The sequence below is a fragment of the Phoca vitulina genome, unplaced genomic scaffold (assembly GCF_004348235.1).
Source record: "Phoca vitulina isolate PV1807 unplaced genomic scaffold, GSC_HSeal_1.0 scaffold4, whole genome shotgun sequence".
NCBI classification, from domain to species: domain Eukaryota; kingdom Metazoa; phylum Chordata; class Mammalia; order Carnivora; family Phocidae; genus Phoca; species Phoca vitulina.
Genome location: NW_022589707.1, coordinates 8,005,467 through 8,278,418, shown reverse-complemented (window position 1 = coordinate 8,278,418; position 272,952 = coordinate 8,005,467). Strand labels below are relative to the sequence as shown.

The 272,952-nt window shown below is 40.5% G+C and overlaps 5 protein-coding genes and 2 non-coding genes across 10 annotated transcripts; 5 read left to right on the top strand and 2 right to left on the bottom strand.

The window, feature by feature from the left end:
• Positions 1-16,994: 16,994 nt before the first annotated feature.
• On the bottom strand, positions 16,995-24,459 carry ZC3HAV1L (zinc finger CCCH-type containing, antiviral 1 like). The gene is made up of 4 exons (XM_032401160.1): positions 24,074-24,459; positions 22,970-23,105; positions 19,667-19,925; positions 16,995-17,665 (listed from the first exon to the last, which is right to left on the bottom strand). The coding sequence occupies exons 1-4, from the start codon at positions 24,442-24,444 to the stop codon at positions 17,532-17,534; spliced, it is 900 nt and encodes a 299-aa protein (XP_032257051.1). The 5' UTR covers positions 24,445-24,459; the 3' UTR covers positions 16,995-17,531.
• Positions 24,460-29,239: 4,780 nt separating this feature from the next.
• ZC3HAV1 (zinc finger CCCH-type containing, antiviral 1) lies at positions 29,240-86,241 on the bottom strand. Of its 3 annotated transcripts, XM_032401482.1 has the most exons (14): positions 86,036-86,241; positions 85,519-85,860; positions 67,938-68,073; positions 65,560-65,812; positions 60,734-61,876; positions 60,190-60,288; positions 56,865-56,988; positions 53,761-53,935; positions 48,050-48,170; positions 44,556-44,658; positions 42,667-42,748; positions 41,919-42,049; positions 41,398-41,531; positions 29,240-33,540 (listed from the first exon to the last, which is right to left on the bottom strand). In XM_032401482.1, the coding sequence occupies exons 2-14, from the start codon at positions 85,824-85,826 to the stop codon at positions 33,275-33,277; spliced, it is 3,075 nt and encodes a 1,024-aa protein (XP_032257373.1). In that variant the 5' UTR covers positions 85,827-85,860; positions 86,036-86,241; the 3' UTR covers positions 29,240-33,274. The 3 variants fall into 3 exon arrangements, with proteins under 3 accessions (XP_032257373.1, XP_032257372.1, XP_032257374.1); XM_032401481.1 differs by having other exon boundaries at positions 85,519-86,241; XM_032401483.1 differs by having other exon boundaries at positions 61,541-61,876; positions 85,519-86,241.
• A 15,944-nt stretch (positions 86,242-102,185) lies between these two features.
• On the top strand, positions 102,186-156,878 carry TTC26 (tetratricopeptide repeat domain 26). Its single transcript, XM_032401480.1, has 18 exons — positions 102,186-102,288; positions 102,800-102,937; positions 106,186-106,278; positions 108,526-108,640; positions 110,292-110,341; positions 116,721-116,866; positions 117,806-117,977; positions 124,124-124,198; positions 129,647-129,749; positions 131,011-131,066; positions 132,363-132,416; positions 133,345-133,408; positions 136,625-136,713; positions 137,123-137,206; positions 145,624-145,693; positions 146,525-146,631; positions 152,508-152,641; positions 154,476-156,878. The coding sequence occupies exons 1-18, from the start codon at positions 102,286-102,288 to the stop codon at positions 154,585-154,587; spliced, it is 1,665 nt and encodes a 554-aa protein (XP_032257371.1). The 5' UTR covers positions 102,186-102,285; the 3' UTR covers positions 154,588-156,878.
• Positions 156,879-173,721: 16,843 nt separating this feature from the next.
• UBN2 (ubinuclein 2) lies at positions 173,722-258,714 on the top strand. 2 transcript variants are annotated; one of them, XM_032401477.1, is made up of 17 exons: positions 173,722-174,501; positions 179,544-179,636; positions 197,052-197,153; positions 201,105-201,242; positions 201,921-202,024; positions 204,681-205,170; positions 210,237-210,307; positions 215,934-216,063; positions 218,996-219,114; positions 219,845-219,958; positions 220,529-220,672; positions 221,405-221,455; positions 223,627-223,669; positions 227,609-229,156; positions 235,158-235,389; positions 235,836-235,925; positions 238,510-248,969. In XM_032401477.1, exons 1-17 carry the CDS (start codon positions 174,022-174,024, stop codon positions 238,557-238,559), a joined length of 3,999 nt encoding a protein of 1,332 aa, XP_032257368.1. In that variant the 5' UTR covers positions 173,722-174,021; the 3' UTR covers positions 238,560-248,969. The 2 variants fall into 2 exon arrangements, with proteins under 2 accessions (XP_032257368.1, XP_032257370.1); XM_032401479.1 differs by lacking the exons at positions 235,158-235,389; positions 235,836-235,925; positions 238,510-248,969 and adding an exon at positions 258,355-258,714.
• On the top strand, positions 189,123-189,175 carry LOC116631171. Its single transcript, XR_004299116.1, has one exon. It is a non-coding gene; the product is annotated as a U7 small nuclear RNA (small nuclear RNA).
• A 6,449-nt stretch (positions 258,715-265,163) lies between the features above and the next one.
• Positions 265,164-265,236, top strand: TRNAR-CCU. Its single transcript has one exon. It is a non-coding gene; the product is annotated as a tRNA-Arg (tRNA).
• On the top strand, positions 265,195-270,326 carry FMC1 (formation of mitochondrial complex V assembly factor 1 homolog). The gene is made up of 2 exons (XM_032401476.1): positions 265,195-266,002; positions 270,034-270,326. The coding sequence occupies exons 1-2, from the start codon at positions 265,865-265,867 to the stop codon at positions 270,235-270,237; spliced, it is 342 nt and encodes a 113-aa protein (XP_032257367.1). The 5' UTR covers positions 265,195-265,864; the 3' UTR covers positions 270,238-270,326.
• Positions 270,327-272,952: the final 2,626 nt, after the last annotated feature.

Sequence of the window (272,952 nt, the reverse complement as noted above, 5' to 3'; positions counted from 1 at the left end):
ACCAGGGAGGTGAGTTTATTTACCTAGGGCTGAGCCTCAACTAGAATTCCCATCTCCTGTTTTCCAGTAAAATACGATCTCTGGGGGAGGGGGGAGAATTAGCCTGGGTCCTCCAAAGGTGTGCTGTCTGATTTGGGGAGGGAGTTAGGATCAGTGCCACCCTTAGACCTAAGCACAATGGGGCCCAGTTTACCGGAGGCGCCCCCAGAGTGGGCCTCCTCCAACTGCACCTCTCCCCACAGGACAAGGAGTCTGAGAAGCCAAAGGAACACCCCACCAGGAGCCCACTCAGTACCCAGGAGCCCAGAATTCCCTACCAGTTGGCCCCACATTCACTTTCAGGGCCTCTGTGGCCTCTTCCTCCCAAAGGGTGTGTGGGCCAAGGTGTGTCTGGTCCCAAGGAGCAGCCGTGGGTAGTTGTTTGCAGGGAAGTAAGGGAACTCAGACATGCAAGTAGGGTGAGATGAGCCCATGAAGCCCAAGGGAATGAAGCCAAGAACCAGGAGTGGGGAGAGAGGGTGAAACAAGCTCCATATTCATATTCATATGACTTGGCTGCCATACTACTGCTCAGACTTTCAAGGAGTCTGGGGATTCTGCTTTTGGTTTGTTGTTTTTCTTTTTAAAGATTTTATTTATTTACTTGAGAGAGAGACAGAGCACAGAGGCAGAGGGAGAAGCAGACTCTCGGCTGAGCAGGGAGCCCGACGCAGGACCCAATCCCAGGACCCTGAGATCACGACCTGAGCCAAAGGCAGCCGCTTAACCGACTGAGGCCTCCAGGTGCCCCTCAGCTTTTGAACCTAGCCTCCCAGGTCATTTTGAAGGTGTGTCAGTCAAGGGAGGAGGAGAGTAATATTTAATAGGTTGCTTGCGTGGCATGTAACTTTCTGATATTTCAACAAATGCTGTGGAAGCCGCTAGTTGTATTTTTGACCCGGGCCCCTTCACTCTGAGGAGTAGAATAGAAACGGGAAGGACAGACTGACCACCTGGAAGTTGGAGATGGCTGGAAGGCAGGAGGGGGTAAAACGGAGAGCCCTGGACTGGAAATCAGAATAGCTAAGTTCTGAGCTCTGCTCTCTCATATAGAAGTTTGTCATCTTGGGGAAAAGGTTACTCTCAAACCTCAGTCTTTCTTCTCTGATGACAGCCTTGATTATGCCTACCTTACCTAAAATATACGTGTATCAAATCATCACATTGTATACCTTAAACTTGTACAATGTTATGTATCAACTGTACCCCCAAAAAGTTGGAAAGAAAAGGGAGTAAGAACCATTGAACTAGAGGTTTGAGTCAACCTTTTCTGCTAAAAATGAGAAGACAGTCATAGAGAAGAGAGAAAGTAGGAGCTGGGGTAGAACAAGGACTCAAATATCTGGCTAAGGGGTCTGGACAGAATTTTGTAGGCAGTAGGGTATCGTTAATAATTTTCATGAGATATTATTAGAACCAGGCACAAGAAGGATTACTCTATTAACAATATATAAGATGATTTGGAGAGAGAAAAGACTGCAAGTGGAGAGAGACCAATTAGGCCAAGAGCTTAACTGTGCATGCCTGAAGTATCAGGATCATAACATTTTTCACCATCAAATAGACAGAACTTTTAAAAAATTGATTATATCCATTTGTGCCATAGCATGGGGAAATAGGCACTCTCAGATTCTACTGGTGGAGGTATAAATTGGTATAGCCATTTTGGAGGACAATTTGGCCTTATCTATCAAAATTTAAAATCAGCAGCTCACCATCTGGTATAGAAAATTCTATATATAGATATGCTTTTGCTAATTTTTCTTTCTTTCTTTCTTTCTTTCTTTCGTCTTTCTTTCTTTCTTTCTTTCTTTTCTTTTCTTTCTTTCTTTGCTGGATTTATTATTTTCCTTGGTGTTTTGTTTTGGGTTTTTTTGTTGTTGTTGTTGTTGTTTTTTAGTTAGGCTTACTTCAAACAGGTAAATTCAGTCCAGTAATTCAATCAGATCAAATTCACCTTTTTTAAAGTTTACACTTTCATGAGTTTTGGAAAGTATATGAAATCCTATAGCCACCACCATATTCAAGATATATAACCTTTGCATTGCTCTCAAAAGTTCCTTTATGCCAGCTAGCACTTTCTCCCCTGCCTCTACCCCAATCCCTAATAACCATTGATTTAATTTGTTTCCATAGCTTTGCCTTTCCCAGAATGTCACATAAATGGAATGATACAGTATGTAGCCTTTTGTGTCCAGTTTTTTTACTTATCATGTCTCTGAGATTCATCCACCTTGTTACATGTATCAGTAATGTGTTCCTTTCTACTGCTAACTAGTATTCCATTTAATGGATGTATCACAATTTGTTTATCCATTTTGGACATTTCGGCTGTTTTCAGTTTATTGTTTTTGGGGGTTGTTTTGCATGTTTTTTGGCCATTATGAACTCAGCTTCTATAAATATTTGCTTCCAGATCTTGATGTGAACATATGTTTTCATTTTTCTAAATGAAATTTAATTCCTAAATATCTAGGAATTAAACTCCTAAGTTATGTAATAATTGTATATTTGACTTTATAAGAAACTGCCCAATTGTCTTCCAAAGTGGATGTAATATTTTACCTTCTCACCAGCAATGTATAAAAGTTCCAGTTGCTCCACATCCTTGTGAGCACTTGCTTTTGTCAGTTTAATTTGAACAATTCTAGTAGGTGTGTAGTGCTATCTCCTTGTGGTCTTAATTTGCATTGTCCTAATGACTAATAACATTGAGCATCTTTTCATGTGCTTACTTGCCATTGCTATGTCTTTTTTGGTGAAGTGTCCCTTCAGATCTTTTACTCATTTTATAATTGGATCGTTTGTCTTCTTATTATCAAGTTGTAAATATCATTATAAATCCTGCATACAAATCCTTTTGCAGATGAGTATTTCGAAAATATTTTCTCCTATTCCATAACTTGTCTTTTCATTCTCCTAACAGTATCTTCCAAAAAACAGAAGTTTTTAAATTTGATGAAGCCCAATTTTTATTTTTTCCTTCTTCATTTTTTCGGCTCATGCTTTTTGTGTCCTACATAAGAAATTTTTACCCAACCCAAGGTCACAAATATTTTCTTCTGTTTCCCTCTAGAAATGTAATTTTTAGCTCTTATGTTTAGCTCTATGATCCATCTGAGTCAACTTTTATATTTTTGTGAGATAAGGGTTGCAGTTAATTTTTTTTGCATGTCAGTTGTTACATCACCATTGATTGAAAAGACTCCCCTTTCTCCATTGAACTGACTTTATACTTTCTCAAAATTAATTGTTACATTTGTATGAGTCTATTTCTGGACTTCCTATTTTGTTCCATGGAAGATCTATATATTACATGTGGGAGGGGAGAAAGCAAGACATTGTATTGTGTAATGCCATTAATGAGAAAAAAATGTGATCATAAATCCACTGTTTTAAAAACGTGTAAGTGTATCACAGAATTTGGAGAGGGGTTGGGGAGTAAATATATGAAAGGGAATGTTCACTTTTATGAAGAGAAACTTTCGCTTTTTACTCTCTGTATTAATGCATCTGATTATAATATTACATCATTTGCATTTTTTTTATTTTAAAGATTTTTATTTATTTATTTGACAGAGAGAGAGATAGCGAGAGCAGGAACACAAGCAGGGGGAGTGGGAGAGGGAGAAGCAGGCTTCCTGCTGAGCAGAGAGCCTGATGTGGGACTCGATCCCAGGACTCTGGGATCATGACCTGAGCCAAAGGCAGATGCTTAACGACTGAGCCACCCAGGTGCCCCCATCATTTGTATTTTTAACACAAGCATGTACTACTTCTGTATTTAAATTTTTTGAGAGAGAGATAAAGCACGGGCAAGTGGGGAAAGGGGAGATGGACAGAGGAAGAGGGAGAGAGAGAATCTTAAGCAGGCTCCATGCTCAGTGCAGAGCCCCACGCTGGGCTCAATCTCATGACCCTGAGGTCATGACCTGAGCCAAAACCAAGAGTCAGTTGCTTAACTGACTGACCCACCCAGGCACCCCATGTATTTAAATTTTTTTAAGTAAAGACTTCGTGGGTTTGAATGGAAATTAGAAAATAGATGAGACATTTTCTGGATCTTAAATTAACTGATAAATATGAGGAGAGAAAAGAATAAACAATGGACGATTTAGAGGCTCTGAAGCCATCGCTTCTCGGCCTTTTGGCTAAGATCAAGTGCAGAGGGTCTGAAGCCATACATATTAAGATAGATAAAGGGAAGTCAGTTGGGAGAGTCTGGGTTAGGCAGAAGGATCCCCAAGGGCAGAGTGACTGGCTGTGGGAGTTCAGCCAGCACCCAGGGAGCAACATTAACATAAGCAGTAGGTGGTGAGGGTGAGCATTAGGCTTGGGAGATAAGGCAGGCAGGGCTCAAAATACAGATACGGAAATCATTTGCACAGAGTTGTTAGCTGCAGATGTGAGGGTGAATGACTGTGTCTGGGAAGACAGGAGAAAAGAAAAGAAGAGGGCTGAGGATAGGCCCTTGTGAAAAGAATTGCATCATGGAAAAGCTGAAAGGGAGTGGAAAAAGGCAGAAGGACTCTGAGGGAAAGCTGAGGAGAACAAAGAAGTGTGGTGTCACCAAAGGCCCGGAGGGAAGCTTCAGAAGGGAATGGTCAGTGTCAGGGATGACAAGGACTAAGAAAATCTCTTTGGACTTGATGACATGGTCATTAAAAAGAGACTTTCCATTGAAGTGGCAAGGGTAAAGGGCAAACAAGGTGAAAAGAAAGAGCTGCTTGGAAAATGGCGGCCAAAGAGAATGGTTCACAGCAGGGTTGAGACGTATTTTAGGACAGAGAAGACTGAGCTCCCTGGTGACACAGGAAAAGGTGCCTGAAGACAGAGAATAGTGTGCAAGGGAGGGATCATTGAGCCCATTCTCAGAGCTTAGAGGAGATGGACTCAAGAGTGACATGTACGTCGTTTGAAAAGGCAGAGCCAGTGACCATTATCAGGAGAGTGGCTTGATATAATCATATTACAGTAAGGAGGGAAGGCATGCTTCTGTTACAATAACTGTAAAGACATGTAGGGCATGTTTGGGTTATAACGTTAAATGGGACAAAAACTAAATATAAAATGGTTTGTGAGTTAATATAAAACAATATGTGTGACTAGAAAGGAATTGTGCAACACTTAAGATTGTTGTAGTAAGGTAAGGGGTTATGAGCATTTTGTCCTTTGACGTTGTTGAGATTTGTCTTTTTGATAAAAAATGTTTGGAATGTCTTCCTCCAAGAGCAGATGATAATGGGTCGAGGTGGAGGTTTTACGTGGTCTCCAGAGTGATTTCTCACTCTTCAGCACCATAAGTTTCAGTGTTAGATGAGAGGATTTGGACTTGAAGTGTGAAAACCCAAAAAAGGAAAAGATGAGCATGCGCCACAGTAGGTAGGGAAGGTTTCACAGACTGCATGAGGCTGAAGTTGGGTCTGGAACAATGGGAACAATGGGTAACATTTGTTAAAAAAAAGAGAGAGAGAGAAGGAGAAGAGGGTATTGCAGAGGAAAGAAAAGTAGAAAAGCAAGACAAGAGGGTAGAAGTGAACAGAAAGTGGGCAGAAGAAAAGCTATTTAGAAGGAATTTGAGGACAAAAGAGGAAAGACATAGGATATGGTGAGGTTGTGGCAAGCAAAGAATTCAGGTCTGCCATGATGTAAACTAAATAAGGTTTCCCCCGCTATTCGAAACTAGGCACAGCTATGAAACCTTTCTTCAATGGAAATGGCATGAAATGGAGAGTATATCCCACTTTCAGAAAGTTGGAAAGACGTACGTTAGTACAGTAACAACTATTTTCATCAAAGTGAAAATCCTCTTTAGATTTCTTTCCATTAGCAAAAACAGGTACTAATGTAACTTTTTGGTAAAAACCAAGTGGCCTAACATGAACCTTCAGAAAGTGTAGGATACCTGTCATTACCTTAATTTACCTACAGAGGAACTCCTGCTATCAAAGGGGAAGCCACTGGCGGGTGGAGGGTGTGAGTGACATTGTTAAGTACTGACCACCACAAGTACAATGTGTTTTTATTATTTTTTTGAGAGAGAGAGGGGGTTGGGGGGGAGGGGCAGAGGGAGAGGAAGAGAGAATCTCAAGCAGACACCCCGCTGAGCACAGAGCCCAATATGGGGCTTGACGCAGGGCTCAATCTCATGACCTGAGATTGTGACATGAGCCGAAATCAAGAGCTGGACACTTAACTGACTGAGCCACCCAGGCGCCCCCACCAATACAATGTCTAAAACCAGGATCTTGTCCTGGCTGGAAATGTCTGTCCTTCTTGCACAATTTAATGGCAAGTGAGAATGTTCCTAAGGCACAATCCCAGACTTGCCTCTCTGTCCGTTGCAGTTTGCCCCACCTCCTTTCCCCCAACTCCTTCCCCCCAACATACAAGCTGCCACAGATCAACTGGCTCAGTCCTCTGCCCACACTCTCCATGGTCATTTCCCACTATAGCCCCAAACCCGGCAGCTCTCCTGAGGCATGCCAAAAATCCACATTAGAATCACGGCAACAGTTGGTGAAAGCTCTTTTTAGAATCACCCTCATTCTCTGGCATTCTACTAACTCCAACTCACATATGACTGTGTTCTAAAACTCATCGACTCTGGCTCAAATTCAGAATGAGAATAATGATCGTAGTCTAGCTCAGATTCTTCCATCTTGTCATGAGTTCAGATCAGTTACATGAATAAATAAAGCCAAACCCACACTAACTAGGTATCTGTCCTGATCACCCTGATTCTCTAGAAAACTCCTTCTTCACTCAAAACCCTCAATGGACACCCTTCCTGGGAGAGATCTCTGCTTTTGAGCCTCTTACAATCGTGGGCAGAGCATCACTCCTCCAGGAAGCCTTCCGTGATCTGCCAGAGGTGATCTGCCCTTCCTCTGTGCCCTAAGTCCCTGTGGTGCCTCTGTCACGCCACTGAGCACGCGGAATAAAACTTCACATGGCTCTAAGTTCTTCAAGAGCAGAGACCTTCTTGTTTTCGTCTCTATTCCCCAGTGTCTAGCGCAGTGCTTGGCAGATTATAGGGCTCAAGTAATGCTTGTTGAATAAGTAGAAATACAAAAAATAAGCTCCCAGCCAGCCTCCTCCCTCACCCCATCCCTCCCTTCTCCCCAAGGAACAATTAACCTAATTAGCTAATTAGGTTAACTTAGCAACTTAACCTCAGGGGAGCATAAGTTTGTCCACAGTTCTTTGGTGCCAGGCCCAGAAGGGATGTGCTGTGTGGCTTCTACTTCTCCACCCTCATGCTGACAGAGAACTTCTCAGACTTCAAAGTCTGTCCAGAAATGCCAGATTCCTCCACTATCCACTATGAAACACCAATGGAGAGTGCATGGAAAATAGAAAAGGTCACTTCCGATATGACATTACCTTGGTCTTACACAGAGTTCGTAAGCTGCGGTAATTGGCACCAGCAAACATTTATTAAATTTAGTGAACTAAGACTCTTCCCAGAAGTAAAGGAAAAACACAATCTCTGCCCTTTAGGAAATGACAATCTCCAAACAATAAAATATGCTCACAAAATTTGAATTTCATAGGCTCTGGATGAAAATTGTGAGAAGCTGGATAAAATTATCTGCCCAGACAACTCTGTGTGGAACTCCTCTGCCATTTAAAAGGGCAAGTTAAGAAGTTTCTGGACCAGCGGTGTCCAGAAGATGGAACTTTCTGAGACAGTGGAACTGTTCCATACATCTGTGCCATCCACAAATGGCTATTGAGCACTTCAAGTGTGACTGGTGCAGTGGAGAAGCTGAGTTTTTAACGTTTCTTTAATTTTAATCCATTTAAATGTCCACCTGTGGCTAGGGGCCACCATCCTGGGCAGCACAGCCCGAGGCCATGGGGAAGAAAGTGTGATGGCTGCCAGGTGGTAAACTAAATCTAGAAACTGCCAATTTGTAGCACGGTATGCAGATCTGATCACAAATCCTGGATGTGGCACGGATGACTGGGACAAACACCACTCTCTATACCAGAGTTTCCTCATCTGTAAAATGGGCATCATCCTAAGTACCTCATACCGCCATCCGCACGGTGTCCCTCTAACCTTCTGAGCATCAACTTGAACTTCAAGGTTTGGGTGTGATGGGCTGTCTGCCTGACACTCAAACCAGAATCGAACGCAGCCACCACCACCCTTGACCACAGGTGTCTGAGGGACTCCCACGTGCCGTGCAGAGTAGCCACGAGGTGAGTAAGACATGAGACGTCTGCAGATAAAGCATCTCTAGGGAAGACAAACACTCCATAAATATAAGAGCAAAACTTTGAAAGCTCCCCCATCACGCTTCCAATAAAACCCATTGCTCAGCACGCCGTGCAAAGGTTCTCAGACTCCTGCAGCTAAGTCGAGCCACTGGGACCATCCTTCCAGTGGCTGCCCCCAGAGCCTCTGCACCTGCTTCTCTCCAGCAGCCCCCCGTCTTTCACCCATCTGTGATCTATAGGACTCCTCCCCATGCCAGCCCTCCCTGACTGCTCCACTCCCATCTAGGAAGTCACTTCCGTTAGTCTCTTATTCCTTGGCACTTACTACTTGAAACTGCATATTTCATTCTGCGTTTGGTTTCATGTCTATTTTGCCACTAAACCAGAATCTCCACGAGGACAGACACTATTCTGGTTTAGAGAGGAGTTTTTACACAATGGTTGATCGCTCAGACTCTTGGGCCAGGACTACCTGGATTTGTGTTACAGCTCCACACTTGTCAGCTATGACATACTAGCCCCTTTGTGCCTCAGTGTCCTCATCTATAAAATGGAATGATCATAGTAACTACCTCATGAAATTGTATGAAGATGAAATGAGTTGGTATACATAAAACACTTAGAAAAGAGCCTAGCACATAGCAAGCTCTCCATCAGTGTTAGCTCTCAGGATCCTTTGCCACTATTTGGTCAATACCTGGTTACAGTGCCTGGCACAAGGTAGGGTCTCAGTAAATATTTACTGAATGAATGATTGAATTTCCATTAGGTGACTATAGTAAGGTTTTTTTTTTTTAAAGATTTTATTTATTTATTTGACAGAGACACAGCGAGAGAGGGAACACAAGCAGGGGGAGAGGGAGAGGGAGAGGCAGGCTCCCCGAGGAGCAGGAAGCCCGATGCGGGGCTCAATCCCAGGACCCTGGGATCATGACCTGAGCCGAAGGCAGACGCTTAACGACTGAGCCACCCAGGCACCCCGACTATAGTAAGGTTTTGATCTTTTTCTTCCCAACCACTTTTTGCCATCTTGAAGCAATGACAATAATCTCTAAAAGCATGCTAAATAATGAAAATAGTGACCAACTTATAGTTAATGTGATTTTTCTTGTTTTTAAAGACATAGAACACCAAGTTAATAAAGTATCTACCTGCTTCTAGCTTCTGAGAGTCTTTTAAATATTATACAATGACTTTACAATATCTAGAAAGTAATCTTCTGATGTTCATTATTCATTCTGTTGACATGATGAATATATTCAGAGTCCTGTGATCTGCCAGTCTTGTATTTTTGGAGATAAGTTCTATTTAGCCATGGTGTAGTTTGGAACACTGGGTTTAGATGAAGACAGACCTGACTTTTTTTTTTTTTTTCAGACCTGACTGTAAATACTGGTTTACCCTTTAATAACCTTGTAACTTTGGCCATGACTTTTCTGAGCTTTGGTTTCCTCACCTAAAAATGGAAATGTTAGTAGAATACCTACTTCATAGTGTTGTATGAAAATAAGTTAAGGAATTAGGTAAGTCACTCAGTAGTGTACTTGGCACTAAGAATATACCATGATAATTATTATTGTTCAATTCTTTGCTGGAATGTTATTTAAGAATTTTGTAACTCTATTCAAAACTGAAATTGGCTTCTAATGGAATTTTTAAGGAATTTTCCTTGTCAGTGTTAAGAATAGCACCTACTTAACTCACAGAATTAATGTGGGATCGTGCCATAGTTCTCATTTTTCTAAAAAGAACTTTAATTTTTTATTACACATGGTAGAAAAGGTAGGATATACAGAGAATCAAAGTTATAAATATTAAAATTATCTATAACCTCACTTCTCCAAAAGAGGCATTGTTACATTGGACTATATGCTCTTCCAGGCATTTTTTTAAAGATTTTATTTATTTATTTATTTGTCAGAGAGAGAGAGCACAAGCAGGGGGGGAGCGGCAGGCAGAGGGAGAAACAGGCTCCCACTGAGCAAGGAGCTCGATGTGGGACTCGATCCCAGGACCTTGGGATCATGACCCGAGTTGAAGGCAGACACTTAACTGACTGAGCCACCCAGGCGCCCCTCTTCCAGGCATTTTTAAATGCATAAATGCATGCACACATATACCCACATATAACGCTGATAAAAAGTTGGGATCAGACTGTACATAAAATTTTGTTGCATTCAACAATATATTATGAACATCTTTTTACCTTAATAAATAATACTCCCAAAACATCATTTTTAATGGTGGCATTGTATTTCAAGATCTAAACCTATCATAAGTTGTTCAGCTAATTCCCTACTGTTGGACAATTAGGTGATTTCCTTTATAAGTAATGCTGCATCAGACATTGTGCTAGATATTTTTTTTAGCCTGCTGTTCATCCTCTACCCTTCTCCACCATGCTCTTTGCTTCGAGAAGCTGACCTTTGCAAGCCTGCCTCATCGGGCTCCTTCCCTCTCTGGCTTCCAGTGCATTTGGCCAATATGGGAGGGGGGTCGTGGGGAACACCAGCAAGAAATCTGATAATGGAAAAAAGGAAGGCAAGGGTATGTATTCCCCCCCAGCTCCCACCCTGAAAAGACTACAAGTTGGCTGTGTCCTCGAACATAAGACCTTGAATGCATCTGGTGGGAGGTTCTCTCGTATGGTTACTTTCCCTGGGTCCCTGTAATCCCTCCACCTTATACCTTCATGCTTAGGGTGGTACGGTGTCCCCATCACTGCTAGCCTGGGTTATGCCCCCAACCTTTGTCAGTTTCCCTTAATCCTGCCCACCTCTTCAGAGATAGTCCTTCATTAAATTCCCTCCGTTTATCCCGTTTAAGTGTACATCTGTTTCTTGCCAGAACCTAGCAAATATACACAGTTTTGTCTTATATGATAAATTTCTCAAACTGGAATTATTTGATCAAGGAGCATGCGTATTTTTCAGACCTTCTACAATATTGCCAACCTGTCTTCCAAAATACCATTCCTCTTGCAGGGCATGAGAGCATCTGCCCTCAGGCCCCTGGTCCAACTGGATATTGTTACTTCGTGTCATCTTTTGCTGTGTTCATAAATAGTGCTATACTATAGAGATCACCTCATCTAAGAAATTCTGTGTTGGGAGGAGATTACCTACTAATCATTGCAGTCTATTTGTTTTAGTTGTTCTTGCATAACTTTTCTTCTGCTATTAACTTTTACAAATTGACATGTTAACCCATATTTGGCCTTTAAGAAGTCTTAAAATTACAGTGTCTGACTTCATCCTGCCCCTCTGTAAGGGGGCCATGTCTCCCCCATGCTCTGTCAAAGCATGCCTGTATCACATCCCAGGGCCCTGGGATCGAGCCCCACTCAGAGCCCTGTCACTCTTCGGATTTCAGCGAACTGGACTTATGACCAGTCTCTTAGGGGCTCAAGAAAAGTTACAATTTTATAGGTTATCTGGTTTTTCTTGTGATTTTCTACATTCTGAGCTGAATCTAACTCCTCATTTAATTTTTTGAAAATGTAATTAAATCAAGAATATTTTCGTACAAGGCATAAAACCATACGTCCAATACCACATTCGATGTGCACATACTTGCTAATGGAAGGAATTGAATTCTGCCTCTCATATGGTACATGGAAAACTGCTTATACATAAATACTGAAGAGTAATATGAATTGTTTAATGGTGCAAAAATGTCCCCCCACTGCCATGTGTACTTGCAGCAAATACTATACAATTTGCGGGTACCCCCAGAGCTACTGCTTAGAAGACAAAGAGGAGGGAAAACGGACACTGGAAACCACTGGGGAAGATATTTCATTTTGTAAGAATCTATTGTGTCCACACTCTCTGAAAGACAGGCCTTGACAAGTTAATTTGGTTTTGCTTACCCACGTTTCCACCACAGAAGCCCTCCACAAAGTCCAAAACTGTATGTTTCCGATGATGACAGTGGTTCAACCAACCCACAGACCTGCACAGGGTTCAGAAGCAATCACGTTGTGCGTTGAGGGCATAAGATAAGAGACTCGGAGAAGGATCTCCCTGGGGTCTGACTGGTGTAAAGCATGAGCAGAGAAAACCTTTTAAAGCGGAGGCCCCCGGCAGGGTCCCCTCTTGCGTAGGTCAGGGCAGTACTGATTTAACTCACCTCTGTTTTGATGACTAAACAAGGTAGTATGTCTAAGGAACTCAGAACAGTACTACACAATGGTATTGTGGGGAATTACTACTACTTCTGAATACATTCCTGTATGCTTCCAGATTTCCACAATGATATGTTATTGTATTTTCCAAAAACATCTTTTCGAAAAATATTCCTAAATAAGAATAGAGAAATTCAAGGATATAGTAATATGTTATTTTAAGATTTTATTTATTTATTTGAGAGAGAGAGAGAGAGCACAAGCGGGGGTAGGGGCAGAGGGAGAGGGAGAAGCAGGCTCCCCGTGGAGCAGGGAGCCCGACGTGGGGCTCGATCCCAGGGCCCTGGGATCATGACCTGAGCCGAAGGCAGCTTCTTTTTTTTTAATTTTCACATTTTTATTTTATTTTTAAGATTTTTATTTATTTATTTGAGAGGGAGAGAATGAGAGAGAGCACATGAGAGGGGTGAGGGTCAGAGGGAGAAGCAGACTCCCTGCCGAGCAGGGAGCCTGATGCGGGACTTGATCCAGGGACTCCAGGATCATGACCTGAGCCGGAGGCAGTCGCCCAACCAACTGAGCCACCCAGGCGCCCCGAAGGCAGCTTCTTAACCAACGGAGCCACCCAGGCGTCCCTCATTTTTATTTTTAAAGTAATGTATTACTCAGAGTGCCTGGGTGGCTCCGTTGGTTAAGCGTCTGCCTTTGGCTCAGGTCATGATCCCAGGGCCCTGGGATCGAGCCCCGCGTCAGGCTCCCTGCTCAGCAGGGAGCCTGCTTCTCCCTCTCCCTCTACTCCTACCCCCGCTTGTGCTCTCTCTCTCACTGTCAAATAAATAAAATCTTTAAAAAATAAAAAATAAAAAAATAAAAATGAATGTGAGGTGATGGATGTGCTAACTAAACTTATTGTGATAATCATTTCACATGATATACATGTATCAAATCATCACCTTACCGGCCTTAAGTTTATACAATGTTATATGTCAAATAATACCTCAATAAAGCTAGAAAAAAATTTAAAATAATAATGACATTATAAATCAATTTGCAAAACTCAGAACAGGACTTAGAATAAAATGTATACTTTGAGCATACAGCAATACAAATAAAAAGGAAATTACATACACATATAAAATATAAATGAATTTTATTTATGAATGTATAGATGTATATAATTATAAAAATGACCAAAAAGGGGAAAAGCAATACATTGAAAGAGCATATGCCATAATCAAGTAGAGTTACTCAGAATTTAAGAATGTTTTAATATAGTAAAACCAGTAATATAATCATATTAGGTGATTTAAGTGATAAAAATTACATGATTATGCAAAAGATACCAATTCTTACTAAAAGCTTCTAACAAAGAATAAATGTAATTTCCCTTATTAAATAGAGAACATTCGTTTAAAACCAACAATTAACTTCATATTTAATGGAGAAATATAAAAAATATCTTTTCACCACCATTTTATTTAACACAAAACAAAATAGAAATACATAAGAAAAGGCAAATCTTTTTGCAGCTATGATTTTATATTTAGAAGAAACAAAGAGACCTTCTAACACTGTTAGGACAAAGGTAATTCAACAAAAGACAAATATTTTAAAAATCAATAGCATTCTAAAGATGGAGATACCCATATGGATAGCAATACAGATGTGTGTAGCCAAGAAAAAAAAATCAATGTAATAAGGGATATATAAGGTTAGACAAAAATAAGAACAGATTATAATGAAAGAAATCAAGGAACCCATCAGCAATGAAGAGACTTAATTCCTTGATGGAAAGATTAGTATCATGAGCATAAGTCTTAAACAGTTAATTTTAGACCTAGATGATTCAAACTGAAGCACCAAAAAGATGTTTACCTTAAATAACACACTCTTTAAGGGAAAAAGACTTTTTGAAAATGAAAAATATATATGGGAAGAAAAAAGAACAATGAAGACCAATATGATACTGATTCCATGGATTCAAACACAGAGTTTGATTCGTTATATGACAAAAAATTCTTCTTTTTTGGAGACTTGTCCAAAAAGAAGAAATAATGGTTTTGTTTTTGCTCAAAGTTAGGGAATAAAAGCAGAAAGCATGGCAAATTAAGTGCTATGCGAGAACTTTGAGAACACCAAGAGAACTGCCCTTCTTGGGGTCAGAAAAGATTAGCCTAGCATTTTAAAGAATCTGATCTTGCCAGGTTTTGAGGCAGGAAGAGGGAAGGAGTAGCACTTAATGGGAACATCATTTACAAGCACAGAGAATCATAAAATAAAATGGCACATTCCAAAAATTGCAAATAGGTCAGTACACACAATATTGGTCTGCATTTTTAAAACTCAGTCAAAAAGCCAGTATTTAAAAATCTGAAATTTTATCATAAAATCTGGATCTGGCTTCTTTCGACTAACTGGAGAACATAACAAAATGGGCCCACAATCCCTACATGGGCATAAAAGGTAGGTGCCCCACTCAGATGGGACAACTTTCTATGACACTTCCTTTTTCCCCCCATTTCTCCTACATCCAGCTCACATCATCCACTCAGCTCCCCTATCTCATCCAAGAAGGCACCTGAGTTTATGAGTCCTACCTTGCATTATGGGTACCAATGAAGGTTACAGCAGACCAAAGCAATGTGATTACGTCTGCATTTCAAAAGATCAACCAGACACAGGAAGGAAGACAGGGGGGTACAGGGTGGTAAGGAGATCAATGAAATCCATAAAAAGCCTACTTTACAAAAAATTTAAAACGGGCCTGCCATCACTGAAGGAGAGCAGGGGGCCACCCAGAACCTCCTATAAAAAATACTCTCACGAGACAGGACTGGAAAACCAGTGAATCCTCCATCTGTGCAATTCACGCAAGAGGTGAAGAGGATTAGAAAGAAGGCAGTGTGTCCGGGATGGAAAGAAAGGGGCAGAGAAGGATACAAATTTGAGATTTCTGAAGGGAAACTAATCTCCAACACTAGGTAATGAGTTTGACACTAGGAACCAGGAGAAAGAAGAGGATGGGGCAATTTGCAGTGTTTCGTTTTAAGTCAGTAGAAGGTGACACCCCAAATTAAAGAAACCAAAGGAGGAACAAGTCTATAGGAAAGTTCATCATTTCACTGAGGATATGTTGGATTTGCGGAGCCTAATAGATGTGCAGCTTCCCCTGAAAGCCTTGATAAATGACCAAAGAAAACTCACCTCCAATTCTAATCATGAGATGAAACTGAGGGTCAAGTAGGATTATATAAAATATCTTTACAGAATGGATACTAACAGAACTAAGCTTTAAATGGAATATTATAGAATTGAATAAAATATTGCAACAAAGATTACAGAGGGTCATTTTGATGCATATAAAAGCATACTTAGAAGATATATGAAAATAACACAATTTTGTAAAAGTCTACCAAGTCTCTTAATGTCCAGGACATACATGTGTACCCTACACTGTTCCCATTAAGAATCATAAGATGGCTTACAGCAAAAATACACATAGTAAAAGGATAAAAATGTAAATAATAATAAAATGTAAAAATAATTTTTTTTTAAAAAATCAGCACCAGGAGAAATCAGAACTAGGAAAAAGGAAACAAGGTATGCAGAACATAAGGGCTTTCAGAAGTACTGTTGTGGACAACCAAAGTGAAAAGATTCACAGAAGCAGCATGACTCTTCCTGTCCATTAGAAGAAAACACAGCAATTTCTCCCTTTGAAAAGGATATTTTGGCACACCTCCCCCGCATAGAGAAGACAGCATTTCAGGATAAAACATGGTTATACACTAAATTAATTCAGCTTTATGAAAAACTCACTCCCTTGTCCCTATTTCTCAAATATTGTGTTATTGCAGGAAAGTTAAAATTTAAAAAACAACAAGACTTTACACATCAACATTTGGGGATATCAGAAAAGCAAACACGGAAAAAGATATCATAACGCAGCTTCTCTGATGAAAACAAAAAACCAAACATCTAAGTGTAACTGGATGAAGAAAGCCAGGTGGTGGGGACAGGAGAAGGGAGGAAAGTCAACACAAGACAGACAAGGTATATAGGTTTCTGATGGTCCCTCCAGATCCACAGAAAGAATGGATACAACTTTGAGGAATGGATGAACGACCCTATAGCAATGGGGGCTTTGGCGAAAAATTTAATAAGAAATGCAGAGTAGACACGGTGAGGTAGAAATCTTTGGTGAGCACTCAACAGTTAAAACTCTGTGGTACTGGCTGAGGATGGATCCATGAGAGTTGGATATCATATGAGCATGGTACGATTGATATCCTTTTATGAAAATTAAGTAACCTAATTACAGGCCATCCCACATCAGCATGGAGGAGGGCCCTAGGAGGGCAGGCACAAAATGCACACACACACACACACACACACACAAACATACAGAAAGCACACACACAGAAAAATATTTACTTGCATATATTTAAAGAAATGCAAATCAAAAAACAGTATCATTTAGCACCAACAAGCTAAGCAAAAGAAGAAATTTAAAAATTCAATATTGTGAGGATTTTAAGAAAAGAGTTCTATTCAAAATTTGTTAGAAAGAACTGAAATATCCAGAATAAGGGAAGTCGTTAAGTAAATAATTATATGTTAGCGTATCTGTGCATAAAAATGATCATACATGATAAAATGTGAATAGGGAAGGATGCTTATGAAACATGAAGAAAAAATAAGAGTACAAAGTGTCCATAGTCTCTGACGACCACTATGTAAACCGTGTAGAAAAACACTGGCTGGGTCACAGAGCAAGTCAGCCCAAACCTGCGCCTCTCGGAGCTCCCGTCAGCCTGGGGGAGAGGTCGGGGATTACAGGCAGAACCTGCCATCTTCAGAGTTTGCCCTGGACTGACCCCAACCATACTCACGCTCTCCCCTCTCTGCCTGCTCAATGTCCCACCACATCCCCAACCACCCATCCCCAATGTTATCCTCCCAACCCGATGTTCTCCCCTTCTCTGTCTTCTTTAATTTTTACAACAACGTGTGAGGTAGGTATTACTATGACCGCTATTGATAAGTGATTACATGAAGGAACTTACAAATAAAGCTCAACAGAAGCTTTGTTTTCGGACGTTCCAACTGGACAAGCATCTTATTTCATGGACGTCCTTTACGGTTTAGCTGCGTGTGGCTTCTTGGCTGACTGAGCAGGCATGGAAGCCACAGGACTGGCCTCTGCAGCACCAGCCACGTGTACTCCTGGTTTCTCGGGGCCCTGGGAACACTGAGCAGAAGCTGCATTATCTAAAAAGAAAGAAGAGAGAGATGAGCTTTCCTGAGACACCCCTTTTATTGCTCTCAATTTCATTTTATGTCAGGAGCATCAGCCCTGCAAATCAGATCTCAGACAAAAGTCCCAGCACTATGGATTTGGAGAGTGTGTGTCTTCTGGATTTATTTTACACACGTAAACACACATACACACACAACAGAAAGTCACTATTTCAGTGACTTCAGTTAAGAGAGACTTCAGATGAGAGAGACCCACTAAACAAGACCAGATGAAGGTAAGGACAGGCCCTGTACTAGTATAGAGTATAAGACCCCTGCCACCATCCGGGGTCCCCCAGACAGCCTCTGATACTACCTCCAAACCACCCGCGCAGGAGGTCAGCTCTACCATCCCAACATAAGAAAACTCTGTAACCAGGGGCGCCTGGGTGGCTTAGTCGGTTCAGCGTCTGCCTTTGCCTCAGGTCATGATCCCAGAGTCCTGGGATCGAGCCCCACGACATGCTCCCTGCTCAGCAGGAAGCCTGCTTTTCCCTCTCCCTCTGTCTGCCGCTCCCCCTGCTTGTGCGCGCGCTCTCTCTCTCTGTCAAATAAATAAATAACATCTTAAAAAAAAAAAAAAAAAGCAAAAGAAAACTCCGTATTGAAAGCTTGGAGACTCTGGTTTTGCTGATTTGGTTTTCCCATCAACAATTTTCCTGAGCCTAACTCCCACTGATTTTCAGCTATAAGCAAATCTAATAGGGTAAGTAACCTGAATGCACTATAATTAAAAGTACACCAGACCACACTTTGCAGACCTTAAAAAATGAGAGACTATGCAGCAATATGGGAAGATGTTTATGATGTTGTATAAAGTGAAAATTTAAGATACTAATGCATACTATGACCACAACTGGACTAGTATTTGTAGCGTAACAGGAGGGAAGGGCCTGCAGTTAAATGGTCCTAATGATTATGGATAGAATGAGTGGAATCATATGCAATTTATATCTCTCCTCTCTATTTTCCAATTTTTTCTGTCATATGGTTAAAATTTCTTAACAACTGAAAAAGAAAATACTTTCTTTTTTTTAAAGATTTATTTATTTATTTCAGAGAGAGAGTGAGCATGAGCAGGAGGGGCAGAGGGAGAGAGAATCCCAAGCAGACCCTCTGCTGAGTGCAGAACCTCGTGCAGGCTGGATCCATGATCCTGAGATCACGACCTGAGTCAAAACCAGACGCTTAACCAACTGCACCACCCAGGTGCCCCAAAAGAAAATACTTTTTTAAAAGTTATTCCAAGGGGCACCTGGGTGGCTCAGTTGTTAAGCGTCTGCCTTTGGTTCAGGTCATGATCCCAAGGTCCTGGGATCGAGCCCCACATCGGGCTCCTTGCTCAGCAGGAAGCCTGCTTCTCCCTCTCCTACTCCCCCTGCTTGTGTTCCTGCTCTCGTTGTGTCTCTCTCTGTCAAATAAATAAATAAAATCTTTAAAAAAAATAAGTTATTACTAGAAAAACTTTGTAACTATGTATGATGACAGATGTTAGCTCGACTTATTATGATCATTTTGCAATGTACACAAATACTGAATCATGTTGTGCACCTGAAACTTACATAATGCTATATGTTAATTACCTCAAGAAAAAGAAAGAAGAAAACACTTTAATTCAAATTTAATAAAAGAAAGCCATTTCTATGTTTTCCTCCCTTTCTTGCCCACTGGCCCACCTCCCTCCTCTTTCTTCCTAACAAAGCTGTGAGGACGGTTGTACCTAGTTCCTAGCCCCCAGCTTAGCAAGGAGGGACACTGTTCAAACCCCTGGGCAGATGCTGTTGGCCGACAGCGCTGGAAATAAACTCCATCCCTTCCCTCCTTTGGTTAGAACCACAGTTTTACATCATAAAATGTTGGCGGTTCTAAGTTTCCCCAAAAACAGAGCAAAACTTACCATATGAGGTGCTCTCCCCCAGACTTCCTGGCCCAAACTACATATACTAGTGCCCTGCCTCCCTCTGATATTCTCACCTTGATTTTCGAGCATCTTGTGCAGCTTCATGTGCCTGTAGGTAGAGATGATCTGAAAATTAACCACACTTGGAATATTCAGTCCTTGGTCCTGCAGCAGCTTCAGGGCTGTAGCATGAATGAGCTGATGGGACCGTTTGCATTTCTGAAGCCTGCATTCCCCTCTGACAAAGGATTTGCACACGTGGAACTTGTTGCATTTATCCTTGAGGTTGCAGTAGCCATATAGTGCTTCACCTTTGTTGTACAGCAAACAGACCTGGCCCAGAAATGAAGCAACACTTAACACATTTGTTTTCACTATATTTTTTAAAGCAATTGATTGAAGAAAAAAAATTAAGCTTTTATTTTTAAGTAATCTTTACACCCAACGTGGGGCTCAAACTCACAACCCTGAGATTAAGAGTCGCATGCTCCACCCACTGAGTCAACCAGGCACCCCAAAAATAATTTTTGAAAAAGAAGTGTAATGGGCACAGAGACTTATACCATTGTATATTAAAATATAAACTACTTTAATTAAACAGTATGATACAGGTTTAAGAATGCACAGGAGATCAAGAAAAAGAGATCCTAGACCTAGTCCCCAAATCAAAATTATCTGTTCCTTAAAGATTTGATCAAGCTCAACGATAAAACTATATGAGCCTAATGTTTTCTAGTAGAAGACTTTTTAACTAATACTCTAGTTTTATGGTGTTTTAAAATCTTCATCTTAATGCTTTTGTCATTCAAAAATAAAGACTATTCTGGCTTTCTACTTTTTCTTGAATCAGTTTGTTTTTGTCTTTTTAATATTTTATTTATTTATTTGTCTGTGAGAGAGAGAGAGAGAGCACACAAGCAGGGGGAGCAGCAGAGGGAGAGGGAGAAGCAGGCTCCCCACTGAGCAAGGAGCCCGATGTGGGACTCGATCCTGGGATCATGACCTGAGCCGAAGGCAGACGCTTAACCCCCCAAGCCACCCAGGTGTCCCTTGAATCAGTTTTGATGGGCTATATTTTTTCTAGAAATGTGTCCATTTCTTTGAAGTTTTCATTTTTCTTTTTTTTTTTAAAGATTTTATTTATTTATTCATGAGAGAGAGAGAGAGAGAGAGAGTGGGGCAGAGGCAGAGGCAGAAGCAGGCTCCCTGCAGAACAGGGAGCCCGACACGGGACTCGGTCCCAGAACCCCAGGATCATGACTTGAGCCGAAGGCAGATGCTTAACCGACTGAGCCACCCAGGTGCCCTTCATTGAAGTTTTCAAATGTATCAGCATCACATTGTACATATTTCCAAGGTGTGTTTCTTTCAACACCTCCAAGTAATTCTCAGCAGACAACGACCAGGTGCCCCACAAATTTTAACTCAATCCTAATACTGTCTACCTGGAGATAACATCAGATCCCACAGGTTAAGGGCTCAGGCCCACCAGGCAGCCCGCACTTCAGATGCCCATAGCGAGTCCATGCTGGCTGAACTGCTATGAAGTTTCTCACCACCTCCTCCTCGGGCTAGATTAATGTGCTAGAATAGCTCACAGAACTCAGAGAAACAGTTTACTTACTAGATGAACAGTTTATTATAAAAGGATATAACTCAGGAACATGCAGATGGAAGAGATACACACAGGAAGGTATGGGGGGGGGAACGTGTGGAGCTTCCATGACCTCTCCTGAGGTCCCACTCTCCCAGCACCTCCACATGCTCACCAACCTAGAAGCTCTCTGAAAGTCTGTCCTTCTGGGTTTTTATGGAGGCTTCTTAACATAGGCATGATCGGTTAAACCACACTGGCCACTGGTGAATGAACTCAATCCCCAGCCCCTCTGCGCTCCCAGGAAGTGGGAGAGTGGGGGGCAGAGGGGTAAAAGTTACAACTGTCTAATCACAAGACTGGTTCTCGTGACAACTAGCTCTCATCCTTAGGTTACCTAGGGGCCTTCCAAAAATCACCATAAACTTAACAACAGAAAGTTTTATAGCTCTCATCATTTAGGAAATTCCAAGGGTTTGAGGAGCTCTTTCAGGAATGGTGATGAAGACCAAATATATTTCTCATTATAAATCACAAGATCACAATGTTTGTCCCTATTGTGTTTTTATTAAGTGGTATATCTGTATTATGTACCAAAGGCTCCAGCTCATTCCTCCAGCCTTGTGACTCCCTTCCCTTCCAGGGCCTGAAATGCCTTAGCATTAACAGGGGACCACAGTCACGAACTACCCTTGATTTTCCCAACATCCTCCCTTCTTCCCACCCCTCTTCTGGCAACTCGATGTCTATGATAGCATCATTGTGCTAGAGTAGAAAATTCTACTTTCAACTGGTGGGCTCTCGTAATATTTTCTTTTGGGATTCCAACTATTATTTTTTAGGATTCTTTTTTTTTTTTATTAACATACAATGTATTATTTGTTTCAGGGGTACAGGTCTGTAATTCATCAGTCTTACACAACTATTTTGTTTTTAAAAGTTCTTCATGTAGGGGCGCCTGGGTGGCTCAGTCGGTTGAGCATCCGACTCTTGGTTTTGGCTCAAGTCCTGATCTCAGGGTTGTGAGGTCGAGCCCCGTGTTGGGCTTCGGGCTCAGTGCAGAGTCTGCTTGAGATTCTCTCTCCCTCCCCATCTGCCCATCCCCTTGCCCTCTCTCTAAAATAAATAAACAAATCTTTAAAAAAAATTCTTCTTGTATAGCTAAACAGATACAAACATGCTAATTTCACCAGGATAACAATTCTAATAGGCACTTGTTAAGCATCTGGAACTAAATCATTTCAAAACCAATTAAAGTTAATGTCTAAAGCCCAAAAAAAGTTAATGGGGGGAAATACTTACAACAAATGTGACCACAAAAGGGCCTGGTATCATTAAAGACATCTTATAAATTAATAGAAAAAGACAAATGCCTCAACATAGGCAAAAGCATAAACAGGCAATTCACAAAACACAGTCTTCACAGACAGATCTAAATTCAAATCTGCCATGGACTGTGTGACCTTGGGCAAGTTAATGTATCTGAGCCTCAGTTTCCTCACGTGTAAAATGGGGTTATTAATGAGCTAAGATACATGAATGGCTCAGCATTCAAGCAAACAATCAAAAAACTAAGAGCTATTACCATCATTTCTTTACCACACATGTCCATCACTCCCTGTGTATCAAAGCCTGGTAAAATCACAGAGATCCCATAGAGATCAGCCGGGCACCATTACCTCCACCTAAATATCTGCTGCCCTCTGTAAGCAGACTTCTTGATGTCCTCCCGTGAGTACTTTCATCGTGCAGACAATATGACAGTGAACTCTTGGTAACTCACCTCTGGTAAAAGGCACGGGTCATTCTGTAAAAGCAGGATCCGAAGCTGGGCCTCATTGAGGCCAAAAAGCCCATGGTTTTTCAGTACTTGGATGTTGACAGGTGTGTGGATGTCATGGGAAAGGGTGCAGGTTGACCTAGGAGAACACAGAGCTCTGGATCAGAGGTCCAGATGAAGAAGGGGCCCGACCGCCAAATCCCTTGCTTCCGGTGGCTTTCAACTCACATGTGAAGTTAAACAAGTTTCCATGAACCCCATAGATACTACAGCCTAATAAGTAAGCACTGATGATAAGACAGCTGAGTTGAAGCAACTCTTCTCCCAAGGTCATTTTCATTTTAAATCGGGATGTTTTAAAGCCAAAGGTACCCCCTCCCCCAGTCACCCGCCTTGCCGAGGATGCCATCTGTTGTTCTGAAGGTGAGTGCGTTTGCCTTCTCCACCCCAAACAGCTGCCCACCCCCACAGTCCACCAAGGTTAGGAGGAAAGTGTGCCCCCACCCCCGCTTTGGGGAGCTTGAGTAAACCAAGGAACAGAGACAGGAGGCGGCCTTCAAACACCTCGCCCAAATCATCCAGCCCTCAGTTTCCTGGGGGATCCTTCTAGATCAGGCTTTCTAACGCCGGAGCGCACAGACTCACTTCGGTAAAACTTTGAGGTTACGTGGAAAGAAAGGGCACTCTCAATAAAGGGTCCGTGGACCTCATGGGTCCGCAATAAGCCCCCAGTAGGACCACTGGAGTAAATGAACTCCGAAGTCCCAGTCCTGATGCCCCCGGCCGTGTTGTGGAGGATCCTGCAGGCAGGGGCTGAAACTCGAGGGCGAGCAGTAGTTAAGAAATCTGGATTGCGACAGACGACTTCGGGCCTCATTCCGCACCGGAGCCGGGAGCTCAGGGGAGGCCTCGCCGGGAGGACCCCCGGGGCCCCTTCGCGAGGCTTCCCTGCCGCCCTCGGGGTGGGGGGGGGGCAGGGGAGGGTGCAGCCCCGGACGAACGATCCCTTTTCTCATTTCTCCGGGGTCCCGCTCCCCGCCGGACGCGTCAGGCCCGCGGCCCCTCGCGCGGTGAGCGCCCCGCCGCCGCCCCCGCCGCCCGCCTCACCAGCAGTCGCGGTTCGGACACTTGCCCAGCATGTGGCGGCGGCAGAGGTGCAGCTGGTCGCAGGCCTGGCAGTCGCCGCGCTGGTAGCGGGCACAGAGGCGCGCGGAGGACACGGCCACCACCCGCCAGGCGCAGGGGCCGCCGCCGCCGCCCGCGCCCGCGCCGGCCGCCACCTCGGCCTCGGCGTCCCAGAGGCCCTCCCTCGTCTCCACCTCCTGCAGCAGGAAGCGGTCGGGCCCGGCCTGTCGCAGCACGTCCCGGAGCCGGGCCTCCGACAGCTCCACGTTGCCGCGCAGGTCCTGCAGGAACATGCGGCCGCCGTTGGCGCACAGCACCTTGGTGAGGAAGGAGCACACCGTGGGCTCCGCCATGGCCGCGGCCGAGCACGGAAACCTGAGGCGGGCAGACTCCTCCCAGTCACGTCCACGACTCCGGCCCCGAGCTCCCGGGCCGGGCCGGGCCGGGGGCGGGGGGTGGGGGGTGGGGCAGGGCGCGCGGCGGCGGCGCCGGAGGGGGGCCCGGGGGCCTGCGGGGCAGCCCCGGGCGCGGCCCGGGCGGGGACTGTATTCACCGAGCGCCTGCTCTGTGCCGGCCGCGGGTCAAGGGGGGGGGGGAACGTTGCCGGCAGAGCCTTGGGTAGTGGGGGAGTCGTGACACGCCAGCAAATGAGAGAATCCGGGGTGCCCGTAAGGACTGCAAAGATGAAGCAGGTTACGAGGTAGAAGGGGCGCGGCTGGGCGGCCCTAGCGTAGGGAAAGACTCGGGTCTTCGAGCCGCGTGTGGCTGTCGAGGCCTCGGAATGTTGACCAGTTCGACCTGAGATGCGACGTAAGCGTGAGATACACACCCTGGATTGCGAAGATTTAGAATGCAAACGATCTCATGAATAACTTCGTTAATCATGCTCAATTGTTATTTAAATAAAATGTCCTTACAATTTCATGTTTCTTTTACTTTCCTAATGTAGCTATGAGAAAATGTTAAATTACCTATGGGGCTCGCTTTATTTCTGTTGGACCGCACCAGTCTAGACCTGTTTACTAAGCAGCCATCCTTTCTGCCCAACACCTTGCTCATTTCGTGGACAGCTTTTGAGCCCCTGCTAATGCAGCGACAGGGTACAAAGGCACGTGAGACCCCTTGAAATGGAGGAACTCAAGCAGCTGTCTTACAGGGTGGTTGAGGATGAAGTGAGTTGATGTCATGTAACATAAAGAAGCTAAAGAGGAAGGCGACTGACTGGCCAGGTGCCAAATCTTCTCCCCACGCTTAGAAATTTGAGCTTACGTGCTGACTGAAGACGTTGGGAAGCCATTGAAGGAATTTCAGCTGGGAGTGGCAGGATCCCTCTGCCCAGAATGTTTCCCCCTGCTCTAGATGTCTCCCTTCTGTCTTTCATCTCAGCTTAAATGTCTTCTCTTCAGCAAGACCTCTCTGGACCTCCCAATGAAAGTAGTTTGCCAATCTCTACATGGAACTTGCCACCGATAGTTTTCCTTCTTCTTTATTTATGTATTTGTAGAATTCAAGCAGTAAAGGCAGGAACCTGGTTTGTCTTGTTCATTGCTCTGTCCCCAAATTTAAAAAACAGTGCCTGGCCATACTTAGCAGAGGTGTTTTAGAAAGATCCCTGGCAGCTATGAGAAGAATTGATTTCTAGAAAAGCAAGACAAGATAAGGAAAAACAGAAGAGGATTTGAGGGACTATAACCTGTTTTTATTGTGTCGAGTCTGCAGTGGACAATTCAAGGTAAGATGCTCAGCAGGCAGTTGTATACATAGGTGTAGGGCTGACAAAAGATGAGGGGAATAGGGATGAGTGACATCAGATTATTAGGTAATTGAAGCTGTGAGAGTTGATAAGAGCACCCAGCAAAATGGAGAGTGCGTAAAGCAAATGTGAGAGAACGGAACCTTGAGGAATAGCAACGTTAAAGAGGCAAGGGGAGGAAGAGAAAAATCACAAGGAAACCGGAAGTAGCTCGTAATGCCTTGCCTATGTCTTGTGACGTGAAGCATTTGCACCTGGATTCTCTGCATTAAAGTCTTTCTCCCCACCGAAGGAGCAAGCTTTCCAGCAATTAAGGGAGGCTGGAATTTCCAAGGCATTAACACTCCAGGAAGAGTCCTTGACTAGTGATGTGGCGGCCCACTCAGATCCCCAGAGTTGGTATGAAGATTATTTTAAACTAAAGACATTTGAGATTCAACAGATGTAGAAAGAAGCCCTCTTGGAGCTTCCCTTATCTCATGAAAAGCAGAAAGTTCGGAAGTGAGGCTGCCATAGATCCTCTCTCTGGAGAAGTTTTATGGTCACGAAGAAAAAAATAAAATGGAGATCACTGGCACCTGCATTAATGAACATTATCACAAACTTCCGTATCTCGTTTGTTCCTCCAGAAACCCATTTGTTCTTCCCACAGAAGCCTTTTCTTCCCCTTCCTCTCCCCTATTAATTTAAGTATGTAAACCCCCATCTTTAACCAATTAGGGAGTCCCTTCATTTCCAGATGCATATGATGAATTTAGAGGTTTCTTTCTCCTGTTAATCTGTTGTCAGTTAAATTTGCACTGGGAAGTTTTTCCTCCCAGATAGTGGATAAATATCCCAGGGCATTATTTCTCAGGTGGAACAACTTCAAGGTTGTTCCATAGTCTCCCAGAGGCCCTTCAATGGCATCAAGCCCCAGTTGCCCACAGCTAAAACCCGCTCATTAACATGCCCTCTATTGCCTTCCTCTCCCTTTCTTACCTCCCCACTTCTGCACCAGTGTTTCTTGGGATCACCTCCCAAATAAGCTGCTTGCATTCAATCCTTTTCTGTTTGCTTCTGAGGGAAGCCAGCCTAAGACATAAACCGATAAAGAGAGGGTAGAGGAAAATGAGAGTCATTTGTGGACACACAGAGGAGAAAGTTTCAAGAAGAAGATGGTCAGCATTATAAAATGCTGTAGGAAGTTGCCCTACAAGGGTGTTGATGAACTAGGCAAGTTTATTTCGGAGGTATGAGAAAAGGCAGATTTCTGTAGGCTAAGAGAAAAAAAGAATGGGGAAGTCCAGCTTTTTAAAATAAGTTATTTGAAAAGGTAAGGTAGTGATAAAATGATGATTAGAGGAAGACATAAGATTGAGAGTGGTGTTTTATTATAGGAGACACAAGCAGTTATACGCCAAGTGAACAGAGCCAGTAAGAGGGGACAGTTGAAAATTTGGCTGAGAAGAATGATAATTCAGTGGGTGATTTTCTTAAGGCAGTGGGAGAGACGGACACTGGAAGAATAAACCTCAGACAGGAGAAATACCTCTTCCATTTAGACAAGAGAAAAAGAAGCAAGGATGAGTACATAAAAAGACAAGTTTGTAGGCTTAAGATGAAGTAGAAAAGATGCAATAGCCATTTGTGTTGTTAATGGAGAATGGGTGGGGAATCACGTGAGGACACTGGTGGAGGTTTAACACAGCTGTCCCGTGCAGATGGGGGAATGTGGACAGAGAGGACAGGTGGGCGGCAGAGGGCTTTGCCAAATTTGAATAGCAGGCATGCCTAGTGGTATTAATCCAAACTGCTCTGCTAATTCTAAAAGTACTCAATGTCAAAAAATAAATTAACAAAAATGAAAGTACTCGTTTATAGAAACAGAATTTGATGAATCCTCTGCTAGGTTTGCCAAACGGATGGGATGTAAGGTCAAAGGTTCTGGGTGATGGAAAGTATTGACTGAAAGAGCAGTCAGGTGCTGAACAGGCTCGGGGGTCAGTAAGGAAGGAAGTGGAGGTCATAACGGGCTGCATGTGTGTAGGGAAAGCGGGTGTAGGAAATGTGAGTGCAAGAGAGCTAAAGGGCTCAGCAGAGGAAGGATATATATTAGTTTATAATTTCAGAAAGAACAGTTCTACAGCAATTCTCACAGCAGTAGGGCAATGGATGTGGACGCCTGGAAGTGAAGATATTAAAAACAAAGAGGTTATGGAGACCTTAGGCCAGGAGTGTTGGGTGGGCTGTCCACAGTGAATGTTTGAAGGAAGATGGTGGACTTGGGTGGGGAGGTAGAACTGCAGGCTACAAGTCTCTGAGAGGTGTGGAGGTGGGATCAGGAGTATGTGCAGGAGTTAACGGGGGAAGGGGGGGAGGTCAGAGGGAAGGAGTGGGGACCGCTCCCTTAGAGAGGAAGCCTATCAGTGTGGTTAGTACATGGGTTCTGGAGCTGGACTCCAGGGGTTCGGAATGCTAGTTCTGTTACTCATTAGCCACGAAACTTTGGGTAAGTTATTTGACCCCTCAGCAGAGGTACAGACTCTGGAATCAGAAGTGTGATAACTAAAGTATGGGAATAAATGAGCTTCATGGAGAAGCATGTTAAGGGAGGAAAATAAGTTCCCAGAGCAGACTAGAGGGGAATGTATAGAGTTTCAGGTAGCACAGGGAGACGTCAGGAAATGGGTGAAGAGGACAAGAAGATTCACAAGAGAATGGAAAAGAGAAACACAGAAGGCTGAGATTGGAGTGGTATTTTAGGAGTTGAGCTTTTAGGATTCAGGCAGTTCCTTGTGAGTTCTGATATGTCCTCCAACTCAGATTCTGAAGCTAGCTCAAACAAACTGCTGACCGCTCCAGGCACACTTATCTAGCACAGGCTTTTGAACAAGTCACTCCGAAGACCTGCACTAATATCACAGTTATAACATTCTAAATGGAACCTACCTGTTCTCCCCTGCTCTTTCCCAGCTGCGTCCTTCAACATGGCCCCGGTCGCTCTAATTACGCGTTTAGCACCAAGCATGCATTGCCCTTTACAGTAGCTATCTTTACAGTAGGAAAGGTCTCTGAAATAGTTGCTCCCTAGCTCTCCTTCCACCACAGAAACCAGCGAATGGCAACTCTTCCCAAGCGTAGAACAAAAAATTAAGACTTTAAATAGAATCTTCTCAAATAAACATTTCTGGAAAATGGGGAGCCTTTGATGACAAAGCAATAAACAAATAGAACAAATAACTAGTTGGGGAAAAATCAAATCTGCCCACACTTGGTTTGCTAGCATTTTTGTGTATTTGAACGTGGGTGCTTCGAGAGCAAAGGATTGGCTGTACGTTACTTACATTGAGATCCAAATCCAATGGGTTTTACCTTCACTTGAATCAAATTTATGCTGCCCTCTAGGGATTTTCTTCCTCTTTCTTTCCATCCAAAGCTTTGTGATTCAAAAAGAATGAGTGGAGAAGGGCTTTTGAAGGAGGGACTGATAGGATATTTTTAACCTTTGTACTTCAGCCAGGCCCTGTACCCACCCCTGGGACCACAGGAAGAAAGGTATATTCACGCTTTCAGCCTCTCCTTCTTTAAGCCCTGAGACAAAAGATGTGCCGACCAACCGTGAGCTGTGCCATCACCACCACCCTGCCTCTTACTGAAGCTCTTTGGTCATCAAGTCCTGGAATGAAAAAGCCAGAAAGGGCAAACACATCCTCTAGCCCCCACTGAATAAGTTAGTGTCTGCCGCTGATTACCTTTTTGGAGATACCTAGAAATAAATACAGTCAATTCAGACAGCAGGGCAAAATTAATATTTCTCTTTATTGGAGAGTCTCAAATTACGCTTGAGGAAGAAGAAATACAACTCAACGGCTGGAATGTAAACAGCTGAGCTTACTTTATTCAACACAATGTATCCAAGGTATCCGTATCAAACACTCAGCGTAGTAACAAAGTAACAGGTACGGTACAGTGAACAAGACGGGTTGACTCAGCCCTGGAGGAGCTTACATTCTAATGCAGAAAGCAGACAACCGCAAGTTGGAGAGATGCTAAACATGAACAAAGGAGGGCACATGGTTTTTTAAAAACCGGGGTTTGGGGAAGCAAGCATCTCATCTACTCCATAGAAGGACTCCTTACGGAGGTAAAAGTAAGCGAATGTGAGGATGCTAGACATTAACTAAGTCAGTGGTTCTCACTGTGGTACTTTGGAAGTGGATGGGTTGTTGGCTTCATAATCGGTGAGAACTATTACTGGCATTGAGTGGAGGCAGCCAGGGAGAACGGATGTCCTGCAGTGGATGGGTGAGTCCCACACAACGAAGAATTATTCTGTACCCTATTCGCCTCTTTAATGTCCTGCTGGACATTTATGTAGGACCTACAGCTCGCCGGAGAGAATATCGTTCATTTTTCCCTCTTAGACAATCTGTTATCCTTATACCAGTGAAGGTAATTGCACTCTTTCCCTCACCACATACAGAGAAGGTATGTGGTCTGTTACGACTCACTCTAACATTGATTTTCATCCTCGAGTCACCCACACCTCTCATCTTTCATTTTCCTGTACTTCTTTATCAGAAGTAGCCTCGGAACGACTTTGAAATTCAAACCTATTCACTGTAAGTAGGAGTAAATATCTACTTCATGATGTCGGATAGATAGCATAGTCATGCCTGAGCATTTACATACTGAAAATCCTTTTAGTTTCATTACAGATTTCTTTCTTTCTGTTTTTCCATTTTAACAGAGTTGGGGTGTTAAATGGGTTTTTAAAGAAATTCTTGTATGTAAGTAGATTGTATCACCTAGGAGTGCTCTCAGGCCAACAAATGGGATGTGACAAAAATGTGACTGCTCTGGAAAGGGTGAGTAGATCTGATAGCGTTTATGGTCGCCCTATAACTGGGGGGAGGAGAGGGTGCTATTGGCACTTAGTATATGAGAGCCAAGTATGCCGAACATCTTGCAACATACTGGACAGTTCCTCACAATAAGAAACTATTCTGCACCCTACACGAATTTTGAATGTCTCACTAGACATTCCTGTATGAGCTACAGCTCGTCTGCAAAAAATAGAATATTTCCTCATTTTCTCCATGTCGACAGTCTGTAGATTTTCTTGCATAGTATCTTTATTTCAATTAAGGCTATTTCAATATTTCTCTTATAAGTACTATCATATTCAAAAAAGTTATGCATCACTAGTTTTTATTCTAAGGTCCACTCCTATCCCTGCTTTTTCATTTTCCCATACTTTGTATAAAGTCAATTTTTATCTTCTACCTTCTTGTAAATTTGCCCATTATAAGTAGGTATAAACATCTGATTACTTAATTAAGTCTTCTAATATAGTCGTGCCCAAGTAATGTAACTTTTATTTTCCTTTTATGCTAATGTTAATTTTAATTAATTTTAAATTTATTTCTGAAATCATGTGTAGGTAGAGTATATTACTACTGGATTGCACTTTGAGGATAATAAAGCAGATGTTACAATGTATTTGTCAAAAAAAAAAAAGGCAGGCATGCTCATTGAGAACCACTGAGCTAGGGGAAAAGGTGTACCAAAGAACTAAAAGTAAGCCAGAGTGGCTTCAGTAGAAGAAAATAAATGATAGAGGGCAGGGGAGGGAGAAATCATGTGGGGCCATAATAATGATTTTGACCTTTATTCTAAAGGCATGATCAGATTTGTGTTTTTAAAGATTATTACGTAAAAAAAAAAAGTTAAAATATGACCATTCTTACTGCTAAGTAAAGAACAACTCAGAAGGGGCCAAAGAAATATTTAAGAAGGAAAACTGGACTTGGGAACAGTTTGGGAGAAGGACAGGAAGAAGTCAAGGATGACTTCTGGATACAGAATACTAGGGGAGAAGGTGATTCGTTTGAAGGAAGCAGATTGAGAATTCCACTGGAGACATGTTACTTTAGAGGTGTCTGTGAAATATCCAAGTAGAGATGCCTAATGAGCAATCAGATTTGGACAAATTGCATCTCTGAAAATGTGAGAACCAAGATCAGGAAATGAAAGCTCCAAAACATACTACCATAAAAAAAAAAAAGCGAGTAAGAGTAACTATTTGTGACAAACCCACCAGAAAATAACCCTGCCCTAAAAAAATCTCTATACATTTGTTACCGGTGGAGTCCTTTAAACCAAGGGGTTGTGGAGATGTTTGTACTGATCTACAATCTGACTAATATAAAATCAACTCTAATGCTAATTAACTTTGATAACATGTCTGCTGGCAGGAGTTACAACAGGAAACTGGTAAGCGGTACAGAATGCTGAAAAGAAAAACTGGAAGGAAAAATCTGATTCATGATAAGGAAAGAAATCTTGGTCCAGGAACCTCATCTGCTTTAAAAACTGATTGTACTTCAATTCCATACAATCCGTTATATTTAGGAAAAAAAAGAAGCCCCTTGCAGGTGTAAGACCTGTTTGAAGCATTGTTCTCTTTGTTCTGGTTCCACGCTCACCAGGAAACAAATCTCGCCTCCTTAAGGGGCCTATCCTTCAGTAGGGATGGCCTTGCTCCTAATTCCTCGGTGATCCTCATCTGTTAGAGCGAACAACTACACTAGCACTCAGGTTTATCAGTCATGCTTCTGTGAGTCTGGTTACTACAACTCAGACCCCCCACAATACAGACACTTCCTGAAAGTCCAACCTGAAAACCTTCTCTATAATCATATATTAGAATATAAATGTCTACTCTGCCATAATTATATAAAGAGCCAGTTTGTGGCTCTTTTCATTGCATTCCAGAGAACGAGCCTGGATGGGGTCCTCTAAATAAACGTTAGAGATGAAGAAATGTGTGCCCCAACTCAGTTTTACCACGAAGGTACGGTACAGTTACATCTGTAATGGCATTTAAATTACCTTTTCTCTCCTCCCCACCGCCCCGGCATTTTCCTAAACCTCCCCCCCTCCAACTTTCCATAATCTTCTATCCAAGGCGGTACGGTCTTATGTCCTTACTTCCATAGGCATTTTTAGATTTCTCTCAAATTGCCCAAATTAATTTTCTTTCAATTTAACCAAAATTTAACCATGTCATACAGTAAACGAAGAGTAGCTGGGAGAGAAACTTGTTGGCAGTTACAGATGTTTTAGAAATCCGTCTTTCTCAGTTATATCTAAGCAGTGGTTCCCAAACTCTATGACACGTTCGAATCCTTGGGATTTAAAAAAAGTACCACTGCCGAGCTCTCACACCAGAAACAGTGATTTAGTTGGCACGGGATGCCATCTGAACATTGGACTTGTTAAAAAGCTTCCCAGACGATTCAGTTGTGTAGCAAAGTTTGGGAACCACTGATCTAAGGCATTTGATAACTAGATGAGAAATGTAAAAATGTACTATGTGGGGCAACCTGGCTCAGTAAGTGAACAGAAGGGTGATGGCCTCCTTTATGACTCTGTATTCATCACTCCTAACTAATCACGCAGGATTTGTCTAGTTCAGTATATTCAATCACATATTCTGGGTAAATCTGATTTTTCTCGAAGATGACAAAAACGGAGGGATTCAACCTTATATCCACATAGCTGTCATACGGTGGTGGGGGAGGGCCGGTGCTTCCCATCTCTCCTTGAGTAAAATCTCCAACCAGGACTCGAGCTACAAACATAACGATGTTTTTGGTATCACCCTGGCAATTTTTATGGGAATGGATGGCATCTTTTGTGAAGTAAATTCCTAGAAATCATCAGAAAAAGAGAAAGGGTAAAGAATTATTATGAAAGAAGGCACGTAGTTTGTAAGATTATTTACATACCATCAGATGATAAGCGTCCCCTAAGCATGTGTCAGCAACACCTTACTGATACTGATAAACTTTCTTTTGTACTGAAAAAAATGTTTCTTCGAATCCAGTATATAACCCTACTGAACTAACAGAAACACTTGCTACTGTGCAGGGGCCCCCAGGGATGGTGTGAGCCACTGGGACAGTAACCAAGTGGGGATCTCACAGCAGCCCAAGTCATGCAAATCCTGCAGGGTGAGCTGAATTGTAACTTGATGAACCAACGATACTCCAGCAGAGGCCTTTTTCTAATGTGTACATTTTAAGGAACAAAGGTCATTTACTACCGATGGGAAGGTCCTAGAAAATGTGAAAGAGGGGGGCGTAGTACCGGCAAGCAACTGACCCTGGTAGACCTTTCCAAAACAGTTCATCTATCGTCCTCCTCAACCATAAAGCAACTTCTGCATCACTGAGGTCTCTTTTTTTTTTACACTTTATTTGAGAGAGAGAGAGAGCGTGCGCATGCGTGTGTGCGGCAGGGGAGGGGCAGGGGGAGGGAGAGAATCCCAAGCAGGACTCCACTCTCAGTGCGGAGCCTGAGGCAGGGCTTCATCTCACAACCCCGAGATCATGACCTGAGCTTAAATCAAGAGACGGATGCTCCACCGACTGAGCCATCCGGGCACCGCTGCATCACTGAGGTTTCTGTACACAGCAGATCAACAGTGATCTCCTGACAAATTAAAATTTCTTATTTTAATTTTTGTCATTGCCAGATACTTTTCTCTCTCTTTTTTTTTTTAAGATTTTATTTATTTATTTGAGAGAGACAGCATGGGGTCGCGGGGTGCGTGCAGAGGGAAAGGGAGAAGCAGACTCCCGCTGAGTGGGGAGCCTGACACGAGGCTCTATCCCAGGACCCTGAGATCATGACCAGAGTGGAAGTTAGCTGCTTAACTGACTGAGCAGCCCAGTGCCCCAGTTTTCTGTCTTTTTAAAAGAACTGTGGGGGTGCCTGGGTGGCTCAGTCAGTTAAGCATCTGACTCTTGATTAGGCTCATGATCTCAAGATCATGGGACCGAGCCCCATGTCGGGCTCAGTGCTCAGTGGGGAGTCTGCTTGAGATTCTTTCTCCCTCTCCCTTTGACCCTCCCCCACTGCTCACGCTAAATAAAAATTTTTTTTAAATTAAAAAAATAAAAGAAATGTGTATATATATATTTGAAAATTCTGATTTTGTATGCAAAAGTTAATTAGTAAAAGGAATTCATTTTATTTATGGTAACAAGTGCTTAATATTTTTTCATTTATCTTATTTATTTTTTATTACTTATTTTTTTTTTATAATTTAGGTGTTTGAATTCCAGAAATACTGCTTATCCTAAATAGGTCAGATAATGGATATTCTGAGTAAATGATGTTCAACTATATTTGGAATAAGAAATGAAAGTCCACCTGTACTGACCTACCATTTCCCAAACCACTGTCCCTCCCAAACAGTCACTGACTTGATGGGGATTCTCTCACCTGTTTCTAGGCATTTACATACATATATAACACATTTACTCTGGTACAGTTTGATGTTCTTTTATTTGTTCATTTTTTTTCTTTTTTTTTTAAGATTTTTATTTATTTATTGACAAAGAGAGACACAGTGAGAGAGGGAACACAAGCAGGGGGAGTGGGAGAGAGAGAAGCAGGCTCCCCGCAGAGCAGGGAGCCCAATGTGGGGCTCGATCCCAGGACCCTGGGATCATGACCTGAGCCGAAGGCAGACGCTTAATGACTGAGCCACCCAGGTGCCCCTCTTTTATTTGTTCATTAAGAAGATTATACTGAATGAACTGTTCTGCATTTTTTTACACTCTAGTCCTAGAAATTTTGCTGTCACCCCATTTAACCCCACCTCATTCTTTTTAGTGGCTGCACAGAATTCCATTGTATGGAGGTATCATAATTTAACTACTCTTGTATTGATTAAGATGTGGCTTTTATTTTTTCCTATTACCAAGAACATGTCTAAATAAATACTTTTAAAACATCCTAGTAAATATACCTTTGAGAGCCTGTATAAGTATTTCTATAGAACAGATTGCAAAACTATAATGGCTGAGTCAAAGGACATGAGCGTATTGCATTTTGACAGATATTACAAATTGCCCTCCAGAAGCAGTCTAAAGATTTTACCAGCAATGGAGAAAGTCCCATTTCTCCAAACCTTGCCAACATTGGATATCAACTATCCTTTTAATTTTTGTCAATACAAAGTGCAAAAAAAATCTGATTTTAATATGCATTTCTTTCAATACTAGCGGCATTAAGCATCTTCTCATATGCTTATTGGCATATTTTGTATGCTCTTTCTTGGAACTGCTTTTCCATATCTTTTTTTCCTGTTGTATTTTTGTCTTTCTTTTTTTACTGATGTGTGACCACAACAAGCTTATATTTAAAAGACAGAATCCAGGGGCGCCTGGGTGGCTCAGTCGGTTAAGCATCTGCCTTCAGCTCAGGTCATGATCCCAGGGTCCTGGGATTGAGCCCCATATCAGGCTCCCTGCTCAGTGGGAAGTCTGCTTCTCCCTCTCCCTCTGCGTGCTCTCTCTCTCTCTCAAATAAACAAATAAATCTTTTTTTTTTAAGATTTTATTTATTTATTTGAGAGAGAGAATGAGAGAGAGAGAGCACGCACAAGAGGGGGGAGCGGGAGAGGGAGAAGCAGGCTTCCCGCTGAGCAGGGAGCCCGATGCGGGACTCGATCCCAGGACTCCAGGATCATGACCTGAGCCGAAGGCAGTCGCTTAACCAACTGAGCCACGCAGGAGCCCATAAACAAATAAATCTTAAAAAAAAATTTTTTTAAGTGTCCATATGGATCTTTTTATAATCTTATAAAGTAGGCCAGTAGATAATTGGAAAATGACCAAGGACACAAATGACAATCATCATCCCACCACAATTCTATTGGGCCACCCACTCCACCTCCCTCATTGCCAAAGACCGTCCTCCCTAGCTAGTTCCAGCTCCTCAGTTTTACCAGTTAACCAACTACAGATGCCCTCTATACGACTCTGCTATCCCCTGAGGATAGAGGCTGTGCCTTCTTTATTTTACTTTTATTTAAAGATTTTATTTATTTATTTATTTATTAAAGAGCGAGAGCATGCACAAGTTGGGAGGGGCAGACGGAGAGGGAGAGGGAGAAGCCGACTTCCCACTGTGCAGGGAGCCTGACTCGGGCTCGATCCCAGAACCTCGAGATCATGACCCGAGCTGAAGTCAGACGCTTCACCGATGGAACCACCCAGGCACCCCTGGGCCTTCTTTATTTTTATTATCTCTCTTTTGATGGTCACCCTCTATAAACTCTCTATCACACAAACTCTGTATCACACTGCCCATCTCTGCGCATCCTAGAACGGTCATAAGTCATTTTTAAGTGTCTGCAAAGAGCCATTCCTCATACGTCAATTTCTGGAACTTCTAAACAATTTAAGCTATTTTGTAAGGAAATCTTTCTAAAACACATACATTTCTCTGATTTAAAAAAATAGAACAAGTCATTCTGCCCTTTCTTTTCCTGATGCGTCAGATGTACATATTAATGCTGGTATATGGTGTTACAACATAGGGATGCCCTCTTGAGTTACTAAGGGGGACAGAGCCATTTACTCCTATACCAATGGTCTATACACAGCATGAAAGAAAAATGTTAAGTTGTGTTTGTGTCTTACAGATCATTTCCTCTCTCATTCTCCACCTAAAACTGCTAATTTTCTTCTCGCTGCCCACTTCTAGCGTCTCTTTACTCCCACTCCACACTTGCTGGGCTGAGGAAAAAAAAAAAAAAAAAACAACCACTGTTTTGAAATAAGACTAAATGATTCTGAGAAGCTCCCAAGAAAAAACATACACAATCTTCCGTACAAGAATTTTATGACAACAACTTAGGCTGCTCATAACACAGTTGTTCGCTCTTTCCAATTCCAAGTTCTCTTTCAGAAAGTGAATCTTTCCAGATAAGTGAACTGCAGTTATGCATGGAAAAGGTGTCAAATAAATAGTATGGAGTTACTGGTAAAAATATATTTGACTTAAAGCAAATGGAATAAAATCAATAGACAAAAATTTCATCCATATTTTTCTTGAGTGTGCATTTTTATTGCTTGATAAAAGCCATAAAACCTACTTGCAACATTCAGAGATAGTTGTGCATATTTTAATGGCACTGAGTTACTTTTATGTATGTTAAATTATTTTTTTTCTATTTTGTAATAAAGTCTCAGTACTGATTTGATTATTCAGCTATTTTTGAAAAGATTTATTTATGGGGCGCCTGGGTTGCTCAGTCAGTTAAGTGTCTGCCTTTGACTCAGGTCCTGATCCCGGGGTCCTGGGATGGAACCCCACATTGGGCTCCTTGCTCGGTGGGGAGCCTGCTTCTCCCTCTGCCTGCCACTCCCCCGCTTGTGTTCTCTCTAATAAATAAATAAAATCTTAAATAAAAATTTATTTATTTTAGAGAGAGAGGAAAGAGAACGAGCACAAGCTGGGGCGGGGGAGAGAGGGAGAGAGAGAGGCTTGCAAGATGTTTCAGGATCGGACACCAACCCCCAGCTCCAGCTTTATCCTTTGTCATTCCCACCAGACCTTAAATGTCCTGTGCTGTCTACAGCCTCCCTGGCCTTTGTCAGTCTCCGGTCTTCATAAACACTCCTCTCCCAACTGTTTTGTTTTGTTTTGTCTTGTTTTTTTGCCTAGCTAGCTTTTGTTTGCCCTAGAGGTCATATTTAGACTTCACAATATGCTGTCTTGTTGTAATCTACTTTATTCATTTTTTTCATTTATCTAGTATAATTGACATAATGGGATAATATTGTGCTTTTCTTTTCTTTTTACAATTCTTGAAATGTAACCATCTTTTATTTTAGCCAGACATATTCTTTGCCTTAGAGAGAATAAGAATCACTGGAAGGAATCTTTAAGGAGAAAGAATCATGGTCAGCTTTTGATTACCAAAATAGGATCTAGATATGCATTGCAAAAAATAGGCTTTGTTAACTAGAAAGAACTCTGAATAAGACCAGGGAAAGGACCTTCTTCTAGGTTAGGAGTCCACAGGGGTCAAGCTGGCTCTGCCTGGGTTCTTCAGGCATCCGGGGCCCCACCATGCTGGGGGGTCAGGGATGACGGACAGGAGTCACAGGAACACGTTTCCCACTTCCTGGGCAGAATACCACCATTCCCATTCTCCGTAGATTCTTTTGGGTTTTCTACATAGACACTCATATAATCAAAAATAACACTTTTGTTTCTTTCTTTCCAACCACTGGGCGGTCCCTGGGTTGCAGAATCTTGGGAGATTTTATAGACGTCGATGCCTGCAGCACCCTGGATCCCAAATATGTTCCCTGGCCTTCTATGCCTCCCATCGGGCCTCTTGAATCCAATTGGTAACCAGGACCGGTCCTTCTTTGCGAAGCTCCGCCCCCAAGCATGTGCTTCTTTTTCTAATTTCACCTTGCTTCCACTTTTTATCCAAATCGGAGTTTTCATCATCTCCTCTGACTGTGAAGTTGAGTGGCTTTTACCTAACTGTTGTTCTTATCCTTAGTGCAGACTGCTCAGTGGGTCGGCTCCTGCTTCCAGGCCCTTATCAACTCTCCGACTACCCTGTCTTCCCCTCTGATCCTCAATCTCCCATCAGATGCTCTCTTCCCGCCTCCAATTTATCAAAAGGTAGCCCAGAGCCTTCCTATCTTTCCAGGCACATTTTACTCTCCTGATAGTCTCCTTAACACAGTCACATGCAAAAGCATGCAGATAACAGCCTAACGGGAGAGGTTTCACGTGTGTGAAAGGGGGGGGCTTTGTTTTCCCTCAGAGAGGAGCAGTATCTCTGAGGTCTACCACTTGGCCTCTTTTAGGACAACTGCCTGAACTTTTTAAGATTATGGGCGCAACGGTTCATACCCGTCTATCTAGCCAGGACTGATACCATCACAGGTGATGCAAGGGGAAAGTTGGGATGAAAAATAAATACAAACAACACAAAAATACCTCCTAACTCTGGGTAACAGGAGGCAGGCCGGGTAGAAGGATCACCACCTTCTCAAGGGAGGGTGACACGGGAAAAAGGGGCACAGTTCCTGAACAGACACCTTGCCCATCTGTGAGAACTGCAGACTCCATCTTTGTCTCTTTGTTCCACACCACTCACAGGGGGTTTTCTTGGCTATTAGGAACTCTCTTCTTTTATCAAGTTAAAGGAAAAGTGATAGTAAGTGAGTAACACTATCAAACTATCGGGATATATTTCAGAGGGTTTCAGTGCCCTTTCATGTATAGGAAAAACAGACTACACGCCCATGCATGTCACCACCAGAGCCAATTAGGGTCAAAACCTAAGAACACGTATGTATCATATTTCCATTTTCTACGATAAATATTCCTTTGAGTTCTAACATAAGAGAGACAAGGTGGTCATCCGGCTTTCTCCAAACATTTCTAGGTAAGTTTTAGTGAGGCTTTTTTTTTTTAAAGTTTATTTATTTACTTAAGTAATCTCTACACCCAACATGGGACTTGAGCTCACAACCCTGAGATCAAGAGTCGCATGCTCTTCCAAATGAGCCAGCCAGGCACCCCTTTACTGATGCATTTAAACTTAATACACGTGAAATTCTCATCAAGTCATTCCCCAGCTTAAACTCCTTCATTAGCTTCCCATACCCTCAGGGTCAAGTCTCAACTCCCTCCTGTGGCGCCGTATCTTACACCACTTGTCGCTCACTCTCCACAGGGACTCTGATGTAGATGATCCCTCCTGTGCCTTTCCTTGGGAACACCTCTCCAGCCAGGTTAGGTGTCCATAGGACCTGTTCACTCCCTCCACAGTAGTTACACAGTTGCAATCATTTGATTAATTATGTGAAGTAATTTTGGTGGGGGCCCATGTCTACTTTGTTCACAGCTACGTCCCCCAGTATCTAGTGTGTAGAAGGCACTCAAAAATATTTTTTGGCTGACTGATGGGTTTCTTGCTTTCCCCAGTGTGTGTGAATTTAATCTTCATTGTAGGAGTTGAGCCCACTTTGAAACTTGATATACTATTAGTTGTTCTCTTAAGATGAGTGATTCGTTGTGTTTGCTTGTTTTAAGAATTACATAGAAGGTACAACCCAACACCAAAAAATAATCTTATTAAAAACTGAGCAGAGTGGGGCGCCTGGGGGGCTCAGTCGGTTAAGCGGCTGCCTTTGGCTCAGGTCATGATCCCAGGGTCCTGGGATCGAGCCCCGCATCGGGCTCCTTCTCAGTGGGAAGCCTGCTTCTCCCTCTCCCTTCCCCCCCTCCCCCCACTCCTGCTCTCTTTCTTGCTCTCTCTCTCTCTCAAATAAATAAAACCTTAAAAAAAAAAGAGAAAAAAGAACCCATCAGTGGCAATGGCAGGCCACTTATAGCAGCTTCGCAGGGTTGGACTTAAGTCAGGAAGAGCCATAGGCAGAAGTGAATAGTAATGGTAGACAACGTGGCCAACAGGTCAAAGAGGTTGCAAACATGTATGAGACCCTTCCATCCTTCCACCTCCCAAAAAACCCAAGACGGGAGCAGGGCTATGATACAGCAATCAAGTCCCAAATCAATGTACCACTCTAATTTGGGCAGTTAAGGTTAACATGAGCTTAATTCTCCATGCAAGCAAAAGCCCACACATGCTGGTTAGTACCAAATCATGGCTTATACTCGTAATAGAGCCTGAGTTATGACTCTACCATTCAGGCTTCTCTATTCCAGCACAAACCTTTTCCATATTTGGTTTCACCAGTTCCATGTAAGATCCAGTCAAAATTATTCTTACAGATAGACTCCACATGGATGCGGCTTGTTGCATAAAACAGGAGTTTTTCCATTCTGTTGTTCATCTTCATTTTTTTCCTAATAGAGAAAATGTGAGACTTAACAACCAGAGCATTCCTCTCCCACTATGGTTAATGACATTAATCCCAATAAAGTCTAATCATCTTAAAATTGGATTCCACCCATTTTCAGAATGGAGCTTCTAACATGAATGCACCAGACACAGAAAAGTGAATTTGTGAGAACTTTTAAATGATAGACATGTTAAATCAGAGAGTCGTAAAACTGAAGCTGAAAGAGAGAAGTTCGAGTTTACAAAATGAAAAAAACAACCAGACACTGAAGAAACTCTTGACTATAAAATAAACCAGTGAATAGGTTGTAAAGTATAGCCCTTAACTAATCCTTTCAAACTTTACGTTAAAAACAAAACAAAACAAAAAACCTGAGAATGTGGCCACCAACCTTTCAAAAATATTCAAGAGCTTTGTGTTCTTGATCTTCTTTATCTTTTCAATCTTGAAATTTTTCATGGAAGTTTTAAAATATTCACTTATCATGGCATATTCCGGACACCGATTATCGATCTCTAACAACTAAAAAATTTGAAAAATACGTATAATGTGAAGCAGGAGACATTTAAAGCATGATTATGTTCACAAGGCGCGGCCCCCTATGCCACAGGGTGTCCTTGCCAGGCCTCTGGTAGCAGATGGCATAGCTGGCTTAGCGTTTCCACATCTGGAGGTTCATTTTAGTGATGAACTAGTTGGCACCTGGACCATCTGTGCAGGCTGACTTCGGGCTAGCATTATGCTTAAAGGCAAAGGGACGCCCCGGAGGTGTTGGATTTACTCTAATGACCTGGTGAGTTCCTTTGCCTAAAGCTAGAGCAAGGCACTCAAGCAGAGAGGCCTGCCCCCAAAGCTGGAGCATGATATGGAAGCTACGTGATCTGGAGTCTTGCCCCATCCAAGTTAAGTGAGGAGGTGAGGCAGTGTGCGTGTGCGCGGCTGGATGATGAGGTGCCCTGTGGAGAGCAGCTGCTCTCTGGGAAGCCAACACAGTTACCATTTGGATGCCACCGAATCTTGACCCAAGAGTTTTACGGAAACCATTCATCCTTTCATCCAAACAAATACACACATTTACAGCTAAGTACTTTTCCCCCCACTTGAAACAATTTACACACCAAAAAGCAAAAACCAAGTACCTCATATCCACTCGAGCCAAAGTCCCACTGAGGAAGCAATGTCGAGGATAGAGGGTCTGACGGGGTCTGCGCTGGCTGATAGCTACAGAGAAGAGAAAGACTTCACTTCGTTCCCTGTTCCATATGCCCAAGTTCTGTCCCAAAGTTCCAGCCACGAAGCCAAGGTTTCCCAGAGAATTTTTTCTTTGTATTTTATTTTGGATTATATTCCTGCATAGTCCTGGTATAGATGTACTAGTAATCATGCTTTAAAAAAAATAGTCATTATTCATAATTTGGTAAATTAACGTGATTTTCCCATTGATTTAAAATGCAAAAGCAGGGGCGCCTGGGTGGCTCAGTCGTTAAGCGTCTGCCTTCGGCTCAGGTCATGATCCCAGGGTCCTGGGATCGAGCCCCGCATCGGGCTCCCTGCTCAGCGGGGGGCCTGCTTCTCCCTCTCCCACTCCCCACCCCTGCTTGTGTTCCCTCTCTCACTGTCTGTCAAAAAAATAAATAAAATCTTTAAAAAAATAAATAAATAAAATGCAAAAGCATTCATTCTTTTTTAGATTCCTGCTCAACCTTCAGAGGACCTAATACGTGAGCATTAAGATATCTTACAGCATCTTTGTGAAACAATGAACACTGAGGCACGGGGAAGAATTCTGCTGTCCTTCCTGTAGGAACTGTATTTCAGGGTATAGTTCCCCCAGGAGGAAAAAGTCTTCTTTACAGACAATTCACAGCTATTAATTGCAGAATTGACAGAATTAGAAAACCACCATTTTCTAACCCCTAATGAAATAATGGATTGAAACAATGACCCCCAATAGCTACGATAACTATCCAGTGAAAGATCAGATGTTGGAACAGAGGGGTCAGACTGGACCGACCAGCACCCCCTGGCTCATCTTCATCACTAAGAATAGGACAACTAGACGTTATGTACCTCTTATTACGATGTGGCAGGAAGCACAAAGTACCACTTCTATAGTTTTCTTGACCAAAAATGGAACCTGAATCTAATCAAGCCTCTAAATCGAACCATCAACTCGCAGAAATTACTTATCAGATGGGCATACAGGGCATACAATTTGATACATTTTGAATTTGGAAAATTCTGTAAGGACGAATCACCTAATTTCTTAAAAAAAAAAAAAAGTAGAGGAGGGGAAATGTAATAGATTAAGAGGCTTAAGGGACAAATCTACCAAATGCAATGTACATACCTTGTTTGGATAAAAATTTATATAAATCAACTAGAAAAATGTCATGCTTGATTTTACACCCACCTTGAAATCTGTTTTATGTAACCTTATTATCACCTGGAGGGGGGAAAAACCCATCTCCACAACCGTTCATCAACAATGTAGATTTTTCTGAGTTTTCATGAGGAGACAGAGGAGTGACACTGAATCCCCCACAGCAAAATTTCCTTTAAACAATCCCCTTTTATCAACTGTATCATTGTCCAAATCTCCTCCCTCAGGCAGCTAACACATCCCTCTCTTCTTCCATTTCTTTCTCAGCAGCCTCCCTTCTGTAAATCCACTCAGCAAAACTAAAGACATACAGAAGAACCCAGAGCAAAACAAAACCCCTTTAACCATGCACTTGATTATTTCCGAGGCTCAGCCCATCAGGCCCGCCATTCACAGTGAAGCAGCTGAGGCCCAGGTACGGAAGGCTTGCCCGAAGTCCCCTGGGAGTCAGAGGGAGATGGATTTCCTGCTCGTCTACCCCTACGGGCACACTGTACTGCTTCACGAGTACAGATGATGCGAAAGGAAACCACTGTGTAATGAAAGCAGGAAGATTTCAAGAACACAGATTCATGAGTAAATTGGTGAGATCAATGGGTGATCATTTCAAACATCTGCCGATAGGCAGTGTTTCCGAACACTTACTTGAGCCCACTTTTCATCTGCTCCACAGCCTTGTAAGACATAAATGTTGGCCTTCTGACAACATCCTTTTGGGTCTTGGAAGCTACATTTGTTTGAATCATGCCTTTAGAGAGAAAAAGGAAAACAAACAAGAACCAAGAATTAGTCCTAGAAAATGATGTCCTGTTATTTTTCATAGGCTAGTCACACAGCAAATATTCACGACTGAACTGTAACATGTATGAACAGAGAAAATCCTTTCGGATGGGAATTGCTCATGATTAAAAACCTGTATCCTTCACTGCCCTTATGATAAGACCCAGAAAACAAAGAGGCAATGAGATGAGCAGTCAGCAATTAATCGGATCTGTAAATCAAAGTCAGATAGTAAAGGGAGGGACGAGGGCAGCCAGATAACAAGACATCATCCAGGTAAGCTGTCCTAAACCAGGCAACCATGACTATAGGTTGGAATGTGGTAGCTATATCTTGAAGGATTTTTCTGTATCAAGTGTGAAATGTCATTTTCAATTCATGCATCCTGTAGACCCAGGTCCAAGTTGCAGTCAGAGGGAGCTGTTTAAAAAGTAAATCATCTGGGGCGCCTGAGTAGCTCAGGCAGTTGAGCGTCTGACTCTTGGTTTTGGCTCAGATTGTGATCCCAGGATGGTGGGATTGGGCTCTGCATCGGGCTCTGCACTCAGCGGGGAGTCTGCTTGGGATTCTCTCTCCCTCCTCCTCTGCCTGTCCCCTCACGCATGCACTGGTGCTCTCTCTCGTTCTCTCAAATAAATAAATAAAACCTTAAAAAAAAAAAAAAGTAAATCATCTTACCTTGCTAGTGAAAAGTATCAAATGGCACAGCCACTTTAGCAGTTTCTTATAAAGTTAAACATATAGTACCTACGTGATCTAGCAATCCCACTCCTTTATATTTACCCAAGAGAAAAGAAAACTTACATCCACACAAACACTTTCACTTACATGATCCTAGTAGCATTATTCTAATAACCGAAAGTGAAAACAACCAAAATACTCACTAAGTGTGAATGGATAAAAACAAACCATGGTATAGCCTTACAATGAAGTATTACTCAGCATTGAAGAGGGAAGAACTCCTGCACACGCAACAACATAGATGGGTCTAAAAAACACTCCGAGTGAAAGAAGTCAGCCACATGCAGAGTACACACCACAAGATGCTCTTTATATGATGTTCTAGAATAGATACGACTAATCTATAGTGACAGAGCAAATGGGGGTGGGAAGAGACCAACTGCAAAGGGGCATGAGGAAACTTTTTGGACTGATGGGAATGTTCTAGATCTTGATCAGGATAGCAGTTGCATGCATATGTCAGCGCTCATCCAACTGCACACTCAAAATGGATGCATTTTGGGGCGCCTGGGTGGCTCAGTCAGTTAAGCCGTCTGCCTTCGGCTCAGGTCATGATCCCGGGGTCCTGGGATTGAGCCCCACGTTGGGCTTCTGCTCAGCGGAGAGTCTGCTTCATCAGTCTGCTCCCTCTGCCCCTCCCCCTGGCTGTGCTCTCTCGCTCTCTCTCTCTCTCAAATAAATAAAATCTTTAAAAAAAAAAAAAAAGGATGCATTTTATTGAAGCCATTATGCTTCAGTATAGTTGTTGCAAGGTGAAACAATCATAAACAATAAAAAGATAACATGAGATGGTGTGGGGATCCCGGGTGGCTCAGCCGGTTAAGCGTCAGACTCTTGATTTCGGCTCAGGTCATGATCTCTGGGTCATGAGATCAAGCCCCAGTCTGGCTCCAGTCTCAGTGGGGAGTCTGCTCTACTCCCTCTCCCTCTGCTTGACCCTCTCTGCCCTTCCGCCACTCATGCGTGTGCACACCCCCCCAAAATAAATAAATATATCTTAAAAAAAAAAATGAGATGGTGCCACAACTCTGCTCCAAACCTTCTTGCAGCTCTCATCTCTTACAGACCTTCTCACTGTTCTTTGGAACCTCCAGCTTGTCTGCAGTTCACACTCTTGTCACCAGCCCCTCCCTCTCTTGGGGGCCCTCCTTCCCATGTGCACGGGCTGCTCCCTTCCTTCCAAAGGTTCCTCCCAGGACAAAACTAGATGCTCCCCTAGGGACTCCTCCAACTCTCTGGCTTCTTCATCACACTGCTTCATTTTCCCCAGAGCTGTTACCACTTTCGCCCGCTGCCCACACCTAGAACAGCGCCTAACAACACAGCCTGCGCTCCAGTACTAGTTTAACGAATGTCAGAATACAAGAAATAGGAAAAAATCACCTAGAACACCACAAACTGCTCTGAACTAGTTTCTATGAACCAAGTGAACAAAATTGCTGGTCAAATTTCTCCAGATTCAGGAACAAGGTACATTATCGGTTCTCCTCTCTCCAACACCTTTTTAAATTGCCAAAACAAGAGAATAATACCCAAAGGAAAAAAATCTTCAATTTAAGACATTCTTCATTTCGCCATCTGACAGAAGAGATTTCTGTTTCTACCTATTCTCTTCTGGTCTTGGTCCACATGCATACATCGTTGCATTTACCAAGCATATTAAATTTTTTTAAAAAACTTTTCATTTCGGAAAAAAAAACACTTTTCATTTGAAATACAACACCTAAAGAGAAAGGCACAAAAGCATCTATTTGAGGGTTTGCCTTTTTCATTTAACAATATTAAATTTTGCTCTTACTGTGCAGTTTTCATAATTATAATTTTTTTAAAGATTTTATTTATTTATAAATAAATAAAGAGAGATAATGAGAGCAGGAACACAAGCAGGGGGAGTGGGAGAGGGAGAAGCAGGCTTCCCGCCGAGCAGGGAGCCCGATGTGGGACTTGATCCCAGGACCCTGGGATCATGACCTGAGCCGAAGGCAGACACTTAACAACTGAGCCACCCAGGTGCCCCAAAGCTGTATTATTTAATACACAGTAATTGGTACAGGGCCCAAACCTCAGGTACCACCTGGAAGGTCAAGGACCTGAGAAAGTCTTTACCTCTTTCAAAGCATCCGCAGGGCTGGTCCCAAAAGGGCAACCATCTAACCATATGCAGGGAGGTGTCCCAGGGGTGCAGCTGATGGGACAGTACATTCAGAGGGAGGGCAGTTCCTGCCCTGATTTCTTACTAAGCACAACAGATTGCTAGAAGCTCAGCTGAAGGCCTTTCCATGGTGGCTCAAATAAACATGGTGGAAGGCAAAGTCTTTAGTAAAGGTGACGGATAAAACCAACCACCTAGATGATGAAGCCCAAAAGGAACAGCAAGGTTCTACAAGTCCGAAGGCACCAGTGGGCCCAAAGTCTCTAATGTTGTCAGAGCCGAGGCTCTTGGGCACAGGCCTCCTGACAGCCGCAAGCTCCCACCCCAGCGTACCGTGGGCCTTGCTGAAAAGCACCCAGATCCTCGGTACGGCATGCACATGCACCTCCACTCTGCTCCCACCCCCACGTGGACACCGCATGCCAGATCCGAACAATGGGCACCACTGCCAAACGCAAAGTCTTACCCACAAAACTCAGCTCATAGCTCCGTGAACCCGCCTGAAACGGCACGACGGCCATTGGGTGGCATAGAAAGATGGTCTCCAGGTAGAAAGAGTCGATGCTGGAAGCCTGCTGATCACCAGTCTAATTAAAACAAAAAACAAAAACAAAAAACTAAAACAAAAGGTAAAGACACTTCAGGGTAGGCTTTTAAGAAACCTCTACCATTATATCTTATACAACTGTATTTTAGCCACGGGATTTCAAAGGAACGAATCTTGCCTCCCAAACCAGACCGTAAAGGCCGCCGGGTTGGGGCCACGTCACACCGTCGTCTTGTGGCGTCCCCATCACGGGGTTAGAGGAGAACAGTCTACCTTGCAGAAATGGACCATATGCTTGGTGGGTGCCCGAAAAATGGAGCTCTTTGCAATGTCCTTTTTACACCTTCTGTAAAATAAGACCCAAGCGTACAGAGCCACTTATACCCACGGTACAGAAATCATGTCTGCCCTCCCTAACAGAATCCAACACTCGGGCATGAAGTAGAATAGCGTAGCTGTTTTTAGCCCATCACGTGTGAGAAAGCAGTTTCGAGCTGTTGTAAAAGGCAGGGAAGCTCCAATGGGCATACTGTGGTCCAAATGTAAATGACCTCCCCCTTCTCCTCTGCCCTGAACCACGTAAGCAAATAAAATGGGACCCACCCCAAGTCAGTCAACAACACTGAAAAAGCGCTTGGATTTGCCACTCACTGGGGCTGTAATGAAAGAGGCAAGGAATACCGCCCCCAAAATGTAAAGATAGAATCTCTGGTCTCAAGGCCTGTATGAAGGGTCTGAACCTCAGAACGGGTGGGTAAAGAGAAGTGTGTTGATTCTAGCAAGGAGACAAGCTAGGCCACCATTCCACTGTCTACACCCTATGCAAGGGTGGCAGACCAGGGCAGACCGGATGTAAGCCCTAACAGCAGGGGTTCCCAATATTTAATGGTGAAGAGACACTTGTTCCTTATGATCTAGAATGGAGGAGCTAATGACAGCAAATTCCCAGCCGGTGGCAGGGAGGGGCTCCCCGTCCCTTTAAAGACACTGCGGGCTCTGCAGCTTTCAGCTACGCCCACCCCCCGCCACCCCCCCAACACCCCTGCCCTCCTCGGTGAATATGCCTGCTGAATGTAAGGGGAGGGGGCCCACAATGAAAGCCTCCAAGGAAAATGTCCTGGACGGAGAAGGTCCTGAACTAGGTCTCTTTAGCCTGGAGAGGACTATGGTGAGGACAGATACCCGCACACAGTGCAAAGCGGGAGTAAACCAGAATGAGGTTCAGAAGGTAGAACCAGGACAAACGGCTGGAAGTGACAAGGAGGCTACCTTTAGCAGAACTTCCGAAACTACAGCATCCAACAATTAAGTTACACCTCGAAGAGGTTTGTTGCAACAGCTGGTGGGGCATTATCCACCAGGATAATTGTAAACGAGATTGCCATGATTAGATGATGTGGGGGTGAGTCACATGCCTTCCTGGGACCCGGAAGAACAGCTGCCGTGGGCAAACGCCTACGAACACAGAACACAGGGGGCGGCGAGGCAGATCTGTCACCTCTGGGGACCCTCACCTGCCAGCTCGAATCTCTGTCCTAACCTCCCATTCTGACAGCTCAAGTCCCACATCCTTCAACTGCCAGCTCAGCTCGGCAGGACCCTGTTCCCGGCTGGAAGCAATCTACCAAGCGCTAGGCCAGGGCCTTTCACACTTTAATTTGTGTGTTAAAATGCAGATTGCGATTCCGGGAAAGGGTTTTTAATTCTGCGTGTCAAAGAGCTCGCATGGTGCCAATGTTGCTGGTCTGCAGACCAGAATTTGACTAGCAAGACTTTCAGGTCTAGATCAGTGTTGTCCGCTGGAACTTTCTGGAACATTTCACTGGAAATGTTCTGTTTTCCTGTATGATAGCTGCTACCTACATGTAGCTGTCGAGCACTTACATGTGACTAGTGTGACTGTGGAACTGAAGTGTTCATTTTATTCAAACGTAATGAATTGAATTAAAATGAAATAGCCCCCACAAGTGGCTGGTGGTTGTCATACTGGACAGAGTGAGGCAATTTCAGTGTCTGAGCGTTGGGACAGCCCAGCATGCCTCCCACTTGGTCCCTCCTCAGGCCCTTCCCTCACACTGTACTTCAGTTCCGAATAAGTGAAGGAGGAATGAGGGATAGGGCCTTCGATGATTTATTCTCCCAAAACACTTGAACGTGTATCTCCATTTCAGTAACCAAGTCTTGGCTTTTGTGCTGTGCCCACATGCCTGCCTTGACCTTGGTTTCTAGCGCGATGGCCTGCCTTTGCCTTGGGCGATTCTCTCAGGCCAGGGACTCCCGCCCCTCGACGCCACAGCTACTAAGCTCAGCTCCCAGCTAGTCAACCTCTCTGCGGGGCTGGATCTGCAAGTGCTGCCGATGCAAACCCCATGGCGACCAGGCCCTGCCCTCCGGTCACTCCTGCTGTCGCTCCATCCTGCACCATTGCTGCCCACCTGCCCAGCTATTCAACCATCGCTCTTCCCAATGCCACATCCTCTCCCTGTCTACCATCTCTGTCGGGACAAGTCCCGGCTCAGCACCTGAAATTCCATAAAAGGATATCAAGTCTACATTCCAAAGAGTTCACAGTCAAAGCATATGCACCTACCCATGGTTGGCAAAAGCTCTTCTCCCAGTTTCTACTAGGGAGGCTACTAATCCAGAAATCTCAGTTGCCCCAACTCTTATTAAAAACTCAATTGCAAGAAATAAAACCTGCAGGACTCTCCCTATCTGAAGGCTATGCAGTCCACTCTTTTCTCCAAATATTCTAACCTCTACACTGGGTCAAACCAGGCCATCAAAGAGCTGCAGACTTGACCCATACACACTGAACTCTGAAAGAAACCAGGCTGCTCATCATGTTGTGGTTCAAATCTCCTGAGACCACCAATTTTTATTTCACTTGGACAGACAGCAAGGAAAACAGCAAATCTAGGGCCTTCTTTTTTTTTTTCTTTAATAACAGAAGAGCCAATTCAATGTATATAATGATGGGTCTAATTAATATGAGAAAGTAATAATTTATTCACCTCACCAAGAACATGTGCCACAGATTAAAGGAACCTGACAACATTCTACATGTTTGCGTAAAGTTCCAGGCTACATTCTAGAACTTTGCATTTAACACAGATTGAATGTCCCAGGGAGAACTTTACATCAAGAAGTTCTATCAGACGGGACTCCTGGGTGGCTCAGTCGGTTAAGCGTCTGCCTTTGGCTAAGGTCATGATCCCAGGTCCTGGAGTCAAGCCCCACGTGGTGCTCTCCACTCAGCCGGGAGTCTGCTTCTCTCTCTCCCTCTGCCTCCCACCCCACTCGCGCTCTCCCCCTGCCTGCCACTCCCTCTGCTTGTGCTCTCTCCCGCTCTCTCTATAACAAATGAATAAAATCGTTTTATCAGAAGTTTCTTTTTTTTTTTTAAAAGATTTTATTTATTTAGTTGACAGAGAGACACAGCGAGAGAGGGAACACAAGCAGGGGGAGCCGGAGAGGGAGAAGCAGGCTTCCTGCCGAGCAGGGAGCCTGATGTGGGGCTCGATCCCAGGACCCTGGGATCATGACCTGAGCCAAAGGCAGACGCTTACTGACTGAGCCACGCAGGCGCCCTTATCAGAAGTTTCTTGATTTCTTGATGTTTTACTAGGGAACATGAGCACTGGAACTTGTGTACATTTAAATATCATCTATTCCCCACTGACAGTTCTCCTTGGTCTCTGGGACCCCTGATGTCACTAAAATGCAAATCTTTTCCAACCCTCTTCCCCATCTTACCAAAAACTGCAAGTACCTGACATAAGAACCACTGAGGCCTGGGCGCCTGGGTGGTTCAGTCGGTTAAGCATCTGCCTTCCACTCAGGTCATGACCCCGGGGTCCTGGGATGGAGTCCCGCATCAGGCTCCCTGCTCAGCGAGGAGCCTGCTTCTCTCTCTGTCCCCTCCACCCACCCCCCACGTTTGCTCACTCTGTCTCTCTCTCGCAAAAATAAACAAAAATACTTAAAAAAAAAAAACACCACTGAGGCCTATAGTTTGTTTTTACTTTAACCAAGGCTAATTAATTTGAGTTTGTAATATCTTTTTCCACAGTCAACTCACAGAATCACCTTTACAGAACTGCACTTTGACATCATCTTTGGCTTGACCGTGGAGAGAACCCGGACAGATCTCGACATCACGAGGGTTTTCACGCCATACTGTTCCACAAGCCACCACAGGAGAGAGAAGAAGAGTGAAGGGGACGGAGACCAAGACACTGGGCTCTGAGCCCCTCTCCTGCTTCCACAGGGCAGCTCTGCTCGACTCTTGCTTGTTCATTTGGGTTCTGTGAGCGACGGTTTGCTGACACGCACCTGCTGCTAAGACCGGGGGAAACCACCGTACTAGGCAGAGTCGGAAGGGCTCCTGGGGAGGACATCACTGGCGGCAGCACACATGCTCCCCTCTCTGTGGCCCCAAAGGAGAGGTTTCCTCAGGTTCCACGAACAGAAAAAAGCAGTGCTTCTCCTGAGGAACTGGTGTGTTCTCCCGCAGACGCACAGGTGATCCTGTGACGAGGGTGTTTCTCCACGTGCTTTGGATGCGAGGCAGCTCACAGCCAAACTCATGGCCCATCGACTTCTACGTGGAATAAAACCTTTTGCTGGCAATTCGTTGTCCCTACTTCGGCTCTGGCTTCATTTTTTCATATTTGTGTTTATTTATTTATTTATTTTTAAAGATTTTATTTATTTATTTGACAGAGAGAGACAGAGAGAGAGGGAACACAAGCAGGGGGAGTGGGAGAGGGAGAAGCAGGCTCCCCGCGGAGCAGGGAGCCCGATGTGGGGCTTGATCCCTGGACCCTGAGACCATGACCTCAGCCAGAGGCAGATGCTTAACCGATTGAGCCACCCAGGTGCCCCTATTTATTTATTTTTAAGTAGGTACCACACCCAGTGAGCCCGACTCGGGACCTGAACTCATGACCCTGAGATCAAGACCTGAGCTGAGATCAAGAGCCGGACGCTTCACGGACGGAGCCACCCAGGCGCCCCCTGGCTTTGGCTTCATTTTAATATCTCGCTTTCCTTTTTTCTTTCTTGTCACTCTGATTTCATTGCCTTCTCTCTCTCTCAATTTAATCCTGTGAATCAAAGAGAGGAAAGGCCACTAGAAAGAAGCCCCGCTTATCTGAACTTCTGTCATCTGTTCCCACGTCCCTGTGTGGGTAAGCTGCCATCTTCCAGTTCCCGTCCTTCAAATCCATCTGAATCCAGACCCTGCCTGAATCCTGGTGACCATCTACCAGTCTTCTGACTTCTCACCCGCCTTGTCCCCTGGCTGGAAGCAGCTACAAACTCACGCATAGGAAGCTTGCTCAAGGCTCCACCCCAGTCCCTGATCGTGAGGAAAGAAGCGTGCATGGCTTCTCACGTCTCAAGGGTTTCCTTGTAAATAATTCATAGATTCTGTTGCTTATGACAGCACAGTATATGCTTGCTAAGAAAAATGCAAATACAGCTGCGCATAACGTGAAAAAGCACTATTCCCACTACCCCGTCCGCTCTCCATGGGTAACCATGTAGGCATCAAACATTTTACTAGTAGTTTTTTCTGAAGGTGTCAAGTTTAAGCAAGAGCCTCCACAAGGAGGAAAGGTACTCACCTCCTCTCCATATTGAACCCATGTGTCCGATTCATTCTTCCAGTACCAAATCCATTTCGTGGCAAAGACAAAATTGGTCAGCGCTGTGACAGATGAAGGCGTGGAGATGCGTCGGATAGGATTAAAATTACAAGTCATTTTCTGGAAATCGATGTCTTTATTTCCGATAGAAAAGCTGAGAGGGAGAGGTTTAAAGTTAACAGAATACTTCAGTGACCTCAATCGTCTACAGTCTGGTCTTCCCTAACAAAAACACAGAATTAAGATCTTAGAGCTGACGGGGATCTTCAAATTTTCTTTATAAAGCTCCGGGTCTTACACACAGAAGAAGAAAAATCTGAAATGCAGAGAGGGTAGGTAAGTTACCTTCTGCATATAGTTAATGATGTCACAAAATATATTCTCTCCTCGACAAATATGCCAGAATAAAATGGGCCCACAAAACAAATGATTGGCTCAATGTTAGAAACTCACAGTAGGCCAGGTTTTTCAAGTATTATTTAAAAAGCTACACAATGTGGTCTGAGATCTTTGCAGGAAGCCAGGAAGGTCAAAGTTATTTTCATAATAATATTAAGACATTATTTGCCTTTTTCACTTTCATACTCTCACAGGTGCACAGTGGAGTTTTCCAGAGGCTACATGATGTGTGATTCTACAACAGATTAAAGAGATTTGTCAAAATATAAAACCATGTCATTCTTCTGAATGAATTTTTCTTGTTTCATTTTGGGAAACAGGTATTATTTATACATACATATATAGTTATTACATATAACTATAATTATATAAGCATAGTTATATAAAAATATGGTTATTTGTTACCATAAATGAGCTTATTATTGTTATTTTTCAATGAATCCATAAATATTGAATTCTTCTCAGTTTTGATTTTTATTTTTTATTTTTTTAAAGATTTTATTTATTTATTTGAGAGAGAGAGCCCAAGAGGGGGTAGGGTCAGAGGGAGAAGGAGACTCCCTGTTGAGCAGGGAGCCCGATGTGGGACTCGATCCCAGGACTCCAGGATCATGACCTGAGCCGAAGGCAGTCGCTTAGCCAACTGAGCCACCCAGGCACCCCTCAGTTTTGATTTTTAATATGGTAAATATTGACAGCTATAATTCACATAAACAGAAGTTCTCTGGGATCCTCAATATATTTGAAGGCTGTAGAGGGGTCCTGAGACCAACAAGTTTGAAAACTATTGCTCTAAGAAACACCTCCTAAATTCTTAATCTCAGGAAACAAACTGAGGGTTGCTGGAGTGGGGGGTGGGGTGGGAGGGATGGGGTGACTGGGTGATGGACACTGGGGAGGGTATGTGCTCTGGTAAGCGCTGTGAATTGTGCAAGACTGTTGAATCTCAGATCTGTACCTCTGAAACAAATAATGCAATATATGTTAAGAAAGAAAAAAAAAAAAGAAGAAGAATGTAGCAGGAGGGGAAGAATGAAGGGGGGGAATCGGAGGGGTAGACGAACCATGAGAGACGATGGACTCTGAAAAACTAACTGAGGGTTCTAGAGGGGAGGGGGGTGGGAGGATGGGTTAGCCTGGTGATGGGTATTAAAGAGGGCACGTTCTGCATGGAGCACTGGGTGTTACGCACAAACAATGATTCATGGAACACTATATCTAAAACTAATGATGTAATGTATGGGGATTAACATAACAATAAAAAAATTTAAAAAAAAATCTTCACAATAAAAAAAAAAAAAAGAAACACCTCCTAAATCAGTGGTTCTCAATGAGGAATAGTTTTGTCCCCCAGGGAATGTTTAGCAATGTTGAAAGACATTTTTGGTTATCACAACAGGAATCTAGTGGATAAAGGCCAAGAATGCTCCTAAACAGCCCCCCCAAAACAAATAATTATCTAGCCCCAAAAGTCAATAGTGCTAAGGTTGAGAAAACCAGCTTCAGATACCTGGGCGGGGGGCGGAGAAACACACCTCCAAACAAGAAAGTAGCTGATGCTACCCTCTAGTGGCAAAATGCAGTAACACAGAATCTCCACCAAAAATTCACTATAAAAGGATGGCATGTAAGCAATTGCCCCGCCCCACCCCACCCCCGCAAAGAATTTCCTTATAACAGAAAGGAAGAGGAGGAGGAGGAAGAAACAGAATCATAAATACAGAAAGCAAACTGGTGTTGCCAGAGGGGAGGGGGTCGGGGGATGGGCAAAATAGGTGAAGGGGAGAAAGAGGCACAAACTTCCAGTTATAAAATAAGTAAGTCACAGGGATGAAAAGTACAGCATAGGAAATAAGAAAAAAAAAAAGGAATTTCCTGTATAAAACTAGGATGCACTTTCTTTTTCTTTTTTTTTTTTAAGATTTTATTTATTTATTTGACAGAGAGAGGCACAGCGAGAGAGGGAACACAAGCAGGGGGAGTGGGAGAGGGAGAAGCAGGCTGAGCAGGGATCCTGATGAGGGACTCGATCCCAGGACCCTGGGATCATGACCCAAGCCGAAGGCAGCTGCTTAACGACTGAGCCACCCAGGCGCCCCTAGGATGCACTTTCTAAATATGGTCATGAGTGGTATCACCCAGTTCACCCCTGGCAGAAACAGAAATGTAAGGTATCCTCTTAGATTCCTCCAGGATGGAGAAAGCAGCAAACATAAAGGAAGATATAAAAATGCTCAAGCAAACAACAGAATTCTGCACTAGAACTATATGAAATTAGTCAACTCGTGTTCTACAGCTATAAAATTAAGCCAGAGGCTCTTTGGAGCTATAATCAGTGTACTTGTGTTAGTCCTATTGTGAGTCCACAGTACTACAAACTGACCTCTGCAGTGTGTTGTTCTGCAGGACATAGTGATGATAACTGCGTCACTGTTTATATCACACGAGTTAGGAAACAGTCCCAGAACCCCTAGTATTAGCCAGGCTCTTTGTGACTTCAAATCTAGATCATGTTTTTCTTCATGAGCTCAGCAGGCATCCGCCATTTTTTATCTCAAGAGGTACCTGAAACTTGAATGGGATTCTGAAGGAAAATGGTTTTTTCTTCTCGCCGTAAGCCTAGCACTATGCTTTCTTGGACGATGCTGTAGACCTCACAAGCCAGAGTCTGGCCACCAACTTACGTGCGGATTTGGGGGTCACAATAGGCCTTCTCAATATCCTCCATGGGCTGGAGGTCCATCCAGGTGTTTGCAATCCGCATCTGCCACCGGTAAGGGAGGTGGAAGTGAACTTTGTTGCAGCTTTCTACAAAGACAGAGAGGAGGTCTGAGGGTCTGTTGAGCGGGGGTTCTGACGAATTCAACCAAGTTCACTGCTGACTTTCCCCAGGAGGCCTGCTTTTCCCGTCCTGCCGGACCTGCTTGGAAGCCCATTTCCAGTCTACACCTTTGCCCATGCTGGTTCCTGCCCACACTGCCCCATATCTGTATCTTCAGCTCCCCTTGTCACCAATAGAGACTCGTCAGAAAACAAAAATTCCCCACTTCCCAAAGAGTCACTTTATCCGCATGGAAATCTGACATCCTTGTAAATGTATTGTTACCCCCTCTGCACCCCCAAGGGGTACATGGGACAAAATGCTCTCTAGCATCCACAACTGTATGCATTTCCTTGAAGCCTTGGCCTAAGATTTGGCTCTTCCAGAAAGAGTCACCCTCACTTATCTCACTCTGTTCTGATCTGACTTGTATTTTGTATTCCTTTGGCCGGTACTCAGTACCCAGCTGGTGCTTATGTTACTTATGCATTTATTTATTTTATGCAGTTTTCTCCTTAATGGAGGTTTTGATGCCCACCTCCATCATGAACTCACTGAAGGAAGGCCTGCATCACTGTGTGGCTTACATCCCCTTCACGTAACTGGCATAGTGCTGAGTAGACGACTATTAAATGAGTGCTTGCTGGATAACGAATTAGCCTCACGAACCCATTAATACAGGAATGCAGAAAATAGTTCTGTCTTTGAAAATTTGCATTCCGTTATGTTTAAATCATTTTGAAATGCTCAAAAGATGTGTGATTACTTTATTATTTTTTTTAACATTTTATTTGTAAGTGATCTCTACACCCAATGGGGGGCTCGAACTTACAACCAGAGATCAAGAGTCACACGCTCCACTGACTGAGCCAGCCAGGCACCCTGGTGTGTTATTACCTTAAAACCAAAAGAGGCAGGGGGCCCCTGGGTGGCTCAGTCGGTTAGGCTTCTGACTCTTGGTTTCAGCTCAGGTCCTGGTCTCAGGGTGGTGAGATCGAACCCCATATCGGGCTCTGCGCTTGGCGCAGAGTCTACTTGAGGGTCTTTCTCCCTCTCCCTCTGCCCCTCCCACTCGTGCTCTCTCTCTTTCTCTCTCTCTCAAATAAATAAATAAAGCTTTAAAAATAAAATAAAATAAAACCACAAGAGGCAGGTTCAGACATCCCAGGGAAAATCATAGAGCCGCACTGCCCGCGGTCTGGTGGATTGAAAATTATACAACCATCCGTGACAGTCCATACCTCAGGCCCATTAGAATGGCTGCTCTAAAATCAAACCAACACAAAACAGAAGCAAGTGTTGGCAAGGAGACGGAGAAACTTGAACCCTTGTGCATTGCTACAGAAAACGTAAAACGGCGCAGCCGCTGTGGAAAATGGTGTGGCAGCTTCTTGAAACATTAAACGTAGAATTATCAAAACACATTTTTAATTTTTTTTAAGTTTTTTTTTTTTAATTTATTTGTTGGAGAGAGAGAGAGCGCGCACGTGCAATCAGGGTGAGAGGCAGACAGAGGGAGAAGCAGACACCCCGCTGAGTGGGGAGCCGGATGTGGGGCTGGATCCTGGGACTCCGGGATCACGACCTGAGCTGAAGGCAGATGCTTAACCGACTGAGCCACCCAGGCGCCTTCCAAAACAAATTTTTTAGATAAACACCGAATTACCATAATATCCAGCAATTCCACTTCTGGGTGTATATCCCAAAAGAAGTGAAAGCAAGGTCCTGAGCAGATCTCACACACCCAAGCTGATGGCAGCATTATTCACAACAGTCAAAAGGTAGAAGCAACTCAAATATCCACTCACAGATGATCGGATAAACAAAATGTGGCACATATGCACAATAAAATATGATTCGGCCTTAAAAAGGAAAAGGAAATTCTCACACAGGAAATTCTCTTTCACAAGGATGAAACCTGAGGACGTACCACAAAGTGAAACAGGCCAGCATCACAAAGAGACAAATACTGTGTGATTCTACTCATGAGGGACCTCCAGTCGTCCTCCTCAGAGAAACAAAAACTAGAACCGTGGCTGCCAGGGACTGGAGATGGGGGGGAATAAAGAGCTGCTGTTCAAGGGGCAGCAGAGTTTTAGTTTTGCCAGACAACAAAGAGTTCTGGAGATTGGTTGAACAATAATATGACTCTACCCTTACTGACCTATACACTTAAAAATGATTAGGAGAGGGGCGCCTGGGTGGCTTGGTTGGTTAGGCGTCTGCCTTCGGCTCAGGTCATGATCCCGGTGTCCTGGGATCGAGCCCCACATCGGGCTCCCTGCTCAGCGGGAAGCCTGCTTCTCCCTCTCCCACTCGCCCTGCTTGTGTGCACGTCACTCTCTCTCTCTCTCAAATAAATAAATAAAATCTTTTAAAAAAATGATTAGGATAGTAAAATCTATGTTAGGTGTATTTTACCACAATTAAAAAGAAAAAAAAAAACATTTAAGTTGTAGACTTAGGATTTCAAGAACACAGGGCAGAATCTTCCTTTTCAGACCCCGGGTGAATGAGTCTAAGACCACCAAGGGGTCAAACAGAGGAATCCAGTGTGATGCCTGGGCCCGGGGCAGACGCATGAAAGTGAGCAGGTGGTATCACGCTGGGAGGACAGTCATCTGTCCCACACACAGTTCCACAGGACACAGCTCTGTAGGAAGCTGGAGGGAGGGGATAGTGAACAGGTGTGGCTCCTCGCCTGGAAGGCCACAGTCTGTGGAGTGAAGGACTCTCAGTACACGTGTGAGGAACTACTGCAAAAAGCCCATGGCCCAGAAGAGACACGATGCCTAAAGGACAGGACATGAACTGTGAGAGTGTGTCGGCGGGAATACTTTTAGCTTTTGGATTTGTTTTTTGTTTGTTTGCTTTTAGTATATGAAAAGAGGGCCCCTGACAAAGTATAATATATCACTTAAAAGTGAACGCAAAAAGAGAAAGTATAATATCAGGCAGTGGTCAGGAACCCAGGCTGGCTGGGCAATTCAGAGTCAAAACCCAAGTTGGCTACTCTAACCTCTCAGTACCTCTAGTTTCCACATCTGTAAAATGGGTTAACAACAGAACCTGCTTCTAGGGTTGACGTGAGGTTTAAAGACGATGCACATAAGTTTCTTGGCAATGCACCTAATATACAGCAAATGCTCAGTAAATGTTGGCTTCTAGAAAGTCCTTAAGTTACCCACCAACTTGACAATCCCTACGCAGATGGTCAAGACAAATTTCCTTCGAGCCACAATCAACCATCCTGGAAGAGCCGGTACTCTCAACGTCCGATGCAGAATCTATAAAACAAAAGAAGATGCACGTATGCTGATCTTAGTGTTTAGACCAAAAATCAAGATACCTGATCTCACAATGGAAAAAAGTATCTGTAACTAGCACCATGTTCGAGAAAATTCCGGATTCGTGCATTGCTCATGAGAGCCTAGACAGCCCCTCCATCAAAGCAAACATGGATGTTAAGGTCATGTGAGAGGTATGTTTATTGTTTAAACCATGACCCAACTACTCTTGTTCTCAGTAAATGTGGCAGCTTACTCCACATGGTTCAACTGTCAGTACTTGAATCTTCCCATCAGTCTCCTCACCAGTACCACCCCTTAACCAAACCCTCCAACTCTATGCCCTTTAGTAACTCCTGGGGAACGTCCACAGAGAGGCCACCAGCCACAACCATTCTGCTGTCGACACAAGACATGGGGCCCCCTTTGTCCTTCGGTGACTTACACGGAGCACATCTTGGGGTCCTTGCAAGCTCACTGGCAGGGCTAACCGAGATTGGGGCAGAGTTCTGACCATGGCTTGCATGGGCTGCAGCTCTGTTGCTTGAGGAGGATGTGGAAGGTGGCACCTTGGACTGAGTACGGACTTGTGGGGTGGGGACAGTGGTCTCCCGAGGTGTCGGCAGGACCTGGGTTTCCAGACTCTGACTTCCAAAGCACATCGCATTTTTATCCCCTCTGAATGTCAGTGTGAAGTCAAAACCGGTGGCACCAGTTTTATTGACTTTGGTGGTTTCATCCGCCACTTGACTAGAGCCATTTAGTGTGCCGTGGACGGATTTATTAGCCCAAATTGTCTTCTCTCTGTATTGACCGTTAACAGATGCCACTGCTGGATCATCGCCATCTGTAATTTTGCCAGTGGTTTGGAGATTACTGTGCGTGGTTCCGGTGTCCCGATTCCTAGGCAACGGTTTTTCCCTCTGTCTACTGGTTGTGGTTTTATAATTGAAAGGTCTTGTGGAACTTATATCTGTGGCCGTTCCATCAACATTATTATTAAAAAGCGGGACATACTGGACATTTTGCTTCCCCCCTCTGCCCTCGGCGTTCACGCCGTCCGAGGAGAGCATGCCCACGCTCTTTCTGGAGGTTAGGGCGTCAGGTGTTTGTGGAGAACCTAGAGGAGAGCCAGGGGCAGCCTGACTCTGGGGAAACAAACTCTCTCTACCAGTGCCTTTGCCATTCAGCCAGGTTGCAGGGCCCTTCTGGTTGGAAGCAGGTGCTGAATCAGAAGGGAGGTAAATGCTACCTTGATCCCCGTAACAGAGATCTTCTGGGCTGCCGTTCTCTGAAAAACGCTGGCTTCCTCCCACTTGATCTCTTCCTCTGAGATTATCCGCCTGAGGCGGGACCGGGGAGGGCTGAGGGCCATCCTGACTTCCCAAACGCACGAACTTGTGGGCCAGGTCCTCTACGGGCACGTCATCCGGGGGAGGCCTGTGGCCGATTTGATTTGGGGCAGGTGTGCAGGGCTTCGGAGTAGGAGCTGAAGCCGATGGAAGAAACTCTGTACTTCCCTGAAATGATCGGTCTCTGCTCTTGCTTCTGCCTCTGTAGGCCGGGTCTCTACGATAGGCCGGAGGAGCTGGGAAAAGAAAAACGAAACCAGGAAAATGAGCGCTAACAGGTTTGGGTTCACGCCGCGGTTCCTCCTCAGCTTTTCCAAGTTTGCCATCTGAGTTCTGTCAAATTACGTGTCCCAATCTGGTGTGTAAAAATCTTGAGAAGGGTGTTAAAGATGATGAAGGAATCTGCTCTTCTGGAGGAGCAGGAAACACCACCCCCACGGCCTAAGGACGAGAGTCAGAGTGACCCTGGCTCTTCTCGACTTCTCTCCTGGGGCCTCCGGTGTAACTCCCAAGCCCCCAAACTCTCAGGTGGGGCTTGTTCACTATGCTCTGGCTCAAAGTCAACGTTCACCGCTACGGCAAACATGCACAGGAGTGCGAGTCAGGGAGGATTTTCATGTCATTTAGATTTTGCCCATATTGTGATGAAGGTTCCCAAGCAAACTCAGGATCCATAAATAAATAAATAAACAAACAAACAAATAAATAAATAAAACCACAGTGTAAAGGTCTGATTCCATTTAAACTAGAACTTTTTCCACAGTTCTTCATCTAGTCCCTAAATGCCCAAGCTTAAGTGAGAAATGTCAAAAAGAATTAGCCTCTCTCAAGAAATCTGATGAGTCACACTCCCTGGGAAGAGGGAATGAGTGAGCATGCGTGTTTGTGAGTGTGTGTGAAATGTGCGTGTGGGGTAGGCGTGTGTGTGGTGTGTCTTGTGCTGGGTGTGCGTGCATACATGAGGGGTATATGTGTATAAGACGTATATGTGTGGTGTACGTGCGTGAGGGGTGTGTGTATGTGAGAGAGAGAGATGTAGTTGGTGTGTGCGATGTGTCAGTAAGATGTGCGTGTGTGGTATGTGTGGTGTGAGGTACGTGCGTATGGTGTGAATGCATGTGTGTTTGTGTGTGGCGTGTACAAGTGTGTGCTCCAAGTGTATATGTGTGGTATGTGTGTTGTGTGTACATGTGTGCGGCATATGAGCCGTGCTATTGTGTGTGGAGAAGGGGAGAAAAAGAGCCTTCCTCTTCCAAACTCAGAGAGCAGCAGTAATAGAGTAAAAGCAAACATCCTTCTCCTGCCAACAAAATACTTAATTAAGTAAATTAACCAGGAGGGATAATAAATAAAGATCTGTCTCACGTACAATGAATTTATATTGGGAAACTACGCCAGAAAACATCCCTCCAGAGGTTCCCCTCCCCTGTTCAGAGAGCATTGTGATGTGGGAGAAAAAACACCAGAGGAGGGACCAGAACACATTAGTTCTGCCACTACCTAGCTCTGTGAGGCCTTGGAAACATCCCTTTTATTTATTCATAGTAAAAATGATTTAAGACTGCTTGCAATGAAAGTCATTTAAAATTTCTGAGCCTCGGGACGCCTGGGTGTCGTATACTCAGTTAAGCATCCAACTCTTGATTTTGGCTCAGGTCATGATCTCAGGGTCCCAGTTTCGAGCCCTGCATTGGGCTCCACGCTCAGCATGGAGTCTGCTTGAGATTCTCTCTCTCTCTGTCCTCCCACTTGTGCTGTCTCTCTTTAAAATAAATAAATAAAATCCTAAAAAATAAATATAAATAAATAAAATTTCTGAGCCTCAGTCTCCTTATCAATTAAATAAGGCTAATAATACACCTTTCTTTCTTCATAGCTTTGCTGTCAGGAACAATGATGAGATATTTTTGGTGAAAAATCCCTGGTTAATTATAAAGCATTTCTCAAATATAAGGAGGTGTAATTATTTATTATGTAATACAGAATCTTCGAATTATGTATTCTATTTGCTTTATAAAATTCACCTCTTTCACATCCATTTCACAAAGGCTCAAAAAATTGCAAGGGTTAATATCATTAAACAATGTGAAAATGATTCAGGAATAGACCTGATCACTTCACACCCATCAGGGTGGCTGTTAACATAAAAATCGAAAATAACACATATTGATGAGGAAATGGAGAAACTAGAAGGAACCTTTGTGCGCTGATGGTGGGAATACAAAATGGTGGAGCTGCTATGAAAATGGGATGACAGTTTCTCAAAAAATTAAACCTAGAATGACCACGTGATCCAGCAACTCCACTTCCAGGTGCATAACCAAAAGAACTGAAAGCAAGGCCTCAAGCAGATATTTGTACACCCATGTTCATAGCAGTATTACTTACAATAGCTAAAGGTAGAAGCAACTCAAGTATCCAACCAGGGATGAACGGATAAACAAAACGTGGCATACACATACAGTGGAATGTTATGCAAAGCGAAATAAGCCAGTGTCACCAAAAGACAAATAACCTATAATTCTATCTATATTTGGTACCTAGAGTAGTCATATTTGTGGAAACAGAAAGTCAAACAGTGGTTGCCAGGGGTTGGGCGGAGGAGGGAAGGAGGTATTTCATAGGTATAGAGTTTCAGTTCTGCAGGATGAAGTGAATTTTAGACATTGGCTGCAAAACAATGTGAGTGTACTTAATGCCAATGAACACTCAAAAATGGCTCAGATGTGGGGCGCCTGGGTGGCTCAGTCATTGAGCGTCTGCCTTCAGCTCAGGTCATGATCCCAGGGTCCTGGGATCGAGCCCCGCATCGGGCTCCCTGCTTCTCCCTCTCCCACTCCCCCGCTTGTGTTCCCTCTCTCGCTGTGTCTCTCTCTGTCAAATAAATAAAATAAAATCTTAAAAAAAAAAGGCTCAGATGGTAAATTTTGTTAGATATATTTTTACCGCAATTTTTAAATTATATATAATATTGTTTATATAGTCTTTTTTTTTTCCAAAGGAAGGACATGCTATAACACGGGTTGGATGAACCTTGAAGACATTATGGAAGCGAAATAAGCTCATCACAAAAGTATAAATCCTATATAACTCCCCTTCTGTGACAATGCTGCAGAGGTCAAATTCACAGACAGAAAACAGAACGGCAAGTTGCAGGGGCGGGCACAGGAAGGAATGGGGTTATTGTTTACTGGGTATGGAGTTTTAGTTCGGGAAGTTTGGGAAGATGGGAAAAGTTCTGGGGATGGCCGACAACAGTATGAAATGTTGTAACTGTACACTTAAAAAATGGTTAAAAGGACCAATTTTATGTTATCTCTTACCACAACATAAAAGGTAAAAATAAAAACATTTTTAAAGAAAAGTACTGAGGACTGTGAATTAAATTGTGTAGAGTTTTGCATTAATGCTGGATTTCCTGTATTAATTGTACTGTGGTTATGGAAGAGAGTGGCCCTGTTTTAAGGAAGTGCGTGCTTATATACACAGGTGTGGGGGCTCCTGATGACCACATACCTCAAACGGTCTCCCCACAAAAATGGTATACGTGTCCATGTCAGTGTTGATATGTGCACAAAGATCAAGAGAAAGTGACAAAACAATGGCGACAAAACGTTATTGGGACAAAATGTTAACAGCTGGTGGAAAAAAAAAGCTCGATCAATTAGCTTTTAGAAAAATGATAAACATTTTAACAAATTGGGGGGTTGGATAGTACTAAGCATGAAAATCAAATTGCAAAATTGCATATATACTATGATTATAACGAAGTAAAAATTATGCATACATATAAACAATGTCTGAAAGCAACAACAGTTTCACGTGATGAGATAGAATGATTATAGGTGAAGTTACACTTCCCTTGCGATTTCTGTTTATTTCTGTTTCTTCTGTTAAAGAAAACATCGAAAGCAGTTACCTCTGTGCCCGGAGTGTTTCTTTGGGCTGTGCTTGCTGTTGCAGATATCCTGGATGTTCTGAACCACGCTGGAGCTGAGCCCATGCTCCCTCATGATGGCCAGCACCCTTCTGTCCATCAGATTATGGGACCTGAGGCAGTTGGTATAACCACAGTTCCCTCGGGTGAAGTGCTCACAGATGTGGAGCCTTTCACACTGTGGATAGTTATCACAAACCACTCTTCGACCCTCTCCCTTATAATTTTTGCATATCTGCAGAAGAGAGAAACAAACAATAGCCAGACACAATACACCTTCCCGCATCAGCCACACAGTCATTAAGGAAAGCCTAAGTCAACAAAAATGTTGGCAGTAAGCAGAGATATACCAAAGGAAAAAAAAAATACATGTGTCTTCCACGATCTCCAATGAGTTGTATTCAACTGGATGATTTATTTGGGGTAGAAGAGGCCTGCAAACTAACTAAACGAGCCATGAATTTAATAACCTTTTGGACGAATCAAAATAAAATGGCCATGGCCAGCTACAGGTAGGACCAAACAGGACCCAAAGGGAGCCCTACATTACAAAGGAACCCCAAAGAGGAAGGCTATCAAGTCATTCTGCAATTAAAAGGAAGTGTGGGGGGCACCTGGCTGGCTCAGACGGTGGAGCACGTGGCTCTTGATCTCAAGGTTGTGAGTTCGAGCCCCACACTGGGTGTAGAGATTACTTAAAAATAAAATCTTCAAAAAAAAAAAGGACATGGGGGTCTTACTTGCAGCTGTTGTCTCTGCTAGGCAGAACGTGACAAGGCTTCTCAAAAGGTCAACTAAAGAAGGTAATTTTTCTATTTCTCTGTAAATAGCTCTGCAAATGTGTAATTCTTACTGAAAAGAGGGCATACGTATTTCTTACTCAAGTACTGTCATGGGGGTCAGACCGTATGATGCAGGACTGGAAGAAACGGATTTCAAAGTCCCCAGCCACAGCCCTAGAACCATCTATGTGACCTCCCCTGAATTACCTACTCCCCCGTCTCTGTTTCCTTTGCTGTGAAGGAGGAAAAGATTTGCTCTGTCCCCCTAACCCAAGTTATTGAGCAGATTAAATAATAAAATATGTAAACGTGTTGTGCAAAATATAAAATGCGCTACGAAATGTTTGAATCATTACATAAAAGAATCCCAAAGATCAAAACACTTATAAGTTGTTTCAATAGACTGAGCAAACCAGATCAGTGTGGTTTACTGCAATCTAGGGCTTGAAGTGTGGTCCCCGGACCAGTAACATCAGCGCCACCTGGAAACTTACCAGAAATGCAAAACCTCAGACCCCGTCCCGTATCTAAGTCAGAGTCACCAGAGGTGGGGTTCAGCACCCTGGTTTAACAAACCCTCCAGGCGATTCCGAGGCTCACTAAAGTTTGAAAACCAGTGTCCTCCAGAAAAAGAACAACTAGCAACTTCACAAATGACACTTCGGTTAACAATCCTAGGACTGTTCTAATGAGTAGGTAAGAATGCTCCTGGCCTTGACTGGGGCGGGACAAATAACAGCATTTCTAGCTTTAATAAGCACCTTTGAATTTTACAGACTTGTAAACCAGGAAGTCAGGTGTGCCTGATGCTTGTACGTTCTCACAGGGCAAGGCAAAGTGAGACAGTGTGAGCGCTTTGAGGTTTTTAGGGCAGCAGCGTGTCTTGTCCACTGCTGCCTCCAAGATTTAACTCAGTGCCTACCACCTGCAGGCACTCCTAGGTGTTAGTCGAACGAATGCACAACGGCAAATGAAGTGAGACCCAGAAGGATTACCTGCTTTGTGCAAGATCACACAAGTAGTCGGTGGCAGAGGCAGGACTGTGAAACTACTCAGCTTACTCTTGTGTTAAGAAAGCACGGATGGACAATATGCAAATGAATGAGTGTGGCTGGGTTCCAATAAAACCTTATTTGTAAAACCAGGTGGCAGGCCAGATTTGGCCCCTGGGCCATAGTTTGATGACCTTGGATCTAGACTGTCAAGTGACAAAGAAATAAAATTATATTTTCTTTGAATCACTACATTCTGGGGTGTGTTTGGTGCAACAGCTTTGCTTATACCCTCAACCAATATACCCTATCATCTTCCAAAAGCTCAATTCAAAGACCATCTCCTTCCAGGAAGCTGCCTAGATGGACAGCATCCACTAGTCCTACTACGGTATCTTCAGATCCCTTCAAATAGGAAGGAAATTGCTGCAATCTTTAGGTCACTCGGCAACAGCCAGCTGTTGACGGCTATCTGCAGAGCCTGGTGGTAACTTTGAGTCTTTTGTGTTCCTCTCCCAACACATCCATGACACAACGCTGCCAACCATACTCTCTTTGCTGCTCAAACTAAGGAATCATAACTTACCTCGGGCATAAAAAAAGGGTCACTTTGGACGAGGAGCACTGCTAATTCCTCTTTGTTCAGTCCAGAGAGCTCATGGTTTTTCAAGACCTTGAAGTTCTCTTCTGAGAGAACGTTGTGAGAATATTTGCACAAATTCCTGGAAGAAAACAACAATTGTCAGTGTTTCCACTTCACAGAAGTGAAGAAAAACAAATCATCCAGGGAACTTTTCAGTTATCAATTCCCACATCCTCTGGTAACTAATCCTGCTTAGAGAACACACTTTAAAAATATAAATTGATGAAACACCTAGGTGGGGGTATAGGGGATGTATTTTTCCAAAGATTTATTTATTTATTTATTTATTTATTTATTTATTTATTTATTTATTTGAGAGAGAGAGCACGCACGCACTCTGGGGGAGAAGCAGAGGGAGAGGGACAAGCAGACTCCCCATGGAGCACAGAGCCAGACGTGGGAGCTCGATCCCACAACCCCAAGATCACGACCTGAGCAGAAACCAAGTCAGACACTCAACTGAATGAGCCACCCAGGGGCCCCGGGGATGTATTTTTTCACAAATCATACATATCTATATTTTAAATTGTCACAATACTTCTTTAAACAGTATCTCCTCTAGTATACATTACTAGGGGAAGAAATTGACAAAGAATCTAAGATCAATTTATTGGAAATGATTGCCCACTGAGGGACAAAGAATAATTAGGATAATACATCTATGGACTTGGGGCACCTGGCTGGTTCAGTCCATAGAGCATGTGACACTTGATCTCAGGGCTGTGAGTTTGAGCCCCACATCGGCTGCAGAGATTACTTAAAAATAAAATCTTCAAAAGAAATACGTGTATGGACTGACAATAAAAGTCAGTGAGAAAAGAGATTCCGTTTATCAAATTTTTTTAAGATTTTATTTATTTATTAGAGAGCGAGAGAGAGAAAGAGAGAGCATGAGTCGGGAGGGTGGACAGAGGGAGAGGGGGAAGCAGACTCCCCGCTGAGCAAGGAGCCCAATGCGGGGCACGATCGCAGGACCCTGGGATCATGACCTGAGCTGAAGGCAGACCCTTAAGCAACTGAGCCACCCAGGTGCCCCTATTTATCAAATGTGGAACAAGCTCTTAGTTGTATGTTTCAAACTCTACAGAAAAAGAGATAGAAATCCCCGCACTTAAAGACATTGATGACCTAGGTCCACACTGTCCAAGAGAACACGCTCTATGATGATGGAATTGTTCTATAATCTGAGCTTTCCAAATACGGCTACCAAGTACTTGAAACGTAGCTAGTAAGACTTTGGAACTAAATTCTCGATTTTACTTTATTTTAATTAATTTAAATTTGAACAGCCACCTGGGCCTCGTGGCTCCCATCCGGATGGCAGAGACCTGGGTCTTCGGTGTTCAAAGTGTACTGGGAGAACCAGCGGCTCACCATCGCCTGGGAGCTTGTCAGAAATTCAGAGTTTCAGGCCCCCCCCCCGGTTATACTGAATCAAAATCTGCCTTTCAACAACATCCCCAAATGACTTAATGACATTAAGGTCCAAGAAGCACTGATTTAGATGCCCGAGAAACCCTGATGGCAATGTTGTTTTCATTAGACAAAAGTAATTTGTCAGTTATCAGCATCCACATAACAAACTCATTCCTCTTTTTAACTTACATATGCTACCTACAATTATAGCCAAAGTCCTCAGATTTATGGTTTTAATAGTTATTAATATGATGGGATATTAATATTTTCTAGTTTATATGACCATCATCAAATTGTCAGGTGGTTAGGTAATGGCCGATTTTCACTATATAAATAGCATGGCTACAATTACCTTTGTACGAATAACCTTCCATCTTCTACAATATTTTCCTGGGATTTATTCCCTCGGGAGTATTGCCTCAAAGGACACAATAATTTTCTTGGCCGCTTGTTTCATTTTGATCTACTGCTCTCCAGGAAACATACCAACAATCTGTGAGTGTGTCTATTTCCCTGCAAGCACACTAACAAGGAGTTTTATCACTTTTGCTACTTCGGTAGGTATGAAATAGACTTATGCTTTTAATTTGCACTTTCTTTATTAACAAGACTGAAGTATTCCCAAATGTTGGCTTGATGCTTATATTTCCTTACTTAGTCCTTACTTTCCTTACTTCCTATTTGTTTGTATTTGTTAACTGTTTATCTATAGTAGACAATGGTTACTGACCTACAGATTTATAACTGTTCTTTATACTTTTAAAAAATTAATCATTACCAGCCTTGTTTATTTCAAATAGTTTTGCATTTTTTTCCCTTTTTACCAAGAACTTTAATTAAGGTTGCCACTACTAAATTTTTATATGATCAGACCCTTCCAATTTGCCTTTCATAATTTTAGTACTTGAGAAATTAATTCCCCCACCATAGTGGGATAACTATAATATACCATTTTGTTTCACTTGTAAAAGAGATATCTTCAACTATAATTCTTTAAAACATCTGGAGCTTATTATGACAAATAATGTCAGAAAGGGACAGAAATGCTTTACATCAACTTTTCTCAGTAATAATCCTATTCTTTTTTTAAGAGAGTGAGGGAGGAGGAAAGGGACAGAGGGAGGGGGAGAGGGAGAATCTTAAGCAGGTTCCATACCCAGCGCAGAGCCCCATTAGGGGCTCGATCTCACAACCCTAAGATCATGACCTGAACCAAAATCAAAATCAGACACTTGGGGTGCCTGGGTGGCTCAGTCATTAAGTGTCTGCCTTTGGCTCAGGTCATGATTCCAGGGTCCTGGGATCGAGCCCCGCATTGGGCTCCCTGCTCGGTGGGAAGCCTGCTTCTCCCTCTCCCACTCCCCCTGCTTGTGTTCCCTCTCTCGCTGTGTCTCTCTCTGTCAAATAAATAAATAAAATCTTTAAAAAAAAAAAAGAATCAGACACTTAACCGACTGAGCCATCCAGGCACCCTCAATAATAATCCTATTAAATAGGATTCCTTTCTTACTATTCTGTAATTCCGGACTATTGTGTGTTAATCTTGTAACTAACTTAGAACTGTTGGAATCTCTATTGGGATTTTATCCCAATTTTTGGGGATTTTTGGGATTTTTTTGCTTTAAATCTAATACATCTTAAATCTCCTTTGCGCCAGATTTTAAATATTAACGGAATAATTTATCACATCATTGGCTTACTCCTTTTCCAAAAACTCTTTAGTGTGCTTACCTATTATTTTCTCTATGGAAATTTTATTATGGTTTTGTCAATTTCCATAAAAACATCATATTGAGAATCTAATTTGTGTTAACTCCATAAATTAGATCAGATATTATGTCATCTTAACTACATTAATCTTCTGATTCTGAAACAGAAACTGACTCTCCATTTATTCAAGTTCTACTTTTCTTAGGGAGAATTAAAATCTTTCTTTTAATAGTTTTCTTTCATTTCCCAAATATTAAACATTTATCTGTTGCCACTATTTTTTAGTTGTCACTAATGAGCAGAAATGCAAACAACTTTGCAAAATTATCTTACCGAAGCTGATAATTTTTTAATGTAAAGATCTAGATAAAAGTTATTCTCTAAGAATTAATCTTTACAAGTCACTTATTCCAGGGGTGCCTGGGTGGCTCAGTCATTAAGCGTCTGCCTTCAGCTCACGTCATGATCCCGGGGTCCTGGGATCGAGCCCCACATCGGGCTCCCTGCTCTGCGGGAAGCCTGCTTCTCCCTCTGCCACTCCCCCTGCTTGTGTTCCCTCTCTCGCTGTGTCTCTCTCTCTGTCAAATAAATAAATAAAAATCTTTAAATAAAGAAACAAACAAACAAATAAATAAATAAATAGAAGTCACTTATTCTGGGGCACCTGGCTGGCTCAGCCAGTCGAGCATGTGAATCTTGATCTCAGGGTCATGAGTTTGAGCCCCATGTTGAGTGTAGAGATTACTAAAAAAAAAAAAAAAAAAAAAAGGTCACTATTCAAATGCTGCTGTCTATGTGTAAGGCATTTCTGAAACCTGGAATTGCCTTCAGATCTAGCTGTGGAACCTCCTTAAAAAAAAAAAAAAACCACAGAATCAATGACTGTGTCTGCTACCATCTGAGCCCTTAAAACCCAACCAGCCCTCCCATGCACTTGGCTTCATAGAGAAGTCGAGGGCAGCTGATCAGGCTCTGGGAACAGCCTCTACCGTAGCCATTTCCCCAGGGGGGCCTTCTGTGTCTCTGGCACTCCTTGATAAAGCTGATTTCAGCTCTCTCAGCTTGCTTTGGGGTTCTGTGGTTTCAGATACGACTGCTCCCAGCAGTCCCCACCACCCAAGGCCCTCAACAGCTGGGCTAAGTCTCTACCTGATCACTCTTCCCACCCCCCATGGGAAGGGGGAATCTGGAGAGAATCTACAGTTGTTGTTGGTGGGGGGGGGAGGGCTGTCCTCAGCCTCCAGCCCAGGCAGAAAACCTCTCCATCCCCAGATGAATGGGAGACTCATTAACTATAAGGCCCCTCACTCCACTGGCCAGTGCCATTAATGATCCCCTCACTGAACTCTACCTCTGAAACTAATAATATACTATATGTTAATTAATTGAATTTAAATTTAAAAAAATGATCCCCTTGCTATGGAGCTGAAAATGACCTTCTGTCTCAGAGATACATGACAACTGTTACTGAAAAGGAATTTAGTAATCTTTGCTTTCTCTTCAGCGTCCAACGCAGACATCCCGCCCCGGGTGCCATGACTTATGGCCCCTCTCTTATGGCGAAATTAGGATCGTAGAAGAGGACCCAGCCACTCTCCAGGTCACAGCTAGATGCAGCAATGGTCCTACCTGTCCTGGCTGAGGAGGAGTAGGGCACTTCCAAGGTCCCTGAAGTCAACATTTCCTTTAAATAACTAGAGGCCACCAGGCAGCCTAATGGTTCTGTCTGGAGCCCTGAGTCTCTAGGCTTTTCCATGCTCACCCAAGACACTCATGCCTGGCACTGCACTGGCTGGGTCCTTGCGGCAGCCTGTCTGAACGCTCAGTTTCACTTGTCATTTCTCACATTCACCCTCAGGCAAACTGCTCATTCCTCTAGATCCGGGACACTCACCCTGCACCCAGCTTCAGTCTGCAACATCTATGTCTAGCCTTGGTCTCTGACTGGCAGCCTCCTCCCCGGGAGGCCCTACTCCATTTTCCCACATTCCCTAGACTGCTCCCCACTTCTCAGAGGCTTTTGCTTTGCCCTAATTTCAGCATATTGGTCAGCCACGAGGGTGGGGCAGTTTGTGCTCACCTATTTGGGAGTAAGCCCGGGAGGACAAAAACCCAGGTTTATTACATGTTTACTAAGTGACAGGAACTCTGCATCTGTTATTTAATAAGTAACATGGTACGCCTATGAAGAAGCAGTTTACTTTTTACTTTGGTAAACTGAGGCTGATAAAATGAGATATCAAAAAAAATAAAATGAGAAATCCAAGGTAACTCAAATAAAAGGAAGATCTGATAAATGAACCCCAATCTCAAAGAAAACAACAAAAAACAAAAAACAAAACCTAATCTGGAAAAACAAAAGCAGATCAAAACTTTTCCAAACCAAAAGGGGGGGGGAGAAGAAAAAAAAAAGCCCTTCTGGATTAAAGCACTGTTCCCCAGCACTCAACGGAAAATGGAGAGCAGAGTACAAGGAGAGCGAATGCACGTGACTCCGGTCAAGGTGGGGGCAGGCACACAGCAAATGACAAACTACTTCTTAGGACTGGCATTGGGCAGACAAGTTCAGCAGAACCGGTCACCGTTAGGGCTTGACGGAAGTCATGTTTTAGGTTTAAGGTGGCAGAAGCTTCCTTCCCACATTCTGCTGATCATTCTGCCCCAGCTCCAGGTCCCTAATATCCACCAGGAGGCTTCAGTCTGGAAACAGCAGGAAAATCTGCCATGACTTCCTCGGGTTCGCTAAGTCAGTTTCTCAAAGTGAGGTACCCAGACTAGCATCCCTGGGAGGCTGTCAGAAATGCAAATTCTCAGGCCCCTCCCAGACCTACTGGCTGGGTCTCAAACTCTAGGCGTGCGTCAGAATCGTCTAGAAGGTTTGCTAGAACACAGATTGCTGGGCTCCACCCCCAGAGTTTCTGATCAGTAGGTCTGAGGTGGGGACTGAGGATTTGCATTTCTAACAAGTGCCCAGGTGATGCTGTTGTCTGACGGGACCAGGACTCCACTTGGGAGGATGGAGACTCAAGCTGTCTTCTCCAACGAAGGACAATGGGATCTGCAGAAGGCGGGCGCACAGCCACAGGGACTCCCCACCTCCCGGCACAGAGAAGAGCTCTCCTACAAACCATTAGGAACCGCCCAGGGGAAAGCAAGTGTTTGCAGAATTCTGCCTGCTCTTGGAGCAGATAAACCTCAAACAGTGTGAGCTGGGAAAGGAGACGATAACTTTTTTTAAAAAAAAGAGCAAAGATGGCCTTGAAAGAATGTAATTGTCTCAGTTTTGGGAATCTCTGGCCAAAGCCTAAAAACAAATGACCTTTTCACTTTTCTCTTCCAGCCACAGAACAAAATGTTATTTTAACCCTGCCAATAAATCCTCCCCCGCACCTCAGATGAGGTCTGGGCAATAGAGTGGCTCTCATCCCTGGCTACACACAATAATCAACTGGGGGGTGTTTAGAAATACCTAAGCCTAACCCTCAGAGACTGATTTAATTTGACAGGGGGTGGCAGGTGATTCTACCGTGCCGCTGGAGCTGAGAATTGCTAGTTGGACTCGTCAGATCAGAGTCTAAGCTAGGTTCCTGAACTAGATGGTCACCTCGGAGCTCTTGTGCTTCCCAAGCTGGTAAACACAGAGCCAGCTCTGGGCTCCACAACCAGACCCATGGGGAAAAGATAACAACCTAAGTGAAAGTCTTGTTTTTCTGACAGTAATTTGTCTCAAAATACCCCTCCCCTTCTCCACTCACCCCTTCTGCTCCCCAACACCTTGTGGGCAGGGGTTGATAAAAACAAAGACAGAGTTGATTTGTACAGAAAACAGGAAATAGCTCACTACACTATAAACCAGGTGAAAAAGGAACGAGGACGTGTGAAAGATAAAATCTAGAGAACGCTGGTCTAAAGAGGAAAATGTCACTGATCGAAAACAACCGTAATGAAGTATTATTTCAAAGCCATGAGACTCCCATTCCCTATGTTTGTATGGCTGATGTTCAAGGTTAAACTGCCAGGCTACTAGAGGTAGGGGTGGCTCAGTGAATCTGGGAGCTGTGATGAGAGTGGGCCAATAGATAGCACGGAAGCAGGACAAGGAACGGTCTGGGGGAAGAGGAGCTGAAGAAAGGAGCCGATTCGAACCACAACTGCACTACCTGGAACCTACAAGGTGCAAAGAAGAGAAGGCCAGCCAACTGCGGCCACAGGGCAAGCTCCAGGTGCACCTGCCAAAGGCCGTGGCCCTGGGGACGGAATGCACCCGGTTGGCTGCAAGACTCTGGGCAGCAGAGGGCAATAGGAGAGGAACAGGCCTGTGGAGGATGGGAGGGGTGGGGGCTCCGAGGCCCTGTGTGTAGTCTATTGTACCAAGAGTGGGGCACCCAGAAATCATCTCTCTGTTACTGCAGACAACGCCTCCCATCTCCAGCGCTCCCAGTTAGTGTTGCCCATTATAATCACCTAAGGACTTCTAAAAAAATCTCAGTGCCCAAGCCATACGCCAGATCCATTAAAACAGAATCTGTAGGGGGAGGAGCCGGGCTTCAGGATTCTTTTAAAGACTCCTCAAGTGATTCCAATGGGCAGCAAAGTTTGGGAACCGTCACCCTAAGTCCACATCAGGACTGAGAAAAAGCATAAGAAGTGAAGAGTAAAGCATTCAGGGGTGGTGGTGGTTTTGCCAGAATCTTGATGATTAGAAAAAGGGAGCCCCCAAGATCCTCCTTCCCTTCTGCCCCTGCCATACTCCCCAACTTCAATCCCTTTGGAAGTGAAGAGGAAGATTCATATAGACTAGAGAGAAAGATTAATAAACTGTTTAATGGTGGTTTGAAGATTACTTTAGTGGGAAAGAAAGGGGCAGAAGCCTCTAGAACAGCCTGTTTGCCATCAAAAGCTTATGCTCAATAAATATTTGTTGATGGAGTGGCAAGAATGCCCCATGTTTCCTGTATGTCTTGTGGTTCTATCATAGAAAAGTAACATGTCACCCTAACCTTGGAGAAAGCAACACTTTTTTTCAACTTCTGTTCACTCTGCACTAAAGAATCCATCCCATTTCTCTTTTATGCACTCAAAGTTTGAAGCCACATAAAACCCTGCTTTTGAAATCTGCCAGGAAGCACACCCTTGCAAAAGAATGCTTAGGGTGAGGGTGAAAATGCAGATCCCCAGGCCCAATCCACCCCCCCCCCCCCCCACCAAACCAGAATCTCTGATGTGGGACATGGAAATCTGCGCTGTAGTAAGCTCTCCCTAAGTGATTCAGATATATATCAAAGTTTGAGAAGTACTGCTCCAAAGCTGGCTACCTACTATACCCCAGGGGCTACCCAAAAACTGATACCTCAGAGTACAGGAAAAAAACTGTTACAACTCTTTATATACATATTTTTACTTAAAAAAGTAAAAAATTATTGCCTGGGCTATAAGAGGCGGAGAAGTAGAGGGGATCAACTGGTTAACTCAGAAGGTGCACAAGATAACCTTTAGAACTAATAGAAATTTTCATTTTTCTTTTTCTAATAGAAATTTTCTGTATCTTGGTCATGGTGATGGTTACATGGGTGTATATCCATTTATCGAGACTCTTCAACCTGGATACTTTAAATGGGTACATTTTACTGTATGTAAATCATAGAAAGTTGATTTTAAAGTTTTATAAAAGATAAAAAAAATGAGTCACTTTAATATTTATTATCCAAATTAAGAGTTATATGTTAGTTACATGATTTTTAAATAAATATACACATAATAGGAATACACGCTCAAAATGTTCTCTTCTGAGAGGGGTGAAGAACGAAAATGTTTGGAAACTACCCCCTCCCCCCAGGCGACCTGATGCTCTGAGTTGGTCTGAAACGGATGAAAGTCTTTCTCAGCGTGGAGGAGCGAAAAGGATGTCGAAACAGGGCTCCACTCTCTCCCCAAAACCTGTACCCAGCTCCTCTGCTCCTACTTGTTTAAACTGACTCCTCATTGGGCCTGAAATCCTAGGTACTCCTGGATTCTTTTCCTCCTTTTCCACCCCCATCCTGGGGCCTTGCCAATTCCAGAATAGTGGGTAGGTAAAGATCAAAGATACCTGTTTGGAAGCAAACATAGTCAGGAGCAGTAAGCAAATTAGAACCCTTTTACAGAAGGAAAACAACCCTGTATTTGTTTTCTCTGTTCACTTCTGCCATCTCTCTATTATGTGAAAAGTAGAAAATATTTTGTTATCAGATGCTTCTTTGTCCCTTACTCAACATTTTATCAAGATTCACAAGATCACTTACGATGTCGTTACATCTCTTAGCTTAATTTCTGCAAAAAGCGGCAGGAATTCAAAATCAGATTCGGCCAAGTGAAAATAAACATGAAGCAAATCTAAAAAGAGAATAAAAATTCCCAAATGATTCTTGTGGGGCACACGCCCCCTCTGGCCCCTGATGTCACAGAAAACCCAACAGCTAGACTCCACGGACAGAGCACACTCAGTAACTGAAGGAACTTCTAGGAAGACTCCTCTTCGGCAAATACACCACACGTATGACATGTAACGTGAAAAGTAAAAGGCAAACCTTTAAAACAGTAAGCTAAGTAAAAGAAGCCACACAATGGGACAAATACTGTATGATTCCATTTATAAGAAACCTCCAGAATAAGGCAAATCTATGGAGACGACAAGTAGATTAGAGGTTGTGGTGGGGGAAGGGAGAGGGGAGAACAGGATGACTGCTGATTGGTGTAGGGTTTCTGTTTGGGCTGAGGAGAATGTTCTGGAACCAGAGAGTGGTAATGATTGCACAACATCATGAATGTACTTATTGCCATTGAACTGTACACTTTTTATTTTTTTCCAGTTTGGAGGTCATTCCTCTTTTTTGTTTGTTTTTAATTTTAATTCCAGCATGGTTAATACACAGGGTTATATTAGTTTCAGGTGTCTGTTCTAGTGATTCAACAATTCTATCCATTACTCAGTGCTCATCAAGATAAGTGTGAACTTTGCACTTGAAAATGGTAAAAAAATAAAATAAAATAAAGATTATCCCAAGCAAAAATAAATAAAGCACTAAGACGACAAAAAAACGCAAAAATGGAAATAAGAGGCAACTGCTAAGAGTTAGATGCCAAGTAAGACAAACTGAAAATATGAGCATTAGGTCTTAAAATGGCTAGAGACCCAGAAATATATAAAGAATTAAAACCACAGTGAGGTACGATTTCGCATTGCTTGTATCGGCACAAATTTTAAAGGGCTGATGATGTCCCCCCCCAGGTGGGCTTGCAGATGTTTGCTGCATCCTCCTTTGCCCAGCAAAGCAATAAAGCTATTGTACCTCTTCCCACCCCTCCTCACCTGCACCACCGCCCCCCAAAAAAGGCCGATGTTGTCAAATGGCGAGGATATGAAGCAAGTAAATGCTCATATTCTTCCGATGGGAGTAAAACCCGGTATACATACTTGGAAAACAATTTGGTATTATAAACCTAAAGATAAATCTACTAGTAGATACCTAGGGAACTCTTGCACATGTACACAAGGTGAGATGTACCATAATATTCAATACATCATGGTTTCTAATACCAAAAAATTAAAAACAGTCTAAATTTTGATAATAAGAAAAATTGATATATAAATGGCACACATTCATACAAAAGAAAGCTATACATTTGAAAGAACTAAAGCAGTCCCTCTCCTAAAAAGTGTGGGACTCAGGGCAAGATAAAATGGAAGTCCATGCACCAAGCACCTAAACATTTAAAAGTACAAAATCAAGCTACGAAATGGTTCAATAAAATATGTTCTGTCTTCCCATCTTGGGACGCCTGGGTGGCTCAGTTGGTGAAGCGTCTGCCATGATCCCAGGGTCCTGGGATTGAGCCCTGCATCATCATCATCATCATCATCATCATCATCATCATCATCATCGGGCTCCCTGCTCAGTGGGGAGCCTGCTTCTCCCTTTCCCTCTGCCTGCCACTCCCCCTGCTTGTGCTCTCTGGCTCTCCATCAAATAAATAAAATCTTAAATAATAAATAAATAAAATACGGCCAGAACTAGGACTGTAAAGCAGAGGGCCCAGGGCAGAAGTCCAACTTGTCCAGGTCTCAAGATGGTACAGAAACACAAACAAGGCTCTGTACATTAGGAGTGAGTCTCAGAATCATCATGCTGTGCACACAAAAGCAAATAAATCAAGTATTTGCACACCTAGTATCGATATCATTTATAGGCTTGAAAACAGGGAAAACAATACTAAATATTGCTTAGAAATACATGCATATAGTAAAAAAAAAAAAATAAATGTATGGGAAAAATAAAAACCAAATGCAGAGTAGTATCAGTAGGATTGTAAATTGGAACACCACTATGGAAAACGGTACAGAGATTCCTCAAAAAATTAAAAATAGAACTACCGTATAATCAGCAATCCCACTTCTAGGTATATATCCAAAAGAAAAGACATCATTGTCTCAAAGAGTTATCTGCACTCCCATGTTCAGTGCAGCATTATTCACAACAGCCAAGACATGGAAACAACCTAAACGTCCATCAATAAATGAATGGATAAAGAAAATGTGGGATATAGACACAGACATAGATATATAGATATACAAAGGAATATGTATGGGACACCTGGGTGGCTCAGTCGGTTAAGTGTCTGCCTTCAGCTCAGGTCGTGATCCCAGGGTCCTGGGATCGAGCCCCGCATTGGGCTCCTTGCTCAGTAGGGAGCCTGCTTCTCCCTCTGCCCGCTCCCCCTGCTTGTGTTCCCTCTCTCTGACAAATAAATAAATAAAATATTTTTTTAAAAAAAGGAATATGTATGATTCAGCCATAAAAAGAAAGAAATCCTGCCATTTGCAACAACATGGATAAAGCTAAAAGACATTATACAGATAGACAAATATTGTATGATCTCTCTTGCATGTGGAATCTAAAAAGTCAAGCTCACAGAAAGTAGAATGGTGGCTGCCAGGGACTAGACTGGGGGGTGGGAGTAATACAGGATATTGGTCAAAGGATGCAAATTTTCAGTTATAAGATGAATAAATTCTGGAGATCTAAGGTACACCATGGTGGCTATAATTTATACTTGAAATTTGCTAAGAAAGTTGATCATAAGTGTTTCCACCATCAAAAAAAAAAAAAAAAGGAGCAAATAGATGAGGAGATAGATAGGTTAATTAGCTTGATTGAGGAAATTATTTCACAATGTATACATATATCAAAATATCACAGGGACTCCAGGCTGGCTCAGTCCGTGGAGCATGAGGCTCTTGATCTCAAGATCTGGAGTTTGAGCCCCACTTTGGGGGTACAGATTACTTAAAAAAAATAAAAACAAAATATCACATTGTATACCTTAAGTATATACAATGTTTCTTAGTCAATGACACCTTATTAAAGCTTAAGAGAAAAAAAGAACAGTATTTAAGATGGGGGAGATGATCAAGAAAGGGAATTCAGGGGCGCCTGGGTGGCTTAGTCGGTTAGGCGTTCGACTCTTGATATTAGCGTGGTGAGTTCAAGCCCCATGGTGGGCTCCACGCTGGGCATGGAGCCTACTTTAAAAAAAAAGAGAGAGAGAGAATTCGGGGGGAGGGTTAAATGAGTAATATTGTATTTCTGAAGCTGATTCATGAGTACACAGATAACTCATTGGATGCTTTATATATTTTCATAAGACTTAAATATCACATAATAAAAACTTTAAAGAGAAAATTCTTTTAAAATGAAAACAATAAGATATCATTTTATGCCCTTGGAATTGGCATAAATTAAAAAAAGTCTGATAATACCAAGGGCCAGCCAGCCATAAGATGGGAAACTGGGACTCTCAAACATGAAACTATTTCTCAGAATCTGGAAAAGTTGAAGCTGTGCAACCATTCAGCCCAGCAATTCCATTTCCTAATGATCTGTCTACTCTGGAGAAGCATCAAGAGACATGCATATTCTTGGCAGCATGGTTTACTACAGCAAAAACCTGGAAATATCCCAAATGACCATTCCTGGAGCAAGAGGTACTGAACTGTGCTATAAATCGCAGGATGAAATACTATATAGCTGTTAAGATGAATAAATTAGATCCTTATGTATCAACAGGAATAGATCCCCAAAACATAACATTGAATAAAAATTCTCAAATATATAAAACAAAACTACATTTTGTACATGGATCCAAACATGTATGTGAGGAAATTATAGAATCATGGAGGGGCAGAACACACACCATAATCCTGGTAGAGGTTGCTCCTGGGGAGAGAAGGGAACGAGACTAGGAAATAGAAAATGATTTTCAGCCTGTTATGGTTTTTATTTTATTTTAAAAGATAAGCAAAAATGAAAGGCATAAATATTTCTTTATTCTGGGAGGTGAGTTGTAAGCTTATTTATCTTGTATTTTCTTTTATATAACTTTTGTTATATTACATATTCAGAATACATATAAATACTCTGATTCTTGTTATATTATTCCGTGTGGGGCGCCTGGGTGGCTCAGTCAGTTAAATGTCTGCCTTTGGCTCAGGTCATGATCTCAGGGTCCTGGGATCGAGCCCCACATCCGGCTCCCACCTCAGCGGGGAGCCTTCTTCTCCATCTCCCTCTGCCATTCCCCCCCCCCCCCCCGCCCCCTGCTTGTGCTCTCTGGCTCTCTCTATCTCTTTGTCAAATAAATAAAATATTTTTTTAAAAAAAATATTATTCTTTGCAATTTGGACTTTTTTCCCCCCAATTTATTAAATAGTCAATTAAACCTCTCCCCCATCTACCCACCCCACCTAAAGTTACAATTAATCAAACAGGAAAGGCATACAAACAGGAAAGAGCCCAGAGGAAACACCCACATTGGCAAAAACCGCAAAGCTACTTGAAAACACTAGACAGCCGGCTTCACACAGTTAAACAGTCATGCTTGCAAACACACACACACACACACAAACACACACACACACACACACACACATACAAAGCAAAAAAACAAAATAAACCCACTCAACTTTAATTCATGAAAGGTCCTACCTTCACACAGCTACTTCACCACACAAGTAGCTCGTTAAGAAATCGTGCAGATGAATCTGGGTTCAACAACTCTGCCATCTATCTGCTCTGTGGCGGGCACATTTCTAAACAGCTCTGGGTCTGAGTTGCTTTATATTAAGATGGGATTTATAATATCTACCTCAGGAGCCAGGGTAAAGATTATCTTGGATACCATCTCTAAAGTTCTTACCATAGTGCTTGATACATAGTTATTTGTTCACTAAATGGTAGTCATTGTTTGCATCAGAACTGGGATTAGAACTCCATGTGTGGGCATATATTTCGGCAAAGCAAATTGAAACATCCAAACTGATGTATCAAAACAAGCCAATACCCAACACTGAAGCAAGCACTGTTGACTAACATGTATAGCTAAAAGCAATGTAAGAGGGGCGGCCTGGGACATGATCGCAGGGTTCTGGGATCAAGCCCCCCTCCCCCCCGCCCGGCAGATTGGGCTCCCTGCTCAGCAGGGAGCCTGCTTCTCCCTCTCCGTGCCACTCCCCTTGCTTGTGCTCTCTCTCTCTGTCAAATGAATAAATAAAATCTTAAAAAAAAATTCTTTTTAAATGAAAGCAACGTAAGAAAGACCAGAACTGCAGGATAGATAGGAGAAGTCCTATTTATGAATATAAAGGAATTTTTATATAAAGCAATATAAAGGAAATTTTATAAGTCCAGCAAAATGCAAACTGTCCTCAGGCAATTGATATGAGTATCAATTGGTCAACAGATTCCATTAACCTGTAATCCACAAAGAAAGTCCTTAGACTCCTACATGTCAAGTTTTAGAAGATTTTATACATTTCTAAGAAGGGGGGAATATTTTTAAAACATACTTGGGGAAAAAACATATTTTGTAGGTTTTGAGTCAAAAAAAATTCTCCCAAGGGCCCTATTATGAGGACACAATACACTTTAATGGATTAAAAATTTGTAATTCTCTAATTCAAAAGTGATGAAAAAGGAAAGAAAAAATACAACTAGACCAATAAATGTAAGAAGTAAGAATTTATCACTTCACTAAAAGAAAAAAAAAAAACTTTAATGAATTCCCCAGAGGATCCATCCAAACTTGAATAGACCAAATTATCCCTGTCTTATATCTCCCCTTTTTAAAATACATAAAAGTGCTGGTTAACAACCCAGTTTAGCAGTTTAAAATGGTTTTCATGTTTCAAACCACACACACAAAAATACCATAATAATATTCATAAAACAAAAAAAAATAGTTTCTAAAAAAACTAAAACTAAAACTAAGTGTCTAAACATATTGTGTATAAGAAATTGAAAGTTTATAAATATATTGGATATGTAACATATTTAAACAATTATGGATTATGTCTCTGCAGGTTTCTTCCTGAAACTTATAATTCCTATTATAAGACAATCAGGGAAATTTGAATGCCAACCGTATTATTAGGATTATATTAACATTGTAACTGTAAAAAATTGTGATTGTTGTACTGTGTCCTTACTCTTTAGAGATACTGAAGAATTTATGGAACACATAATCTCTGGGATTTGGCTTAAGATAACATGTTAGGAGTTCGGGACAGGGATGGGGAGAGGGAAATAAATGAAACAAGACTGGCCTTATTTTGAAAACTGTTGAATCGAAATGATGGGTACATAGCAGTTCATCATTCTCTTTTCTCTACTTTAGTATATTTTGAAAATATCTAGAGTAAAAAATTAAAATATAACAGGTATATGTATTTAAAACTAAAAGCCAACACTAGTTGAAGAATTTTTAGTAACAACAGAAAAGCACCAAAAAAAAAAAAAGATAAATCCTTCCAACTCTCTTGTTATTCAATATAGTACTAAATTGTTCCTTCCCTTTTTCTCCTCCACCCCCAGCCCTCCTTTCCTCCTCCCAGATTTCCTGGGTTGCCGTGACTTAGAGGATTCCCTATGTACTAATTCATAATTTACCAAAACTTAGAAACAGACTTTCAAATTGGTGCCTCACAACATATTCAATAAATATTTTTTAAATAATGGAGCACATTCAGCACTTTTTAAAAATTCTACCATTTTGTCCTTTAAAAAATGTCTTAAATATTATCCCCTCTACTTCATCCATTTAAAACACCGGTCTTTTGTATGCTTTACTACATATACTGCGGGTGAGTAATCCAAAGGTTTTTGCTAACAAGCACAAGATCAAAAGATTGATGGCCACCATTTTGGACACCAACTTAAAGTTTTTAAGGAGGGGCCAAATGTGAAAAGTAGTATATCAAGAAAAATAATTGAGTAAAAATGCACAGGGACAGAAAAGACGGGGAGAAAGACTATGGTCAGAGGGAATCATTCCCTAATTGAACAAGCATTCAATCAGAAGTGGGATGGGATGGGGGAACCCAGCAGGAAGTGGGTGGGAGCCCTCAAGAAAAAGGCTTGGTGATGAAAGTATTGTGAAGGGTGAAGAAGGGCTTGGGGCAGTGCCAGAGACCCTGCCCTCGAGGAAAGAAGATGAGTGTGACTGATGGGCAGCATATTCAGGTACAGATGTTGCTCGGACAGTGGGAGAGGAAGAACCCAGACGTAGCAAGAAGGCGGAGGCAGCCGATAGACACATGGAAGCCATCTTTGTAGATGTGACAGCTGAACCCAAGGGAGTGAGCTCTCTTCGGGAGAGACTGGGAAGACAGGTCAAAAGGCTTAACCCAAACCTCGGGGCACACTATATTTAGGAGGCAAAAAATGAACAAGTAGAAACCCAGAAGAGGCTGCCTGAGACATACGGCGCACTCTTTCAAAGTGGTCCCAAGAGCGGGCAGGGGCGCTGGGAGTGGACACTACTTCATCGGTAACCCTGAAGAAGATCATTCTGGTCAGGGGTGCGGACTAGCTTCAGAGATCAGAAAAGTGATAATGAGGGGCACGGGGATGGCTAGGAGTGGAGGGCCAAGCGCAGGGCCAGCTCGCTGCGGTACAGACAATCCGGGTGCGGAGGGCGCAACGCGCCTAGGGACGCCGGTAGCACATCGAGAAGGACTCAAGATTCTACACAGTGGAGGCATTTTCCTTCGTTCCCAAACCTGCCTCTAAATGCCCTAGACCCAGGCTGACCCAAAAGTGCTGCATTCCTCTGGGGGTGGGGAGTTAAGCGTGGTCCTCCCCGGGGGGATATGGCGTTAGCCAAATTCGAGGACGGGTCTGGAGGCGCTGGACGGAAGGGAACCGCCAAGAGCAGAAGCGCGGGCGGAGCAGGGGAAGCAGAGAGGCGCGAGACTGGAGGGACGAGGTCCCCACGAGGGCGCCCCCCTCGCGGGGCAGCAGTCCTGACACCGCTCCTAGACCCGGGCCCTGGGAAGCCGCCGCCCCTCCCCTCGCCGTGCACTCACCGCTCCGACTGCGAATAGTTGCACCGGCCCAGCAGGTTGAGCTTGCAGAGGTGCAGGTCTTCGCAGGGTCTCTGGCAGAACTTGCGACGGCAGACCCGGGCTCGGGTGGTGGCCACCACGGACCGGGTGACCCCTTCCTTGTCGCCGGTCTCCAACACCACGAAGCGGTCGGGCCCAGCCTCTTCCAGCACCTCGCGGAGCTGCCCCTCGGAGAGCCTTATCTCTTCGAGCAGCGCGTCCAGGGCCATGCGGCCCCCGTGGGCGCACAGGATTTTGGTGATGAAGCAGCACACCTCCGGGTCCGCCATGGCGCGCGGCGCTCGCGGGCCGGGGCGCGGGACTCTGCTCCGGGGAGAATCGAAACTTACAGGAGTCCGGGGGCGGGCGCGGGGGCGGGCGCGGGCGGTGCTCGGCCAGGCGCGCCCCGGGCGAGCGAGGGCGAGCTCCTCGCAGCCGTTAGCTGAACCCAGCGGTTTCGCTTTCCCGCTCGGCCCTGGGTCGGGAGGCCAGAACTCACCAGCCCGATCCCGGTGTCAGACTGCAAGCCAACCGCGACGGCAGCCGAATGGAAAGAAAGCGAACGGCGCGCGCAGTTCTGCGGGCCACCGCCGCACCGCCCGACCCCTCGCTCGCTTCTGCGCTCCGCGAGGGTGACGTTCCCCAGCTGGGCACGGCGAGGCTTCTTCCGAAAGAAGAGAAACTAAAACTGATCTGGGGCTCTGGTGGAGTTTTTATAAGCCAGCCCAAGCAGCGAATGACGCGAGTCTTGGGAGCCCCCTTGAGGAGGTTTCAGTTCTCCACCCCACCCATTCCGGGAAAGCACGGACCCTAGCGAGCGCTCGCGCGGAGCTGGGCGCCCTACCTCCGCAGTAAGCTGATCTTCTCAACGACTCCAAAGCTTAGATACTATTATCCTCAATCTGTACTTGAGGAAGTAACTTGAGCAAACAGAGCCATCAAGGTGGAACCTGGATGCTACCCGAGGTTCCCCATATCTGGCCCCCACGCCCCAGATCGTGGTCCGCCCGGCCAGGACCGATATGCACTTTCTCCCCCAGCACCATGCCCTCTTAAAGAACAGCGATGATTGCTCTCTCTCTCTCTCTCTTTTTTTTTTTTTTTTTTTTTTGCCTTTTTAAGAGCTTTTAGAAGAAACACTTCTTGACACTTTCTTGCCTGCCTTCGATCGGTAATACGGGTGCCGCAGGTACCACTTAATTCCCAACAGCAAATGGTCACAGGCATACTTAGTCGTATGCCAAGATCTCAGGTAGGTTCCTCTCTTTAGATATTTGGACAAGGCCTTATCCCTTGTGGAGACCCTCTTGGACTCCCAGGGTCGGTATCAAGATTATTTTAAAGTGAAAACATTTGAGCTACAGAAGTTGCATAAAGAAATTTTATCTGAAATTCTCTTAATCTCATAGCAGAGCCTCCTGAAGACTCAGCTACTATTAACCCCCTTCAAAGGGAGCTTCCTGCTAATTCAGCTGCCCAGTAGAGACAGACTGCCCACTCCATTAACATCAGAAAGCCCAGTAGAACCTTCTATACTCTCCCATTGAAGCCCTAAAATAAACTCTTTTGTTAAATTGAGATATATAAACTTTAGCTATTCCAGGCCTTTTCCATTACTGGGAGCTCCCCCCACCTCCCAAAGTGAAAATAAACCTTGTCTTTTCTCCTGTTAATCTGTCTTTTGTCAGTTAATTTGCAGATCCCCAACCACTATATCCAAGTTGGAAGAGGAAACAGGTTTTCCTCCCAACACTCTCCCAAGTAAAAGAAGGGTCATTGATCAAATAGGGTTTTTTTTGTAATGATACAATTCAATTATCAACTTAGAAATTCTTCAAAATGGGAGTGCCTGGCTAGCTCAGTTGGAGGAGCATGCGGCTCTCTTTTTTTTTTTTTTTTTTTTTAAGATTTTACTTATTTATTTGAGAAAGAGAGAGCACAAGAGGGGAGGAAGGTCAGAGGGAAAGGGAGAAGCAGACTCCTCGCTGAGCCTGGAGCCCGATGCGGGGCTCCATCCCGTCCTGGGATCACGACCTGAGCTGAAGGCAGACACAACCAACTGAGCCACCCGAGTGCCCCAAGCATGCAACTGTGGATCTCAGGTGGTGGGTTTGATCCCAACTATGGGTGTAAAGATTACATAAATAAATAAAATTTTTTAAGAAAGAAATTATTGAAAATGATCAACAGAAATTCTGTTTGGTATTTCATGGTAGATGAACTGTGTCTGTCAAGAATAGAAAACTTTGGCATGAAAGCCAGCCAAATGTGGGGCCCACACAGGATCATCTGACTTTTTGTTCCCTCTAGCCATTACTTCCATAATTGCCTTTAATCCACTTGGCCTTATTTGTGTTCTAATAGGTTCCCAGGACTGGGCTTTCATTATCAAATAAATTCAACATAGCATTTTCCATGTAGCCCTTACATTAGTTAGTCGCTCTGAACATGCAGAAGTTTAAAAAAATAGTTCCTGCCCCCAAAAACATGTCAAAGACATGAAAAAAAATAGTTAAACATAAGGGAATCAGTGGTTAAATGCTGCAGTGGGTATATAGGAGAATGGAGAAGGAAGAGTTTGGAAGAGTGGAGAAGGAAGGATTGGCTAGAAAGGTTGGGAAGAGAGGTCTAAAATTCTCAATTTGAATCCATGAAAAACAATATGAGGGATTGTGGGAAGGGAAAAGGCAGACATTTGGGGAAATTTTAAAATGTGTGCTGTCACAATTTGGGTTCCAAGAAGCAAGATACTGATAAGGAATTAAGAGTACAGATGATCCCTGGGATGTAACACCAGAGAAAGTCAAGGAAAAAAGCAGAAATGGTTCCAGGGAGCTGTCAGACAAGGATACAGACCTGACAAAGTCGTCCAGCCCACCCAGGAGCAGGAGTCTAGCATTGGGCAGAGAAGCCTAAGCCCTTGTACCACTATCCTGCTCAGTCATGGCTGGCTCAGTCACTGGAGAAGAGCGTGACTTGAGCTCAAACCCTGGAGCAGATCCTGAAGGAGTTAAAACTGGAGGCTCTCAGCTAAACACATCTTCTTGCAGTTGGGCAGCAAGCCCTGACTTGACGGGGGCGTCTGAGGGACACACATGTCCACTCTAGTCCACCCTGCACACCACGTGGATCTATTTCTCTGTCCATATTCAGGGAACAGCTCCTTCAGGGCTCTCAGGGGCCACTCTCCCTGAAAGGAAACTTTCATCCTCAACTCCCACCTTAGCTTCCCTGGATGAGTACCCCAAGTCCCAGTGCCTAAGGGATCCGAGCACCTTCTCAGGCCACGGTTACAGTTCTTGCCTTTCTTCACAGTCACAGTTGGGCAAAAGAGTGCCAACTGACACCCAGAAAAGTCACCAGAGTCCATACATAGTCCTCCCTGTTCCCACTGTCTAATAGGTGCCCTAGCTCTTCCCACTGATGGGGTCAATGACCTCTGATACGGCAGGGATTCTTTGTCTTACCTGCTAGTCTCTGACCATTAGGAGGCCAAAGTGCTTGGTAGCAACCATAACTTGCAGTCCAATGGGAACTTTGCTGTGCCCCAGGTAAGAACATGCCCCCTTTGGGAACCAAGACCTCTAACTCTGCAGAGCCCAGAGTTGTGGGGACAAAGAAGCCCACTGGGGGGGGCGCCTGGGTGGCTCAGTCGTTAAGCGTCTGCCTTCAGCTCAGGTCATGATCTCAGGGTCCTGGGATCGAGCCCCACATCGGGCTCCCTGCTCCGCGGGAGGCCTGCTTCTCCCTCTCCCACTCCCCCTGCTTGTGTTCCCTCTCTTGCAGTCTCTCTCTCTGTCAAATAAATAAATAAAATCTTAAAAAAAAAAAAAAAAAAGCCCACTGGGTCATTGGAATGATGCTAACTAGGACCACTCATGGATTCCACTTATTGTTTCCCAACCCATGGATTCTTTCTGTTGGGGACACAGCATCATACTAAGAAACATCATCATTGCAGTGTACTGCCTCCAAGCTGGAGCTTCAACTACATCTTCGATTGGTCATTCCAATACTTTATCTATCCATCAGCTTCTGGATTGGTGAGGTATGTAATATGACCAGTGGGCCCACTCCCTGACCTCCTGTGCCATGAAGAGTGTCTTCTGGTCAGATGCGACACATGTGGGATTCCATGTGTGTAGATCAGGTGGTCTTTAAGCCCCCAGAGAATGGTGCTCCTGAGTCCCTGCAGCCAGGAAAGGCAACCGCATACCTGGAATGAGTGTCTATCCCTGTGAGAGCTGGCCCTTCCAGGAGAAAGGGGGCCCAATGTAGTCAGCCGGTCACCCAGCATCCTCTTGGTCTCCTTAAGGAATACAGCTTCGCATAGGTCTTTATGGTTGGCAGATTAGACATTCAGTGGTAGCAGTAGCTATATTTTGGTAAATGACCATCCATTCTGTTAGGTTTTTGTATCACCTTCATCTCTGGCACCGTAGTTTCTTTGTTCAGGTACCCATATGCAGCAGTGGGGGTAGAGGGGGCCTCTAACAAAGGTTGCCTAGGTTAACTGGCCAAGTTGTTTTGTCTAGTTGGCACATCTTTTGTAATAGATACTTACTTGTGGGCCTTAACATGTGATACAAAAAACTTCCCATTTGTGTCCACTCCTATATGTTCATCCACTTATTTTCTTGTCTCTGATTTTCCAATGTCTTTCATTCTGATGCTCCACCCACCAGCCAGGTCACTGCTCATGAGCACACATATGTTCTAACTTTGGGCCATTCTTCCACCACACAAAGTGGATGACTAGGTGCACATCTCAAAGCTCCTCCTACTGGGGAGATTTTCCTTCACCAGTTTTTCAAGACCTCCTCCAAGTGAGACTATACCACAGGCACCGTTTTCAGTTTATACTGCATCCAGAGATGATTCATTCATACCCCAACTTGGGCTTTTTCCTTCTGCATTTAACTGGTTATGTGGGACCTCCTCATATGATCACAGGAGTAAGCTAGGGGTGGGGTGCCAGCACAAGCACAGTGAGTGACATGGACATGTGGGCTATGAGGGCTATGGACTCATGCAGCTTGCCTGTGCCCTCTGGTCCTGCTTGTGCTCAGTCCCAGAGATACCAGTTTCATCTTATGATGGCTTTAATGATAGGCCTGCCTGACTTTGTGACTCCATGTGTCCAATGGGACCTAGCTGGTGATGATGCATTCTGAACCCATGGTCATTTGTTATCTCTTCCAGGGCCCAGTGCCAAGCTACGAGCTGCTTTTCTGAAGGAGTGTAATTCTTCATCACAGTTGGTATGAGCTTGTTCCATATTCCAAGGGGTCTACATTGTGATTCTTCTACTGGGACTTGCCTTAAATGCCACACTTATTCCATACTGACCCCTCCAACACTATAGCGTCTGCTAGATGATTCAGTCCAAATAGAAAGGCTGTTTGTATCACAGCCTGGACCTCCTGGGGAGCTTCTTCCTGCTCTGGGTCCACTCAAAGCCAGCAGCTTTCCATGGAGCCCAACGTGTGGGCAGCAGGAGTGTTCTTAGGTGTGGAATGTGTTTCCTCAAGAATCCAAAGATTCCTGGGCGCCTGGGTGGCTCAGTTGGTTAAGCGACTGCCTTCGGCTCAGGTCATGATCCTGGAGTCCCGGGATCGAGTCCCACATCGGGCTCCCTGCTCAGCAGGGAGTCTGCTTCTCCCTCTGACCCTCCTCCCTCTCATGTTCTCTGTCTCTCATTCTCTCTCTCGCAAATAAAAAAAAAAAAAAAAAAGAATCCAAAGATTCCTAACAGGCTTTGGGCTTCCTTCCTTCCAATAAGGGATAGGAGATGCAGCAACTTGTCTTTTACTTAGAAGGAAATGTCCCAGCATGCTGCTGACCATCAGGCTTCTAGAATCTTTGAAGTGGCAGGTCACCAAATCTTTGTAGGATCATCCTGCCCGAGCAGCACGATATCATCCATGTACTGGGTCAACGTGATGTTACGTGGGAAGTCCAAATGCTCTAGTTCTCTTCAGACTGTATCACAACAGCAGACTGAAGAGTGGACATAGCCCTGTGGCAAACTGTAAATGCTTGTTATCTATTCTGTGGGAATATGAACTCTTTCTTTAAAAAAAAAAAGATTTTAGGGGCACCTGGGTGGCTCGGTCGTTAAGCGTCTGCCTTCGGTTCAGGTCATGGTCCCGGGGTCCTGAGATCGAGCCCCGCATTGGGCTCCCTGCTTGCAGGAAGGCTGCTTCTCCCTCTCCCACTCCCCCTGCTTGTGTTCCCTCTCTCGCTGTGTCTCTCTCTGCCAAATAAATAAAATCTTTTAAGAAAAAGATTCTATTTATTTATTTGAGTGAGAGAGAGAGAGCACACGCAAGCGGGGGTGGGGGGCAGAAGGAGAGAGAGAATCCTCAAGCAGACTCCATGCAGAGTGCAGAGCCCCACATGGGGCTCAATCTCACGACCCTGAGATCACAACCTGAGCCGAAGCCAGGAGTTGGAAGCTTAACTGACTGAGCCAGCCAGGTGTCCTGGGAATATGAGCTACTTCTGGTCCTCTTTCCTCAATGGGATGGGAAGAATATATTTGCCAAATCAATGGCCACAAGCCATGTTCCTGAGGCTGCAGAGCTCTGCTCCAGTTAAGACGCCACATCTGGCACAGCTGGTATTGACCGGGATTACTTCCTCTCAGTAGTCTTCGGTCATTCTCTAGGGTCCATCCAGTTGCTGCAGGGTCAACACTGGCCAGTTAAACAGAGATATGATAGCAACATTTCTTCATCTTTTCAGTATTTAAGAGTGGCACTAATCTTTGCCACCCCCCACTCCTGGAATGCACCAACTGAGCCAGCCAGGTGTCCCACTTTTCTGACTCTTTTAATCCTTTCACCTACTGTATGCCACAAAAATTTAGGCATCTCAACATCATTCTTCATGGGCTATCACTTTCCTCCCCCCGAGCTCACAAGTATACACTCTCTCTCTCTCCCTCTCTAAACAAAAAGACAGAGAGCTCATTTTATTAGTTTTTTAGATTTATTTATTTATTTATTCATTCATTTATTTATTTATTTAGAGTGCGAGTGGGTGGAGGGGCAGAGGGAGAGGGAGAGAGAATCTCCAGCAGATCACGCTGAGCACAGAGCCCGATACAGGGCTTGATCCCAGGAACCTGAGCAGAAACCAAGTTGGACACTCTACCAACTGAGCCACCCAGGTACCCCTAGATAGCTCAGTTTAGAGGACTGACAGGAAAGAAGAAGAGAGAAGAGAAGTGGGGAGGAGATGGGGGACGGGGGTAAGGGTTGAGAAATCATTCAGGTAGCCAGAGAGAGAATTTTTTTGTTGTTGGTTACTTGTTTATTGCTGTTGTTTTACTGGACGATCTGGGCAAATGTGAACATTTCAAAGAAAGAAATCTGGGGAGAGTGCAAAGCTGCAGTTGCTGGGGCATATTAGCGTGATATCAGGCTACATGAATCAGTTGAACCACCAATCAGAGAGGGAAGCAAAACATGCACCAGGCAGCGATGAGTCAGCTGCGCTAAGTCATAGAAATGAAAAGTACATAAACATCAGAGGGTTGAGTCAGATGGAATGTCCAAAGTCCATGGCAAACAGATGTTCTCTAGGAGACGCTGGAAGTCAAGGGAGGCATTAGTCATCCAGACAGGGGAGGGCAAAGGTATGGAGCAAGCAGAGGGGATTTCCCTGAACTGGGAAGGGACGGGGCTGTCGGGACAGGTGGACAGGTGGACAGGTCACCCTGAGCGTGAGAAGGACCATTCTCCTCCGTGAGGATGAATTTACAGAATGTACAGACTTCGTTTTGGTGGTATTCAAATGAGGAACTTCGGGCTGCAAACCTTCAGGCCGGCTGCAAACCAGCGTCAGACTGGCGATGCTAGTGTGAAAGCAGAGGCAATAGGCCGTAGTAATCCAGAGGTGGAGCTGATTTGGTGACAAGGGCCTGATGTGGTAGGCTGACTCCCAGTGAGTCTGGCCTCCTGCATTTGCACCTATATGCAGCCCCCTCCGACTTCCAAGGGTACATCATAAAAAACATTGTGACTTCCTCCTTGTTCGTGCTTCCATCACTCCTTCTGGGGAAGCCAGTCATGATGTTGTATGGACAATCAAGCAGCCCTATGGCGAGGTCCATGTGGCAGCTAAAAAAGGCCTCCCACCAACAACCAGGCAGGTGGGTGAGCCACTTGTAATGGGATCCCTCAGCTCCAGTCAAGATGTCAGGTGACTACAGTCCCAGCTGATGGTTTGACTTCAACCTCAGGAAAAACTCTGAGCCAGAACCACCCAGCTGAGCTGCTCAGCAGAAACCACGTGAGATAAGAATATTGATTAGAGGAGCGCCTGGGTGGCTCAGTCCATTGAGCGTCTGACTCTTGGTTTCGGCTCAGGTCATGGTCTCAGGGTTGTGAGATGGAGCCCCACATCAGGCTCTGCACTCAGTGGGGAGTCTGCCTCTCTCCCTCTTTCTCTCCCTCTCCCTCTGCCCCTCCCCCTGCTCGCTCTCTCTCTCTAAATAAATCTTAAAAAAAAACAATATTGATTGTAAAGCTGTTCAGTTTGGGAGTAAGTTGTTATGCAGCAATGGATAATATAATATACCCAAACCCATGCAGTAACAAAGGTCCAAAACACAAAGTGATGTGGACTGGTTAAGGAAATCGGGTCCAGAGGAGGACTGAAACAATGGATTAAGTGAAGAGAGCAGATGAGAGGGACTGAGAACTAGAGCAGCTTACCAGGTTGTGTGTGGGTGGACAGACAGAACAGAGAACTTGAGGTTTCTGGGACCCGTGTACGGAAGGTCAAGGCGGGACTGCGCATGGCAGGCAAAGAGAGGCCCAGCATCAGGCTGCATCCAGGTGGCCTTTCATGACCTGGGCTTCTTCTCGGAGTACTATTCCATCTGGGATGGAACACGATTGAGGCTGTGCCCTGAACCCCAAGGCACTGGGTGACAAGACCACCGGGTTCTAAGCATTTACTATGTGTTATGTGCTTGAAATAATATGAGGGCTTAAACAAATGTGGCATGTCCATACAAAGGAATATTATTCAGCCGTCAGAAGGAATGAAGTACTAGTACATGTTACAACATGGTTGAGCCTTGAAAACCTGCTACATGAAAAGGGCGCCTGGGCTGGTTCAGTCGGTATAGCATGCGGCTCTTGATCTTGGGGTCATGAGTTCAAGCCCCACGTTGGGTGCAGATTTTAATTTAAAAATAAAAGTAAAAAGTAAAAACAGATTAAAAAAAAAAAAACCGTGGTAAGTGAAAGAAGCCAAACATAAAGGACTACCTGCTTCATGATTCCATTTATATGAAATGTCTAGAATAGGCAAATCCATACAGACAGAAAATAGATTAATGGTTGCCAGGGGCTAGGGGGGAAAAGGGGAATGGGGAGTGACTGCTAATGGGTACAAGTTTCTTTTTGGGGTGATGAAAATGTTCTAAAATTAGATAACGGTGATGCACAATTTTGTGAATATACTAAAAAACCATTAAATTGTATACTTTAAAATAGTGAATTTCATGGCATGCAAATTGTATCTCAATAAAAAAAAAAAAGCAATATGAAGACTGAAGCACATAAAATGGCATTGACAGTGCCCCAAGCACTATTCTTTTTTGTGGGGGGGCAGAGAGAATCCCAAGCAGGCTCCACACACTGGCACACCCAGAGCGGAGCCCGATGCAGGACTCAATCCCACAACCCCGAGATCATAACCTGAGCCAAAATCAAGAGTCGGATGCTTTAACCAACTGAGCCACCCAGGTGCCCCCACCCAGCACTATCCTAAATGCTTTCTGTATATAATTCATTTAACTTTCACAACCAATGAACCTAGGAGGTAGGTACCACTATTATCATTTTTCTTTTTACAGGTGAGAAGCTGAAGCCCAAAGAGGTTAAGTTACCTGCCTGGGTTGACAGAGCCAAGAACTGAACCCAGGCAGTCTGCCTCCTGAGGCTACACACTTATCCACTATGTTATACTGCCTTTTGCTTAGAAATGATCTCAGGTGAGTCTTAAGCAAATCTCTAAGGTGGATTTTATTTCCTTTATTTACAGAGGAATAAACCTAAAACACACAGAGGTTAAGTAACCTGCTCAAGGTCACACAGGTAGGAAGCAGGGGAGGCAGAGTTTAAATCCAGGTTCTGCTGACTTAAAAGCACACAATCCAAAAAAAAAAGAAAAGAAAAGAAAAGAAAAGAAAGCACACAATCCTGTGTTGCCTTAAGCTCTTGGTTTTGGCTGCCTGCAGCCCTAGGGGATGAACTGAAAGGGACCTTCCCAGGATCCCGCACCTCAGCAGTGGGCTGACACAGGGAGTCCCTTCTCTCAGGGCTCACTGGATTGCAACCCCTGGTATTTTTCCTGTTTACATTTTATTGTGTTTATATTGCTTTCTAATTTACCAATTATCTCTCCACCAAATAAATAATTACGTTAGCAATCAGAGGTTGAAAATTATTTTTCTCAGTATTCTCACATAGACAACACCACTTAGTTTTAGTGCGTATAAATGCACGTTACCTTGTATGTTGAAATAAATATTGACTCCCGTGTCTTTAACTCATACCACTTAAAATTTTGGCCACACAGAAGACTTTGGGAGTTTTCAAATAGATTTCTCTTTTAAAATTTAGATTATGGGCGCACCTGGGTGGCTCAGGCTTGATTTTGGCTCAGGTCGTGATCTCAGGGTCATGGGATAGAGCCCCACATTGGGCTCTACACTCAGCGCAGAGTCTGCTTTGTCCCTCTCCCTCTGCCTCTCCCCTCCCCACTCTCTCTTTCTCTCTCAAATAAGTAAGTAAAATCTTTAAAAAAATAAAAAAATGAATAAAATTTAGATTATGGAAATTTTCTATATAAAAATAGAATGGTAAATAAACACACACTCATCACCTAATTTCAACAATTATTACCCACAGATTTCCTATTATCTAGTTATCCAATTTATTAGCAGTTCAGCCATGACTATATTACCTGTTAGTACTGGTTAAATCACTTTTTCTTTTTTTTCTTTTTTTTGTAAGTAGGCTCTATGCTCAACGTGGGTCTTAAACTCATGACCCCAAAATCAAGACTCTCACACTCCACCAACTGAGCCAACCAGGCATCCCTAGATCACTTTTTAAAAAGCAAAATGTTAAAAGGTGTCATTTCTTGGTTATAAATTTATAGATAACTTATTTTCTTCATTTTAATTCTCAATATGTTCCAAAATTTCCATGGTGAGTAAGGAGTACTTTTGTAATAAGGAAAAATAAGTTATTTTAAAATAATTGAAAGAATATTTCTTTAAAGAGTATGTTTTCCAATGCACAATCCCAGAGTCATTTTGCTCTTGCTTAGAACAGTCAAAAAAGGTCCTTTCCCCATGAGCCCATATAACCTAGTGGAAGGAGTGGAATAAAATTTGGGTTTCTTTTTTTTAAGATTTTATTTGCAAGTCATCTCTACACCCAACACGGGGCTCAAACTCATAACCCTGAGATCAAGAGTCAGCATGCTCCACTGACTGAGCCAGCCAGGTGCCCCTAAAATTTGGTTTTTTGTTTTTTTGTTTTTTTTTTTTTTTAAAGATTTTATTTATTTATTTGACAGAGAGAGACACAGTGAGAGAGGGAACACAAGCAGGGGGAGTGGGAGAGGGAGAAGCAGGCTTCCCGCAGAGCAGAGAGCCCGATGCGGGGCTCGATCCCAGGACCCCGGGATCACGACCTGAGCCGAAGGCAGACGCTTAACGACTGAGCCACCCAGGCGCCCTAAAATTTGGTTTTTAAAATATTCTTTTTGATGGTAAGGTAGACTATTTGTGAAACTAGTGAACAAAAGAACAACAAAACTAATAGCACTCAGTAGAGCTAATGAATATTCATAGTCTCTGTGGTTCTGTAACAGAAATGCTGAGGGTTCTTTTTTACCATTTGATTTTTAATGATTTATCTCTCCAACTTTTTATTTTTTATTTTTTTATTTTTATTTATTTTTTTTAAAAGTAGGCTCCATGCCCAGTGTGGAGCCCAATGCAGGGCTGGAACTCAAGACCCTGAGATCAAGACCTGAGCCAAAACCAAGAGGTAGATACTTAACTGACTGAGCCACCCGGGCGCCCCTCTCTCCAATTTTTATCTGAAAAATTTTCATATTTACAAAAAGTTGTAATATTAGTACAATGAAATCCAATATATTATTCATCTAGATGCACTAATTGTTGAGATCTGAGGGTTTTTCTTTTCATGAGACTTTTTCCTTAAGGAAAACCCACTGTAGCAAGAAATGACAAAACTTGCAGTCTTTCACATTCCCTCAGGACTCATGGCCTTGGTGAATGACAGGTAAGTGACAGACAGGTGGTTTCCAAGGACTGGCAGTCAGTAGCATGATGCTAAATTGGAGTAATAGACTCTGGAACATCATTCTGAACTAAGGTCTGGATTACTTTAAAAAACAAAAGAAAAACAAAAAACACAGATCTGGGGCACCTGGGTGGTTCAGTCGGTTAAGCATCTGATTCTTGATTTCAGCTCAGGTCATGATCTCAGGGTCTTGAGATTGAGCCCCAAGTCAGGCTGCATGCTCAGCGGGGAGTCTGCTTGAGATTCTCTCTCCCTCTGCCCCTCCCCCCACCCCCCAAAATAAATAAATAAATCTTTTTAAAAAACCCATAGATCTAGGGGCGCCTGGGTGGCTCAGATGGTTAAGTGTCTGCCTTCGGCTCAGGTCATGATCCCAGGGTCCTGGGATCGAGCCCCACATCAGGCTCCTGGCTCAGCGGGGAGACTGCTTCTCCCTCTCCCTCTGCCTCTCTCCCTGCTCATGTTCTCTCTCTCTCTCTCTGTATCTCTGTGTCTCAAGTGAATAAATAAAAAATCTTTAAAAAAAAAAAAAAACCATAGATCTAGCAAGGTGCAATTTACATATCACAAAATTCACCTGTTTTAAGTGTACGATTCATTGTTTTTTAGTAAATTTACATAGTCATACAACCATCATCATAGTCCAGATTGTTTTTTTACAGTCTCTCAAAAACTGCTGTTCTATTGCAACTGCAATAAAGTTGCCAGTTCCAACTTTGCCTCTTACCCGTGCAACGAGCTTTTGTGTGTCTATCTTATCATAGGTTTCATAACACCTTAGATTCAGCTACCAGCTTTTCTGTGTCTATCTTATCATAGGTTTCATAACACCTTAGATTCAGCTATTGTTGGGAATAATAGCTTCTTCTCAAGTACACTCAATATGCCATATTCTGCCCTTCATAACTACAGCTACAGTTCAAACAGCCTCTACAGGGATTTGGAGGCTTAAAGAAGTATCCCAAACGACTGGAAATCAGAGATCATTTCAATAGACTTAGCAATATCTACAGGGTTCTTTTTACCATTATTGGCAATACTGCCCTTAGACCCAGGTGAGAGAAGCCCTGCTCTGAGCTCTACGTTCTGACTGGAGCTACATCACAGGTAAAGAGGTCATGGAGCCAAGGTGCTCTTGCAGCTGGGGACTGGGGCTGGCTCTCTCCACACTGCCATCTCCAGCAACAGAATTCTGGGAAGTCTGAGAATTCTAAATTGCAACCTGACCTCCTTCATGGTGGCGTATTTGTCAAGATAGGAGGATAAAAACATTTTACCTAACAGTTTGCTAGACTGACTTAAAATTTTTCAATATTTCAAAATATGGTATGTGGAAATCTGTATGACTTCATTTACATGAAATGTTCAGAATAGGCAAATCCATTGAGACAGAAAATAGATTAGCAGTTGCCGGAGGCTAAAGGGAGGAGGGGAATGATGAATGACTGCTGATGGACGTGGGGTTTCTTTTTGGGATGATGAATGTGTTCCAGAATTCCATAGTGGTGATGGATACACAACTCTGTGAATACAGATTCCTCAACTATCTGAAAGTAGAGTGTTCCTATGAAACTTTTCCTAAGCTAAAATGTCCTAAAGCAAAGAAGCAATTACTATTGGGGTGCAATTACTATTGCAACCACTATTGGTGGTTCAGTCTGTTGAGTGACCAACTCTTGATTTTGGCTCAGGTTGTGATCTCAGGGTCATGGGATCGAGCCCTGCATCAAGCTCCGAGCTCAGCATGGAATCTGCTTGAGTTTCCCTCCCTCTGCCCCCCGCCCCCCCCCCACTTGTCCCCTCTCTCTCTCTCTCCCCCCCTGAAATAAATAAATAAATCTTAAAAAAAAAAAGAAAGTACTATTAATTTGTATGGGAAAATTGAGTTCTCCCAGATCCGAATTATCACCTCTCTTGGGCTTTTCGATACCTTAGGACACATCTTGCTAACAGATGCACAGAATAAATCTAGATAAAGCACAGAGGCTCACAGACACAATTCAAAAGCTCAGGTGGCTTGTTGCTGGGATGCTGAGTGTGGTTCCCAGTAAAGGAGCTCGGCAGCACCACTCTCGCTGCTCAGGTGCGAGCTGCCTCTCTTGATGCAAAACAAATGCTGCATGCTATTTTCCCTTTTCTTTGTAAAAGTGAAAACACTCTTCAGATTCCTTTCAGTTAGCAAAAGCAGCTGCTAATGCAGGTTTTCCATAAAAGAGAAGTGGCCAAACTTGAACTTTCAAAAAACAGGGGATACTTGTACTAAAAGTCGGTGAATTATATGCTTTAAAAGGATGAGTTAAGTATTTGAGTGATATTGGAATAAAGCAATTACAAAAATATGTAGACTTCTGCAAAGAAGAGCTAAAAAATAATTTTGCTTTAAATTCAACCAAAAGTAGAGATATTTCTAATATTTGGAGCCAAAAGAAATGTAAGTATAGTGCTGGTCAATTTGTGTTTCTTAAGCCTATGCATGTTCCTATCTCTGAATATAAGGACATTTGCACCTATACAAAAGTGTATGTATCAGTGAATTAAGGTATGTAGTCATTACTTATTCTCCAAGTGATGGGTGGTGGGAGGCAAGGGCTGGAGCATGAGGAGGATGCAAAAAAAAAAAAAAACAAACAAACCTAGGAAACCATATGTAGCCTTTATGAGCTTATGGTATACATGAGTCTATATAGGGCTAGTTGTATAGAGTGATATGTAATGTAATTCAACTATGCCACAACTACCTATACACTTGGGAGAATACTCCAGATGTTAGTTCCTTAGTCTGCTAATTCTCAGGGTGAAACTCGGGATGCAAGCGCCGACAGACCCCACAGTTTAGACATATTGCTCCTAGCTGCCTCTGACCAGAGTCACGTAATCCTTAGTTACTGTTAAGGAAACCTGTAAAAATGCCTCAGGAAATAATATCAAGTTGCCTCCCAGAAAGTCTGTGGGATGCTGTTCTGCCTGAGATAACAAACATAATGTGCCATGTATGCAAGAAAAAAAAAAAGTAATTTGCAGCTTAGCGATAGTTACAGGATGTAGCACTTTTGCCTTTGTACTCTAGAGATGACATCACCAATGCAATCTGCTCAGAATGTTTTGCAGTTCCAAGCCCCTAAAGCAGAACGACCAGGCCCCTAAAGCAGAACGACCACCTCGCTACAACCACACCGAAACCAGATTGGGAGACGCCGGAAGGGATAAGACGATCAACAAAGGAAATATTATAGCTGACCCTAATCCGTAATCAATCAGCATGACCCAAGGCCCCGAGACCCTTACCCTGACTTCTCACCCTTTAAAAACCCCTGCTTGTAAGCCACTGCGGCGTTTGGGACTATTGAGCATTAATTCCCTCCTTCTCCTGGGTGGCGCCACATCAATAAATAGCCTTTCTTCACCGCAAAAGCTCCCTCTCAGTTGTTACTGGCTTGCTGCCCATCGGGTGGACGAACCCTCGTTGGGTTCGGTTACAAAGGTTGGACTGCATGTTAACTTTAAGATTCCTTCCAGCTCTAACCTTCCACAACGCGGTGATTTCATCCTCCTCCTGCAGCCGTATTAACTCGGTTCAGGAGTGAAGTAGATAATTAAGTCGTCCAATCAACATATATTTATTACAGTTCCTTATTATGTTTATCTATGTAGATAAGAAATTGTATTTTGGTGAACTCCCACCTATAAACGCCAACTACTCGGTTCAGCAACTCTTTCTAAGCTTCCGTGAGACCGGAGGCCCAAGATCACGTGCCAGTCATCGCCAGTGGTTGCTATGGAGCCCAACACGGTCCAAATCGGAAGTGGTCCTTCAAAAGGACTTCCCCGGGAAACTCGTATGTGTGTGTGTATATTATGTACATATATATATACATTTTTAAAAAGATTTTATTTATTTATTTAACAGAGATACAGCGAGAGAGGGAACATAAGCAGGGGGAGTGGGAGAGGGAGAAGCAGACTCGCCGCTGAGCTGAGAGCCCGATGCGGGGCTCGATTCCAGGACCCTGGGACCATGACCTGAGCCGAAGGCAGATGCTTAACGACTGAGCCACCCAGGGCCCCGGGAAACTCGTATTTGAAAAAGAATGCTGTTGGAATTCGTTTTTTTCTTAAAGTAAACCCATAAGCAGAGATACAAACTTTCACTCCCAGGACCGAGAACGATGCCTCTCCTCCTAAGGGACTTCACTCCTTCAGCGGCGGAAGGGGCCGGAACCAAAGAGCAGTGGCACCGGTTCTCCTGAGAGCGCTTCTCCGTGACGACCCAGACTCCACCCCCGCAGGGTTGCCGTGGAGACGGAGGGAGCTGTGTGGATGCGGAGAGGCGCTGAGGCCCGGCCTTTGCTGTCGGTCCCGGGAAGGGGCTCACCGAACCAACGCCAAGATGGTTAGTGGCTCGGAACAGTGAGGGAGAACTTTGAGTAGGACCTAGGATTGGAGATCAGAGGTTCCCAGCACACTTCTGCTTGAAGTCTAGGAGTGTCAGCGGAGGATGATCTCCCTGCCTTACCCCTGTTCTCACGGGAGACAGGGATGCAACTGTAAACACCTCGAAGCTTTCTTCCCCCTGCTTCTCCATTTCTCCGCACCTAAGCTGCGCGTGGGGCGGAAAGCAGACCAAGGAAAGGCTGAGATGACAGAAGCGGCGCGAAAGCATCTCTTAGCCCACTCGAATGAACTGATACAGAAGATTAGGTGTAGTAGCCGTTGGGTTCAGCTCAAGTGCAGGGTGATGGCCCTTTGAGTAAAATACGTGTTACAGAGAGTTTGAACGGGCTTCCCTGGGGTTCGTTGGTAAGGATTTGACATGCAAATCCTAGAGCTGTCACTCCGAGTTTAAAACTGACTATCGGAGTTGGATCATAAAGCTATCTTTGTCTTTGTTGCTTCTTTCACAGATGCTTTCAAGGGCCAAACCTGCTGTAGGCGGGGACCTACCGCACACTGACAAAAGAAAGAAGAAAGGTAGGAAGATTCCGAAACTAGAGGAGCTACTTTCACAAAGAGATTTCACTGGAGCTATTACCCTATTGGAGGTAATGTGCAAAGAAGGTTGCTTCTTAGGAGGTGGATACCAGAATATGGATGCATGCTAGGGTGAATGTTGGTTCTATGCTCTTGGAACAGGTGGGTGCTTTTCGGGGGCTTCCTGTAAATCTAGTCAGGCGCAGATTGCAGATTCCGTGTCAACGATAGACCTGATTAAAGATGAACTAAGAAGAGAGACTTACTTCTTGAGGGATACTTTTAATTATCTCTAGTCCCACTGATGGGGAATTCAGCTATATAATGGAGGGACATTTAGTACTGTATCAGTTCACACAGTGTTTATCCTGACTGCTGACCAATATATGCTTTATTCCTATTATATGTTATAAAATTTGGATCATTTAAATAATACCATCATGCTTCATGCTTATTGTCTAGAATACTATATCTTCAGAAAATACTTCGAATCTCTATGGTATAGAGATTCTCAACTGTTCTCAACTGTTAATGTGCATCAGTATCACCTGGGGTACTTATTCAAATATATACTCCTGGACTCCCACCTTAGGGATTCTGATTCTTTCCAAATCAGTCTGTGGTGGTGCTCAGGAACCTGCATTTTTGACAAGTGGCCCAAGTGCTTCTGATGCAGGTTGTCCAAGGATACTACACTTTGAGAAACTGCCTTGTGGGATCACACGTTATAGGAGGATGAAGGGGGGCACCAAGAATGAAGAGAAGAGCTTTGCCAGCGCAGCCTAGTTATGTTGTGCCAGTCATTTCTCCATCGCACTGCTTCGGTTATATTACTTGTAATCTGTCAACAATAACTGTTTTAATTACCTTTATATATTTCTCAGTCTTCCATGTATAGTCTTCTGTTTCTCACTAGCTCTGATAACAAGCACCTTGTTTGACTTTTTTGGTGTCAGCTTTCTTATCTTTAAAGTGGGGAAGTTGGGGGCGCCTGGGTGGCTCAGTCAGTTAAGCGTCTGCCTTCGGCTCAGGTCATGATCTCAGGGTCCTAGGATCGAGCCCCATATCAGACTCCCTGCTCGCAGGGGAGTCTTCTTCTCCCTCTCCTCTGCCCCCGCCTTTGCCTCCCCCAACTCATGCGCGCTCTCTCTCTTTCTCAAATAAATAGATAAATAAAATCTTTAAAAAAATAAAGTAGGGAAGTTGACTTGGAAAGACCTTCTAGCTCTGTAAATCAACGGACTCAGTGGTAGGTATATGTCTAATTTTTTAAAAAAGATTTTATTTATTTATTTGACAGAGACAGCGAGAGAGGGAATGCAAGCAGGGGTTAGTGGGAGAGGGAGAAGCAGGCTTCTGGCGGAGCAGGGAACCCGATGCAGAGCTCGATCCCAAGACCCTGGGATCATGACTGGAGCCAAAGGCAGACCCCTAACGACTGAGCCACCCAGGGGCCCCATATGTCTAATTTTTATCAGTCCCTATTTCTCTTCTCTCTTTTCTTTAAGACGATGACCACATTTTCCTTACTGTGTAATCCCACACTGTTTTTAAGTTGTCAGGGAGGCTCTATTCTGTGCTTACATTCTTAGGTGGGCAGTCACAGTGCCATGATGTATGGGGGTGGGAACTGCTGTGTTTGGGGGAAGGGGGTCTCATGAGCTTTCCTGTGGTTCCAGGTAATTCCTGAAGCAAATTCAGGGAGCCTTCAAATAAGAATTTCTTCAGACTTAAGACACTGTACTCAAATCCACAGCATTTTGTGAAAGGAAGATTTCTAATGTTATGGAGTTAACTACAGGAGTAAGTTCTTATTCTAGACCAGAAAGTATTAATGGATGTCTTCATTTTGTAACAGTCAAGGCACCTAGGGTTCTATACCAATGATCTATAAATATGTGTTGGCTCCCTGTTTAATTTTTTACCAGTTTTTTGGTTTATCAGCCTGTAGAATGGAAAACTCTCACCTTACCATGGGAGTTCAAACTCCTCCTTCAAGGCCTCACTCCTTTCCTCCAGAACAGGACTTCGGTTCACTGGGGAATTCATAAATATTTTTTCACAATGGACATAAATGAGGCCAGTCTTCTAAATATCCTTAATTCTGATAGGCCCTGGTAAGCCTATTCAAGAGTAATAGAATGATTTAATGGCTTATTCTCAGTGAAAGGTCATACTTATGAATAAATATATGTGTGCACCACTAGGACAGATTTGAAGTGTGAGTTGGAGGGCAGTAGAGCATGGAGGGTGAGAACACAGGTGGTGGAGTCAGTGGGCTGTGGTGGTCCCTGCTAATACCTTCCCTGGCTGTGGTGGTCTTGAGTTCATTGCTTAATCTCTCTAACGTTCAGTTATTTGGCATTAGATACTTTGCATAAATCTCGTGTTCCTTAATAACCCCCAAAATTGTAATGGGAATAACTCTTAAATACTTTCTGGAATAAGGTGTCAGTAAATACAGGAAAACAAATGTGAAATATTTGAAAATATATGTTTCTTTCAACTGGAAATATTAAGTGAACTAGATTTTTCATCTTGTGAATGTCTAAGAAATAATCTCTCTGTGCTACAGTTTTCTTGAATAATGTATAAAGCAAACATTAAAATTCTTTTAATTCCTAACATTGAAAGGAATTGAGAAGATCATACAGTCATACACATTGTTTCAATATAGCCTGCTTCAGTTGCTCTGCAGCAATAATTGTTCCAGCATTTGATGATGCTTCTTGGAATAAATAAAATGTATATTCTGTTGTTGCAACATTCAAAAAAACATACGTTTCTGTGACAGAAGGAAATTGTGCTGGAGTGCCTGGATGGCTCAGTCGGTTAAGCATCAGACTCTTGATCTCGGCCCAGGTCTTTATTACAGGGTCGTGAGTTCAAGCCCCACGTTGGGCTCCATGCTGCGTGTGGAGTCTACTTAAAAAAAAAAAAAGGAAAGTAATTGTGCTGAGTTCCCTAGGTATAGTCTTAATTAAACAGTATTGTCTTACTTTTATTACTTGCGATTTCCTTGCTGATTTATCAGTAGTTTAACATAGCAGGGTTTTTTCTTTGTTTGTTTTTAATTTTTTTAAAGATTTTATGTTTAAGTAATCTCTACACCCAGTGTGGGATGCAAACTAAAAACCCCGAGATCAAGAGTCACACACTCCACTGACTGAGCCAGCCAGGCACCCCAACATAGCAGTTTTTTAAATAGACGGTTTATTCAAAGTCTGTCTGTCTTTTTCTTTTTTCTTTTTTCTTTTCTTGTCCTTTCTTTTCCTTTCGTTTCTCTTCTTTTCTTTTTTTATGAAATTTTAACCTGAAGTTCAAACGTCATGTTGGGGAACAAGAAGCTGATACTAATCTGTGGATTGGATACTGTGCTTTTCACCTGGGTGACTACAAGAGAGCTTTGGAGGTTAGTAAAAAAAAAAAAATTACAGCACAAGGATTTTGAAAAGTTATTAAGCTTTGTATTATAATTATACATGCTCCTGGTAAAATTCAAACAATACAGGAGGGAACAAAGTAAAAAGAAAAAACATCACCTATTCGCCTTCCGCAATCCTATTTCTTTGTTAACAGAGGCAACCATTGGCTCTTGTTTGATGTGTTGCTTCAGAAATCTTCTATATAAGCTCAAGTATATATATATATATATATATATATATATATATATATATACACACACTGTATATATATGTATATATATGAATGTCTTGTTTACTCTTTGCTTTTAGATATATACTAATGAGATTGTTCAAAATATTAATATTAGTATTTCTTAAGAAAATCTTCAGAAGAAAAATAAACCCTTTTGATAAAATTTCCATAATGCTTTTCTCAAAAGAAGTTCATTTTTATTTTGTTTGGTTAATTTTAGACATAAGAAAGGTTATCTTTATATTTGTGCAAGTTGAGTTTTGAAAGTTGTTTTTCTTGGTCATTGTAAACAGCATCTATGTAATGAGCAATCTATAGGAATATGAATCTAGATAAAATTATAGTTGACTTTTGTCAAGCAGTTTTTAAAGCATAAATGAAATTGTTTAAACATTTCCCACATATTCTTACCCCCTAAATGTAACCTAAGGATATTTATAGAACATGCATAACCAAAATGAAATGTCCAAGATCAAGTAATGAGGAGAGGAGGTATGACGAAAAACAAAAACAACAAAATCAGTGAGGGCAAAGGGAAGATATGAAAAGGACAGAATAGAAGCTGGTAGTATTTGTAAAAGATATAGGGGAGAGAGAGTAGCCCAAAAGTAGTAAGAAAAATAATCAAAGGTATCTGGTATATACTGGTAAATAGTAAGAGTATATGGAAAACATAGTTACAAAGTAAATCTCAGAAAGTGTTCTTGTCAGGAAAAAAATGCCTTTTTAAAATGTAAAGCCAAATAAATAAAGCCAGAAAACAATTAGAATGAAATTATATTTGTAGTATATTAATATCAGATTTTAAGTTAACTGAACCTATGCATTTCTTATAAGGTATCTTTTGTTTTCCCTTTTTTTTTTTTAATTAAAAAAATTTTTTTTAAAGATTTTATTTATGGGGTGCCTGGGTGGCTCAGTCACTTAAGCGTCTGCCTTCAGCTCGGGTCATGATCCCAGGGTCCTGGGATCGAGCCCTGCATTGGGCTCCCTGCTCCATTGGGAGCCTGCTTCTCCCTCTTCCTCTGCCTGCATGCTCTCTCTCTCTCTCTGTCAAATAAATAAATAAAATCTTTTAAAAAAGTAAAGATTTTATTTATCTGAGAGAGGGAGAGATAGCGAGAGGGAGTACGAACAGGGAGGAGATGGAGAAGCAGGCTCCCTGTGAACAGGAAGCCTGACTGGGGGCTCAATCCCAAGAGCCTGGGATCATGACCCCAGCCGAAGGCAGACCCTAATGGACTGAGCCACCCAGGCGTCCCTCCTTTTTTTTTTTTAAGATTTTATTTATTTATTTATTTATTTTTGAGGTGGGGGTGGAGAGGGAGAGGGAAAGAGAATCCAAAGCAGGCTCCATACTGAGCTCAGAGCCAGATGTGGGGCTCAATCCCATGACTAGGAGATCATGACCTGAGCCAAAACCAAGAGTTGGAAGCTTAACCGACTGAGCCACCCAGGTACCCCTTTTGTTTGTCTTTTTAAGTTAGCAAAAATAAAAAATATTTTAGTTATTTTTCATTTTGGCTGTTTGTTAGCCCATATCAATGTTAAAAAGGAGAGAAAAAAACAAGTTTAAAGTGGAAAACACTGCCTGGGTGGTGCAGTCAGTTAAGGGTCAGACTCAGTTTCAGGTCATGATCTCGGGTGTGAGATCGAGCCTAGCATCCAGCTCCACGCTCAGCATGCAGTCTGCTTGATTCTCTTCTACTTTTGCCCCTCCCCCCGGGTGTGCATCTCTCTCTCTCTCAAATAAATACATAAATCTTAAAAAAAAAAAAAAAGATTATGTGGACAACAGCCCCTCCCCCCCAGCCCCCCATGGGTAGGATTGAGTTGTAGCTTCAGTATTTAACCTTGCAGGTGCAGAATAGTTGAGGAGCATATAGGATTCCCTAAATGCGAAGTTGCTCAATCTCAGTAAGAAATCCTATTCCATTATAGAGGAATTGCTCATCGATTGCTTTACTGCTGAAATGAGATCCCTGCTTAATATATATTTCAGGAATATGAAAATGTGACAAAAGAGGAAAATTGCAATCCTGAAGTCTGGGTGAACCTAGCCTGTACCTACTTTTTTCTCGGGATGTATAAACAAGCTGAAGCCGCTGGATTTAAAGGTAAAATGGCCCCTTTTAATATCTAGTATTCATCACTAATGGTATGAATTATTTTGGAGATTTTAAAACATTTAATTCCTTTTTCTATTGAGGAAAAACCAAGTGCAATTAGAAAACTAAAAAATAGGGGCGCCTGGCTGGCTTACTCCATAGAGCATGTGACTCTTGATCTTGGGGTTGTAAGTTTGAGCCCCATGTTGCATGTAGAGATCACTTAAAAACAAAATATTTTTTAAAAAAAGAAAAGAAAACTAGAAAATAGATTTAATCTTCAAAGAACATTGAATCTGAGCAACTTTATGTTTAAAGAGAGAGTTAATCTCTGTGCTGCTTCCTCTCCCCACCCCACCACCCCAGAAGCTACAGCAGACTAAGCAGGACGAGAGAAGCAAAACGGGCAAGTTATCTTTTTTAGGCTCCCTCATAGTAGGATATTCATGTTGTAGGAGTTGGAGGTAGCTGTCTAAGCCCTAGGGATGTGGATTTTATAGCTGTTTTCCCTGCTTCTGAGTGAGAAGCCAGGTAATTTCTGCTTGAAGAATCTAGACTTGTTTTCATTTGCTTTACTTGTCCTGACAGCTGTCTAAGAAGAACTGGACATCAACTTGCAAATAAGAATAGGGCAAAGAGAAACAGGGGAGGAAAGATTAAGAATAATGAGAGTATGAATCAAATTAAATTCAAAGAAATGTAGAGAAACTGGGCAAGGGAATGTTTGTTAGGAAATTTGTTAGGGAAGAATATATTCCAGGATAGAATTCTTAGAGAATTAACTGATATATACATATTTAGGAACTATTCCAGCTCAAATTCATGGATCATGTGGAACTCGAAGCCTTTCTTCATTTGAACCCAAACTGTTTCCTGTGTGTTCATGTAGTTTTTCTTAATCTAGTTATATGGGCCTTTAAGTTACATATTTATCTCATGTTTCTAGACTTTATCTGTGCCTAGAATAGTGTTAGACACATAGAAAGTGATCAAGGTAGCTATCTATCTTTCCATATAATTTTTTTCTTTTTAATGCTTTGAAGTATGAGTTTTTTCTGTAAAGAGATGTAGGGTTAGGTATCTAGAATTAGGAAAATTCTTCAACAGTGCAAAGTGGATTTGGAACTTGAAAGGTGTTAACCTTTTCGCTTGGTTGACTGTTTCAGTGTGGCAGATTATCATGCTAAAAGATCTGTGGAGTAGAGATTGGGCTAGTATTTAAGAAAATAAGGCCATATAATTGAAGAAAAGGAGATTTCAGAAGGAATTGACAAAGAATACTTGGAAGAACAGCTGAATGACATGGATTTCTACATGAATTGGGATAAACATAACTTTATTTCCAGTGTTTGGTCAGTGTGTGAACAGCACAGCAATGGGCTGCTACTGGAACTGTATGTGTGGCGTCCTGAGCTGTGGGTCACCATGATAGAAGCAAGTAGAACAAGTGCTGGGGAAGAAGAGAACAGTTTTTTTCTGGTTCCTGATGCCATTGCTGCTACTGCAGGTAGAGATCAGACTAAAATAGTATATACTATAGTAGAGACATATCAGGGTCACACAGATAAGGTTTTGGGAAGATTATCTGAGTCTCATGTCATTCTTGCACGGGACTAAGTGCCATAGACAATTAATAAGCGGTTTGAACGTTTTTTTCCAGCTCCAAAAAGCCGACTTCAAAACCGCCTCCTCTTCCACTTGGCTCATAAGGTATTTATCTTCTCATTTCACATTTTTTGTTTTTAAAATATTTTTTCTTCTTTCTTGTTAAAAACAGTGGTGAAAGATAATGAACTAGAAATGCTTGTTAATGATATTTCTAGAACAAGTAGAATATAGGTATTAATTTTATAGGATTTTCTTCCCCTTAGTATTCTTTACACTACTAATTAAGAGATGTTAGATTTTAGTTCTTCTTAAGTAGTAGTCATTTAAGATTAGTTTGTTTCAACTATCCTATTGTCTCTTGGAAGCAGACTGAGACACCTTAACTCCTAGAAATACACACTTTTCAGAATTGCCTTATAGCAATAAGTTTTGTTTTGTTTTGTTTTTTAGGAGAGAGAGCGAGCATGCAAGAGCAGGGGCGGGGGACGGGCAGAGGGAGAGCGAGAGAGAGAATCTCAAGCAGGCTCCATACCCGGTTTGGAGCCTGATGCAGGGCTCGATCTCACGACCCTGAGATCATGACCTGAGCTGAAATCAAGAGTTGGATGTTTAACTGACTGAGCCACTAAGGCACTCCCCTTTTTAAAGTTTTTTTTTATTCATTTAAGTAATCTCTACACCCAACATAGGACTCGAACTCACGACCCTGAGATCAAGAGTCACAGGCTCTTCCAACTGAGCCAGATGGGCACCCCAAATTTTCTTTTCTTTTCTTTTTTTTTTAAGATTTTATTTATTTATTCATGAGAGACAGAGAGAGGGAGAGAGAGAGAAGCAGGCTCCCAAGGAGCAGGGAGCCCGATGTGGGACTCAATCCCAGGACCCTGGGATCATGACCTGAGCCAAAGGCAGACGCTTAACCATCTGAGCCACCCAGGCACCCTCTTTCTTTTTTTTTAAGTAAGCTCTACACCCAAAGTGGGGCTTGAACTCATGACCCCAAGATCAAGAATCACATTCTCTACCTACTGAACCAGCCAGGCACCCCTGATTTATAGCAGTAATTTTGATCGTCATCATAAAATAGTTTTTTAAAAATAATTTTCCATGTTATAGAAGTTACACATTAATTCTATTAAATAAAATATAAGTAAGCAAAAATTGAAAGAGGAAATAACATCTACACCCACTAAAAAGGAGAATTACAGACCAATATCCCTGATGAACATGGATGCAAAAATTCTCAGTAAAATACTAGCAAATCGGGGCGCCTGGGTGGCTCAGTCGTTAAGCGTCTGCCTTCGGCTCAGGTCATGATCCCAGAGTCCTGGGATCGAGCCCCGCATCGGGCTACCTGCTCAGCGGGAAGCCTGCTTCTCCCTCTCCCACTCCCCCTGCTTGTGTTCCCTCTCTCGCTGTGTCTCTCTCTGTCAAATAAATAAATAAAATCTTAAAAAAAAAAACAACTAGCAAATCGAATTCAACAGTACATTAAAAGAATTATTCATCACAATCAAGTGGGATTTATCCCTGGGCTGCAGGAGTGGTTCAATATTTGTAAATTAATCAATGTGATACACCATATTAATAAAAGAAAGGACAAAAACCATATGATCCTGTCAATAGATGCAGAAAAAGCATTTGACAAAATACAGCATCCCTCAACAAAGTAGAGATAGATGGAACATACCTCAACATCATAAAGGCCATATACAAAAGACCCACAGCTAATACTGTCCTCAATGGGGGAAAAACTGAGAGCCTTTCCCCTATGGTCAGAAACAAGCAAGGATGTCCACTCTCACCATTACTAATTAACATGGTACTGGAAGTCTTAGTCTCAGCAATCAGACAACAAAAAGAAATAAAAGGCATCCAAATTGGCAAGGAAGAAGTCAAACTTTCACTATTTGCAGATGACATGATACTCTACATAAAAAACCTGAAAGACTCCACCAAACAATTGCTGGAACTGATACATGAATTCAGCAAAATCATAGGATATAAAAATCAATGTGCAGAAATCTGTTGCATTTCTATACACCAATAACAAAGCAGCAGAAAAAGAAATCAAGGAATCGATCCCATTTGCAATTGTACCAAAAACAATAAGATACGTAGGAATAAAGCTGACTAAAGAAATAAAAGATCTATACTCTGGGGGAGCCTGGGTGGCTCAGATGGTTAAGCGTCTGCCTTCGGCTCAGGTCGTGATCCCAGGGTCCTGGGATCGAGCCCCACATCCAGCTCCTGGCTCAGCAGGGAGCCTGCTTCTCCCTCTCCCTCTGCCTCTTCCCCTGTTCATGCACTCTCTCTCTCTGTATCTCTGTGTCTCAAATGAATAAATTAAAAAAAAAAAAAAAAAAGATCTATACTCTGAAAACTATAGGGCACTTATGAAAGAAATTGAAGAGGACACAAAGAAATGGAAAAGCATTCCGTGCTCATGGATTGGAAGAACAAGCATTGTTACAGTGTCTATACTACCCAAAGCAATCTACACATTTGATGCAATCCCCATCAAAATACCACCAACATTTTTCACAGAGCTAAAACAATCTTAAAACTTGTATGGAACCACAAAAGACCCTGAATAGCCAAAGCAATTCTGAAAAATCAAGAGGCATCATGATTCCAGATTTCAAGATATATTACAAAGCTGTAGTGATCAAGACAGTATGGTACTGGCACAAAAACAGACACATAGATCAACGGAACAGAATAGAGAACCCAGAAGTGGATGCACAACTATATGGTCAACTAATCTTCGACAAAGCAGGAAAGAATGTCCAATGGAAAGTCATTCTCTTCAAATGGTGTTGGAAAAACTGGACAGCATCCTGCAGAAGAATGAAACTAGACCACTTTCCTACACCATACACAAAAATAAATTCAAAATGGATGAAAGACCTTAATGTGAGACAGGAAACCATCAAGATCCTAGAGGAGAACATAGGCAGCAATCTTTTTAAAACCTCAGCCATAGCAACTTCTTACTAGACTCCTCTCCTGAGGCAAGGAAAACAAAAGCCAAAGTGAGCTATTGGGACTTCATCAAGATAAAAAACTTCTGCACAGCAAAGGAAACAATCAACAAAACTAAAAGGCAGCCTAAAGAATGGGAGAAAATATTTGCAAACGACGTATCTGATAAAGGATTAGTATCCAAAATCTACAAAGAACTTACCAAACTCCACACCCAAAAAACAAATAACCCAATTAAGAAATGGGCAGAAGACATGAATAGACACTTTTCCAAAAAAGATATCCAAATGGCTAACAGACACATGAAAAGATGCTCCACATCACTCATCATCAGGGAAATACAAATCAAAACCTCTCATACCATCTCATACGTCAGGATAGCTAAAAGTAACAACACAAGAAACAACAGGTGTTGGTGAGGGTGCACAGAAAGGGGAACCCTCTTGCACTGTTGGTGGAAATGCAAACTGGTGCAACCACTCTGGAGAATGGCATGTAGGTTCCTCGAAATGTTACAAATAGAACTGCCCTGGGGTGCCTGGTTGGCTCAGATGGTTAAGCGTCAGACTTTGGCTCAGGTTATGATCTCAGGGTCCTGGGATAGAGCCCCAAGTCAGGCTTCTCGCTCAGTGGGGAGTCAGCTTCTCCCCCCTCACTGCCCCTCCCCCCGCTCATGCTCGCTCTCTCGCTCTCTCTCTCAAATAAATAAAATCTTAAAAAAAAAATAAAAATAGAACTACCCTATGATCCAGCAATTGCACTACTAGATATTTACCCAAAGGATACAAAAATACAGATTCAGAGGGATACATACACCCCAATGTTTATAGCAGCATTATCGAGAATAGCCAAACTATGAAGAGAGCACAAATGTCCATTGACTGATGAATGGATAAAGAAAATGTGGTGTATATATATATATATATGTACATATATATATATATAATGGGCTATAATTCAGCCATAAAAAAGAATGAAATCTTGCCATTTGCAATGACATGAATGGAGCTAGAGTGTATTATGCTAAGTGAAATAAGTCAGTCAGAGAAAGACAAATACCATAGGATCTCACTCATATGTGGAATTCAAGAAAGAAAACAGATGAACATATGGGAAGGGGAAAGAGAAAAAAAAAAGGAGAGAGGGAAATAAGCCATAAGAAACTCTTAACCATAGTGAATAAACGGAGGGTTGATGGAGGGAGGTGGATGGGGCATGGGCTGGATGGGGGATGGGCATTAAAGGGGGCACTTTTTATGATGAGCACCTGGTGTTGTATATAAGTGATGAATCACTGAATTCTACTTCAGAAAGCAATATTGCACTGTATGTTAACTACCTAAAATTTAAATTAAAAAAATAATAAAGGTAACTGCATTTCAACCTTTTGGTATCTTATATCTCCTTTTAAGGTAATTATTTTTAAGGGGCACCTGGGTAGCTCCATTGATTAAGCATCTGACTTCAGCTCAGGTCATGATCATGGGGTCCTGGGATCGAGCCCCATATCAGGCTCCTGTTCAGCAGGGAGTCAGCTTCTCCCTCTGCCCCTCCCCCTGCTCGTGCCCTCTCTCTCTCTCTCTCTCTCCCCCTCTCTCAAATAAATAAAGATAATTATTTTTATACACATATGTACATTTTGTTCATTTTTTGTTTTGTAGAATGAAACTCATGCTGAATATATATTTTTGTCTTCTGCTTTTTTTTTTACTTATCTTTATACAATGAGTGTATCCCTGAGTCACTAGTCTTTAAGACTGTGACTTTTTAAAATGGTTTTTAGGGGCGCCTGGGTGGCTCAGTTGGTTAAGCGACTGCCTTCGGCTCATGTCATGATCCTGGAGTCTCAGGATAGAGTCCGCATCGGGCTCCCTGTTCGGCGGGGAGTCTGCTTCTCCCTCTGACCCTACCCCTTCTTGTGCTCTCTCTCTCACTCTCTCTCTCAAATAAATAAATAAAATTTAAAAATCTTTAAAAAGGTCTTTATAACATTTCACTATATGCGTGTATCATAATTTATTTAATGTTTCCTAGTTATTTGACTTTTAGATTGTACATTGTATGTATATATGTATTTTTTTTAATACTTACAGCACCCCGTGATCATGACAAATGCATTCCTAATCCCCATCACCTATTTAATCCATCCCCCCACTCACCTCCCCTCTGGTACCATCATTAAGAGTCTGTTTCTTGGTTTGCCTGTCTCTCTCTTCTTTTTCCTATGCTCATTTGTTTTGCTTCTTAAATTCCACATATGAGTGAAATCATATGGTATTTGTCTTTCTCTAACTGATTTATTTCACTTGGCATTATACTTTCTAGATCCATCCATGTTGTCCCAAATGGCAAGATTTCATTCTTTTTTATGGCTGAATTATATTCCTGTGAGTGTGTGTGTGTGTGTATACACACACCCACACACATATATATATCCATATATATACACACATTTATCTATCTATCTATCTATCATCTATCTATATACATACATGCACGGATTCCCTTTCTCTAAAATAAATATTTTTTAAAAAATAAAGCTTTTAGGGACGCCTGGGTGGCTCAGTTGTTAAGCGTCTGCCTTCAGCTCAGGTCATGATCCCAGGGTCCTGGGATCGAGCCCCACATTGGGCTCCCTGCTCTGCAGGAAGCCTGCTTCTCCCTCTCCCACTCCCCCTGCTTGTGTTCCCTCTCTCGCTGTCTCTCTCTCTGTCAAATAAATTTTAAAAACTTAAAAAATAAAAAAGCTTTTAATTGATATTGCTAAATTATTTTACAGAAAGTTTATCAAATCATCCATAGGCAGTATATAAAAATAATTATTCTTAATGCATTTAAAAATTTCATAGTATAATTGTCCATCTCTATTTAGTTCTTTCAGTTTTTGCATTACATGTTTTTCAGACTCTATCATTAAGTATATACAAATTTAGAATTGTTCTGTCCATTTAGTGGATTGTAATATCATTGTGAAATGTCTGTCTTTATCTCTAAAAATTTCTCTTCACTTAAAGTCTACTTTGTCATATTTGTAGAGCTACACCACTCTCTTTTAGCGTTTGTCTATTATATCTCTTTATATACTTTTTTAAACATTTTTTAAGATGAGTCACCCAGGTGCTCCTCTCTTTACATACTTTTAAACTTTCTACCTTACTGTGTCTTTATATTTTAAAAGGTCTCTCTAATAAACAGCATATAAGAATGATAAAAAGAATAGGGGAAAAAATAGAAAGGAAGGAGGAGGAGGAGGGATCAAGTAATTAATATTAGCTGTGATTCAAAGTCTTTCCATTGTCAAGGCTATGGCTCCAGAGGCTGTTTTCATTCTTTCTCTGAAGGAGAGACAGGGAAGAAGACAAGGAACTGAAGGGAAATAGAGAGAACTGAGAGAAAAAATGGCTGAAGGAGGAGTTAAAATCTCTGTACCATAGGTGTTGATTAACTGTACTCTAACATGAATCTTTACATGTCTTTTTCTCTCTGACAATTTTAGTTTAATGATGAGAAGAAGTTGATGAACTTTCATCAGAATCTTCAGGATATCACGGAAGATCAACTCAGTTTGGCCTCAATCCACTATATGCGATCTCACTACCAAGAAGCTATTGATATTTATAAGCGAATACTCCTAGATAACAGGTCTGTGTCCTTTCATGTCTACTCCAAATCTCACTTTGTTAGCTTTTTTCTGGAACTGGTTTGGCTGAGGACCTAGTGTCCTTTTGATCTATTATCACCATGTGTTCAAATCTGTTTAGCTAATAATGTGGTCAGATTAAGAACTTCTTATTCTCCAGATCAGGATTTCTCCATTTTTATTTCACTATCACCCTTCCAAGGAGCCTTTTTGGTCTCCCTCCTCCCCCATCACCTTCTCATGAAAGTTTGAAACCACAGATGTACTGTATGTGCATTTATATACTGAACATATATCTATGCTTTATACTTAAAATGAGTACGATTTTCCATTTCTTCATAAGGATTTTTACCCCTTTGGGGATGATATGGCCCCTGTTGAAAATGCATGATCTAAATGTATCATTTCAGCATTGTAATAGGTTGTAGGGAATTTGCTGACAAAATTAGAAATAAACCATTCTGAAGAACTAACATTCCCACTTTATCACTGACCACTGGGTATCTTTCCCACTTCCCAAAAATACCTCATCCACCTGCCTTCTCCCCTTTTGCTTACCTGCACCCAACCCATTCCCCTTCTCAGTCATTGAGTCTGCCTGCTTTGTATGTCTATCCTTTGTCTGATGTATGCTTATTTACAGTTTAGACCAGTTACAGCATACATTAGTTTAGTCTTTTTAACATGAACTGGTAGGAGTTGAATGCTTCCCTTTCTCCTTTAGTTGTCATCTCTCGTTCTACTTAAATCAAAACATCCAAATATTACAATACAAAAGAAAAATATTGCACTGATGATATCTTGCCTTCTTTCTTCAAAAGGCAAATTCATGTCCTCCTCACCTGGTTGTCCATTTGAGCCATTAAAAAAGTCTTTGTAGTTTGACAACCTTACTATGAAGTAGACTTAAACTGTTAACCCTTAATTCTTTCATCTAATAGGGAATACCTTGCCCTCAATGTATATGTGGCCCTATGTTACTACAAGTTGGATTACTATGATGTGTCTCAAGAAGTTCTGGCAGTTTACCTTCAGCAAATTCCTGATAGCACCATCGCACTCAATCTTAAAGCCTGTAATCATTTTCGCCTTTACAACGGCAAAGCAGCTGAGGTAGTGATGGAAATATGTTTTTAATTTACTTAATTCCACTTTGAATAACCCTATACTTTTTTGGGTTATTCATAAGACTCTATTATTTGTAACTCCTGGTTAATATCCCTTTGTTATCGCCAGGGTGATTCTATGAGAACCAACTATATGTAAATATTTATATTGATTAGATATTCAAAAAAAATGTCGATTTCTGAATTCTGTGTGTCTAATGTATTGTAGATATCTTTACCTAGATGCTTTACATTACCTTAAATATGTCAAAACTAAACAGTTCTCCTTCTTCCTCTAAAATAGGTTTGTGACTCTGTGGTTCATTGTCACCAGCATATAAATCACATCGCAAGCCTAGGATTTCCATCAGTCTTTTTCTTCACCACCCCATCTAATCATCTACCAGTTCCTTTCAGTTCTGCATCCTAGATATCTCTTTGATCTATCCTTTCTTCTCCTCTACCACTGCTCTAGTCTGGGCACTCCTCATCTTTTATTTAGGTTCTTTAAATAATTTCTCTGCCTCTAGCCTTGTCCTCTCCAGTCTAGCCACTGACATTGTTCCACACACCATGCTCTCCTACTATCATAGCTTTTCTCATTTCCTGGAATGCCTTATTCTGCTTGGTACAATTCACCATCTCTTTCAGGATTATCCCAAGAGGCAATAGTGATAAACATTTTATAAATACTTAGAAATTAGCTAACTTCTAGGCACTGTGCAGAATGCTTTGTATCTATTATTTAGTTCCCCTGACAATCCTGTGGAGAAATTCTGCTTTAGCTTTCTTTATGTAGGAAACTGAGAGTGCATAGTAGACCATACATGGGACCTCCTTTTATTTAACACTATACACACACACATATATACACATATACAGAGAGAGAAAAAAGAGGGCATGTTCTATACTATATTTATTTACAGATACTTATTTATTTATGTAATAAACAGGTGATTTTTTTTTTAAAGATTTCATTTTTTTAAGTAATCTCTACACCCAACATGGGGCTCGATCTTACAACCCCAAGATCAAGAGTCACACACTCCACCGAGGCGCCCCTATACAAGTCATTTCTAGATTAACAGTGTGAGGGGGGCCATGGAAATTACTTCCTCAACCATTATTTTAGTTGCTGTCAGAAGCCACCAAGATTCAATGTAAAATTTGTGCATGTGTCAAAATTTTAAAATCCCACCCCTGCCCAAAAAACAGTCCCAGCTGGGATCGTGCCACTGGAGGAGGAGGGAAAGGAACTGAAACCAGCAAACTAACTCTATCAAAGCAAAATTCACTGTGTAAATGTAATAGCAAGGGACATTATTACATCGCTGACAGCAGACTCAGCTCCTGAGTGAAACAGTGTTCAGTAATTGTGGGAGAGGGGTGGAGTGGAAAGCATGTGTCCTGTGCATAGGCCCAGATTCACTTTTTGTGGCTTATGTCGATGAAAGTGGTCTGTCTGGCAATACAAATGCCCCCTACTTCAACTGCTTATTATGCAACCGAGCAGTCCATTTGTATGTTGTGTATAATACGTTCTTGGGTGTACTCACTTCAACTACAGAGTCCCTGGAGTCTGCCTAATTGGCTGGTTTCCAGCGTCAGCAGTTTAATAGTAAACTGGTTCGCAATTTGATCTCTTTAGAGTTTATGGCCTTTGGTAAGAGCAAATAAAAGAAATATATTCTTGCCTTTCTACCTTGAGTTAATCTTGGGGATTTGCCAATATTTTCCAGTCTATTAAATGTTTACATTTTGTCTGCACGTGTTCTTTCCATAGTCTGGTATGGGTAGCGAGGTTGACCAGTATTCTGTAGGTCTAGCATGATGCAAGTCAGGGCACCAAACTATATTTCCTATCCCCCAAAAGACATGCTTTTTCACTTGAAATTGTGTCTGTGCCATTTACATATTAATTTTATAATGTATTCCAGCAGGAGATGACTATGTCAAATGTACCTTGACAAGCTTTTTTGGGGAGGGGGTTGTTAGCAGTAGAATATAGTTTGTGTTTGCCGATAATTTTATTGCACCACTTAAAAATCAGGCATTCCTCTAGTAATTTGTATAATCCATCCAATATTCTATGGTTCGTTCTCTCCACAAACACCAATAGCATTCCGCCCTTCTGTAGTAAGCATGATATAATCTGTACCGATTCACTTAATTCTTGAGGTACTTTAAATAACTTGCCCAAAGTTTTATGACTAACAAGTGACAAATTCAGGTCTCAAACCCTTGTCTATCTGACTCTAAAGCCCATAGACTTAACTGCAAATTTAGGGGTACTTTCTTCTTTTCTCTTGTATGTGATTATAGGTAGATAGATAGATAGATATTTGTAGATATATATAGGTATATATGTAGATACAGATATAAAATGTCATGCGTGCTATTTGATAGTTGCCTAGTTATCTTTCATCTAGACAAGCTTATTGAGGATTGAAACTGTGTCTTTTGACATGTGTGTCCTGGTACCTGGCACAACGCACACACAAAGTTGGTGTCAATTAAATATTGGTTGAATGAGAATACTAAGACTTCACACTTAGTATGACTAAGAAATTAAGGGAGACTCGTGTTTAAAGAAGGAGGAGGGGGCACCTGGGTGGCTCAGTCGTTAAGCGTCTGCCTTCGGCTCAGGTCATGATCCCAGGGTCCTGGGATCGAGCCCCGCATCGGGCTCCCTGCTCGGCGGGAAGCCTGCTTCTCCCTCTCCCACTCCCCCCTCCTTATGTTCCCTCTCTCACCGTGTCTCTCTTTGTCAAATAAATAAATAAAATCTTTAAAAAAAAAAATAAAGAAGGAGGAGGTTCAAAAGAAGTCAATAAAAATGAAGATTGAGAAAAAGCCATTGGGTTTCATAGGATTTCCTACAATGTCCTACTCTGATTAGGATATCATTATTATTGGGGTTCGAAACTAGATGACAAAGAGATAAGCAATGGGTGAGTAATTGCTTGGATTGGGATTTGTCATAAAGGCTATGGCAGAGGGATGACAAGTAGGTCATGGAGCAGTAGAAGCAGTGACAATAAGATGCTGCTGAAAGGAAGGGGAATGCTAGTTTCAGAGGATAACTAGTTAAAAGAACTTTTTCCCCCAAACTGGGAAGGCCTCCAGAGCAGTGATTAAGAGCAGGAGCTTTGAAATCAGATAGACCCCAAATTCACTTCTGGGTGGTAGGTGTGTGGCTTTCAGTGAACTACTTAACCTCCTTAAGCATCACCTGCAAAATAAGGAAAGTAATAGACTGACTTATTATGGGTCTCTGTAAAGATTAAATGATATGATGTATGTAAAGTTTCTAACTTGATATACATAGTAAACAGTAAGTATTAACAATTATTACATATTTTGGAGGCAGAAAGATTGTCAAAGCTATCTATCTTTTCCTTTATGTTTGGTGCTTTCTGTATCTTGTTTAAGATGATTTCCTGGCCCAAGATCATATTCTCTGGTATTATCTTCCTTTTTTAAAAAAAAATTTATTTTTTAAAAATATGTAATCTCTACCCCGGGTGTGGTACTTGAACTCATGACCCCGAGATCAAGAGTCACATGCTCTTCTGACTGAGCCAACCAGGCACCCTTGGTATTATCTTCTAAAACCTTCTTGTTTTGCCTTTTTCAAATCCAAATTATCTATATTTATACTATATTATATTTATTATTTAAGATTTTATTTTTTTTAAGTAATCTCTACACCCAGCATGGGGCTCAAACTCACAACCCCAAGACCAAGAATTGCATGCTTCGTCGACTGAGCCAGCCAGGCACCCCGATAAATATATTATATCTAAAAGGTTTAATTTCTCAATTAAAAGACAAAGATTGGCAAATTAGATTGAAAAGACAAAACCCTAATATATGTTTTAAATATAAGGACAGAAAATTTGAATGTAAAAAGATATGTTTCATGCAGAATATTTCTTACATGGTTTCTATCATTGGTGTCATGCTTTTAGAAAGGTCATTTTCACTTTAACATGGATAAGATGATCCATATCTTCCATTTATAGTTTTATTTTTTAACATCTTCATTGAGATGTAACTCACAGACCCTATAATTCACCCTTTTAAAGTGTACAATTCATTGGTTTTTATTATATTCACAGATATGTGCAATCACCACCACAGTTTTAGAGCATTTGCATTACCTCAAAAAGAAACCCCATGCCTCTTAGAAACTCCATCAACCCCTGGCCCCCCATTCCCCCAGCCCAAGCAATTGTGAATCTGCTTTCTGACTCTAGATTTGCTGATTCTGGATATTTCATAAAAAAGTAATATATAATATGTGAACTTTTATGACTGTCTTCTTTTACTTAGCATGTTTATAAATTTCATCATGTTGTAGCCTATATTAGTACTTCATTCATTTTTATGACCAAATAATATTCTATTGTATCGATAGACTACATTTTATTTTTCCATTCATCAGCTGATGGACATTTGGGTCATTTCCACTTTTGGCCTATTATGACTAATGAATGCTGTTATAAGCATTTGTCTACATGTTCTTGGACATGTGTTGGATGTGTTTCCATTTCTCTTGGGTATATGTCTAGGAGTGGAATTGTTAGGTTATATGGAGCTCTATATTTAATTGAGGAACTGCCAGACTGTTTTACAAAGTAGCTACACCAGTTTACATTCCCACCAGCAGTGTATAGGAGTTTCCATTTCTCTACATCCTGGCCAGCAGTTATTATCTGACTTTTTTATTGTAGCCATCCCATTGGATGTGCAGTGAAATCTCTTTGTGGTTTTGATTTGCATTTCTCTGATGACAAATGATGTTGAACATCTTTTCATGTGCAGTGAGTTCTGCTTTAAATTCTGTGCCCTAGGCATCTCACTTGGCGCAGCCCTAGTTCTGACTGGCCCTGCCTGAGATCAGAACTGTCCTCATGATACTAAAAGATTTTGTCTTTTCACTTTCCTTTGCTCAAGTGTGCCATGAAGCTTTCCAGAGACAGCATAATTTCAAAATAGATCAAATGCAGATGCAGACATGCCAATCTAGCTGTCCTCTTTTAAGCCAGACATTAAAGAGATTTGCAAAAATATAAAACAGTACTACTCTTCTCACTAAGTTTTTGTTTTGTAAATGCAGTTTTCTTAAGTGAAAAATATTTATGTTAATGTGTAGTGGGCTTATTATTATTTTTGATTAATTGAATACTTTAAAATTTCTGTTTTAATTTCTAATACAATATATATTGTACTGTGGGCTATTTATGTGGGCTATGACCCACTAAAACAAAAGCTCTTTGGGATCCTTAATAATTTTTAAGATTATAAAAGAGATCCTGAGATCAAAAAGCTTGAAAACTGCTGATCTAGCCTAATATTACCAAACACTTTGGAATTGCTGCTGTGGACAAGAGAAGGGATTAATAAAAGGGTTGCTGAGGCAGATGCGTAATCCCATATGAGATCAAATAGAACAAGTTTGTAGTGATTAGTGAGAACAATCAAGAATTTAATTATTTTATCCTGAGAAGCTTAGCTACCTAACTGATGGAAGTTGAAAAAGGAGGAGAGGAAAATTACTCAAAATTATAGATTGGCAAGGTAGGAATAACAGAAAGCTGAGGAAGGGTAAGTGAATCTAAGGTGTTAGTGAAGATGCTGGAAATGACTGACCGTTTGTTCTACAGGGAGTGAAGGGGGTAATAGAATACAGAAGAGATCTGATAAGTCTAATAAATAATAGGAGAAGGTATTTTAATTGTGCTATAAGTAAATAAAGGCCAATGCAGCAGGAAGGAGGTACTGTGAGAATTCGGGATATAGGTGGAATGATCAGATTGAAGAATCAACCCCAGTTTTCAAAAGTTTAGCTCCTTTATCACCTTTGACTCTGCAAAAAAAGATTAAGTAGGAGTCTTCAGACGTGGGCTTACCAGTTTCAAACTTGCTGCTTAGTGTAAGGTTCAAATCATTTATTGTTTATAAGCCGCAATGTTCCCATCTGTAAAATGAGGTTAACAATCACACTGACTCTTAGAGTCCTGAGGAACAAATGAAATAGGAATGAAATGGCATGTTAAACTCTTTGTAAACTATAAAACATTGTGCAATTATGTGGCATAAGAACTGTACCCTTGTCATTTTCCTAAGCCTTTCCTTTTTCAATTTCAGGCAGAACTCAAAAGCTTGATGGACAACGCTTCTTCTTCCTTTGAATTTGCTAAAGAACTCATCAAGCACAATCTGGTGAATAGCAGTTTCCTGTCTTGACTGAACTGAGTCTTAGCCTACTTCGGTATTTCCCAGCAGTTAGAAGGGTGAATGAAGGGAGATATTGCAACAAATACTTCTCTACTCCAAGTGAACCCCTCCTTGCTATGGAGGAGAGAAAATTAAGTTTCAGATATCAGGTCCTTTCCTCAAGGAAACCCCTACTGGGAGCGCAGTAATACATACATAACATTTAGAAAGAAGTGCAAGGCAGTGTAGGTCCAAGTGTTCATTCTGTTGGCAAAGACCAAAAGACATGTATCCTTGTGGGTTACAATAAACGGGAAGGATTTTCTGGTGAAAGTCCAACTCGAATTCATCTTTGAAGGATGGCTGAGATTTAGAGGGTTCGTTGAAGGCAAGGATATGGAGTTAGAACAAAAATGACATATGTGAAAGATTATGAGCAGGCTAAGCTTACTAGAACAGAAAGTGTGTCCTGGGGCATAGTGAAAAAGAAAGTCTTAAGGAAAAATAAAGAGGCGGTCAGGTTTAAGGCTGGACTCTGACGGCCATTAATAAAAAAAAGTATCCATATTCAGGTGAAGTTTAATTGATAATGCAATATTGTGGACACAGAGCAGCTGCTTTCAACTCAGACACCTGGGGACACTGGGAAAATTACATAATATTGCTGAGTTTCAGATCCCTCATCAGAAAATGGCATTAATAATACCTACACCTTTTCCTTCTGATTTCTCTATTCCTCTTTTTAGCACCAATTCTGCTGAGACTCTCTCCTCCCCTTTACCTCTGATATCTGCTTGGTCACTTAATCCTACTGATTCTTTCTTGGCAAAGTCTTATATTTATTCCATTCCTTCTCTAATTCAGGCCTCCATCACAGATATAATTTTCTCTGGATAGTTTCTATTATGAGCTTCTGCCTCTTTTCACTTCTCATCTAGTTTATCAACTTAAATTTTTGTGGAGAATGATGTGTTAGAGATAGTAGTCTGGAAATCAAGCTTGGAGAGAGATTAAGACTGGAGAGTAGATTTAGGACTTTCATAAGAGAAATGATAGCTACAGTTCTGACAACTAAACATGGAAGAAAGGAGAAAAATATGGTCCCAAGAGAGCGTTTAAGGAGCTGAAGGAAGGAGAATAAGCAGATAAAACAAGAAAGGAGGGATGGGAAATATCACCTAGATAATGCAATGCCATTTACAACTGCACATTTTAATCACTTGGGAGGTTTTTAAAAATAATGATGCATGGGCTCCACCCCCCAGAGATTCTTATTTAATGGTTGGGCTAGGGCTCAGCTATCAGTATTTTTTTTCTTAACAGTTTCCCAGGTGGATATAATGTACAGCCAGAGTAAAGAACCATGATATGTATATATGACTAGAGGGGGTATATCAGCTAGTAAATAGAGATTACCCTTGGAGAGTGGGATTAAAGAGAGAAGTGAGAGTATGGAAATTGTCCTTTGTCCTTTTGTAATACTATATATGTTTTTTTCCCAGTGAACACATATCACTTTTATAGTTTAAAACAAAGTCTAAACATACTAAGCGATATAAATGGTTGTTCTGAGCATTGGCTTTTGCAGTCAGACTTGAGGTCAAAATCAAGCTACACCATGTACTAGCTTTGGACCTTTGGGTGAGTCCCTTAGCATTGTTGAGACTCAGTGTTCTCATATGTGCCATAAGGGAAATTACAGTACCTACCTTATTTTCTTGTGAGGATTAAATGAGGTAATGTATGTAAGATACTTTACACAGTATCTAACATAGAGTGTTTAGTAAATCATGCTTTTGTGGTCATGCTACAGCCATCAGTGTCCAAACTACAGACACATCATTGAGCAAGAGGACAGAAGAATCCATTGAATTGGTTAAAGGAGTTAATTCATGACTTGTGAGAGTAAGTTCACTAGTGTGCTGGGAATAGGAATTAAGGAGTGAGAGAATAATAAGGTTGAAGCAGTAAGCCACACAGTTTTGAAGTGTGGCATTGAAAGGAAGGAGAAAAATAGGGTACTATCCGGAGGGAACAATGGCACTAAGAGAAAGATTTTTGTTTGTGTATGTTTAAAGTTGAGAAGTAGGACCAGGACATATGAAGATAGAATAATTAATAGAGAAACAAGATCCAGATCAAGTTGAAAGTTATGAGAATCCATTGGATTGGGAGAACAAACATTGTCAAAATGTCCATACTACCCAAAGCAATCTACAGATTTAATGCAATCCCTATCAAAATACCAACAGCATTTTTCACAGAACTAGAACAAACATTCCTAAATTTGTATGGAACTACAAGAGACCCCAAATAGCCAAAACAATCTTGAAAAAGAAGAACAAAACTGGAGATATCACAATCCCAGATTTCAAGATATACGACAAAGCTGTAGTAATCAAAATACTGTGGTACTGGCATAAAAACAGACACATAAATCAACAGAACAGAATAGAGAACCCAGAAATAAACACACAATTATATGGTCAATGGCTCTTCAACAAAGGAGGCAAGAATATGCAATGGGAAGAAGTCTCTTCAACAAATTATGTTGGGCAAACTGGACAGCTACATGCAAAAGAATGAAACTGGACCACTTTCTTACAACATACACAAAAATAAACTCCAAATGGATTAAGAACCTAAATGTGAGACCTGAAACCATAAACATCCTAGAAGAGAGCACAGGCAGTAATCTGTCTGACATCGGCCATAAAACATTTTTCTAGCTATGTCCCCTGAGGCAAGCACAACAAAAGCAAAAATAAACTGTTGGGACTACATCAAAATTAAAAGCTTCTGCACAGCCAAGGAAATAACAAAACAGAAAGACAACCTATTGAGTGGGAGAAGATATTTGCAAATGACATATCCAAAAAACAGTATCCAAAATATATAAAGAACTTAAACAACTTGAGGCACCTGGGTGACTCAGTTGGTTAAGTGTCTGGCTCTTGATCTCAGTTCACCTCTGGATCTCAGAGTTGTGAGTTCAATCCTGCCTTGGGTTCCACACTGGGCGTGGAGCGTACTTAAAAAAAAAAAAAGAACTTCTACAACTCAACACCAAAAAACCCCAAATAATCTAATTTAAAAATGGGCAGAAGACCTGAACAGACATTCTCCAAAGAAGACAGACATACAGATGGCCAACAGACACATGAAAAGATGCTCAACATCACTCATCATCAGGGCAATGCAAATCAAAACCACAGTGAGATATCACCTCACCCCTGTCAGAATGGCTAGACTCAAAAACACAAGAAACAAGTGTTGGCAAGGGTGTGGAGAAAAAGGAACTTTGTGCACTGTTGGTGGGAAAGCAAACTGGTGCAGCCACTCTGGAAAACAGTAAGGAGGTTCCTCAAAAAATTAAAAATAGAATTACCATGTGATGCAGTAATTCCACTTCTGGGTGGAACCCAAAGGACATGAAAACACTAATGCAAAAAAATACATGCACTCCTATGTTTTTTGCAGCATTATTTACAATAGCCAAATATGAAAGCGACCCAGTGTCCATCAATAGATGAATGGATAAAGAAGAATGGATACAATGGATTCCAGTGGATACCATGGAATATTATTCACCCATAAAAATGAATGAAATCTTGCCATTTGGGACAGCATGGATGGATCTAGAGAGTATAATGTCAAGTGAAATAAGTCAGTTAGACAAATACCAAATGATTTCACTCATGTGGAATTTAAGAAACAAAATAAAGAAAGAAAAAGACAAACCAAAAAACAGACTCTTAACTATAGAGGACAAACTGGTGGTTAGCAGAGGGGAGGTGGGTGGGAGGACGGGTGAAATAGGTGATGGGGCTTAAGATTACACTTATCACGATGAACACTGAGTAATGTATATTATACACCTGAAACTAATATAACTAATATAACACTGTATATTAATTATACTGGAATTAATTTTTTTTAAAGTCATGAGATCAAGAAGACAAGTAGAAGAATTAATCTTAGCAAAAGAAGGGAACATCTCAGACGAGGAAGAATCAAGAAAGATGACCAAGTGGATATTTTTGAATTAGAAAGGAGAGATTAGGTAGCTCATGTCTGATGGCCTTGATTTCTGTATATTTATTTGTGAAACAACTTCCTATGTGCCAGACACTGTGCTAGGCTCTGGGTACACAACAGTGCACAAAACTGCTTTCCTGAATGGTATTTTGTTTTAGCTCTTCTCTATAGCATTTACTGTCATATAACATAATACTTACGTGTTTGCTGTTTGAGGCTCTCTCCCCAGTTGAGTGTAGCCTATGTAGTGACGGGAGTAATTCGTTCCTGCTGTAACCCCAGTGCTTACTACAATTCCAGGCATATGGTAGGTGCTTGTGAGTATTTACGGAGTTAATTAAATGTTACCTACTATGTACCACACATTTAGCCCATTTTAACTCATTCAATCCTCATAATAGTCCTGAAAGGTAGACATTATTAATGCCATTTAGAGATGAGGAAATAGGCTCAGAAAGGTTATATAAATTCCTTCATGGAGCTTGTTTGTTTGTTTTTAGAAAGAGAGAGCAAGCGGGGAGGGCCAGAGGGAGAGGGAGAGAGAATCCCAAGTAGACTCCATGCCCAGCAGAGCCCAACATGGGGCTCGATCCTACAACCCTGAGATCATGACCTGAGCCAAAATCCCAAGAGTTAGATGCTTGGGGCACCTGGGTGGCTCAGTTGGTTAAGCCTCTGCCTTCAGCTTGGGTCATGATCTCAGGGTCCTCGGATCAGGCTCCATGCTCAGCAGGGAGTCTGCTTCTCCCTCTTCTTCTTCCTCTGCCCCTAACCCTGCTTGTGGGTGTGCTCTCTCTCTGATAAATAAATAAAACCATTAAAAAAAAAAAAAGAATTGGATGCTTAACTGACTGAGCCACCCAGACACCCCCTTCACGGAGCTTTTGATACAGAGTATCTGTCTAGAAAAATGTTTTATTAATTTTGGGGTACTTTAAGAGTTTTCTGCAGTTCTTGGGGCGCCTGGGTGGTTCAGTCATTAGGCATCTGCCTTCGGCCCGGGTTGTGATCCCAGGGTCCTGGGATTGAGCCCCTCATTGGGCTCCCTGCTCAGCGGGAAGCCTGCTTCTCCCTCTCCCACTCCCCCCGCTTATGTTCCTGCTCTCGCTATCTCTCTCTCTGTCAAATAAATAAATAAAATCTTTAGAAAAAAAAAAGTTTTCTGCAGTTCTTATGAAGAGAAAAGGAAAGGTATACAATAGGTTTATGCCTTTATTCTGTTTCTTACATTTATTATAATTTAGATAATAGCTTGCTTTCAATGGGGTCAAGGTGGTGTGTATACTGAGAGCTTCAAAAATATATTCAAGGAATAACTGAGTACCCAGTTGTAAGTGGCAACTCCTTAATTAAACATTTCCACCAATAAATATATTCATACTTATTGCTGTAATAACAGACTTTGTCTGTCTTTAGGTTGTTTTCCGAGGAGGTGAAGGGGCTTTGCAGGTTTTGCCTCCCCTGGTTGATGTCATTCCTGAAGCTCGGTTAAACTTAGTGATTTACTACCTTCGTCAAGGTAAGAAAAATTTGTCTTGGTTTTGCTTATAATGAGATATTTTAGAACATTTAATCTCTAACTGAACTACTTGCTTACCTTTTAAAATCCATAATACTTCCAAAAATATATTTGCAACAGGTTCATAGGAGAGAACAAATTTATTGGTACTTAATTTGTTGTACCTTTTCTCTTTATCCTCTCTTTCCTCTTCTGTTGCTTCCAACCTTCTCCCTCATTCTGTTTTTCTTTCTTCCTCTTCTTTTTCTGTCTTTTGTTCTCTACCCATTCTATTTCAGTTTTTCCACTGTTTTTACTTCCCCTTCCTTGTGGTTCTTTTTCTATGTATAAGGCACATCCACATTTTCTTGAGTTTCTTTTTTTTATATTTGCTCTAATTGTCTGCCTTTCTGTTTCTTTGTGCTTCCAGCTTCTTATGAGAAATATTATGATTCAAAGATAATGTGATATTTACTGCCCCTAAGTAAGGTTAAAATTGTTAGACATGTGCCTAAGCAGTCTTTGATCTAACGGTTTTGAGTGCAGGATAGTAGCTACCATGCACTGGTGGTGGCACTCTGTCATGGACCCTGGACTAACAGTGTGGGCCTTTTTAGGTGCATGGTAGAAACCAACCAGACAACATAGTCCTCATTGAGGAAAATGTAAGTGTTTATTAAAATAAGAACATGAACTTGCAAACAGTTCTATTTGATATGTAAGCACAAAGAAATAGGCGTTTGGATAAGAATTAAATATCTTATATATTTTAGAAATTATTTATTATAAAATTTTTCAAACTAAGCAAAATAGTTTAAACACCCAAAATGCACACCCAAAATATTCATTCCAGATTCAACAGTCTTCAAAATATTGCCATTCTTTCATCCATTCTCCCTGTCCCTTTTTGTTGCTGAAACGTCTTAAAGCAAATCCCAGACTTCATGTCATTTCACTCCTACATACTTAATATATATTGTCTTTTTAAAAAATTGGTTGTTTTACTTATATAACTACAATGCCATTGCTATTTAATACCCAGTCCATATTCTTAGCTTGAACATTTTTTTAGGTGCTTCATGACTTACAGGTTTCCTAAGATATTTGGTTATATTTAGGATAATTACTCCACATTGAACTTGATGGAGAGTTAGAGGACAGATAAAACAAATCATACTTCCCATGAACGTCTGAATGCTGAAGGATCTTACCTTTTCGGGACTGTTTCAGAAGGGTTTGCTGGAATACAGACTGTTATAGCTACTTATTTCTTTTATTTCAGATGATGTACAAGAAGCTTATAACTTAATTAAGGATCTGGAACCTACTACTCCTCAGGTAATTGAAAATGTGTTACCATTTTACTAACCAACTTCTGTTGAAAGTAGAATTTCAGAAAGATAGCAGGAAGGCATATTAGAGAAGATTCCAGCTTGTAGAATCTCGGGAAAGACCATATATATTGATTTAGGAATGTCCTGTGAGACTTTCGATATGAAAATGAACATTCTGGATTTTTTTTTTTTAAAGATTTTATTTATTTGACAGAGAGAGACACAGCGAGAGAGGGAACACAAGCAGGGGGAGTGGGAGAGGGAGAAGCAGGCTTCCCACAGAGCAGGGAACCCGATGCGGGGCTCGATCCCAGGACCCTGGGATCATGACCTGAGCCGAAGGCAGACGCTTAACGACTGAGCCACCCAGGCGCCCCGAACATTATGGATTTTTTAATGTTTTTAAACTCCCTTATATGTGGTCATTTCCTCCAAATGGATCAGGTTTGAAAAAACTAAAATCTAGAATTCTGATGGAACTAACAAGATATAGAAACTTATCTCATTAGTATAATTGTAACTTGTCTTTCTCCCCTACTGGATTGTTATTAGCTCTTTGCAGTCAGGGCCTGTGTCTGTTTGTATTTCCAACACTATGTACACTAGGCATGTAACAGACATTGCACTTACTGAATGAAAGACTGAAATGTTTCTAGACCCCATGAAATCTAAACAGATACATTTCTCCAGGGTATTAAAAGTTTCAGCATCTTTTATACTGCTCTTTTTATGAACCCTCTTAAATAAAAATAGTACCTACATAAAAAATTTATAAAGCTTCTAAGGAAGGTATCTATCAAAGAATAGAGCCAAGTCTGACAGCGATTAAGGTGAGGCTCCAGGGCTCCAAAAGAGATAATACCTTACAAATGGAGATCAGAGGATACTTTTTTTTTAGGAAAAGGATTTTTAGCAAATAAAAGTTATTATATGATTAGAAAGGGAAGATAATATATATGATGTAGTCACAAAGAATGGCAGTGGCTAATAAAGTGATAAAAATTATTACGTAAATGTTTTATTGTTAATTTTTTCCACTGAGTTGAAATAAAACTTCTCAAGGTTTCCACTGAGTTTTTCTGCTTAAGATTGTAAATTTACAAATATGGTGAATTTATTATATGGACACTTTCCTGAAAACCAAATGAAAGTCTCCTAATTATTTCATTCAAGCCAGGGATGGAACAGAGAAAAGTGACTCTGGGTAACTTTTGATAATATATATATAGCATTAAGTCGAAATTAATTTTCATAGCTATGCATTCTTCAGAAATTAATTAGTGTTATTGCATGTTGCCAGGAGTATATCCTCAAAGGAGTGGTCAATGCGGCCCTTGGCCAGGAAATGGGTTCGGTGAGTATGAAATCACTGGTAATCTATAGTTGCAGTTATAGTGTGTGGAAAAGATCAAAATGAATGTTAAAGTTCAACCAGCAGTAAGCTCACAAATAGGCTTATCTACATTTCCTTTCCTGTCTCCATATCCCCCAACCCAGATTCCATTATAAAAAGAATTCTGTGATTTAAAGACAAAAAAAAAAAAAGAAAGCTTTAACTCTAAGAATTGCTGTTTCCTCTTTTAAAAGCCCAAATTTTAAGCAGTGTTTATATCTAATAATGACTGAAAATCATTGCACAGCTTCATTCTTATTTTCAGTGAGTTTGGTTAACCTTGCACACCCCTGAGCTATAATTTTGGCATCTGTAAAATGGGGATAGTTGTTTCTTTGGCAAAGACTTTTATAAACACCCAAACATTGTTTCAAATTAAGTTCTTATTCATCTGAATATGGCACATTAAGTTCTTTTGGGAACAAAGTGGATATAAATAAATATTTTTATCTCTAGCTCACTCTACAGTGCCTCGTATAGCAGATAGGGAGTAAATAGTTATTGAATAAGTGAATGAGTGTATTGAATTGATACTCCTTATAACTGTGGCTCCTACCACAAGGTCTAATATATGATAAAAGAGCAGTATCTGTTGAATGTGTGAGTGAATGACTAAATGAATGAGTTCATTTAATGAAGTTACTTTTAGGATAGAGTTTGGGGATTGGATTTTTTTTCTTCTTTTTTTATCTGACCCAGGGAAGGTTTTAATTTAGTTTCAGGTTATGATTCTCTAGTGCTTATGCTAATAAAAATTAGTTTGTTTGGGAGAGGATGTAAAACAAGGGTGTATGTTAAATCCTGGCACATATTTTAAAACCATAAAGTGTAATACAAATAAAATATTTTCAGCTTCTGTCAGCTCTCTCAGCTCTGCTTTGTTTTTCAGAGGGACCATATGAAAATTGCCCAGCAGTTCTTCCAGCTGGTGGGAGGGTCAGCGAGTGAGTGTGGTATGTCTGAAATCAGTACTCATTCACATGATTCATAATTGGAGTTGGTCATATATTGACTGGTGAAGTTTGAGTCTCTGTCCAGGGTTACATGTGTCAGACATGAAAGAAAAGTATCAAAGTATCAAGTAGGAGGTCCTGTGGGAAAGACACAGGAGAGAATATTGGGTTAGCTCTTCTCAACATCTCAGCTGAAGTGGGATGAGAGATTATATAAATAGAAGAGAATGAATATAATCTTTAGTTCATGAGAGTTTTTAAAATTTGATTCTGTTTTTGATCTGAAATGTTAACTTTTATTGATTTTTTTTTAATTTTATTTTATTATGTTAGTCACCATACAATACATCATTAGTTTTTAATGTAGTGACCCATGATTCATTGTTTTCATATTAACACCCAGTGCTCCATGCAGTATGTGCCCTCCTTAATACCCATCACCGGGCTAACCCATCCCCCCACCCCCCTCCCCTCTAAAACCCTCAGTTCGTTTCTCAGAGTCCATAGTCTCTCATGGTTCATCTCTCCCTCCAATTTTCCCCCCTTCATTTTTCCCTTCCTTCTCCTAATGTCCTCCATGCTCTTCCTTATGTTCCACAAATAAGTGAAACAGTATGATAATTGACTTTCTCTGCTTGACTTATTTCACTTAGCATAATCTCCTCCAGTCCCATCCATGTTGATGTAAAAGTTGGATATTCATCCTTTCTGATGGCTGAGTAATATTCCATTGTATATATGGACCACATCTTCTTTATCCATTCATCTGTTGAAGGGCATTTCGACTTCCCACAGTTTGGCTATTGCAGACATTGCTGCTATGAACATTGGGGTGCATATGGCCCTTCTTTTCATTACATCTGTGTCTTTGGGGTCAATACCCAGGAGTACAATTGCTGGGTCATAGGGTAGCTCTATTTTTAATTTTTTGAGGCACCTCCACACTGTTTTCCAAAGTGGCTGTACCAACTTGCATTCCCACCAACAGTGTAAGAGGGTTCCCCTTTCTCCACCATTTGTTGTTTCTTGCCCTGTCAATTTTTGCCATTCTAACTGGTGTAAGGTGGTATCTCAATGTGGTTTTGATTTGAATTTCCCTGGTGGCTAATGATGATGAACATTTTTTCATGTGTCTGTTAGCCATTTGAATGTGTTCTTTGGAGAAGTGTCTGTTCATGTCTTCTGCCCATTATTTGACTTGATTATTTGTTTTTTGGGTGTTGAGTTTGAGAAGTTCTTTATAAATCTTGGATACCAGCCCTTTATCTGTAGTGTCATTTGCAAATATCTTCTCCCATTCTGTGGGTTGCCTCTTTGTTTTGTTGACTGTTTCCTTTGCTGTGCAGAAGCTTTTTACCTTGATGAAGTCCAAAAAGTTCATTTTTGCTTTTGTTTCACTAGCCTTTGGAGATGTATTTTGAAAGAAGTTGCTGTGGCCGATGTCAAAGAGGTTACTGCCTATGTTCTCCTCTAGGATTTTGATGGATTACTGTCTCACATTGAGGTCTTTTATCCATTTTGAGTTTATCTTTGTGTATGGTGTTAGAGAATGGTCAAGTTTCATTCTTCTGCATGTGGCTGTCCAATTTTCCCAGCACCATTTATTGAAGAGACTGTCTTTTTTCCATTGCATATTTTTTCCTGCTTTGTCGAAGATTATTTGACCATAGAGTTGAGGGTCCATATCTGGGCTCTCTATTCTGTTCCATTGGTCTATATGTATGTTTTTGTGCCAGTACCATGCTGTCTTGGTGATCACTGCTTTGTAATATAGCTTGAAATCGGGCAATGTGATGCCCCCAGCTTTGTTTTTCTTTTTCAACATTTCCTTGGCGATTCGGGGTCTTTTCTGATTCCATACAAATTTTAGGATTGTTTGTTCCAGCACTTCGAAAAATGTCATTGGAATTTTGATCGGGATGGCATTGAAGGTATAGATTGCTCTGGGTAGCAAAGACATTTTAACAATGTTTATTCTTCCGATCCATGAGCATGGAATGTTTTTTCATCTTTTTGTGTTTTATTGATTTTTCAAGAGCTCTTTATATATTCGACTTTCATCATGTCATAGATATTTTTTCGGTGGGTCATTTGCTTTTTAATTTTCCCTATGGTATTTTTTTCACATGTAAAAATATTTAAATCTTATCGAAGCTTATCTTTTTATAATGATATCTTACATAGATATCTAGCTTAGAAAGTGCTTTTGTGCCCCCACAGTTATATAATATTCACTTATATTTCCCACCAGTAGTTTTGTTGCTTCATTTTTATTATTAAAGTATTGACTTCATCAGTCAAGATTGAGTGTAAGATTTCAGGAAGGGCTATTAAAAGAGCTGATAGTTAGCCAGTATGAACTGATATGGCTATTTGTACCAGTTGTCTAAGGCCAGCATCTATTTTGACGAACAGTATTTGGGGTGAACTAGTTGTTAAATATTTTTGTCATCCCTGAATATTCATTTTCTTTCAGATGTTTCACTGAAACCATTTATTGAATAATATTTCCTTTCTTCATTTGATTCATTCATACAATAAAAATTTATTGAAGTGTTGGGGATATAGTAGTAAACAAAACGAACAAGTCCTCCATCCTTGTAGAGCATACAGTCTAGTGGGACAGACAATAAACCCAATAAAGAAAGAGATTATATAGTATATCTGACTGTAGTAAGTGCTATGGGGGAAAAATTGAACAGAGCAAGAATGAATAGGAGTACCAGTGGCAAGGGTGGGGGTTAAACTAATTCTCTACTATCTCAAACAGGAATCCAAAAACAGACAGAAAGTTGGTCAGGATCAAGACCAAATGGTTCCATGGCAAATGATTTCTCCATTTGGGATTGGAAGTGCTGGGTTGTCTTAGATGAGTGATGATGGAGACTAAGCCATGTTAGTTGAATGTGCACGTGTCAGAGTGGGTGAGAGACTCAAAGCCCTGGAAAAACATCTGAGGAATACTGTACCCTGCAGGGTGGGGGTTCATTCTGGAGTCTGTGAGTTAGCCCCAAGAGAGGTTATTGGTCACTCTCAAGTACTGTGACCTCCATTATGCTGAGGTTTTGTCCACTGAATAGAATCTATAATTTCAGAATCTGGAAAGATGTCTTGGAATACATTCCTATCTCTAAATTATAAAGTAACTCAAATTTCAGCTAAAGAGAACTTTCAGTTTCATGAATATACCTGGTTTCTTTTCCCATTCCATTTCAGATACAATACCTGGGAGGCAGTGCATGGCTTCCTGTTTCTTTCTGCTTAAGCAATTTGATGATGTCTTGATATACCTCAACTCATTTAAGGTCAGTATAGAATTTTCTAGATGAGTTTGTCTACAAAATATATAATGTGTCAGAAGTAAGTACTTTTAGAGGGACACCTGGGTGACTCAGTTGGTTAAGTGTCTTCCTTTGGCTCAGGTCATGATCCCAGGGTCCTGGAATCTTGTCCCACATTGGGATCCTCACTCCACAGGGAGCCTACTTCTCCCTCTGCCTGCCGCTCCCCGTGCTTTGTGCTCTCTCTCTCTCTGATAAATAAATAAAATCTTTAAAAAAAAAAAAGATACTTTTAGAGATGGCCCTTTTACTATAGTGACATTGAAGGTGTCAGCTAATTCCTTAAAATTATTTTTGAGTTTATCTAGTATAATTGATATGTTATATTGGTATGTTAATACTCAATGTGACCTATTCTTGGGATGTTTTTCAGAGTTACTTCTACAATGATGACATCTTTAACTTTAATTACGCCCAAGCCAAAGCTGCAACAGGCAATACCAGTGAGGGTGAAGAGGTGGGTACACGCTTCTGATGCTTTTGATGCATTCAAATGATTCTGTTTAAAAACATTGTTATCTTTAACTTTTTGAGGAACCTCCATACTGTTTTCCAGAGTGAAAAAATAGATGAACATAGGGGAAAGAAAAAAAAGAGAGGCAAACCATAAACACACTCTTTTTTAAAAAAATTTTTTGTTGTTATGTTAATCACCATATATTACATCATTAGTTTTTGATGTAGTGTTCCATGATTCATTGTTTGTGCATAACACCCAGTGCTCCATGCAGAACGTGCCCTCTTTAATACCCATCACCAGGCTAACCCATCCTCCCACCCCACTCCCCTCTAGAACCCTCAGTTTGTTTTTCAGAGTCCATCGTCTCTCATGGTTCATCTGCCCCTCCGATTTACTCCCTTTCATTCTTCCCCTCCTGCTATCTTCTTTTTTTTTTTTTTTCTTAACATATATTGCATTATTTGTTTCAGAGGTACAGATCTGTGATTCAGCAGTCTTGCACAATTCACAGCGCTCACCATAGCACATACCCTCCCCAGTGTCTTATCACCCAGCCACCCCATCCCTCCCACCCCACCCCCCACTCCAACAACCCTCAGTTTGTTTCCTGAGATTAAGAATTCCCCATATCAGTGAGGTCATATGATACATGTCTTTCTCTGATTGACTTATTTTGCTCATCATAACACCCTCCAGTTCTATCCACGTCGTTGTAAATGGCAAGATCTCATTCCTTTTGATGGCTGCATAATATTCCATTGTGTATATATATATATATATATATATATATATATATATATATACCACATCTTCTTTATCCATTCATCTGTCAGTGGACATCTTGGCTCTTTCCACAGTTTGGCTATTGTGGACATTGCTGCTATAAACATCGGGTGCACGTACCCCTTCAGATCCCTACATTTGTATCTTTGGGGTAAATACCCAGTAGTGTAATTGCTGGATCGTATGGTAGCTCTATTTTAAACTTTTTGAGGAACCTCCATACTGTTTTCCAGAGTGGTTGCACCAGCTCGCATTCCCACCAACAGTGTAGGAGGGTTCCCCTTTCTCCGCATCCCCGCCAACATCTGTCGTTTCCTGACTTGTTAATTTTAGCCATTCTGACTGGTGTGAGGTGGTATATCATTGAGGTTTTGATTTGGATTTCCCTGATGCCGAGCGAAGTTGAGCACTTTTTCATGTGTCTGTTGGCCATTTGGATGTCTTCTTTGGAAAAATGTCTGTTCATGTCTTCTGCCCATTTCTTGATTGGATTCTTTGTTCTTTGGGTGTTGAGTTTGATAAGTTCTTTATAGATTTTGGATACTAGCCCTTTATCTGATATGTCATTTGCAAATATCTTCTCCCATTCTGTCGGTTGTCTTTTGGTTTTCTTGACTGTTTCTTTTGCTCTGCAAAAGCTTTTTATCTTGATGAAGTCCCAATAGTTCATTTTTGCCCTTGCTTCCCTTGCCTTTGGCAATGTTTCTAGGAAGAAGTTGCTGTGGCTGAGGTCGAAGAGGTTGCTACCTGTGTTCTCCTTTAGGATTTTGATGGACTCCTGTCTCACATTTAGGTCTTTCAACCATTTGGAGTCTATTTTTCTGTGTGGTGTAAGGAAATGGTCCAGTTTCATTCTTCTGCATGTGGCTGTCCAATTTTCCCAACACCATTTGTTGAAGAGACTGTCTTTTTTTCATTGGACATTCTTTCCTGCTTTGTCAAAGATTAGTTGACCATAGAGTTGAGGGTCCATTTCTGGGCTTTCTATTCTGTTCCATTGATCTATGTGTCTGTTTTTGTGCCAGTACCATGCTGTCTTGATGATGACAGCTTTGTAATAGAGCTGGAAGTCCGGAATTGTGATGCCGCCAGCTTTGCTTTTCTTTTTCAACATTCTTCTGGCTATTCGCGGTCTTTTCTGGTTCCATACAAATTTTAGGATTATTTGTTCCATTTCTTTGAAAAAAGTGGATGGTATTTTGATGGCAATTGCATTGAATGTGTAGATTGCTCTAGGTAGCATTGACATCTTCACAATATTTGTTCTTCCAATCCATGAGCATGGAACGTTTTTCCATTTCTTTGTGTCTTCCTCAATTTCTTTCATGAGTATTTTATAGTTTTCTGAGTACAGATCCTTTGCCTCTTTGGTTAGATTTATTCCTAGGTATCTTATGGTTTTGGATGCAATTGTAAATGGGATCGACTCCTTAATTTCTCTTTCTTCTGTCTTGTTGTTGGTGTATAGGAATGCCACTGATTTCTGTGCATTGATTTTATATCCTGTCACTTTACTGAATTCCTGCATGAGTTCTAGCAGTTTTGGGGTGGAGTCTTTTGGGTTTTCCACATAAAGTATCATATCATCTGCAAAGAGTAAGAGTTTGACTTCTTCTTTGCCAATTTGGATGCCTTTTATTTCTTTTTGTTGTCTGATTGCTGTGGCTAGGACTTCTAATACTATGTTGAATAGCAGTGGTGATTGTGGACGTCCCTGCTGCGTTCCTGACCTTAGGGGGAAAGCTCTCAGTATTTCTCCATTGAGAATGATATTCGCTGTAGGTTTTTCATAGATGGCTTTTATGATATTGAGGTATGTACCCTCTTTATGATATCGAGGTATGTACCCTCTATCCCTATACTCTGAAGAGTTTGATCAAGAAAGGATGCTGTACTTTGTCAAATGCTTTTTCTGCATCTATTGAGAGGATCATATGATTCTTGTTCTTTCTTTTGTTAATGTATTGTATCACATTGATTGATTTGCAGATGTTGAACCAACCTTGCAGCCCAGGGATAAATCCCACTTGGTCGTGGTGAATAATCCTTTTAATGTACTGTTGGATCCTATTGGCTAGTATTTTGGTGAGAATTTTTGCCTCTATGTTCATCAAGGATATTGGTCTGTAATTCTCCTTTTTGATGGTGTCTTTGCCTGGTTTTGGGATCAAGGTAATGGTGGCCTCATAAAATGAGTTTGGAAGTTTTCCTTCCATTTCTATTTTTTGGAACAGTTTCAGAAGAATAGGTATTAATTCTTCTTTAAATGTTTGGTAGAATTCCCCTAGGAAGCCATCTGGCCCTGGGCTTTTGCTTGTTGGGAGATTTTTGATGACTGCTTCAATTTCCTTAGTGGTTCTAGGTCTGTTCAGGTTTTCTATTTCTTCCTGGTTCACTTTTGGTAGTTGATACATCTCTAGGAATGCATCCATTTCTTCCAGGTTATCTAATTTCCTGGCATAGAATTGCTCATAATATGTTCTTATAATTGTTTGTCTTTCTTTGGTGTTAGTTGTGATCTCTCCTCTTTCATTCATGATTTTGTTGATTTGGGTCATTTCTCTTCTTTTTGATAAGTCTGGCCAGGGGTTTATCAATCTTGTTAATTCTTTCAAAGAACCAGCTCCTAGTTCCGTTGATCTGTTCTACTGTTCTTTTGGTTTCTATTTCATTGATTTCTTCTCGATCTTTATTATTTCTCTTCTCCTGCTGGGCTTAGGCTTTATTTGCTGTTCTTTCTCCAGTTCCTTTAGGTGTAGGGTTAGGTTGTGTACTTGAGACCTTTCTTGTTTCTTGAGAAAGGCTTGTATTGCTATATACTTTCCTCTTAGGACTGCCTTTGCTGTATCCCAAAGATTTTGAACAGTTGTGTTTTCATTTTCATTGGTTTCCATGAATTTTTTAAATTCTTCTTTAATTTCCTGGTTGACCCATTCATTCTTTAGTAGGATGCTCTTTAGCCTCCATGTATTTGAGTTCTTTCCAACTTTCCTCTTGTGATTGAGTTCTAGTTTCAAAGCATTGTGGTCTGAAAATAGTCAGGGAATGATCCCAGTCTTTTGGTACCAGTTGAGACCTGATTTATGACCTAGGATGTGATCGATTCTGGAGAATGTTCCATGGGCATTAGAGAAGAATGTGTATTCCATTGCTTTGGGATGGAATGTTCTGAATATGTCTGTGAAGTCCATTCGGTCCAGTGTGTCATTTAAAGTCTTTATTTCCTTGTTGATCTTTTGCTTAGATGATCTGTCCATTTCAGTGAGGGGGGTGTTAAAGTCCTCCACTATTATTGTATTGTTGTCAATGTGTTTCTTTGCTTTTGTTATTAATTGCCTTATATAATTGGCTGTTCCCGTGTTAGGGGCATAGATATTTACAATTGTTAGATCTTCTTGTTGGATAGACCCTTTAAGTAGGATATAGTGTCCTTCCTCATTTCTTATTACAGTCTTTGGTTTAAAATCTAATTTGTCTGATATAAGGATTGCCATCCCAGCTTTCTTTTGGTGTCCATTAGCATGGTAAATGGTTTTCCACCCCCTCACTTTCAATCTGGGGGTGTCTTTGAGTCTAAAATGAGTCTCTTGCAGACAGCATATTGATGGGTCTTGTTTTTTTATCCAATCTGATAGCCTGTGTCTTTTGATTGGGGCATTTAGCCCATTTACATTCAGGGTAACTATTGAAAGATATGAATTTAGTGCCATTGTATTGCCTACGAGGTGACTGTTACTGTATATTGTCTGTGTTCCTTTCTGGTCTATGTTGCTTTTAGGCTCTCTCTTTGCTTAGAGGACCCCTTTCAATATTTCTTGTAGGGCTGGTTTCGTGTTTGCAAATTCCTTTAGTTTTTGTTTGTCCTGGAAGCTTTTTATCTCCCCTTCTATTTTCAATGACAGCCTAGCTGGATATAGTATTCTTGGCTGCATATTTTTCTCATTTAGTGCTCTGAATATATCATGCCAATCCTTTCTGGCCTGCCAGGTCTCTGTGGATAGGTCTGTTGCCAATCTAATGTTTCTACCATTGTAGGTTACATATCTCTTCTTCCGAGCTGCTTTCAGGATTTTCTTTTTATCTCTGAGACTCGTGAGTTTTACTATTAGATGTCAGGGTGTTGACCTATTTTTATTGATTTTGAGAGGGGTTCTCTGTGCCTCCTGCATTTTGATGCCTGTTTCCTTCCCCAAATGAGGGAAGTTCTCTGCTATAATTTGCTCCAATATTCTTCTTCTTCTGGGATTCCAATTATTCTAATGTTGTTTCATCTTATGGTATCGCTTATCTTGAATTCTGCCCTCGTGATCCAGTAGTTGTTTATCTCTCTTTTTCTCAGCTTCTTTATTTTCCATCATTTGGTCTTCTATATCACTGATTCTCTCTTCTGCCTCATTTATCCTAGCAGTTAGTGCCCCCATTTTTGATTGCACCTCATTAATAGCCTTTTTGATTTCGACTTGGTTAGATTTTAGTTCTTTTATTTCTCTAGAAAGGGTTTCTCTAATAACTTCCATGCTTTTTTCAAGCCCAGCTAGTATCTTTAAAGTGATGATTCTGAACTCTTAGATCCAACATCGTACTAATGTCCGTATCGAGTAGGTCCCTGGCAGTCGGTACTACCGCTTGTTCTTTTTGTTGAGGTGATTTTTTCCGTCTTGTCATTTTGTCCAGAGGAGAATAGATTAATGAGAGAACAGAATGCTAACAGGATAACAACGTCCCCAGAAAATATACTCTAAACAAATCAGAGAAGACCTGAAGCCAGGGGAAAAGAAAGGAAAAGAAAGAAAAAAGAAAAAGAAAAAAAAAAAGAAAAAGATAAAAACAAACAAAAACAGAACAAAACAAAAAAAACAGAATATGATCAAATATGATCAGGCTGGTGCATAGATTAGTGCCACACACTAGATTTTGGGTGTATTTTGGTCTGTTAGAAGAAAGTGCCTCCCAAATTTTTAAAGAAAGAAAAACTTATATATGTACAAATATAAGGGTTCATATGATGAAGGGATGGAATACGACTGTAAAGATGAAAATTATAAAAAATTTTATAAAAGGAATTGATAAGAAGTTGTTTGAGAAAAGAAAGAAGAGGATTTTAAAAAAAAAGGAAAAAAAAGGAGAGAATGTGATCAGGCAGGAGAGTAGAACAAAACCATACACTAGAGATTTAGGGTATATTTTGATCTGTTAGAAGAAACTATCTCAAAATTTTAACGAGAGAACAACTTATATATATATATGCCGAAAATAAGGGTAACTACTATGAAGGGATAGAATATGACTCTAAAAATGAAAAATAAAAATGTTTTTTAAAAAAGGTATTGATAAGATGTTGGTTGAAAAAGGGAAAAAGAAAAATTCAAAAAAAAAAAAAGACAGTTAAAAAAAAAATTAACTTTGAAAGACTAAAGAATCATGGTAAAAAAGGCATGGATTCTATGTGCAGTATTCCCCTAGCGCTGGAGTTCTGCCATTCTCATTGATCAGTAAACTTGGTCTTGTCTGGCTGTTCTCGCTGATCTTCTGGGGGAGGGGCCTGTTGCCATGGTTCCCAAATGTCTTTGCCGGAGGCGGAATTGCCCCGCCCTTGCCGGTCTGGGCTAAGTAATCTGCTCAGGTTTGCTCTCAGGAGCTTTTGTTCCAAGCTTTCGGTACAGCTTTGGAGGCCAAGAGTGAAAATGGCAGCCTCCCAATCTCCGCCCTGGCGGAGAACTCGGGGTCCCGCTTCTCAGTGCGCCCCCAGAGAAAAGCAGTCAGTCACTCCCGTCTCCCCGGTCTCCGGCCGCACTCCGTGCTCACCCGGTCTGTGACCAAGCATTTCTATCTCTGGCACCCAACCCCGTGTGGAGTCTCCAAACCCAGCAGATCCCTGCGGTGCGCTCCCGCGCTGCTCCTCCCAGGGGAGGAAGGGGAGTCTCCCCGGATCTGCTGCTTGTTGGGTCCCTGCTGGAGGAGCAGTGGCCCGACTGTGCCGCGGATCACGGTTTATGGCAACCCCGAGCTGAGAGCCCGCGCCTTGGCTCCGTCCCTGCAGCCGGCTTCCCCGCTCTGATACCTGGGAGCTCTGCCGCACTTGGCACCCCCGGTCTTTCTGTGACCCCAAGGATCCTGAGACCACACTGTCCCACGAGGGTTCCACCCCCTGCTTAGCCACTGGAGTGACGTCCCTCAGCGGAGCCGACTTCTAAAAGTTCCGATTTTGTGCTCCGCGGCTCTATCACTTGCCAGAAGCGGCGGACAGAGGCCCCTCCCCCGCCGTCTATTCTCCCGAATATCGCCTCGGATTCACTTCTCTGCCCATCCTACCTTCCAGAAAGTGGTCGCTTTTCTGTTCAGAGAGTTGTTGCTATTCTTTTCTTCGATCTCCTGTTGAGTTTGTAGGTGTTCAGAATGGTTTGATCCCTATCCAGCTGAATTCCTGAGACCAGACGAAATCCTGGTCTCCTACTCCTCCGCCATCTTGCTCCGCCCCCCCCCCAAACAGACTCTTAACTATAAAGAACAAACTGGGGGTTGCTGGAGGGCAGGGTTGAGGGATGGGCTAAATGGGTGATGGGAATTATGGAGTGCACTTGTGCTGAGCACTGGGTGTTGTATGTTAAGTGTTGAATCACTAAATTCTACACCTGAAAGTAATATTACACTGTACATTAGCTAACTGGAATTTAAATAAAAACTTGAAAAAAAATAATTAAAATAAAAACATTGTTATCTTTTTCTCACTGAAATAAAAAGTTCAGGGGCAAAGGATTATAAAAATTTCCTTTGTTCTTAGGTTACATTAAAAAGTACAATGTAAATAGACATATAGATTTTATAGCCATATTACTGTTTTCCTTTTTCTGCTATATTTTATAAAAGCATAACATATGTTGAGAAAAGTATCCAAATTAAACTATAGAGCTTGATGAATTTTTGAAGTGAATGTACCCAAATAATCAGTCTTCAGATCATGAAACAGTATTGTCTTAACTCCATAGAAACGTCCTCATCTCCTTGTTTGAGTCCGTCCCTTTCTCCCAAGGCTAACCACTATTTTGACTTCTAATTCCATAGACTGATTTGGAATCATTCAAAGCAATTCAGTTGAATTATTCAATTCAATTTCGTTATCATTTAGCAAATTGTTCCACTTGTTATTATTCAAATTCTAATTATTGTCTAACTTCCATTATGTCTTTGTGAGTTATTTTAAAACATGTGTCATAATTTTCAAGTATGTGTATTATCTTGCCCAGGCTATTTCATTTTGATTTCTAACTTAATCGTATTGTGGTCATCCAGTGTACTCTGTATTACACCAGTCCTTCAAAATTTGTTGAGGCTTGCTTTACTGCCCAGTAACATGGTCATGTGTCCTTGAACAAAATAGGTGTTACGCAGTTGTTAATTATTCTGTTCAAATCTTCTATATCCTTACCAAATTTCTTCGGTCAGCTTGTGATATCAATAACTGAGAGAAGTGTGTCAACATCTCCATAGTTTTGTCCTTTTCTTAGTAGCCTGTAGAGAATTTGACCATCTGTAAGGCTACACTAAGTATTAATCAAATAAAGCAAGCTGATATGGTATTTTTACCGCAAAAATATCTTCATGTTTATTCCCTTTCTTTCCTCTTCTTACAGGTTTTCCTTTTAATCCAAAGTGAGAAGATGAAAAATGATTACATTTACCTCAGTTGGTTAGCTCGGTGCTGTGAGTCTTCTTTTAAATGTTACAGAGGAATCCTCTTTTTCTTCTCTGTTGCATAATCTTCTGGATGGAAATTAACAGTGAACATTTCTAAATTTGTTTCATAGAATGAGTAAACACTGAAATTAAGCATCGTTAATACAACTCAATAAGGGTGGTCCTGTACATGTATTACATACATTTACCTTGTGATTAGTTCTACCATACAATGTTGACCTAGCATGAACAGTCCTGAAAGATGCCAAATTTTTCCATCAGCCCTGTTAAAGTTTCCAGAATCTCAGTTTACAGGGTTCTTTGTTAAGTGATACTGTTATGCTAATTTTACCTTTTCATTATGATGCAGGCCTGAAAAGTGATAAAATGTCAAAAACGTAATCTTTTTGTATATTATGTAGCCTACAACCTCTATCTGTCTCTCCCTCTTCATTATCTTTTCTTGCTTCTCTTTTTCCCCTGGATTTAAAATGTTCACAGAGTTTTTAAAGTCATGGGAAAATTTCAGCAATCAGATGTTCTAAGTGAGGCTGAAACTATATAAGTGGGATTGAATGAATGATACATGACTTTTAAGCAGATGAGAAAAGTGGGAACTACTGGAAATCAACCCAATCTAAAAACAAACAATTATGTGAATCCTAACTTAAGTATTTTACATATGGTAGAGTTCTGATGGAGAACCAGCTTAATGCTAACATTGCAAACTTTCTACATAAGAGCTGTTTACCATTTCTTTGTCTGTTTGGAACATAGAACCAAATCCAAAGAATAACAAGATGCAGAATTATATTTCCTATACATTTAAGAGGCAAAAATCTTTGCTTCTTTTTGTAGATATCATGAACAAGAAACCAAGACTAGCCTGGGAACTTTATCTCAAGATGGAAACCTCTGGCGAGTCCTTTAGCCTCTTACAGCTCATTGCTAATGACTGCTACAAGGTGAGTCTGAGTGAGATCTAAAGGGAAAACTGAAGATCAGTCTCACGTGCTACACTGATTAATTATTAGGGAGAGGTGTCCTAGAGATTAAATGGCCATTGGTAAGAGGATTCACATAGAACTATCAGAAATGTCATCCCTGGGGCTCCTGGCTGGCTCAGCTGGAAGAGCATGGGACTCTCAATCTCAGGTTTGTGAGTTCAAGCCCCATGTTGGATGTAGAGATTACTTAAAAATAACATCTTTAGAGGCACCTGGGTGGTTCAGTGGTTAGGTGGCTGACTCATGATCTCAGCTCAGGTCATGATCTCAGGGTCGTGAGTTCAGGCCCCATGTTGGGCTCCATGCTAGGTGTGGCACCTACTTTAATAAATAAATGAATAAATAAAATCTTTAAAAAAGAAAAAGAAATGTCATCCCTTTCATGAACAAACTGAACTCAAAGATAGACAGCATTTCAGGGTTTTACATGTATATTAAGTATGTATGCATATAAGTGAAATATGAAACAATGTATATGAAACAATGATTCAGAGAGATTGTTTTAGATTTCTAAAGGTTGTGTGTGAGTCTTTAGATACCATCCAAGTAGAGATATTCATCTGGTAGTTGGAAACTTGGTTCTGAAGCTCAAGAAAGATGTCTTCTGACATGTAGAGACATAGATTTGGATAAATCATCACCATTTCAATAGTAATTAAAGCCCTGGAAAACAAGATTACCCAGGTAAGGAAGGAAAGTGAGAAGAGTAGAGAGTTGCAAACCAAACCTTGGGGAATACTTAGGTGCAAATTGTAGACAGGAGAGACAAAGGAACCAGAAAAAAAAAAAAAAGAATAAAAAAGCACTCAGATTTAGTAAAGGACTGTGTGTGTATGCAGGAGCGGGTCTGTGTGTGTGTGGGGGGGGAGTTGGAAAGGCAGGGAGAAGGAGAGAGGACTTTGGGGCCCTATCCTATAGATTAAAAGCTTTTTTACAAATTAGCCTCAAATTCTGGAAATTCCTTTTTTTGGAATATTTCTTCCTGTCCAAAAAACATGCAAATGTTAGGTAAAGAGAGTCTAGTGTTAAATTAATTAATAATAGCTCATTTCAAAATGAATCATTACTAAAATAAAGTCAATCACCATCAATGGAAAAGGTTTTAAAACATGGGAAACTTAAAAATGTTTAACATGACTTAGTAGATGGCAATGACATTAAGTGAGTTAGAGGAGACAGAGGGAAAGAAAACATTCAGAGAGGAATTTTGTTCAGTTGTAAATGTATTAAATCTGAAGTGTGTTTGGGGCTCCAGGTAGAGAGGTATTACATGTGGGAAATTATCAGGGCGAGCCTGGAGCTCAGATGTTCATGTGAGAAGTCAGGATTAGAAATGCAGTTTTAGAAGTTAACAGTAGGGGCACCTGGGTTGCTCAGTCAGTTAAGCATCCAACTCTTGATTTCAGCTCAGATTGTGATCCCAGGGTTGTGGGATTGGCTCCGTGTGCTGGGCATGGAGCCTGCTTAGGATTCTCTCTCTCCTCTCCTCCCTCTCCCTCTGTCCCTCCCCCTTCCCCACACGTGTGCATGCTCTCCCTCTCTCTCAAAAAAGAAAGAGAGAGAAGTTAGCAGTAGTTAATGGTGGTGGTGGTAGTGGTCGTAATAGTAATAGTAGTAGCAGCAGCAAAGTATGGGAGAGAATGAGGTTAACCAGTGAATGGGATGAGGAACCACGTGGACACCAGTGTTTAAGGGATAGAAATAGAATCAGTGAAAGAGACAGAGAATGAAGATGGACATAAAGAAAGAAAAGAACCGGGAGGGGGGGAAAGTGCTTTTCATTCCTGTTTTTCTTGTTTCTATTTTATCAAAAGCGAAGGGAGAGAATGTCAAGTCTGCAACCTGATGGAACTGTATGAGACCTGAGAAAACAATAGTGCGTAGACAAGAGAATGAGATTAGAAAGCAGATTCAGTGAGTGTAGACTACAGTAAAAAAATTTTTTCAAAAAACAATTGATGCTAAGGATAAGGGAGGAAATGTGTTGCTAACTTAAAAGGGAAAACGGGGTTAGGGATTAGGGGTGGGGGAGTATTTTTCCAGGTGGAGGGAGAGGTTTTTTCTTTTAGAGTAGGGAGTAAGAGTATATCCTTAGGCAGTGAAGCTGTTGAACAGAGAGATATTAAAGATTCAAGAGAGTAGGAACATTTTTTTTATTATTATGTTACGTTAGTCGCCATACAATACATCACTAGTTTTTGATGTAGTGATCCACGCTTCATTGTTTTAGAAGATTTAAGGAACATTTTTGACGGAGGAAGACCCTAAAAGAGATGAGAGGAAGATGGGGTAAAGATCAAAGGAAGATAATGACCTTGAAAAACAATTTAGCATAACCTACTGTCTCAGTGGCTCCATGGCCACCCATTAGTTTGGTGAGTCACTGGAAGGGTTCACATGACTCAAAGTTACACTCATGGCTGAGACTTATTACAATATAGAAAAAGCAGGAAAAAGATATGTATAGGAGAAGACTGGAGAGGTCAAATCCAGACTTTTTTGCCCTACCTCTGTGCTAATTGCACACTCACGTCTTTCTCCAGCTGCAAACTACAGAGACATGTGCGAGATATCCAGGAAAAACAGAAAAAGCAAGTAGGGAAAAAATGGCAGAATTAAGTCCTAACATGGCAATAATTGCATTAAATGTAAATGGTCTAAATATGCCAATTAAAAGGCAGACATTGACAGGATGGATAAGAAACCATGACCCAACTATGTGCTTTTTACAAGAAACTCACTTCAAATATAATGACATAGGTAGGTTGAAAGTAAAAGGACAAAAAAAATATATACTGTGAAATAGGCAGTTTCTTTAACAAACAAACATATGCTTACCATATGACCCAGCAATCACCCTCCTGGGCATCTATCCCAGAGAAATGAAACCTGTGTCTACACAAATACCTATTCCCAATGTCAACAGCAGCTTTATTTGTAATAGCCAAAAACTGGAAATAATCCAAGTGTCCTTCAGTAGTGAATGGTTAAACAAACTGGTTTGGGTTGGACTACTACTCATGGATAAACAGGAATGGTGATGACAAGCCTGACTCCATTTCTTGATGTTTGACTGCTGACAGCTTTTAAGCCTCACCCTTCCCTCTTCCCCCTGTGCCCCACATCTGGACAAGATGATAAGAAATGCTAGGTAGTCCCTTCTCTGACGCCATCAGGTGATTCAAACCACACAAGCCCCTGCTCCTGCTCGGGAACCTCATTCCAGCCCCACCCCCGGCCACAATAAAAACCCAGCCAGTCTCCTTGCCTTGCTCTCTCAGGCCATTTGGAGACTGCTTGAGAGGCCTGACCTACTTCCCCCACAGAACTCAATTATATAAGTAAGAAATCTTTCCATGCTCTCTTGGTGTGTGTGTGTGTGGCATCATCACTCTTGATATCCAAACCAACTTTGGGTGGAGGTCCCTCCTACTTTTTTAGAGTTATATAATAGGAGCAAACTATTGGTACACACAATAACTCGGATTTTTTAATCTTTTTTTTCAAAGACTCTATTTATTTGTCAGAGAGAGAGAGAGCGAGCACAAGCAGGGGGAGTGGCAGGCAGAGAGAGAAGCAGGCTTCCGGCTGAGCAAGGAGCCTGATGCGAGACTCGATCCCGGGACCCTGGGATCATGACCTAAGCTGAAAGCAGATGCTTAACTGACTGAGCCACCCAGGCGCCCCATAACTCGGATTTTTTTAATTGAAGTATAGTTACACACAATATGACATTAGTGTCAGGTGTACAACATAGTGATTTGACAACTCTGTGTGTTATGCTGTGCTCACAGTGTAGCTACTGTCACCATACGCTATTATAAACCATTGACTATATTTCCTATGCTGTACCAAAATAACTTGGATTAACAAGGAATAACGAGGACATTATCCTGAGTGAAAAAACTCAATCTCAAAGGGTCCTGTACTGCTTGATTTCATATACATATATATGATATTTGTGAAATGACAAAACTGTAGAGATGTAGAACAAATTGGTGAGGGGCACCTGGGGGGCTCAGTCGGTTAAGCGGCTGCCTTCAGCTCAGGTCATGATCCTGGGGTCCTGGGATCGAGCCCCACGTCCAGCTCCCTGCTCAGTGGAGAGCCTGCTTCTCCCTCTCCCTCTGCCTGCCACTCTGCCTACTTGTGCTCGCTCTCTATCTCTCTGTCAAATAAATAAAATTAAAAAAAAAAATTGGTGATTGCTGGGAGTTAGGGCTGGTGAGCAGGGAGGGGAGCGCACATGACTATAAACAGGTAGCACAGCCTTGTGGTGATGGAATAGTTCTGTATCTTGATAGCAGTGCTAGTTACGTGAGTCTACACATTTGATAAAATGACGGAACTACACGCACGCATTGTAGCAATGTCAACTTCCTGGTTTCGATACTGTGATATTGCACTATGGTAAGCCGTAACTGGGGGAATTGGGTGAAAGGTACACGGGACCTCTTTGTACTGTCTTCATAACTTCCTGTAAATCTAGAATTATTTCAAAATAAAATGTTCTAAAAAATGAACCAACTAGAGTTATGTCCAGCAATATAGATGCATCTTAACATATGCAAGACACAAAAGAATATTATGGTATTCGTATAGATAAAATTTTGAGAGGCAGAATTTAATTATATTGTCTAAAGGTATATACATAGGTAATAAAACTGTAAAAAAAAGCCAAAGATTTTGACAAAAACTGATGACCATAAAAGTTGGAATAGTAGTTGCTTCTGGAGGGAAGGAGAAGATTGTGGTTTGGAAGCGACACAGAGAGCTTCTATTTTGCTGTCAATGTCTTGTTTCTGGACCTGGGTAGTGATTACACTTGCACTCATGTTATAGGCATTAAACTGTACATTTGTGTTTCATATACCATTCTCATTGTTATTTCACCCAAAGTAATTTGAATAGAATTTAGGAAGAAGGATTAACCTTGAAAAGGAATAAGAACACTTCTTCCTATGAAATGGGCAGAAATGAGGGAAGGATGAATGAAAGTACAAATATAATTTGAATTGAAGGGAGGAAAGTTGTGTTTTCCCTGAAAGATAGAAAAACAATAAGCTAAGAATGCAATAGAGATCTTAAGGAAACTGGCAAAGGTTTAGAACAACAGTTTACAGGAATTGAGAGGTAACTAAACCACCCTGAACAAGGGGGATTGCCCAGCAATTTGAAGCCTTCAGCGAATGGCAACACTACATTTATAATGGCCAGTCAAGAAAACTCATCTAAGCAGAATTTAATGGTATTAGGCATGCTCTATGAGGCCAAGGAAATGTGTAGTATATTTGGGAAAGAGGTCTATCAAAATGAAGTAAACATTTAGAAGATTTGGTGTTTAGAGTAGCAGTATCCATCTAGGCATTTTGAGAATTTAGGAACAAGGTCAAGAAAGGTAATGTTCTCTTGGGTTGAACATGATCAAATTAGCATAAAATGAATGATAGTAGTCATTTACAGAAGGTATCGAGGAAACCTGAAAGATACCCTGCTCAAATCACAATCATTGGTTTATCATCAAGATTACACTATAATTAGAAGAAATGATAAATGTGTTGATTAAATCATAACTTGACTATATGTAGGAAAAATGTTATATTGTTGAAAACTGAATGAAGGTAAGTTGATATAAATTGAACCGTGTACTCAAATTGTGATTTTCCTTTTTGTTTTAATAAGAAATTGAAGTTTTATCCAGTTTGCTAGCTGAAAATGTTATCACTAACCATACACTTTTTTATACAGTTCTGTTTCATGGTATGTTTACATTTAGTTTCATTCTGTGCAATCTTTTGAGTACAAGTATTATCACAATATTTTCTTTTAATCAGATGGGCCAGTTCTACTACTCAGCCAAAGCTTTTGATGTCTTAGAGAGACTGGATCCCAACCCTGAATATTGGGAAGGCAAGAGGGGTGCCTGTGTGGGCATTTTCCAGATGATCTTAGCTGGAAGAGAACCCAAGTAAGTAATCGGACAAGAGACACTACCTCTGTCCTTTTGCTGGTTTGTGAGGAAAAAGAATTGTTTTCTTGGATGCCATCTTCTGAAAACCCAAAACTATAATGATGTTTTATAATGATGAATAGAAGATTAAGGTGTTTCATATTTCTATCTGACTTTTTTCCTCCAGAAATTTTTTATGTTGTAAAATCGGGTCATTCTAAATCATAGGTACTAGGGACAGTGAGCATACTATAGCTTTCAAATGTAAGAGTAAGATCTATATTTGGCTCCAAATGAATTGTCATTTTCATTAAAAAAAGTCTTTTTCAATCTCTTCTACTCTTTCCTTTGCCTATTGGCTTTTTCATGTCTTTTAGTTTAGGCTTCAAAGAATTAGGAATGGAGTGGGTATGGTTGATAATTCTTTTTTTTGTCTTTTGCCTTCCCATATTCCAGGAAATACCGAGACAGTAGAGTACATAAAATTAAATGGCATACAGTTCCACTTGTAACAAAAATGAAAATACTTAAAACTAAATTTCGTTTTCTAAAAATAACTTTGTGGAATGTATCTGTTACTGGTAAATGAATAGGAGATGTGATTATTTTTTATAAGTAAATAATCTATCAAAAATTACTTCATGCCTTGTATTTACTTCCAATCCTAAATACAAGTTTAAAGAATTTGATTAGGTGAAAGAAGATGCTTGAGGGAAAAAAGAAATAGAAAATACAAATGAACTCTTATGGAAGAGGATCAATAGGCAGTCACCTATACATTTGGTAAGGTAATAGGGAAGTTTTAGTATGCATTACTTAAAACATGAGTTTTAATTTTAATTAAATTTAAATTACTTAAAACATAAATATTGGGGGGGGGACTCCTGGGTGGTTCAGTTAGTTAAGCATCCGATTCTTTTTTTTATTTTAAAATTTTATTTATTTGAGAGACAGAGAATGAGCGAGCGAGAGAGTACAAGCTGGGAGAGGGGCAGAGGGCGAGAAAGAAGCAGACTCCCCGCTGAGCAGGGAGCCCCATGCTGGCTCAATCCCAGGACCCTGGGATCATGACCTGAGCCGAAGGCAGATGCTTAACGACTGAGCCACCCAGGAGCCCCAAGCATCCGATTCTTAATCTCAGCTCAGGTCAGAAAAATTAATAACATGTATATAGATAGTATAAGTAAATAAGGAAAACTTGGGTTAGTGAGACGGAGTTCATAGAATTTCCATTTTATGGAATATTACTCAGCCATCAGAAAGATTGAATACCTACCATTTACATCGACATGAATGGAACTGGAGGGTATTATGCTTAGCGAAATAAGTCAATCAGAGAAAGAAGATTATCATATGGTTTCACTCATATGTGGAATATAAGAAACAGTGCAGAGGATCATAGGGGAAGGGAGGGAAAACTGAATGGGAAGTCAGCAGAGAGGGACAAAAACCTTGAGAGACACTTAACTCTAGGAAACAAACTGAGGGTTGCTGGAGCGGAGGTGGGTGGGAGGATGGGGTAATTGGGTGATGGGCATTAAGGTGGGCACGTGATCTGATGAGCACTGAGTGTTATACGCAACTGATGAATTATTGAACACTATATCTGAAACTAATGATGTACTATATGTTGGCTAATTGAATTTAAATTGAAAAAAGAATTTGCATTTTACTATGCCACCATAAAAATAGAAGGCTTGGGAGTTCATAACTGGTTTGTGAATACATAGTGACATAGTCTATTACTGAAGATGTCCTACTGGAAGTATGTGAAGAACAAGTATGAGTTTATGTTCCCTCTTAATTTACATGCTGTATTGAAACACTTTGTCCTTTCAAATCTTTTCCTCAGAGAGACCCTTCGAGAAGTGCTCCATTTACTGAGAAGCACAGGTAACACCCAAGTGGAGTACATCATCCGGATCATGAAGAAATGGGCCAAAGAAAACAGAGTGCCTGTCTAAAATAGCTCCAGAGTCCTCGGGAACCAGTCAGCACTTTGATGTGAAATTGGAAATCATTTTCCTCAAGTTTAATGTAAGATGCAGGGCTCTGTTCTTGGACATTTCCTTCCTTGCCCTTCGAGCCAAGATCAGTGACTGACTTGCTTAGAACTAGCGTCCTGGCTGAACTAAGTGCCATAGTCCACGCTGTGGCCCCTGTATGATCCGACTAGCAATAAGACTTTGGACTTGTCTGGTGCCTTTCTTCCAAAAATACTCAGAGAACTCTTACATAATTTGCTGACTTTAAGGAGAATGGCATCATTTTTTTTAATATTGGCATTCCATGGCATTTTCCTCTCACTGCAATAACAAATGCCTTTAATGCTCAAAAGTCACTATCATTCTGTCATCTTCATCTTAGCCATCTGTACATTATCCCATTTTCCTGCGGAATTCCAGAAAGAGTTTCGTAATGCGTTTCTGAATCTCGGGAGAACAGAGGTTATAAGTAGCGAGATGATTCTAAGAGTGGCAGTAAGATCCTTTATCAAACTCATTAATAGATAATGGACTTTGGGGATTACTCTTGCAGTAATTCTGATGATAAATAACATGTTACAGTAGAGTAACAGGAGTACTGGAGTTTTTTAAAAGGTGAGTGCTATGAAAAAAATCTGTGTGGTACATTTAAAGGTATCCAAGAGATAGTGTTCAGATTGCCTTAGTCACTTCTCCATTATATTGTAGGGAACAAAACAGGGTAGGGATTTTCTTTTCATATACCGTGCTGAATAAACATCAATTTTGAAAGTAGGGCTACAAAGATTATATATATGCAGTGTGGCTATTTATTAATATAATGATAATAAAGCATGAACTGTGCAGAGCCCTTTGATGAACCTCCTAATGGCTGCACTCTGTCCTAAGTCATATTCCGGCCCCATGTTTCTGAGTTCTTGCGACATAAACCCATTATACGACTGAGCAGTTTTAGACTCACGACTGATTTTTCAGAAAATAGACATACCTGTTTTTCTCTACCAGATTACCTTTGTTTCTTTTTTTTTTTTTTGTATTTTGTTTCTGTTAGTTTAAGGCCCCCAGCCTTACAGGTGTACAAAGTGCAGAGCCATCCCTGTCCGGCATGAGAACTGAAAGAAAGTCCTAATTCCTTGAGCACTACAGACAGCTTAGAGAATTCACGCCCCCGGCACGCGCTGCGGCCGAGGAAGCTGTACAGCATGGAGCCGGGAACATGGCAGGGGAGCAGCCAAGGAGAGAAGATCAGTGACTTCAGGGAGCCTTTGCTTTCTGGACAGTTGCAAGAGGTCCTTTCAGTTCCTGTCTTTTATCTTAGACCCAAATCTAATCAGTTCAGAGCACAACTGGCCCAAATAACTGAATTTTAGAAAACAAAATTGCATCATTTTTTTCATATGCCAAAGCTTCTACTTTCTCATTAATGCTGTTCCTACTTTTTCAGTAGTTGGTTCTCAGCATCTAAGGTACTCGGTGGATCAGAGCTGGGCAGAACCTGCTATAATTTTAGAATTATCTTGTGACTCTTACTTACTTAAAATATTAGGAAACATAGTAGTGGAAAAAGACAGACGGAACACCTCTGTGGCTTTTGGCAAAGAAATTTGTCTTCCAGTTAATTGCTATTATTTTCAAATTTCCTATACTTGATAAGCTTTTCCATTGATGGTGATTTACTTTTAAATGAGCTTTTGTTGAATTTAACACTCTTGTGTCTCCCTGCCATTTTCCTGTCTCTTGGGAAAAGCAGATATTCCAAACGTAGCAATTCCTGGAATTTTTAAACTAATTTTTAAAAAGTTTTTAATCTATAGAAGTGAGCCAAAAAAGCCTAAGGACTAGTTTAAGAGGGGTACCATCCAATTCTGTTAGTAAGGATAGCTACTTCTGAACTGTGTTGGCGGAGTCTCAAGATTGCAGAGTCGCGCTGCAGGGCGGTTTCTCTTACGTGTGATGATACAGGAGAGAAGGGGGATGCAGGCTGAGGAATGTAGGGTCGTGTGTACAGTTCAGAACATCCCTGTACTATGTACAGTTGGTAGCAGAGATTACTTGCAAATGGAAAACATTTTTAATTATTTTTGTATTCCAAAAGAATTATTATATTGTACTGTAATACACCCAAATTAAAGTTTATTGTTTGGTCTCATTACGGTATCCTGTTGAGTGTGGTGAATGCAGGTCCTGGGTATGTCATGGGCCTTCTCCCCTTTCTTGACCCCAGAGTGGAGGGAAAAAAATAAAGTTTGGGGCTCCACAGGTACTCTTTATGAGAGAGGAAAGTAGATATTTTTTTCGAAGCTTGTCCACTAGGGCTGTGGTTCCTGCTTGGGCATGTTAAGTTTGGCTCTTCGCTGAGTCATAGCTCATTTCAAAAGTGTTATAGCCAGTGCATAGTATGATACCTTGCACAAGAAAGCTCACTGATACTTGTTCGCTGAATAATTAAGCATATCGTAGCTGGTAGAGCAAAGGACTTGTGAGACCTGACCTCATATAATTCTGACTCCCATCTAATTATTGTTTTATTGTGTGCCAAGCATATCCTAGGAGCTAGGGATGCAAAGATAGATAACGCAAATCCCGACCCTTAAGAAGTATATACAACTGAACACAGTAGTGTGTGATTGTTGTCAGCAATAGGAACAAAGTATTGAGAGAAAATAAGGCAATGGGTTGGGGCGCCTGGGTGGGTCAGTTAAGTGTCCGACTCTTGATTTCCGCTCAGGTCGCGATCTCGGGGTTGTGGGATCGAGCCCCGCATCGGGCTCCATGCTCAGTGCGGAGTCTGTCCCTCGTCCTCTGCTGTTCATGCTTGCTTTCTCTCTCTAAAATAAATAAATGAATCTTTAAAAAAAATAAAAGAAGGCAATGGGAATGTTTGTATCCCTTATAAATTGACACCTCCTGCCTCCTTGGGGAGCAGCAATCAGAATGGATCCTGAAACTCCGCAACTAGCAAGATGCCCCGGCTTCCAGCATGTGTGCAGCATGTGCGACATACATCCAAGCACATGGAAGCCGAGGACTGCTTTCCCGCTTTAAGGCTTCGTACACTTAAATAGTAGAGAGCAAGTGGGCATTACCAGATCATAATACTTATATCTACTTTCTAATGGCAAAAATGAATTTATGATTTACTACTTCCTCTACTTAGGAGTCTCTTAATTTGACTTAGATAAATGGTCATCTCTGCTTCTTCATCCTATAAAATACTTCTGAGGTTTCTAGGTATGTGATGATAGTGTTCAAACAGTATTCTGCCTATTTAGAGATGCTGTCAGAGAAGCAACCCTAGAGACCTGGTGATGTGCCTGAAACCTTAGCTCCGGGCTGCAGGACTAAGTGAAGAACGTAAGTCTCCACACACTCACTAGATGAATACAGCTGATAGGTGTGTATTGAGTGTGTAGTATATGGTCTAATTTATACTTTTTGTTGCAACAAAACCCTTCCTTGAAATAAAATCTAGATGCCATATACAACCAGAGGGGGACCACCTTGGTGGTTGGGGCAAAGGGGAGGAAAGAACCAGATGCAGCAGGGCCCCCACTCAGGCTGCCCCTCTCAGGGCGACACACTTTACAGACCATATATGGAGTGAGTACACTGCTATGTGAACCTAAACTGTGCCTAAACTATGGATACATCTTACCTAATTTTATTCATCATAGTTTTTGTATATGCATTCATGTATTCATGTGTTTATTTGGTCAATTACTTATATCCCACTGTGTTCCAGAAAAGATTTGTGATAAATTACCAAAATACATGTTACAAAATATAAATAGAAGGCATTTAAGAATAAAAGAAGCCAAGAGTAAAATTCCTACACAAAAGTACATACCAGAATTACTAAAGATGGGCCAGAAGTTCACCTTTAGGCTTCCTACCAACTAAAGCAAAGGATGAAATATAACCAGATAAAAAATTCACAGTCCAACTATATGTGAATGAACTCCCTAATGGGAAGAAAAAACTGGATTCTCAGTGATCTCTGATTGTTCATGGGGTTCTAATTAGGTTTTCTGCACTATAATGAGACATAACTACATGCTTCACAAAAATCTCAAGGGAGTCTGATTGCTTCCCTAAACATGTACGGGTCATTCCTACTATGTACAATTAAATAATTACACTTGCCCTTCTACTTTTAATTTCCTCTAGAAACATATAATAATACTCTCCTTTGCCAGTTTTTTGACTGAGGAGTAGTTATTAATATGATGGAGCTGAGACATGTTATTCAAGTTTTTAAAATTCCAAGTGGGGGCACCTGGCTGGCTCAGTTGGTAGAACATGCAACTCTTGATGTCAGGGTCATGAGGTCAAGCCCCACGTTAGGTGCAGAGCCTACTCAAAATTTAAAAAAAAGAACTCAAATTACAAGTATATGTTGGGATGAAAATGTGGGTAACAGTGACCTAAAGAATAATTGCAAGGTACTGTAGAAGCAGTGAAATGATGGGATAGTGTAGTTTATACATTTACTGAGGAGAGTCAATAAGAAATTTAGGGAAATTTGTTTTCTCTCTTGTCATGTAAGTAGCTACATAATATTCTCAATTTTGCCTCTTGGCCTACAAAACCTAAAATATTTACCATCTGGGCCTTTACAGAAAAGGTTTGTTGAGCCCTGCTCTAGAATATTGCCTTATCAGCCTCAAGTGAAACTTTCTGCAGTGGGACATTTAAAAAGACAAATTGTTGGGACATGACTGAGCTTCCACACTGTATGAGTCCACTGACATATCTAAAGCTGTCAAGTTCACAGAAGCAAAAAGTAGAACGGTGCTCACCAGGGACTGGAGAAGGGAAAAGCAGTGGTTTAATAGGTATAGTTTGAGTCCTCCAAGATGCACAAGTTCTAGAGATCTGTTTCACAACAATGTGAAGATACTTCACGCTACTTAAAAGATGATTGAGATGCTAAGTTTTATGTTATGGCGTTTTTTGATCACAATAAAAAAGTAAAGGTACGTAGAAAGCTATGCCATCCAAATACTAGTCAGAAGAAAGGTGGAGTGGCTGTCTGAAGAAGCAGACAAAGAAGACTTCAGAGCAAAGAGCCCAGGAAACCACCTGAATCGTTCACCTCGTTTTTCAAATATCAATGTTGCTCCCAATATCCCCGGCTCTTTGAACAACTGTTCTTGCCAAAGGCTAATTTATTTTCTTTGGATACTTCTATCAGCTGCTGCAAGCCAACAGAATTTAATTAACTCACCATTAGTAAACGGCTTTCCTTGCTTGTTTAACAAAAGAGCTACTCGGAAAAGTACTTTGGTCGAAGCCTCATTCTCATTTATTCTTGTGAAGCAATTCTGCTGTGATGAAATATCATTTTACATTTTCTAATTTTTTTTGACCTGTGTTTTCCTGTGAGTTGGGACTGTTGTAATGACTGCTTTGTCTGGTCGCGTGGCCTATATTGCATTCTGTCCCCACTACCACAGTGTCATTACGTAGTAAGCATAATGGGTTGCCACCTAATTTGACACAAAATAATTCACACTCCACTCTGCCTTAAAGGTTCTAATGCCACAGGATGAGGACCCATTACTGGAATTTCTCTAATTATCGAGTGTGTGGATCCTAATTATACATTAGAAGAAGGGAAAATGACCACTAGATGGGTCGTGGGCCAGTGGACCCATAGTAAGATGGCCTTTGGCCAGGACTATATTTATTACCTGGGGCCCGTACTCCAACAGTGGTGTCGTGGCACATTCTAGGACCCTGTGTCTCCTAGTCCTCGAGAGATCTGGGTATTCCTTAGTGTCCTGTCATCTGAGTAAATGGCCATAGGTCCTTTTTGGGAAAGGACCTTTTGGGAAAGGATTGAGGAAATCATGAAATATATATATATATATATATATATATATATACACTCATACAGTTCTATGGGTTTTGGCAAGTGTATACAGTCATGTAACAAGCACCAGATAGATGATTTGGTTTTGTACAATAAAATTATTTTTAATAAAAAATCCCAGGGTTTTTTTTTAATTTTTATTGTTATGTTAATCACCATACATTACATCATTAGTTTTTGATGAAAAAATCCCAGGTTTAAGTTTATGCTCACTCTCTATGGTCACAACCACTATTCAGAAACTGGGATTTGACCTGGGCAGAGGAACTAAGAAGGGCAATTAAAGGAACGTTGACGACAAAGAGAACTAAAGTTTCTGGGGCGGGGAGGGGAGGTGGACACAAGTTGCAAACAATCAAAAATCCAATCGATAAAAAAAATATGATGGACAAAGGGCATTGGATTTCTTAGCAGCAACTCTGGAAGCTACAAAACAATGCTGCCGTGCTTAAGAATTCAGAGGAAAAATTATTTCCAACTAGAAATTGTCATTCAAATACATAGTAGAACAAATATCTTTTCAAACATGTATATCTAACATAAAATTATCTCCTGAATTATGTGTTAGACCAAGAACATGGGAAAAAAGACTAAGGAAACACAAAGACATAGCATATAACAAGTGAGGACATATAGGAAGAGCAGGTGAAGGGGATCCCCAGGATAACACAGGGACATACTTCAAGACACTGTGCAACAGTCCCAGAGATCAACCAATACAAACCGGAGCAGGTCAGAGACTCCAAGAGAGACTCATTCAAGATTAAATAGAATACCTCATTTATTAACAGACTGAGAAGAGAGTTTGGAGATAAGCTCCATAGAAGACAAAGCAAATGAGACAATCATTATTAAAATGTTCAGGGAAGGAAAAGTAATCATAACGTACTTCATGGCTCAGCTGTAAAAAGCGTGTATAAGTCATAAGACTATAGGCACTGAACACTGATTCAACCAAAAATTGATCCAACAATGTTAGGAGGAGCGGGGATAGAAAGTGACCATGTATGGGGGTGTGAGGGAGAAAAAGCTGTCTTCATATTTCATTGCACAAAGATAAATGAAAAAAAAAAGTCTACAATTTAGTTCTAACAAGCAGGGGAGGCCGAGCAAACCAAAGAATTGCAGAGATGAGCCATATTTGCAGGAAGCACTTTGCCCTGTAGCAGAGAAGACATTGTTGTGAGCATTAAGGAAAAGAATAAATACAAGCCTCTGAGTCATAAGCTTAATACCTGCGAGGTGGACACATGGCCCTGGGGGCCCCAGATATGCATATTCACCAAAACAGCGGATCCAAGAAAATGCATCTTCCTCAAAGATGAGTAACTCAGACAGATGAATGGACAACACAGCTAAGGGTCTATAGAAAATTAACACAAGAGAAAAGGAAGGAAGGAAGTCAAACGGTAAACAAAAAATATCACCAGAAAATTGGTGATATGTACGTGAAAGCTGTAACTAAATACTTTACTCTGACAGAAAGGTAGAAAATAGTGGTAACTCACTGATATTTCATCTTTAAGGCATCATTAACAGTAATAAATAGTATATAAGTGTACTTTACAATTCCAATTTAAACATAAAAAAACATAAAGTATAAAAAAGAGAAAATACTGGGGTAGCTGGCTGGCTCAGCGGTTAGAGCATGCGACTCTTGATCTCAGGGTTGTGAGTTCGAGCTCTGTGTTGGGCGTGGCGATTACTTAAAAATAAAATCTTAAAAAAAAAGAGGGAGAAAATACTAAATTTCATCATTGATCATAGTGTGGAATTATAGACAATGTCAAAAAGAAATTGAGGATTAAACGTATTATAAAATGATCTTATTAGAACAAAAATACAAACCTTCCAAATTATCAGAAGTAACATACACTAAACAAAGCAAACAGATCAGTTTAAGGGGGACGTTTAAAGAGGTTTAAAGGAGAGAGCATGACATAAAATAATGTGTGAGATCTATGCTCAAACATACCTCTCATGTCGAAAATGCTAATGGGCTCCACTCACCTATTACAAGAAAAAGATTGGCAGATTAGATCACAAAGCAAAACCTAACTCTGCTGTTTACACATAAATGTTGATAATAAAAAGATGGGCAATAGCATAATTGGGCAAATGCAAATAAAAGAGAGCAGGTGTCACAACCAAACAGGGTTGAATCCAGGTCAAAATCATTAAGCAAGTCAAAGAAACACAAACACATTTTGAATGATAAAAGGTCCATTTCTCAATGAAGATATAAGAGTTACGAATATGCAATGAAAGAAATAGCATCAAAAAAACAAAAATGAGGGGCGCCTGGGTGGCTTAAGTAGGTTAAGCCTCTGATTCTTGGTTTCGGCTCAGGTCATGATCTCATGGTCCTCATCTGAGCCCCACATCTGGCTCCCCGCTCAGCAGGGAGTCGGCTTGTCTCCCTCCCCCTCTGCCCTTCCTCCTGCTCTGTGTGTCTCTCTCTCTTCAATCAATCAATCAATCAATCAATCAATCTTTAAACAAACAAACAAAAATGGTAAGAGCTACAAGGGCAGTAGTAGTAAAAGATTCCAGTTCACAGCAGTTGAAATGAAAAAATGTAAGTAAAAGCATATAGGTAACTTAAGTATCACAACTAATAAGGAATATTGTTAATATAGCTTATACCTTGAAAACAGAATGACTTCCTTTTCAGGGAACCCTAGAACCTTCAGTAATGCTGACTGTAAATTAGGCCACAAAGCAAATAACATCAGTCAGTTTTGTAAGTGCTTACAATGCTCCAGTCACCTGTCAAAACACGTCATATATATTAACTCACTTAAACCCAACAACTTAGAAGGTGTGTATATTATCATCCACATTTTACAAACTAAGGTACAGAATGCTGAAGTTGCTTGCACCAAAGTCACAGAGTTAGTTAGTAACCAGGCATCTCAAAAATAGAACCAATGCACAGGTTTTAAATCACAATGTCGTAAGTAGAAGTTACCCACAAAACTAAGAACCCTGCCACCTAAACATTAAGAAGGAAAAGAAAAAACAATTTAACCAACTGAAAAAAAAACAAAATAAAAACAAATAGCAAATAAAAACCTGGACAAAAACCCTCTCTTCATTTTGGGGTAAAAGAGAATATCCAAACTGTTTTCAAACTGGATTGGAGATAAAGCTCAGAGGACAGGTGAAGTTCTTGAATCCTTATTATTAATAAACAGAAAAAAATATTAAAACGAGTGACTTAAGCACCTTATCAAGAAGTAGGGGCGCCTGGGTGGCTCAGTCGGTTAAGCATCAGACTCTTGCTTTTGGCTCAGAACATGATCTCAGGATGGTGAGATTGAGCCCTGTGTCGGGGTCCTCACTCAGTGTGGAGTCTGCTTGTCTCTCTCCCTCTCCATGTGCCGTTCCCCCCATTGGCACGTGCTCTCTCTCTCTCTCTCTCTCAAATAAATAAATAAAATATTTTTTTAAAAAGAAGCTTCTTTTTAAAAAATATTTTAAACATAAGGACTCTCCAAGAAAAACTAGTAAACTCTGAAATCAATTTAAAACTAGAAAAATGGTGGAGTGCGTGGGTGGCTCAGTTGTTAAGCGTCTGCCTTTGGCTCAGGTCATGATCTCAGGGTCCTGGGATGGAGCCCAGCATCCGGCTCCCTGCTCTGAGGGAAGCCTGCTTCTCCCACTCCCCCTGCTTGTGTTCCCTCTCTCGCTGTGTCTCTCTCTGTCAAATAAATAAATAAAATCTTTTAAAAAAATAAAAAATAAAATTAGAAAAATGGTTACAACTAATAAGTAAGTGAAGGAATTGGTTGGTTGAAAAAAAAAATTTACCTTTATCTAATGAATCAAGGTGAGGGGTGGGGGTGGGGAAACACACATATACAAAATACTACAGCTCTTGGATAAATTCACAGAAGTGTAAGCATGAGGTTAAAGAGAGTGTATACTAGTATTCTGACAGATGTTACTGAATTGCCATCCGCTGAGGTTATTTGGACTCTGGTCTCCACTAGCAACTAGTGAAAGTGATTGTTTCCCCGTTCCCCAGAAGCGCAGTTTGGTATTATCAATTTTGTTTCATGTGTGTCATCCTGATAGGTGAAAAATAGTATCTCTGCTTAGGTTGTTAATGTTTTTTCTTTTGGATTCAGTCTTTGCTAGAAGTGGAATCAGTGTTTTGCTTGAGTCATCGGAAGAAGCTGGAAGCTTTTCTTCTATTATATATATTGCACCACTTTAAGTAATAGTAGACCTATTGTTCAATAAACGCATGGTAGAATTTCCCTATGAAACTGGCTGGTCCTAGGCTGTTTGTTTTTTGAAGTGAAGGTTAGTTCTTTGGCAACATTCTTGATTTCTTCTATGGCAATTGAGGTGTCTGGATTTTTGTCATTTCTGGAATCACTTTTGTTATACGTGATGTATTTTTTCTCTAGGAAGCCATCACCTTGATTCACAGTGATTTCACCACAAAGCATCATCCACAATTTTGTTCCGCCATCTCATGCAGTGGACATCAAGTGGACCCCTGACAGGCTCCTTACCCTTTCTTGGAGCATTGCTCTGTCTCCCATCCCCATCCCCCGCATCACAAGTTCCTGGTAGCCATACCTTTTTCACAGTTGTTTGATCTGGGGGTGAGCACCAGACCCAAACTAGACCAGTCAGAGAATCCTCTCTACAATTTTGGAATTGAGTGTAAAATTTTCTTGTCTTAGTCTGGGCCGGTCTCTCCAACAAAGAAGATGTAAGAACAACAATAAAACAACAACAAAAACTGGGGGAAGTCTAACAAGGCCGTATTTTTAATCATGCAACTTGGGGAGCCGAGAAAGCTAGTCACAGAGAGAGGGAGGCAGAATGAACAGATCTGAGAGAGAAGCAGAAATGAGACAGAGAATATTGCCAGGAATCCACACAGCTTTTCTGGTCCCTGGAACTAGCATTCTGGTTCCAGCTTCTTGGGTCCTGATTGCATTCCTTCCAGTGGGTTCTGGGAGATATTCCCGCATCTGCTTTACAAACTTCTCTGTGTATTCAACTCACCTATGCTGATTTCTTTTATGATACTTGAAAATGAAAGTTATCTTATTATTCAGTTCTGATCCCCCCTGCCCTGCTTTTAAGCTTGTTGGGACAAGGCAGCTCACTCCATCCTCCCAGGTCATTATAGTCCATTTTGAAGGCCATGGTCATGTCTTCCCTTGTTCTATTTATCCACATCTTCATCATCCTTAAGAAGTAAGTCCCTGTTCCTGCCATAAAATTTTCCTAATTATTCCAAACGTTTTTGATTTCTTCTCTCTCTGGATATCCATGTACCATTTGTGTATTTGGGGAAGACCTGAAAAACATTTGCCCAGCCATGCCAAACAACACCCAAAGCTTTTTCCAATGCAAGCATCTGACTCTTCACACAGAATCTTATAGACCTCCTGCTTCTGCAGTGTGAAATTCCCATAGCCTTGCTCCATGGTCATGACCTCATGAATGTTTTCAACTCTAAATCTACTATTAGTTTAGTATTTCATTATTTAAAGCACAATTTGCAACAAAACCAATTCTGCCCAAGGGAACCTTTCAACATAAATTCCATGAAATTTCCCTTAAAATTGGAAAACAGAAAATTATTACGCTTTATAAGCATAAAAGCTGAGTAAACATACAGAAAGTCCATCAATACAGTCACTGTATAAACAAATTGTGGTATATTCATAACTGAAATACTAAACAAGAAAAAAGAGTAACCTACTGATAATATGCAATAACATGGATAAATTTCAAAACCATGATGTTGATTGAAAGAAGCCAGACATAATATATATGAGTACATACTGCATCATTCTGCATAATGTTCAATAACAGACAAAGGTAGGGGTGCTTGGGTGGCTCAGTCGGTTAAGTGGCTGCCTTCAGCTTGGGTCATGATCCCAGGGTCCTGGGATCGAGCCCCGCATCGGGCTCCCTGCTCAGCGGGGAGTCTGCTTCTCCCTCTCCCTCTGCCTCTCCCCCTGCTCATGCTCTCTCTCTGTATCTCTGGGTCTCAAATGAATGAATAAAATCTTAAAAAAAAAAAAAAACAGACAAAGGTAATCTATGGTGGATAGAAATCAGAATGGGAGTTACTTCTGGAGGATACTGAATGGCAAGGGACATGAAGTACCTTTCTGGGGTGAAGGAAATCTTATTGCATCTTCAGTGAGTACTAGGGCAAAGGGCTATATACAAAACGTTCATCAAGTTGTATGCATTTTTCTGTATGTTAAGAATTTCTTAATTAAAAAAAAGATGCAAATGTTTAGTTACCAGAGGTGGCTTCAAATCAACACAAGCACAGCTGGACTGTCTCCAGCTGCTATAAACCTCTTCTCTTTCTTTAAAACTGGCCATACTGTGTCTCTCCTCGGATCGCTTTTTAGTTTTGTGAATATACATCCAGAGATATTTTATGTATGTATAAATAATACATTATTTCTCCCTTTTTAACACAATGTTCTTCCTCTTTTTACACAAATGGTAGTATACTAAAGATTGTTCTGCATATTGCTTTTTTCACTTAAGAGTAGATCTTAGTAGATCTTAGATCTTAGATCTTTAAAAGAATTCCATTGTATGGCTTAACTCATCATAAGTGAAATGTATGCCAAAATCAAATAAATATATCAGCTTGGCAAACAAAGAGCAAAAAGTTTGATAGCATAATATGTTGCTAAGGGTACTGGGAAATAGGAATCCTCATATGGGGAGTACCTGGGTGGCTCACTTGCTTAAACGCTGTGGCTCAGATCATGATCCTGGAGTCCCAGGATCAAGCCCCAGTCGGGCTTCCTGCTCAGTGGGGATTCTGCTTCTTCCTCTGCTCCTTCTCCCTCTCCCTCCCTCATCCACTTATGCTTGTGCTGTCTCTCTCTCAAATAAATAAATAAAATCTTAAAAAAAAAAAGAAACAAAAAGAAACCCTCATACATTGCTAGTGGAATATATACTGATACCTCCTTTGGAGGGCAATTTATCAAATCCAAAATGCACATATTCTTTGATTCAGCAGTTGAGTCAGGTTGAGCACATTGCATTTGCTGAAGAGTTGTTTCAATTTCCTTTCCTGTGAGCTAACTCTTCATGTTCATATCTTTCTCCACTTTTTCTATTAGGTTATTATTGTTGTTTCCCCTTGATCTGTAGGAGTTCTTTATAGATTAGGGAAATTCACCCTTTGTGAAATATGTTGCAAAATTGTTTCCATTTTGTCATTTGTTTTTGACTAGTGCTGTTTTTCTTTCCTGCAGCAATTTATTTTAAATAGTTGAAATTATCAGTCCTACTTGGAAAGGCTTTCCCTAGTGTGAGATTATTTTTTTCAATTTCAGCTGATTTTTTCAAAAGTGTTTAGGATTTCATTTTTTACATTTAAAGCTTTGATTCGCTAGAAATGTATCCTTTCGTAAGGTGTGAGATACAATTTTATTCTTGTGGGGATGGCTACCCAGTTGTCTTAAACTATTTACTGCATAACCCATTCTTTCCTCACTGATTTGAAATTATTGTATATTCAACAAGAGAGAGACAGGAAATGGAAAATGCACAAGTGGAAAAGTGGAAAATGATTATAGAAGAGGAAACTTTAAAAACTAACAGGTATATGAAGCGATGCTCAACTCCCTTAGTCATGAGAGGAATGCAAATTAGAATAATAATGACTGGCAAAAATTAAACTGGATTTGATGGTGGTGGTGGAGCGGAGGGCTGAAGGGATATAGGAACTCTCATGCACTCATGCAACCATTCTAGAGAGCAGTCTCTTAATGTGTATGTGTGTCCTAGGACTCAGTGGTTCTCACCTGAGCATATGTCCCCAAAACATTTTCACACAGATCCAAAAGGGCATATGAGTGTGTTCATAGTTGCACTGTGGTGGTGTGGGGGGGAAGCAGGAAGTAATTTGAGTGCTCATCACTAAGAGAATAGGCAAAATGTGCTGCTGTAGATTACTCAAAAGTTGTAAACTGGTGGGGTGTCTGGGTGGCTCAGTCGGTTGAGTGGCCGACTCTTGATTTTGGCTCAGGTCATGATCTCAAGGTCAGGAGATGGAACCCCGCGAGCTGGGCTCTGTGCTCAATAGGGAGTCTGCTTGAAATTCTCTCTCTCTCCCTCTCCCTCTGCCCTCCTCCCCTGCTCGCTCTCTCTCAAATAAATAAATCTTTTTAAAAAAGTTATAAACTGGTATATTATTACACACAGCAACATGGGTGGATCTTAAAAATACGGTGTCAAGTGAAAAAGAAACAGAATGAGATTTATAATAAATTTACTTTTTTTTTAAAGATTTTATTTATTCATTTGAGACACACAGAGAGAGAGAGAGAGAGCATGAGCAGTGGGAGGGGCAGAGGGAGAAGCAGGCTCCCCGCTGAGCCAGGAGCCAGATATGGGGCTCAATCCCAGGACCCCGGGATCATGACCTGAGCCGAAGGCAGATGCTTAACCATCTGAGCCACTCAGGCGTCCCTAAATTTACTATTAAAAATATATACATGTAAAACCACATATTTACAAAGTCACATAGAAACAAAAAGTTAAACTTTATAATTTCTGTCATTGGAGATAAGGAACGATGATAAGGTGAAATTTCAGAGAGGGGCAGGAGAGAGAGAGATTGAGATGGGTCATCAATGATGATAATGTGCCACAAACCAAGTATGATTAGTTCAACCTTCTTTGCCTGAATTGAAAACCAAACCAAACTCAAGGTTACCAACAATCTCCGTTTTGCCAAGTGCAGGAATCAGCTCCCTGTCCTCATCTTACTAGACTTGTCAACGGATAGTTGACAAGCCACTTTCTTGAAATGCTTTTCTTCTAAGATCATGTTACGCTTCTACTTAAAATTTTCCAATGGCTCGGGTTTCAATTATTATAAAATCCCAACTCCTTACACCATTCCGTGTAAGCTGACTCCTGTCTCCCTCTCAGATTTGCCTCTTCTATCTCTCTCCACCTAGTCACTTTGACCTTTCTTCTAACTCACCAAGTTTGCTCCCTTCACAGACTTGGCCCTTGCTTTTTTTTCTCTTTTATATTCTTCCTTTTTGGATCGTCCCAAAACATTCTGGTCTTGACTCAAATGTGTCTAACATAAGAAGGATTAACATGACATTGAACTGTGGTCTGTTCTACTTTTTTATGTTGATTGTCACTGCTATTGCCAATTAAGCTTTCTCCTATTGTTCAACTCCAAAAGGCAACCATCTTACCATATTCATGGAATTTGGGGACAACCCTGCTGCTCTGCCTGTAAGATGTAACACTAAAGGAGAAGCACTAAGCAGTGGGTTTGGTTTGTCCCTTTTCTCTATACGTCTCCACAGGTGCAAGATTACCACACGCTGGACTGAACATTAATCTTCAATACGAGATTTGAGAGCTGGTAAAATTATCAAATTGCTGTGCTGAAGATGTCGTAGATAGTAATTTTTCATGAAAACGGTATGAGTAGCTTGATCTCACAGGATATTTTATATTTGTTGTGTATTTTATCCAACAAAAACAAAATGCATGATCTTATAGCATTACAGTTAGATAACGTGAATATCTTAGATATCTTAGATAATCTAAGATCTTAGACAAAGATATTCTGACTTTGCATTCAAGAGGAATTGACTTCGACCTCTTTGCATCCTCCTCAAAGGCCCTTACTACTGAACAAGGAAATGCATAGGTAGACGTGCTCTACCCCTAAAAAATCCCAAAAGCAACAAAATTAAGTTTTCCTCATCTATTCAGTCTCTAACTGCTAAGGTGGCTATCCATTTCAAACTGGTAATTGCAACCAGTTAGAAGACTATGAAATCAATTTTAAAGGTCAAAGCAGCATTTTAAAAAAATGAAATAGACTACAATAGAATTTAATTGGATTGAAAGTATTAGGGCACCTCACTAATCCTTATTCAAGGCTAGAGTCCAGGAGACAGCTGATATATGAGCAGATATCTCACTGGAATTCCTGGGTTAATTTGTTGGACAGATAACATTGTACAGTCTAATTTTATTTATCACAACTACCTGTGATTTATGAAATGATGTACAGGGGAATTTTATTTGCTGATAGGAAATCCAGACTTTTCAATTGAGTTCCAATGAAGAACTTAAAGTATGTTTTTGGGGAAAGGTGCATCATCACAGATGGTGTATGTGTGCGCTATACATGTATGTGTGTGTGTGTGTGTATTATTTATTAATCAAATCAGTGTAAATTGTTCTCAAAGAAGTTGCTTATTAGAAGAAAAAGAAATAATAAAGTTAAAAATACAGGAGCTGTGTTCAGTTGTAGCTGCTAGATTTGGAAGTGCAGTGAAAATACTGGGAAAAAAAATGTTCCTCTAATAATCAGAAAACAGACTTTACATTTCATTCAAAGAAGAAAAAGATAATGCATTTCTGGCAAAGGAAAGATTAATATCTTCAAAATTAAAGGACATTTGAAAATATAGCATATAAATCCTTAAAATATGTTCTTAAGGAAAAGGGCATAAAGTTATTGGCACAATTTCTCAGTTGCTTCACAAACATTAATGAGAAAGACAATCTTTGTGTTTAGTTGTGGCAGAAGAGAAATGGTTCATACTAGGTGCTAAGAAACTGCTTCCTCCAATATGTCGCTGCATATGTTTTTGGCGGCAAAGAGGCTGATAAATTCAAAGCTATGCTTCCTGGCAATAACATAATATCAACTCAATTATCACAGAACATTGAGAAGAATCAATGATTACCATGCAGGCATAGTCCAACTTGATGAGAGTACTAATACTGCGAGTTGTGTAATACTTTTATGCCAGATATGTATAGCAAAACAATTTTATAGAGGAGTTATTGTCTGTATGGAGAAAAATATATTCACAATTAGAAAACAGCATTTAAGTCAATAAAAAACCTTTTTACAGTTTATAATGGATAAAATGTTATCCATTATATTAATGGATAATAATGTATTAAAAAACTTTATACAATTTAAAATAGAATTGCAAGTGATGAGACAACAAATATGATTGGGAAACTATAGAGATACAAAAAAATTATTGAAAACTACTAAAAGCAGAAGATAATTTAAAATATGAAATGAAAATTATATGAGTCATTTGGTTTTCAAAACCTTAAATAATTGAATTAAAGTTGATGTTCTATGAAGAGAATAAATTATTGTGGTTTAGTACCTCATTTACACAGAAAAAATGATTGCCATACATGAAATTTATCACTATGTTAGACTAAGATTAAAGAAATTATTGCTAAGAAGAAAGTGAATTCATGTTACTATTCACAATGCCTATGTATGTGAAGTAGGATTTTCAATTTGATCCATTTTAAAAATAAAGTTAAAGATCAGGCTCAATAGTAGACCAGATGTATATGCAGCATTGTCCTCATGCATTCTGGACTGGAATAAACCTATGAATAGGCAAAGACTTCCATGGTATTAAATAAAACCGTTACTAATTTGCTTCTGTACTATTTATATTAAGATTGGTTTCTACATTGTATTATAAAATACATTTACATTGTATTAAGTTTGTTGTTCTTCCTTTATTTTACACAATACATTTTGTGAAACTTGTATTTCAGACACGTATGTGTGTGTATACTGGGTTTCAGTGTAGAATCTATTTCTTGCTGTGAGTTGTGGTTCAAAAGTCGGAAAAACAATGCCTTAGGAGTTAGAAGATAACTTTGGAAGAGTAACACACCTGCAGAATGATCTGACCCACAGACCACCAGTTCGCTGTCTGAGCTAAACTGTGGATGATATTGACTATGCATTCCATATGAAGTATAGAATTTACTTTGTAGGTAAGTTGCAGCTAGGACAAATAATGGTGTAATAAAAATGTGTTTTAGGGGCACCTGGGTGGCTCAGTCAGTTAAGTGTCCACCTCTTGATTTCCACTCAGGTCATGATCTCAGGGCTGTGGAATCAAGCCCCCCCACCCCCAGTGCAGAGTCTGCTTCAGATTCTCTCTCTCCCTCCCAAATAAAATCTTAAAACAAAAACGTGTTTGAGAAGCATTAATATAGTCCCATTGCAAGACTGACAGGAAGAGACTGGGGACAGAAAGGTCACTTAAGTGCTACTAAAATAATCTAGAAATGAGACCACTAGTGCAGAATCAGAATGGGAGCAACTGCAAAGATAATGGAGATAAAACAGAGCGCCAAGGAAAAATGACAGCAATTTAGAGCTGGGAGGGACCTCTGGAGACATCCATTCCATCTCTATCTTCATACAATTAGTAAAAGTAACAGTTAAAAAATTGAGAATTTGTCTATGACCTCTTACTGACTCAATCAAATAGTCATCAATAGGTGTTAACATTGTTTATCCGGTTATTGAAATTAGCAGCAGAAGGTATGAATTCTCTTCAGGATTCAGAGAGCGGGCCCTCAAATTTGCGTTCCATTTAATGGATTAAAATGGGCAATAAACTCATCCTTTTAAATCTGAATTCCAATTAATCACAGGTGTGCCTACAAGGCATTCCCAATCAAGGTTCCACTCCATCCCGAAATGGGTCAGTTAGATTCCACTTTCATAGAGTATGTTCCCTAAAATATCACCAAATCCTCTTGAGAAGTTTTCTGTTAATTTCAACAGTTTATGGACGAGCCCAGAACTGTTCATTGACTCGTTCAATCACCCAACTGCACAACGGTATTGAGTATTTTACGACCGTGACACACACATTCCCCACCGCGGCCGGGCGAGAAAAACAGGAGTCGGTCTAGGAAAGGGAGGCCTGTGGGAGTCAGTGTTGCGCTCTGCGGAGAGAAGCCGCAGGGCGAGTCCGGCTGGAGTTAGCCATTTCCTTTCTTCCCTCTATACTTCGGGCTGCGGGGCGCTGGGCGGGCAGGCACTGCGGCTGGTCCTCGCGTCCCTCAACCCTTTCTCCGTATCCGCCTCGAATAACCTGCTTGACAGCCCCAGTTCTCTAGAGCCGAGCGCGGGAGGTATGTGCCCGGCGGGCCCCAGCGCCATGACGAGGTCAGTCCCAGGCACATCCAGACGCTCGCACCTAGCTGAGCCCCACATGCGTCGCCGGTTTCCGGGTGCAAAGGGGAAGCTCGGGAAACCCCGGACCCCTCCCTTTTAGGAAGGGCGCAGACGGCGTCGTCGTTTCCAAGGAAACCGGCCCTGCCACAACGTCACTTCCGCTGACCTGTCTGGACTCCAGACTGTTGGGAGGAAAAGAGGAAAACTGAGCCGCAGCCACGACGGTGGACGCGAGCGTCTCCTGTCTGCGCATGCGCCCGCTCAGCGGCCTGCTTCTATTTATGTGGGGGATCCAACATGGCGGCTGCGGCGACCCTGGCGATGGCGGTGGAGCCCATCAGAACATAGTGGCGGGGAAGGGGGCACGGTCCGCACTCACGGTGGCGTCGGCAGAGACGACTGAGGGTGGTGGAGGGAAGAAAAGCGACGGAAAGCAAAAGGAAGGGCGGGCAGGCAAACAACTCGGCGTAGAACCGAGCGCCGGCTCGAGCGAAGGCAGAGGGCCAGAACAGTGGGGATGGCGGAGCCACGCAGAGTAGCGTTTATTAGCCTGTCACCGGTGAGGCGGCGCGAGGCCGACTACCCGGGGGCCGAACGCGAGCCCGAATACCCTCGCGAGCCCCCCCGGCTGGAGCCGCAGCCGTACCGCGAACCGGCCCGGGTGGAGCAGCCGGCCCCGCGGGAGGCTGCCCCCCGGTCGGACGCACAGCCCCCGCCGCGGGAGAAACCGCTCCCCCAGCGCGAGGTCAGCCGCGCCGAGCCGCCCATGTCGCTGCAGCGGGAGCCCCCGCGGCCCGAGCCGCCGCCGCCGCCGCCGCCGCCGCTCTCTCAGCTGCACTTGCAGCCGCCCCCGCCGCGAGAGTCGGCTTCCCGGGCCGAGCCGCAGCAGAGGCCGCCGAGGGAGACAGTGCGCCTGGAGCTGGTGCTCAAGGATCCCACCGACGAGAGCTGCGTGGAGTTCAGTTACCCGGAGCTGCTGCTGTGCGGAGAACAACGGGTACAGAAGATTCTCCCTCACCCCCCAGCCCCGGGGAGCCTCAGGACGCGTCCGCCTCTCCCAGTGGTTCGCACCTTCCGACGCCGGCTTTGCGCGTCTCAGGTCGCCTGGGAGGGTGGGCTGGAGGGGGCAGGGGCCGAGCGGGTGGACGAGTGGTTGGTGCTGCTTTTCCCCTGCTCCCTAGGGTTGGCCAAGGCTCCCACCCGGCTTCACCAACCCCCCCCCCCCCCCCCCCCCGCCTCGTGCTCCCGCTCCAAATGCCGCTCCGAGCCGGTTTTCCTCTGCACGTTTCGAGACCTCAGAATTTACTCCTTTCTGCTCCCCACACAAAATTTGGGGTCTCTGCAAGTTACGTGGTTGGGTTTTCCTTGTGGAGCTCCAGCAGTCGTTCCAGTAGAAAGGAAGAGAAAACCTTGGGGGACACGCCCCCCATCCGAAGCAGCGAGATAGTGTAACCCCTCCATATCATCTTCCTCTTCATCACTATTTGTTATGCTTGGCGCCGAGATGTGCTTGCGAGCGTGGGGGTATTTCTCTTAATTGAAGGGTATTTGAAAGTAATCTAAAATTTTTCAGACTAAGGATTCCACTCTAGGAATGAAGAAGCGGATTAGTTACTTGGTTACTTATTTTCTTTCTCACCTTGGTATTGCTATACCTACTTAGCTTTGTTTTCTCTAGAGCTTGTTTTTACTGTAATTGAATGGGAAGGTGTCTCCTGTTCTGTTTGGCGCCTACCGTCATACGCTCTTATTTTGAGTGTATATCAAAATAAATATCGTTTGGAGAACGATGAAAAACAGCTTTGAATTTTTAGGAACTGTTGAAAATATATAGGTATGCCTTTGATGGAACTGGTGAACAACAGTAATAGGAGAGGTTTGTTGGTAATTGTAATTTTTATTGTAGGTTTTGGTGATCTTTAGAAGTAAACCAGAAGGGGAAATGATAGAGTAACAGTAATAAGAGAACAGTTTCTTCCGTTGTTTAGAGATTATGCTCGTACGTTTTGCTTTAGCACAGGTCTAATGGACTCCAGAAGTCATTTGTTTTGTTTTCATTCTCAACTATCTTTATAGTTAAAACAATGATTCTTTGGTTTAAAAATATCATATTAAATAATGTCACTGGATTTTGTTTATTTTAAGGCAATTAATCTTTTGATCATTATTTACAAATGCTGTTGTGTGGTCAAATCACTACTAAATGTTTGCAAGCAAAATGAATTGTTAAGGGTAGAGATCATTTTGGCCATTTCCACAAACATTTTGTCCTTCAGACCTACGTTAGTGCCCCTACTATTTATAAATGTGATGTTATTTTTTTTCCAAAAGCATTTTGAAAATACTAGATTGGAGCATTTTTCAAATTGTATTTGATCTAATCTAAGTGAGTTTGCAGTTTTACTCCCTAACCTACTTTATAAATTACGGATGAAAAGCATCATATTTGGGTAAAAGTACATTATGGTAGCTAACATTTACTGAATTCTTCCTATGTGCATGCTAGACACCCTAAGTAAGGTGTATGGCTTATGGAATTTAGTTCAGCAGAGCTCCTTGAGGTAGGAACCATTATCCCCACTTTACAATTGAGGAGGCTAATGCACAAAGTGCTTGTACGTAATTTTATTAGTACTTCTTTCTATACCAGTACCAATTCTTAGTAAAACAAAATTTCTTAAAATTGTATAGTTTAAATTTAGAGGATCCTGCCAAAATGAACAAAAATGAGAGTTATAGTAGAAATACAGAGATTTCGGTGGCGCCTGGGTGGCTCAGTCGTTAAGCGTCTGCCTTCGGCTCAGGTCATGATCCCGGAGTCCTGGGATCGAGCCCCGCATCGGGCTCCCTGCTCTGCGGGAAGCCTGCTTCTCCCTCTCCCACTCCCCCTGCTTGTGTTCTCTCTCTCGCTGTGTATCTCTCTCTGTCAAATAAATAAACAAAAATCTTTAAAAAAAAAAAAAAAAAAGAAAGAAATACAGAGATTTCTGTTATCCTCTTGATGCTATGATATTCATGCCATGATAAATTAATAATAGATATGTACCTTTTAATTATGACAAAAAAGTTAATTTTGACACCCTTCCTTGCTAATCTGATATCAGAACTACTAGTTTCCTGTAATAGGAGAAAGATAAATAATTCAGTTTAATTTTTCTGTTTATACTATCAACTTAGAGGTATATTGGTCAAATTTTCTTGTATATTCAGCCATATATCATTTGTTGTATTCTGAACTTAAAAAATCCATTGTTTATACAATGTACCTTTGTGACCAAGTTTTGCCAGATTTACCAATGATTACTCCCAATGAACGTATTTATTACATAAGGAATTATAGAAAACGTTTCTCTAAATGAAGTTGTCATATTTCCATGAAAGGAAATCCTAGTAGTAGAAACCAACAAAAAGCACAGTGAGACCAACAGAATTGATCTGCAGAGTGGCAATTCCCAAATTTGGTTTTTCTTCCCCTCAAGGAGAGTCTAGTTATTTTTAAGGATGTTATAATATTTTCAAAATAGTCTAAATTTTGAGTTGTTGTAATTGAGCAATTTATCATGTAACAGTTTGAGTAGAAAGGGGAGGGAAAGAGATGGTATAAAATGAAAAGAAAAAAGATTCTAAATTTTGAAGTAGCCATCTATCACTGAATAAGATTTTAGTTGATAGGTATAGTTATAAATCTGTCGCATGTGAATACCACCTATATTGGGTGCATTTAAATCATCCCCCTTCATAAATATGAAATGAGCAGTAAAACCCTGATTAACTGAGTGCACTCTTTTTTGTACACTCTTTTTTAATGAGGAAAAGCACAGTTAAATGAGCATATGTTGGCAAAATATGAAAAACAAAACCCCTTCTTGTCAGGTCGTAAGGACACAGGGTAGCTAAACCTTTAACCTTGTTATCTCTGTAGACTACTAAACCCTGAGTGAGGTGGTTCAGGATGATGACTGAGGAGCTGCAATCGTCTCTGTCCTCAAAGATTAATTTGTTCACCATTTCTGACTAAAGAGAAATAGCACAGTTTAGAAATAAGTTCTGGCAGTAATTGATATGCAAGTAATTTTTGTTTAACTCATAGTAAATCAGAGAGTCACTTAACCAGAACATCCACTTGCGAATGTGGTTAATTGAGCATTTACTATAAAAAGAAGAATAAGTGATTATAGTGTCAATGTAGTTATACTGTTAGAGAATTCTGTACTATTCCATTGCTTGTCATACTGCATATTTTCGATAACTTGTGAAAGATCTCCTGAAGATGGTGTTAATGAGTTAACATCAAAGGACAAAATTATTATCATCTTATTGCCTATCGGTAGTTGGTAATTTTGATATTTACTGATTTGCAGATTATCTTTTCACGTGAAAAACATGAAGCTCATTTAGAGCCTTGATTGTGGGTAGGGGTTTATTTCTTAATATGAGAGAAAAGTGAGTCACTTTTCTTAACTCTATTTTTATAGACTGTCAAGAGTAAGAGATTTACTCTTGAGTCCTCTATAAAGTCTATACAGAATGTTATATAATGGCATTTAAGGTGATTCTTATTAAAAAAATACATGTCCATGTGTTTATATTTCACATATAAAATGAGGCAGACCAGTAATAAGACCTTGTATTTGGACTTCACAGTGACATGAAGCAACAGTTGATAATGTCAGGGCATGGTGGTTGCTCACTGTCCTTTAGTCTTAAGTTAAGGCTATCCCCTGAACATGCCTAGTATTTATTTCATTATCGGTCTCTTCCTGCTGGTTTATTTATTCCTTTCAGGTCATATATATTTATTCCACTGGTAACGCTGACTGGGATAAAGGATTCTGTAAATACATTACTTATTTCAATAGATAATTTAAAACATTGATTCTGAAATTAATTTTTTAAGCTTTAAGAGTATCCCCTTATTCTAATGCCTTAGGTCTGTGAATTGTTTGTATTTATTCTTTTCATATTTTTCTGTCATATTTTTGGACTAATCGTATCTCAGCCTTCATATCCAGGATGAAGTGTGTCATTTCCCAAGTGTGCAGATCTTTGTCCCTTCTGCATTTTTTTCTTCAGGTTCAGCCGAATCTGTATCCAGTCTTTCAGTTGTAATATACTTTATTTTTAATTACTTGAAGATGCTACTTCAGTAAAAACATCTAACCTTCCTTTTTTAAAAGATTAACTTTCTAGTCAGTTGTCCATAATGAGATACAAGTAGCATTTTTATTCATATGCAGCTCCTTGTTTTCCCTTTTTTGTATTGAAAACCTCTATTTTTATGAAAGGTGTCTGCTAAAGTAGTAAACTTGAATAAAGGATGTGATTTATCTTTTTGTTTTGGTAAATAGATGGTAAATGTGGGATCCTAGCTGTGTGTGTGGTTTTTTAAAACCATGTATTATGATAAACTTTCATTCTCCCCTGGTAGAAGGAAGCCACAGTAATGTAATCTCTTTGCAGCTTTCACTTTTCTAGCTTTAAGAGTAGTATGTACTCCCTGAGTGAATATTCATGGACAAGAAGGAGGTGATGTAGATTGAGGTTTTGATGCTGGGCCTCAGCAGAAGGCTGTAGCAGCTACAGGTACCCTTGTGATAGCTCAGGGCAGATGATTCAGGGTTGATGCCGATTAATAACCTGGCAATCCTTTGAGAAGCATTTCCTGACCAAAGCAGTTATTTTTTGGGGAAAGATCTCAAACTAGAGTTATAAGTGGGATTTTCATTTTTACCTAATTTTCTTGGGGAATTTTTGGCCTTTTTATTTTCGACAGGGTGACCATAGATTATTTTGTAGGAGGAGACAATTTGATTTGTTGAGTTCTTAACCAACGAAAAACTTGAGAATGTGTAAGAATCCATTAAAACTGCAAGTATTTTTGCTACAAACCAACATTTCTTTCTAGTTATTTTTAATGCTTCTAACTTATTTGTTAATATTTGGAAAATTTGACTGTAATTATTAAATTTAAGGATACATTAAACTCCAGTTGAAGTAATATTAATACTTATATTTCTTTTCCTCTTTACTTTGAATCAGAGGAAGCCCATTCACACAGAAGACCCATTTAATGATGAGCATCAAGAGAGGCAAGAAGTGGAAATGTTGGCTAAGAAGTTTGAAATGAAATATGTGAGTATAATATACTCTTCATTTAGGTAATTTTACCTTACTGGCTTTCCCCCCCCCCCCTCCTGGGGACAGGTTGGGAGGGCTTATAGTATCCATTGCCCACCTTATTTTGTTCTCATAAATTGAATCCAGATAAATGGTTAGACAGAGATTCTGATAGGTTTGTGGTGGCTGTAACAGTAGCCATCATTTATTGTACTCCTTCTAGAGTCCAGGCAGGTTGCTTAACATATATTATCTCCCATCCTTCTAGTAAAACTACATAGTAAGTAATAGTGACCACATTTTACAAATGAAGAAACTGAGGCTCTGAGCTCAAGGTCACACAGTGGCAAGAACCAGGCTGCATAGCCAGGTCTGTCTAGCCCTAATCCTTTGCCTTTTCCACTGCCATTGAGAAGGCTACTTTAATTCCTCTGGTGCAGTAGTTCTCAAGCCTTCCTGCCTCTTTCGAGTTTAAGAGAATGAATGTGTGTATTTCTAGCACACACATTTCTGGGATCAGAATCAATCAGCAGCAGCATGGAATTTCTTTGAAAGTATCTTGTTTACCTTAAACATTCATGTACGTTTTACATCCTGTGCCATATGTAGATTGGTATTTGTTTTAATATAAAAGTGAATTCTAATTACCTGATTGTGCAGTTGCTTAACACTTTTCTCACATTTTCTAGTGTAATTGAGTTTGTAGGAAAGCTCCCTCCCTCCCCATCTTTATCCTATGGCTTTACTCCATGGCACTTTGCTGAAACATAACTCATGAAAAGCAAGACCCCTTCTGGTTCCTCTCTGAGCATTAAAAAGTATCTCACAGAGATAGGAAGTCAGCTTACATAGCCCTGTCATTCCTGTTATCCTCCAGATGCAACTGGGATCTTGATTGACAGTGGTTGGCTCCTTGTGCTAATGAATCTGTTTGGGGTGGGGGAAATGTATGAGAATACTTTGGAATGTAGGTCAGGTTGTAGGCCATACTTTGCCACCTACAGATTGTCCTTTGGTGAAGTTATTTAACCTTTTTGGGCCCCAGTTTTCTTTTTTTGAAGATTTTTCAAGGCTCCTTCTGGCTTTATATTCTGTGATTATATAATACTTTTAGGGATGGACTGGTGGGTGTTTTGATGGAAAGAGTAGCAGAAGTTGTTACTTAAACTGTAGTGTTTAATTACAATATAATGTTCTCAAATTATAAATCATAACATACTATGGCTTTTTTTTTTTTATATTTTTATTTTTAAGTAATCTCTACATCCAGTGTGGCGTTTAAACTCATGATCCCAAGACCAAGAGTCACATGCTCTACTGACTGAGCCAGCCAGGCGCCCCTATGGCTTTTTTATACAAGTTAATACGTTGGTGAAATTTAATGTTTTAACCAGGCAATATATTTACATGGTTCAGAACTGAAAAATTATAGAGTGAAAAATCTTTCATTCTGTTGTTTACACACATAATCTCACTTCCTAGAGGCATGTAATGCTTTTGGGGGTCCTTCTAGAGATGTTTATGTATAACTCTGTATACACATGTATTAACCCCACCCCCACATCTCTTTTTACACATTGCAGAAGATGCAGTTCTGCTCTTTGCTTCTTTCCAGTTACTCTGACTTGGGAGATTTTTTCCTATCAGTACAAAGAGAGCTTTCTTCTCTCTCTCTCCTTCTCTCTCTCTCTTTTTAGGGCTGCATGGTATTCCATTGTGTGGACATACCACAATTTATTTAACCAGTCCCCAGATGATCTAAGTTGTTTCCAAAAATTTGCTTTTGTAAATAGTGCTACAGTAAATTACTTAGTAGCATGGCATTTCACACATTTGTGAGTTTATCTGTTGGACAGATTCCTAGAAGTGGAATTTTTAGGTCAAAAGATTTATGTGTTTATTTAGTTTATTTAGTTTGGGTATATATTACCAAATTACCAGGTCCTTAGTTACCAGTTTCCATTCCCTCCAGCACTACATTAGAGTGCTTATTTTTCCATAGGTTTTAGAACTAAGGATTAGAATTGTACTTTGCAAATGGAAAAATTCCTAGCATATGATCCTATAAGTAATGTGATTCAGTATGTGATGTACTGCCTCAGAGTTAGCATTAAATCATCTTGGGGAGCCCTTGGATCGTACTTGGCATGGAAAAACCAATGTTCTGAAGAAGTTGGTTGATGTGTAAACTTGAGTTCCACCAAATAACTGGGATATCTCCAGGCACTGTCATTGTGCAGGGATAAAATGTTGCTCTTGTTATAATTCAAATTAATGGGCTGTAATTCTCTAGATTTTTCTTTTGGCTGCTCTCTTATTTCCATTCTAAGTAGAGATTTAAAATGTCCTACCTCTTGAAGCCTTTATTTGCCATGAGTATTATAGGTATTAAATATGTATATTATAACATTATTTGGACCCTTGTAAGAAAAACGTCCAGCTAAAAATGACCTGGAAGAAGACGCTTCATCCAGCTCTATGCTCTGGGCTGTCACAAAAGATGACTCCTAAACAACTAAGGTTTTTTTGGTATTCAGTGGTAGCAAATTCAAATGTCTATATATGTCTATTTAGACTTATGCATATATTATATGTTTATTTGTATTTTAAGTAAATAAAGTTTTAAATATTGTATGTAAAATCTTGCAAAATGTTAACACACCAAGGTTACATTTCCCTTAAAATTTTTTTTTGGCAGTGATAAAAAGAGGGCTTAATTCTTAGAGGCTTATAAAACATAAAACTAGCCACCTTTTCCTCTTACTTTTGTTTCCTTCATATTATAATTTAGATGTTCTTGTCATTATTTCTGAAAATCACTTAAGGTTACTTCTAGCTCTTTGTTTCTTGGAACAAGAGGTGCAGTTTTTTGTTAAGTTTTGTATGTAAAAAAAGTATTTGAGCATTTACATTGGACATACAAAGGGGCATGATAGTTATTCTCTCCTGGAGCTTTCAGTACAATTGGGAGGACTAGACATACATATGACACACAAATGTAGTACCAAACAGTGTCTATGGAATTGAAAGACTCTGGGGATTTGAAAGTGAGTAGAAGGGCCAGTTCCATTCTTGAAATTGGAAGGAATTTTGGAGACTTTGGTGCACAGTCATTGAATGGATTCTTCCAGTCTCTTGTGGAACCACATTTCTCTGTAATCCCTGGAATAGCTTTTCTAGCCTTTGTGGGATATCCAGTGGATAAGAGGCAGCAACAATGTATTGTAGTGGAAGGAGCACAGGATTATGAGTTAACACAGCTGGATTCTGATCCTGTTTTTGCCATATTAACTAGCTGGGTGACCTTAGTACAGGCTCTTGGCTTTTTTATGCTTTGCTATCTGTGAGGGGAAAACAAGATCTGCTTAGCCAACTTTATATTTATAGCACAGGGGTTTTGTCAACGTCAGATGAAAAAATAGATTTTTAATGTTGGAAATATTTAAAGTGCTATCTAAATAAGAAATACTGTTTATTTAAACATAACACTCTTGTAGAGAACTGCTCTGTCTTATTCTGTACGTGTCATAAATTCTTTGTAACATAAACATGTATGGGATTTTTTAACCTCTATTAACTGACTACCCCACAGATTTTGATCTTTTAGTTTAGTTCAGGCATTCTGTTCCAAACGGCCTTTATCTTTAGTCTTTCAGTCACTGTTTACAGGTTCTTCTTCATTATTAGGGTCTTCTTAAAGACCACAATAAATTATTTGGAGTCCTTTAAGAAACTCATTGGGCCAAAACTGAATGAGGAGAAGACACTTTGTCCAGTGCTCTCACAAAAGATCACTCTTAAACAATCACTGAAGATCTTTATTGACTATGCTTTACTGTCTAATAGATCCTTTAGTGTTCTGTAGTTCAGGAGTAGCAAAGTCAGATGTCCCCCAGATGCCCACTGAACCACCAGTGAAGCAGGCCAGGTGGACAGTAAAGTGGGGGATTATCTGAACTAGGGGACAGCTGCTACTCAGCGCCAGCCCTTGTCACTTTGCAGGGACCTGGGCTTCGGGTTGCCAGATCTTTACATTTCTCAAAAGAAGGCTGAAGTCTGGATTTTCCTCTTTCTTTTCTTACTTTTAAACATTGGCTTAAAACACCTGCTGGACGAAACAAAACATCTCTGGGCCACATCCAGCTCTCAAGCCCTAGTTGGAGACCTTGGTATACTTGCTTCACTATTTTTTTTTCTAATGTATTTAACTCATCAGTCCATCTACACTTACATTCTGCCCCTTCTGTTCTGTGAGCAGAGTGGTTGGTACAAGTGGGAGGGCATGCCATTTCCATCGTGGAGGAGAATGCGTTTGCGGGAAGTTTCAGAGAACTGAGCAAGTTAAACTGCATTGGGGGTTTCCAGATATGGGGACAAATAAGACGCACTGAGGGGTGGCTGGGTCCATAAGTGATGTTAGTAACGAATTGAGTGGTTTGTTGGAAGGCTGGGAGGCAAGTTTCTGGGCTTCTTGTGTTGAGTATGTGTAGCTGTTGCTCGTGCTGGAGAGGAGTTGTGTGTGTGACGTGGAACAGGCTGCCGCTTGTGGGAGAAGGAAGGAGAACCGTGGGGCTTAGGACGTGCCCTTTTTCTTGCAGCAGTTGCTTGGGGAAGAAGGATTGAGGCAGTCTTGGTAGTTGAAATGCAGTAATAGAAATTACAGGGAGTATAAAATTATTAAAAATAGCACCCTGTATCGAACAGTTTGTTTTTTCCCCTCTATCCTGTCCTGTTTTTACTGCCTGTGTCTTGTCTCCTCTTATGTGACTCTTTAGGTAATGTGACGGCGCATGTTCAGCATCAGTTGCTACACATTTTCTTGGGAAAAGAGCAGTACAACTCTTCGGTACTTAATTTTGCCTAAAGTATACTAAATTGGTTATTGTACATAAATCTTGTTATAGAGCTAAGTCCAACTTTGGACACTTCTCTACAGGCTCCAAGTTTTTCTTGTTGGTCACTATGGGAAGGAAGCAGGATACAGTTTAGAGACTTGTGTTCTTTTCCTCATTGTCAGTTTTAAGGCTCTAAATGTTTAGGCTAAATATCCTACTTTCCTGAATATCCTCAATTTCCAGCTCAGTTTTTAGATGGTTTCTAGACTGTGTATCCTTTTTCTGAGGCTGGATGTACCATAGATCAGCAAATACTGTTCGTACTTGTTCTCTAAGCCTTCTAGGGCATAGAATAACCTGTGGTGGATGGAAGATTTCTTTTAGTGATTTTTCTCACTCTGTTACCCCAGCCATCTTGAAAGATCATGTCATTCTGGAATTGGATATAAATTCAGTAATCTAAATGAAAGTGCTTAGCCCAGTATCTAGTGCCTAGCAGTGGCTCAGCTAAGACTGTTTGAATCTGAATGACCTATGGAATAGGAAGACATGTATTCTGCCAAGCATTTATTAGCATTTCTGAAATCACATTATGACTTTAAAATTCACTTACTTTGGGACGCCTGGGTGGCTCAGTTGGTTAAGCGACTGCCTTCGGCTCAGGTCATGATCCTGGAGTCCCGGGATCAAGTCCCACATCGGGCTCCCTGCTTGGCAGGGAGTCTGCTTCTTCCTCTGACCCTCCCCCTCTCATGCTCTCTCTCTCTCATTCTCGCTCTCAAATAAATAAATAAAAATATTTAAAAATAAAAAAAATAAAATAAAAAAAATAAAATTCACTTACTTTACCATATAGACTTTGAATACCACATTTAATGCTTAATTCTATGTGATTTTAAACTCTCAGAGCCCTAATAGCTTCATATTTATTTTAAAAGGGAGGATAAAGGTAGATTTGATGGTATAAGAGTAATTCTGAGCAGTCTTCTAAATAAAGCAGTTGAAAAAAAATAAAGCAGTTGTTCAAATGGAGTTAATACTGTTTTCAATCAAAAACAAAGTATATTTATAAAAAGTCTTGATTTTCTTGTTATAAGGCTTTTAAAATGGATTTTGTGCTGATATGTTTTAAAGAATGGCAAAGCTTTTAATTTAATTTAATTTCCAGTATACTTAACATACAGTGTTATATTAGTTTCAGGTGTACAATACAGCGATTCAACAATTCTGTACTTTACTCAGTGCTCATTATGATAAGTGTACTCTTAATCCCCTTCACCCATTTCAGCCCCCCCCCCCCCAATTCTGGTAATCATTAGTTTGTTCCTTTATGGTTAAGAGTCTGTTGGTGTGCCTCTTTTTTCCTTTGTTCATTTCTTTTGTTTCTTAAATTCCACATATGAGTGAAATCATATAGCATTTGTTTTTCTCTAATTGACTTATTTCACTTAGCATTATATCCTCTGGATCCATCCATGTTGTCCCAAATGGCAGGGTTTCATTCTTTTTTTTTTATGGCTAAGTAATTTCCATTGTATATATATATACCATATCTTCCTTATTTATTCATCTACTGATGGACACTTGGGTTTCTTCCATAATTTGGTTACTGTAAATAATGCTGCAATAGGAAATGGCAATATTTGGAATAACTGTAATTTCCAGTGAGTGACTTCTTCACAGTAAATACTGCTCAGTTGAGTGGAAAGGAAATATGCTTTTACACTTGAAATAATTATGGCTTGTTTAAAAAGTGTCCTCAAATATGAGACTGACACAAGTGGATGTGAGAAAACATTTATGCACTCTTTCTAGGAGGTTTAAGAATTCTCTAGTTACTCATATTAGATGATCATCTACACTTGCTGAGGGGTTAGTGCTTCCTTGGGAACTTCCTTGGCTGGTTTTCCTCTATATGTTTTGGCCTTGTGTTAGGTCTGGTCCATAAAGATCAACATGGTAGGACTTTGGGTAAAACAGTTTGGATAAATACTTGTTAACACCACCACAAAAGAAATTCCACTTATGAAGCACAAGTACCAGTGTATTTAGCTTTATAGGTCAACAACATTACTATATATAGTATGAGACTACATATACAGCAAAAACATAACCTTTTAAAACAAACTGAGGTTGGGGGGGTTTTAAATACAGGGCAAGGAAGAATTCTTTAGTAATAGTTTTTTGTTTTGTTTTGTTTTGTTTTGTTTTTTTGCAGTTACCAGTTGTAATCACTTGCCATGACATGCCCTTTCAGTTACTTGACCCCTTTTAGTTAAATTCTCTTCAACTTCCTTAAATCCATTAGGAACAATTGAGAATCAGCAGTTTTAGGGTATTTGGAAGGAAGGCCCTATATCCTAAGCGGTAATTAAAGAAATCTGTTTGGGGCGCCTGGGTGGCTCAGTCGTTAAGCGTCTGCCTTCGGCTCAGGTCATGACCCAGGGTCCTGGGATCGAGCCCCGCATCGGGCTCCTTGCTCGGTGGGAAGCCTGCTTCTCCCTCTCTCCCTCCCCCTGCTTGTGTTCCCCCTCTCGCTGTCTCTCTCTGTCAAATAAATAAAATCTTTAAAAAAAAAAAAAAAGAAATCTGTTTATACTGTATCTGTGCTGTTAAGTCAGCTCTTGGTTGTCTTTCCACTGACTTAAATTTCTCCTCTTTTCTATCAGTAGGTTAAGAAAATCAACAGAAGTGGAGAAGGATAAGGTTGTGACTGGGCTGGGACAAATAGGGAAGCTTGGTGACCAGGAGATATTTTCTTCTCAGTTATAAGACTGGAGTCTTAGCATTCACTGTCAGGCTTCCTCTGTCTTCCATAGGTGATCAATGAACGTTGCTTATTAGTTAGGTTTCTTATTACCTGGAGGCAACTGGGGGAGGGGGTCCTGTACTAAGAACATCTTTTTTTTTTTTTTTTTTTTAAGATTTTATTTATTTATTTGACAGAGAGAGAGAGAACTAGTAGGCAGAGAGGCAGACAGAGGGAGAGGGAGAAGCAGGCTCCCCGCCAAGCAGGGAGCCCAATGCGGGGCTTGGTCCCAGAACCCCGGAACCATGACCTGAGCCGAAGGTAGCCACTTAACCGACTGAGCCACCCAGGCGCCCCTCTCTATCTTTCTCTTTCTTTCCTTCCTTCCTTTTCTTTTCTTTCCTTTCCTTTCTTAGGTTTATTTATTTATTTTAGAGAGAGAGAAAGAGAGAGCAGTGGGTGGGGAGAGGGAGAGAATGTTCAAGCAGACTCCTGATGAGCACGGGGCCTATGGGGGCTTGATCTCAAGACCCAAGAAATCACCACCTGAGCCAAAACCAAGAGTTGGATGCTCAACTGACTGAGGCACCCAGGTGCCCCTTGTTTGTTTTCCAGGTTAGTGTTATAGTGTAATCAGACAGCATTGACTTGAAACACTGATTATCAGGTTAAACAGGTACTAATGATTCAGTAAGTCATTTTCTTCTGAGTCATAGTAAACCAGTGCCCTAGGGGAATAGATTTAAAGTGGGTTCTTCATTTTAGGTGTAGCAAAACCCAAGGTTTTCTTCTTTAATTTGGGAAATAAACTTTGTGTTTTTATCAGAGGCATTTATCGTGTAAACCGTGAAACATCAACAACTGCAAAGGTCCAGGGAACTTATCAAATAAGACTTTGATTCTACTGCAGGGAGTCTCCATGCTAAGGCTGCTGGAAAAGAGACCAGTTCAAAACAGGCCTAATGGGGAGGACACTGTGATATAATCCTTTGCCAATTTATCTTGAGTTCCTTTAGGTGAAATTTTAATATTTGTGAATAGTCTTTTTGGCAGTTCTCCAATGTTTGGTTTCAGTTTATACCATTTGCGTATCACTGGACTTGAGCATAATTGGGGAACTAGAGAACTAGAGGGTGGAGAATAGAAAAGTGGAGGTGAGGCAGAAAGGGCAAGCCAAGGGAGAAGTGTTTCTAGGAAGTGTAGGAGATGAGAAAAAGTAAATCGAGGCCAGAAAACTGTACTCTAGTGGCCTCTGTGATGAAGGAAGGAACTGTGATGTGCCTGACCGTAAATGCTTTGGCAGAAAGCCATTGATAGGTAAAGACTATTTAACCCCGGCTCTTGGGGAGGAATTTAAGAAAGAGCTCCTCAGGCGTGAGTGAGTCAAATACAGCTTGTCCACAGCTATTTCCCACGGTGGGACTAGGAAGCAGAACTGTATACTGAGTGAAAACCCAGTGGTATTGAACATGTGGTGGTCCAGACCTAAGAAAATAAAATTCTGAATAGGTAATACATGTACTTAACAAAAATTCAAAAGATACAAAGAGGGGAATAAGAGGTAAAGTAAATCTCCCTCCTAAACCTGACTCCCACCTAACCAGTTCCCTTCTCAGAGATCATCACTGTTGGAGTTTCTTTTCCTAGAGATGTATTTATATAAGCATTTCATATTTCAAAGATTTTGTTCCCTGTAAAAGAATATATAAATACAGATAAACAGAAGAAAATAAAAATCGCCTAATCATCTATAATCCCACTGCCAGGCGTAACCACTATTAATAGTTGGATGTGTATCCTTTCAGGGCTTTTAAAAATGATTGTGTGCTTTCAAGAGTGCTCTCTTGCACTTAAAAAAATTATTTTTAATCGTCCAAGTAACACGTGGATACATTCCTATTATTAAAAACAAATTCAAAGTGTTACAGCTCTTTTACAATTTGTCCAGCAGGTTTCCAGTTCCTACCAAAAGAAAAAAAATTCAAATGATACATACTAAGCCAAAATCTTCCTTCACCACTGCCTCCAATCATATCCCTTCCCTATTGGTCATACCGGTGGTGATCTGCTTGTTAAAATTCTTTGAGCCATTTTAGATACATCTGTAGGCATATATTACTATGTTGTGTTTCTCATAAATGAGATCCTACTGTTTGTATGAGAATTAAAAAAGCATGATCTTGTTATTTTAATGTCATCTCCACAATTACCCGTTAAGTTGGACACTGTCACATGCTTAGTGAATATTACCTTTTCTATGAATAGCCTGAACGGTACATAGCATTTGGTAAACTGCTTTTGTTGCCTTCTGTATTATTAAATATTCCTCTACCACATTACTTTAAAATGGCTGTTAACGTTGAATGCATGTGTCATAGTATATGTAATTTATACCTTCATTATTGTTATGCTATAATTGATAGGATGCTTGGTGAAGATCTTAGACTTGTAAGATCCTTTTTTGAGAAGGATTATTATTAAGATTAATACTATTACTGTTAAGTAAAGCTTTAGCCATTTTGTTTACTATCATTGATTCACATTTACTTAATTAGCCATTTTATTGCATGTATTAGATTATGGATTCATAACTATTAATAACAGCTATACTTTCCTGTGGTAACTGCTGACCACCTTGACTTGACTTAAATGTTCCTAAATCTCTCTAGTTATGCCTTGTTTGTACTTCTGCGTATGTGTGATTGTGCCCATTCCGACAGAACCTATTTGCATTTTAGTTTTCCCCAGGTAAGTCTACAGGTAGCTAGCTGTGCCTAGACAAAAAATATGTTAGGAGAGCTGAAGAAGATCATTTTGATTTTAAGTAGAAAGCATCAAGGAGAAAAAATTTAAAACTTACTAGCTGGGAAGGGTGGGAGAATTCAGGGAGGAGTAAGATTATTCCCAGTAAGGGGAAGGCGGAGGAAAGATAAGCTTAAGTGTTTTTAGGAGGAGAGTGGACAGATAGATTGAATGGATCCAAATGTTCAAGTTGGAAAATTATAAGAAAAAGTTGGAAAGGTAGTTTAAATCAATATGTAGTAGGCATTTAATTAATGCCATATTAAAGGTTTTTGATTTATTTTATAATAGCTGAGTTGCTTCTGAAGCATTTTGAGCAGGGGAATGATATATGAAATGGTATTTTAGAAATACTAGATGATATTATGCAGGATAGGTTAGAATAAATTAAGGCATTCATTACATTTAAGTGAAAGACAATAGCCGACATTATAGCAATGGCGGGTGGAATGGAAAGGAAATTGTAGATGTGAATATTCACATGAACAAAGGTTTGTGGAGAGAGAGTTGAAGTAAAATCATCACGAGGGGTTCTAAAAATCAGCACTATTGATAGATAATTTAAGTACATATAATTAATTCATTTTAATTGTACAATTTTATGGATTTTGACAAATTACACAGTTGTATAACCACTACCACAAACATGATTTAGAACAATTTCATCTTCCCAGAAAGTTCCCTTTTACCTCTCTACAAATAATCCTCTCCCTTTAGCCCTGGTCCCTGGCAATCTCAGATCTACTTCTTGTCAGTATAGGTTTTTTGTTTGTTTTTGTTTTGCCATTTCTAGAGTTTTCTTTTCTTTTTTTTTTTTTTTAAAGATTTTATTTATTTATTTGACAGAGAGAGACACAGCGAGAGCAGGAACACAAGCAGGGGAGTGGGAGAGGGAGAAGCAGGCTTCCCGCAGAGCAGGGAGCCCGATGCGGGGCTCGATCCCAGGACCCTGGGATCATGACCTGAGCCGAAGGCAGACCCTTAACGACTGAGCCACCCAGGCGCCCCTCTAGAGTTTTCTATAAATGGGAATCTTAAAGTCTTTTGTGTCTGGCCCCCTAGCATGAATTCAGCCATGTGTTGCATGTTATCAACAGTTCCTTCCCTTGTATTGCTGTGTAGTAATCCTTTTATATGGGTGTATCACAGTTTATCCATTCACTGGATGATGGGCATTGGGTTGTTTCTAATTTTTGGCTGCTATGAATATAGGTGCTCTGAACATTAGCATACAGGTCTTTACGTGAACATATGTTGTCATTTTTCTTTACTAAATAACAATAGTGGGATTGTTAGGTCATATGGGAAGCGTATGTTTAATTTTATAAGAAACTGCCAAACTTTTTCAGAATGGCTATATCATTTTGCAGCAGCCACGTAGGAGACCTTACTAGCTCCACATCCTTGTGAACATTTGGTATCATCAGTCTTTTTTAATTTTAGCTAACAATGGAGTTTTAAGGCAGAAAAATAGAATGAATGAAGTGGGAATGTCAAGTGGGAGAAGCTAATTTGGAGGTGACTGACAGTGGAGACACTGCTTCAGTTTTTGGTATTGAGTTTAAGATGTCTCCAAGTGGGAAAATAACCCCAGAGATTCTGTAACTTCTCTTACAGAACTTAAAAAAAAACAAAAAAAAGATTCGTTTATTTAGAGAGAGAACAAGTGCGAGTGGGGGTGAGGGGCAGAGGGAAAGAGAATCTGAAGCAGACTCCCCGCCGAGTGCGGAGGCCCCACTTGGTGCTCGATTCTACCACCCTGAGATCATGACCTGAGCCAAAATCAAGAGTCCGACGCTCAACCGACTGAGCCACCCAAGCACCCTTCTTTTATAGAACTTTTAATAGAATGGCACTTTGAAGTCAGGGAATCATGAGCTCAAGATTGGCTCAATTACTTTCCCTGTGATCTTAGACAGGTTATTTGCCCTTTCCAAGCTTTAGCTTTTCCCATTTGTCAAATATGAAATGTAGGTAGTTACACTTAGAATAACGTGCTAATGCGGGGTGCCTGGGTGGCTCAGTTGGTTAAGCATATTTCTATATAGCGTAAGTTCTTAACAGATATTCTTGAATCTAAGTAGTAGTTCGAAATAAGCTTACATAGAATTATCAGGTCAAATAAGGTAAAGGGTTTTAGAAATTGTTTTAGTATATTTCCATTATGACATTAATACTTCATAGAAAGTTTGGAAAATAAAGAAGAAGCAAAAGAAGAACATTCAAGAGTATGGCAGAATTCTTGGCAGATTCTTTCAGATTGCTTTCCAAAAGAGTTTCATGCTATACTGTTGCCAGCAGTGCTTGAGTGGTCCTGTTTCTTCTCCATTTTGCCAGAATTTAAAAATTTTATAATTTGATAGATGATATAAGTATCTTTAATTCCATTTATTTGATCTATTAATTACTTTCCACTGAGTTGTAATGTTGCCTTTCTCGTGTTAAATTCTTACATACTAGGTTAAGTTTCTGAACATTGTCCATTTATGTTTATTTTTATATTCCTAGTATAACGATTTTAACTCCCATACTTTTATTTATTTTTAATTTAATTTAATTTTTAAATTTTAATTCCAGTATAGTTAACATCTGGTGTTATATTAGTTTCAGGTGTACAAAACAATGATTCAGCAATTCTGTATATTACTCAATGCTCATTAAGATAAGTGTACTCTGAATTCCCTTCACCTGTTTCACCCATTCCCCCCCCCCACACCTCTCCTCTGGTAACTATCAGTTTGTTCTCTATAGTTAAAAGTCTGTTTTTTGGTTTGTCTCTTTTTTTCCCCTTTTCTTCATTTCTATTGTTTCTTAAATTCACATATGCATGAAATCATATGGTATTTGTCTTTCTCTGACTGACTTATCTCACTTAACATTTTACTGTCTAGATCCATCCATGTTCTTGCAAATGGCAAGATTTCATGCTTTTTTATGGGTAAATAATATTCCTCTGTGTGTTGGTGTGTATATACACTACATCTTCTTTATCCATTCATCTACTGATGGACCCTTGGACTGCTTCCATAATTTGGCTATTGTAAATAATGCTGCAGTAAACATAGGGGTGCATATATCTTTTTGAATTACTGTCTTCATGTTCTCCAGGTAAATACCCAGTAGTGGAATTACTGCACCATATGGTAATTTTATTTTTAATATTTTGAGGAACCTCCATACTGTTTTCCAGAGTGGCTGCACTAGTTTGCATTCCTACCAGCAGTGCACAAGGGTTCCTTTTTCTCTGCACCCTTGCCAACGCTTGTTTTTTGTGTTTTTTATTTTAGCCATTCTGACAGGTGTGAAGTGATATCTTACTGTGATTTTGATTTGCATCTCCCTGAAGATGAGTGATGTTGAGCATCTTTTCATGTGTCTGTTGGCCATCTGTAGGTCTTCATTGGAGAAATGTCTGTGCATGTCTTCTGCCCTTTTTTCAATCAGATTGTTTTTTTGGTGTCGAGTTGTGTAAGTTCTTTATATATTTTGGATACTAACCCCTTACTGGATATGTCATTTGCAAATATCTTCTCCCATTCAATAGGTTGTCTTTTTGTTTTATTGATTGTTTCCTTGGCTGTGCAGAAGCTTTTCATTTTGATGTAGTCCCAATAGTTTATTTTTGCTTTTGTTTTTCTTGCCTCAGGAGACAGATCTAGAAAAATGCTGCAATGGCTGATGTCACATTATTGCCTGTGCTCTCTTCTAGTATGTTTATGGTTTCAGGTCTCAACATTAAGGTCTTTAATCCATTTTGAGTGTTTGTATATGGTGTAAGAGAGTGATCCAGCTTCATTGTTTTGCATGTTGCTGTCCAGTTTTCCCAGTACCATTTGTTGAAGAGACTGTTTCCCACTGTATACTCTTGCCTCCTTTGTTGAAGATTAATTGACCACATAATCATGGGTTTTTTTCTGAGCTTTCTATCCTGTTCCATTGATCTATGTGTCTGTTTTTGTGCCAGTACCATACTGTTTTGATTACTACAGCTTTGTAATATAACTTGAAATCTGGGATTGTGACACCACCAGCTTTGTTTTTCTTTTTCAAATTTGCTTTGGCTATTTGGGGTCTTTTGTGGTTCCATACAAATTTTAGGATTGTTTGCTCTAGTTCTGTGAAAAATGCTGTTGGTGTTTTGATAGGGTTTACATTAAATCTGTAGATTGTTTTGGGTAGTATAGACATTTTGATAGTATTTGTTCTTCCAGTCCATGAGCATGGCATATCTTTCCATTTGTATCATCTTCAATTTCTTTCATCAGTATTTTATAGTTTTCAGAGTACAGGTCTTTCACCTCCTTGGTTAAGTTTATTCCTTGGTATTTTATTATTTTTGGTGCAATTGTAAATGAGATTGTTTTCTTAATTTCTCTTTCTGCTACTTCATTTTCAATGTATAGGAATGCAGTGAGTTGGGGCACCTGGGTGGCTCAGTCAGTTAAGTGTCCAACTCTTGGTTTCATCTCAGGTTATGATCTCATGGGTCATGAGATCAGGCCCCGTGTTAGACTCCGTGTTCAGTGGGGAGTCTGCTTGAAGATTCTCTCCCTCTGACCCTCCCCCCAAATGTGCCCTTTCTCTCTCTCTCTCTCTCTCAAATAAATAAATAAATCTTAAAAAAAATGCAATAGATCTCTGTAAATTGATTTTATTTCCTGAGACCTTACTGAATTCATTTATCAGTTCTAGTAGTTTTTTGGTAGAGTCTTTAAGGTTTTCTATATATCGTATCAGATCAGCTACAAATAGTGAAAGTTTTACTTCTCCCTTCCGGGTTTGGATGCCTTTTATTCCTTTTTCTTGTCTGATTGCTCTGGCTAGGACTTCCAGTACTATGTTGCATAAAAGTGGTGAGAGTGGATTTCCTTGTCTTGTTCCTAATTATAGGGGAAAAGCTCCCTATTTTTCCTCATTTAGGGTGATGTTGCTGTGGGTTTATCATATATGGGCTTTTTTTTTAATGTTGCTAACTGCTATAACTTTAAATATATTTACTGTGTGACAGGGCTAGTATTCTTCATTTGTTTTTATATTTTTTCATGAACTAAGTTATTTTTATATTAGTTTTCATATATCTTTGGGTTTTTATATTCTTTTTAGAGCTTTCTCTCTGGGTTTTTTTTTTTTTTTTAATGTTATGTTAATCACCATACATTACATCATTATCTCCCTGGTTTTTGGGTGAAATAGTCACTCATGTACCTAATTGCTTGTATGTGACTTTTCTTAACAGAATAACTCCTATCCTAGAAATACCTCTTTCTGTCCCCCAACTTCTGATTTTGGGTTTTGTTGGGGTTTTTTTTGTTTTGTTTTGTTTTTTGACTTCTGATTCTAATGGTAGATCTATAACCTAGCTGTAAGGGTTCCAGTTTGCAGACCTGGCAAATGGAAAAAATTAGAACAACTTATTATGTGTGTTGCATGTAAGCACACACATGCTGAGTATATATGTATGTATATGTATATATGTTACATATATGTCTGTATGTTTAAGGTTGCCAACTAGTATTTCTTGAGAAGGATTGTTGTTTTGAGATTATGTCTTTAATGGCCTTACTTAGCAAAATAAAAAAAGGGTTGTCACCTTGTGTTGGTCTTCAGAATTGTTTTTGAAATTTACCTAACTTGTAAAAGCTAAAAATATGGGAACCACTGCTTTATCTCACACCATAATGACTTTCTTGGTGGTAATGGTATAGTGTTGTTTTGTCCCCCCAAAAGCATACAATGAAGTCATAGCTTATGGGGGTTAGGTTTTTTAACATCTGTATGTAATACAAATATAACATTTAGTCAGAATTACTTTTACAAATTATGTTGGTGACATCTCTCAGCAGGTCCAGCATAACCATTTTTTCCATCAAACACTGGAACAGATCATTTCTTTGCATGGAAATAAGATAGAACAGTTTGTTTTTATTTAAGGGCCATGTTGCACAAAACTTATCCATCTTTCACCATTAGAATCACTTTACATTGAGAGATACGCACTGAGAATTGAAACTGAATAAGAGATTCACATCTTGCATCCCATGCTTCCTGCTGGACTTACTCTGGTTCAGTGGTGGCGTGTTGGTAGGCAGAATCCTTACCGCTTACTGTTTTCTTTCCTTTTTCTGAGCATTTTCTTCCTCATGGCCCACTCCTGTGCTAAAAACAATCAGGGGTCAGGAGGTGTTAGGAAGATGCTTAGAAAGTATAGTTAAATTCAAGTGAATAGGGCGCCTGGGTGGCTCAGTTGGTTAAGCGACTGCCTTCGGCTCGGGTCATGGTCCTGGAGTCCCGGGATCGAGTCCCGCATCGGGCTCCCTGCTCGGCGGGGAGTCTGCTTCTCCCTCTGACCCTCCCCCCTCTCATGCTCTCTGTCTCTCATTCTCTCTCTCTCAAATAAATAAAATCTTTAAAAAAAAAAAAAAAAATTCAAGTGAATATATTTGAATATCTAAAATGAGTCTTAGAGACTGAACTAAACACTTGTTTTAGTAGTGCCACAATAATATTAGTAGGTGTCCTGCTCACTTAAACTACTTATAACAAGCTTATATGTGACTTTTAGTATACAGGTAACATTTATACCAAAGATAGAATGAGTTCTTTATAACTATAATAAAGGCTTCTTTAAGTATGACATGAATGGGGTGCCTGGGTGGCTCAGTCAGTTAAGCGTCTGCCTTCGGCTCAGGTCATGATCCCAGGGTCCTGGGATCGAGCCCCTTATGGGGCTTCCTGCTCAGGGGGAGTCTGCTTCTCCCTCTCCCTCTCCTCCTTCCCCCTGCTCATGCTCTCTTTCTCTCTCTCAAATAAATAATAAAATCTTAAAAAATAAAGTTACTTTGTCCCCTCCTTTTCATACCCTACTCTTTGAGAGCAAGTCCCTAAATACAATTTAACATTCAAAGTGTGGGGGGACTTAAATTCAACCTCTTGAAGGTCGGGATTATCTAAAGAAATTACTTGGAATTCTTTTGACAGGTATTTTTTAAGTTTATGGAAACAGCATGAGTACTGATATCAGTCTAACATATCTGTTTTTTGCAGGGTGGGAAACCCCGTAAACACCGGAAGGATCGGCTACAAGATTTAATTGATATAGGCTTTGGCTATGATGAGACAGATCCATTTATTGATAACTCAGAGGCTGTGAGTAATGTATCTTTAATATAGCAGCAATTCTTTGTTTGGGATAGAAGTCAAGGATAAAGTTACTAAAATAGTTCAGTATTTGTTTTTACTAACCAATCTTTTGTTGATGTACATCTAAATTGTTTCCACTTTTATGTGCTTACAAACAGTTGAGCATCTGTGTACATTTATCTTTGTGTACTTGAGTAAATATGTAAGATAATTAGTGCAAATATATGTATAGGATAAATTTCTAGCAGTGGGATTTACTGATCAAGGGTATTTACATCTTGAATTTTTATTGATATTTCCAAACTTGGGCAGGTGTATTTTCAAATGACCTGTAGATAAGAACCATATGAACTTGAAGATTGGAGCTACTGGGTGGAAGTTAATCTGGCAGACATCTTTAAAATGTACTTTATTTTTTTGTTGCTGCCAACCCTTACTACACTGGTGGTGACTGAATGCCATCCTTTACTGCCTGTCTGTTTTGATCACGCCCTGCAGCTTTTCCCCTGGAGTCCTCTTTCTCTTATAAAATGAAGAGGAATTTAGGAAAGCATTTAAGGACTGTAGCAGTCCATTGACCACATAGCAAGTGAAAGAGGGCATATCGTGTTTGGGAGTAGGTAAGGTATATGTTCTTACATTCTTCTCAGTGCACTAAAGTAATCTAAACCCTGGACTTATGGTATCCTCTGCATTGTACAGTGATTACTTAGAATATACAGAAAGTGACACCAAGGTAAGCATTGTAGTATTACCCACAAATCAGTATTTCTTTTTCCTGGCTTCTATAGATGAGTACAAGGCATACAGTGGTAGGAGAGTGATACGTAGAACTTCCAGCAGGGCATAGTGGATACCCTGTGATACTCCTAAGTTATTTTAGTGTCTTGACGTAAACTGGTTTACCATACCAGATAGCCTGGTCTATAGGAGTAGAATACTGACAATGCCCTTTGGAGTAGAGAAGTCTTCTTGTTACCAGAAAGGTTGACAAACCTTTTTGTAGGTTAAAGGATGAATGTTTTTAAGAGTCTTGACCTTGATATGAAACACAAGTCAAAATTCCTAGATTCTAGACTTGACTCGGTTTCTAAAGATTTCTAAGGAAATCTTGTAGCATTACCCAGTTTTCTCTGCTACAGTCAAAATATTTGAATAAAGTGTTTTCAGACTGACTTTTGCAACCCATAATTGGATTATATATCAATTTAGAGAGTGTGGCCAACATTTTTAATGAAAATGAAGTAGAATAGAATAGGAGTTACCATAGCAAATCATAGTAGATTATGTGTTTTTTAATGTGTATATGTGTGTGTGCATGCACTGGGTTTTGATGTGTAATGTATTTTCCACTTGGGTGGTGGTGAAGAAAATTTGAAAGCTACTGCTTTAATAAATAAGGACAAATTTTGTAGGTATAAGTTGTTGTATAGAAATTTTAGAATTAGTTGCTGACATTTAGAGGACAAGGTAGGTTCCTGCTTTGTAAGAGGAAATTGAATTAGAATACATCTTGTTTATTGACTTGCCAAATAATTTTGTATCATTATCTTTAATAGATTATTGGGTTCTTTTTATGAGATAATTCAGACATAAGACAATTATAATCCAACCAAATGATTTTCTTTTCTTTTCATTGATTGTATTACCAGTAAGCTTTCACTGTTTGTAATTATTTGATAGAGAGTGAAAATAATCTGGTTCTATTTAATTGTCAGAATCATGTACTACTTATTACTATAAATACCTGAAAATAAATGCTTTTGAAGATTATTTTTAGTCTCACTGATATTGCCAAATTTTGTAAAGACTAAAAGAAAATGTTTTTCTTTATTATTAATAAATTATAATACCAGGCATGAATAACACTTTTATTTAGGTTGTTTCTTTTAAATTTCACTAGATGTTGTCATTGTTACACAACCCCAAAGTATTGATGTTAAATGATTTCCTCTGGGTCACAATTGCCAGTCATTGAAAGGATCTAAATCCAGGTCTTCTGATTTTCAAGTTCAGTGCTCCATTGCCTCTTAACACATTGTACTTAAAAGGCTAAATTAAATATGCATAAAGAGCTTGTTCTCCTGAGGAGTGTTCCGATAGGGAAAGCTTAGTAAAATACTGCAGCATACAGATGTTGAATACACCCATGTTGCCCTATAATGTAGTGATGAACCTGTTTCCTGTCGGAGAAGCTGCTTGGTGTAGTGGATAGTTTGAAATACAGCCAGAGCCTCTACCATAAGCTTAAAAAATTATTCTGGCAAGGTTCTTAACCTCTAAATTTGGTTTTCACTTATAAAATGGGAATAATATTTGTCTTTTTTGCCTCAAAGGTATCAGGAGGACCAAGTGAAATAATTTATATGAAGAAGCATTGTAAATTATAAAGCAGTGTAAGCAAAAAGTACAGATGTGTTTGTCACAATTGCACATTTCCAAAAATAATTACTACAAAGTCATTTCACTTTTGATTCTCTGCTCTTCACATCACTCCTTTGCTTGCAGATAGTACTGGACCCTTTCTGAAGGTTTTACCAATAGGTCTTTATAATAGCCCATCAAGTGAAGCAACAAGAAAGCAATTCATTCCTTTTCTCCCCCCCACTTCATTACTTTTTGATTCAATATGATTAAACTGGAAATTCTTTCTTTTTCTATTCACCATTTAATTGAAAAGGATACAGGTTAAAAGCAAAATTTTTGTACTTAGCCTTAATATTCTTACAGTAACTAGTACATTCTCTGTATTCCTTGTCCATGGCAAAGGATTCTCCTTAAAAATCTAACTTTCTTAAAAATGTAAAATATGAAGAACCTGTAAGTAGCGTTCTGGGGACCTCCGGTAGCAGGTATCTAGCTCTGTTAGATAAGTAGTTCCTTTTCTCTCAACCACTATGGACTCCATCATTTGGTGAAGATTGACTTTCATTTAAAGTTTGCTTTTTGTCCATTTTCATCAGGTGAGAAGTGATAAACTTTAAAATCCAAGCTTAGAGGACATCATCTTAAGTGGTATTTTAGGTCTGACTGTCAGTCTAGTTTAGATAATTTGCATCTCTTGTTCCAAGCAAAGTACCTGGCTCATTACAGTGTATGCTTACTGAACTGGGCAGTTTTTTTCTGCTTCCTTTTTAAACACACATGCTATTTTTGTTTTAAAAATTTTCACCTTGGGTGCCTGGGTGGCTCAGTCGTTAAGCGTCTGCCTTCGGCTCAGGTCATGGTCCCAGGGTCCTGGGATCGAGCCCCACATCGGGCTCCCTGCTCCGCGGGAAGCCTGCTTCTCCCTCTCCCACTCCCCCTGCTTGTGTTCCTGCTCTTGCTATCTCTGTCATATAGATAAAATCTTTAAAAAAAAATTTTTTTTTCACCTAGAAGCTTAGAGCTAAGACAGAAGAAATAACTTTGTTATTCTTTATAATCTCCTTATGAGTAAAATTATATACTGATATGATAGGAAATGAAATTTATTCTTTGCCTGGACATTTAGTCATCTGTTTTAACTTGTTTCAATTTCTCATCAGAATCATTTGTTCTTGGGGTGCCTGGCTGGCTCAGCTGGTAGAGCATGTGACTCTTAGTCTCTAGGTTGTGAGTTTGAGCCCCATGTTGGGTGTAGAGATCACTTAAAAAATACATAAATATTTATTTAAAAAAAAAAAAGAATCCTTTATCATTAAGAATAGTAGTAGTGATCTTTAAATTTTTCTCAGCAGATGATAGATAGAATTTGCGTTGTTATTCCAGAATTTCCGTTCTTTATAAATACTGAGTAATCCAGGCTCATTTTTATCCCAGATATTAACTTTTTCTAAATTTATTCCACAAACATCCTCATTGCATTCAGCTTTGTAGTTAGGATTTAAGAAGATGCTGACATAGTGATTGAATTTCTTTGAGATGTTTATAGAATTAATAATAGGCTATGTCTAAAACCTTTTTTTTAAAATATAGTATGACGAGTTAGTTCCTGCTTCTCTAACAACAAAATATGGAGGCTTTTACATCAACACTGGCACTCTGCAGTTTCGCCAAGCTTCAGATACTGAAGAGGAAGATACCACAGACAACCAAAAGCACAAGCCGCCCAAAGTAAGTTTACCCAGCATTGCAATAGTAATGAGTGTTCAGTTAATAGGGTGTACTTTTTAAATTAACTTGTGAATGTAAGGAAAAGTAAAATGCTAACATTGTTTAATGAATCTATAGTTATTTACATGCTTTAAGGTAAAATTATGTAGATAAGGGGAAATTGATACATCATAGTAGAATTGTATTTTCTTTTAAAACTTCTCTCTCCATATGTGGTCTAATAATCTACTGTTTGGGGGTTAAGGGTAAGTTTCTAGGATAAGTTAAGACTTGGTATAGAAATAGGGGCGCCTGGGTGGCTCAGTTGTTAAGCGTCTGCCTTCGGCTCATCTGCCTTCAGACTTGGTATAGAAATGATTAAAAGCCATTACCTTTCCTAAGATGTAATTTATAAAGCTAATTCTATGGAATGTATATATTGTTTTAGGAAACATACAGAGTGTCCTTAGTTAAGTGTTTCTTGAAGTGTGATCCAAGGACTTACTTGTACCAGAATCACCAAAATGTTTGTTAAAAACCAGGCAGTGTTCGTAAACCCCAAGAATCTACATTTATAACAAGCACTCCTAATGTACACTGAACTTTGAGAGAAAACACTGCCCTGGATGGTAGATTGATAACATCAAAGAGTAACCCATTGATACTCAGATAAGTGATACATTCTTCTATCATTTGCAGATTCCCAAAATAAAAGAAGATGATATTGAAATGAAGAAGCGGAAGCGGAAAGAGGAAGGGGAAAAGGAGAAGAAGCCAAGGAAAAAAGTACCCAAACAATTGGGGTACGTAAAATTAAACATTATAAGGTCATAGCATGACTAGCTGCCCTTTTAGGAAGATATATTTAGCATTAATTCATTCAGCTTAGCTGGGTCTAATTTAATACTCTATTTATAAATGTCAGTGACTGTTAACTTATATTTTAATAATATATTAAGTATAAGTTATTAGTAAATAGAAAGCTTTGTCATCTTAATTTTTTTTTTTTTTTTGCACATATATACTTTATTAAATTTTACTAGTATTCTGTAAGGGAAAAACACACAGACGAGTAGGCTACATTGAAGAAATCTTATTTTTATAAGAGAGTTAAGCCTTTAAGATACTTCCAGGTATTATCTTCAGTCATGCTTCTTACCTTTATTCTTGAACTCCAGGTAATATTCAGCCCCTACAGCTACCACAAATGCAGTAAATCCCCATTTGAATCCTTTTAACAATGCACCAACAGAGGAAACATTGTTTGCAAAGGCACCCGTGTATCTCCAAGCTCCATTGCGCCCCATGGATCCCTAACCCGTGTGCAGTCAGCTTCTCCTGGACAGTTTCTAATGGTGTCCTTTCTATCTTCCATTGTTTATAATCTGGAAGTTCCGGAGCGCCTGGGTGGCTCAGTCGTTAGGCATCTGCCCTCAGCTCAGGTCATGATCCCAGGGTCCTGGGATCGAGCCCCGCATCGGGCTCCCTGCTCAGCGGGAAGCCTGCTTCTCCCTCTCCCACTCCCCCTGCTTGTGTTCCTTCTTTCGCTGTGTCTCTCTCAGTCAAATAAATAAATAAAATCTTAAAAAAAAAAAAAAAATGTAAAATCTGGAAGTTCCAGTTTACTATGGCCATGTTCATGCCCATATCTTTGGGCCATGTGTGACAGCAATCTGACCTCTCACGACACCCAGTATTCAATGTCATCTTAGATTTTAATTAATTAATTAATATTGTATTGATTGATTGATAAGTAGAAGGCTTTATCATTTTAGAGACTCATGGTGTTTTAGATCAGATTTACATATTAGTTCATTAAGTATTTTGCTCATTACAACTTTTTGCCAACAAGAACCAGCTTGAAAAGATGGTATAAACCTTGAACAAATGTTTTAAACTTTTTGTGCTAGAACTAAGCTAATTAGATGCCTGGGGATTGAGGATTGGCAGTAATCTTTGTGTGAACAATTTATAGTTGTTTTACTATTTAAAAAGTCAGTTATTTAGCTCTGCTTCACACTTATAACTTGTACAGTGTAACTTCACACTTGTAACTTTAGGTAATGATATTGTCTCTAAAAATCAAGTAGAATTTCTCAAAAAAGTTATAAGAATAAAATGTTTGTACCATGCATTCATAAAATTACCAGTTGTTCTTGGTTCTCCATGACTTTTTTTGGAGAACTAAGGGACAGAAACTATGAGAGGCTTGATTTTCTTCCCCTCCTTACCAGGGGAGGTGCATCTGAATTTTTTGGGTTATCAGTATTCAAAAGGATATAGGGAGGTATTTATCATCCTGTAAGCATGAGATTTTAGTGACCCTGGAGTCATTAAGTAATTAAGGAAAAATATATATTACTAATGCATTTATTATTTACAAGTAAGCTTCTTTGGGAACAAAGTCTATAATGCCTTTTATTGAATTTGTCATTTTCTCAAATTCATAGCTTATTCATGCAGCAAATATTTATTAAGTACTTGTATACCAGGTATTGTTGTGGTTTGGAGTATATAACAGTAAATGAAACATGGGCTTCCCTTGAAGGTACAAATCATCTTTTTTGATTCTGTAGTGCGCATAGAAGAATATAAGCCATAGAATGTAGAAAAGATGTCTAGAGAAAGTGATAAACTGAAACCATCTTTTCCCCATGGTTTCTGTAGGGAGAACATTGTCATAGAAAATTACCCATATATAATTGCCTCACATGGCTGTTCCCAGAATGGAAAGCGAAAATGATCAGAAGGTAGCAGCAGATAGAATAGGGTCTAGAAAGATTTTGCATTTCTTTGGCAGTTTGTAGCACAAACCACCTGGAGTTGGAGCGCCTGGGTGGCTCGGTTGTTAAGCATCTGCCTTTGGCTCAGGTCATGATCCCAAGGTCCTGGGATGAAGCCCCACATCGGGCTCCTTGCTCGGCGGGGAGCCTGCTTCTCTCTCTCCCTCTCCCCGCCGCCCTGGTCCCCCTGCTTGTGCTCCTTGTCAAATGAATAAAATCTTTAAACAAACAAACCCCACCTGGAGTACCAGCTTAAAGTTGTACTTGTGTGAGCTCTGGTTGTAAGCAACTCTATTTTCAGCGAAAGTGTGTTTCTTTACTTGGTTAATTTCTTAGGTGACCACTTTAAAGAAGTGCTTAAGAATGTGAGCATTCCAAAAGGAGTAGTAAGTTTAACTTCATATATTCTCATAAACCTGAGCTACATTCAGTTTTGTTTCTTTCTGTTAACTTTAGTCCATTCATTTTCTTCACTCTGATAGCCATTTACCTGTCGACCTTTCCTCAGTGACAGTCCAGATGATGAGGAAGATGCTTTGATAAAATGATAATTTAATAAGAAATTTGCTCTCCCACCTATCAGATGATTGTTTTGATGATCTGTGTCTGCTTATTTACATGAGGCTTTAAACATTAAAATCATACATAGCCTAACGGATGACTTTTTTCTTCACAGAGTTGTGGCTCTAAATTCCCACAAGTCTGAAAAAAAGAAGAAACGTTATAAAGATTCTCTTTCTCTAGCTGCCATGATACGAAAATTTCAGAAAGAGAAGGATGCATTGAAGAAGGAGCCTAACCCCAAAGTCCCAGTGAACTTAACGACCTCCTCTCTGAATAAACCCCCCTCCACTGCTGTAGCGTTGGGAAATGATGTCCCGGACTTAAATCTGAACAGTGCTGATCCAGACCTCCCCATTTTTGTTGGCACAAATGAACATGAACTGTTTCAGGAAGCTGAAAATGCCCTAGAGATGCTAGATGATTTCGACTTTGACAGATTACTGGATGCTGCTTCTGATGGTAGCCCCCTCTCTGAGTCAGGGGGAGAGAATGGAAACACCACCCAGCCAACCTATGCCTCTCAGGTTATGCCCAAGGTAGTGCCTACACTCCCAGAGGGTCTACCTGTCCTTCTTGAAAAACGCATTGAAGACCTCCGTGTAGTAAGTGTAATAATCCCCTTGTTTCTTATTTGCTACATGAACTTAACAATAAATGCTTTTTGTAAGACAAAAATAATAACCCACAATTCCAGCACCCATATAAAGAACTTATAATTTTCTATATTTCCTTTTAGGCATTGGCTGTACACATAGGCCTTTGATTTTAAGTAGAAATATGTATAACTAGTTATAGCATCATATGGGTGATCGTTTTATTATTTTATTTCATCTTATACATTTTTTAAAGATTTATTTATTTTAGAAAGAGTGAGAGGATGCTTACACAAGCGAGCATGAGGGGGGAGGGGCAGAGGAAGAGGGAGAGAATCTTCAAGCAGATTCCCCACTGAATGCGGAGCCTGAAGTGGGTCTTGATCCCAGTACCTTGGGATCATGACCTGAGCTGAAATCGAGTCGGACACTTAAACGACTGAGCCACCCAGGTGCCCCTCATCTTATAAATATTTTTCAGCATAGGTTTCATAAATACAATTTTTATTGTAAAAAAAGTCGTGTAAAGACAATAGAGGGAAGATAGGAGCAAATAGTAACATTTCAAAAGTATACCTGAACTTGGTCCAAACTGTATTGGCATCTAGTTCTTTTATAATTGATTTTTCCAGCTATTCCTTTCCAGCTAATCACATTTAGTAAGCATGCACTGTGTTCCTATTAGGACAAACTTGAGAGCTGAGCTTTAGCATGTCACATTAGATACCTCTCTAGATTGACTTGGCTTCATAATCTTTGTTTAACTAGCTGCAAATCCAGATAAATGTCATCACACTTATCCATTTAATCTCAGGGAGATAGTATTTTGACTTAAAATAACATGCCAGTGGGCACCTGGGTGGCTCAGTGGTTAAGCATCTGCCTTTGGCTCAGGTCATGATCTCAGGGTCCTGGGATCCAGCCCCAGGTCAGGCTCCCTGCTCAGCAGGGAGTCTGCTTTTCCCTTTCCCTCTGCCCCTCCCCCCTCGCCAAACCTAGCTTAAAATGCCCTTTCTGATTATTTTGATTATTTTATTTTTTTAAAGATTTATTTGAGAGAGAGAGAGAGCATGAGAGGGGGGAGGGTCAGAGGGAGAAGCAGACTCCCAGCTGAGCAGGGAGCCGGATGTGGGACTCGATCCTGGGACTCCAGGATCATGACTTGAGCTGAAGGCAGTCACTTAACCAACTGAGCCACCCAGGCGCCCGATTACTTTAATGTGTTTATTTGAACCCATGCCATATTTTAGTCCTAATTTTTTTCCTGACTACAAAAGTGAAATGCACAATACAAAATGTATTATCATACGTAGGGAAAGATCCCCCATAATCTGACATTCCCCACTCCCAGCAGAGATAACCACTATTAAATTAATTTATTTTTCTAGATCTTAATCCATGCATTTGCAAATGGTATAGTATTATAAAAAATAATTAATGGGGTGGTAATGTATGGACTATTCATCTTGCTTCTTTCTCCTGGGATTATAGTAACCCAACTTAAGTCACATTTTAAAATTTACTAATCATCTTTATATTTACTTCTCATAACTTTTCCTAAAATTTAAATATCTGATTACAGAATATTTAGATTTATTTAATTTTTCTGGTAACTGGCACACAGATTTGGTTTAGCAATTCTGTTTTTTATTATTTAGCATTTCTTCTGAAGTGACTTAATTTTAGTTCCCCTGTATTTTTACTTATTTTAATGTACTTCATTAGTCCAGAACTTAGCAAAGTCTGTTAAAATATCTCATTGCCAGTATTTCTTAGGTTATAAATTGTGTTTACCATCGTTTTTGCATTATTTCCATGATGTGTTGTTTGACCTATAAAAGTCTTGATCTTTGTGATGATTATCATTTGAAGGTGACTTTTTGTGCTATTACTACCTTTTACCTTGAATTCAGTTTTGTCTGACTTACTGTCTCCTGTCTCTTTATTTTTACATATAGCTTTTCTCATCATTTACCTTCAACCTCTTTGATTTTCTTTATTTTAGCTTTTTTTTTTTTTTAATTTATTTGACAGAGAGAGACACAGCGAGAGAGGGAACACAAGCAAGGGGAGTGGGAGAGGGAGAAGCAAGCTTCTCGCCGAGCAGGGAGCCCGATGTGGGGCTCGATCCCAGGACACTGGGATCATGACCTGAGCCGAAGGCAGACGCTTAACGACTGAGCCACCCAGGCGTCCCTTTAGCTCTTTTTCTTATAGACAGCATGTAATTTCTTTATTGACCTCATCTGAGTCTTTTCTCTTTTAACAAATGATTTTATCTTTTTACAGTTGTTATAATTATATAGTTGATCTTTGTCATTTTCTTTTTTATCCTGTTCTCTTACTCATCTCTTTTGTTTTCATTCTTTTGCTATTTTCTGTGCTTATTTTTTGAAAAGTATACAATCTGTAGTCTCGGTAATAAGTAGGTTTTTTATTTAATCTTCTCAGCTACCTGTGTAGGAAATACAGGTATTATTTCCTTTTTATGGTTAAGAAACTTGAGGTAGGTTAAATAGCTTGGTCAGGTCCATGCAACTAGTAAGTGGTGGAGCCAGAATTTAGCCACAAGGGTTCACCTGACTCCAAAGTATGTATGTGCTTTTTGCTATCCCATGTTGCCTATCCCTAAAACCTTTAGTTTCTTCTAAGTTTTAAAACGTGTTAGTGATGTGACCCACATTTTGCAAGATACTTTTTTTTTTTTAAGATTTACTTATTTGAGAGAGAGAGAGAATGAGAGAGAGAGAGAGCACATGAGAGGGGGGAGGCAGAGGGAGAAGCAAACTCCCTGCTCAGCAGGGAGCCTGATTCAGAACTTGATCTTGGGACTCCAGGATCATGACCTGAGCCGAAGGCAGTCACTTAACCAACTGAGCCACCCAGGCGCCCTGATTTGCAAGGTATTATTAATAATAATAGCTCTTGGGGTGCCTGGGTGGTTCAGATGGTTAAGCCTTTGCCTTTGGCTCAGTTCACGATCTCCAGGTCCTGGGATCGCACCCCATGTCGGACTCCCAGCTCAACAGGGAGCCTGCCTCTCCCTCTCCCTCTGCCTCTTCCCCTGCTTGTGCTCTCTCTGTCTCTCTCTCTCAAATGAATAAATAAAATCTTTAAAAAAATAAAAATAATAGGTCTTGTTTATTTAGCAGAAACCTGTACTCTGTATTTAGTACAGTGCTGCTGTGTCTCACATAGCATTTACCATTCAGGAGACAGCACCCTGTTTGGGTTTAGTGTACTTTACCTACTGTGTAGTCTAATCCTCCAACAATCAAGTGAGGTAGGTAGTATTCTTCCATTTAATAGATGAGGAAACTAAGGTTCAACAGGTTAAGTGATTTGCCCAAGGCCACGTAATTTTTAAATGGCTGAGCCATGATTCAAGGTCAGCATTTAAAGGCAGGACCGTGGAGCTCCATAGTAGGCACTCTGTCTGCTGTGTTATATGCCATTCAGTTTCACTTAATAAATAAAATTGGTTAGTAATGAGTGTATTCCATCTTGTAAAAGCTTTGTCATATCTTATATACCAAAAACTGTTCTCTCTCTCTCTCTGTAATAGCCCTGCCAGGTTTAATACGGGTGCTCCCTAACTCCTTAGTAGGAAATCATCAGTGAGAAGTTTGATTTCACTTACTGGTATCTATGACTTCGCTATATGTTTTCTTTTGAAATATGAGATGGTATTTTTTCTTTGGGAGGTAAGAAGTCATCCTTGGCTTAAATGCTTATGTCTGTGTGATAAGGAATTGCTTCTTGTGGCTCTTTTCTTACTTTGTAATATTCTTCCACTGTTCAGCCTCTTGACTTTTTTTGATTCATTTCTTGAAGTTTAGTTTTCCTTATGCCTTTCATATATTTCCACCCACTGCACATACCCAGTTTTCATTCTTTCTAAGAAGTCCTGAGGCCCATCTTAGCAATTTTCTTCTATTTATTGCATGTACAGTTGTCAAATAACTTGGTGGATTGACAGAGTCAGCATATGGCTTGCTCAGATGATTAGATCAGGCTTCTTGATGTTTTATATCTCACGGACCGCAACTACATTGTTTGTGATTTTCCCAGTAAATTTTGCTTATGGTAGGGTGTGCTGGTATACTTGATTTCTGGTCACCTGGTCGAGGTGACAAACATAATGATGAAATTAAGCTCATTGCATGAATTTTTGCTTATCCCTTGTTAATAACCTCGCCTACGTTTTTTTGTTGTTAGTAATTAGGTGGAACCTAGGCTGGCTGCAGTAAGCAGGTATCTTTGTATAGGGTGGCAGTGTTGCGCAGTTGAAGTCAGAAAGCTTGTGGTCTGAGTCCTGAATCCACCACTTATTAGTAGTGTGATTTGGGAGCATGTCATGTAACCTCTGACAGATTTAAGCTTCCTTGTTTGTATAGTGGGGGCTGTCATACCAATGTCATTGGCTGTTATGAGGATTAAACATGGTAATGAGTATAACATATAGAATATCAGACAGATACTTTGTAGACACTGTCGATAGAAAGTGAGATATCCGCTTATCTTGGAGATCACAGCAATAATTAATAAACCCATGGATAGTCAAAGTCCACAAGATACACAAAGCACTAAAAAGTCTCGTACGTATAATTTTGTTAATTTAGCAGGATTGAGAAAAATTAAATACAGAGATAATAGGAAACAATGGTATATATGCTAAATTTGTTTGAACACTCTGTAATTGCCTACTCATGCCAGGTACTAAGCTGGTTATGGAGGATACAAAGTAATGTAAATCACAGTAGCCCCACCCTCAGGAAGCTTATTCTTTAGTAAATAGATATGGAAACAGTGTTTTTATTGAAAGCATATTGACAGGACCCCTGGGTGGCTCAGTCATTAAGCATCTGCCTTCGGCTCAGGTCATGATCCCAGGGTGTTGGGATGAGCCCCATGGCGGGCTCTCTGCTCAGTGGGGAGCCTGCTTCTCCCTTTCCGTCTGCCTGCCTCTCCCCCTGCTTGTGTGTGTGCGCGCGCGCTCTCTCCGTCAAATAAATAACATCTTCCAAAAAAAAAGAAAGAAAGAAAGCCATATTGACAATCTTATGTTTCTCTAGGCTGCCAAACTTTTTGATGAAGAAGGAAGGAAAAAGTTCTTTACACAGGATATGAATAATATTCTTCTGGAGTAAGTAATTTTCTTCTTTAATTAAAAAACCTAAAAAGTTATTTAAACTTTAAGAATTCATTTAAACATATAGTTGGTTACAACTTTACAGGTTGATATTATTTTAGATTTAAATGTATTTTTTTTGTCATTTTATATGAAAATGTCTTTCTGGAACAGCTCTGAGTATTCATATTAAATTTGGTATAATTTTCCTTCTACTTTCATTCAGACTTGGAAAAAATAATTCCATTGGTATCTAGCAAGGTTAATTATAATTCATACAAACATTTATAGCCAAATGGAAAGTATGGTTTAATGAAGAAATTCTGGTTGTGAGGTAGGAGAGAGGCAGTGTGGAGAAGACAAAGGAAAAATGGGAAGGGGAAGCTGAAGGCTGAGATACAGGATACAGATTGTATTTAAATTAGTGACAGTTTTTGCTGTTAGCTGGAGTGTGATACTAAGGAAGCTGCAGCTTCTAAGACTGTGGTCCAGTAAGCTGCCCTTGTAAACCTATTGGCTTATAAATTTTGACCATTGGTTTTAGAAGTGGAGTGTATAATTGGCTGCAAGCAGAACTGCGTAAAAAAAAGCAATCCTGAAAAACAAAGTGAGGGTTCTAGAGGGGAGGGGGGTGGGAGGATGGGTTAGCCTGGTGATGGGTATTGAGGAGGGCACGTTCTGCATGGAGCACTGGGTGTTATACACAAACAATGAATCATGGAACACTATATCTAAAACTAATGATGTAATGTATGGGGATTAACATAACAATAAAAAAATTAAAAAAAAAAAAAAGCAATCCTGGAGAAAGCAGCAGATTTTACTCCGCTCACATGAAAATAATGTGTGCCTGCTTTTGGTGGTTCAGTAGTATTATATACAAAGAAACAAGCAGTGTTTCCTTGAGAGCTTGTTTGGAGGTTCTAGCAGGGGAGCGCAGCTACTCATATACCCTTGACCGAAGAACGGTCCTCCTCTATCGGGGAAGGTCGTCCTCTTCGACCGAGCGCGCAGCTTCGGGCGGGACGCACGTGGAGCAGTGAGGGAGGAAGGGGACACCCGCCTAGCCAGCCAGATCAGCCGAATCAACTCTGGCGATCAATGGGGTGACAGATGTCGCAGCCAGATCACCCTCACATCCACAAGCAGTGTTTCCAATACTGTGTGTGAGTCCTGTCTTTTAAATATATATTGGAGGTAGTTTCTCATAAGATACAAAGGATGATGGACTGGTTTGCTTTGATAACTATTTTCTTTTTTTGTTTTTCCCCCTCCCCCTTGATAACTGTTTTAATTAAGTGCAATCTCTCTTTCTCCGGAGTACTTAAAAAATCTTTTTTGTCCCCCATGGACCCATGAAACACATAACCTGGTGTGCTACTGGTATGGTGACAGACGAATTTCTTGTTCCTGTTCTTCTTTATTTTAGCCAGGGATTTTCAGATTGATTCTGTCTGCCTGGAAGCGAGGCGAATGCTTCCTGCCTGCACCAGCTCCTTTTACACCCCAGATTCAATAAACAGTGTAACCATTACTCATCGGAGCTGTCCCAGATTCCCTAATCAGGAATCTGACTGGCTGCTTTTTCTTTCTACTCGAGAGCCCTAAGTTTACTGGATCAGGTCCTTTTCCTGTGACTGACACAGTGCTTTTTTATTTTACTCTTCTGTAAGAGGGACGGACTTTTTCTCCCCTGAGAGAAAGAAAGGACCTTCCTTGGGACATAACATCTCAAATAAGCAGAATATCAGCATTCCATGAACAGGCTTCTCTCTTTCTTCTTCTTCTTTTTTTTTTTAAGTAATCTCTACACCCAGCATGGGGGTCGAACTCATGACCCTGAAATCAAGAGTCACGTGCTCTACTGACTGAGCTGGCCAGTTGCCCCTCCCCACCTTTAAAAAATGTTTTTAATTTTAAATTTTATTTATTTATTTATTTATTTATTTGTTTGTTTGTTTATTTATTTAAAAGTAGGCTCCATGCCCAATGTGAGGCTTGGACTCATGGCCCTGAGATATGAGTTGCGTGCTTCTCCAACTGAGCCAGCTAGGTATCCCCCCCGCACCAGACTTCCCTTAAGCCTCCCTGTGTCTATCTTAAATCCTCTCGTTGGAGCCTGTTTTTTTTTTTATTTCACAAAGTGTGCCTCCAGTTCTATAAAACCGTAGTATTCAGAGTTTAATGTTCTCCATTTTAATCACTTATTTATGCCCCTGGCGTCTGTTTCTACTTCCCTAAACAAACATCCCTTGGTTCTCTGGACTGAATCGATCTTCTAAGGGCACATGGTACGTAATTATTTTGGGTAGTAAATTCCTATGAAATTGTCCAGGTGTATTGGCTCTGCCTCACCACTGCTTCCTTACCCTGGGCAGAAAGAGGGGTGAGTTTGTTGGAATAGGAAACCTTTCTCTTTTTGCTTAATTGAATTTGACTTGGATCAGCAGATATACAGCTTGCCAGCTTGATCTCTTCCCCTATTTGCCCCTTTACCTCAAGCATACATTGCTAACAAAATCTTGATACTCTTTGCCTGTGATCCCAGTCCAGCCTGAGTTGTGTTCAGCAGTTGCTCTAAAGTTGTTCAGGGGAAGGAGGGATTTACATCCCTCTTGTGTGTTATCAATCGACACATCAACAGGCTTTTGAATTGCTGTAAAGTAAGAACTATTTTGGATTTTGTGTTTGGGTTACTGCTCCCTAAGTCTTTCTTCAATTTCTAGCTTTCAGTGGTTCTGTTATGTGGACAGTATTGGTAGGATATTTGGAATACTTGAGGAAGAATTCAGGAAATTAAGTAGATTCCAGAATTCACTTGGAGTTAGTCAGCTTTTCTTTTACTAGTGTTTTCAAACTGATTGAATGAGATATATATTCTGGGTTTTTATTAAGATTTTATATATTTATTTGAGATACAAGGCATGAGTGGGGGGGAGGGGCAAAGGGAGAGGGAGAAGCAGACTCCCCACTGAGCAGGGAGCCCGACTTGGGGCTCTAGCCCAGGATCCAGAGATCATGACCTGTGCTGAAGGCAGACAATCAACTGAGCCACCCAGATGCCCCTATATTGTTTTTTTTTTTTTTTTAAGATTTTATTTATTTATTTAGCAGAGAGAGAGAGAGACAGCAAGAGAGGGAACACAAGCAGGATGAGTGGGAGAGGGAGAAGCAGGCTTCCCACGGAGCGGGGAGCCCGATGCGGGGCTTGATCCCTGGGCTGAAGGCAGACGCTTAACGACTGAGCCACCCAGGTGCCCCACCCCCCAATATTCTGTTTTTTAAAAAGAGGGAGAAGGGTGCCTGGGTAGCTCAGTTGATAGAGCATGTGACTCTTGATCTCAGGGTCATGAGTTCCAGCCCTACATTGGGTGTAGAGCTTAACTTTAAAAAAATAAATATAAAAAGAGGGAGTTGATGGGATAGGAAAATAAGTCATATATCAACTATGGGGAAATGACTGTTTCTAAAATTCTGTGTGAAAATACAAGTAAGACTAAGTATTCCTGAGCCAGAAGAATCCTGTTTATAAAGTTGACCATTGCTTCAGCTAGGGATTCCTATGTTGCGTTTCTTGGAGGCTTCCTCAGAGGCAAATGAGAGCCCTTGTAAAGATAGGGATATAGGGGCACCTGGGTGGCTTAGTTGTTGGGCAGTCTGCCTTCGGCTCAGGTCGTGATCCCTCATCGGGCTCCCTGCTTGGTGGGAAGCCTGCTTCTCCCTCTCCCACTCCCCCTGCTTGTGTTCCTGCTCTCACTATCTCTCTGTCAAATAAATAAAAATCTTAAATATATATATATATAGGGATATAATAGTGGGTTTCAAGCTTATTTATTCACAAAGTCCAGTGTTTGTCCTCTAATGCATTATCAGCAGATGGTCCCAGTATATTTTTATCCATTTAGAACCTGTAGTGATCGCACGTTCATAATTTATTATCAGAGGTTTGAGACCCATCCATCATAACTTTCATGCATGGATATCTGCTTTGCAGATAGACTTCACTTAAAGAAGCAAAAGAACCTGGTGGGTAGAAGGAGGCAGGCTCAGGGAAAGTTTGTTGCTTTAGGGGAAACTTTATTTCCCTGAAATGTGAAAATAACTGAAATTCAAACTTTTCATTACTGTGTGTTTTAAGTACTTCTTAGACCTTAGAAGATTGGAATTCTTAGTGAGAAAAAAAAAAAAATTAAATGTGTGAGGGATGGGTGCTTAAATTATACTGTTCTCAGGTAGGAATTTGTTTATGTTTGTGATAGACCGATACAATCCGTAACCTTTAGGGTTAAAACGTTTCTCTGATTGGCTTAGGAGTAGGGAGTCAGGTCTTTGTGCTTTTGAGTTTCCCCCCCTCTTTGGAAACCACTGATTTTTATAAGTATGTCACTGAGTCACTCTGTTCTTACTTCTCTTACTACTTGGAGTTTCTGTTTTATTTTCAGCTGCAACTAATCTTTAATAACCGGGTAAGCCTAGAAAGCCCCCTACCCAGAGTCTAGACTTTTAATTAAGATCCACACATAATGTTACTTAACCAAATGTTTATACACAGAACTCATGACAGTAGTAATTGTTTCCCATATGATCCTCTGCATTTTGACCTTCTGGTTCTTATGGATTCTAAGCATTTTTCCATTTGTATGTGTTTGACTTCTCTAATACCAAGAATTTTTATTGCCAGTGCTAAGAGCATAGTTTTCCACATTTCGTTGTTTCTGAAATTACAGTGTATCTTGTAAGTGATGGACATATTTGATATGGGAGGGCTTCTTTTCTTCCCCAAAAGCTGTTAATTGAATCTTTGGATTCATCTTCTATTTGTGAAAATTATTTATTAAATCTATCTGCCCCTTCTTCTGTAAGAGAATGTGATGATCTGGACGTAGTTTGTTGCCGAGAGCCCCAGTTTGGTCTTGGCCTTCAAATTAACATCTGTTCCTGTCTTTCTACAATAGCACTTGCCGGATACAGTGTCTTCCATCTTGGAAGAAACCTCAGTTATTTATTAGTAGACTTGTCTGGCTGAGAATATGGCGGCTGTTAAAACTCTTTTCCTTTTTTTTTTTTTAAATAACTATTAAGTTAAATACCCATTTAACAACTTACTTTTGGTCTAAAAAAACTAATTTACAAACGGAAACAGGAACTGAAGAATTGGAATAAATTGAACAGACTATTAAATTCTAGTTTGTGCAGTGCAGGCACAATAAGGGAGACAAAGATGGATGAAAAACAGTCTGTATCTGTAGCCAGAAGGGCTTCACCTCTTCCAAATCTGCAATTTTTTCAAACACCTGTAAGGAAAAAATATTCTAAATTCATCGAAACTGTGTAACTCTCTAGCTTAGCAGTTGCAATAGGGGAGAGAGGATATGAATATCTCTTTGAGGAAATGAGCTTTTAGTAGAGTTCCTGTGTTTTACCCAAAAATGTAGACTTTGCCCCTGTTCTTCAAAAAATTATTCACCAGTTTATTTATGGTTATATAAATTCTCTCTCTATTTTCTCCTTGAAAAATACTGTCTAGGAAATCATGCAAAGATAAAACGAAAGAAGAGTCACTGCACTGCCTTTGCCTCCTTGCTTGTATCGGTACCTGAAAGAAATTCTGTACTATTTATTTGTTGTTGTTTTTGTTCAGCATTGAGTTACAGCTACAGGAACTAGGCCCTGGCATTCGTAGTGGTGTCTACTCCCATCTTGAAGCTTTTGTGCCATGTAATAAAGAAACACTGGTAAAACGTCTAAAGAAGTTACATCTCAACGTCCAGGTAAGACAAGGAAAATCCTATCCATACCTGAGGTTTTACGACCTATAAAGAAACTGGTTTCTGTTTGGGGCTTTGGCATATTAGCTGCTTTATAGTCTTATTGTATGTATTGAATAACTGTAGGAGTTACCAAAGGCACATTGGATCACTTGAAAAAACTTACTTTTCAACAATTGATAAATCTAGATGAGAATGTTTTCTAAGGCATAGATTCTTGGACTGGTAAATTAACTTCAGTTCCACAGCTGACACAACTTTGCCCTCAAAAAATATCTGACAGATTTATAACTCAAGTTTTTTTATTACTGAAATGGATCTATGCAGATATGGTTCACACCCACATTATACAAACCAGTGGAAAGAATCACAGGGTTACATGTAAACTTAGAGATTTTTTGGTGTAATCATCCATGTTTTGCTAGATTCTCCTCCCTTACCACCCCATAAGTAATTGTCCAAGTTTGAATGCTTCCTGTGGTCAGAAACATATTTCATTGTAATATCAGAAAATTCTTCCATGCACTGAGACAAATTCAGGTGCTTTCCACCCCGTTGGTCGTAATTCTACCTTTGAGTTCATTCATAAATCTAATCATTTGTCACCTTCACAGCTTTCATGTTTTTGAAAGCTTGTATTATGTCCCCTTCTTCACTTCATGTAAAATGGTTTTTAGTACCTTCACTGTCCTGATTACTCTTCCCTTTATGATTTATTTGATTATATATTTTTAAAATATTTATAACTTGCGGGGCGCCTGGGTGGCTCAGTCGTTGAGCGTCTGCCTTCGGCTCAGGTCATGATCCCAGGGTCCTGGGATCGAGCCCCGCATCGGGCTCTCTGCTCGGCGGGGAGCCTGCTTCTCCCTCTCCCACTCTGCCTGCTTGTGTTCCCTCTCTCACTGTCTCTCTCTGTCAAATAAATAAATAAAATCTTTAAAAAAAAAAAAAAAATTTAAAATATTTATAACTTGCAAGTAATGGAAAAGAACTTAAATAGTTTAAGACAAAAAAGAACATTTTTTTCTATCAATAAAGGTGTTTCATGGAATTAAGGGAACTGATAATTTGGATTAACCCTTGTTTCTCTCTACCCATATCCCCGTGTCTCATTTTTATCCTTTTATGTGCATCTGAAAATACGATTACTGTATTCTCAAGGTTTTATATCACGGAAAAGCCACACACACAGACTGACTCAGCCCTCTCATCCCAATCCAAGTTCTTGGGTCAGAAAATCTGATTATACTATCTTGAGTCAACCAAAATTTTTCTGGCCAGAGGTTGGGAGTCACATAGCACAACATGGCTGTCCAAGGCCCCCCATGGCTCTAATGGGGGAATGAATGTGGTGCCTTGGACCACTAGTGATGTGATCTGAGAGACATAGAATTATTTATTGTAAGTGTTATACAGCTGTTAATGAAATAGTTCTGACTCTTGGTCTTGGCTCATTTCATGATCTCAGGGTTGTGAGACTGAGCCCTTTGTCAGGCTCTGCGCTGGGCATGGAATCTACCTGCTCAGGATTCTCTCTCTCCCTTTCCCTCTGCCCCTCCCCAACTCACTGCATGCTTGGGTGCACCCGCTCTCTCTCTCTTTAAAAAAAAAAAATTCTTTTGAATTGAGAATTCTTTGTCAGTTTAAAGCAAAGAAATAAATGAAATTACTTGAGGTCACAGATTTTGTGTCTGTGCCTGGCTCCTTCAGACGTTGACAGTTGGAGCATACTGCCATACCGTCACATGACAGAAATGGGCACCAGTGAGAAAGGATCTAGAGGCAGGAGAACAACTTTTTATACATTATAAGATATTTTCTAAGGAACATTTCAGATTTGATGTTTGGAGTTATTTAATATCCCTTTTGGCTGTAGAAGAAGACATTTGTCTTAGCCCTTGCTTTTCTTTATCTGGTTTTATCATGTGTACTTGTAATCCCTAAATATTATACTGTTTGATTTTGCATATTTTTGAGCTTCATATAAATGGAGTCATACTGTCTCCATACTTTTCTTCTGCAGCTTGCTTTTTTACACTGAACCATTATGCACCTCAGATTTATCTATGTCTTTACATGTGGTGAACTCCATTTTTGGAGTACATTTGCTGGGCAGTGTTTATGGTGTTCCATGCTATAAATATATCCCAATTCATTCATTTTACTGTTGATGGATATTTGGGTTGTTCCCAGACAGATAGTCTCAGCTACGTAATTACGAAGGGTCACCTAGGAACCATGATACTGGATGTTCACATTTCTTAATGGGATTTTTATAGCAGACACTGTCATATGTGCAATAATATTTATTAGTTGGTATGTATGAAAATAGCAAGAGTCTTCCAGTTTCCTCTTTCTCTTTGGCCTTGACCTTGCATTTTTGCTTGCAGCATAAGTCACAATTAGGAACAATAAATGACAGAACAGGATGTCAACATCCTGTTGGTAGTCACCCAGACCAAATCCTATGTTCCAGTGTTGCAAAGCCATATCTCCTCTTATGGTACTGGTTCCCCACCATGATGGGTATCAACCAGCAGTAGTTTGCACAATGTAGATTTTGTTTTATTTGATCTTAAAGTGTCCATATAATTTATTGGCCGGGACATTTTTAAGAATGTAAAGGAATACATGTGTGTGTCAACTAAACTCAAAAATTTTTTAAGAAAAAAATGTAAGGAACACTATTAATTATGCTGGGGTAACAAGCAAAAACTGGGGATTCTCGTTGATTGCCTGCGAAGTATGGTCATCCTAATTTTATATCCAGTATGCATTACGAAAAGTCAGTGTGGTAGAAGAAGTGTCTGCATTTAAATATGTTTACATTAAAAAAATATGTTTACATTTCAAATCCATAATCAGTGTCTTTTGTGGATCTGCTTTAATTTTTGTAAATGTGTTTTAAAAAACTTGTAGTATATTTTTTCCTCAGGATGATCGTTTAAGAGAACCTCTGCAAAAACTGAAACTGGCTGTTAGCAACGTGATGCCTGAACAGCTATTTAAATACCAGGAGGACTGCCAAGCTCGTAGTCAAGCTAAGTGTGCCAAGTATGTACCTCTTCTCTTTGGACCGGCTTTTGCATTTGAGAAGTATTTTTAGCTCTTAAGGATTGGTCTTGTGTAGACGTTCTCACCAAGTAGAAATCCACATATACCACTGAAATGGTATAATTGAGTATTTTCTAAATGACACAACACTCCCTATTCAGTTGCTTTGGTGTCAGAAGCAAAAGGTCTCTTGATTCAGTGTGTGGGTGTGATCCTAGCAAGAGCTGTGGTACTGGTCAGACATTTCACATGTCAGCCAATTTGACTGGCTGAAGTTGGACACAAATATTTTCTGAACCGAAAGGTAAGTATTCATGGCCTTATGTTACAGTTTGAAGACCTTATTTACCAAACCACTTTATAATGCATTTCAAAGTATTATGTATAAAGATAGATTCCCCATTTACTTTCCCTTTTGAGTTAACATTCAGTTAAGCATTTTACCAGGTGTCTCTGGAGCATATCATAGGCACTGCTGGGTTAAAACTCTGCTTCATGGGACGCCTGGGTGGCTCAATCGGTTGAGTGTCTGCCTTCGGCTCGGGTCATGATCCCAGGGTCCTGGGATCGAGTCCTGCATCAGGCTCTTTGCTCGGCGGGAAGCCTGCTTCTCCCTCTCCTACCTCTCCCCCTGCTTGTGCTCTCTGTCTCGCTCTCTGACAAATAAGTAAATGAAACCTTTAAAAAATAAAAAAAATAAAACTGCTTCTAAAATCTTTTTCATTTTTAGGTTACAAACAGATGAAGAACGAGAAAAAAATGGATCCGAGGAAGATGATGATGAGAAACCAGGGAAACGTGTCATAGGACCAAGAAAGAAATTCCACTGGAATGACACCATCAGGTAAAATTGAACCGAAGCCTTCACTTAGAAACCTTAGAAACCTTAGTTCCTAATAAAAAGAATATATAGTAAATGGAAGAGTAGATTGGAAGCAACCAAAGATTAGTGTGTAGGAAAAATTCAAAGGAAGATTGACTTCATCCTGATATTCTTAGAGTGCTCTCACTTTTATTTTCATATCCTACTTTTTATAAGCTAATCTTCTAATAAGTAAGTCATACTGGTTTCAGAAGGTGAAGTACTCCATATACTTGTGTAATCAGTCATCTTTTTTACCAGTATTTCTGTACCCCAAGTAGAGGGTTTGGCTGCAGGACTATCCCTTTCAATCTTTGGTGCCTAGATGAAAGGTATCAAAGGAAATTGTTTCATATTGGGGATTTGGCTGTAGTGCAATGAGTGATGTATGTTGGAAAGTATTTATCTTCGTGTCATCTTCTGAATTCTTGAGATAATATTCTTTATTATTGCTGTCAGATTTATGTGCTTTTAAAGAAATCTGTTTCAAGCTTAATTTTCCACAATTTGCAGTCAGATTTACATATAAATATGTATTTTTAATCTGTTTAGAACTTTGTTATGTAACCTTGTTGAGATCAAATTGGGATGCTATGAGTTAGAGCCAAATAAAAGCCAGTCCGCTGAGGATTATCTTAAATCCTTTATGGAGACAGAGGTGAAACCATTGTGGCCTAAGGGCTGGATGCAGGCAAGGTAAGAAATATGACATCCTAGATTTTACTTTACTTTCTTATTATTGCTATTATTAAAGATACATGTATATATACACATACACACATATGACATTCATTTTGCTAAGAACCTAGTCATCTCAGATGATCTTTGCCTTGAAAACTTCAAGCACTTAAAAGACAAAACAATTAGTCACATGGACATGGAGATACAGAGATACACATAAAGGGTAATTTTTTTTTTTTTTTGCCAACCACTTTTTCTTTATTGCACCTGAATTTGCTAATAGAGAAATGGGAGGAGGAGAAGATGGTTATGAACTTTGCGGGGGGAACTTCACATGGGTATCGTGAAGATAAGGAACTGAATACAAAATGGAGAGTGTAGAAAAAGTGATCCCAACCTTAGGTTCTGTTGAAAATAGTCAATGTAGAGTGGTATCTCAAAAATTAAGAGTAGCCCAATTTAAAGTTTAAAGAGTTAAGAATGTTAAAATTAATAGACTTGGCTATCTCTGTCATCTTAAAGCGTTCCGTCTTAAATAAAAAAAAATCTGTTGATCTGTTAAAAGATTTAAATAAATGTGCTATAAAACTCCCCATAAAATAGATTATTGAATTTACTCTGTGCCATTATAACTTTCATTTGATAAATGAACAAGTAATAGACTGTTGAAAACTATGTAACTAAAACGAGAAAGTGGCTATCATTATCTGTTACACAAAAATGATCATGTCTTTTTAACTTTTGCAGAATGCTTTTTAAGGAAAGCCGGAGTGTACATAATCATCTTACTTCTGCTCCGTGAGTAAAACAGACTCCAGATTTCTTCATTTATTTTTGCTCACCTTACGTGCTTTAGTAAACAAGTGCTATTTATTAAATGCTAGTTGAGGTAGTACTTAAACATACATTTAAACAATCTCCCATTTTGCTACTGCTTTTTTTAAAAAAAATCATTTTTCGGGGCGCCTGGGTGGCTCAGTCAGTTAAGCATCTACCTTCAGCTCAGGTCATGATCTCGGGGTCCTGGGATCGAGCCCTGAGTCGGGCTCCCTGCTCAACGGGCAGCCTGCTTCTCTCTCTGCCTCTGCCTCTCCCCCAGCCTGTGCTCCCTCTCTTACTCTCTCTCTCTCAAATAAATAAAATAAAATCTTTTAAAAAAATCATTTTTACTGTTTCTATAGACCTAAGAACACATTTATCTATTAAACAGTTCTCAGGCTAGTCTCCAAAAACCTGAATGTGTGCTGGCCTGAGATTTGGTAGTTAGGAGCCATGTAAACAGGAAAACTCTGATTGTTTCCTTTGTTCCTGGGCCGCCTTCCCTCCAGTTCTTTGGTGTCCTTTTTCTTTCCCTCTTAATGACCATTAATGTAGCTAACTTATAGCCTTGTGCATTCCAAGATGGTTTCGTATACATACCTACCCTGCCTTGCCTTGCAAAGTGTTTTATTCCACAAAATTAACTTATTCTTCATTTCTTTCCCTTCTTTTTAAAACTAGGTATTTCCTTAGTGATGTGATTACTAAAGAAAGGTCTTTTAACCTGATAGGAAGTAGTAAAAAGCTGGGGGTTTTGTGGTTATATTTTTGGGTGAATACGGGTTGACTTCAAGAATTTTATTTTTACCTACAACTTAGAGCTATTGCTCTGTAGCTTAGAAGTGTAGTAATAGTTAATAAAATATTAAATTAGCAAGTTACTGAGAATTTATGGATCACTATAATTCAATATTCTAAGAGGTCTGGTTAACAACTGGGTAACCTTACAAAATTCTGTCTCTTTATACAATTATAATGGAAATTTTTACAACTGTTAGGAAGGACACTTTGTTAGCATACTGTTAGATTTGTATTGAGTTGGTTGTGGTTGTCAGTTTTTGCTATTCTTGTTTATTGCTGGTGGTTTAGTTATCCTGGGGCAGGGGATACATAGGTACTGGTATCAATAATATTTCTGGCCTTTAATTTCCCCATAGTTCTAAAACACATATGTGTTACAATTCAGGTATGAGGAATTCCTTTAAACCTAAAGCAGATGTTTACAGAGATCCTTTTCCCCAGTTTTTTTTTTTTTTTAGTAGCTTTATCACTATGACTAACTTGTGTTTTGTATCAGAAAGTGGAAATCTATGGGATACGTGGGCCTGGACATCTTTTGCCCCAATGGTCTTTATCAAAAAAACTTTGAAAATTACTGTTGCCTTAATGAAGTCGTAGACTGACAATTTTAATCAAGATATTTGTTAATTTAATGGATGACATTTCAACTTAGTGAAGTAGAAATACTCAGTGTGAGGTATTTTAGCTTGTTAATCCTTTAATTATTCAACAGACATGGAGTACTTTCTCTTATTATGGAACCCATAAGATTTTCTTCAAACTTTTTCACACTGGTTCCCACAGGTTTCAGGTTACATAGTATTTTTCTTGCCTTTTTTCCCCTGTCATTTTGACATTTTTTATTTGAATTTTTATATTAAAATATTTTTCTCTAAAAACAAAGATTTGTTTTGTTTTTAAAATGATATCTCATTTACAACATCTTGACAATGGTTCTCCTCAAATTATGGTTTAATTTGAGCTGAAAGTTTCTTGAAGCTCTGTTTTCCTATAAATAATTATAAATTCTTACCAGTTCTTTGAAGTGAGTCTCCTTAGGCAGCTTTGTTACCCTATCTTGAGGTTTTGTTTTTTTTTTTAATTTTGAGTATTTACATTTAATTTTTAAAAAACCTTTATCTACCATTGATATTTTGCTAATGGTTTGGCCTTTTTTCCAGTTGATTGAAATTGGAGGAAATATTACTGTATATTCACATATAAACTGAGCACTTATATATAGTTCCTTCCTTCATAGAGTTTTCCAAATAGCATAAGAAGTTACTTACCCATGTAATGACAATATTATAATTTCCTAATGGTGACCTAACTGCTACTGAAATGGCCTCCTTTTTTATCTTTTGTCTTAGGGCAAAGAAAAAGGTGATTCCTGCACCTAAACCCAAAGTGAAGGTAAGTATTGAACCAAATCTTTAATTAGTCATAATTGGGGAATGCTGAAATACATTCTTAAGATGCAAAGGATATATGTATTTGGCATAGGTGGATAGGTACTATATTTTTAAGAAGGGTATTTTTTAAGTTTTGTAAAAATCCTAGAACCATTGTATTTCAGAGAATTAAATTGTAAGATTTAACCTAATAAAAGTTAGAAGCGTTCTATAAAATATAACAAATATCCTTTAAAAGCATAGTTGAGATTGCAAATAGATAATAGAAATCCCTAAGTCCCAAAACAAAGAAGAAGCTGCCAGAGTGTTAATCTGTCATTGAAACTTTGGTTGCCTTTAGGCGCATTTGCTGATTTTTATCCATCACTTTATGGTTTATTTTTAAATTTCTTCTCAGACCACAGCAGATGGGGGTATCTTCGCCTTATATAGGTTAGGAATTAGACTGAAACTCTGTGTAAACCTGGGACTTTCAAAGGGTAACATGTTTAGTAAAAGAAAGGACTAGAAAAGAAATCCACTCACCAGCAGAAAGATTAAGGAACTTGGGTGTCTTGGCCTGAGTTCTAGATTAGGGGAAGGAAGTCCTTCCTGAGAATTTTCCCTGGTTTAGGAGTTTAATTTACACTGCCTACAAGACCTGGGAAATCCTCAAGCTTTGAAAATAACTTAAAGGGATATTAGATTAGTTATTAACCCAAGGCAAATGGCAAATCAAACTCTCTCTGGAAAAATGCAGTTTCATCCCCGGCCCCAAAGGCTTACCACATATATACCGTGTCAAACATGACCTTAAAATGTGAAAACATAGAATACATAAGGAAGTAAGTTACTATGAGTGAGAGTCAGCAGAAACATCCAACAGAATTAGATCCCTGAGAAGGGCAAGTGATGGATTTATTGGGTTTAGAACATAAAGGAATTTAACTTGTTTAATATGTAAAGAAGGAGAAGAAGGGATAAAAAAAATACTAAAATAGACAAAGCAGAGTTGAAAAAGAATCACGTATAATCTATAGAAGTGAAAATTGTAATCATTTGAAAGTAAAATTGTAAAGAAAGCCCACACCCTTTAGGTTTTAGACTTTCCCCATAGCCTTCATCTCTTTGAATAAATGAGTTTCTTGGCTTATGAGATTATGGCCAGAAGGTCAATATTTGTTATTCTCTAGCCTTCTTAACTTTTAGTATTAGAGGTTCTTTGAATACAGAGTAAATAGTCTTCTTTTTCTTACCTACCTCATTTGTCTTCTAATCCAAATAATATTGAACCAGTATTTCATCACATCTGTTGAGTTCATGCTTTGCTTTGACACTGTATTTTTAAACTCCTAATACTCTCCATAAAGTGTTGGTTAAATTTTGATACATCTATTCAAACATATGATTATCAGAATTCTAATAATGACAGGGATGGTATAGGGGAATTGCCTATTTTGTTTGTCTTTGTGATTAAATTACTGTTTCCTTTTCCCCAAATGGAAAAACTATATTGCTGATTTGTGTTTTTCCTACCCTACCACCCCTCAAATACCTATTTTAGTTATAAAGGTAATATAAGGAAGTACAGTAGAAAATGCAAATACAAAAAAGTAAGAAGGAGAAAAGTAAAAGTATCCAGGAAAAAAAGCTCTTCCTTTCTAGTACACTTCTGGAGCTCTGTCCTTGCCACCCCTCCTTCGATCCATCCAAATAGCTATTCATTTATTCAGATTGAATTAACATTTTATAAATGGGATAACCTGCTTTTTAGACTCAAATATATACCCTGGACAATTTATCTCTGCTAGTATAAATTTATATAGTACCCTGGTGGGTGGATTTAACATTATCCTAGAAGAAAAAATTAATTCAGGGGCACCTGGCTGGCTCAGTCAGAAGAGCATATGATTCTTGATTTCAGGGTTGTGAGTTCAAGCTGCACATTGGGCCCAGAACTTAAAATAAATAAATAGTAAATAAAAATGAAACCAGTATATTCTTTAAAAAAAATTAAAAGTTCCTTTAAAAAAGTTTTATATTGGTAATGCTATCATTATGATTCCAATACATTCCCCCACCCTCAGTTTGTATACTTTTTTAATAAAAAAGGTATTTTCACGGCCTGTCAAGCAGACGTGTCTCATATGTATTACCCATTCATCCTAACAGACAATTTTTTTTTTTTAAGATTTTTATTTATTATTGAGAGAGAGAGAGAGCATGAGAGGGAGGAGGGTCAGAGAGAGAAGCAGACTCCCTGCTGAGCAGGGAGCCCGATGCGGGACTCGATCCTGGGACTCCAGGATCATGACCTGAGCCGAAGGCAGTTGCTTAACCAACTGAGCCACCCAGGCGCCCCTTAACAGACAATTTTGACCTTAGTGCAGTTACACTACAAAATTCTGAGAGGCAGTGGAGTTTTCAATCAGGGCTTTTAGACTAGCAGCTTAGAAAAATTGCTGAGGAAGTTAGAGTTTAACAGCCTTCTTACCAGCTTCTTTACTGTAATACCTTAGAAGGTGATGGTAAAGACACTTCCTCTCCATTCTTTCCCCACTATGGTTAAGGTAAGTGCTGTGATTGTATAAATTAATGTGTAATTTAAGACTTTGGGTTTAGGTTTATTTGGGTTTGTTTTTAAGAGACTAATCAAAGAAACTTTGAAGTGCTTTTTATGTAATAGTTTTATTTCTTCTTAATCTTAAAAATGATATGGGACGCCTGGGTGGCTCAGTCAGTTGGGCGTCTGCCTTCGGCTCGGGTCATGATTCCAGGGTCCTGGGATCGAGTCCTGCATCAGGCTCCTTGCTCGGCGGGGAGCCTGCTTCCATCTCTCCCTCTGCCTGCCGCTCCCCCCCACTTGTGCTCTCTCTCTCTCAGAAATAAATAAATAAAATCTTAAAAAAAAAAATCTAAAAAATGACATGAGTCGAATATTTTATATTTCCCTTTTAAGGGAAACAGCTTTTTTTTTTTTTTTTTTAGATTTTATTTATTAGAGAGAGACAGAGCACGAGGGGGTGGGGGGAGGGAGAGCTCCGCTTTGAGCTCGGAGACTCACACAGGCCTGATCTCAGGACCCTGAGCCAAAACCAAGAGTCGGAAGCCCAACCAACTAATACATTAGTCCCAGGCACCCCGAAACAGTTACTTTTAAATTCTTTTGCTCTTGGAATATTTTAAATTCTGCTCTAATTCTCTTTTTTCTTCCTTGAATTTTAAGAAACTTAATTTTTTTGGGAAAAAAAAAATTCTCTTAGGTATTCAGAATTTTAATTCCCATAACCTTGTTTTCTTAGTGTATAGTGCCTTGCTCATAGTAAACATTTAGTAAATATATGTTGAATAAATTACAAATGACCATAATGAATAGAAGACTTAATTTAAGTATGCTTGGATTGAATCCCAGTTTATGTACCACTTCTCTACGTACTGGCTATGAGTGGCTATAGGACAGGGCATACAGCGGCAGAAACACAAGGGAGCAGAAAGTGAGGGTCAGTATCGTAGCAAAGCATACTGGAGAAGAAGGGCAGAGTCTTAGAATAAAGGCAGAATTTCTCCTAGGTACAAGGAGAATAAAAAGAGAATAGTCCCTGAACAGATGGATTTGGAATAGTATCTGAAGATCTGATGCAGGTGGGGTGGGGTGAGGGAGGGTTTCGCCAATTATGCAACTAGTATACGAATATTCCTTTGGCTTGGTGTCAAGTTTTCTTAGAAGAGCTTCCTAAGGTACGGCAGCTGTGTGCACTGTATCAGATGCTTTGGCTTCTGAACGGTTCAGTCAAGAGCTCTATCCTGAGAACTGTTCTGGTTTTTTCAGTCTAAAGATTTCCAATAGAATTTTAATCATTGTGAGAAGTTCTTAGTCCTTTAAAAAAAAACAAAAAAACTAATACTTAGTAATTATTTATTAATCATTTAATTTGTTCCAATATAATGCCGTTTATGCTAGGAGTGTAGTCCAAAAAAGGACCAGAAAACTCCTGCATCGTTGGTGGCTTCAGTTGGTGGTCCCTCAACGAGCTCTAGCACATCTGCCGTGGCCTCCACCAGCTCTAGCTCCACACCAGCCCAGGAGACGATCTGCCTGGATGACTCACTAGATGAAGACCTTTCTTTCCATCCACCTGCACTGGATCTTGTTTCTGAAGCTTTAGCTGTTATCAACAATGGGAACAAAGGCCCTCCAGCTGGCTCAAGGATAAGCATGCCAACTGCAAAACCTCGTCCAGGACTGAGAGAAGAAAAATTAGCAAGTATCATGAGTAAGTTGCCGCTGGCTGCTCCTAAAAAACTAGATTCTCCTCAGACTGCACATTCATCAAGTCTTATTGCTGGTCACACAGGGCCAGTACCAAAGAAACCCCAGGATTTAGCTCATACTGGCATCTCTTCAGGCCTTATTGCTGGTTCTTCAATTCAGAACCCTAAAGTTTCCTTGGAACCTTTGCCAGCCAGGCTGCTTCAACAAGGACTACAGAGGTCGAGTCAGATTCATGCTTCTTCCTCTTCCCAGACCCATGTGTCCTCTTCCCAAGCCCAAGTTGCTGCCTCCTCTCACGCTCTGGGGACACCAGAGGCCCAGGATGCTTCTTCGTTAACACAAGTAACAAAGGTGCACCAGCATTCAGCTGTCCAGCAAAACTATGTGTCTCCATTACAAGCAACCATTAGTAAATCACAGACCAACCCGGTGGTGAAGTTAAGTAATAATCCCCAACTTGCCTGTTCATCCCCGCTTATTAAGACTTCAGATAAGCCACTTATGTACCGCCTTCCCTTATCTGCTCCCTCACCTGGAAATGGTTCTCAAGGGCCCCACCCCCTGGTTTCTAGGACAGTGCCCAGCACCACTACCTCCAGTAACTATTTAGCCAAGGCAATGGTGTCACAGATGTCCACGCAGGGTTTCAAGTCTCCCTTCTCAATGGCTGCATCCCCCAAACTTGCCGCGTCTCCAAAACCTGCCACATCTCCTAAACCCTTGCCCTCACCTAAGCCTTCTGCCTCACCCAAGCCCTCTCTGTCAGCTAAGCCTTCAGTATCAACGAAACTTATTTCTAAGTCCAACCCCACTCCCAAGCCTCCTGTACCCCCAAGCTCTTCCAGTCCAAATGCACTAGTAGCCCAGAGTAGCCACTCCAGCAGTAACAACCCAGTCCATAAACAACCCAGTGGGATAAACCTCAGCAGACAGTCGCCCACCTTGAATTTGCTGCCCTCTAATCGCACTTCAGGCCTTCCATCCACAAAAAATCTTCAGGCCCCTTCAAAGCTCACAAATTCCTCATCCGCTGGAACTGTTGGGAAGAATAGCTTGAGTGGGATTGCAGTGAATGTACCTGCCAGCAGAGGTAGCAGCCTAAACTCAAGCGGAGCGAATAGGACTAGTCTCTCTGGGGGGACAGGAAGTGGAACACAGGGTGCTACTAAACCGTCGTCTACTCCACATAGACCATCCTCTGCCTCAGGGTCTTCAGTGGTAACAGCCAGTGTGCAGGTATGTATGTTACGTACGTTCGTGGGATAAAGTATAAGATTGTGCGGTCTTTCCTGTGAGTCCGTTTAATAACTATGTACGTAGGTTGTTCGTAATAGTTTATTACAGCTTATGGCCAAGGAATGTTCCTGATGTTCACATCACAGTAATGGGGATACTTGGTGGATGAGGTTTTTGTTGGGATGTCATTTTTTCTTCCAGGTAAAGTAGCACATACGACTTTTGCAATTTTTGAAAAACACATAATGCATATTTAAAATATGTTGTCAAAATTCACAACAAAGTAGTAACTTACGAGTTTAACATACCCTCACTTGTCTCCTTTCTCCCTCTCTCTAGTCCCCTTTCTCCTGTCAACTTTTTTATTTAATCAAATTTATACATTCATGGTTATTTTTTTTTTCCTTTAGCCATTTCTCTTTTCAAATAAAATTCTTATTTGGCATGAATTTTGCAGTTACTCATATGTAATTCTCTGTGTCAAATTACTGTCGACAATCCTTTTATACCACCGGTTTCCCCATTCGTGAGTTTTTAATTTAAATTTATCTCACAGTGGGAGTGCTTCACTCGGAGTCTTTTCAGGAAGACTAACACAAAACTTACTTTACCTTAGCTCCAGCATACCTGATCATTTCTGTGCTGTCACACTTAGGTATGTAGACTTCTCGGGTCCCTAACTGTCTCCTCCCAGTGTTATAAATACTGTTCCACTGACCTTTGCTTAGTATTGAAGATTACAGGGAAGTCTGAGGCCATTCCAATATTTTGTTCCCTTGTATGTGTTTTCTTTGCCTAAATGCTAGTAAGAGTTTCTCCTTTTCCTTGAAATTCAAGTATCCTCAAATTATGGCTAGGTTTTATCTGGAAGTTAATACCTGGTGGCTTTTTCAGCTCAAGAATATTTTGTTCTATGATGTGTTTCATTATCATTTCTGATCCATTTGGCCTAGGTTTGTTGAGAACTCTTTATCACTCATATTTCATCTCTCTCCTTTCCATGTCATCTTCTCTGTCATTGTTTTCATCTTTCTGCTACTCCTTGTATTCTGAGACTTACCAGATTTGTCCTTCATGTGACCAGTTTGATTTCTTTAAGATTCTTCTTCCCTGTCCCCCATCCCAAAAAGTAATACATATTCACTGTAGGCAAATTCACAACAAAGAAAAGTCCCCCATTATCCCACTGCTGTTTATATTTTCCTGGTACTTTTTTGGATTCTTGTCAAGAAAATGGGTTTCATATAATATGCTGTTTCATAACAAGCTTTTTAAAAATATGTAACATTTTGTGATGTTAGTTCTTAGGTTCCCAAGTGTTTTTTGAAAACATGACTTTTGTTGATTTGTGGGATTCCTTGTCTCAGAAAGCGTTCTTTTTACTGCCTCCTGTTGATGCGGAATAGGAGCATCTAATGAAAGAATTTTTACCTTGGTGTTTATAGATATTTTCTGCTCTTCAGTACAAGCTAAGCATTGGTATTCATAAACACACGAAACCCACATCATCGCTCTGCCATTACTGTAGGCTTAGTAATGAATTCATTTATTCCAGAATTCTAATATAAAACAAAATTCAATTAACTGATACTTTACTAGTTGAAATCTAGGATGTTTTATCTGTTTAGTTTTACTTTCATCAGAAATAAAATGAAAAAAAAAACACCCACTGATTAGGGATTGTATGTTAAAATTTAAGTTATAACTAAGGTCTGGGAGTTAGTTCACATTCCTCTTTGTGATACCTTTATTAAAATGTTGACTGTGTTTGACGTTAATCTTCAATTTGAGTAAAGGACAGAATCATAACAGAAATGCCAGTTCCCTGCCACAGGGGTCCCCCTTCCTAGTATCAGTTACTTTTAATTCTCATAGCTTTTTCTGTGTTTTTAAATATTAAGAATGGATGGAAGACAATTTATTCATTTTACTATTATCTCTTAACTTCTTATCATGATAAAGCTTTTAGCTGCCTTTATACCTTTGCCATTCTCCTGAAAGAGTAAAAGTACAACTTTTGGTTAAATCCAGGACTATGTAAAATATTGTCTCTCTTGAGCTAAATCGTAAACTATGGTTTCATTTGCTTTAAGTTTTTGGGTTTTTTTCCTGAAGAAAAATTGTCTTTTTTCCCCCTTCACTTTGAATTTAAGGTTAAATCTTTCTCTAGCCTTTGTCATCTCCAGAGTCTCTCAGTTCTGTCCCCACCCTGCTGCCACCCCCTCAGCTCTCCCCCTCCTGCCAATCCTTCTTGTATTTGATCATCTATCCCAGGAGAACCTAGATACTTAGCATACCAATTCATTTGTCAGCAGGGAACCCATATGGCAAAATTTGTGTTTCCAAAAAGTTAACTACTTTCTTCTAGTTTTCATCCTTTCCAATATGACTTTATGATTTGAAGGCCTTATTGTGCCTGCCTTCAGATCTGATCCTTTTTGTTCTGTCTTACTGGTTTGACTGAAGAAAAGGTCAGTAATTGAATAAGGTTGATCGTAACTTTGGGGGAACCTGTGGTTTGGTTTTTTTTTTTTTTTTTTTTAACGTAGTCTGTCATTGAAACCTCGTGGCCTCTAAATCCTGTCTCTCTAGCACTCTTAACACTAAAAGGAGATTCCCTATCTGTGCCTGCAAAACATTCGGCTCCTGTCTGAAAGGCATCTTCAGCTATCTGTTCATTTGCAGAGTGAAAAGGACAGGCCCCGAGTTTAACAGAAGTTAAAATCTTTCCGGGTTCAGATTATTACCTCTACCTACTTTCTATTTAATAACTTCCTGCTCAAGGCTTTCCTCTTCTTTCTTACCCTTCAACTTACTGATATTCTATGAATCCATTTCTTTGCCACTTTATAATTCCCAAAATAATTAACTCATTAAGCAAATGTTTCTGAGGTATTTAATATGTGCCAGGCACTCTTCTAGGTGCTGGGGAGATAGGGTAAACACCATACTCAGGATCTCTCCGGTCATGGAGCATATATTCCAGGTAGAAAGATAAAACACAAATTTTTAAAAAACATGTTAAGTGCTATGAGAAAATAATATGACAAAGTGTGATTGCTGCTAACATAGGTAAGGGAGTTGGGGACAGCCTCTCTCAGGAGATAACATTTGATCTGAGAATTGAATAAGCAGGCTAGTCATTTGGAGATAGAAGGGAACAAACAGTCCAGGCTAGAGAGATGGTAGGTGTGAAGACACTGAGATAGGAAGGAGCCTGATGTGTAGGTATGCATGGCTGGACTACGGAGAGATGGATAGGTGACGAGGTCTGAGATCAACCAGAACCATGTGATGCAGGACCTTGCAGGTCACGATAAGAACTTGGGGTTTTAATCTGTGCAGTGGGAAGCCATTGGAGGGTCTTCATTGATTTATATTTCAAAATATCCCTCTGGTTGTTGTAGAGAATGGGGGGTGGATGCACTCAGCGAGATAAAATGTGGTTTAAAAAAATTCTCGATAGATAGATAGAATGCCCACTGCAGGAAGAGCATGGTTTTCCTTCATATTTTCCCCTGGGAATGAAATATGGAGGTCGTGGAAGTATTTTTGATTATGGAGCATTATCCTGAACTGTCGGCCTGTTTTAGGTTGACCGCTTCTCTTGTATGCTTTCGAATGATATCAGCAGTAGGATACCTGACTTTTGAAAGGTCTCCATCTTACAGGGAGAGAGAAATTTATAAATGCCATGTAATATTTAGGTAGTCTGATGTTTCATTTTAGTTTTATAAACAAAAGTGGATATGGAAGTTTTTTGAAAGTACAAAATATTATACAGTTATGGCATGGTATCATTTTTTATTGCTCAGTTAATTTGGGAAGTTGCCCTAATTTACGTTTTCCAGCTATTTTAATACTTCAGTTAGCCTTCTCCAGAAAAGCTTGAGTTCTCCTCATTTGCTAATAATGCTATCTAATGTTCCTCTCTAGGGGGCTCCACTTGGGGCACATGGTCTTGGAGTGTGTGCCTCATATTATCCTGAGATTACAAGAGAACTATGATTTTAAAAAAACTCTTTTTAATTCTTAAATTGATGCAGGATACCTTCTATCCAAATTGCTTCAAAGTGTCCTTATTTCTAGCTTAGTAATTCTTTCCAGTGTATCCATTTTGTATATCATGGTTGGCCAGTAAGGGAAAGACTAGAAAATAAGAAAAGTAGCCAAGTCCAAGCATAAAGTGATGAAGGTTTGTACTTAAGTGTTGGAGCAAGTAGTGGTTTTAAAAAAAAAAAAATGGGTATGTTGACAGTGAGTTCACCTTGTCCATTTTTTTATGATGCCTAAAAACTAAGGTTTCAAGCCCTGGTGTTGGGAAAGAATGAGACTACTAATGATAGCATTTTAGATATAGGATGGGGTCACATGATTATAGGAACCGATGAGTTCATCTATTGATGAGTGTTCCATATCCAAGTGCTGTTCCTCCCTGAGCTTTTAGATTTACAGGATTGAAACTGAGATAGGATATAAAATTGAGAGCTAACAAAGGAGATAAGGGAAGGGAAGGCTATTGGAGAAAGAGTGGAAAAACCAGATTCGAAGCCTTCTGGAGGGTATTCTTCATTTTTTGTTTAGCAGTGGCATGGACTGTTAGGTGTAAGAAATGTATCCACTGTGATGTGTATGTATGGGAAGATCACTAAAACTTTTCTCATATATTAACTAAGAAATAAAATGATCAGCCCTTTATTAATAATGTTTACTGGAAAAGGAGTGAGCACACAAAATAAACCTGATAATAGTTAACATTGATTATTGACTTAAAAATATTCGAAGAATTCAGTTTTCTTGACTAAATTTAGAACTGTAAAATTTTTGGCCAGGGAAACTTAGAATTGGTAAGATAAGACTACAAAAGAAAATTCATAGTTGTACAAACTATCATAGATAATATCTGATACTGAGACAATTTTATTATAATGTTTGTTGATAAGTACATGTAGAAAAGAAAGTCAAAATGGGAAAAGATTGCTGAATAGAAAATTGTTCAAAGAATTAAATTAGCTTAATGAAGTGTATTTAACTAATTTCTTAGGGAAAGTTAATGTTATCATATTTCTTTCTGATTTAAATGTACTTTTCATACACATGGCATCAAAGCCCAGATAGAGGAGTAGTATGAAAACACCTTTTACTGCAAGGAGTCTTTAAGTTCTGAAAAGTAGTGAATATGGAAACCAGCTTCCAGGGGTTAAGGAGAAACTAGATAATGTGGGGAATGGAGGGTATCATTTAGTAAATTTGGTTAACAAAAGGAATACAAATAAGTTTGGTTTTTCTAGGGTTTGAGGAGCAGCCAGGAATAACTGTAGTTGTTTAAAAAAAAAAAAAAAAGATGAGGTCTCTGTATATGGCAAGACAGAGGAAACTTGGAAAAAGATGTAATACTAGATATTTGCACCAGAAAGTTTGGCATAGGGAGATGCATGGCATAGGTCAGTTTTGGAGAAGAGGCAGGTAAAGCTAATAAAGGAAGAGGAAGAACATCCAGATGGCCTCGTTTCTTTAACGTGTTCTGATGAAAGCAGAGGGTATTGTGTTATGGGCTCTGAGAGAGTTCTTGTCTGGAACAGTAACCACATGGATTGTATCAGGAAAGATGGTAAAACAAACAATGAAATTACCAAACATTTTCAAAGACCAAATTGAAATTGTATGGAATTAATGACCAGTAGCTCAGATCGAGGAGCTAGGGGCAAAAGTAGAAAAGTGGAAGTCTGAGGTGAGGAATGAATGAATGAGTGGTAATACAGGCGTTAAAATAAGGAGTTTAAACTGGCAATGAAGAGCTGAGTAGAGAATTAATTCCAAAACCAATATGGGTAGGTCTCAGAAATATATTTTTCACCTCAGTCTTCATTTTCTGTCTCATAACATTTCTGTTAGAGTAGATATAGGACACAGTCTTGCACCCATAAGGATATTAAATAAAATAAATCAATTCAGGTTAAAGATTTGATTTCTTATGTATTTTGACCCCTGGTTTCTGCAGTCCACAGCAGGAGCATCATTATTGGCTAATGCCTCACCTCTGACTCTCATGACATCACCTTTGTCTGTAACAAATCAAAATGTGACTCCTTTTGGGATGCTGGGTGGCCTTGTTCCAGTGACCATGCCCTTCCAGTTTCCCTTGGAGCTGCTTGGCTTTGGAACGGACACAGCTGGAGTGACAACCACCTCGGGATCTACCTCAGCCGCTTTCCACCACAGCCTAACTCAGAGTAAGTGCGGCTCCTTAGGCATTTGGCTGCCTAGTGTGACAGAACAGCAAACCTCAGGAATTTATACTCATTGAGGGTAGTCCATTTGGAGTTAGTGAAGATTACAGAATTTTTTTTTTTTTTTTTTTAAGAAATGCAGTTTATTTCATTTAAATATAGTCAAATTACCGGCATCAGATTTTATTTACAATCCTTAAAAGAACCGTCTATACCACATTTCTATCTTAATGAAAGTAATAATAAGAGGAAGTCCTATTTGCTGGGTTATTTGCATACACATACGTTTATACATATAAATTTTTCAATGTATGTGCTCTAGTTTAAGAAGGACTCTGAAGTCAGGGGCTGTACTTATATTAGATAAATTAAACTATTTTCATTTTTGATCTAAGAGGGCTCAAATCTTAGGTTGAGGAAGATCACTGACAAGTCTGTTTTTCTCTCAGATTTACTAAAGGGTTTACAGCCAGGAGCTCAGCATGCAGCAACACTTTCCCACTCACCTCTGCCTACACACTTACAGCAAACATTCAATGGTAAGAAAGCCACCTATTTTTTCCTCTTTTACTATTTATATAGACTTATAGATTGGATTATAAACCTTTTCTGAAAACTGAATGGGATGACAAAGGTTGGGAAAAAACAGGTTTTCATGACTGAATACTCATTAGCAACAAACTTTTTTTTTTAAGATTTTTATTTATCTGACAGAGAGATACAGCGAGAGAGGGAACACAAGCAGGGGGAGTGGGAGAGGGAGAAGCAGGGGGAGTTTGAGAGGGAGAAGCAGGCTCCCCACTGAGCAGGGAGCCTGATGCGGGGCTTGATCCCAGGACACTGGGATCATGACCTGTGCGGAAGGTAGACGCTTAACGACTGAGCCACCCAGGTGCCCCAGCAACAAACTCCTTATAAAAGAAAAAGGAACTAGGTACGAGGCCTTTTGTTACATGTGAAAAAAAAACCTTTTTGAAGACATGTGTTTGTTATATTGAAATCAGGACAAAGAAGAGGTTTCATAAAACAATGTACAAAAGTCATGTCCAGTGATTGTAATAATTCATATGTATTGAAGGTTTACTAAGTGCCAGGTAGTCTTGTGACTACTTACATGTATTAGCTAATTTAATCCTTGTAACAGACCTATGAGTGAGCTAATGATGATCCCCATTTTTATAGACCAGGAAACTGAATTCGAGGGAAGCAACTTGCCCAAGATGATAATCCTAGGAAGTGAGCTGAAATTCAAATCTGGGAAGTCTGACTTGATAGGCTGTATTCTTAACCATTAAACCTTTCTGCCTTTTAGCAGTGATTCAATCTATACGATCCAAACTGTATGCATTAGATACTTGCAGGCCAGCTAGATCACCCTGAAATCTGAAATTAGATAGTGGACACTGGACATCACATATTGGCCTCCAGGTTCTTGCTTTCACTAGCAGTTGGTCTCGGTGTACTGTTGATACTATTCTTGAAGACCATTTTCAGGATCTTTTGAACAGGAGTAACTGTTCAGCTGCCCTCTTAACTTTGGAAGTTGACTGGGACCTCACTATTCTTTTTGGCCACTGCATTTAAAATGATCTTTGAACAAGTTTACAGTTGACCACATGCAGAAATGGGAGCTATATGGCAATCTCAAGGCAGCAGGTTATAATTAATCCTGCAAAAGACCTAAGTGTTAAGCTGCCTCAGACTCAGCCCTCGGAAGAATGACTGTAACTTTTATATAGTCATTTTATATATAATATAAACTTCTTCTAAAAAGGCCTGAATAGTAAATATTTTCAGCTTTGCAGGTCATATAATTTCTATCCACAACTCCTCGACTCTGCCCCTCTAGTGCGAAAACAGCCATAGACAAATACATTAACGTAAGTGTGGCTGGGTTCCAATGAAACGAGAAAGCAGTGGTGGGCCACATGTGGCCCTGGGGCCAGACCTTGGTCTAAAGAATCTCACAGTCCAGTTAATAGGAGTCTTTTATTTTGCTTATTTACGGGCGCCTCTTTGGGCACAGCCCTACCTTGCCATGTGATGAATTTAATCATACCGCAGGTCAGATCATTGTCTGTACAAACAAGTACGTAATACCGCACTGTAATGGAAAAGCCATGCCTTCGATGTTGAATAGTGTTCTGTTCATACGGCTTTTGAAACAATTATCCTGTCTCATTGATCTATCATTTCTTCAATAGAGGCAGTTTTTTGTTTTATGTCATACGGGAGTAATTTAGCTATCACATTAATGAACCTAGCAATGTGACTTTCATGGTCTCCTCCAGCCTTAGGATTGATCTTGTAGTACAGTAATTTGTTCCTTTTCACCCGTGTGTTTCTACCATTCATGCCTTCCCCTGACTTTTTCTCTCAGGCCTAGGAGAGGGACGCTTCATTGTCCTTGCTAAGGCAGTAACCTGTTAAACTTTCTCTACATTTTGTTAGTTCTCAAGCTCACTGAGTCCCACTCTTGCCCAGTGTAAATAGAATAACCAACATTTTCCCAACAAAAGTTAAAAAGCCATATGTAAACCTAGAAACCATTGTTCCCAAGGAGCAGACTTTCCTTATCACTTACAGCTTTTGCCAGGTTAGGATCAAAACAAAAACTCAGCTGGATTTTTCACTTACCAGTGTGTTGCATTCATTTACGTAAATAATTGAGAATTGATTATCAAATGCCATGTCATGGCAAGAAATTTAATTTCACTCGCAAGAAAATGGAATTGACCTTGTTGTCTAAAGAATTGAGAGATGTGGTAGGTTCCTTAAACATGGGGATTATGTCTTTTATATTCCTTTATAATCCTCACAGCATCTGACACAGTTGGCTCTGAGATAGATAATAAATACTTGCTGAAATAGTATTTCGACTGAAAACCAGTTGAACCACAGTCACTTGAGATAAGAGGATTGTTTTTGTTGCGTTAATTTATCTCCTTTATGTTTCTGAACCTCTGTGCTATACCATGTAAGATATTAAAGGTTATCTTTTTAGCAATGTCATTCACATGGAAATTAAAAGTTAATTGTTCTCTTTGGGGGTTTTTTTGTTTTGTTTTTATCTATTTTTTTATAACATGCCAACCCATGCCAATTAAACACCTCTTTTCTCAGATGGAGGCCAAAGTAAAGGGGACACTAAATTACCACGGAAATCTCAGTGACTTCCCAGCAAGCAATGGAGATGAGACACTCAGCCGGCGGATGGAATCTACCTGATGGGAAAGTCCTCATGTGGTCCTAGGGCTGCCGTTCTGTCGATGTTTACATTCTCTCGTCCCAAGCACTGTGGTGAGGAGGAAAAAAAGAAAAGAGAACGTTACTTGAGTAAAGCCAGGTGCAGGAGGAAGAAATGCTTTCATGCAAAGTTAGTGACCTTTGGTCTCCTCTAAAGAAAGACAAGGTTACCACATTAACTGACTTGAAAGAGACTCAGTTGTCAAACCCACAGAAGTACAAATTTGATTTTTCCCCGGGGGAGGAAGAAGGAATCTGAGGATTTGGGTATACTCCATCCATCCTGGGGGTTGGATCTGAACACTTGTAGACATACTTGCATAATAAAAGGCAATATATCTGGAATTAGGCCAGTTTGTCAGGAGTAACAATCACGTCTATTTGAATGGACTATGCAGCACATTTGCCGCACCGATTAATGACCCTGTGTCTGATACAGACAGTAGCTGAGTAAATATCGTACCCTCACAAATCCTGAACAAACTTGAATCTTCTCCAGTGTGTAGCAACTCCCCATGTAAATCAGTGGACTAAAGATGCTTCAAGAAAGTTATTTTAGCACAGTGATATATAAAATCATTGAGATTTTTAAAAGTCAGGAAATTGAGCCTGTTGCTCTTAACAGACGAAACTTAGATGTCCCCTTTTTGTAAAAGGGTCAATTTCATCTTCCATTCAGAAGCAGGTACTTAACTCTTCTTCAGGTGATTTGTGCATCTGGTATTGACTGGTTAATTCTTATTTCCATTCTTGATGTTAAAATGTGGCTTTGTTCACATTTTTCTCTTCAGAAATGGGGATCTTTGATGTAGGGCTGCGACTTTGGTGCTCTTAGCCCTTGCAGGCCTACCGCTCTGAACTGTAAATTTCCCCAGCTTCCCCTCAATTCACAACTTCTCCTGGTCTTTTAGCTAGTGGTACTTCAGGTGATTCTTAATTATTGATATAGACCGGTGTAAGTGTGTACTGCACATGCCTCTTCATTGGTCATTCAAATGGCATATATTATATTTTTGGAATTTTTAAGATAGTATTTTAAAGGGAGGAATTACATTAGGATCATTACGTGTACAAGGGATTATTTTTTATAACAATCACAATGTATTTTTACTCCCTGTATCCAGTGTAGTGAAATGGATTTGGAGCATTTGGGATCTTAAAGCTTTATTAATATTTACTGAGAATATTGGTATGTGAGTAAACCTGCAGATAATAATAAGACTGCTTAGTTATTGTAGCTTCCTTATGCAAATACATATTCAACAAAGGATGTTAAGGGAGAAATTTATGGTTCCTTTTGGATACATTTAATTTTTTTTATTTATTTTTTGCCTCATCATTGGTCTTGTCTCTATCAATCTCTCTCATTCTTTTTTTTCTCCCTATTTAGACTTCCGAATGTTTTCAAACCATGCCCAAGATTGGTGTAAGCTTGATCCATTTATAACAGACTAACCTAAAAAACAGCATCAGATTGGTAGTAGCAATATTTGCATGTTTTCATTACAAGTCACCCTATACCTTTAAATTTATTCAAAGAAGTATATTAACGTGGCCCCTTTTTTTCTTTTATAAGCAAAAGTCCCAAATAGCCTATAGGACTGAATGAGTTACCACAGATCTGTTGAGATCTGTGTTACCTGTATTTTGACTTCAAAGTCACATTGGCTTGCTTCATAGCAAAAAGTTAATAAGTAACTGAAAACTTTAGTTCCAAGAACTTGTTAAAGTAAGGGCAAAGGATTATTTCAGAGGAATCATTGATATAATTACTTGCCTCTAAGAATTTAGTTTACCAGTAGAACAAATAAGAATGTTGTGTCAGCCCCAGTAGATACTTTGAAAGGATATTGGGATGTTGCCCAGCGGTTTGACTTGAATTGAATATGTTTGATTAAAGGTTGTTTGGCTTATTTAATTTAGGGAAGCTTACCCAATTCTTGAGTTAATACAATGTGGTATACCTGTTGCTTTTATCTAAGTTGGAAAAAAAAAAGTCTTTGCTAATACTGTATAGGAGTTTGCCTTTGGGAAGCTAGCCCTGCTTTCACTCCCCACACCACGAGTCAGAGTGCATATTAATCTCTCTTCCTGCTGATAGTTGTGCATGTATTCATCTGTGTGTATACATAAATTTATTTCTGTATAAAAATTCATTGCCAGTTTAAGTCAGGGAATAATTTCAGTTTCTTAAATCCATCAGTTCTGAATCATGCCATGGGAAGATCCCTGGTGATTCTTTTGTCTCCATTAGAGAAGAACAGGATTATCAATTCTTCCCCCAAGTATTATTTTATAACTAACCAGTAAAAATATCTGGAGGCCCTTGGCTCTGAGAAGTCATATATATGGAGATGATATTCTATTTTCTTCAGTCTTAATTCCATGAGGACTGCTGCCAGATCCCGCCCTCAGCCCCATACCACATTTTCACTAACTTACGTCCGTTTCAGTCAAGACTACCCTTTTGTGTTGTACAGATGAAACAAGCATCTTTCTATTTCTTAATAGATAAGTATGATCAGAGAGCTCCTACATGTAAATACAGAACTATTTCTTTTCTAGATCATAACATTGAGAATGGTGGCCATACTTTATGGGCACCTGTCTTTACAGTTTTTCTTACTAAATACGAACATATAAATTGGTTATTTTTTAGCACAGAGACTTGTGACTCATACTGTATTTTTGCACTTAAAAGTCAAATTATGTTATTTTTTAAAATGGTGAGTAATCGGAAAGGATATAGAGCAATGTGTATTTCTGAAGAGCATTAGCAACATCCCAATGCAAAAATAATCAGCACACTTAATTCTGTCCCACTCAGCGGGATTCTTGATTCAGGAAAATTAAGCTGTTTGTTTTCAACGGTCTTGTACTTTAAATTGCCTTCGCTGATGTATAAGCTGTTATTGTACATACAAGTTAATCCTCAGTATTCACAAGCAATAATGGTCAGCAAAGTTGTCTTCCGAGATAGCAGTGCTGAGCCTCAGTTGGAGACTGTTTGGGAGCAAAGTGTCAAGCTCATTCTGAGCCTCCAAAATCAATGCAAGCAATAATTCCACTGTAACTCAATTATAATTCTTTCTAATATGCTTCTGAGATCAGAGGGTAAAATAAATTATTTTAAACTGAAGAAAAACGTTTCGGAAAAAGAAGTGAAGTTAATCTGAAGTCACAAAATCCTGATATTCTGAGGAAATCAGAGGATTGTGTTCGTACATTATTTTATGCCTACCACCCCTTTGATGGATGTTGTTAGCCCAAATTACACTTTTTTTTTATATCACAGAAGTTGAATAGGGTTTATTGCATCACCAAGGAAGGGGGAAGAACCGGGCACATACATGTCTGGATACTGTGGGTTTGACACCTGTTTGAAAACAACTTACTGGAAAAGATTTTTAACCCAGGATTTTTTTTTTTTTTTTTTTCCTTCCCAAAGCAGATCTAAATTGTTTACTACCCAGGGTTGGAAAGGGCAGGCCACTCTAGTCTTTCTTCTCCGGTTGCCCTTACCACACCCCTTCCCGCCTCTACTTGGTTCACGACAGTTTCTGAGATGGAAACTCTACTGTTATTCAAACTGCCATTGATTGTGAGAACTCTCTGTCCCTTGGGACTGTCTCCTAGAACTCCAGTTGTCTATCATGTTTGCTGCTACACTTGTACAATGAACTTTGCCTGTATTGGTTGATTATAATCTGATTTACAGTTCTTTATCTCTAGGAGGTTTTGTCATATAACTTGACCCATATATAGTTAGGATACTTTATTTTAGGAGTGTACCATAAAAGCACACTGGTCCCTGAGTTCTTTTTATTATCATGTAGGTTTTGAATTTGTGTTGGCTTACTTTTTGTTCGTTGATGTTTTGTTTCTCTTTGTTTTAAATTAGAAATAGCAGAGTGAGAAAAATCTATAATCAGGCCAAACTTGAGAACTTTCCCTTGTGCTTCAGCACTCTAGTTTCTGCTGACCATATGTTCTCAAAAGGGGCACTTTCACTTTCTATTGTGCATGTATGATTGTTTTGTTTTTTGCTTTTGTAATAATGAAGCAGAAATGCAGTAGTGGGTAAATGACCGATTACAAACATGCAGTTTTATTTTATAAAATTGAAGGGGAAAAGTTTAACTCTCTGTAAATCATTTCTTAGCTCTGGTAAAATGCTTCTATTACTCCTCTAAAACATGCTCAATTCAGGCCTTTGTCTTTGTTAAGTGCCTTTTTTTTCTTTCTTTTTCCCCCTCTTGAAAGTGTTCTCAGATATCCTAAAGTACAGGCTAATAAGTCAGGGGATTCAGGAGGAAGAATCTCAAACTTGCCAACGTCATGTCATGCTGTAATATTCTTCCTTTTCTTTATATGTATAAGGATATATGTGTAAGATACATACATATATATGTGTGTATATATGTATACATATGTAATATATATATGTGTATATATACACACACACACATATATATATATTTATAACTAGTAGCTGCTGTACCATTGCATCCTTTCCAAACACACCCCTTTCGATGTTTGCAAAACTTCTGGCTTGTTTATTCCATTGCGTTTAGTCAATTCAAATGGGTAGATTGGGAAATTGTCTTTACACAAGATGCTATCTTCCCCCTTTGAATATCTGTTTGTAGACGTTAACAAAAATACATAAATATAATAAGTCATTTATTTCAATTAAAGTAAATTTAGTGGACTCATTGACTCTTCCTGGATGTAACCCACTGCTCTCTGCCCTTCCAACTTGGCATGAGTAACACTGGAGAAAGCATTGGAATAACAAGAGTCTTTTGAGGGTCAAGTTGATAAGGTGCACTTGGCAGGCAAGACTAAAGACGTGGGGGAGCTAGAGTTAGAAGCTCCGTATTGTATCTGAATAAGTTTTGAAGGAAGTTAGCAACTTTGTCCACATTAAGCGTGCATATTTTCTTCTGGAAAATGATTTTCGAAGAATTCATACAGCTGCATATCTGTGAAAAGGTTAATAAGCTTAGACTTCAGATACTCATGTAAACACTCATATAACCTATAGCATTCTTGAGAGAGCTTTAGTTTTCTTTTCATTTGCCAGATAATTACATTTGGCTTAATCTGATTTTACAGCTATTTAGATTTCTCCCTTGAGCAGAATAGCGTAATCTTCAGTATCTAAGATTCATCTGTTTCTTGTTGAAAACAGATATGACACATAAAGGGAGACTAAGTTGAACCAATCCTCAGAGCCCAGTACAAATATATCTAATAAGTGCCCCCTTTAAAGACATTTTAATTGGGAAGAGGAGACTGGTGACTAACAGAAAGCGGCAGCTCCTGGTAGTGTTACCAAAGCGCTTATCAGGCTGCCTCAGCTCAGACGTCTTACTCTTGAATTGCTATATTTAACAGGGGGAATATCATTTAACCTTCGTGCCTCAGATTACCCATTAGAAAATTGGGTATAATAATATTCACCTACCTCCCAGGGATATCAGAGACTTTACTATTTCAAAAATACTTTGAGTTTTTCTAAAATATCCTATATAATTAAAAAAGTATTACCATCTTTCCACAGAGGCTAAAAAATGTTTCCCTATGATGGGTATAGAAAGTACCATATGATTTTTAAGTTTAAAGAATAATCACTGGAATTCTACTTTAGATGCAGATTATTTAAACATATTTGTGGTGGGATTAAAATGGTTAGTTTCAGGTTAACAAGGGTGGGGGGGAGTAACACTAAGTTTCTTAATTATAAGTAGTTTTTTTTTTAGCCTTTTAGGATGTTAATACATGTGTGCTTTCTGCCAAGGTTGTGGGGCTACAGCTAGGTAGAGTTTGGGTGATTGGTTATTGGAGTTGATAAATGACCCTGCAAGTTTTATCTGCCTCACTTTCCCATCTTCTCAATCTAATTTCCTTATACCACTTGTCTGGTGATGGATGGCTAAGCTTTTAACCTTTCAGGAATGAATGGGCGTCTCCTCATTCTTGTGCATCAGAGATTGTGTCCTAATCCTGTCACTACAGGTCTGTCCGGCTTCGTGCCTACGGGGCAGGCACTACACACAGTCAGCGGGGTAGACATTAGCCAGTCTACCTGTGTGTAACTTAGGCTTCTTCCACCCGTGAAAGAGTCAGAGCCGTCCACTGCTCAGGTTGTAGGACAATGGGAGAGGGGAGGCAAGATTCACTTCTTAGCTGGGACGTGGGGTGGGAAGGGGAGGGATAGAAGGAAACATGTTTTGCCCATCTCTGAGGAAGGAATGAAGATCATTTTATCCCACCTCTCATCCTGGCATGTTAAGTAGCAAGACTTAGAATTTATCATTTCAAACAACAACAGCAACAGGAAAAAAATGGATGCTGCGTTTGTAGTTAGGGCTAAATGCTAAGCAACAATTGTTAGAGAGTGTGTGTAGATTTAAATTATAGCACATATTCAGGGTCAGGAAAGAAGAGAATGTAGAGAGAGAGGAACAAATTACCCAGCTCAAGTGAGTCAAGAGTAAGCACCAGGCCCAAGCAGACAAAGCATCCGGGTTAATTCCCACAATCGGCCAAGGCCCGTTTAATCTCTAGTGATAGGATGTTCTTGTCTTAAAAATCACTTTTTGGTTTTTTATTGCTTTTTTCAAGATAAAGCCTTAGTTAGTAACCTCTAAGTATCAACTATGCAGATAAACATACTCTTTATTTTCCATACTTTCCCTCTTTTTCCATTCTTCAAATACAGCTGTTAAATGACTTCTACCCAAAGAAATAAGGCATAAGGGTTTTGTTGAATGTGTGTTTGTTCCTCTAGGGAACATAAAACAGAGATATTTTGTGTGTTCATCTATCCTAAAATGTGAACTTTATATTCAAAAAAACTTAATTTTACTGGTGCAAAACTGTAGTGAGAATCATGGAATGTCTTTGGGTTGTTAAGATGAAATCATCCCAGTGTTCAATTCTGAGAAAGTTCTGGAATGTAGAGAGTGAGGAACAAATTACAAATTCTAGATTCTGTGGCACAGTGTTCAGGTATGTAGAGCAGAACAGTTGGTCAGACTCTAATTAAAAATAGCTTTGAATATTTATTGCTGAATTCCTTCTTTCTTCCTTCTTCTTACCTCTAGTTTGAGCTCTTAAATTAACCATTTCATTAGCCAGTTGCTACACTAGAATATCCACTGCATATTGTTAAGAGTCCTGAGAGAAAAGGTTAGACTTTCACTTCCTTTTCTCACTCACTCTGGCTGTCTTTCCTGGGTCTTCACTGCATTCAGAAGTGAAGACTGCAGGCATGGTCCAGGACAGTGTTCCTATCCTAGCATAGACTCAGACAGGGACTCGGAGGATTATCATCAGACTGCCTTTGAACAACTTTGAAATGAAAAATTACATTTTTCTCAGATACTCCCGAAGTATCATTTGCTCGAAAGTAGCTATTTGTGATCTTTATTTAATTTCTTCATACTGTAATTCTTTAACTTCTCAATCTTTCTTACATATTGCCATTTATAGTGGGTTAGCAGTTTTCCAAACTGTTTCCCAAACAGGTCAAGGATACTTTCAGAAATCTCAGTAGTATAATTAAAGGGGTCTGTGTGTCCAGGATTTGGAATCAAGTTCACTGGTGACTGGAATTGTTTTTTCTCTTCTCCCTTGTATTAAAAACTAGATTTCTCTACTACTGTACAGTGTGGTTGCTACAATTCATGGCTTCCTCTTAATACTTTTCAAGGTTATTCAAAAGAGATGCAGACCTTTGTTAAGGGTTCTTATTTCTCATAATACTCTGCCTTGCTTATTTTCATACACTTCCCCTGGAATAAACCTGCTTTGCAAAGGTCTGTGTCACACAGGCCATATAAATTCTTAGAACCAGTTTTATGTTCCTCAGAAAATTGTACATTATTTGCTCCCATTTTGCTAATGATAATATAATTCTATTTTATCTTAAATCTAGTTTTAAAATATTTTATAATAGAGCACTAATGGAAACCTAAATGAAATACAAAAAAGATAACTATTACTCAAGATAACTTGGAAAATACTTCTGTTTTTGAAGGTAACAACTCCATCTACCCTCTAAGCACATTTAAGAGTCAGCAGTAACTGAGACCAGCCAGTCAGCATGTTTTTCTGTGTGACAGCCTGCCTTTAATTTGTCAGACCTTACCTATCTTGTATTTTCTGTCCTTGCAGCCATAACCTTTCCTCATTTGTTTGCTATTTTGTGCTGTTTGCAAGGTTAGTGTGCCCTGGACCAGCACATAAGAGTTTTTCTTTCCCATGCCTGCAAAACTACCAAGGATTACCCTGATTTTGGCTAGGGACACTAAAAGACAAAGAAGTTATTCTCAGCTGATAAAAGTATTGCTGTTTTATATAGTTAGTTAGAAAGTTGGCCGTCTTTAGCTGACTTTTTAAATCCTGGCTATGCCTACATAATTAATTACATATACCATCTGAGACCTTCCGATAAGCAAGGGGCCTTTCCACCGGTAGAGGTAGGTTTCCAACCTACAAATAATTTCCTCTGATCTATGGCCAGCCACAGAAAAGATTCAAGCTTTGTATTGTCCTTTTGTTGGCTGTCATTGAAAAATTATAGAAAGTATCAAAAATACCAAATTGTCCTTAAGAAGAGTATGTAATCTGGGGCTTGCCCTTGTGTTTTGCCTCACTAAACATGATTGTCAAGCTTAAAAGAAAAGGAAAAGAAATCTCTGGCTGGTGAGAATTTTGTGCCCCAAATAATATGTTAATCAAAGTCTACCAAGGTAACTAAGTGATAGGTGTTTTCTCTCTTTTATTACAAGCAAGAAAGTTTATTTGCAGTTGTAAAATTATTGTGGGACTGCAGACCAATTATTTGCTATAACTGATTGGGAATAAGGATTTTAATTTTTAGTCTGGGTAAGCACATATTTCCAACACTTGTGGTATGAATTCTGATAAGGGAAAGACTTTTGTTTGGTAACAGAAGGAAAAACAGGACTTACTGATACAGTGAACGTTCACTCTCTAGAGGAACTTCCCTCCAGGTACACATCTTCCTCTTACTTTAGCCGCCTCCACACTGGACAGAGCTGCCAACATGTTCCACAACCGATCTTGAAGAAAGGGGCCTACAGAATCGCAGCTCCTCTGGGTGAAGGGCACTGATTACTCTCTTGCATTTGTTTATAGGGAGGTGCGTTTGTGCTAACTTGAAGGGATATGCTGTATTTTAAATAAGTGTGTGACTTAATATTTTGGGATTTTTTTTTTCCTCCTTTAAAACTGGACCTGAACACAGCTTTGAGTTGATATTTGTAATAATCTCAGGACCTGAAAGATTGTAGCATTTAGTGTGTCTTAAAAATTATGTACTGTACCAGCCATGGATTTTTGTAAATATACCTGTCTCCCTTTTTTGTATTATTTTAGTAAAAAAATAATAATAATAAATTTAAATAAAAGGGGGTGGTGATGACATGTGGATGGGTGTGGGTATGTATGTGTGTGTGTTTGTATAAGGCTCTTTTGAGACGAACTGGTGCTTGTTTAATTTCCGGCTCTACTTAGAGCAGGAATATGGACAAACTGCTGCTACTGAACCCTGCACTGAGCCTAGGTATTTCCATTTTGTCTTTCCCCGTGGTTGATTGAATATGGGCTGCCAGGAAATTCTTCTTCCCACTGCCATCTTGCCTTTGCATTCTCTGTTCTGCACACCCTGTGAACTTTAATGGTAACGCTTTCCAAACTCTGGGTGGTTTGCTGGTCTCTAGTTTTCAGAGAGCTCTTGTCACTATTTTCTAAGAAGAAAGAAGGACAGGTAAATTTTTTTAACCAAAAAATAATCACACATTTCATAAAACCCTGATGAATTTTGGATATGTGAGAGGGCTTAAACATTCCTAAATATGGATCTGTGAAGTTAGTAAATTAGCCCCCGTGGATATACTCCTTCAGTGCAGGGAATTTTTTTTTCTTTTTTCTTTTTTTTTTTTTTCTTTGCAACAGCCTTGCTCATATTCCAGGGATAGCTAGCAAACCCCTGTTTTAAAGCAGGAGCCTTATTTGATTCAGTGTAGATGTTTCCTGTCTATCCTTCTGTGACAGGACCTTTTACATGAGTGTTTTTTTCTTTTTGTATGTGTTATGTGTTGTATTAAATAAAGAGGAATGTACATATTATTCTCGTGTCTGTTGTATTATTTGGCTAACTTGGGTTTTAGTACCTCATTCTTTCAGTAGCGGTTGAGTGTCTGTTGTCTGTGTTGTACTGTGCTGAGCGCTATCAGAAACAGAAGGAAAGGGCAGGGTCCCCACCTTCAGTGTATTAACAAACACTCTGCAATCTCATGACAAGTTAAAAGATAACAGTTCAAAATTTATCACAAAGGTGTGGTCCATTGCTGCCTGATATACGAGTTCAGAGCAGGGAAGAAATTGGACTGGAGAGATCTGGGAAGACTTTCAATTGGATGGCACTTGAGCCAGGTCTCAGGATAGTGGGATTTGGCTAGGAAGAAGGAAAAGGGAATGTCCTGAGCAGAGTCAGGAAGAAGCAGGAAAGAGACTAGGCTGGTGTGTGGTGTATACTGGGATTAGTAGAAGCCAGACTGGGAGTCCTGCAACACAGGCTCACTAGGTTCTTCCTTTGGGTTATAGGGCGCGCGCGCGCGCTACCAGGCTCAAGACTTGAAATGTAGATGTGGGAATTATTTGCAGAAGTGATCATCCTTGGGGCGCCTGGGTGGCTCAGTCATTAAGCGTCTGCCTTCGCCTCAGGTCATGATCTCAGGGTCCTGGGATTGAGCCCCGCATCGGGCTCCCTGCTCAACAGGAAGCCTGCTTCTCCCTCTCCCACTCCCCCTGCTTGTGGTCCCTCTCTTGCTGTGTCTCTGTCAAATAAATAAATAAAATCTTTAAAAAAATAAAAATAAATTTACATCTTAAAAAAAAAAAAGACGTGATCATCCTTGGGGGAGGCTGGCTGGTTCAGTCAGTAGAACATCTGACTTGATCTCAGAGGAGTGGGTTCAAGTCCCACACTGGGTAGATTACTTCAAAATTTTTAAAAAATAAATGACCAAAAAAAAAAGAAGTGGTCATTTAAATCCTTACTTGTAGAAGACTTCGGTAGAGAGGCACCTGGATGGCTCAGTTAGTTAAGCGACTGCCTTCGGCTCAGGTCATGATCCTGGAGTCCCGGGATCGAGTCCCACATCGGGCTCCCTGCTCAGCAGGGAATCTGCTTCTCCCTCTGACCCTCCTCACTCTCATGCTCGCTCTCTCAAATAAAATCTTAAAAAAAAAAGATAAAGGGTAGAAAAAGAAGTCAACCTTAGAACTCTGGGGAAGGAGTGGGGAAAGGATAAAGAGATAGAAAGCAACTTGTTGGAGAAATTGAACAGTTTATCATTTATAAGTGTGTTTGTATATATGCATAGAAAATACGAAAAAGGACTTACACTCCAAAATATAAAAAGTGGTTGATGAGTGCTTTTTCTTTTTTCTTTTACTTACATGTATTTTTAGTGCTTTATCATTAACATGAAGAACCGTTAAAAGGGATGGTCCTCATGCATGGGGGAGGAGGATAGGCTGCAGTTGTTTTTACTACAAAACAACATTTAAGGACAGATTTGCCAAAGCCAGTTCTTGGGAAGTAATAACCCCTAAAGATAATTGTTTTTATTTGACTACACTCAACTATGTTGTCACCATCTTGTAAATGTGTATTAACATATTAAAGGTGTTATTGTAAGCAAGATTTTTTTTTTTTTTTAATGTAGACTCCATGCCCAATGCGGGGCTTCAACTCGTGACTCTGAGATCAAGACCTGAGCTGAGGTCAAACAACTGAGCCACCCAGGTGCCCCTGTAAGCAAGATACTTTTAAATCTATAATTTCCCCAAGCTTATTTGACCATGGAATTTTTTTCATGTGACTCCAATTAACAAATTATATAAGGCATGTAAAGCACTTAGCACGGTGACACGTAGGAATCTGCACTAGTAAGCCTTAGCTCTTATCATTCAAACTAGTTCTCTTTTATTATTTATTATATTCTGTAGTTTAGAAAAGTTTCTAAGAAGATACTTAGCTCGAGGAGTTAAGGATTTCAGAATAAACTTTAGAGAGCCAACAAGTAATCAGGTAGAAAAATGCAACCAATCTTCTAGAGTTGAATGAGGGTCAGGGGTCCAGAGGGTGGGGTTTTTCAAGAGAGTATAGAAAAATATATGGAGCAGGAAGTATGTTTTACACTGTCCGCGTAGGCAGGAAATTGTGTCAGACCTGAGGTTTGGGATGGGAGAGTGGTCGGCTAGGACCCGAGTGCATGGAACAGCAACTGCAGATGGAGCTCTAAGGCGAAGGTAACAAATTGGCGATGGAGTTACTTTGCTTTTATAAGTTGATTCTAAGGGGAAAATGGATTGTACAAAGATTTCTGTGCAATGGTGTAAAAGTTTGAAACAGTCTAATGCCATGTTAGGATTGGTTAAGTAAAGAAAAATAATAATATTAAATAAAAAATTTTAAAAATAAGAAATGGCCAAGATGTCCAGGCATTAAGAAAGAGCAGTTATAAGTATAAATTCACATAGGCACAGAAAAATATATAGGAAGACTTAACACTCCAAAATCTAAAGAGTGGTGGTATGAGCGCTTTTTCTCTATCCTTTTACCGAAAAGTATTTTCAACAAACGTGGATGACATGAGAAAGGGTTTTTTTTGTTTTTAAGAAACAAACAGGTGGGCTTGGTTGAAGAAGGGGAGAAAGAAAGGGGAAAGATTCCTTGTCTCATCACTCGGAGTAGGGAAAAGAAAAGACCTTATTTCTTCTGCTCAGATCCTGCTAGATCCCAAAATTGGATCTGTTTTGGAGGGAAGACAGTGAACTACTTGATACAAAATAAAAGAGTTCTCAGGGCACCTGGCTGGCTCAGTCGGTAGAGCACGCAACTCTTGATCTCAGGGTCATGAGTTCAAGCCCCACGATGGGCATGGAGCCTACTAAATTTAAAAAATAAAGATTTTTTGGTGGGGAGGAGATTATCCTTGCACTTGGGGAAAAAAAAAAGTACCAAGTACATGGGCATACATTGAGTGCAAAGCCTGTCTTTCCTAGCCGTGATTCCTCTTTCCTTTTCTCAGAGCAACCACTGCTACTGATTTCTTCAGTTCCCTGACTCTTAAACATAAATTTAGCAAACATACCCTGCTGTACGGTACTGGTATTTTTTTTTTTTTTTTTCAGTTATCTTGGAGATTATTCCACATAAGTACATGGGGGTCTGTTCTTTTTGACAGCTCACAGTATTCCATACTTGTGGTGTCACCACTATTTATTGTATCTGTTTTTAATTGATGAGCATTTAGATGACTATCACAAGGCCAACTGTAATATCCTGTGGATGCACATCACGCAGACAGGAGTTCATTCTGTCATAGGTAATAATGACCTGACATACTAGATGTGAAAGTCAGTGTCTGGAATCTTTGACATTGCTTCTTATCCAAGTAAAGCTTTGAGAAATCCTTGAGAAATCTTTTGCTTAAAAGGGTTTTGAAAAATTGGAAATCAAAGCAGAAGAGCTGATTCTGGGCACACTGCGGGTTGAATTACATGGCAAGTGAAATCATGAGCTTTTTTGAAGGATGGCCCCCTCTGATGCCAGTATCCTCTGGTATGTCATGAGGGTCTTTACCTCAAAAACGATGCTCTCTCCTATCAGTGTGTGCCTTGACGTGGCTTGGTTTTTCTGTCTGTATATTTACCTCTTCTGTGTCCCTGTGTCTGTCCCTCTGCCATTTCCCCACTCTCTTTTTTTCTAGTAGGTGGTATAGCATGAAAGAGAACAGGCTGACATCAGACAGATGGGTTCCCAAGTCCCTACTATGAAGCTGTGGCACTAATTTAGACAAGATGCTTAGCTCCTTTTAGCCTGTTTCCTTATTTCTACAGTGGTGATACCCAATGGTGGGGGGTGCGGCTGAATTAGAGACTAGATATGGAAAGCACCTAGCACAGTGCCTAGCACATAAGAGCTCATTAGTGGTGGCTATGTTATTCTCTCTCTCTTCTGCCTTTTTTCTTAAATTCATTTCTTAAATTCATGCTTCCTCTTGCTCTCCTAACTTCCCAAACTACAGAGGTGAAGCCATGTTGTTTTTAAAAAAAAAATCTTTCCTTTTTTTAATACTTAAAGTACAGAAGTGGATAAACATCAGAATTCTTTGATCGCAGATGTCAAACCCCTGGCTTAAAAAGTAAAGAGAGGGGCGCCTGGGTGGCTCAGTTGGTTAAGCAACTGCCTTCGGTCATGATCCTGGAGTCCCCGGATCGAGTCCCGCATCGGACTCCCTGCTCAGTGGGGAGTCTGCTTCTCCCTCTGATCCTCCCCCTTTCATGCTCTCTGTCTCCCATTCTCTCTCTCAGATAAAAAAAAAAAAAAAAATCTTTAAAAAAAAAAAAGTAAAGAGAAACTTCTCTAAAAACTAAAGTCTGTTAAACAAAACAGTAAAGGGAATCTTTTGGTTCATATAACTGAGTAGTCTATAGAGGTAAGCCTGGTATACGTGAAGCTTTATCCAGTGATTCAACGTCATCAGGATCTAGGCCTGTCTCTGCGCTGGCATTCGAAGTGTCAGATTTCACAGATAGCCCTCTGACAACCTCAGGCTGTCCCATCATAGCCAGATGGACACTCCAGCTCCAAACTATATGTATGTGTTGTATGTAGTTTATTTTTGCTTTATCGTACCTCAAATGCAAAGCAATGCATTAATCAGGGGCCTCAATTCATAGCACGTGGTCATCATCACTTAGTACAAGAACTCATTCCCTCACTTTATTATAAATTCAGTTTCTCCTTCCTTCCTTAGTCCCCAGTCTCCTGTGTTTAATAGGTGCCCACTTGATATGTGCCCTTTGCCATCCATGTATACTTCTAAAATAGTGTTATTTCGTGTGTGTACATATTTAATTCATACAAATGGTCTGAGGCTATAAACCGTGCTGTTTCCTACTTTTCTAACTTTTCTTAGATTTGTCTGTGTTGCTATGTGGACATCCTGTGTGTTGCTTATCGCTGCATAGTATTCCACACTATATATCGACCACAGTTTACATATCTCTTTCTCTGGAGGTAGACACCTAGATTGCCTCCAATTTCTTATTACCGCAAGAAAGGCTATGGGTAGTCTTCTGCAAGTTGCCTGTTCATCTCTGCTCATTATTCAATTGCACTTAATCTTTTTGTTGTAGATAATAAATCTCTTATCAGTTTTGGATGTTTTTGATATTTTTGTCTGTAACCTCTTTTAACTTTGTCAATGACATCCTATATTGAACAGAAAATCTTAATTTTTAATAGTCAAATTGATCCATTTGTCTATATGTATGTGTTGAGGGGTTTGTTAGGAGATATTTCCCTCCCCCTAGGTCACAAAGATATCCTCCTACACTTTCTTCTGTTAACTTTATAGTTTTAAATTTTATCTATAAGGGATTTCTGGGTACTTTACAATTGTTGCTTTTATGAATGGTATGCTATTATCCATTATATACTCTAATGGTGTTTACTGGTATCAAGGAATGCTACTGATTTCTGAAAGTTGAGTTTGTGTTCAACAACTTTGCTAAACTCTCTTATTCAAATAACTCATTTGATTATTTTATTAGCTTTTCAATGGAGATGATCATATAATCTACAAAAAATGACAGGGGTGCCTGCTGTCTCAGTCAGAAGAGTGTACGATCTCGGGGTTGTGAGTTCAAGCCCCATATTAGGTGTAGAGATTGCTCAAATAAGTAAATAAATAAACTAAAAAAAAAAAAAAAATGACAGTATAATCTCCCATCCCAATTCTTTTACTTTTGTCTTATCTTAGAGCATTAAAATGGTCCTTTAATACAGTATTAAACAGTAGTGGTGAAAGCAACATCTTTGTTCCTTTGTTCCTTATCTCAATTTTCTCCATTAAGTGTGGTGTTTATTCTAGATTTTTGGTATATAGTTTTTATGAAGTTAAAAAAGTTCTATTCCTAATTTTCTGGGACTGTTGATCATAAGTATGAGTTGGATTGTATCAGGTGCTTTCCCTATAACACCAACAACATGATCAACACCTCCAGAAAATTTCTTAGAAATGTATTCATAATTCTTATAATCTTTGATGTATCTTTGTTTTCCTCTTTCATTCTTGGTTTTGTTTATATGCATCACTCCCTTTTTCTTCTTCAGTCTTGCCAGTCTTATTCAACCTTCAGTCTTACTAATTTTTCAAGGAGCCATGCATTTTATTGGGTACGTAAATGTTCATTATGGTTATATCTTTTTGATCTAGTTTTTTCCACCAATATTTAATGTCGCTCATTTTTCTTTATGATGTGTTTTGCCCTAATGTTGTTTGATATCCCAGGTATCTATATTCTGAATAATATTCCACTGTATGAATATATCATTTTTTATTTATCCATTTATCAGGCCATTTGCACATTTTGGATAGTATGAATAATGCTGCTATGAACATTTTTGTACCGTAGTCCCCCCTTATCCAAGTGGCATATGTTCCAAGACCCCCAGGGGACGCCTGAAACCATGGAGAGTACTGAACCCTATATATGTTTTTTCCTACATACATACCGATGATAAAGGTTAATTTATAAATTAGGCACAATAAGAGATTATCAATAATAACTAATAATAAAATAGAACAATTATAACAATATACTGTAATAGAAGTTATGTGAATGTGGTCTCTTTCTCTCAAAAATACTATATTGTACTCACCCTTCTTGTGATGATATGAAACAATAAAATGCCTACATGATGAGATGAAGTGAGGTGAATGACACAGGCGTTATAATGTAGCGTTAGGCTACTACCCACCTTCTGACCATGCCAAAAGGGAGATCATCTGCTTCCAGACCATGGCTGACCATGGGTAACCGAAATTGCAGATCAGGGGGACTACTGTACAAGTTTTTGTGTGGATGTATGTTTTCACTTCTCTTAGGTATGTACCTAGGTGTGGAACTGCTGGGTCATATGGAAACTCTCTGTTCAACTTTTTGAGGAACCACGAAACTGTTTCCCACAGTAGCTGAAACATTTTGCCTTTCTGCTAGCAATATAGAAGAGCTTAAATTTCTCTGCGTCCTTGCGAACACTTGTTATTTTCCATTTTTTGATGAGAGCTATTGCAGTAGGTATAAAGTGATACTCATCCTTTTAATTTGCATTTCCCTAATGACTCATGGTGTTGAGTATCTTTTCATGTGCTTACTAAGTACTTAGTATATTAGTATAATTATAGTAGATACTAAGTATACTAAGTGTAAAAGTACTTCTTCAAGGAGAGTTTCCAAAGAGACTTTGTGCTGTAACCTTTCTAAGGCCTTGCAAGTCTGAACTTATCATTTTTACATCCTCACATTTATAGAATAGTTTAGCTGGATATAATATTCTAAGTTATTTTCCTTCATCACTTAGAAGATATGGCTTGATTGCTTTTTTGTCTCCAGTGTTTGTTAGAAAAACTAATGTCAATCAAATTCTTATTCTTTTGTGGACTAACTGCTCCTTCTCTCTAGCTTTTAGAATTTTGTTTTTGCCTTTGATGTTCTTAAATTTCACTATAATGTGTCAAAGTTTTGTTTTGCCATATTTATTCTGTTTGGTGCTCCATGAGACCTATGTAATGGAATCTTTTTTATCTTTAATTTTTTAAGTTCTTATGATTTCTGTAAATATTCTCTTTCCTAAATCCATTTTCTCTCTTTCTGGGACACATATTATACAGATATTTACATTATCATCACCATCATCATCATCATCATCATCTCTTAAATGTTCTTTCATATTCTCCATCTCTTTCCAGTACCTTCTGGGAAAATTCCTTGAGCTGATCTGGATCATTATTCATTTTTCAGCTATGTAGCCATTCTTGTTTATATCTAATCTATTGGGTTTATTCACTATTACATATATCGTACCCAGTATTTCCATTTGGTTCTTTATAGCTGCTTATTTGTTAAAATTGTCCTCCTATCTTGGGAAAGATCTTTATTATGCTTATTTTAAGTTCCTGATTTGCCTTGTTCCATTCTGGTTTATCTAGTACAGTTTGTTCCAGTTATTGTCTCTTTTGGTGTGACTCCGCTCCTCAAGTATCTGATTATTTTCACTTGTGAGCTTGTTTTTTCCAGGGTTTATAAACAGCTTTCTTAGCTGGGGATGTCTACTAAGGGGAGAGGCCAAGGTGGGGCCCTAGAATGTGTTTTTAAGAACCAGGCTGGGAGCCTCAGAGGGCATGTCCCAGAGCCAAGTCCCAGGCACCAGAGTCAGATCTTGACCCAAACTGTGGCTCTAGTCTTGTGGTTATTGTTTTCTGCTAACTTGCTCAGAGTGGCTTATTTCTGTATGTTCGGTGATTTTTTTTTTATTATATATCTCTGCACTTTGTAACTTCAGCTATGGGCATTCTTTGAGGCCTAGATTTAAAGTATGTCCCTCTAAAGAGTATTTGAGTTAGCTTTTTCCAGGCTCCTTAGGAACATTATCAACCCACGACCACGTCAAACTAAATGTTAGTTTAAGGATTTCAGGGCCTCAGAGACAGGATGAATTTCAACCACAAATGCATGTGACTGGTTACTGCTGGTGGTTAGGAACTCTCACAGAAGGTTCTCCACCATGCTATCCCACCCTGAGCTGAGATTAAAACAGAAAGGTCTTGGGGCGCCTGGCTGGCTCAGTCGGTAGAGCATGTGACTCTCAATCTCAGGGTTGTGAGTTCGAGATGTTGGGTGGGTGGAGAGATTTTTTAAAAGATAAAATCTTAAAAAGAAAAAAAAAAAACAAAAACGGGAAATTCTCTTCTTAGTGAGGTCAGGGATATTTTTTTCATTCCCACCAATGAGGTCAATTTTGGGGGTTCCATCATTTTGTAAGAGTTTTTTAATAATTTTTTAAAAAGATTTTATTTATTTATTTGAGAGAGAGAGCAGGAGCAGGGGGAGGGGTTAGGGGAGGGGCAGGCTCCCCACTGAGCAGGGAGCCCAATGAGGGACTCGATCCCAGGACCCTGGGATCATGACCTGAGCCAAACGCTTAACCGACTGAGCCACCCAGGTGCCCCAATTTTGTAAGAGTTTTTGATCTGTCCTCCCCCCATGCAGATCTGAGGCTTTCTTTCCTTCTGACGGCCTACGGCAAATTGAAATCCAGACTCTAGGCCACCAGGGATCGACATATCTCTTCAGGGCGAATGTTGCTGTCAGTGCTCACTTTCCTATTCCTCCTCCTTTGTCACCTCTGGCTATTCTGGCTCTTTTACTGTCAGCTCTGTCATGCTTTGAAAAAGTGGTTTTTTGTGTGTTTGTTAAAATCCCACCCAGCGCTTATGGTGTTTTATATTGCACATCTCTCTTTCTCTGCACATCTCATCTTTCATAATGTCAAAAACAAAAGTCCTATATATATTTTGTATAAAATAGTTTATATGTAAATACATAATATGTACATATTAATATTTAATATAAAATTATAATACATATGCTATTTAGTATTCAATTCTATATTAACTGTACATCCACAGTCCGGCTCATAAGTCAGAGGACTGCTTGTCATCTGCAGTGCACCAGGGTGTCCTGATGAAAGGACAGGTGTTCCATGAGGAGGAGGGGTTGACAGTGGTAACTTCATTTACTAAAATAGGACTCTTTCTGTGTCAGTTTCACCAGAAACCCCAAAGGCTGAGAACCAAACAATAGGCGCCAAGTCTGTCCTCGTTCTAAAGGGAGGAGGAGCTGGTCGCCTCTGAGGTGCAGGCTGAGAGATTGTGAGATGGATCCTGGGGCGCACTAGCTCGATGCTGGGAAGGATGAGCTTGGCATCCGGCCCCGGCGAGGTCACAGAATGTGAGAGGATTTCTGTGGACGTAGTTGGCAGGATGCTGGATGTTTCCCCGTCTTCCCAAGCAGGAGAGGGTGGGGGCGCTTCCTCTCTGCCTCATGCCAGAGGAGGGGGCACTTCAAGAGGACCATTGGAAGAGCCTGACACATCCTGTGGAGTTTGAGGGACACGGGGACCGGTGTCTGGCTCCCTCCTAAAAACCTACAGACACACTGTCGGGCGGCTAGCTCCTTGAGAAGACAGAAGAGGAGAGAAGGCTGCGTTCGGAATGGCTTGCATGCCCAAAGCTCCTGAGTTCTGTGGGCCTCATGTGGTTCTCAAGAAAGGGAGCCAGGTTTGGTCATTTTAAGAAGGCATCCAGCTGAAGGAAATCTCTGGAGGGTTGAGATGACCTCAGTGGCAGGGAGGCTGGGGTAGGAATCCTAAGGAACTAGAGAAGGCACGACCTACAGGGGAACTTCGGGTGAGAGATCCCCAAGATGGACAGAGTCTTGAGAGCCCATGAGAAAGCAACCCTGGAATCTGCCCCTCCCAGAGGACACCAGCACCAGATCACCCCTCTGCCCGAGTAAGGACAGCAGGCCCAGAACTGCAGCCGCTGGGAAGAGGGAGTGTGTGAGAATTCCGAATGACGCTGACCATGACCCCCATTCTCCCTCCGATCGCCAGGCTGGGGAAGGGGAGAAGTGTGAAATTAACTGGCATTTGAAGTTGTAATAGATGACTGGAGGGGACTTGTCAGCGCCCAGGAAAAGAGACACGGATTGGACTTTTTTAAAAACCAAAGATAAAAGGCTAATCGTCCTGCTCTCTCTTGGAATAGCTGTGTGAACCACCCACAATTTCATGCTGGCGAGGAAGAATTCAGCCAGGAGGTTCTCCAGCCGAGCCGAAAGGAATAAATTGTTGCTCTCTGCCTGCATCTAGCAAGTCAGCTTGCTTGTTACTAGTCACATTTCCTTCCGAGTATCATAATGTACTGTAGTTTATACGCTATAGGAGGTTGTCGGTTACATTAATTTGATTAAGAGTAATACCTTTATAGAAGGAACTACTACGTAATGCAAAGTAGCCATGAAAATCCTGTAAACAACCAAGAGAGGGAGCAATTATCTTGTTGCAAAGTATTTACAAGAGTTGTCAAACTTAAAAATTAATGGCTATTTTTCTTTTACAAAAGAGGCAAGTGTTTCTTAATTGCTCTCCTTTTCTGTGATGACGAGAGGCTATCAGGAGGTTAGGATGCTGCTGTGGGGTCCACAGTCTGGTCTTTGTCAGCCAGCGTTCATTCCCACAGCCATCTGAGCTACTCTATCTCTCCGTGGTACAGGGACCGGAATTCTGGAAACGACATCTCCCAAACTCCTTTGCCTTCAAGGTTCTGGGTGCGCTTTCTTTCTGCCAGTGTATGCATGTGAGATTTTGTAGGTGGGAGGGAAAAGTGGTATTATTTGTTTCTCTGGCAGCACCTACCAAAATGGGTAGGTCACAGTAGACTTCAAGTTCTGCCCTAGGCTCTAGGTGATCTGTGAGCCCCCCACCTCGGTCCTTGGCGCAGCACTGATCAGCAGTGGGGGTTCCCTGCATTTTTCTGACCTGGGTGACAGCTCCAACCTCCTAGTAACTGCTTAGAACTGCTGAAACGTGGTGGCAACTTCCCCAAACTCCTCCAGTCCTTCTAAACGTGCCCTAAGCATCTCAGTGCCCTGTTTGCTTGGAAGGCATGCAGTGGGTTCTCTTTTGCTGACTGACCCCTGAGGGTCACAGCACCTACCTAGCTGGTATTGTGAAAGAAATGAACATGCTTAATGGGTCCCTTTTAAGTTAAGAGTAATTTTTTAAAGCTACAAATGAAACATTAACTGCCCTTTTTAAAAGAAACTCATGCTATGAAGAGAGAAATTTGAAAATCGGTCTTTAGAAATATTTATCACTATGTGATTCTGTTGCCCAAAATAATGTGTTAAACCAACATTTTCAAAATACTGAAACGTACTGAATTACATTGTTTTCAATAAAATAAACAACAATCTTTCTTTACTGAGAGAAATTAGGACTTTTTTTTTTACCGTTAGTGAATAAAATAAAGATATTTTCCAAATATTGTATGTTTTGTTTTTAAAAACAGCCTTTTAATTCTATTTTGTGCATTTTTTTAACGTATGTACTACATTGATTCAGTAGTACATGAATATAGTTTAAAAATAAATGCAGGGACGGCTGGGTGGCTCAGTCGTTGGGGGTCTGCCTTCGGCTCGGGTCATGATCCCAGGGTCCTGGGATGGAGTCCCACGTCGGGCTCCTTGCTCGGTGGGGAGCCTGCTTCTCCCTCTCCCTCTGCTGCTCCCCCTGCTTGTGCGCTCTCTCTGACAAATGAATAAATAAAAATCTTAAAAAAAAAATGCAAACACTTATGGGGGAGGCATAAGATTTTTACCGCTATGGACACACAATCAAAAAAGTTTAGAGGGGCACCTGGCTGGCTCAGTCAGTGAGCTCAAGCCCCATGTTGGGTGTAGAGTTTAAATAAGTAAATAATAAAATTACCCTCATTAAAAAATGAGAAATCACCGCTTTCGGACACACATCTATAGTATCACAACTGATGGAAACCAGTGCCTATGCATGTATATTCTCCCAGATACACCCTCTTTCATTAGTCCTGGCTCTCTCCCACCAAAAACTCCCCCAGATTCCCATGTGACTGGCCAGGTAGCCAAGTCACTGCTGTAGTTGCAGAGTTAAGACTGAACCCTCTGGGTCTGTTCCTGCAGTTTCACTGGGCATAGAAAACTTGTCCCAAAACTCCTCCTCGTCCCTCACAGAGCCTGAAGGACAGAATGGTGGCCTCATGATGGTTGGAGAATGGAGGTTGGGTCTCTCTACTTAAAAGTACGGGCACTGTCCCACCCTGACACATGCACACACACCCAAGCTCAAGATGCTGGATCCCTCACATCAGCTGGATCTCTGCTCAAAATGTCACCAAATCATTAAGGACATCGCTGAACATATATTAAGCAGCAGGTTGCAATCCACTGCCCCCAGCTTTACTTTTCTCCATAGCACTCACCACCGGTTGATAAATTTGATGTTTGATTTGATTACTGTCTGTCTTTCTAGAATGGAAACTTCATGAGTATAGAAGTTTTACGTATTCTGCTTGCTTTTGCTTCCCTAGCATCTGGAAGAGTGCTTGACTCATGGCAGATGCTCAATAAAAATTCACTGAGTGATCAAATAGTTGCTTTCCTAGCCACCCTTGACCAAAAACATAGGAACACGGCCCAGCCTGTAAAGTGCTCTGGGACATCATCGTTCACACATTTGCAATCCTAGGTTAATATAAGGCCAACAGAAGGGGTTTGTTTGAGAAACTGCTTTTAACTTGATTGCTAACATTTAAAAGTTAGGGCATTTCTGGGGCGCCTGGGTGGCTCAGTCGGTTAAGCGGCTGCCTTCGGCTCAGGTCATGATCCCAGGGTCCTGGGATCAAGCCCCGCATCGGGCTCCCTGCTCGGTGGGAAGCCTGCTTCTCCCTCTCCCACTCCCCCTGCTTGTGTTCCCTCTCTCGCTGTCTCTCTCTGTCAAATAAATAAATAAAATCTTAAAAAAAAAAAAAAAAGTTTGGGCATTTCTTAAAAATGCTGGATTTATAACTATTGAAAAGTCAGCGGCTCGGGCAACACTGGCAATACATTCTTACTTCGCAACATTGAGATTGAGCTGAAAAGCAGCTAGCTCCTTTGCAGCAGGTAGGAGCCCACCTGGCCCGTTTACTCTTGTATTACCTGCCTGGTCTCTGCTGTAGGGTTTTGAGTTTCTAGCCTTGCAACTAGGAACCTAAAGATTTTCTAAAGCTGCAAAATTGAGAAATTTGGCTAAATTGTCACCCACGAACTTTTTCAGACTGATTTGCTGTTTTGTTGTTGCAGAGTAATTCCAGAATTGCGTGGAATTATTCCCAAACAATAGCCATCTTATCATCTTTAATGATTCTTTGCGTAAACTGGGTTTAGCTGAGCAATTCTCTGCTCCGTCTGACGTTGGCAGAGACTGTGGTCTTCTGGAAGTGCCGCCGGATTGGGACATTCAAGATGGTTTACTCCCAAGGCTGGCAACTGGTGCTGTCAGCGGAGAGCTCACGTGGGGGCTAGCTCAGTAGTCCTCCATAGGCCTTGGGGATTTCACAGCATGGTAGCTCGGTAAGACGCAGGAAGTGAAAGTTGCCAGTTTTAAGGCCTGGTCTTCTATGGATGGCCTAGAATGTCACTTCTGCTATATTCTATCGGTCAAACTAGTCACAAGGCCAGCTCAGATTCAAGAGGGGGAGGGGCGGGTGGGATGGGAAATGAGCTTCAGCTCTTGATGTAAGTAGCAACGTACGTATACAAAGAGAAGACTGTTGGAAGGCCATCTTTGGAGGCTAGTGGCTACATACAGCTAACATTTCATGATTATTTACTCTTTCTTAGTGTGAGAATGGCTTAGAGCAGAACAAGAGAGTCTCTTGGCCATTCAGTAAAAAGGAATTCAGAATTACTTATTACTCCATACCACAACATACCAAGTTATCGAAGACCCATTTCCAATAAATTCTCCTACTTCCTCAGAGCTGGCTTAAATTTGCTACATCTTAGAAAGCTGGTTAAACAAATTTATATTGTTAAACAACAAAAATTCAGCTAAATTTGAAAGATCTAATGGGCTTTATTAATCAAGGCATGAATCAGGTAGCATCCCATCCAGCGAGTATAGGGGAGCTCCAAAGGGCTACAGAAAAGGAAAGGCTTTTTAAAGGTAGAAATCGTTGAAAAAAGGAAATTATTAGCTAAGAATCCATTGTTTCAAGCAATGCCGCCTTCCTGAGGGGAACGGAAGGAAAAACGGAAGGAGTCTATCAATTTCCTAGTGCTGACCAGGAAATTTCCCTAGTGACTGGTTATAGGTTCCACTTCTAGGGGGTTCTAACTGCAGTCAGGTTAGGTGTTAATTCTTGGTTTACTGACTTGGGGTCTTAACCTAAGTGAGGCCATTTTCAGCCTGCGGTTTTCTCGTTAACAATATTAAGAAGAGAATAACTGATAACATTCTCCCCAACCACTACTGTAGATGTGTCTTTTAAAATCAGATACTTGTGAATTAGAGGTTGATCAGTATTTTATGAATGTCACAGGGAGAGATTAATTCATTCACATTAAGTCATTCTAGTCTGGTTTCCTCTAATGTCGATTCTGGAAGTGTCAGGATTCCAGCCAGACTATGAACCGTTACCCTGAAGTTGGCCACAGCTAGAGCTGGGGGACCCTGACAGGGACCCAGGAGGAAGGAGCTGCTAAAAGTGGGAATTCAGGGGCGCCTGGCTGGCTCAGTCGGTTGAGTATCTGCCTTAGGCTCGGGTCATGACCTCAGGGTCCTGGGATTGAGTCCCCCATGGGGCTCCGCGCTCAGCGGGGAGCCTGCTTCTCCCTCTTCCTCTGCCCCTTCCCTCCACCATCTCTCGCAAATGAATGAATAAAATCTTTGAAAAGGAAAAAAAAGTGGGACTTCAGGAGTCTGAGCAGTTGCATCCTGGCTCATGGGGAAGATGGTGGAGTGGAGACACAGGTAACCTACTTGTAAAAGGTAAGATTAACATGTAATCTAGAGGACCTCGAGGAGCTCAGAGGTGAAATGAATCATTTTAACTTTACCATATTGCCCACAAAGGCCTAGGGCAGTGTCTGACCTAGACTTCCCGAGGAAACTGGAAGCCCAAAAGGTAAATAGCAATATTAACACAAGGTTAAACCTCAGGCGGAGGGAATTAACAGAGTGGAGAAGACATGAGAGAAGCTGGGACACCTGGAGCAGAGGGTGTGCGGAAACGAGGAGAGATACAGGCAAGGGTCCCGTAGTCTCAGGGGCAAGGGGGAGCCACTGCGAGATTTTAAACGAGGAGTTAAGGTCGCTGATACTCAGAAGTGACTTATCCAAGTTGCACAATTAGGAAGAGAACCAGAAAAAGAGCTTCTAATTATTTCTAATTAACTAATTCCTAGTGAATTTATAAATTCCCGCTGTCCCACGTTTATCTCCGACCCGGCAATTCCGAACATAACGTACACGCCCCTAACTCGCCAATGGCTCTGCGGAAATGGCCTCAGCGCTCCAACCGGAAACAGAAAATGACCGATGAGGACGCCACCTAACGGCGGGCAGGAGGCAAGCTAAATCCGGAAAGCCGCTACACCGGAAGGGGCCGGCTGTTTCCGGTAAAAATCCGACACCTCAGAAGCTCAGAGGGCGAGTCTCCGAGATTCGGCCAGTGTACCCAGCGCCCTCCGCTCGGCGACATCGCACGCCCACCTTTGCGCAGGCGCGGAGGCTACCGGGCAGGCAAACGCGTACGCAAAACCGTGCGCGCGCCCGTTCTCCGTCCGGCGCATCGGTGCTGTTTCGAGGGTAAAGACTTTGGAGCAGGAACGCGGAGTCTTGTTCTCTGAACTACAACTCCCAGCATGCCTCACCCCTCATATTGGTACTAGATGTGGTTTCTCAGGATAGGTTAAAAGGGGATTTAAGTGACGATGACGTACCAAAGAGGAAAAAAAATTGAATACGTTGCTGGAGGGCCTCGCTCACAGAAGCCCCAGTGGCCTAATGGATAAGGCATTGGCCTCCTAAGCCAGGGATTGTGGGTTCGAGTCCCATCTGGGGTGATTAGGTTTTTGCATTGAAAATGACTTTGCCGTTCTTAAAGAACTACACCGAAATATGCTAACTTAATTTTACTTTTTTTTAAAAAATGGGAAGGATATGTGTGGTATTCCTAGGTGATGGGCTACAGTTTGAGAGAATAAGAATACACCATTTCCTTCTTCCGAGTCGTACACTGCCGTCAGATTTCTGGGAAGTCAGTACTTTGAATTCTGCTATCCCCTCTAGATACCAAAACATATCTTTAGTGTTCTGTTTCAAATCAACACCTACTCCCGCCAGGCGCACTTATTCTCGAGACTCAGCGGTCAGCTAATGACGTTTTAAATGACGCAGTCAGCAAAGAACCTCTCCCTTAGCCCAGCCTTTCTCAGACTTTCTCGAGGACCTGGTGAGTCAGTTACACTCGGCTTTCGTTTGCTTCTCTCTTAACTCCTTAGGGTGCCTCTCGGTGTTTGATTAGTAAGGCTCCGCAGAGACGGGAAGTGAGATATTCCACTGTTCTGCGTTCGATGGGGGGACGTAGCAGTCTGGGTCCGATCGTACCATTTAGCGGCTGGGCTCGGGGGGAGGGGAGGGAGTTGGAGGGGCGTAGGGCGCCATTGGGCACCACGCTCCGAGGACGGGAAAATGGCGGCCCTAGGGTCCCCGGCGCGCACTTTACGAGGCCTTCTACGGGAATTGCGCTACATGAACGAGGCCATGGGCCGACCCTATCGTGACACCGCGGCCTATCGGTACCTCGTGAAGGCTTTCCGTGCACATCGGGTACGGAAGCCCGAGTCCGGTGCTGCAGCGTCCCTTCCACGGGGAGGGGGAGGGGGTGGGATCTGGGCAGGGGTAGGGAGCGTTGGGCCTCAGCGCCTGCATTTCTGTAACCGACCCTCCCGCCCAGCCCTGGTTCTGGCCAAACAAATCCAGGCCCTAGGCCCTGGTCTGTGGCTCAAGCCCAGGAACTAAGGAGCAGGACAGCAAAGTTGTCGTGGGATGGAGTCGTCCCGAGGATTTCATTGGCTGGTCTTTTGCAGGTGCGGAGGAGAAAGATCAGAGTGAAATCGAGGAGATGGGGGAAAGTAAGAGATACACTTGATGGAGAGTGTAGAGTTACTATCTACAGCATCTGTCCACCATTCTCTTCGCCCTTCCTCTAGTAGTTACTCTGAAAACCAATTTTTGAGGCAGAAAAGAGAACTGTAATGAGGAATATTAAGAACTTGGCAGGAACTGTGTTTTACTTTTACTTATGTTGTATCTCATACCCCACTTAAGGAAATGGTGCCTTGTAGAGCTGAACTAGAAACCTGTAATGAGATTGTGCTGTCACAACATTAACGTGATATCTGACCAGATACATTTTTTCCTTATGTAGCAGATAAATTTGAACATATGGGAGGCCATCCTTGGGAAATTCTTATGCGAAATCCACACTCCATATTCCCCTTAGGCAAGAGCAGGTGGAAGCGGTTTTATTTTTCAAGTGGGGCAACTGAGGCTCAGGGACACTGACCTGTGCGAGTACTTGTATAGGAACAACTGGAACCTCAGTTCCCAGATAGGGGTCTTCCATTTAATTGTTGCCTTTGGAGTTACGGATCGGGCTTCGAAGGAATTTGAAAGCAATCTCTGAAATACACGTTGGAGAGTCACTTTGGGCTGTAGGGTAGGAAGCTTACTGTCTTTTGAGCAATGTGGGAAAAAGAACCAGCATCTTGTTGAATCTTTGAGCCATGGAAGTTGGAGTGTAATATTTTAGAACTAAAATTCAAAAAAAATTTTTTTTAAGATTTTATTTATTTATTTGACAGAGAGAGACCCACAGCGAGAGAGGGAACGAACACAAGCAGGGGGAGTGGGAGAGGGAGAAGCAGGCTTCCCGCGGAGCAGAGAGCCCGATGTGGGGCTCGATCCCAGGACCCTGGGATCGTGACCTGAGCCGAAGGCAGACGCTTAACGACTGAGCCACCCAGGCGCCCCTAAAATTCAAAATTTTTAAATTTATGTATTTTATTGAGTAAACTCTATGCCCAACATGGGGCTGAAATTCAAAAATTTTCTTTTTTCTTAAGATTTATTTATTAGAGAGAGAGTGGGCAAGGGGCAGAGGAAGAGGGAGAGGGCAAGAATCTCAATGGACTCCATGCTAAATGTGGAGCCGCCACCAGGCTTGATCCTAGGACCCCGAGATCATGACCTGAGGTGAAAAACCAAGAGTCTAATGCCTAATGGACTGAGCCACCCAGTCGCCTCCAAAATTCAAAAAATTTTAAAAGGCCAAAATGTTAGGGACTTTTAGGAACTTGGCTAAAATTATGGATAAGATGCACCTGAGTCCTGTCTTTTAGGAAGCTTGCAGTCCAACTGAGGAGCCATACAGCAAAGCACTTAGAATAAGTGCTAAGAGAATAAACAATAGGTGATCCTCGTATAAAGAAGTAGTGGGATTTCAGGAGGAAAGTCAAGGGTCAGGCGTGGGGCAGAGAGAGAGGGAGAAGCAGACACACCCCCCCCCCCCCCACCCCGAGCAGGCAGCCCAATGCAGGACTTGATCCCAGGATCCTGGGATTATGACCTGAGCTGAAGCAGATGCTTAACTGACTGAGCCACCCAGGCACCTTCATTCTAAGATTTTTAAGGTGACAGGATTATAGTTGTACCTTATGGAGGCAATATTATTGCCCTTGAGAGAGGCTTGGTAATGGCTCTCAAATTCCTTGGAAATACATTTGAAATTCATGCTACAAATTCCAGAAACACCATTCTGTAGAATGCATATGAGGCTATGGGGAAGGCTTTCTGTTTCTGCTGGCGCAGAGCTAACTCAGTAACCATCTATGCCCATTTTCTTTATCTTTTTAAGATTTTATTTTTTGACAGAGACAGTGAGAGAGGGAACACAAGCAGGAGGAGTGGGAGAGGGAGAAGCAGGCTTCCCACTGAGCGGGGAGCCCGATGGAGGGCTCGATCCCAGGACCCTGGGATCATGACCTGAGCCGTAGGCAGATGCTCAACGACTGAGCCACCCAGGTGCCCCTCTTTATCTTTTCTTAAACTGAAGGGGTTCATTTAGGGAGGAACCTCTGCTTTCTCCTTAGAGAAAATACAGTTTTCTTTTACCCTTTTTTTTTTAAGATTTATTTATTTGAGAGAAAGAGACACGGCACGAGCAGGAGGGGCAGAGGGAGAGGAAGAGATCTCAAGCCGACTCCGCACAGAGTGGCACTCTATCCCAGGACCCTGAGATCATGACCTGAGCTGAAACCAAGAGTCGGATACTTAACCGACTGAGCCACCTAGGCGCCCTGAGTTTTCTTTTTCATTTGATCTCTTTTGGTCTCTAGTTATTCATTTACTGTGTATATTGTTGACCCTTCTCTCCTGACTCATGATTCAGGCTCAGCTGAATCAAGATCCATATTCTCCTGTCCTACACTAAAGTAGAATTCCTGTTTCAAATCCTATCAATTGGGCTTATATAATAGACATGGATATTACCATTTGTTGTTTGACATTGGTGTTGGTTGCTCATAAATTTTTAATTATAAAAAGTTAAATGATTAAAGCAGATGAATTCTTTTTTTTTTTTTTAAGATTTTATTTATTTGACAGAGAGAGACACAGCGAGAGAGGGAACACAAGCAGGGAGAGTGGGAGAGGGAGAAGCAGGCTTCCCGCTGAGCAGGGAGCCCGATGTGGGGCTCGATCCCAGGACCCTGGGATCATGACCTGAGCTGAAGGCAGACGCTTAACGACTGAGCCACCCAGGTGCCCCAAGCAGATGAATTCTTTTTTTGAGCAGTTTGAGTGCCATTTTTACTATGTGATCTGCACATCTTTGTGTGTGTGTGATCTTCAGATCTTAAACCACACTTTCTAGTTTTCAGATTCTAACCCTACATATTGAAATAAAGAAAGGTGAAAGAAAGGGGTTTGCATAGGCCCTGGTGCCCAGAGATTAATCTGCAGTTAGATATACACAGGGCTCCTTAAGTCACTTGAAGCATGCACACATCTCGGTTTCACCTTTTCTGCTCTCTGCTCACAACCTCAGAACACAAAACTAGTCAAGTAAAGGACAGTGTACTAAATCTGGAAATTATGATGAAGAGAAAACAAGGTTTGGAGTCATTGGGGACTTCTGAATGGATAGTTTCCAGCTACTTATAGTCATCAGACTCTGGATTTTTCAGATGGATAAGTACATTGAAAGCAAGTATAATTAAGTAATATTAATATATGCATATTACTTTTATATATAAAACCTTCATTTTGTTACTGTTGAGGACAAAGCTATTATTTTTCAGACAAAATGGTTTTACTTTTCATTGAAAGACATATACAACATTAACCAAAGTCAGAAATATAAAAAGCAGACTTTCATTTGTTTGAAGGGGAGAAAGTTCTAGATTTTATTCCTTAGGCGACATTAATGATTATAGTTCCTCATCTCTGTCAGTAACCAACCACTAAAGCCTCTCTGGGCTTTGGTTTCCTCATTTGTAAAACATTTGCAAGACAAGGGAGTTGAAATGACTTTTTTTTTTGGGATTAAAATCTGAGGACACTCAATGAAACTCTTCAGGGATACTCCTTGTGCAATTCCTCTTCAATTAATTGGAGGTCAGCTTTCCCAATCACCACCAACTACAGGGTGCCTCTACGTATGTAATTAGTATATACATATACATATTTATATTTCCTCTGTACAGTTTACTTTCATTCTAGAGAATGCTTATGAAATCTGTGTGGCCCTGTAGCTTAGCTGGGCTGCTAATAAAGTATGTGCCCTTGCTGTTTTCTAGGTTACCAGTGAGAAGCTGTGCAGAGCCCAACATGAGCTTCATTTCCAAGCTGCCACCTATCTCTGCCTCCTACGCAGCATTCGAGAACACGTGGCCCTTCATCAGGAATTTCATGGCAAGGGTGAGCGCTCAGTGGAGGAGTCTGCTGGCTTAGTGGGTCTCAAGTTACCCCAGCAGCCTGGAGGGAAGGGCTGGGAGCCATGAGAATGGAGAGAGTCCTTGGATGCTGCCATCATACAAGAATTTCATCATCTTTCAATATGTATTTATCATTAAACTTTTATTTAAGTTTAGGGTTTTTCTCTAATTTTGTTGACTGTTTCTTAGGGAGGTTTCATCCTTTCAGTGAGTTTACTGAACTTCTTGTATTAGGCTGATTGATGCTCTTGATCTACTTTTAAAACTCTATTATTTTAAAAGTATACAAACTTACTGTTTTAAGTAACTCAAATGATATAGAATATAAAATAAAGGTGTCTTTTTTCTTTTCCTTTGTCCCTCCCCTATTGCATCCCCATTACCAGGTGGTTAACTGTTGCTAACAGTTTGGTGTGTCTTTGTAGCTGTTTCCTATATACAGGCATATAATTATATATATATATATATATATACACACATACACATACATACACACACACACACACACTCAGTATGCACACTTTACTTAAAAATACACAAATACAATGTGTTTAAGGTCCTGACAGAAAGGAGTACCAAACAGGGTTACTGAGGAGAGTTAATGAAGGGGTATAGGAAGATGTGGGCTGAATTACAGTCAACAAGTTGTAAAGCTCCTAGGGGCTAGCACCATTTGGACGCTATTACCTCCGTAGGCTGACAGAATTGACCCTTAGGCATAGGAATATGGCCACCACTCAACTACAGGCCACAGGGAGGAAGTCTAGAGAGAGGGCGATGGAATGAGCGTGCTGACTTCTGCCTTCTAATCTGTCAAATTGCTCTTCCTCTTGAATTCTTATCAGCGTGAAAGGCTCCACCATGCACTTGGCTGATCAAGTAAACTTTGACTTCGTTCTGTATTTCTGTCTCCTCACTCTCCGTATCTAATCAGCAATTTCTGCTTCTGCAATGGCTCTACTATCCTTTTCTCCCTCTCAGTCCTCATTGCCTCTCTTCTAGTTCAAGCACTGATAATCTTTTGGCTGAACTATTAAACTAGTCTCCTCAATGGTCTCTCTACTTCTAACATCCTCAAATAGAAATTACTGTTTCTGAGAACCATCAGCAGTTCTTTGTGCCCACTTTATTGTCTATGTCAGTTTCTTGTAGGCATGTCTTATGACTTATTTTTCCCTGGACTGCAAGCTCCTGAAGAGTAAGGACCATGTCTCATTCATCTTTGTAGTCTTCAAAGCACCTTCCACAGTGACTTTACATGTAGCATTATTCTGTATTTTTTTTTTTTTAAGATTTTATTTATTTATTTGACAGAGAGAGAGACCGCGAGAGAGGGAACACAAGCAGGGGGAGTGGGAGAGGGAGAAGCAGGCTTCCCGCCGAGCAGGGAGCCCGATGCGGGGCTTGATCCCAGGACCCTGAGATCATGACCTGAGCCGAAGGCAGTCGCTCAACCCACTGAGCCACCCAGGCGCCCCAATTATTCAGTATTTTGAATACATGGCTCAGTGAGTACTATTCACTAGGAGGTGTACAATCCGAACGGATCTGTTCATAAAGCAGTTCAAAACACCATCTAAGAGATTAACATGAAAACAATAGTATTAAGAGGTCAAACAAGCATTTATGCAATTAATGGATCAAAAAGATAGAAATACTTAACATTTTTTCCCTTGCTTTATTTCATCGGCATGAGTATGTTATTATCTGAAGATGTTTTACTTCGGTAAAATGAAGAAAGCAAAAGGATTAGGGTAGGTTCGTGTTTTGCTTTCCTCTGTTGTTACAAGAGTGTATATACAATAAAGATTTGGGGCAGAATTGCCTAAGCAACTTAAGAGATTTATTATGGGTTTGAAGGAATAGAGACCTAGGTTTTAATCCTTTTTATAATTTTTAATCCTTTTTATAATTTACCAGCTGTGTTACCTTGGGCAGGTTAGTTGACCTGAGCTTATTCTCTCTTCTGTAAAATGGGAATGCCAACAAGGTGGTTGTAATAAATACATAAAATACTTGCACAGTACATAATGAATGCCTGACAAAAAGAAAATCTTATTTTAATCATTTTACCATACCCTCATTCTTTTATCATGAACCTTTCTCTTAAACCCTATTGCCACCTGTATTCTGGATTATAGACTATATTATTATATATAATTATATATATTATTTTGTTTTTATATATTTTATATTATTTGATTATATATTGTTTTTACAGTTTAAATAATTTGCTCAAAACATTTCTATTCATATACATTCAAACCTGTGCCTCTTGCTAATGGACTTACCAAAAATAATTAGCTGAACTCAGTTTTAGAAATAGAAGGAAATGATTTTGGAACATAAACTATTAAAGATAAACTTTCTATACCAGGAAGTTCCGAGGACTGAGGTTTTGGCACTGTGTTAACTTACTATAGGTTTTTTTTTTAATCTATCCATTTTAGAGAGAGAGCACACACGTGAGCAAGGGGAGGGGGAAGGAGGGAGAGAGAGAATCTCAAGCAGGCTTCACACCCAGCGGAGCCCGATGCAGGGACTGAGACCATGACCTGAGCCAAAACCAAAAGTCGGACGCCCAACCAACTGAGCTACCCAGGCACCCCTACCATAGCTTTTGATGTGGTACATGCTTTATCACATTCCTTCATTTGCTCTTTTTCCCTCTCTCTGATTTTAACTGCTTCCTCTCGCTTATAGTAGCATTTAAACATGCTCAAGGATCTTCCATCTAAAAACAATCATGGGGCGCCTCGGTCCCTCACACTCAGAGCGGAG

What these genes read in the sequence shown, in the direction of transcription:
- ZC3HAV1L (XM_032401160.1), bottom strand. Translation starts at nt 24,444, where the DNA reads ATGGCGGAGCCCACGGTGTGCTCCTTCCTCACCAAGGTGCTGTGCGCC. An exon ending in TGTCCGAACCGCGACTGCTG is followed by an intron (nt 23,106 to 24,073) that starts GTGAGGCGGGCG and finishes GTGTTCTCCTAG; the next exon opens with GTCAACCTGCACCCTTTCCC. An exon ending in CAAGATGCTCGAAAATCAAG is followed by an intron (nt 17,666 to 19,666) that starts GTGAGAATATCA and finishes CTTTCTTTTTAG; the next exon opens with ATAATGCAGCTTCTGCTCAG.
- ZC3HAV1 (XM_032401481.1), bottom strand. Translation starts at nt 85,826, where the DNA reads ATGGCGGACCCGGAGGTGTGCTGCTTCATCACCAAAATCCTGTGCGCC. An exon ending in AACTATTCGCAGTCGGAGCG is followed by an intron (nt 68,074 to 85,518) that starts GTGAGTGCACGG and finishes GTTTTCTTCCAG; the next exon opens with GAATTTGTGCAAATATTCTC. An exon ending in CTCTTGAATATTTTTGAAAG is followed by an intron (nt 41,532 to 41,918) that starts GTTGGTGGCCAC and finishes TTTCTCTATTAG; the next exon opens with GAAAAAAATGAAGATGAACA.
- TTC26 (XM_032401480.1), top strand. An exon ending in AGGGTCAGCGAGTGAGTGTG is followed by an intron (nt 133,409 to 136,624) that starts GTATGTCTGAAA and finishes ATTCCATTTCAG; the next exon opens with ATACAATACCTGGGAGGCAG. An exon ending in ATACCAGTGAGGGTGAAGAG is followed by an intron (nt 137,207 to 145,623) that starts GTGGGTACACGC and finishes CTCTTCTTACAG; the next exon opens with GTTTTCCTTTTAATCCAAAG.
- UBN2 (XM_032401477.1), top strand. Translation starts at nt 174,022, where the DNA reads ATGGCGGAGCCACGCAGAGTAGCGTTTATTAGCCTGTCACCGGTGAGG. An exon ending in AGTCAAGCTAAGTGTGCCAA is followed by an intron (nt 219,115 to 219,844) that starts GTATGTACCTCT and finishes TTTCATTTTTAG; the next exon opens with GTTACAAACAGATGAAGAAC. An exon ending in CACCTAAACCCAAAGTGAAG is followed by an intron (nt 223,670 to 227,608) that starts GTAAGTATTGAA and finishes CGTTTATGCTAG; the next exon opens with GAGTGTAGTCCAAAAAAGGA.
- FMC1 (XM_032401476.1), top strand. Translation starts at nt 265,865, where the DNA reads ATGGCGGCCCTAGGGTCCCCGGCGCGCACTTTACGAGGCCTTCTACGG. An exon ending in AGGCTTTCCGTGCACATCGG is followed by an intron (nt 266,003 to 270,033) that starts GTACGGAAGCCC and finishes GCTGTTTTCTAG; the next exon opens with GTTACCAGTGAGAAGCTGTG.